Source organism: Leopardus geoffroyi, chromosome E1 (assembly GCF_018350155.1).
Source record: "Leopardus geoffroyi isolate Oge1 chromosome E1, O.geoffroyi_Oge1_pat1.0, whole genome shotgun sequence".
Taxonomy (NCBI): Eukaryota; Metazoa; Chordata; class Mammalia; order Carnivora; family Felidae; genus Leopardus; species Leopardus geoffroyi.
The window spans coordinates 38,295,921-38,579,595 of record NC_059330.1 but is presented as its reverse complement, the minus strand read 5'-3'; the positions used below and the strand labels follow the sequence as shown (position 1 = coordinate 38,579,595).

Here is a 283,675-nt window from a genome sequence, read left to right as displayed (position 1 = left end):
GAAGGTGGCAGGAGAGCAGAGTTTTGCTTATGGGAGCTGGAGGTCCTGGCCATTCAGCTCCACTCCCTGCAACCTCAGGCCTGGTTCAAATCCTGCTATGTTTGTTGGCTTACATGCTTGTCGGGGAAACAATCAGATGCCAGGTTGTGGGCCAGGGGTGTGGGCATCTCCGGCAGCCCATGGTTTGGCCTAGGCCCCTCTTCCAGGTGGGATGTGCGGGGGAGTGGCAAAGACCAGTTTGGCAATTCCTTAAGAGGGTGAATAAGGAGGTCCTGAAAGTCAGAAGGGGCACAGGAAAGGCACGGCCCAGGCAGTTTACCTGAATGGTCACTGGGCCAAGGTGAAGGTGAGGGGCCTGTGGCTTCCAGTGCTAAAAAGGTGGGAAAATCCTGGAGCAGGATGAAGGGGACAGAGGAGCACTGGGTGGGTGACAAGGGGACAGGGTCAGGGAGACATCACCACCAGTCACACCTCAGAGCCCATCAGAGTGAGAAGGCCTTGGGGAGCACAGTGGCTGAGGCTCCTTTGATGGAGGGAGGACTCGTTTCTGGAGGTTCTGCAAACAGGACTGGCACTCTGGAAGGCCACGAGGGAAATATTCCCCTGACCCAGGCTGGGGCAGCTGGGAAGGTAGACTCCCCTCTCCCTCTCGGCTAGGCTTGGAAGATGGGGTCTTTGCGGTGGAGGGAAGGGTCTTTATCCTTTTCCCCCAGCCTTTGCCCAGGCCCCCGCAGCTCTGAACCTGGGCCAAGAGGGGTGGGGAAGCCTGGCTGACAGAGGAACAGGCACAAGGGACAGACAGAAAGAAAGATGACAGAGACAGAAGGTGAGAGAGAGAAGGTGGGGAGTCAGGAAAAAGTGAAAAGAGACAGAGAAAACACATGTGAGAGATGGAGAGACAAAGGGAGAAAGAAAGCCTCACCATGGAGAGAGGCAGGAGACAGAGAAGGAAAGAGAGTAAAAATAGCTCAGCATTAAGATAATTGCAGCTCACAGCTCTGCCCTCCGTTAGGAATTAAATGAGGTTTTATTACTTTGATTTTTCTCTCCTGGATCCTACGCGACTTCTCAAGAACTTGGGGAAAAGTTTTTCAGGTGGGCGGCCAGGTGGCGGGGGCTGTGTGGGTGACAGAGGAGGAAAGGAACAGGACTTCTGGGAGCTGGGGGGATGTGGTCAGGGGCAAGGAGTGGGGTAGGACTAGGAAGGATGGGGGACCACAGTGGGGACTGGGAAACATAGCCAGGGTCAGGCACATGGTGGGCGGCTGAGAAGCAAGGGGCCAGGGTGACCTCCATTTCCATTCTCTTTGACTTAGAATTAATCATATGCAAATGAGATGTAAAAATAATGTGCCACTCCTCGGTTATTATTCTTGAGTTAGAAGCACAGGCGGTTGGGTCCAAGAAACAAAATCAAGACCTTGTTTGACTTAACTCTGATTGAACTATGGGTCTTTCCGCTTGGACAGACAAAAATAAGTGTAGCGTAGTGTGTCTATTAATGTGTCATGGGTCTGAACACACTATTTTGAGCCATGTCCTCCTCACACTCTCTTCACATCATTGCCTGGTGCTGCCACAGTGCCTGGCAGACAGGAGGCATTACATTCACCTTCTCTGGAAGGTGAATTTGCAAGGGAGGTATAAGGCCTTTGCCTTCCTTCTGGGAGTTGGGGAGAGTGGACAATCGTGGATATTCCCCCCCTTCCCCCAAGCAAGATATAGTCAGGTGGACAGAACATACACTGGGCACTTGCACAGACCTGGGTAGGAATCTTAGATCTATGACTTACTGTGTTACCTTAGATGAAATTCTTAGCCCCTCTGAGCCTCAGTCTTCTCGTGTTTCAAAGCCCACTTCACATGGTAGCCCTGACGTTTCAATAAGATACGAGTAAAGCCCACAACCCAGGGCAGCGCTCCCGGTAGGTCTTCAGTCCATTCCAGCTTCCCTGGAGTTCAGAGGTGCAGTTCCCAAAAGGGCCAGCAGGTGGCGGAGTCGGCCAGGGTTTGGGCGGCTAAGCTGCTGGCACTGCGGGTCTGTAGTTGGGCATCACACCCGTGACCTTGGCACCACGAAGCTGAGCAGAGCTGGCCGGGTTGGCATATGGCAGCTGGAAGGGAGGCCCCGGAAGCCCTGGGAGACAACCTTAGAGAAGCCGGGGAACGCGAGCTGGGCATACTGAGACAACTTTCCCTGAGGAAGCTGGTGGTGGGGAAGCGGGAGAGGGAGGAGGGAAGGGGAAACACACCTCTGGGGAGGCCTGTGGTCACCAAGAGGAGAGGGCAAGAGCACTCTCAGCCAGGACAATAGTGGTATCAGGACAGATGGGCAATCATCTGAGACATTCATTCACACATTCATTTATTCATCCATTCATCCATCACCCATCCCTTTGCCCACTGAATAAATTCACACTGAGTGCTTTATAAAAGATCAACTTTATTGAATTTGAGTTTGTATTTCTGGGGTGCCTGGGTGGCTCAGTCGGTTAAGCAGCCAACTTTGGCTCAGGTCATGATCTCATGTGGGTTTGAGCCCCACATCTGGCTGTCTGCTGTCAGCTCGGAGCCCACTTTGGATTCTCTGTCTCCCTCTCTTTCTCTCTCTGCCCCTCCCTCATGTGATCTCTTTCAAAAATAAATAAACTTTTTTTTTAAATCCTCAAGTATACACTTCTATGCGTTTTTGAGAATTTTACACTTGATCTTAGCCAAAAGACCAAGAAGCGATTGTTTTTGAGAATTTTAAACGACATATGACCACTACCACAACACAGATATAGGACATTTTCATCACCCCAAAATGTTTTATTTTGCGCATCCAAGTCAACCTTCCCTCCTTGTTCACTGGGTGTATCATAACTCTTTGTTTTTGTTTTTTTTTAATTAAAAAAAATTTTTTTTTAATTTACTTAGGGAGAGGGAGAGAGAGAGCACGAGTAGGGGAAGGGCAGAGAGAGAGGAGAGAGAGAGAATCCCAAGCAGGTTCTACATTGTCAGCACAGAGTCCAATGCAGGGCTTGAACTCACGAACTGTGAGATCATGATCTAAGCCTGAACCAAGAGAGGGAGGCTTAACCAACTGAGCTACCCAGGCGCCCCTATCATAACTCTTAACACAGTATTTTGAGAAGTGCCCTTCCCACCATCTCTTTGCATGGTCCCCTGCCTGCTGTAGTGCCCAGAATATAGGAGGCACTGCATGCTGTAGAGGGGACTGAGGAACAAATGAACGGATGAATACACAAGTCATAGAAATCGTCAACGGCTGACATATATGGAGCACTTTCTCTGCATTGGTCACTGAGCTAGGCCTTTTATATGTATTATCTTATTTAATCCTCATTAATACCATTCCATTTTACAGATGAGGCAAATGAGGCCTAGAACTTTTACCCAGAGCCTGGGTTCCACAGAGGCAGTGTGACTCCAGAGCTCTCACTCTTTACTGCTGCCTTTAATACATTCAGGATGGGCGAGTAGAAGATTGTTTGCATGCACTGGCCCAGGCTTCTCTCTTGCTCAGCATTGGACCGGGTTTCTCTCCAGCCCAGTTTGGGAGGCACGCAGGGGAGGCGGGCGAGGGTGGGGGAGCTGAGATCAATGTGTGGAGGCTGCCCTCTGGTGGCAGATATGAGTACAGCGGTGTCTCTGCCCTCTGGCGCCCCCAGGTAGGATGTTGCTGAGAAGAGTGAGCAAGCAGGCAGCCCACAGTGGGGGCAGCCTCAGCCCCGGGCACCTGGAGACCCCCTGCTCTGGCCACTGCCTGGTGCCCCCCCAGGTGCCAGCTGAGGCTGCCCCCGAAGAATGCCAGCTGCCGGAGCCGGCCGCCTCCTACCCCCTCCACCAGCCCTCACACATACTCCGATCCCGGTCCAGTCGGCTGCTTCCATTCCCTGAAGAAGAGGCCCTAAAGTTAAAACAGCTGTTAATTTATAAACCAATTTTTCCGTGACTGCTTAATAAATCGCCAGCAGCTGCTCTGCCCCCTCCTCCTGCCCAGGCACCCGGCCCTGAGGGCTGCATGGAGAAGCTCGGAGCCGCCAGCCTGCCCCTCCTGCCTCCTTCCCTCAACTCCCCAACTTGCCCCCCATTCTCCTAGGAACTGAGCGTGTGTGGGGGAAACCCTGATGAGCCCATCTTCTCTGGGCTTTGGTGGAGTAGAGAGGTAAGGATGGATTTTCCTTCCTAGTGGGCTTCAGCCTAAGGCTATCCCTCCCAGTGCCCTGCACACCCCCTCCCCCAGGATCCTCAGGGCTCAGAAGGCAGGTGTCAAAAGTCTTCTTAGGGCTGGGGAGTGAGGGTGTCCAGATTCCCTAGAGGAGTTCCCCTGAGACACTGAGAGGTAAAATGACCCTAGGCTCATCCCTAGGAGCACTGGAATCTCAATTCCCTGTATCAGGGTGGTCCCACTGACAGCAGCTAACTGACTCCCTGACCCTGAGGTTCCGTCAAGTGTGGGCTGGGATAGCATCCCACTCTGGGGGAGGGGGGGAATGCCCATCCCCAGGATAATGAGAGGAGGGATTGGGGCCTCCCAAACACTCATTTTACCCAACTTCCACTAGCATGTAAAGGGCATCACGAAAATACACGTGGGGTGGGGGCCATGTGGATGACAGGGGTGAGGCCATGTTTTCTTCGCCTCTGCCAGTTGCAGAGTCATCCACCCAAAGGCCTGCTGCTACTGTGAGACCTGACTCCACTGGGCAAGGGGGTCAATCTGGCCATGCGCCTGTAGCCACAAGGAGCTCAGTAGGGAAGGGGGGAGCAGGGCGGTAAAGCACACGAGGTCAGGAGTTCAAATCCCACTCTCCTGCTCACTAGCTGTGTGACCTTGAGCAAATAACTCAACCTCTCTTTTCTTCTTCCCTGTCTCCACCAGTAAAATAGGAATACTAATTATAGAATTGTGAAAATTAAACCAGTTGATGCACATAAAGTGCCTGGCACATGGGGTGCCTGGGTGGCTCAGTCGGTTGAGCGTCTGACTTTGGCTCAGGTCACGATCTCGCAGTCCGTGAGTTCGAGCCCCGCGTCGGGCTCTGGGCTGATGGCTCAGAGCCTGGAGCCTGCTTCTCATTCTGTGTCTCCCTCTCTCTCTGCCCCTCCCCTGTTCATGCTCTGTCTCTCTCTGTCTCAAAAATAAATAAATGTTTAAAAAAAAATTTAAAAAAAGTGCCTGGCACATAGTAGGTGTTTACAGAGTGACAGTATTATTTTTTCATCCCCCTGCTGGAAAGAGCAGAGACTGGATTTCTTGGATCCCTCACATCACAAATCTGGGAGTGGAGATGTTCAGGAGATTCCCAGAGGAAATGGCAGGTAGGAGTGCTGGGGCCGAATTTAAGAAAAAACAAGGATTCCTGAGTAATATGGTTCTGGCTGGACTTTCTCATTCTATTCTTCTCCCATCTCTACCCTCCTCTTCCTCCTGACTCCTGCAGTAGCCATGGCCCTTCCCCAACCTGCTTTTTGGGAAAGAAGGAACAGCCTCCACCCAGCTCTGGAGCCCCCACCTCTCAGAAGAAAGTCCTTCCCAAGGCCTAACTGAAATCCCTTCCATTACTTCTCATGTTCTCTACTCGGCAGGGGCTGCCAGGACCCTTTCTGGCCTCACTCCCAGCAGCAGAGTGGGGAGGCCCAGAGAGCCTGCTCAACTGCTGTCACGCAAGCTGGGTGTGAGCCTGGCCTTGCTACAACCTCCCTGTGTGGCCAGAGCAACTTAGTCAACCTCTCTGAGCCACGGATTCCCCAGGTGTAGAATGGGGAACATCCCAGAACCTACTTCCTAGGTGGTTGTGAGAGTTAGATATGACATTGCACATGGAGTTCTCAGCACAGGGCCTGGCTCTCAGCAGGTGCCGAGGACATGGCAGTAGAGAGAGAGAGAGAGAGAGAGAGGGAGCAGAGTATGGTGGAAAGAACCCAGATGCCAGAGTTGGACTGTCTGGATTCAAATTCCACTCCACTACTCACCACTGAGTGACGTTGGACAGGTCATTTAACCTTCCTGTGTCCCTATTTCTCCATCCATAAAATGGGCACTGTAACAGAGCCTATGTCACTGGGTGGTTGTGAGACCTCTAGAGCTCTCAGAAAGTTCTCCATCTCAATAAATGTTGGCCTGAATTAATTAATAGCAATAAATAGCATTGTTAGTTGCTATTATTATTGGCCCCACTAGAGCACTGATCCCCTTTGGGCTTTGCCCCATCCAGGGGCTTGCTGATGGCAGGTTGGAAGGTGCACAGTACCAGACTGGAGACCCTGGTCCTGGGGACCCCAGCTCAGGGCAGGCCTGCAGTCTCTACTTTAGTGTTCCCTCTTCTGGCATCCTCTGGCTTGGGCACAATCCGGAGGCACAACCCGCTGTCTCCCTGAGTCAATGGTCCTGCAAAGCAGCCAGACCCCTCCCTGTGCCCAGGTCCTGACTACCTCCTGGAAATAAAGCAGATCCCGGGGGCCCACTCAAGCTCAGGACTGCTCTGCCAGGGTGCCAGCTGGTGCCCACGGGGGCGGGGCAGTGGTTTGATCATGTGGAAAGGGAAAGCTGGAGGCTTTCCTGGGTGGCCCCCTTTCCTGTGTGGCCCCCACCAGAGACATGGAAAGGCTGGGGCACGCAGGCCATCCTAGTAACTCCCTTCCCCTAGGACAGACAAGGGTGAGAACTAAGCTCCGCCTTTCCAGTGCCTCAGTTTACTCAGCCATCCGGAGGATGGAGTCTTCATTTCTGTCTCCCTGGGGCCCCAAAGGCCTTGGCATTGGCCTCTCACAGCTCCTTGCCCTCTTTCCTTTCTTAAAGAAAACGAGCTCAGCCTCCTCCTTCCCTCACGGATTCTCTCCTCAGAAGCCACCCAGGAGGACACTTAGCCCCGAAGGGGAGGGGAAAAGCCAACCCCATGCTGGAGACCGCCTCTGCAGGGCGTGGGCTGCATCTCCAAGGCCGCCCTGGGCACCAGCCCCGCCCGGGTCGCCCTGCGATCCCCGCCCCTGCCCCTTCCCGCCGCCACTGGCCCTTTAAGAGCCTCTCCGCGCGCTGCCGTCCCGGATCAGCCAGAGAGACCATTAAAATTTTATGCAGAATGAAAATGGGCCAGGTCTCCAGCTTCCTCGCTCCCATCCAATGATTTATTACTCGCAAATACCACAGAACTAATTAGTATAGTAATTAATTAATACGCATTTGCATATTTGCATGTGCAATTAGTGCAGTGGAGTGATTACTGGGAGAATGAGGGGCCCCGGATTGTCAGATGTGAGGGGGAAGTGGCCTGGAAAAGAGTTAGTGGGAATGAACTTTGTAGGGAGCGCGAAGGCGGGGAGGGAGGGGGAGGCGAGCGGGGGCAAGGCGGGGGGGGGGGCGCCGGGGCTCAGGGGCGCCTCAATGGGGCGCGGAGCGGCCGCGCAGGGGAGCGCCAGGCCCGGGCCCGCCCGCGGCCGCAGGACGCCGGTCGGGGGTCGCGACCCGGGCGCCCCCGCCCCGCCCGCGGCCCCGCCCCGCCCCCGCCGCGTGGCACGGCTCCAAGCGCGCGCCTGATTGTTATGCATTGTGTTTCTTGTTGCGAGCGGAGCCGGGCGGAATGGGGCTGGCACAAGCTGTTTCCCTGCCACGCGGCGGTGGCACCTTAAAGGGGCAGCGTCCTCTTCCCGCCGCCGCCGCCGGCCCGCCTCCCCCCTCGCCGACCCCACCTGCGAGCCGCCTGCCGGACCCCCTTCCGTGCGGTCACCGGCGGCTGGAGCCCGGCTGAGGACGAGAGGGCGCGCGCGGGGCCGCTCAGGAGGTGGCGCTTCCCCGGGGGGCGCGGGGCACGTGCCGAGGGAGACGGGCGGGCAGGAAGTCAGGCTGCGAGCGGGGATTGGGCGGCTGGGGCGCGCCGGGCCCGGTGCCAGGCGCCAGGCGGGGACGGTGAGGAGAGAACGCGGAGAAAGCCAGGAGGAGAAGGACAAGGAGGAGAAGGAGCGAGTGGCAGGGTCCCCCTGGGTGCCAGATGCTTCCTCGTAGGATGCCGCTCCGCTTCTAATCTCACAAAGATTCTGTGAGGTAGGGCTCCTTATCCCCATTTTACAGACAAGTACAGAATGGTGTGGCAGGCGGCTGGTGATGAAGAGTAAAGCTGATCCAGCTGGTCAGCCCAGCCCCACGTGCTCCTCAACGTGGTGACAGGGGCCAGAAGAGGGAGTGACATGACATCAGGGAGGGCTTCCTGGTGGAAGAAGCACTTCGTGGAACCCGCAAGGGCAAGGAGGGCACCTTCTGAAGGAGCTGAGGAAAGAGGGAAGCATGTTTCACGTGACGGCCTCTTCCCTGGAAGGGGCTCCCACCCACCCATGAGTAGAACTGTGGAGACACAGGCTAGGACACTGGCTCCTGTGACCTGAGGGCCTGGACAGAGGGCAGACTCGGGGCAATAGTCCTTCCCTGGGCACCCTCCTTTCCCTCTCTTATCACAGGGGATGCTCTTCCCCAGTGTGAAGATAGTGGGGGTTTCAAAGAAAAGAGTACTGTTTGCAATAGTGAAAGAGAGACCAGGACCTAGAGTCAGGGCTTGGTTCAAATCCCACCTCTGCAGCATACTAGCTATGTGACCTTGGCACAGCAACCTTGACCTCACCCTCTCTGTGCTTCAGCATCCTTGTCTTTAAGTGGGGCTAACGATAATCCTGCCTCCGAGGTCATGGTGAGGAGGAAGGATGATGCACGTGAAACCTTGTGCCCGGTACAGATCATGCCCACCATTGTCATTATTACATTGTTGTGGTTTACGTGTTACATTATTACAGAGCTCTGAGGCCCCAGGGACAGAAGGACCCCAAAGCAGGAATTGGGGTCCAGCTCTGTCACTCATTAGTCGTGTGACCTCAGGCAAGTTACCTTTCCTCTCTGTGCTGTGGTTTCCTTATCTGTAAAATGGAGCGTTGGTACCTCCAGACTCTTCCCTTCCCTCCCTGTGCTCACCCTACAGGGGAGTGAAGTAGGGAAGTGATGGCTATCCTGGGCTCCAGTCTCCCAGGGGCTGAGCCAAATAGAAACCTCCTGGGTATTTCCTCAATGTACACCCCACCCCCCAGCACGGCCCCTTGGGGCTGTCCTGTGAGCACCAGCACTGTCACAGGTGTGAGTCACCTGTGTCTACTGCCGGCCTCTGGTGCCCCATCCACCCATGCTGGCTCAAGAGAGGCATCAGAGAAGTACGTGGTCCCCACAAGCCCCCCTACACCCAGAAGAGGAGGAAGCTCCAGGGCAGGAAACCAGGAAATGCCCCGGTCACAAGGAAGTTCACAGCAGAGCCCGCCTAGAGGAAAGGGAGCCCAGGACACACGCTCTGTCCTCTTGCTTTTACTGATGCCCTTCACTGCCCCATCATGGGCTACCATCCCCCATCAGTCAGGATCTAATCGCCCCAAGTGTTCTTCATAATTGGCTGTCCTTTCAGCCCCTCCCGTTAGTCCTGAAGGAGGTAAGCAAGTGGGCAGGTGGCGCTAGGCCCATTTCACAGATGAAGAAGCAGAGGGTTGTGTGCTTTAACCAAGATCGAGACCCTGCCAAGACCAGTGCTCTTTTGGCCACCTTGAGCTCCCTCTTCATCCGAATGCCTTGGAGTAGCAGGGGCAGGACCTCCTGACTGCTCACCTGGAATGCTGACGGAAGGGTAGAAGGAAGAAGTAGTGATGAGGGGCACCTGGGTGGTTCAGTCAAGCGTCCGACTCTTGATTTGGGCTCAGGTCATGATCTCGCAGTTCGTGGGTTCAAGCCCCCCATCAGGCTCTGCGCTGACAGTACGGAGCCTGTTTTGGATTCTCTCTCTCCCTTTCTCGCTGCCCCTCCCTGCTCTCACTCTCTCAAAATAAATAAATAAACTTCAAAAAAAAAAAAAAAAAAAGATGTGATGAACAGAGCTCCAGGAACAAAGATTTTTAAAAGCTAAAGCCGGGGTGCCCGGGTGGCTCAATCGGTTAAGCGTCTGACTTCCGCTCAGGTCATGATCTCACAGTCCGTTGAGTTCAGGGCCCCGCGTCCGGCACTGTGCTGACAGCTCAGAGCCCGGAGCCTGTTTCGGGTTCTGTGTCTCCCTGTCTCTCTCTGCCCCTTCCCCACTCACACTCTGTCTCTGAAAAATGAATAAACCTTTAAAATTAAAGCTAAAGCCGATTAGGGGCTTGCAGAATCAGCCATATCCGGCCAGGGGCTGAGGCAGCATTTTCACACCTGTTAGCCTGTTTGACACTTACAACAGTCCTAGAAGGCTGGTTTTATTGTAATTATCAAGCCCATTTTACAGAGAGGAAGGCTGACATGCCATGTCAATTCCAGGATTGGTGGCGAGGCTGAAGGCAAAGGAGGGAGGGTTTCAAGGAGAGGCTTCCTGTGTGTGGGTGTTCTGCCTCAGCTGCAGCCTTCAATTTCTGGGCTAGAACTGACATCTGCTCCAACAGTGGCAGACAGGCCTTTGGTGCCACAACCATTTCTTGAGGCGATTCTCTGTGCCAGGCACTGGGCCCAATTCCTGTCTTTGAGGAACATGCTGTCAGATGAGAGAGACCCGTGAGGCGAAGGTCAACACCTATGCCTATGTAGAAGTGTGCAGAAAGTATTAGAGGAGACTGGGTAGGAGCATCTAACCCAGAGGGACTTCCCGGAGGAGGTGATGCTTAGGCTTAAAAGGCTAGGAAAAAGGGAGAGGGCGCTCCAGACATAACAGACAACTGGGACAAAGGCTCACAGGCACAAGGCTTGTGAAAGTAGAAGCAGCCTAGAGCTGCTGAGGGTCTGGGTTCAAGGCAGGGACAAGTGCTGGGGCAGCCAGGTCGGGGGTGTCCCTACGGAGTGTGGCCTGCTCCTAGGAGTGATGAGGAGCCATTGGAGATGCCTGAAATATGACTTTTTAGATAGGATGGGCAGAATGGGTAGCCTTGATCCTGTGCAGGAAGCTCAAAGGGCAGTAAGGGCTTCACAGGGGAGGAGGGCCTGGACAGGGCCCATGAGACAGAAGGGGTATGAGATATTGAGGGGGTGGCTTTGGGCAGCAGCAAAGAAGAAAAGGCAGTGAGAGTGGGACTCAGCCTTGTCCCTGGACTTCAGTTCTCGCCCCCTCAGGGAATTACAGTTGCCTCCTGCAGGGTCAGAGTAGAAAGGAGAGGGGCTCTGAGGCTTCAAGAGGTGGGAGGCTGGAGCAAGGGATCTACAACTGGGCAGGGACCACTCTAGTGAGGGAGGCGCCTTGGGGCCTCTGTGACCTCAGAACCAGAGCTTGGTGCCCAGTATGAGGGTCAAGCTCCTCCAGTCTCAGCCTCCATGACCCACGCCCTCTGAGGGCCACTTTGGGGGGGAATCTGTGATCCCCTATTTCAAGTTCAGCTCCCCAGAATGAAATGTGTGCAAAAGGCAGGAGGAGGGGTCTGGAGGTTCTGAGCTCCACCAGGGACCCTGGGTCTTGCTGCTTTAGGAGATTCTCTGGAGAAAGGCTCGTACCCTCAAACTCTCTTAGCCAGACAGGCATTAATGCAGCCAGCATTTATTGAGTGCCAACTCACTACAGCCTTTGTGAAGCACTGGAGTATTGAGATATAAAACAAGTAGCCACTGTGGTCAAGTCAGGGAGACAGATGGGTAAATGGATCCTCCTAACAGAAGGTGGTAAGCACAGAAGCTGTCCTGCCTGGGGAGTTTCCAGGAAGGCTCCCAGGAGGAGGTGTCCTTCCAGGAATCGTCCTTGTGAGGAATGAGGATGACTGATGAAAGGGAGACTCAGAGACCCAGAGACCAGTGCCCATCAGGGAAGCAACTCTTAGAAAAACAGGGCTCAGGAGTCAGAAGTCAAAGGTTATGGGGCAAAAGGCCACTCTACTCTTGGAACAAGGGAACAATCCTGAGGGGGGCTGGCTTTTCAGAAGGACTGGAAGGTCTCCCCCATCACCCTCTGTCCTGGATTGGGGGCAGGGTGGAGAGGGGGAAGGGTGCGGCAGAGTTCTGCCTCAGGACTCTCAGCACCATGCCTGGCCCCATGGGTGTGTGCCCACCCATCTTTGGGTGGGGCCTAGGCCCAGAATGGGAGCCCAGGGCTCAGGCAAAGGAGAATCCTGGTAGTGAGCTAGAGGTCAGGACAGGAGGTCAGCACGGAGGAGGGGGGCTACACCTCACTGGTCCTCCCCCTCCCCCTCCCCCGTGGCACCACAAGGCACGCAGCCGCATATCACCCGTGCCAGCCCTCACCTCCCGGCAACGTCGCCGCATTCTCAGCCACGCCATCTGGCGTGCCCGCCGCTCCCCAGAACACTGCGGCGGGCGGGGGAGGGGGTAGCGGGGCAGGTGCCCACCCCAGAGCCAGGAAGAAGCGGCAGGTCCCCCTCCCCCAACGCCCTTTTGGACTTGAGGTGGGGCAGGGGGATGGGGAAGGGGGTGGCAGGTGCTCTCATGCTTCGGGAGGAAGCTTCAAGCATCCTGAACTGATAGAACAGGCGCCGTCTGGGCAGTGCCAGCCTGCCCCCTCCCCTTCCTCCTCCCCCCACAGCACAGCTAATGCCAGCAGCACCGGGCCCTCAGAGGATCTCCAAATTCCTGCCCTTCCCCTCAAATCAGAGATGAGGGTGAGAGAACAGGCTGCCCCCTCCTCACTGTGCTCCTACCCTCATTCTTCACCTGCCCGCCCACCTCAGTCGGGGGGAGGCCCCAGGACCGTGGCCTTAGATGGCTTCCGCCACAGAACGGACACCTGGGTTCTAACCCACCTGCTCCCCACGGCTTGGCACTTTGGTGGGAAATCGAGTCTCCTTCTCCAGCACACTTGCCCCCACCAATCTTATTTGGGGCACGGTGGTGGTGGCGGCTGGCTAGGTGTCCTTCCGGGTGTCAGCATGGAGTGGAGTTTTTACAGATTTATATGTATGTCTGTACTTTGGTGGAGCCCGGGGTGTAACGAGAGCGGTTTTACAGAACATTCGTCCTGTCCCCTGAGCAAGATTCCCCTGGACTGCTCAGGAATGACCTGTCCCCTCCCTCTGCCTCTGCCTGTCTCCCCCCGCCCCCCCCCATCAGGACCTAAGCCTGCACAAAATGGCCGCCACCCCTCCGAGGCAGCCATTTTAGGTGCCCAGACTGTGGCCTCCCTTGGGATGGGGCTATGTCTCCATGGGAACCTCAGACCCTCAGCTCCCAGCTCCCTCCATGGGGGTGGGCAGCAGAAATCGGAGGCTTCCAGGCCTGGCTGAGGTACCCACTATTCCCCTTTTCCTCTCAGAGACCCAGAGGGGACTAGGCCCCTCACCAACTCCCTTCCCCCAATGCCAGGGGGAGGAACAGATGGCATCTCTGGGTGTCCTTCTCCTTCCGTCTCCTTCCTTCCATTTCTGGCTCTTTCTGTCTCTCCGTCACTGCATCTCCGCATCTCTGGGTGAACAGAGAGGAGCATGTATGTCTCTGTATGTTCGTGCTTGTTCGTGTGGATGTGGACACGTGTGTGTTGTACCTCTTCCAAGCCTATGTCTGAGGCCGGCCCATCCCACACCTCCCTCTGTTCCAATTTTCCCCTGTTTTTTATTGTATCTTCTAAAAAAAAGTTGAAACGTGTCGAGTGAGAAAAACTTGTTCCATTTTTCTGAAGGAAGAAAAGACAGGGGCAGGAAACAGACCAAGAGGGATGAAGTTCCCCATGCCCTCAGGTATACCCACCCCCACCCCCAGGTCTCCTTCTGTGGGGGGTTAAGAGGGGCTTCTCAGACCTAGAGAGCCAAGGTCATTCTTAACAGGAGGCTGGGAGGGATGGAAAGACCTCCCAAGGGCTCCTTTATCCTGAGCAAGGTATTGCTTCCTGCCTGGAGTAGGAAAGCAAAGCTGGTAGGGGTCTGTGAGACCCTAGGTGGCTCAACCCAATCCCTCAGTGTCCAAAGGAGAAGGCAGAGGGTGTCTTTCTCCCCCAAGGAGGTACTCATTCTCTTACTCATCCGTTCATTCACCCATTAATTCACCAAAAACTCAATTCCTATATAGACAAAGCATTCTGAATGTGTATGGGGGTATGTGCAAGAAATTAATATTGTAAAGCATGTTACAGTTTACAAAGTGCCTTAATAAAAATGAGATATGGCATTTGTTGAATGCCTACTATATTGCTGGCCCTGTGTATTACCCCATTGAGTACTAACAGCAACTCTAAGAGGTATGGCATAATTATCCCCATTTTACAGATGCGGACATCAAGACTGAGAGACCTTATGCAACTTGCTCAAGGCATTCAGCATTCTTTGAAGCTAGTAAGTGGGGTTGGGCAGAAATCAGAGTCCAAAGCACATGAATGTAACTCAAATATCACATGGCCAAGGCCTTGAGGAGAAGGGGACCCTATCGGGATCGAAGACCCCACCCTCAGTAAAGGGACAATAAAGCCTTTGAGGCTGTACTCAAATTTGGACAGGGGCTGGCTGGCATTCCTGAGTCTCTACCCCACCTCATAGGCCTCTGTCTCTCTAGCTATGCCCAGAGTGCCCTAGACGATCTGCCATAGGTGAGATTTTACCTTCCCAGACCTAGGATCCCTGCAAGAATGGTGGAAGACTTAGCATTGACCTCTCATCCTTGGAGACCCCTGAGGCAGACTGTAGGGTTGTGGAAGGAGCACTTGGCTGGGAGTCAAGCCCCTGGATCCTAGGTCGGGTTCTGCTCTCCCTTCGTGTGTTCCTGGACAAGACAGTCCCTCTCTACAGACCTTGACAAAAGGAGGAGTAGGGGCTATTCGTTCTGAGGCTCCTTTTAGCTCCTGGCCAACTATCTCTGAGAGCCTCAGACACCGGCCTCCCCCTTCTCCAAGGCCTCCTTAGCTACTGTATGCACCTCTGTCTGAAACCTGATTCATTCTACCAAGCATCCAATCAGTGTCTTACCAGCCCAAGGTCCTCTCTGGAGGCTTCCCCAGGGAGAGAACTGTATGTGCCCAGATGGAGAGTGAAGCCCCTGCCTTGCTCAGCATTGCACCCACCACAGTGCTTGGAACATGCTTGACATCCAAGTGTGTGTGCTTAATGTATAATTGAAGTTGTCTGTGCATACGTAAGCTGGAGGATGGGAAGGGACAGGAAATGTGGGTCTGAAACACACAAATGCTGAATCAGGGTGTGGGCAAGCGTCTCTCTCACCTGGTTGTGATTACCTGCTCACACACATGTATCTGTCTGAGTCAGGGTGTGTTTCTACTTTCTGCACCACAGGGTGAGGAACAGAGGTGTGTGTGTGTGTGTGTGTGTGTGTGTGTGTCTGTGTGTGTCTGTGTGTGTCTGTGTGTGTCTAAAGCTACCTCCCTCAACTCATGCCATTTGCATCTGTATCTGGCCCAGTGAGAGAGTTAAAAGGTGAGCTGTAAGAGAAAATAGCCATTTCCTTCTTTATCAAGACACCTGTCTGACCCACCTCCCTTTTGTCCCTCCCAAGACTGTTGGAGTTGACTTCAGTATTTTTTTGTAGGGGGAGGAGAATGCTGAGTCTTCTCTAGGAACTTCAGGCATTTTCCAGCCCAGCCCCCTCCTCCTCCCTTAAATAAGTAAGTCAGAAGGCCAGGAGAGAAAGCCACTGGTGGGATGGTTGCTTGTCTAGCAGGGGGAGGACATGAGGGAGGGGGTGAGTGAGAGATTTCTGGTTTAGGAATCCAGACTGAGACCCTCTCCCTCATTCCTGATGGTGGGTACACAGGCTTATCCTAGAGGCTCTTCTCCACCCCCACCCCAACATACATATGCCCCCAAACACCCAAGGAAATCTCTCCCATAGGCTGACTCCACAGATATACACACATGTCCCCACAGACACACACACGCCCATGCAGAGGCACAGACATCCAGGCAAGTCTTTCCTTTTCTCTGTCTTTCCCTTGGTTTGAATTTCGTTCAGCCACATATGTTGTGTGTGCGTGAGGGTGGGTGGGGGAGGGGCAAACAGGGATGAGGGATGGCATGGTGCCAACATCTACCTATGGGGTTGGGCTAGGGACGCCCCCCACGCCCACCCTGGGAGGGGGCCTCAGCTGTCCCTTTGTGACTGAGGGGATCCTCCCAGGGAGTGGGGGCAAGCATAGAGGTCCCTTCTCCAGACCTGAGGTTTGGTCCCTGACCCACCTTTGGGGGCCTGCAAGGGAGGAAATGGACAGAGCAGGACCCTGGAGAGAGCATAGATAGAATTGGGGGCCACCACAAACCCCCAGTTGCCAGCCTTGTCACCCCATTGTTCCCATGTGGGGGGCTCTATATCCAAGGGGGGCAACTCCTCCCACCTCCCTCTCAATCCCTGCTTTCCCTGCGTTGGGCGGGGAGGGGAGGGCGGCAGAGATATTTATTTATTTCCTTTATTTATTTAATTTTTTTTTTTTTTTTTTTTTTTTTTTTTTTTTTTTTTTTTTTGGAGTAGAGAGTGACAGATGGCGGCGGGTCCCGGGGGAGCCGGCTCTCCCCCAATGCAGACGCATGCCAATCACCGTCTCTCATGTGATAGCTGCTGCCCGTGACGTGCCAAGCCCATATGGCCTGGCATAGAGGCTGGTACCCCGCCTGGTAGAGATGCCACACTCGCTCCGCGGTTCGCATGGCGCTCTGAAGACGCCGGCGCCCGCCGCCTTGAGGAGCCGCTGCCCCCGCTCCCTGAAGATGGGGGAACAATGAAATAAGCGAGAAGATTCCTCTTCTCCCCCCTCTCTCTCTTGCCCCCCTCCCCCCCCTCCCCTCCCCTCTCCCCTTGACTCCTCTCCGAGGTAAGTTGTCCGAAAGGGAGCTAGATCTGACCCGCCGGCTGCGGGGGGGTGGGGAGGGCGGCTGCTTCGGCCGACAAGAGGGTCCGCAAATCCCCCCTTCCTGGGACGATGCCCCCTCATAGGGTGGGCATCGGAGGTGCCCAGGGTTCCCTCTCCCCTAGGGGCTGCAGCTCAAGGGGCTACAGAGGGAGGCGTCTCTGCTTGCGATGGGCTTGGGGAGAAAAGCAAGATCATGGTGGGGGGGGAGTGAAGAAGCTGAGATGGGGACCCCCCCCCGCATGGTTGTCCCGGAGGAACCTGCGACCTTTCTTCACCACCCAAAAAAAAAAAAAAAAAAAAAAAAAAAGGAAAAGAAAAGAAAAAAGAAAAGAAAACAAATTTGATTCCCCCCCACCATCAGTACCGAAATACAACGAGATCTGGAGAGTCGTGAAGGAGGGAGGCAGTTTGAAGGGGCTAAAGGGGTCCTTGACCGCAGGGGAGACGGACGAGGCTCGCTTCTCTCCGTCTCCTCCCCACGCCCGGGTTCCTCGGTCCTCGCCTCCCGGAGCCGGCTCCGGGAGCCGGGGACGCAACGGCTAGAGACGATCCTCCCGCCTCTGGAATTGGGGCTGCGGGGGTGGGGGCCGGGCCGAGGGCGGCGCGCGGCCAAGTTGCAAATTGGATTAGGGAGTGTGGGGGTGAGAGCCGCGGGAGGGGTGGGGGAGCCCGGTCGAGGGGCCCGGGCCGCCAGAGCCGCCGTGAGGGGCAGCTGTCCCCACCCGCGGCCGCCCAGCCTTCCTCCACCGCCAGGAGAGAACCGGCGTTCAGGGCGAGCGCGCCGCCTCCCCGGGCGAAGATGTCTGTTTCCTAACGCCCCGACTCGGTCCCTGCCCTGACCCGGAGAAGCCCCGAGTGCGGGCAGCGGCCCCTCATTCAGGCAAGGGGCGGAGCCGGGGCCCAGCGCTGGGGAGAGGGCCTGGGCCGAGATCCCGGGCCGGTAGCCGGGGCAGGGCTGGGCCGGCTCTGGGCGGGGCAGGAGGAGGAGGTGGGCATCCAGGGCACCCTGGGCACCCTGGGCACCCGGACTTGGGGGTGGAGGCGAGTTGGGGGGGGGCGGCGTGACCCCATTGTGCCCCTCACTCAGTGCTGTTTCCCCTTCCCGCCCGCGGGGCGCCCTCAGGCACCATGCTGACCCGCCTGTTCAGCGAGCCCGGTCTCCTCTCGGACGTGCCCAAGTTCGCCAGCTGGGGCGACGGCGACGACGACGAACCGAGGAGCGACAAGGGCGACGCGCCGCCGCCGCCGCCGCCTCCGCCGGGGCCCGGGGCTCCGGGGCCAGCCCGGGCCTCTAAGCCAGTCCCTCTCCGTGCAGACGAGGTGCCGGAGGCCGCGCTGGCCGAGGTCAAGGAGGAAGGCGAGCTGGGGGGCGAGGAGGAGGAGGAAGAGGAGGAGGAGGAAGGGCTGGACGAGGCAGAGGGCGAGCGGCCCAAGAAACGCGGGCCCAAAAAGCGCAAGATGACCAAGGCGCGCCTGGAGCGCTCCAAGCTGCGGCGGCAGAAGGCGAACGCGCGGGAGCGCAACCGTATGCACGACCTGAACGCGGCGCTGGACAACCTGCGGAAGGTGGTGCCCTGCTACTCCAAGACCCAGAAGCTGTCCAAGATCGAGACGCTGCGCCTAGCCAAGAACTACATCTGGGCGCTCTCGGAGATCCTGCGCTCCGGCAAGCGGCCCGACCTGGTGTCCTACGTGCAGACGCTGTGCAAGGGTCTATCGCAGCCCACCACCAACCTGGTGGCCGGCTGCCTGCAGCTCAACTCGCGCAACTTCCTCACGGAGCAGGGCGCCGACGGCACGGGCCGCTTCCACGGCTCTGGTGGCCCATTTGCCATGCACCCCTACCCGTACCCGTGCTCGCGCCTGGCGGGCGCACAGTGCCAGGCGGCGGGCGGCCTGGGCGGCGGCGCGGCGCACGCCCTGCGGACCCACGGCTACTGCGCCGCCTACGAGACGCTGTATGCCGCGGCGGGCGGCGGCGGCGCGAGCCCGGACTATAACAGCTCCGAGTACGAGGGCCCGCTCAGCCCCCCGCTCTGTCTCAATGGCAACTTCTCACTCAAGCAGGACTCGTCGCCCGACCACGAGAAAAGCTACCATTATTCTATGCACTACTCGGCGCTGCCCGGCTCGCGGCCCACGGGCCACGGGCTGGTCTTTGGCTCGTCGGCTGTGCGCGGGGGCGTCCACTCGGAGAATCTCTTGTCTTACGATATGCACCTTCACCACGACCGGGGCCCCATGTACGAGGAGCTCAATGCGTTTTTCCATAACTGAGACCTCGCGCCTGCCCCTTTCTTTTTCTTTTGCCTTTGCCCGCACCCCTGTCCCCAGCCCCCCGAGCGCAAGGGGACCCCCACCTATCCTGGCGCCGGGCGCGGGGAGCGGGCCGCCGGTACTGACCCTCTCCCGGGCAGTGCAGTCCTCTTACCAGTGGGTGGCCCGTCCCAGGAGCCTCGATTACCCCAGGGGACTCGCCTTCTCTCTCCCCAAGGGGTTTCCTCCTCTTTCCCAGGGGTAGTTCTCCAGGGACCCCTCTTAGGGCACTCCCTGGAGACCACCCCCCATTCCCAATCTCTACACTTAGGTTTCCCCCTCCCCTTCCCCTCTGCAGGCCCAAAGGCATCGGCAAGGGGGCAGCTGAGCTGTGGGATACTGTTTTCCCTCTATTGTTGTTGTTGTTATTATTATTATTATCATTATCATTATTATTATAACAGACACCGAGCTGCCGTGGCAGAAAGGAGCCGGGCGCCCCCTCTTTCTTGAAGAGGGCATAAGTCAGGGCGCTCCAGCCTGGACCTGGAACACCCTCTCCCCGACCCCTCGTCTCAGCGTTTCGTGATTTTAATTTTGGCGGGAGGAAGTGTGGATTGAGAGGAAAGAGAGAGGCCAAGACAATTTGTAACTAGAATCCGTTTTTCCCCGTTTCCTTTTTTAAAAACAAACAAACATACATACAAAAAAAAAAAAAAAAAAAAAAAAAAAAAAGCTAAGAGGCGACGGAGGCCGAACGCAGAGTCCGGATCGGAGAGAAAACGCAGTAAGAACTTTTAGAAGCAATAAAAGGCAAAAAATACTACTACCAATAATAAAAAGACACAAATATCTATGCAAGGAGGTTCTGACTGAGCCTAGCGGCCCGGCCCGGCCCCGGGATGCCCCTCCCGGCCCGCGGGCCGCGCCGCCCAAGCGCGGATCTGTGCACTTTGGTGAAGTGGGGGCCGGCGCCGCCCCCTCCCCTCCCCAGGTTCTTACAATCAGTGACTCGGAGATTTGGGGCCCCAGTGCCACTGCCCTCCCCCGCCCCGTCCCCATTGTGCGTCATGCTGTTTTTTAAAAATCTGTTTCCAAATTTGTATGGAATGGCAAACTGTTGGGGGGGTCGGTTTGGGGAGGGAGGGTTTGCATGAGAGACACACACACGCACACCACACCGCACGCACACGCAGGCCCGGCGCCGGCGTCCGGGGGCAGAGGGGAGGAGACCTCGCCGACCCCCCGCTCCCCACAGGCAAGCCTCATCCCGGGTTGAGGGTGGAGACCAAGACCTGGGGACAGCCCCGCCCCTGCCCGACTGTGCCTCGGTGGGCGCAAGGCGCCGGCCATTTCCGATGACTGGAGAGGAGGTTTTTGTCTGAAGCGTCCTCTTGGTTCTGGCTAGCAGGTGGGCAGGGAGAGGGCTGAGGGTTCCTTCTGGAAGTTTCCCAGAAAAGGGGGCAAAAGGAGAACCTCTCCCCACCGGAGGCAGGAGATCAGGCATCCAAACACACGAGGCAAAAATGCAAACCCACAAGCGACACACCCACACACTCACCCACACACTCACACGCAATTTTACCTTCCTCTTGTAGCGAAGATGAAACTCCCGTCGGACACCCGAAGTGCATTGCGTGTTTCTGTTCAGTTTAATGACGATTAATAAATATTTATGTAAATGAGATGCAAAGCCGGACCCGGTTTCTCACAGTGGCCTCATTTCATTTGGGGGATTGAGCTGGGGCTCTGGGGGATGGAGACAGAGTCAAGTGACTGTGCAGAGGCCAGGTACAGGGACCCTGGACATTCCTGGGAGGGATTTCTACCCTACAGCCTTCCTCACACCCATCCACTGGGCACCAAAACAGCTACAGTCATTGCCCTTCCCGGACCTTACACAGACTTACACACTCTCCTAGCACAAAGCATTGTACTAATCTCCTTACACTCCTTCAGTTCCCAAACATGCACCTCCTTTGAGAACAAAATATCTTTTCTTCACTGAAAAATGACCCAGTTGGGAACACCCAGTCATTTTACAACCCTCTGCCCACTGTTGCAAAAAAACAAGTGCAGGGAGATAGAGAGACAACCATTTGAGCCAGACAGGGATGTTTTTAAATAAAAAAACTATAAGGTCATGAGGATGAAATATTAATGTAGGAAGTCTTTTTAGTCTTAAATTTGTGTTTCAGTAGACTCAGGGGAATCAGCCATTTTTAGCCTCAAGAATATTGAAATTTATAGTGGTGTTGATAAGGTTGCAGGGACATCCCAAGGCTGTATGAAGGGTCTGAACCTAGGTGCCCACCTGGAACAGTGGAGCTTGACATCACCATGAGTTTCCCCTGACAGGACAGCAGGAACCCTTCTGGTCCACATCTGGACAACTTCCTTCCTGCCTGGTGCAGCTCCAGACAGAGGGAAGCCCTCAACCTAGGGAGGTGGAAAAAGGGCACCACAGAGGAGTTGGTGCTGCCTAAGCTGCTTCCTCATCTCAGAGAAGACAGCCTCACAGTTCTCTTTCTCTGAGCCTCAGGGGCACAGGTATCTCTGAACTGACTTCCCTGAAAGGACCCTCCCTTAGACATCGGTGCCCACTGGACCCCTGGAATATTTGAAGGGGAGGGGTCTAAGTCCCAAAGACTAACATCCCAAAGCCCGAACATGGTTAGGAGTACCGAGACTGTTTCCAACGCTGCTTCCTTAAATAATTAACAACAACAACAACAACAACAACAACAACAACACTGTTGCTTGTTTTAGAACTGAAATGGGCGGTGTACTGTTGGGGGTGGATGCTAAGGCTTTTAAAGATTTGATCCAAGGCCCCCCAAAAAGGAGAGCGCCATGACAAAATTGTGAAAGGAAAAGCTAGTTGAAGGAAGCTTTAAATGTAAAAGCGTAGATCGGATTATACTGTCTGACCTTCAGCTTGGTGCCTCCTTTAAGTGACCACTTCCAAACACTCTCACCAGTGGAGACAATGCCCTCTCTCTACCAGAGGACTGCTGCGGGTAGACAGAGGCCAGGAGGCTGGGAGCTGTTCGCGCCCCGGTGCTGACTCTCGTCCAGTCTCTTGCTTTCCGGCCTGCCGCAGACGGAGGCCGCTTGTGACGGCCCCAGGGAGCGTGGCACCACGAGAGGCCCTTCCTGATACCCGGGTGGAATTCTGGGCGGAATTCTCCTGCGGTTTTTGTAGAATTTCACTGGAATCCTCTCAAAATTTCATTCTAGAATTCTTATGGGATCATATATCTAAAGTGAGGTTAAGAAGTGGACCCTTCGACCTAACATTCACCTCTGTCAGTGGTCTAAGGGGATTTAATAAACCTCTGAGTCACCCCTATTCTTGGGAGAAAGGATTTGACCCACCTTCTCCTCCCCCCCCCCCCCCACTTCCATGATGTATGAAGCTAGGCGCAACTCCCAGACTCAAATCTGGAGTCTGGTCTGCTCATGGCATGGGACAGGCCTGGCAGGGACAACTAGAGAGAAAAAGAACTCGGCACCCATCCCGAGGCCTGAGTCTTATCCTGCCCTGGAAACAAGGTTAATTGGGCTTCTCTCCCACTCAGCCTGTTTCCCAGAAGCTGTTCTGAAGTCCCGGGCTGGGTGGCATCCAGGTGGCTTGGGGCCGGAAGCAAAAGACCCCTCCACGTGGCTTCCCTGGCCAGACCAGACTCCTACACTTCACTCTTCCGGCTACTCCACGCGGCATGATTAGGTTTTGAAAGGTGGATTCCAGTTCCTTTCAAAAGATGTTGATGACTATCGAGACACAGCACCTGTGGTCACCTCAAGGCAGGCGGAGGTGCTCCGGCCCCTTTTGGGGCTGGGATCCCCAATGCCTCTGCCTCTGCCTCCAGTGAATTCCAGCGACTACGTGAGCTACCCCTTCCCCAATTCCTGACCCTTCCCCCATACTGGCTGCACTCTAGCTGTGCTCTATCCTCCCATCACCCCCCTTCCCAACACTCAACTTCCCCGGTGAGATGGCCAGATGAGCAGAAGAAGAAGATGCGGGAGGACACGCAGCCCCAAACTCCCCCTCGCAGGTCGTTTTCTCTAGCTGGCTCTCCCGCTTGCACGCACACACACCGAGAAGCTCCAGGAACAGAAGGAGGTGTGTAGGGTGGGGGAGAGGGAAAAAGCTAAAAGGGGCCAGAGCAGTGGTAGGGAGGGGGCAAGGGGAGAAGTCCTAGAGAGGACGCCCTCCCTGTCCTAGCTTGAGCAGCAGGATCTCCAAGCACGCACTAGCAGAGGCTCAGCTCAACCCCTGGGCTGTGGAAACCTGAAAGCTGCAGCCGGGATCAATCAGGAGGGCATCTTCCTCTTGATTTTCCCACCCCCATCTGAAGTCAAGCATTTGGAAATGGCAGGGAAACAGAGATGTTTCTGAGTCCAGGCCATTTGTCCATCAGGGGGAAAGGGAGAAAAAGCTTTGTGCTCTTCTCCTCTCTGTTTAACCAGCCACAATCGACCGGGAGTCCCTGATGCCCAGTGAACCCCCAGCTCTGATTTCATCACCTCGTAGGACAACACAATAAACCACTGAGTACAGTCCAGGGAAACTAAACCCCAAGGGAGTCAGCAACAGGGAAGCCCTGGAACTCCCTGAACTCCATCGGGCTGTGTTTGCTTCCCTCTCTTTCTGTTTTATGGGAAAGTTTACAAGCCTGACGATGCAAGAATTGCCCATAGAGGTCAGAGATTTCATTCTGTCTTGGATGACCTTGGCTTTCTTCTCTTCCCCAGAATCTTAAACCTGAAGTTGTCTGCTCCTTGGAGGAGAAATCTGGATTTGAGGGGACATTGAGACCGAGGGATAATTCTAGATTCCACAGTTTAGTTCTCAAGGAAGGTGGGAAGAAAGGGACAGTGTGGGCCAGGCCTGACCAGGCTTGGCCTTCGCCTCCACTCCCAGGCTCCTCATGTCACAACAGGGGTTAGATCAGGACTCCACACTTGACCTGCTCTTATGTGTTCAAAGGAGAAAGTTTCTTCCTGCAAGATGTGGAAGGGGGCAGGTGGGCCTCGGCAGTCACAACAGGCTTCCCAGCTCACAGCCCGAAGATATCGTCACTTTTCTTTCTCTAAGGCTGGGGCATGAAGGCACCGACCACAGACCCAGAGGGGAGGTAAGTAAGGACCTGGACTTTGAGAAATCTGAAAAGCCTGTTCCTCTCCTAAATCCTGAATTAGCCTCTTGCCTTTCTGTCCTGCATCTTTAAAAATTCTGGACAGTTTTCCTTGATGAGAAGTGGTAAGAAAGGGCACAGCCACCTCAGAAGGACTGGTCTGCTCTCTGAAACTTTGTCTATCCTAAAGCCCTGGGATGGGAGTAGCCTGCCCGGGGAGTGCCAGCAAGAGAGGACTGAGAGGAAGGCTGGGCTCACGGGCAGAAAGGTAACCAGTTTCTCAGGGGGAGATGCCAGGGACTGGCAGAGACTGGGAGGTGGGCGGGGGAGGGACGGGGGTTAGCCCCCTGGTGTGAGGAGAAGCTGGGCGGTCAGAGAGGAAAAGACAAGGGAACCCCTAGACACTGGCTGTGCCAAGAAAGCTGGGGTACCGCCTTGGGTGGAGATGCTGCCCAGATGTGCACCAGGGTGTGGCTCTAACACGCCTTCCTATTAGAGTGCAGGAGGGCAGTGCCAACTCCCCAGACACACTGGGGCTGCAGGGCTCCATACCCTGAGTGTGTGCCTGGTGTTCGGTTATTCAAACCTTTTTCTTAGCTTCTCTCCACCTCCGTATTCCTCTCATTCCTCTTTTTGGAATTAATTGAATTAGGAACGGGTCTTTCCGGGGCGCTTCCGCCTCCCGCCCGAGGCTGCGCTGGCCAGGAGGCCGAGGCTGCCAGGTCATGTCCCGCCGGGGCGAAGGAGCCCCCAAGCCACTTTGGGGACCCGCGTGCCAGTTCCTACCCTCAGCCAAGTCTTCGCCAAGGGCACAGCTGGGCGGGGTCTGGGCAGTCCGCCCGGCTTGGGACATCTGTTCTCGCCAGAGTCGCATTAAAGGCAAGAGGTGGGGGTGGGGGTGGGGGGCTCAGAACCAACCTCTCAATCCCAAGCCGATGCCTGCTTTCTCGACCGCAGGCGGAGGCAGTGGGGGACACCTGACTCGCAGAGTTTTCTCTTTTCCCTAGGGAAAAGCGAGAGAATTGGTATGGGGGAAGTGGGGCTTTCCTTCTTGCCTTCCTCTCTCCTGCTCGCCGAACAGATGCCACATCGGGCCTCACTCCTGGAGGGCAAAAGGGTACTCCTGCCCTGCGGGAGCTGCGCGGGAGCCTCGGGAGGCTCGGGCGCCCGGGATACCTCGGAGGCTTCGGGCCGGCCGGAAGCGGTACGGATCCCGCTTGCAGCGAACTCCCAACTCGCGCTCGGCTGGGCTCCGAGGCCGAGGCGGGGGCGCCGCGCACGGGAAGGGTTAAACACAACTCAATTAAAACTTCGAAAACATTTGGATTTATATTGGGGGAGGGCGGTGCCTTGAAAAAACAAACAAACAAACAAACAAACAAACAAACCTGAGAAGGACCACAGAGCCCTTAAGCGAAACCAAACCAAAACCCTTAACTACTGATCATTTTGTAGAAAGAGAAAAATCCCTCAGACACTTCTCCCTTGGTGCCACCACGGAAAAGCTCCCGCCTGGCCAAGCCCGGCGCCTGGACACCCCTTCACCACCCCAGTGCCCTGGCGCTGAGCCCAGGTCGCCCCCTGCCCACCCTTCGCTCCCGTGTTGGTGCCAGTCTGTGCCACTCAGCCGGTGCCCGGTGCCCGGTGCCAGGCGCGGGGGGAAGGCGGGGAGGAGCCGAGGCTCCAGCTTAAATTCCATGGCATCTGTTCATTATTATACAGTGAGGATTTTTATATGGACAGCTAAATTAAAGACAGATTTTTGCCAGAATTGCAGATCCCATAAAAATGATGACACAGGATGGGGGCTTTTTCTTTAAAAAAAAAAAAAAAAAAAAGAAGAAGAAGAAGAAGAAGAAGAAGAAGAAGAAGAAAAAGAAAGAAAGAAAGAAAGAAAGATTAAAAAAAAACACAACCCAAATCCCTCTGTGCCCCTCTCCTCTGATGTCAGTGGGTTTCTCTGGCCCCTTTGCCTTCCCCTTCTTCCAGAAGTACGGGCTGCCCAGGGAGAACCAAACCCCAGCGGCTCTTCATGCCCAGCCTGCTCACAGATGCCCAGTGACCAACCAGCTCTCTCCCACAGCTGCTGGGGGGGGCAGAGGCAGAATGACCAGGTCAGGTACGGAGGGTCAGGATGGGAACTGGAGCTGAAAAGGAGTGCCAGAAAGGGGCAGGAGTCAGGGGGCTTGACCTTTCTGCATTCCTAATTCAAAGGGCAGGCTGAGTTTTTGGCTGGTTGCCAAGACAGGGGGTGGAATGGGGGCGGCTGGTGAGGACCAGGCATGCGGGGCCCTTCATTCCAGTACATGGGACAGCACCCACTCCCCCCTCTCCAGTGATACAATAATTGAGCACTGGGCACAATTTACCCAGGAGCGAGAGTTCTGGAATTTCTAATTTCAGAGATTTTAGAATGCTGGAACCTGCACCAGGTTGGTGCTTTCCTAGAACTTGCAGGGATTCGGGAATTTTGGGTCCTATGCAAGGAAGCAGATATCCCAGACTTCTGTGGTGCTGGGTGCAACGACTCAAATGTGAAGTTCAGGGATGATTTGCGGGGCCCTGGGGGAGCCTGGAAAAGTGTGGGCATGCAACCCCGGAGGATTGAGAAAGTGAGGGCCACACTCAGGACTTCAGATGTGTCCCCCCAAATTTGTGGGGGGTCTTTCTTATTTTTCTTTCATTAATTTTTTTTTCAGAGAAGAAAAATAAATATCTGTGGAGTTCTGTGTCCTCCAGACAATCGCTCTGTCTGTCTGTAACTCTGTCTGTGGGGCTGTCTGCTCATCTCCCTCAGATTCGGAGCTGACAGAATTCATATCAGAAGAGCGAACGCAGGGACATCTGTGTGCGGAATGACTGTGCCTACTCGAACCTGCCAATCGCTCCTGGCACGAGCTGGGTAACAAATGCCTGTTACCTCGGAATGCTGGCGGGTGGGGGGAGGGTGGGGGAGGGTGCCTGGCACCACCCCCGGCTGCCAAACCCTGCCAAGGCCCCCTCCTGCCCTCAGCGGGTCCCGCCCCCTTCTCCGAGTTGGGGGTCTATGGAATTGGATTGTTCCTTAATTAGCAGTGATTAGAAAATTTGGGTGTCTCTCAAACCCGGGCCAACCCGGGTATCCTTGGCCTCCCTAATCTCGATCCCCACTCCCCTCCAGCCCTCCCTCTATGTTTTCCGGATTAACTCTGGGTTTCCACAGAGGGCAGGCAGGCGGCCAGTTGGGGGTGGGGTGGCTCACGGAATGCAGGGAAGGGGGTCTCTGGAGGGAAGAATTCCGCCGAAGTTGCCAGGAGGAGTTTCTGTCGCGAAGTGTAAGGCTCTGTGTGGAGGGTTTGCATAGACGCGGTTGGCGGGACGGGTTGTGAAGTGGGGCACAGATCGAGAGGGACGGAGAGACGGGAGATCGCGGAAGGAGAGACAGGGCTGAGGAGATGCGGAAATGGGAAGGAACGAGAAAAGAAGGCAAGAGGCGGGGGCAGCGCCGACCCGGTTCTCTTCGCTCCAGGAGCCTCGGGGATTCGGCCCAGCCGGTTGCTGCGACCCCACGGGCATTCCCCGCCTCTGGGCCAGGGCCTCCGGCCGTGCTCCCGATCCATCAGCCGGTTCTGCTCTCGGAGGTGGGGGAGGGGAGGGCGCTACGCCACAGCCAGTGCCAGCTGGGGGTGGGGGTAGTTATTGCGAGGAGGGGCGGAGAGCACATCTAAAATTCCGAGACATCTGTTCATCCAGGGAGGAGACACTGGGCGCAAGAAGGCTGGGCGCCCCTACCCCACCCGCTTTGCCCGCCATTCCAGGGGCGGGACTCCCCCACTCCCCATGCCCCTACCCCCAGCCACCAACGCTGGCCTGCAGAAGAGGGTGCCAAGCACGGGATTGATCGGTTGGGGGGAGTGGAATTCAGGAGCTGCTGTGTTACTGGTGGGTCCTCAGAAGGGGAGAATCAGGGCTCAGGGGAGGGCTGAAAGGGAGGGTGTGGAGGGATGTCTGTCAGAATAGATCTCCCCAGAGCATCCACAGACAATCCCCCCTCCCATACACACATATACACATACACATAGACTTGGCCATCATACACACTCAGATATAAATCCTCCCATTCCTGGGAACACACATTAACTGTCCCCCTTCTCACTTGATCACTTATTCATTCAAGCAATCTTACTGGATACTTGGTTTCTGCTGGCCTTGGGCTAGATATTGGGGAGATACCTTCCTATGCATCAGGAGCAGTGAGCACATTCAGATACCCAAGTGCGCAAGCACACACACTGCCCTCACATTCACACAGACTCTATTCTTAATGGGAAGGGGGAGAGGGAGTTCCAGTAACAGCACCATCCCCCTCTGTCTGTAGGCATTTCTCCAGGGGAACACAGGGCAAGGTCTAGGAGCCCCAACAGGGGGTTCTGGACCCATTGCCAGCCACTCATCACCTTCTTACGTACTCCCTGTTGGCGGGAGACCCTGCCCCCAGACTTTGCCTGAACAGGCTCCAATCTCACTTCCCACCAAGCCTTGATGACCACCTCTCTTTTTTCCATGCCCTGGCCTGGCACCTGCCCTTCCATGAGGGCTGCCCTAGCTGGGCCGACAGAGGCCAGGCCTCTCAGCTGGGAAATGTCCATGTGGTTGCTACTTAAAAACTGATTTATGAGGCCGTGGCGGCTGCGGAGGCTTGGCCTGCGGTCCTGGTAGTAATCAAGGGCATATGCCCATCTCGCCTGGCACTGCCCAGCTTGTGAGCCCAGCCCTGGCCTCTGCTCTCCTGCTGGGAAGAGAGAAGCATAAAGGGTACCAAGTCCCTTTCTCTTCAAACTCTCTCCTCCTCCACTCCCTTCCTTTTCCTCCTCCTCCTCTTCTTCCCTTTCCTCTCTCCCTCCTCCCTTCATTCCTCCTCCTTCCCTCCCTCCCTTTCTCTTCCTTCTCTCCCAAGTGGCACGGACCAGCCTGTGTGCCGGGCTGGCGCTCACAGCTGCAGCCCATCTGCTATGATTGAATGGTGACAGTGATGAGACAGGAGCTGGGGGGAATGGGAAGACATGGGACTGCCCTGCCACCCCTCACCCCTCCTTGTGCCAGTCCCCACATGCTTCCTTGACCTCCAGAATGAGATCATCTATTTTGCCTGTGCAGGGTGGAGAAATCCCACCCCTCTAAGTGAGGGAATTTCTTTCCTCTTACCTGGATTCCTCAGAAGAAAGGAGCAGAAGGGTAGGTAAAAATGTGTGTGTGGGGGGGTGTTGGGGTTGGAAGAGCAATCTGGAAGAAATGACCCACATGTTCACACCTGTACAAGCTTGAGTTCTTTGGGGGCACCAGCCCTAAATAGTGAAGTGCTGAGGCTCCAGTCTGGGCAGGGAGGCACTGATGTAGGTCCAGGATCCAGCTTTTTCAGGAATCCAGGAAAACATCCTTGACAATCCTTGGTGGGTACCCTGTTCCCTAGACCCTGTCACTTTACCATGGGGTTCTCCCTCCATGCCCCAGAAAATCTGCTGGCTCTCTCTGTCTTCAGGAGCAAATTTGAAGGGCTGGAAAGTCACCACTCTCCATGATGCCCAAAAGAAGACTTATAGGTTAGACCTAAGGCTTTGGCAGGAAAGTCTAATTAAAAAAAATTTTTTTTTAACGTTTATTTATTTTTGAGACAGAGAGAGACAGAGCATGAACGGGGGAGGGTCAGAGAGAGAGGGAGACACAGAATCTGAAGCAGGCTCCAGGCTCTGTGCTGTCAGCACAGAGCCTGACGCGGGGCTTGAACTCACGGACCGCGAGATCATGACCTGAGCCGAAGTCGGCCGCTCAACCGACTGAGCCACCCAGGCGCCCCAGGAAAGTCTAATTAAACACGAAGAAAAATCTCCCTACTGATTCCGGTGCAAGACCAAGATCTAACAACAATGGGAACTAACATATATGTGGGGCTTATTATGTATCTATAACTGACTTAAAATAAGCATTTTACACAAGCTAATAATTATCTCATTCACGCCGTGAGGTTGAGACTGTCATCATACCTATACTACAGACAAGGACACTGAGGCACATATGCCTAGCTTGTATCCTAACCCTGGCTTCTCTCTTGGTAGGAAAAAAAGGAGAATAATTAGGAGGTCAAAAAAACTTTAGGAACACTATCCTTTCTTTTTCACTCACTTCTCTCTTGCCTCTTTTCTCCCTCTGCCTGCTCCTCTCCCTCAGTCAACTCAGTACCCTCTCTCCAGTTGATGCCCATACATGTGGCTTCCTCTTCCTGCCACTGCTTATATGCAAATAGGTGGAAACACCCCCAAGAAGGCACTCACTGTCCCTATCTCGCACTTGAGGAAACCCACACACAGACTTAACTGCTTTTGATCCTATCTTCTGTGATAGGGCAGTTGTTGCTCATATCTGTAGTCCTGGCCCATGGGGGTCTCCCAGCCCAAAGCTCTAGATGGAGGATATCATTGTGAACAGCTGCAGGACCAGCCTGGACTTCCAGTCTAATCTGGGCCCCCAGGAAGCAATTTGCTCCACCTGGCATACTTCTGCCCTTTCCCTGGACACTGGAGTATGTCTGGGTGACTCATGCCCTCTCTCATTTCTGCCATCTGCACCTCCATCCTCTTTTCCTTTCTCCAATCTCTTTCCTCTTCCCTTTCCTCTTTCATCCTTTCATCCATCTTCACACATCCTTTCTCCCTCTTTTCCTCCTTTTTTCCTTTCTCATCTTTCCTTTATTCCCTCTTGCCTAGTTTTTATATGATAAACCCTTTGGTCTTTGAAAAGGACATTGGGCATTCCTCATATTCCATAAATTTCACAACTAAGGGGCTGCTGGTAGGAGAGCATCCCTACTAGGCAATCCCACCAGAGAGAAGTTTTTATGTCAAGAGAGGGAGATAGGAACCCATAATCCAATCTGTGGATAAGCATTAAGCAGTCACTAAATCCCTACAATCCTCAGAACAAATCCAGATCAACATTGCTGTCCACTTGCCCAACACAAATTGGGATAAGAAATCAGGTGGGGAGGGGCGCCTGGGTGGCTCAGTTGGTTAAGCGGCTAACTCTTGCTTTTGGCTCAGGTGATGATTTCATGGTCATGGGATCGAGCCCCATGCTGGGCTCCTTGCTGGGCATTGAGCCTGCTTAAGATTCTCTCTCCCTTTCCCTCTACCCTTTCCCTGCTCGCTCTTGCTCTCTCTCTCAAAAAAAAGAAGGAAGGAAGGAAGGAAGGAAGGAAGGAAGGAAGGAAGGAAGGGAGGGAGGAAGGGAGAGAGAAAGAAAGAAAAGAAAAGAAAAGAAAGGAAAAGAAAAGAAAAGAAAGGAAAAGAAAAGAAAAGAAAAGAAAAGAAAAGAAAAGAAAAGAAAGGAAAGGAAAAGAAAAGAGAGAAAGAAAGAAAGAAAACAAACAAATGAACAAATAGAGATCAGGTAGGGAGCCTTTTTCAGTGTTATGATAGAACTTTTTTAGTGTCTGTTTCCTTTCCCTACAATTTTAAGGTCTTCCAGAGCAAGAAGGCACCTGGAAAGGGACACTTGGAGGCCACAGAAACCACACATCCAGGGTCCCCCACCTGCTATGGTATTCTTACCAAAATCTTCCATAATTGGCCCTGAATGGCATCGAAGGCTTAGTCCTTAGACCCTAAGTCTGCATTTCGGCAGGGATAGGGTCTGAGGTCACCATTCATCCTCACCTACTTCTCCTAGTCCCGGTGTTTGGGCACCCCCCCCACCCCCCCCCCCGCCTTGGCTCCCACGGTATCCTTTAGATTCTCTCTCTCCTTTATCTGTGAGTTTCTCCCTCTCATCTCCTCTCTCTCCTCCATTCCTTCTGTCTTCTATCGCCCATCTTGGGGCTCCTCTGATCTCTTCTTCCCTGTCTTGTCCTTCGGTAAGGAGAAAGATCTGGTTTCAGCACCACGGACAGAGACAGCGGGTGCGTTCGCCTAACTGGCTAGGCCGGTACCTAGAGTTTACTCAGGCTGAGATCTGTGCAAGTGGTGAGTGCCCACGAGTTTCTTTGGGTGTGTGTGAATGTGCGTGTGTGAGTGTGTATGTGAATGTGCTTGAGTCTGTGTGAACGCCTGTGCCTCTATGGGGCACACGCCTGTGGGCGTCTCTGGGTGCATCTGTGTGTTTGTATCTGTCTGTGCCGTGTCCCCGCCTGCTCCCCGCGTCCCTGGCTGAGAAAGGGGACGGGATGGGGACGCTCCGTTCTGGAGGTGGGGGAGGCAGCGGGTGGCTTAGTATCCCAGCCGGGCCTGGGGGCGTCATCCTTGCCCAGACGCGCGCCAGGCACCATGTGGCATGTGTGCCAGCCGGCACAGGCTGAGGGCATTCTGCCCAGCATGAGGGGAGGTGGGGAAGATGCAGGGAGCTAGGGACAGACAAGAAGAGTGGGGAGCTGAGCTCAGAACTCAACTCTGGGGCCAGGCCCTTTCTATCCTGTGTGAACTCTACCCACAGGTACACACATGAAAAAATGTACAAGTTACTTGCCATTGTGAGGGCCTAGACAAACAGATAACTCACATCACACACACATTTCCTGAGGAAAATGCACAGAAGGCAGGTGTGTTCTGGCTTGCACACATGTGTGCAAATCACCAGGTTCTTTGCACACAAGTTCCTGTACAAATGCACACACACACATACAAACAACTAAGCCATTCTCAGAGGATGGGGCATATAAGAAGCATCTCTCTGTGTCACAGAGCAGGATCTCTCATTATGTGGGTGGGCACCCCCCTCCTATGATACCAGGCAACCCCTCTAAGGATCTTGTAGCTCCTATGACAACTCTGCCCTCCCCAACAAATGGGCAGACTTGCCCCAGACCTGAGGGTGTCATCAGAGGTGCCTGCTCTCTGCACTCAGGGAAGGACATCTCTGTGCTTCATCTAGGAAAGAATGAGTGAGGGGGAAAAGGCATCCAAATATCTCCTGCCTTTCATCAGCCAGGCAGTTCTCATGCCCCCAGAGAGTCTGGTGTACTGGAGACAATCCTAGATTTCTCATCCCATTCTCAATACTAACTGGGCAGGTTATTTCTCAGTGAGATTTTTTTTTTTTTTATTTGAGAGAGAGAGAGCAGGGGAGGGGAGTAGAGGGAGAGAGAGAGAATCTTAAGCAGGCTTTGCATTCAGTGCAGTGCCCAGTGTGGGACTCAGTCCCACAACCCTGGGCTCATGACCTGAGCCAAAATCAAGAATTGGATGCTCAATTGACTGAGCCACCTAGGCACCTCTCTCAGTGAGATTTAAATATAATTCATGTAAAGAGTTTAGCTCATTAACTGGTCACTATTATTACCATTATATTAACAGTATGGAAAGAGTGGTTAGCAGGTTTGGATGAAATAAGGTAGCTGAAGCTTACAGCACAGTGTCTAACCATAGTGGATTCTCAATGAGCACAAGTACAGTATGAATTTAGTGGTAGAATTTCAGGAACTTAGGCAGTTAAAGGGACCTGAGACAGAATTCTCCCTCCAAATGAAAGAAGCATGCACTCCCAAGTGCAACAGGAAGAATGGAAGCTAGACACAGACACACAAAAAAGCTGAAGGATGAGGTGGGAAGCAATAGAATCAGGTGGGGAGAGGGGACCCCCTTGGGGTGAAGCATCCAGACCTCCATCCTTCAGGGCCATGGAAGTCCTTAGAGTGTCTCTATTCCAAATCTGAAGTCTTTATCCACATGTCTTCCCACTTATTTCTTCTCTGGGCTTCATTTCTGTAAACAGCAGCATCCAATTAGTTGCTCAAGCCAAAAACCTAGAGTCATCGTTGAATTCTTCCTACCTCTCATTCTCCATATAGACTCTCACCAAGAACCACTGATCCTTGCTCCAATATGTACCCAAGTCCAGGCTCTTCTCTCCTTCCTTAGTGCTTTCCTCTAAGCCAGATCACATCACCTCTCATCTGGGTCTCTGCTCTGACCTCCCACCTTGCCCCACTCTGTTCCATTCTCTCGCAGCAACTAGGGTAATCTTTTTAAATTGTAAGCAGGGCCTTTCACTCTCTGGCTTAAAATTTTCCAGCAGCTTCCTCAGCACATAGAATAAAACCCAAACTCTATCAGCTGGATTGGGTCCCTCCCTCCCTCCCCAGAGTCATCTGACTCTGCCTCTCCCTCTCCATGCCTCATCCTCACTGGCCTTTCTTTCCACTCTGCACACACTAAGATAACCTCCCCACCCTAGGAACTGGATGGCTTTCTTGGCCCAACCAATCATCTTACCTTTCTCCCACTCTTCTTGGCTGGCTCCTTTTCATGCTTCAAGTCTGTTTGTCCACCCCCGCCCTGAGAAACCTTTCTGATGCTTTTATCCAAAGCAGGTCCTTGGTTATTCTCTAGTACAACATTCTATTATTTCCTTTGCAGCATTTTAACTGTTGCCTTACTTTTTTTTTTTTTTTTTTTTTTTTTGTCTGCCTGTCCTGTTGGTCTGTAAGTTCTCTGAGGGCAGGGACCATAGCATTTGTTCTGTCCCCATGGTAAACTCTGAGCCCAGCATGAAATAGGTACTTAGTGTGTTTGAATGGCAGAATTGATGAATGCCTTGATATCTTGAGGGGTGGGGGTGGGTTGAGCAGGTCCTGTAGCCTGAGCTCCAACCTGCCCCATTAGGGGTCTGTCTCATCTCTCTTCCTCTCAGGAACCAGTCTGCTGGCAGCCTCCTAATTATATTTTACTTCACTATAAATCTTTTCGTTAAATATAATTGAAAAATACACCTTTTGAATCATCGCATTAACCTGGCATCCACTCTGAGACGGTAATTAAAAGCTTCCTAGAATGTCTCACCAGCTTGCGGAGAACTGACTTAGAGATCATCCTCTGTCAACCCCAAATGTGTATGCACTAGCCTCCCTGTCCCTAGAGAAGGTAGAGGCCCTAAGTTCAGGCTTGGGGGGCGGTGAGTATGTTCCCCCTCTTCTCTCTCGATTGCAGGATTCAGACAGCTGGGAGCAATGCCCAGACTTCTGACCAGCATTCCCTCTGGGGCCTCAGGTCTGTTATCCTCCCCGTCCTCATTCTCTCCTCAGCTCCAGGCTCAGAGCTGTCCCAGGTGGAAGGTCAGGAAGGAAGGGGAAAAAGAAGGAACAAATGCTCTCCCAGCACCTAAATGAGTTGGATCTGTCCCAATAAGTCTTTGTAGCTCCCAGAAGGCAGGCTGTGGCATTGATGCTGGGAGAGGTTCTGCAATGTGGTAGGGTTAGAATTCAAAGTCAAAGCCAGGATCTGCGAATCTAACTAATAACATTGCCTCCTTTCAGAGTCCCAGTGTGGCCATTGGTGACTGGTGTCCTCAGGCCAGCCCCTCTCCCTTTCCAGGACTCTGGTTCCTTAAACTCCAGGCCAGAGAGTTTAAGGATGAATTCTGGATTCATCTTTGACAATGCTCTTTTACACCTCATATCTGATTCAGAAGCAAATCTGTCTGCTCTGCCTTCAAAATAAAGCCAGAATCTGACCACTTCTCATCATCCCACTGCTACCACCCTGGTCCAAGCGGCAGCCCCCTCTCTCTTGGATGACCACAGTTTCTGCCTTTGGTACCTTCAGTCTATTTTTGGTGAAGCAGGCAGAGTGATTTTATTTATTTATTTATTTATTTATTTATTTATTTAGTTAGTTAGTTAGTTAGTTAGTTAGTTAGTTAGTTTAGTAGACTCCATGCCTAATGTGGGGCTCAAACTCACGACCCTGAGATCAAGAGCCACATGCTCTACCAACTGAGGCAGCCAGGCAGCCCCAATTTTTTTTTTTTAAATAACAACTTTGCTAAGCTATAATTCACTCATTTAAAGTGTACAATTCAGGGCGCCTGGGTGGCTCAGTCAGTTGGGTATCCAACTCTTGATTTCGGCTCAGGTCATGATCCCATGTTTTGTGAGTTCGAGCCTCACATCAGGCTCTGTACTGATAGTGCGGGAGCCTGCTTAGGATTCTCTCTCTCCTTCCCTCTCTGCCCCTCCCTTACTCACACTCACGTGCTCTCTCTCAAATAAGTAAATAAACTGTAAAAATAAATAAAGTGTACAATTCAGTGGTTTCTTAGTATATTCATGGGGTTGTGACCATCACCACAATCAGTTTTGAACATTTCATCACCCCATTTAACAGTCACTCCCCATTCCTCTCAACCCCCACAGCCCTCGGCAACCAAAAATAAAACATTACCTTCTCTAAGAAGCTTTTCCTGACTACCCCATCAAAAGCTGCACCTCCTTTCCCTCTCCTTCCTTGCTTTATTTTTCTCTTTAATACATATCACCATCTAACATGCTATGTATGTCACACATTTATTATGTTCCCTTGTATTTTCCCCTTCTATTTGTGTGTATTCACACACAATCCCGCTGTGGGTAGAAGCTTTTTTTTTTTAATAGTAGACTCCCAGCACCTAGGACAGGACCAGGTACATAATAGGTGCTCAAGAAACAAATGTGGTATGAATGAACTCAATAATATAGGTATTGAGATCAAAGATCTCAAAAGTTGCATTCATGCTCTAGGGGCAGGCAATGAAGACTTATCCTGGGGTCCAGCTCTTGGGTGCATGAATTTATTTCTCTCTTCTTTTTTCTCTTTTGGTCTTCTTTTCTTTCCTGCCCTAGACACAATGTTCCATTCACCTCCACCCCCTCGGCAATCCCTAACACCAACTCTCTTGGTGTTGTCCAGGGGACTTGTTCCTCATCCTTCTCTCCTTTTGCCCTTACCGCCCCCTGACTCTTCCTCATTCTTCATTTTCAGATTCAATCCTGGAGAACATTAAATGAATGGTCTCTGGAAAGCTATTGGAAGAATAATCAGTCTCACTGTCTGAGTCCCCCAAGAATGGTGGCATTCATTTACTGTGCCCATGACTTGGGCCAAGCCTTGAGTTGAGTACTTTTGACTAGCACTGTAAGATAGAACTTTCCACAATGATAGAAATGTCCTGTTTCTGTTCTGTTCAATATGGTAGTCACTAGCCAATATAAGGTTATTAGGCATTTGAAATGTGACTGAGGAAATAAATTTTAAATTTTATTAAATTTTAATGAATTTAAATTTAAATAGCTATATGTGGCTAGTGGCTTCCAATTGGGCAATGCAGATTTACACACATTATATAATCTTTACGATTATCTTGGAGAGTAGATATTATTATCCCCATTTTACAGATGAAGAGGAGTGGCTAATCATGATGAGAACCCACATTTCTTGGTTTCTAGACCCTTCTAAGGAGCTGTTTCAGGGCTTGGCGTAGGAGTTATATGTATGAGAAAGGCATGGAAAGACAGTCATTCATTTTTTTCACTCAGTGAGACTTCATTGAACCCCATCTGCTAAAGACTGGGGATATATCCACAAATCTCTTACCGCATAACCTTCTGGGACACATTTTTATTCCCATTTGACAGATGAGAAAATTGTGATTCAGCCAGATTCAGCAACTACCAGATTTCCCTGCTCCCTTCTTCTTCCCTCACCTTTACTCTCTCACCCCTACTCCCTTCCCCCAGCCCCAGTCTATTCTCCCTATTGGAGCAACTGTGATCCTTTGAAACATTTGCCTGATCATGTTTTCCCTCACTGGAGATTTGGCCAGGTTCCCCATTTTATTCCCAGAGAAAACCAAAGGCCTATGGGACCCCATGCATTCTGTGCCTCTCCCATTCCCACTCAGAACCTACCTGCTTCTCCTTTCCCCGGACCCCTCCAGTCCACTGGCCCCCTTGGGCCCTTCAGGCCCTGGCTTGCCTGTTTGCTGGCTGCTCCCTGATATCCACACTGCCAATTTCTTCATCCCCTGAAGGTCTTAGTTCAAATGCTCCTCTTCCAAATGAGGTCTACCCTAACCTTCAGCCTAAAATGGCAACCTCCACCCCCCCAACCTAGATTTGTCATGAACTTTTCCCCCTAACGCTTACCACCTACTAACATAATTTACTGACGTAAACGATGCCTATCTCCCAGCTAGAACATACATTTCTTGAAGGCAAGGATTTTTGTTTGAAATATTCTAGGGCCTCAAATAGTGCCTGGCACATGGTAGGTTATCAGTGAAAATGTGTCAAATAAATGAACAAGCCTACTCTAGGTATTCCTGCTTTTGCAGCAGGAAGGCTCAGATTTTAACTTGAGCTCCTTTGCTTCCAAAGCCAGAATTCTTTCCCTCAAAGTCATTTTTTAACTAAGAATTCTCTCCAGTCCCCTCCCCAGGTTCTCTCCCTTAAGGGTGGCCCTGGGCTCACACAATTTCTAGCCTAGGTAGGGATATGAATTCCTTTATATACTCTTGGCTACAATGCCCAGGAATTGACCTAATTTTACCAAAACTCAGAGATCTCCTTTCTTCAAGGCAGGAGGCCTGGGTCTGTTTTTCTGGCTGTGGCCCCAGCAGGTATCCCCCTCACCCCAACCCCAGACTTTGCTATTCCTTCCCCTCTCTGCTGAGGAGCCTAGACTTTTCCTTCTTTCAGTGGGGTAACTTGGGAATGTAGCCACTCCCACCACACCTCTGGATATACAGTAACACAAAGGCAAGTAGGCATCATTTCCCCCCATCCGTTGACTTCTTACCCCATGAGGAAAGTGACAAGATATTTCCTCAAGGCATGGTGCATGGGCAGGACCTCTTCCTTGGAACAGGCAACTGGGATTGTTTGTGAGTCCATTAGGAGAATGGGAGTTAGATAACAGGAAGGCCTTCCTAAAGTTTGGAAATGAAACAAAGGTCTCTACTTATGGGCTAAGATAATGAAGTGCTTTCATCTTTCTCTAACCCTGTCCTGTACCTCTTCAGTAACAGGTAAAAATGACTGCAGACTGTCCCCTCAGAGCTCATTCCTCCCCAATGTCTCTTCTCCTTCATTCTTCCTTGTCCCCTTTCCACCTCCCTTAGCTCAAAGCCACTTGCTGGGGCCCAAATGGAGAGACAGCTCCATATGTGCCCCAGGGAATATTAAGCCATGTCCAGAGGGAAGAGCTGGTGTCTGATGTGCAGCCCAGCCACCTTCTGGCAGTGAGGTTTGAGGGGATACCAGAGTCCAGTACCAGCTCTGCTGGATCACCACTGTGTGGTCCAGAAAAATCAGTCAACCTCTCTGAGCCTTAGCTTTCTCATCTGTAAAATAGGACTAACAAGATCTGCTCTAAAGCATTGTATGATTAGGAGATGGCTCATGGGAAGTTCCCGGCACAGGATAGGCACTTAATAGTTGGTACTGTTATGACTAATATTACTTAGGCTCCAGGATGCCCTCTATTCCATCCCCATGGATGAGGGAGGGCCTTTTCCTCCATCATTCTCTATTCCTCCAGTTCAGATGAAAGTTCCAGATGGAGCCTCCAATCACACTCTGCTCTAATTGAACCTCTACACTCTGCTAGAATTCTTTTCCTAAAACTAACTTCCTGGAAGTTCCCCACCACCTACCAGGACACAGCAAGCACAGTGATTAAGAGTTTGGGTTCTGGGGTCAAACCTGGGTTTGATACTCAATTCTATCACTTCCTAGCTGTATCTGTTAGGCAAGTTATTTGGTATCCCTAAGCCTCAGTTTACTTATCTGAAAAACAGGACAACAGTACTTGCTTTGTGTGGTTGTTGCAATAAAGGCAATTGGTACAAAGCATTTGGCACATGGAAGATGCTAGCCCTATTATCATAATGACATGAAAAAATCATAAATCCTGAGCATGACATGCAAGGTTATCTATAGAAGCTAGACTTCCCAATTTTTAGAGCAGGATTGTCAGAATGAAGCACCTGGACTGCGCATCCAACCTGTTTCCTGCCATCCTCCACACGAACCCTATGTTTTGGTTGGCACAGTGCGTTACTCACCATCCCCATGCTGAGAACTCTCTCAGTGCCTTTGCACATGCTGTTCTTACTACCTCGAAAATTCTTTCTCTCCTTGCCCAACTGGTAAACTCCTACTCATCAGTTAAGACCTAAGTCAAGCCTACTGCCCTCTGTGAAGCCTTTCCAGACCTAGGGTCTGGGATCACATCCTGGTGCTCCACCACTCCAGCCCTTTACCTCTGTTTAACATCAGGTAGAGAGCCACAGGCCTTAGGAGCAGGCTGCCTGGGTTGGAATTCTAGCTCTGCCACTTCCTACCACTTCATTTGTTACTTCACTCGTTTGTGCCTCAGTTTCCTGATCTGGAAAGTGAGATCATGATAATACCTGATAAGGGTCTGAGGAGTAAATGAGTTACTATGTAAAAATAATTTGGTCCCACACTTGGCACAGAATAAATGTCCAGTAAGGTGAAGCTGTCATAATTATTACTCCAGCCTCTTTTGCTTTCCAGGACAGAACTCAGTCTACATGTTGGTCTTCCAGACCAGGCTATGAGATTTGAGGGTAGGGGCTGGAGCTGATCCATGAAGCTCATGCAGAGTGGATACTTGGTACCTCTGCCAGGGTGGACAGTCACAAAATCTCTCCTTTATCAAGAGCTTTCTCATTTGTCCTTCAGGATAATACTATGAAACTGGGTCCAAGGTTCTTCCCACTTTACAGATGAGGAAATTGAGGCCCAGAGGAAAAGCCTACAGGTCCTAGTAAGCAAGCAAGTAGCAGGGCCAAGTTTTACCCTTGGACTCAGATGACTCCAATCACCTCCCCCTCCCCAGCCTCAGTTTTCTCATCTATGGAATGGGATGGTAGCTGTTTTTCTAATCTCTCAGGTTTACTGTATGGACTAATATATATAAATATAAAAGGAAGAATGGGGTTTGAGTCTCCCCTTATAAATTGGGTAATGCTTTGTCTAAGATAAAAATAAGAAGTTTTCTGGGGGTGAAACTGAGGAGTAGCTGAGACTCAAATGGTCCCGAAGCCCCAATTCACCCCTCTCCCTAGGGCTTGTCTGCAGCCTGGGGCCAATTCAGCAACCTTCCTCCTTTCCTGGGCCCACTGCCAGCCCCTCCACCCCTTCCCCCTACCCATTGCCACTGGAAGACAATGGTGGGCAGGCCCGGCCTTTGTGAGAGGGGTCAGGCCAGTTAATCTCAGACTGGGCTGGGGAGGGGCATGTAGGAGGACTAGGGGAAGGGAGAGGGGGCTGCTTGTGGTGACAGACAACAGAGGGCTTGTGAGGGTCTTGGGGGGGGGGGGGGGTGGGGTGGGTGGAGAGACACCGGAGGCCAGGGGCCTGAGGAGTAAATGCTTCAAACAGGCTTTGGGGAGCGTTTCCTCCGAATGTAGATTTGAGCTCCTATTAAACTTGCCAAAAATTTGTGTTAGCTAATGGATTCTTAATTCTGTCTAAAATGAGAGAGGGAAAATTATGCCATTCATCTTGTATTGGTTTGAAATTACATCTGACACCTAATCGATCATACTGTGGAACATTAACTCTTTGGAAGAGACCCAACTTTTCCTCTCTCCCTTGCTTTCCAGCGCTCTCGAGCCACCCCCACCCCCTGATTCCTTCTTTTGTATTTCATTAACTAAGCAAAGCTTTGGCTGTCTCTGGGGGTGAGGGGTGGGAGTTAGGGAAAGTGTTCATTTGAATCAAAAGAGATAACTAGGCCCCCCAATCTTTTGCCCAAGACCAGGGCCCCTGCTTCCAACCTTCAAGTGACCTCTCTCTTCCTGCATTTTCCTATGTATTCCGAGATCTAGAAAAGCAGAAAGAAAGAAAGGCGTTGGGGTGTGGGGCGACCTCAGAACCACCTTGGGGGCACCAGAGAGAGGCCTGGAGCCAGGCAAAGCTGAGCTAGCACCTGGGGCTAGGGCAGGGGCCGTGGTGGGGGGTTCACCTGCGACTTGCTTGGCAGATGGGTGAGGAGGAGGAGGGCAGATGACAATAGATTTACCTCTGGGGATCCTGATGAGCTCTGACTGAAAACCCCAACTCCAGACCGGCTTTCCAGGAGGAGGACTTTCTGGCAGCAGAGAGAACCCACTGGAGGCCAACAGACCTGGGCTGGGATCCTGGCTTCATTCCTGACAAGCTGTGTGACCTTGGGCAAGTTACATAATGCCTCGGAGTCTCAGTTTCCTTCTCTGTCAGAGCAGGATAATAACACAGGCATAGGGCTCAGGTGAGGACTAGATGAAATAATCCAGGTAAAGGGGGAACAGAGCCCATTGCCAGGCACACAGTAGGTACCCAATAAAGGTGACAGAATCCGGATCAACACTCCCCCTCCCTGATACTTCTACTTCCCCACTTCCCTTCCCACCCCCCTTCTTCCCTTTTCTCTCCTACCTCCAGCACCTGGTTCCCAGGCAGACCTGGGCTGAGAAGCCATGAGGTCAGGTCTGTAAGAGCCAATGTCTTCTCCTAAGAGGACACCAAAGGAGGCCTAGGCCCCCTGGGTCTCTGCAGGGCCCCTAGCCCTCTTCTTTCCTGGAGCTCCTCTGTTTCCTCCTAAAGTTGTAGGGGTTGTCTCCTGCATGGAGAGCTCTCTTAGCACCTTCCACCCTGCCTGGGTCTCTGGAGGAAAAGGAGCTCTGGGAAGTGAGGCCAGGAGGAGGGGCACCCCAGCTGGGAGAGAGCCACTTGCTTTTACTCAACATCCCTGACTTCTCCTGTGGTTTCCAAAGGGTGTCTGTCCCCAGTTTGATTATCCCATATTTTATCAGGAAGGGGTGGATTGGGCGGGGAGTGGGGGCTTGTCACTCAAGAGCAAGGGAGGACAAAGGGAACCAGGTAGGTGTGAGAGTGGGGAGGGGGGCAGGGACATCACCCCCATCTCTATTCCCTGGGAGGTACCATGGATTCTCCCTCAGGTTGGCTTTAGGCACTATGCGAAAAGAAGCTTCCACAGCCCTCCAGCTCCATGTGAAGGGAGTCATCATGGAAGGAATGTGGCATGCACCTCTGGCACAGAGGACGCATGGGGGCTGAGGGCCTCTTTCATTGTATATCAGGGTAGTCTCACCTTCTCAGCATAGACTTCATTCTCAGTAAGCACCCATAAATACCTGAATGAGTGAATGTACAGGTGAAGGGACTTGGCTGGTTTAAGTGACCAGTCAAGGTCACATAAGGAATCATTAACTCCTATCAGGTATCTGCTCCAAGTGCCAGAAAGAACTGCCTAGAATGCTCCGACTGTATTCTTGAGCCTTGTGGAGGAGCCCCGTGTGAAGACTATGAATAATGGTGAAATATCACCCAGTACCCTCATTTTACAGAGGAATGCAGGACTAAGAAAGGGGGTCCGATTGACCAGGGCCACAGGGTGAGGCAGGGCAGCTGAGGATTTGAGGCCCTGGCTCTCAGTCCAGTGCTCTTCTGTACCCACATCATGAATCTGAAGGGACATTTTCTAGGCCTCTTGTCCATTCCCAGCAGAGCCTACGTGGTTTCTGGGGAATGGGCTGGAGTTTTGGGAGGGAGTCCGGAGAGCTGCTGAAAGAGGCTTTCCCTGAAGAGAGAAAAGCAGAGGGGGGGTGGTGAGGTTTCTTAACTCCCTCTCCCGCCCCAACACACATACAAACACACAGCGGCAGGAATTTTATTTCCAAATGTCCCTTCTCTGGGGAGCTTGCTGTTTCCCAGGAGACGCCTGGTGGAGATGCCCCTTCCTGCCAGCCTCCCTGGCAGCCACTAGGCGGCTGTGGCTCCCTTTTCTGCCTAGAGACGCCACAGCAAGGGTCCCACGTGGTTTGTATTAATAGGAAGTGGAGCCCAGGACTACAGACACAGAGGATGGAACAGTCCAGCCAGGGGTGGGTGGGCAGCCAGGCCAGTAGACTGAGGCAGCCCCTCCCAGGGCCACATTGATCAAGGGCCCCAGGCAGCCTGGCATGTCTAGATACATGTGCTGACCTGCTTCTGGTCACCAGAGAAAAAAGAAAACAATCCTCCCTGACATCTTCTTCCCCAAACTGGAAATGTTTTTGTGTTTTTATCTTAAATATAAAAGTAATGCATGACTGTTACAAAAATAGATAATTCCAACAAAACAGAATGAACAAAAGCTCCAGACTCAAATTTTAGGATCTGTCTTTTCCCATAGGAAAGCAATCAGCCTTTAGCAAAGAGTCCAAGGCAAAAGTCTGCTTTGTTCAGGAAGAAGTGGGAAAGTATCATGACACTATGGAAAGTTCTAGAATTTTGGAGGTCCTCCTGAAGCAAACACCCTTATACTGGAGAGACTGCTATGTGTATCTGTCTGTTTTCCCCTCAGAAGATCAGCCGCTTCAGAGTGGAGTTCTTCCCACTCACTCTGTGTTATTCCCACACTTCCACCTTCTGGGTGCACCATGCTGCCCCAGTGTGGTCACCCAGGAAATGTGGGTTGGAAGAATAAATTCATGAACTTACAGATAAGGAAACAGACCCAGTGATAGACACTGAATTGCCAGAGTGGCCCAGATCATGTTCACAAATACAACGATTGCCACAGCTCTGGAAAAAACTGGCTTCAAATTCTCCACCAGCTCCCTCTTCCCCAGGGCTGTGGAGAGCTAAAGATTGGAGTTAGCCAAAGAGGGCAAGGCTACAGAAGAAATTTCCCAGGTCTGGCCCTTGGACAGGACAGCTCTGAGGCACTAGAGGGAGACTGTCAGGTCTTGTAGGAAGAGAGGCCCCACCCAAAGAGGGATGGGAGTGGTGGAGAGTCTGATGTGAATTTAGAAATTAAATCTATGCCAGGCCAGTGAGGTGGAGAGCAGTTTTGCCCTTCTACCCTGACAAGGAAGCAGATCTGATTGGAAGTTTCCACATCACCTTCCAGTTAAGAAGGGATTTAAGTATATGGAGGAAACTTACCTCCTTCAAGGAGAAGGGACGGATTCATCCAACACAGCAGCAGGGATGGAAGCCAGCCCCTCATCTCCCTTTCTCTTCCTTGCTAGAGAGTCCCATTAACCATTGATAACTGTCAGGGAGGTCTTAACCCCATTTTACAGATTAATAAACCGAGGCTAAAAAAGGTAAAGTTACTTGCCCAGGTAACAAACCAAGTGGCAGGACTAGAAAGGCCCTCCAGCCTGGCTCCCGGATGCTCTTTCCACTGAGGCCTCACCGCAACACCTGGAGTAGGGAGCCACCATTTTGTGGCCAGACCACCCTCTGCTAGATTTGGGCACAGGTTCTCTAACTCACAGAGGCCCGTGGGCTTCGTTTGAGCTCAGATCCTTGCCGTGTCCAGTGTTGTTTGGGCAGACCCTGTCCCTGCTTCCCCCTGAGAACTGGATTTAAGGCGCCTAGAGAGGCCTGCAGTCACCCGGGCTTGGCCCACGTGATCAGTGCTCCTGGAAGATGTCACCTTTCCCATTTTGCCAAGGCTTCTTCTGAAGTTCTCAGTCCATCACTGTGCTCCCTCCCCACCCCAAACCCTCCAGACTCTTTCGGGTTAGGGTGCAAAATTTTTGCCGCGGGCAGGTCCCAAGACCCGCGGCTTTCATGGCCCAGGGCGGGCGCCTTGGGCGGTAGCACTGAACCGGGCCCGCCACAGCTCCGCTCCTCCTTTGGGCCCTCCCCGCCCACAAAGGGGGCAAAGGCTGCCCCTGCCCTTCCTCCTTGACCTGTCCAGCGGGCCGCAGCGGGGCACCGAGGGGCCGGCAGCCCGAAGAGCGGCTGGGGGCGAGGGCCGGGGAAGGGGTCCGCAGATGCCGCCTCGGCCCCCCTTCCCTGACCGGGGCCCCCACGGTGTCGGGGAGCAGGAGGAATCAATCAGGATAATGAAGCCGCAGCCTGCCACGCACCGCGGGGGCACTGAGGAGCCGGGGCCAGTGCCAAGTCCGCCAGACGGTTCGGAGGAGCCGAGCCCGGCACGGCCCGGCGGCGGCGGCGGCGGCGGCGGCGGCGGCGGCGGCGGAAACCCGGAGCCGGCGCGGAGGCCGGACGAAGCACCGCGCAGGTCCTTGGCAACAGCGCCTTGGCAACCGGGACGCCCGAGAGGAATCTTAAAGCTGCAGAGCCTCCTTTCCTCACCGCTGCCTCCTCCTGGACCTCAGGGGAAAGGGTCGTGCCCAGAGTTAGTGGTGGGAGTCAGGCCCTGTGCCTCTCGGGACTTGGGAGTCCAACTCATACCCTTACTCCTTCATTCATCAAATGTAGACTGAACCTACGTGCCCAAGCACGGGCTAGACACTGGGGAGGGGAACGGGCTGTGATTAAAAACATGAACAAAGTCCTGCCAAGAGGAGTTCACAGTCTAGCGCGCAAGGCAGACCAGACTGGCTGAAGTGAGCAAAACCCCGTACTACCCAGGATGAAGGGGCTTAGGCTGGAGGGCTGAGGGGCTATTACAAAATAATCCTGCAGCACCTGCTTTGTTCTAGGCCGTGGGCTAGTTTGTTCCTGGACTGTGCTATTATCCCTCCAAAAGTCCTGTGAGATGGGTATTATTTTCATTACCATCATTTTCGATCCTATTTTAAAGAAGAATAATCAGGGGCACCTGGGTGGCTCAGTCAGTTAAACCTCTGACTCTTGATTTCCGCTCAGGTCATGATCTCATGATTAGTGAGATTGAGCCCCTCACTGGTCTTTGCACTGGCAGTGCAGAGCCTGCTTGGGATTCCCCCGCGCTCTGCTCCTCCCCTACTCACACGCACTCTCTCTCAAAATAAATAAGTAAACATTAAAAAAAAAAAAAGATGAACAATCAGAGGTCCAGAGTGGCAAAGGGACTTTTCCAAAATCCGATATTATGTTTTGGACAATTTAGGACTTTTGACTCTGGCCAGCTTTCATTGCAGCATGATGTCTGGAAGGTTAGACCTGAGTGAGGACTTCCCAATACAAATCATGTAGGAAATGAGGAGAAAGAGTAGCTGAAGGTAGAGATGGCTACTTCTCTCTTCTGCTGCCCACTAGACCAACCTTGTCTGCATGGCAGGCCTATATGTAAGCAGAGACAACTAGAAGGGGTGACCTCCAGAGGTCCCCCTGGTTCTGCAATTTGATGTCTCCTGCCTGAAGTCTAGGCACTGTGCCACCCTTCTGGGCAGCAGTATTTGGCAGGGGGCTGCAAACTAAGGGAGATTCCAGCCTTCTGAAACAAGGGGTCAGGGATGATGGGGGAGGATTAAAGGGGTGGGAAGGGGCTTTGGCAAAAGAAAGCCAGAGTCAATATCAATAGGAAGACTGGGTTTCATCTTCCCTTCTCTTGTCCACCTATCTTTCTGCACATCCATTCAGGTAAGAAATTTGTGCCAGGGCCTGGGGTAGGCTCAGAGACCTTTGGGAAGGCAAAAAATCACGCTGACTTTATAGCCAGACTCATCCGGTTTCAAATCCTGGCTCTGCCACTTATCAGCTATGTGAGCTTGGGCAGGTGATTCAGTCTCCCTGAACCTCACTCAATTTCCTCCTCTGTAGAGTACAGACATTAGTATCTACCTCTCAGGGCTATTGTGAGACTTAAATGCATTGAGAAAAATGTATGTATGGTGTCTAGCACATGGTAGATGCTTAACAAATGATAACTTTAAAGATCTCTTTATTTTGATAGTCTGATAATGGCTCCCAAAGATATATCTACCTCTTAATCCCTGGAATCTGTGAATGTTACCATTCTGGAAAAGAAGATCTTTGTAGATGAGATTAAGTTAAGAATCTTGAGATGCAGAGGGGGGGCCTGGGTTGCTCTGTCAGTTAAGCGTCTGACTGGCTCAGGTCATGATCTCATGGTTCATGAGTTTGAGCCCTGAGTCAGGCTCTGTGCTGACAGTGTGGTGCCTGCTTTAGATTCTGTCTCACTCTCTCTGCCCCTCCTCTGCTCATGTTTTCTCTCGCCTGCGCTCTCTCTTTCTCAAATAAATAAACATTAAAAAAAAAAAAAAGAATCTTGAGATGCAGAGATTATTCTGGATCATCTGGGTGGGCTCTAAATGCCACCACAAGTGTCCTTATAAGAGAGAGGCAGAGGAAGATTATACACACAGAGAAGAATAAAAGGTGATGTGAAAACAGAGGAAGACATTGGGAGTGATGCAGTCACAAGCAAATAAATGCCAAAGACCACTAGAAGCTGAAAGAATAGATTCTCCCTTAGGGCTTCCAGAGAGAGAGCACAGTCCTGCCAACACCTTGATTTTGGCCCAGTGAAACTGATGTTGAACTACTGGCCTCCAGAAATGTGAGTGAATAAATTTGTTGGTTTTTGTTTTTGTTTTTGTTTTGTTTTGTTTTTAAGCAACCAAAGTTGTGGTAATTTGTTACAGAAGCTATGGAAAATGAATACATTTATAATGGAGTTTCCAGCTTTTTTTTTTTTTTTTTAAGTTTATTTATTTATTTTAAGAGAGAGAGAGAAGGCACAAGCAGGGGAGGGGCAGAGAGGGGGAGAAAGAGAGAATCTCAAGCAGGCTCTGCACTGTCAGCTCAGAGCCTGACTCGGGTTCAATCTCTCAAACCACAAGATCACGACCTGAGTCAAAATCAAGAGTCAGATGCTTAAGCTTAACCAATAGAGCCACCCAGGAGCCCCAGTGGAGATTCCATCTTGAACAAAACCCAGTACCTTCCCTTTAGGAGTTCAAAGTCCAATGGGAAATGAGAAAACTAAACAGTGCATAGGGATGCCCAGAAGGTAGAAGAGGAAGGTAGGTAAGGCTGTTGGAGTTAGGGAAGGAATTAGCCAGGTGAGGGGCTAAAGCAGGAAGGGCATTCCAAGCAGAGGAAACAGTGTCAGTAAAGGGGTAGGGAAGAACATTGACTTTAGAAGACTGTCCATGTTTGGGAGGACAGGTGCATGGGGATGTAGGGGGTGGTATGACAGAACTGCTGAGGTAGTTGGCAGGGGCAAGAGGGCCAAGTAGCTTCCAACCCAGAATGGAATCAACCCCTCCACTTTGTGCTGCACTGGACTTCAAATCAGAGAATGCTAGACTGACCCTAGGCCTTAGAGACCATCCAGTGCAGTCCTCCCATTTCACACATAGGGAAATTGAGGCCCATAGAGAGTGAGTTCATCGAGGGAATAAGCTACAATAAGATGGCTACACTCTGGCCTCTCTCTTGAGCCTCCCTCTTGAGTGTTCCATGTCTGAGGGTCTCAGAGATGCTGCCTGATGGTCCCTCTGTAGAACACATCCAAAAACACACAAGCCCTGTGGTCTCTAAACAAAGGGAGTGATTTGCATATTATTTGCATGTTGCTAATTAGATGAGAGAAGCAGATTCACTTAGCCTTCTCCCTTTGTGTCCCCCTGTCCTATGTCCTTCTCATGGAGTTCTTCTTCCTCATCCATCTGTTGACCTCAGCAACTTCTCCCATAATTCCAGCCCAAGCCTCTCCCCCAAAGGCCCCTTACTCAGCTCCTGCACAACCCCTTCTGTATTAAGTATTTGGTCCTGTCTGGAAAAAGTACCTGGTGGGTCTTTAGTCTGAGTGGAGGATCTTGGAGCAGGTTATGGTGGAAAGGGAGGTGAGGGGTGTTCCAGCTTGAAGTTTTCTCTGGGAATGGGAAACAGTGAGCTCTGTCTCCTTATAGTCCAGGGGCTATCTGAATGGGGCTATGGAGTTGGAGGGGGGGAGAGTGCTCCTTGGGGATCTGGTGGGCAGGTGCCAGCTGCATGCCCCAGGCCTGCCCCAAGCCTCTTGGCTGGCAGCCACACCAGTCCGTGAAGACGCTGGCTTCTTTGAGGAAGGAGGATTCCTGGGGAAGGTCAGGAAGCATCCCTTGGCCTGGCAGTCTAACATGGAAAAGGCTGAGGTTACCATGAGAGTTCCTGTGGATCCTCCAATGGGGACAGCACATCCAGATTCTTAATGGCTGTCATCAACCTAGCTCAGAAAAAATGTGAGGCGCTGTGCTCAACTGAGCAGTGTCTCCTTGAGGGTAGGCACTCAGTAAATATTTTCTGATAATGAGGGGCCACCTGTCTCATGAGAACAGGTAAGGAGGAAAGGGGGCCACAGAGAGGCATAGATTCTGCCTCTCTCACCTCTCATTAGCCTCCTCTTTCCTCTGAAATCAAAGCTATGCCCAGCGCCTCTCCCAAGTGAGATGTATATAGGCTTGTCATATGATGACCACCAGAGAAGGCACCACACTGTAATCAAGACAGGTGCACAGGATGAGCACAGGTATCCCTAACCCCTATGCTGGCAGAGTTGCTGTGGCGCTTCATCACCATCATGGCTGACTCAAGGTAGCTGCCAGGAGCTGGGGAACATTGGTGCATTAGGATTCATGGAAAAACATGGCTCAGGCTAACAACTTGCAGAAACCAACCTGGTTAGGACAGTGGTCTGAATGTGGGAAGACTGCTCTGCATATGTGAATAATTCTTCTCCGTGCATGGGTAATAAGTGAGCTGCGTGTACACATGCTCCACGGGGCTTCAGCAAGCATCCTGACCTGCATGCACATATCCCAGCGTGCACAAGTGTATACTGCACAGGAGTGTCTTCATGGAATTCCATCTTCCTTCTTTCCTCCTCTGGGTCTTCTCTTCTTGTTTCCTGGTAAAATGGGAAGTGGCGTAGGAATATTAGTTTCACTATCCCCAGCCTTGATCCCTTGTGTTGAAGTTCCCTGCCTCCATTTGCCCATGACAGCAACTGGTGGATTCCCTCTTGGTCTTGAGTTGAGGGATCCCAGCTCCTGGGATGACCATCTTGCATCAATTCCTCTGACCTGGTGTGTACCATGCCACTTCCTCATCTAGTGTCCAAGTCGAGGGGAGAGGTGAGAGGAACTAGGGTGATGCTACAGGAGTGGGAATAGGAAGGGTGGATCAGATACTGTTCGATTTTGCCTAGGTCCCTCTGGAGCACTGCTGCTCATTTAAAATTCCGATTTAAAGCCGAGCGGCTCTTTAAATTTCCACATTAGCATGCCGCCCTGATGCCAGGCCAAGATGTTGGGATGGATTTGGCAGGAACGCCTCTAACAGCAGCAAGCAGCAGCATTTGCCAGCAATAAAACAACGCATGAATAAAAGAAAGCCGGCTTGGCAGCAGCAGCAGCCCAGGTAGCTGGGTGAGCCCAGGAGGGGCCCTCATATTTGGGGCTCAGAGGCATGAAGGCTTGTACAGGGGCATGTGTGAGTATAGGCCTCTGTGGCGGTCTTGCCTTCCCCCCTCACCCTCAATCTGTGCCTGCGGTGGAATTTGGGGTGAGGGCCCAGGCAGGATTGGGGTTTCTCCCCTGTGCCTGTCCCACCTCCTTCCCCACAGGCTTATCTTCTTTGAGGAGACAGATGTTGCCTTTGATGAGGACATAGGGACTTGGCCCAGAGCCTGAGTTGTCCTACTTCATTAGGGACCCAGAGAACAGGTGGGGTCAGAGAGAGCAACAATGCCTAGAGTGGCTTCCAGATCCATGACCCCAGGTACTGGGGTGCTGGGGGGCACTGTCAGGACAAGGCTACTGGGTCAAAGACACCATGAGGACTGAGTATTGATGCCAAGCTGGGTGGGAGAGATGCTCTGGGATGGGCAGTTGGCTAGAATTGGGAGTGGTCTGGGAGAGGAAGGGGCTGCCAAGCCTGATGTAACATTAACTTCCTGCAGATTCAGGTATTTTGTTTGAGGTCGGATGGCAAGGGCAACAAAGATGTCAGATAAAGCCCCTGGGCTGAAGGCTGGGCACCTCCTAGAGGTCATTTTGTCCATTCCCTGCTTCCCAGGGTCTAGGAAACTACAGCCCCAAAGGACTGGCTGCTGGCTCCTGTGTTCCTCTGCTCCAATCACCTAGCTGAGGATCATCACTATCGCCCCAGACATTTCAAAGAACAAGCAGATTGTCTTGTTCTCACCATCTATCCCTCCTACTTGGTCAAACCATCTCCTTCTCTGAAGTCCAGGGGAACGGGACAGGAGCAAACAGAGGATTGGCAACAGATGGTCTCTGCAGTCTCAGCTGAGGCAGAAAAGAGGGGTTTTCTTCAGTGCACCCTTTTCTGATGGAACTCCTCTCCTCCAGCTCATGAGTGATTTCAGGACCCACATGGAGAATTGTTGGGACTTTGAATTCTCTCCATCCCTGGAAAAGCTGGAGAGCATACAGGCAGGTCCAGGCACTGGTAAGGTAGGGGCCTCATATCCTGAAACTTGGTTTAGTCCTGTCCTGATGGATTTCTCCCCTCCCAGGGAGAATGAGGTGGCCTGACCTCCCAGGCACCCTGTTCTCTGGTCCATACATTGGGGATGACTCAACTCTGGGGTGAGGAAGTGGATAAAAAACTGAGTTTAGGCCAGAGGGATGTCCTTTTGTCATTTATTCATTCATCCAACAAATATTTACCAAATAGTTGCTTTATGCTAGGCACTGTGCTGGGCACTGGGAGCACTTTGGTGAATACAGATAGACGTGGTCACTGTCCTCGTGGAACTTTCCATCTGGTGGGGGAAATAGGATTATTATTATTCAAATGACTGCACAAATAAGTGTGAAATCACTGTTCTAAGTGCTCTGAAAGAAGAATATACAGTACCGTGAAAGTGTATAATCGGGGGACTTGGCTGAGTCCAAGGAGTTGAGGATGAGCTTGCAAAGGAGACAGAGAAAGAGCAGCCAGAGTGTAGAAGAATTGGCAGTGAAATCATAGAATCAAAGGAGAAGTTGGTCAATTGTGTTGAGAGATGCTGAGAGCTCATGAGACACCTATTCACCCTGACACCTCACCTGCTAGTTGTGAGTACAGGTATGGGAAGTCTCTGGCATTGTGCCTGGCTCACAGTTGGTGCTCTGTAATGTTAGCTCCCTTTCCCCCCTCCCCAAGCTGAGTCCTCCCTCCAGGGACCCTAGATTTCTGAAACAAAGGGGCCGCTTAGTCTCAGCCTCCTCTGTCAACTCAGACCCCAACCCCTAGCCATCCAGTCCTCAGTGAGGGATTCTGGGCTCCTCCCTGCCTCTTCACAATGGTCCCATGGAGCCCTACCATTTCCTAACCTATTTCCTCCTTTGTGTTGGCATTCCATGAAGAGGGGCTGGGGGCTGGGTCTCAGAGAAAGATGTCATTCTGGCTCTGCTTCTGGGCTGAGTCTGAGAAGGGAAGAGTGTTGGAATCCTCAGCAGCTCCCAAAGCTGCCCAGGGTGAATCTGAGTGTCTTAGGTAAGGAGCGGGAGTAGTTGGAGAGATGGGAGGGGGGCTGCCCACCCAAGGCGGCGTAGAGCCCAGAGCATTTTCCATTGCAGACACCCCATCTGTCTCCCACAGAAGGCTCGGGTTGGAGGAGGTGCCGAAAAGGGGGGTATGGAGGGTGAAATTGTACAGTCTGTGATCTAGTATGACGGCAGCGAAGGTGCTGACTGGGGAGAAGGGTGGAGGGTCAGGGTGGGGTGTTGGCTGGGAGAACTAGAGGTCAGAAGCTGGGATTGGAGGTGGGGAAGATGACAGGGATACTCTGTGCTACCCTCCGTAAGGAGCCCTGTGTTTGATTTTGATTTATAGCTCCCCATCCCAATGACCACAGGGCAAAGAATCACACCCCTCTAGTCAACAAACCAGTAGTGTTCCTAAGCCAAGGACCGGGCTGGATTCATAGCATCTCCCTCTCTCCAGCAGTCAGACCTTTCCCAGACCTTAAAATAATATTTATTTAAATTTGGCAGTTTTCAGAGTGTTTCCTTTCACATATCACTTTAATTGATCCCGCTAAAATCTAAGGAGGTAAACATTATCATTCTTGATCTATAGATGAAGCAACAAGGAGTTTAAATAATTAAGTGGGGGCGCCTGGGTGGCTCAGTCAGTTAAGCATCCAACTCTTGGTTTCAGCTTAGGTCATGATCTCATGGTTTGTGAGTTCAAGCCCCACATCAGGCTCTGTGCTGACAGCATGGAGCCTGCTTGGGATTCTCTCTCCCTCTCTCTCTCAAAATAGGTAAATAAACTTAAAAATTAAAAAAAAAAAAAAGGATTAAGTGAATAACTTGGATCACAGGAGAGTAAGGAGAGGGGGCCCTAACCTAGGTGTTCTGACATGCAGCCACTAGGTTATCCTTAGGCCTTCCTTGCTCCTCATTTTTGGTGATTCTGTACAGCCCTCACTGCCAGGTCAGGTTGGGGTTTTCTAGTAGATAGCTCAGAATAACTCCTTCCCTGTGACTGACAAACTTTGAGAGATACCCAGGCCTTTGGGAGATACATACATCCACATAGCTCCCACTCCTGGATACCAACATCCTGACACTAGGAAACTGGACATCCCCAGAGGGATGGGCCTCCCACATATAGAAATATGAGAGGGGTCTAGACTGGAAGCGGTCAGGAAATGAAGGCAAGGCAGGGGGTGGGGAGTGGAAATTGCCAGCCCAGTTAGTTGCCCTGTTATGGTCCACTCCAGGTCCTGAGTAGACCCTTGGGAATCCCTGTGGACACCCCCCCTCCCCACAATCCAAATTCTTTCTTTTTTTTTTTTTTTAAATATTTTATTTATTTATTTTTTTGAGAGAGAGAAAGAGAAAGTGAAAGAGTATGAGCAGGGGAGGGACAGAGAGAGAGGTAAACACAGAACCTGAAGCAGGATCCAGGCTCTGAGCTGTCAGCACAGAGCCAGACACGGGGCTTGAACCCACAAACTGTGAGATCAGGACCTGAGCCGAAGTCAGGAGCTTAACCGACTCAGCCACATCCCAAGTTCTAAATACTCCCCCCCTCCACCACCTATATTTAAGAGAATATGATTCCACAGCTTTCCTACCTACTCCAGTCTTTTTTCCCACTCTTCCCTTTGGAAGTTCTTCCTCAGGTATAACTTTATTTCTTCAGGCTACAGCTTAATCCCTTTAAAAGCCCTTTAAAACAGGTGCCAAGGGAACCCAAGACAGGGCTTGGGTTATTAAATATAAATAGACAGGGGAGGGGAACTGAATATAGTCAGATATTTTATCTCTCAGTCCCTGCAAGTTATTGGGAAGAAGGCACTAGTGGTTGCTAAGCAACAGGTCTCCATAGAGGACAAGGCATGAGAGGAAAAAGCCTCTTTTGAATATTGAGGTGAGAGGGTAGGGAAGGTGGGGTCAAAGGGCTATGGACCGGCAGGTCTCGGGCTACGGGAATGATTGGTTTGTCCTCCAAGAACAGCCCTATTCCCCAGGCCTTAGTAAACTCCGCCTTTACAGTTTTTCGGATTGGTGGAAGGAGGAAGGCCTCAGGCGCTCCTCCCTTCCTGCCAGGAGGAGGGAACCTGGTTTCCATAGCAACCCAGAAACAATCCTGGCCTTGTTTTGCTTATGGCTTCTCTGTAACCCCCTTATGGAGCACCAACTATCATGGACCCTTTTCTCTGACCCCCAACTTCTGATTTGAGGGGGAGTGCCCATAGAAAGATTAGGGGTGGGAGTGCCATAGAGTTGGTCTCACTTGGCCCTGAAGTGACCTATTAAGACTCTAAAGAGGGGGTGACTTTTAGGGGAAAGGGCTTCCAAGTGTCTTTTAACTGCTGCACCTCCTAAGGGGCTGGAAAAACATGGACAAATGGTGGCAGCAGATGCAAATTCTATGCCCAGGCTTGCTTTCTAAAGGGTAAGTATAGGCTGGGGTTGGAGGTCAGAGGAGAATGAGGGGGCAGGGTCCTTTGTGCCCCTTGGCCACCCAAAGCCCTAATCCTCCTCAACCTAAAGTCCACTGTCGTCAAGACCCAAGAATGGGGATACAGAACATTAACGTATGTCAAGTATAAGTGAGTGGCACCGAGGGGCATAATCTGTTTTTCTAATATGACCACAAGCAGAGTGTTAGAAGAATTAGGCCGACAGCTGCTGGTGCCCCCCCCCCACTTCTACCCCCCCTCCTCGCTCTCCCTCTCCCTTCCTCCTCGGCGTTTGCACACACCAATGGCAGCCGAGCCCTGCTCGAGATTTCTCTTAATCTTCCTCCGCCATCCTGCGCTCTTTCCGCAGGCGGTGCTGCGAAGCCGGCAGAGCCCCGCGTCACACCTTACTGCTCTCTGAGATTGCTCCACAGAGAGCTCAAGGAGATGGCAATTCGGTGCTGATGCCGGCTGGCAGCAGTTGGGAGAGGGGAAGGAGGAGAGAGAGGGAGGAGGGGAGGGGGAAAAAGTTGGCACAGATACCAAGTTTTTCCCTAGAGAGACATGGTGGGGGGGGGGGGTGGCGAGAGAAGAAGACAGAAAATGACACAGAGAAAAGGAAACAAGGAAAGAGAGAGAGACAGAGAGAAAGCGAGAGAGGATTAAAGTTCTCAGACATTCACATGTGGGCATCCCTAGCCCACCTCAACTCATGACCCTCTAAAGATTACACCACCCAGCGGGAGTCCCCCCTCCACCTCTGCCACACACCAAACACACACACACACACACACACACTCCCAGCCAACCTGGAAGTCAAAGCGGCCCAGACATGTTGTGTGTATTCGTGCAAGTGTGTGTGTGTGTGTGTGTGTGTGTGTGTGTGTGTGTGTATGCCTGTATGTTGTCTCTGTTTTGGATCGCAGTAGAATGCAGTATGTAAATGAGATGGTTATTACCGCAATGTTCATCAAGCTGAGCCGAGAAGACATTAATAGCCTGATGAATATGCATGTGAATTTGTTAATTAAGTTAATTATTCTGCTGAAAATGCATTCGTCTTCCAAGGACATTTTCCCAATGATTTTTACATGCTCTAGCCATTAGTCATGCTATATTTTATCAGGGAAATGAGTTTGCTTAAGTTGTAAAAAAAAAAAAAAAATGGAGAGAGAAGAGAAATAGAGAAAGAAAGGAAGAGGGAAAAAAATGAAAGAGGAAAGAGGAAAATGTGTTGAAGTTGAGAGTGGCAAGGCATCAGAGGCCAGCCTGAAGTTTGAGGCCCAGCTGGGCTTTTGAAGCCTGCCCTCGATTTTTATGGGTATCTCACTCTACAATTTTTTGCCCTTTTTTTGATGACAAACTTTTTTTTTCCAGTGCCAAATTTCCAACACATTAATTAATTGTTGTAGCCAATTAACTGTAGTTGTGCAAATGAGTTTAGCACTAATTACCATGCAGTGCCTGTAATCACATAAAAAACTTGCTGAGAAAGAGAGAGAAGAGAAAGAAGGAAAGGAAAAGGCAGTGGTGGCAGGAGAGAAGGAGACCTGGAGTAGAAGGGCAGCCAAGGAAATGAAATAAGCCGGGGGGGTCCTGAGATTTCCTGGTTAGGAGCCATCTTGGCTTCAAGAAAAAGGAGCTCCCAGCCACATTCAGGACCTCTGACAGTTAGGAAATGTCAGTGGGGGTAAAATTCAGTAAAGAGTGATTTCTCTTTGTCTAAGAACTTACAGCCAAAAGACACAAGTTCAGAATGGGTATCTATGGTTATTTCAATGATGCAGTGCAGTCCCTATAAATTCTGAAGGCTTCAGTGTTTATCCTCCATGGTTGGAATTACTGGGTAAGGATAGTAGGTATGACTAGGAGATGTGCCATTTCTGATGGGCCAAGGGAGATGGAGAAGAGTGTATGTGCTCTCAGCCTAGTTCTAGAACCATAAGTACATAGGGAAAATTGTTGAGTCCACAGCCACTGGAATAGGCCAATGGAGCAATGATAACAGCAGCTATAAAAGAGCCAGTTCCAGCAGGAGGTGGGAAGAGGCAGCCTTTGGCCAGACACAGCTCCCAGGAGAGGAGCCAAACCTTCTCTCCCACAAGCTGGCATCTCTACCACCCATCACGTCTGGGCCAACTCTAGGTTTCCACCTGTCAGCTTCAACCAGTGCCCACAGGCTGGGGGACAGACCAAATGATTTCTCCAACTCCTTCTGATTCAGCCGTCCATGACTTCAGCTGGAGGGAAAGAACAGTTGTAAAGCAAGGACTAAGTGCTACACTGGCATTTTTGCTTGCCCCCTGTATCATGTCCAGACACTGAGCCTGCCCAAAGTGTGTGTGTGTGTGTGTGTGTGTGTGTGTGTGTGTGTGTGAGAGCATGCCTGAATGTGTGCATACACACATGACCTGTAGCTCCTCCACCACCACCAAAAGAAAAGTGTTCTATTGCCCTTACCCCTTCAGAACAGAGAGCTCACTCAGCATGGCCTCAGTTTCTTCAGACCTCATCAGAGACACATCCAACTTCATACTTCCAAGGAGGACCTTAGCCATGTATCCTCTCATAGACACCCAAAGGCTTCCTTTCTGATTCCAGGTCCCAGGTCTGTAGGCAGATTACTCATGGGCTCTATCCACTTCAGCCCTGTTCTTCCTTGGCAAAGGGGAAACAATTTCAGAGGCACATGCCATACTGTTCCCTGCTCTATAACACTGCTGCTCTTCTAACCTATGAACCAAAGTTAGCTGCAAGGACCTGTATTGACCCAGGCTGCTCCAATGCTCTTCCTGCCTCCAACATCTCTCTTTTGGTTCTGCCCCACACCCTATTCCCAGCAACATTAGTCAAGGTATGAGAAAGCCTGGTGCAGGACAAAGAGCCCTATTTTCTTGGGTTCCAGACTCTTCTTTGCCATTTATCATGTGATCGTGGGAAAAGCATTTACTGTGAGCCTCGATTTTCCTCATCTATGAAATAAAAATAATAGTGCCATGCCTGAAGGCTTAAAGAAGCTTAGTAATTGTGAGTATAAAACAGTCAGCACACCAAGTAAAATGAGCTACCTTCATTAATTGGTAGGGAGTACAAAGTGAGAGTACAAAGTGTCCTTTAACAGGTGAATGATTAAACAAACTGTGGTCCATGTGGTCCATGGTGTACCATGGAATAAACAAAAGAAACCAACCACGCATACATACAAAAACTTGGGTGGATCTCTAGGAGATTATGGTGAGTAAAAAAAGCCAATCCTAGAAAGTTACACAGTGTATGACTCCATTTTTGAAATGACAAAATTTCAGAAGTGGAGGAGATAAGTGGTTGCTAAGGGTTAAGAAAGGTATGAGGTAGGTGTGATTATAAAAGTGCAACATGAGGAATCATTGTGATGCCGGAACTGTTCAGTGTCTTCACCGTAGTGGTAGATATACAAATTTTTACAGGTAATAAAACTGCATAGAACACACACACACACATACACACAAACAAGTAAAACAGGGAAATCTGAATAAGACTGGTGGACTATATCAACGTCAGTATTCTGGTTGTGATACTATAGTTTTTGCAAAATATTACCAATGGATGAAAGTAGGAAAAAAATGTACAAGAGATGTATTATTTCTTAAAACTGTATGTGAATCTACAATTATCTCAAAAAAAAAAAAAGCTATGATAGATTATTAATGTCTCTCTGCTAGGTATAGGAGGGAGAAGGGGCTGCCCTTGTGTTTCCATTGCAGAATTTCAAAGAAGATTTTAAAAACATTATTCTCAGGGTATATCAATAAAATGATCATAACCATAGGGATGAAGGGATATTTGTATCTGTTGACTCATAAATTCTACTTTTTGGAATTAACTATAAAAATGCATGAAGGTTTATGTGTTAAGGATGTTCATTATGGATGGTATTATTTATAACAGTAAAAATATTTAAATGATTAAAAGTAGGGATGACCCTTGTAAATCATGACATATTTAGGTGATGAAATATTCTAAAGACTTTAAACATACTTAAAAAGGGTCACCTGGGTGGCTCAATTGGTTAAGCATCTGACTTTGGCTCAGGCCATGATCTCTCAGTTCATGAGTTCAAGGGTCGCATCAGGCTGTCTGCTGTCAGCATGGAGCCTGCTTAGGATCCTCTGCCTCCCTCTCTCTCTGCCCCTCCCCTGCTCATGCTCCTTCTCTCTTTCTTTCTCTCTCTCTCCTTCAAATAAATAAACATTTAAAAAATTTTTTTAAACATACTTAAAAAAAAATACACCCAGCTCAATGCCTGACACATAGTAGGCACTCAATAAATGGTAGTTCTTTTCACTTTACTGGGATATTCTGGGTATTAAAAAAGCTAATGTAGGGGCACCTGGGTGGCTCAGTCAGTTAAGTGTCCAACTCTTGACTTCAGCTCAGGTCATGATCTCGTGGATTGTGAGTTCAAGCCCTATGTCAGGCTCTGTGCTGACAATGCAGAACCTGCTTGGGATTCTCTCTCTCCCTCTCTCTCTCTGCCTCTCCTCTGGTGGCTCTCTCTCACTCTCTCAAAATAAATAAACTTAAAAAAAAAAGTAAAAGAGCTAACGTAGGTAAATATACTGGACAAACTGTAAAGTGCCTGGCAAATGCCAGAAGTTGCTACCCTAATGGCTGTCTCTCACAGCTCCATCTTGGATGATGAAGATATACTTCCAGGTAGAACACTGCCTAATGTGCTCCTGGCTTGAGGCATGGGAATGGGGGAGTCTGAGTCAAGGGATTGGGGCTACTTCCTTTCCAGGAGACTGCCACTTCCTGCTCCGCATCATGAGGACAATCATGGACATTGTTCCCAGCATACCCATATTCACATATTTGGTCTATAATTTCAGGGGACTCATAAAGTCTTTGAAGCAACGTCAGCCCTGTTGACTCCATAAAAGTAATAGATTATTGTTATCAACCACTGCATACCTACTGAGTACCAGGCAGTGTCTTAGGTGCTTTACATATATTATTTCACTAAATACACTCATAACCTTAAGAGGTGGTATATCTGAATTTCACAGACAAGGAAACTAGGGCACAGAAAGGTTAAGTGACTTACTAAGGTAGCACAGTTGGTAAATGGCAGTGCTGGTGCTGGAACCCAAGGCTGTCTGCCTCCCAAACTTGTGATCTAACCATCACATACTACATTTAGAAGGACTGAGAAGGAATGCACTCCCAGAGCTAGTGTAGAAATTGCATTGAGGCCCACATCTGGAGAAGCCACTGAAAAGTAATCCTGTTTTTTCAATTCCCCTTGGGTAGGCACAGACTTAAACTCATCCCAGGCAGGAAAAAAAAAAAAAAAAAATCTCTGAAGTAGGCCCATTCTGAAGTTTTATATCTCATGAATAAGTTTTTCCTTGTGTCTAACTTCTATCTTTTTTGCTAAAATCTAATCCCTCTTCAAACCCTCATTTCCGGTAGGGACAGTGAATATATGACATGGTGCCCTTCCATGAAAGGTCCTAGGTCAGGAGAGGCTGGAGGAACTTCTCTTTCCCTAGTTCTGTTGAGGCCATGACTAAGATGTCTCAGTCCCCTTGGTGTCTTGGATTTGATCCAAGGTATCAAACCAAAAGATAAGCAGGAAAAAAATGGACCAAGAAGAAGAGTAGAAAAGAGTAGCCTAACCAGACCAAGGAGACCAGCATAGAGAATGGCTTAGGAGTCTCTTGGGACCTTAGTGCTGGGTTAGGTGTAAAGTTAAGGTGGGCAATTTTTCCCACCACACTCAGCAGCCAGGTTTATGTTTGACATGTATCTAGCTGGGGAGGTCTGGCCACCATTCCTCATGCCAGAGTCTCTGGTTAGTCTCAATATGACATCTCTATAGAAAGGAGAGGGCTGGGGGTTCTGCCACTCTATATTTACTCCTGTCTCAATACTACCTCACTGTGCTTGCTCAGGATCAGGCAGCCCAACTCGGGGTGCTTAGAGACGCCCAGGGAAGAGAATTATCTTGTGAGGAGGATGCTAGGATCTCAAGGCTAGGGCCAAAGCTCTTTTATCTCAACATGAGAGCCAGGAGGGTAACTGGAGCCTGAATTGGAACATCCTTCCATCCCTCCCTCTCTCCTCTGTACACCACTCTACCCTGCTGGGGCCCAAGCATGCCCACTGCTCACTTTGGCTTCCCTCACTTCACTTACCCTATGGACAGGAGAGGGTTAAAGGCATGGTATGGGCAAGCTATAAATTTCCCATCAGTGTGGGGAGAGTAGGACTGTTGGCAGGGAGGGGGTTGGGCTGGGGGGGGAGGGGGGAGCTGGGAAAAAGCCAGGAGGTTGTCTCTAGGTAACAATAAACACTGCAAGCAAGGAGCAGCTGTTACACTTACTCTCTCTGCATCACAATGCTGAAATAACACTAATAAACCAGTGTGCCCAATGCACAGGCATACACGCATTTAGGGCCGAGCCCCACTGCACCCTTAGAGCTGCCCTCTGCCTCAGGTCAGGGCTCTTACTGTCAGTGGACATACCAGTCTTGGCCTGGCTATCCTTGTGGGGAGGATGAGCATGAAAGAGTCAGTCTCAGAGTCAGAGTGGCATTCTCAAGTCAGGGGGGTTGCAGAGGCTGGGGATTCTGCGTTCAGACCCTGATGGCATTCACTGGTGCAAAGAGTTCAAATGGGGTAACTCTTGGCTGGGAGTTGGGAGTAGAGGAAGAGAAAGAAAAGTGTAGGGAACAGGCCACTACTTACCATATCTTCTCAGATTGGAAGGGATGAGTTGGCCAGGAGTGGAGATAGCTGAAGGGAGACAGAAGAAAAGGGAGGCCAAGCAGAAAGTTTGAGAAAGAGGAGAAACATGTGGTATTGAGGAGTGATTCTAATATCTCTCCTGGGCCTAAACTCCCCACACCTGCCTACACCCACCTGGTGCACCCAGGCTCCCCCTCACAGCACCATTTCTATACCAGAGCCAGGTGATGTGTTGGTTCAGTTCAGGACTGAGCTTTATTATGGGTATTCCAGCAGGAGGCCCTGGGTTCCTGATGCTGCCAGGGAGAGCTGGGGGAGTAGAGATGGTCCCAACTCCCTGCAGGAAGAGCAAAGAGCAAAGAGCGGCTGGTCTCTTTCTCCAACCAAAACCATCTCTGGATCTCCAGAAGCAGCCCAGCAGAGAGTCCCTCACCCCAGCTGGAGAGCAAAGCCACCAGCAAGGAAACAGGCAAATGAAAATGGGCTCCGCCAGAGAATTCTCCTCCTCTTAGCCCATCCTTCACTGAGGTGAGAGGGAAGGTATTATTATCTGGATACTAGTATCAAAGATCTCTGTTTCCCTTTGCTGAAACAAGGAGGCCCCTGGGACTGTGGTCAGAGGCCTGAATGGTTCCCCTGGTCCACCTTCTGGCCACTTTCTGCTGATGTGGTCTCAAACACAATATCCTATCATCCCCCTGATTCAGAAAGGATGAGAGGATGCACATTGCCCACCTGGCCTGTAAGAGATAAAGGAATCAGCACCTTTGAAGACCTATGGTGTCTGTTTCCAGGGAAGAGAGAACTGAGACTGTGGCAATCCTTCCAGGGAGGAGTGGCTGTGTCTGTCTGCACATGTGAATGCCCAGTACCCTTTGTGCAGCCCCAAAGGATACAATTGTATACTACTAGCCTAGCCTCTCGTATCCTTTCCTCACTGGGAAGCCTCTTTCTGGGAATGCTCAGCCTTCCCTGATCTCTTCTCTCCCATTTCCCTCTATTCTTTCGTAGCTGGGGCCTCTCCTTGACCCACAATCCATATGAGAGACCTTTATCCACACAGCTCAGAGTGGGGGAGAATTGGGGCAAAAGAGAGCTCTAACAAGCCTGAAGCCTCTTCCCCTCTTGTTTTCATAAGCTGCCCCCATTGCTATGAGTCACCAGAACCTTGAGCTCAGCTGAGCTGCCAGCAGCCTTCTCCCTCCTTGCCCTGCAGCAAGGCAGATATGCACCCAAAGGGCCCCAAGCCCACCACCTCACAGGGCCACAGCCTTTTCTTTCATCCCTAGGAATCTGTAACGCAGACACATTGAAATGAGTGAGCAAAGAAGTGTGAGAGACCCCAGCATGTGTTCTGTGCCAGAGCAGAGAGCCGGCTGCCTGCATGGCAGAGCAGAACCACCAACCAGAAGAGCTGGCACACTTGGGCACACAGCCTTGTCAGCATGTGAGAGAGGGTGCAGGAGAGGATAGGATAAGGAGGCTGTTTCAAGACCAGGCATCTCCTCCTAGCTCCCTCTCTGGTTACTGTTTATTCCCCTTGGCCTCTCTCCCTGGGTGCTGATGGACATCACAGCACTGCCACCTCTGAGGCACCTTCCTTCCCCTCCCCCATGGCTTTGGGAGCTAAAGAGGGGCTATAACAACCTTCGAGGTGTCAGGTGGGAGGTTCAGACATCTAGATGTCTTACCAACCCATGGGACATACTGAGGGAGAAGGAGGAAAGGCGGAGTCCCATCAGAGTAAAAGCTAAACCCTGGGCTAATACTGAGCTTGTTTTTCTCCAAAGTGCAGGGGATTCTGCTACCTCTGCCTCCCACTCACTTCAAGTCTACTCTTCTTTCCCAGCAAAGACTCAGCATTCCTTGTGGCCTCTAGACTCCAGGCTCTGACTCTGGGGCTGTAGATCTCCTTGCCTAAACCTTGGGAGTATGAGGCAGGGCTGGTGGGGACTACGGGAATGGAAGCCTCATTCCTTAGAGAAACATCCAGAATCTAGACTGAATGCTTTCAGGGCCTTTTGGACCCTCCACTATGCCTCTAATGTTGGACTGGGGCTGTACAAGGGTTGAGAAAGGGCCTACCGAAAGCCTGACCCCCTTTCTGCTCCTTCTTTGCTGTTCTTCTCCACTGCTCTGTTTCAAAAGAGAAAGAGCAGCTCTGTAAACAGGAGCCTCTAATAAATCTCATGAATAATATTCAATATGAACACCACCCCTCTAGGTTAGGCAGTCAGCCCCACAGATGGGACTATAGGCCTCAGTTCCCAAATTTCCCCTCTCTGTCTTCTCCCTGACTTTCCCAGACAAGAGAATTATCCTCTTCAATTCCCTGGCATAGTTCTCCCAGTTCTCACTACTATGGGCCCTTGGAAGTAGAGGAAGAGCTTGATGGATTCTTTCCAGACTGTCTTGGGGGGATGCGAAGGGTCCTTCTCACTTACTGTTTGTAGAGAAGGCAGAGAATGAGAGAACCAAGGAGATGACCCTGAAGGTCTACAAATAAGGGCGGTGAGTGTGGGGCACTTAGAGAGGCACATTCTGCTCTTCCTCAAGGACTCTGGGGATATAAAATGGGATACTAAGATAGAGAAGACAATTCTGGGAGTGGGGGAAAGGTGTTGGGGGCTTAGAGAGTGTGAGGAAGTTTCTACTCATGCTGCTTTCCAAGATCTCCCATCTTTGCCCTGACTCCAACTTAGTCTCCTGAAACACAGAACACAGAATCTTGAATTTTTTGAGGAAGGAAGAAGATGCCAGGAAATGCCACTTTTGGCAACCTAGTGAGAAAGCCCCTTTTCTCCTTCATTCATTCCCTCCTTAACCCTAGTGTCTGAACAGTAAAGGAAGGAGGGAGCAGGAGTGTTGTGGAAAGTTGGAAACATGCCTTGCCCTTCTCTCCATTATGCACCAACGCCACACAAAGCCAGATAGGGCTTGACTAAATGCTCTGAGGCCATGACACTGCATGAAATGCAGGGGTATTTGTGACTTGGCTTCCAGAGCCTTGAGTTTTAACCCTGTCTCTGTTTTAGGCCTAGACATGGGACAAGAGATATAAGGCTACTCTCTACATTTCTGGGCATAATTTTGTCTAGTAGTTTAGACTGTGACAGGGAAACTTGTGATAAAATCTTTAAAAAAAAAAAAAGCTCAACATTTAGTCACCTTTTGGAGATTTATTTTTTTATTAAGGAACTGGGACAGTTGGTACCTTCCCTGTGGACTTTACAGAGTATAGTATAGTAAAATCCCATGAGAGTGATGGACTCTTGGGGATCTGTCTGCTTGGGAGCAAGGGAATGGATGAGGTGACCTCTGGACCTGTATGAGAGAAATGTTCCCCCAATAATGCACCTGCCTAATGCCCTTTAGTTGCTTCTAAGACTTGGAGGCCAGAGATAAGAGACTCCAATAATAATCGTGCCAACCCTCTTCCCTTGACTTTCCTCCCCACATTCTACCTACCTGCCTACCTACCTACCTACCTTTCCTTGTGGTCCCAGGAACTCTCCAAATCCAGGACCTGATTTCCCCTCTCAGTCTCCATTTCCACATCTGTAAAGTGAAAGGTTTGGCAAGATGAGCTCCAAGTTCTCTTCCTTGCAGCAGTATGATCCTATGAGTTACACCCCAATGGCACCAGGCCTCAAGTAACGTCCAGGGTGTTTCACTTATGTCTAAATGTACAGATATATCTCTGAACCTCTCACTACAGTCCCTGGTTCTATGGTCCCTTTCTCTTGCCATCTCTCTTCAAGGACCTCAAAGTTCTGTCCCTACTTTCCTTTCACAGTTTTACATTACTCACTGGGACAAGCCCAACTGGAAAATATCCCAGGAGCAAGAAAATATCCTTACCTAATAACCTGGCTGCAATTTTGCACCTCAGACCCAAATCAGCCGGTACAATTCTATGCTTTTTGGAGGTCCTAGCAGTTGGGGGGAAGTCCTGGCAACTCTCCCCAGGACCTCCCCTCCTCCTCCACCTTACGATTCTCCTTGCCAGAACGCAAAGTGGCCAGTGATTGATGGGCCTGGGTTCCTGGTAACCGCACCCAGTGGCCCAATCCTCCTCCCTTACCCAATCCCTCCCCTGTCCCTATTCAGAGATCAGATTGTCTCATGTTGGTCCCTGAGGTCCCATTAATTAAAAATACATCCAATTAAATGGCAGGTGAAAACGTGCTATTGGAGCTCTCCACCCCCCTGCCCCAGCTTGGTCTCCCCCCCTCCTTTTAAGGCTCAGCTGTGCTTTGAGCTGAGAAAAAAAAAAAAAAAACAACACACACACACGGAGAAAGAGAGAGGGAGAAAGAGGGAGAGAGAAGAGGAAGACATAGGGGTGGGAGGATGAAGGGGGGCTGCTATTTGAACCTCTGCCAGGGTAGCATGTGCCAGCCTGGGAGGGTGGCACTGTGCCCTGGTGTCTAATTTCTGGAGGTGTGACTAGGTTCAGTCAGCTGGGTACCCACCTCCATTTCCCTTAAAGGGGCAGAGGGAAGTCAAAGGGTGTGGCTAGCTTCTAGGCTTGATGGGTGAAGGGCAGAAGTGTAAGTGGTAGAGGGCCCTTAGGACAGGGTGTGATGTTCAGAGTTGGGAGAGTCTGAGGTCTCCATTCTTGGCATATCCCTGTTCTTCTCCAACCTGCAAAGAAGATAATGAGAAGCCGGCTGGGACCCAGGTGGCAGGGCATGGCGATGCTCCCAAGCTAGGCTGTGCCTACCCCTACCCGCAGGAAAGCTGAGGAAAAAAAAAAAAAAAAAAACAGAGGGAGGGAGGAAGGACAGAGCCATAATTTGAGTGGGAGCAGATGGGTCAGATAGGATAAAATATATAAGGATGGATGTTTATATGAGCACCACAACACTCAGCACCTTCTAGGCAAGAGGGTCCGGAGGGATCTGTCCTATTTGCCCTTCTCTAGTCAAAAAGAAGTAGCAGGAGTGTGAAGTCACCTCAACCTGGCTGCCTGGCAGGCTATGAGCAGGGTATTTCCCCTGACAAGCACTGGTCACTCATTCTCCTCCACACTTACCGTGTCCCAGCATTTTGTCAGGTAAGGCATCTGTTCCACCCTCTGCCCCTCGGAAAGCCCTCTGGCCCCAAGCTATGCAAAGCTAATGGGCACTGAGAGCTGTTGGGAGAGGAGCTAGGAAAGAAGGGATGAGTAAAGGTGGTGCTCAGAATCCAGGCACCAGGGGGGTGTCTGCCAACCCAGGGCCCCCGCCTGGCCTCCCTGGCAGCCTCAGTACCTCCTCACTTCACTTTAACGCTAATTGGAGATTTTAATCTGCGCTGCTGCTCTGCTCAGGGTGCTGGGGGGAGTGCCAGCTGTGCAGTAATTCCAGCAGCACCGACTGTTTAATCAAGCTGTCCTCCTGGGGAGGGGCCCTCGGGCATGGGGGTAGGAGGGAGGAGGAGAACCTCTGTCATCTCCCTTAGCCTGTTCAGCCTGGAAGGGCTTCATGGAGACTGAGGATCAATTGTGGGATACCTCACCCCCATAGGGGCCCCATCGCCACTTGGATCCTCAGCAGAACCATTACACCGTAAGGGGTTGGTTTGAAGCTCCAGGGCCAAAGTAGCCCCCCTCCCCATCTGGCTTTCTGACACCTTTTTTTTGGGTGTGCTCTGGCCACTCAAGCTGCAGACCTCTACTGGACCATCTTGAGTTCTGCAAGTCTGTGTTGGGGAGGTGATGGGGGCACAGAAGGCTGAACTTTCTCCCTCTCACAGTCCTCTCCCCCACATTCTCACTAACAAAGATATTTCTCTTACAATTTTGAGAGATTTTTTTCTCTGAAAATCACAGGTGCTCCCACCCTCTGGACCAGAAAGTGACTGTGTAAGAGGCAGGGAAACAGTGGGGTGGACAGCTGAAACCTGCTACACCCTGAGGAAGAAAACCATCTATGCAAGAAGTTTGGTGTCTGGAGCTAGGGGGCTTCCCGCGTTCAGCTGGAAACATACTGAGATGTCAGGCCACTAGGGTGGAGTGTTTAGGGTCTGAGTCCATTTTTAAGGAAGAGCAAGTGATACTAATTATTCTTCTGGCTTCTTGGGGCCTGGCTCTCAGGCTCTCTCTCAGGGTATTTCTGATCCCTGTCTTGGAGAAAGAATGCCCCTGTCACCTAAACTCTGTCTGCTAAGGGGCAGGAGTTTTAATTGGTCAGCAGCACCCTCATGTGGCAGAAACCAGGACTGCAGCTGCCCAAGTAGCCCAGCAACTTTGAGGTATCAGACATCCAGGTTGACATTCAGTAGGCAGAATTATAAATATTGGTGCTCTCTGACTCATCAAGGTACCCATGCATACTTACTGATTGACAACTTCTGGGGACATTTTATGCTTTCCTATCCTTCCATCTACTGCATCCTCTGACTCAAGGTATAAGCCTATCAGAGAAGGAGCACCTCACCCAGAGCTGACACTTATTAGGGCTGCTGCTTGTGTTGTCTGGCTTGCAGGGGTAAAGAGGCACTGCTGAGAGAGGAGGCCTAAGAGCAAAGGGTAAGCTGATGTCATATCTGATGGCAGAAGAGGCTCTGGCACCCTGCCAACTTTCTACAAGTGCCAGACAAAAGTTACCACCTGAATTCCAGAGACTATCACCTAGTGGTGGGTTTCTGCTGTACAGAAATCCATTCTTACTCCCTAGGGAGGTCTGGGAATGAACAGGGACAGATTATCAGAGCCTGAGATCCTTGTCCTTGAGAATAGACACCAGATAAACACTTTTCCCTCAAAAGATCCAGGTATTCTCCAAGGATGCCAGGCCACTGGGCAGAATGTACATCTGGGGCTTTAGACTTCTGGCCCCAAGAGAAATGCTACCTGTCATTGGACCCTTACCCTCCACGTGAAATCTCATCTGTTTACTGGTGCCTTCTTCCCACACCCGCTAAATGGGGGAAATGGTTCTGTACTGTAGAAAGGGTTGGATATTTAACATCAGCAAGATCTTGCTAAAGATTAAAGCTGAAAGTCACAAGGCAGAGAACATCAGAGAGAAATACTCCCAGAGAGAAATATAACCCTGTTTGGGGTTGGTGGGTACAGAGAGGCAAACCTACCTGGCAGCAAGAAGAGTGGGGGGTGGGCACTAGAAGCTGATGACCTGCCTGGTTCTGGGCAATGAAGATGGAGAGAAGCAGGCTTGTAGGTCTCTACTTCTGGTGCTTTGCACAATGTCTAGAAAGGTGAGAGCTCCCATCAAACCTGGAAAGGAGGTAGAGAAGCTGATGGGAGGTAGTAAAAAGGGACAGTATGCCCAATCCTGACTCAAACGGGAGAGAAAACAACTTCTTGGGGAAGAAGAAGGCAAGGCTGTGCCTGTGTGTGTGTGTGTGTGTGTGTGTGTGTGTTTGTTTGTGTGTGTGCACGCATGCTCCCGGTGAGTGAGTGGGGCAAGTATTGGAGAGGAGAGGTTGAGAGTAGTCAACATCAGTACTCCATCAAAGAGGAAAACCCATTAGTGCAGTGGGCCAAGAGGAAAGGAGAAGAATGAAATGGCTTTTGGTGCTGATAAAGAGAGATACTCTTACCAGGGGGAGAAATTGTGAGAAAGTAGGACATCATAATAGGGTCAAATAAAAAGCTAGGGAAACGCCTCTGGAGATCTTTGGGAATAAGAAACTTCCCTGAGACTAGCTGTATGGGGCAGGGGGAGGGGGGAGGGTAATCCTTTACAAAAGTAATCCTGAAGCCTCTGATTGGCCTTAGGTCCCTACCTGGCTTAGAGTCTATGAAAGAGACTGAATGTGTCAGGGGTCCAGATGCTAGGTGACTGATGGACTTCACCAAACTCCTCAAGGGCCATCCTTCCTGCTGCTGCCACCTGTAAAGGAAAATGACAGGTTACATTATGAGACAAGGGACTAGACACCAAAGAGAAATTTGGTCTTTCACCCAGGGAATATGGCCTTAGTAGGTAACAGTGATGGTGATGATAACCATTCTTCCAATTCCCTCAAATCTGAATTCACAAAGCCCAGAAGGATTAAGAGGAACTTTAAGTATGCTTCCAGAGAGAGTTATAACTGTTTTAAGATGCCTACCTCTAGGGAACTAGCTCCCAGTCTGATAAAGTAAAAACAATGGTTCCTACACCTAAGAGGTAAGTTAGGAATTCAACACAACTAGAAGCTATGAAACCCAGAATTATAAAGGGTGATGAAAGTTCAACGTTAATGCAAAGTTAATGCAAGAAGGTGACTCAAGAGGAGGCCATCTAGTTTTAGATCAGATCACCAGCTTGTATTCAAGATTATCTGTTTTGTCTTGTCCAAAACAGCTTCTTCCAGAAAGGCTTGGAGGCAGGGGCGCCTGGATGGCTCAGTCAGTTAAGCATCCGACTCTTGACTTCAGCTCAGGTTATGATCTCACTGTTTGTGAGATCAAACCCTGCATTGGGCTGTGCACCAAAAGCTCGGAGCCTGCTTGGGATTCTCTTTCTCCCTCGCTCTCTGCCCCTCCCCCACTCACGCTCTCTCTCTCAAAAATAATAAAAATAAACTTAAAAAAAAAAAGGCTTGGAGGAAAATACACAAGAAAGTCCTATGAGACAGAAAGGAAGTTTGTGAAGGGACAGCAGACTTGATACACTTTGGACAAGAAGGGCAGTCATATACATTCCCTACATAGGGAAGAATCTGCATGGGGACCAGATTCACGTTCCCCCTATATTATCAGTTGGGGTGTGATGGAGAAAATGTAAAGGTTATGCTTTGGGATCTGTTTCTTTGTCATTAGCAGACAATGTTCATTTTGCAGATCCTTCGTCCCTCTGACCTAGATTCATAACTCTGTCTCAATGCTGCCCAGTGGTACCTTTCTCCCTCTAAGATTCTGATTCCAGCTCAGGGACTCTTTAGCATTTTCCTCCATGCACATCATTGGCTCTCAGACTTCTATGTTCAGAAAATAAGCATTGAAAGTGACTGTAGATACATCTCGGAGAAGCTCCAAAGAGGGGTAGTCTCAGCACAGAGCAAGAGGACTTCTGAACCTGTTGTGCATGTCAGTTCATTGAGCACACTATTTAGGGCTTAGGTAACAGCAGAGCAACATACCCCTTCCTGCCGCCTCCTCAAAGGAGAAAACCAACAACTCAAAACTTAAATAATAAGGGGGGGGGTGTAGAAGGTGCCCCCTCCAACCTCTTTTCCCTGTAATCTCAGAGAATATCTCATTTTACTCAGAGTTCTATAATCCCTTCTCTTGTTCAGAGACTCCCCTTAGTTTCCCAGTAGGTGAGATGTGTTTTCTTTCTCCCTTCCTTCTGATTTTGCTTTTCTACAACTGTATTGTAATATAAAGGAGCCAGAGTTGAGATTTAGGGTAAACTCCTGTTCTCCAAACCCCAGAGATGGTGGCAAAGTGCCCTTGGAACATGGGGGTAACTCCGAGGGCATTAAGATCTTTGGCCTTGGCTGCCACTTGCTTCCCAATGAACCAGAGCTCCTGACTAAATAAAAATTACATGTGTACAATTTGCATATTATAGAAAGATTAGTCTTTGAGGTAGAAACTATAAAGCTTCTCAGTTTTTCTACTAGTGTTTTTCACATCCACCTTTCCCCCCTCAATCCATCCCTCCCCCCTCAAAACCCTACAGCCCTTAGCTTCCTTTCTTGAGGAAGCTCATTGTTCTCAGGAGTTGGCAATCTTAAAGCTAGGGGTTCTATACTCAAGTAGGTTAAGATTATGGCCTCTTGGATTCCAGTCTTGGCTGGTTGCCACTAACTCACTCACTGTGAGACAGTGGGCAAGGCACTTCCCTTCCCTAAACCTGTTTCCAGGCTTGTATACCTAAAGAGTGAATTAGGTGATCTGTAGGTTCTCTTTCTACCTCTGGCCATCTATGATTCTTTGAGGAAAGACACACTTCCTTTTATCAGGAAGTGAGACATTCCTGCCCTTCACACCTTCTCTCTGGGCCACTGCAGAAAGAAGCTCCCCTCTAGATGCCTACCTTTCTCATGCTGGCATAACCAAAGGGACAAATGAAGGAGTCCCAGTAGGAGGCCTTCTCTTAAGTGACAAACTCCTTCTATTATGAAGAGATGTTGAGAAGGTGATCTAAGTCTAACTCTGAATCTTGACAAAGCAGAGAAGAGTCAAGGCAGGTATGGGGCAAGAAAGCATGCCCCGCGCCGCCCCCCACCCCACCCCACCCCCACCCACCTCACAACATACAACTTAGACTGTCTGAACACACACTTGGCTTTGCCCTAGGGAGGACCATGTTCAACTGTATGTGGATGGAAGAAGAAAGCAAGGACATGTGTAAACACATCTAGAGCATTGACACAAATGTCCAATCAGCGCAAATACACTCACTGTTGTTCCATCCTACATTAGGCCTATATGTGCCTTATAAGAAGCTATGGTGAGTGGGGGTGGGGGGGGCACCACATCCCAGTCTTACCCCTCCCCAAAGTCAGAAAGGAAGAGACAGTGAGACAGGAGCTACTTGGCTTCCTATAAATTGTTTTGTCCTTCCTCACAGCTGCAATCAGAAGCTAAGGGCTCCCGCAGGCCTTGTTCTGATCTGCTGCAGGCGATGGAGGGTTTTTGAAATGGAGAGGACTTGGCTGCGGCCCCGTTTCAGCTGCCATTGGGGCTGGCTAATGGGCTCATTCGGGAAGACCCCCGCCTGCTGCACTAAAGAGTCCCCCGCGGACCCCCTCCCCAATCCCAACCCAATTAATAAATGGGGGCTCCCACTTTATGGCTCTGGGAGCAGGAACCAGAGCTACAAATGACCCCCAGGGAGGGACAGAAAAAGGCCTTCCAAGAAACAAGCTGGAGAATTGTGCATCCATAGGCACATGCTGCCACAGGCTAGTCATATCCCATTTTCAAAGCATTAAAGGGGAAGAAACTGGCAAAAAACCGTATCTTCTTTCCTAGATCTGGAGAGGGACAGCATTCTTGAAGTCTGTGGGAACACCCTAGCAATAAACTCTCTTTCACCCAGTTCTCCAACCTGAAAAGGGCAGGTGATCATCTGGGCACAGAGCACATGCTTCACTATTTTCTAGGAGCACCTCCCCCTCTTAGATTCTGAAATACTGAACAAAGACACATCCCATCAATTGGTTAATGAAGTACACTTCCTACTTCTTAAAAATAAAGCAGCTACCTTTTTCCAAGCTCCCATCATAGTCAATAGGATAAATATGTCGGGTCATCTCTCCTTTCACACCCAATCATCAAGCCTTGCTAATTTCTATGGACCCCCTTCCTTTCTTCTCATTCTCCCAGTCACACTGTAGTGCAAGCCCTCAGATAAAAACCAAAATATCCTAGCAAACTTTCTTGCTTCCTTGACCCAGTACAGCTGTGAAAGTCCTCAACATCATAATCATCCCCACTATGCGTCTGCTTCCCGTTAATGCTTACCAAATCAAATCCAAATTCCTCATTCCAGCCGACAAGACTGCTCCTCCTAATATTCCCTCCCCTTACCACACTGAGTGATCCATTCAGACTTCTGCACACAACACACACAAACGTTCTTCTGTAAGTTTTCTTCGTCTGAACACCTTCTCTTCTGTTCCCCTGTCTTCACTACCTTCAAAGAATCTTTTCCGGTTAACTCCAGTTTTTTTAAATTACTTCTTGACTATGGCTACTTCTGTACTAGGTTAGTATTTTATTTTACAGCCTGCATTCACATGCTGACTTATAAACATTGATTCCTTACTTCCCACTCAAGTGTAAGACTCATCTCACTAGATCCAGAAACCTCCTAAAAAAGTGAGACCCTCCCTTAATCTCCCCCAGAAGTTGTCCTATACTCCAGACAATGACTCAACTAATGACATTCCTGTTCCCCACTGAAGCAACCCTCATGGTAGAACTCTCAGGATAGCCTATCAAAGAACTACGAGGAGTAGAATCTTATTCTCAATAGCAATGTCCTATCAACATTGAACTTGGCACTAAGTCTTTCCAAAATTATAAATTGTTTCATGACTTTAAAATGTGTTACAAAACAAAAACCCGAAAACAAGCATGGTCATCAAAGGCATTTGTTTATCTCCTTGATCCTTGGTATATAAACACTATTTTATTTGAAGACCCCTTAGGATGAGAAACCCCATTTTGTTCCCTATCTCTAAGATTAACCTATACTCTCAGGTCATGAGCTGATTTTCTAGAATGCAAATCAATTCCAGAGTCAACAGTAATCTTGTTCTCTACCAGTCCTGCCTCTAGCCTACCTCTGTGCATCATATTTTTGGAAGGTCTCCAGGAATAGAGAAGTTATTCATGAGTCTGAACTATTTAGTGAGTACTTCCCTAGATTAACCTCACTCTCAAACTCTCTTCACTTCCTATAGTTTAGCCGTATGTGGTTAGACAATAAAAAAATGACCTGCCACTCCCCTTATCACCTACACATTGCTCAGAATAAGAAGGATTTGTTTTTTACTCCTTCCATCCTTTAGCTTCAAGGTGCTTAAGGGTCAAGATAATAAAAGCAAAGCACTTAGCACAGTGCCTGACACATAGTTAGGTTTCCAACATTACTTCCTATTCCCTCCCTCCTTCCTCCCAAAACCACAGGTTCTCAACCTTTCTAGGCCTGTTTGTTCACTGGCTGAAGACAGCATTGAACTAGACAAACTAATGTCCTTTGGTAGTTCTAGCATTCTGTGAGTCTAATTAACATATTCTGTTTTGTTTACTCTTCTAGGCACTGCCTTCACTTGGATCTAAAAACAAAGGAGAGAGGAATAATGCTATTTTCCAGGTTGACCTAAAATATATAGAACTACTTTCAGGGGAATTTTAAAACTCCAAAAATACAAATAACTTTTTAACATGATACATCTGAATCATTCCTTATTTTCAAATTATTCTCTTGAACTATGTGGATAGCAGAGGGAAGCAAAATTTTCCTAAATATTTGCTTAATATAATCAAGCTTCCCTAGTGAAAATGTCTTCAAAGCATCTCCCAACCTAAGAGTTCTAGGCCCATCTTCCAACCATACAGGTAACACTACTGTAATCAATGGGAACTCTTTACTGACAGTGGTGCTTTAATGGGCCTACCTGAAATGAACTGTGAACCTTTAAGGCACTTATCCTTCTCACTAGCCCAACCATAAATTTTCCTTCCATCCCATATTCCTATCTCTTCTTTAAAAGCAATTATACCCTAAGTCTCTTTCTGCAGCTACCAGCCTGCTCCAGTTCTCCTTCTTTGCCTTCTTTCCATCTCCTTCTCATATTGCTTCATTTTATATGAGACCTTTGGTCCCCTAACATAAAATGCAAACACTGGTACAAGGCCAAACTCCGAAGTTCCTGAACTTATTAAAGGGATCATATTCCTAAGCTTTCTCTAAGTCTTTGAATTTGGCTTTTCTCCAGGACCAAAAGCATTCAAAATTGCATTAGCTTTGGTGGGGAGGGTTGTCTACCTACAAGCTAACCTTCATCAAAGGTGTCCCTCATTTGGTACTGTAGATCTGAGACACAGGAGGGAAAAGGATCCTCTCCTTGAGACAGCCATCAGAATAGGCTCCTTAAAGGAAAAAAAACCAAAAAACAAAAAACAAAAACAAAAACAAAAAACAGCCTCCAAGCCACAGGCTTTGCTTTTCACTTAGCTCTGATTGCTACCTTGTAGCCTTTGTAAGGTTTCTCCTTACCTCCCTCAAGAGATGGTTTAGCTTGGATAAAATGCCCTTCATTCCTTTGGAACTATTAACAACCATGCCAGAGGAAAACATCTAAAAATCTGTTTCCAGGTCCTAGGAAACCTATGTCTAAGTGAACATACTTTATGGCTATACTGTCTTATTCTAGAGAAGTATGCTGTGGCTATTGGCTACATATTAAGTTTCACTAACAACCACCCATCTAGAGAGTATTAAAGACTAACTTAATAGCCCCTTTCTCTCAACCTTGAACCACTAATTTTTGAGGTATATATGAGAGCAACCCAGTGACCAAAGTGTTTTGGCATTCTAGTGATTAATCACCAGGGCCTCAAAGCAGTCCTCATCTGCTTTCTCATGGATAGCAGGGCCTTCTTCTCACCAAGCTTTACTTCCCACAGACACCATCTGCAACTGAGCTCAGAAATGTCATCACCAAAAGCACGTCTCAGGATATGAGGGAAGAGGATGAAGTGAAATGTTGAGGCTCCCTGCCCTTCCTAGACCAGTAATCTCTTGTATCCCGCACAACATAAATTAAAATCTCCTTAGCAATAAGAAAGTATGATTATTTTGCTTTCTCCTTCACCTCTCACTAATTTGAGGATCTGTAATAGAAACGCGTCTTCTGAGTTGCCTCTCATCACCCTTCAAAACTATGAAGCAGCAGTAACTCTAAATACCTTGCAGGATTAAGCAATCAATACCTCTTGTAGGCTTACGGCATGGCATGCAAGTTGGGTAGTGAGTGAAAAATAGGAAACGAAAAGAAGTTGGGTGGACAGGAGAGATGGAGAAACGGCTGCATATGGGGAGGAGTGGTAGAGTCCCCCCTAGCAATCCCTTCAGGTGTCATACTTCCCCCAAAGTCTCTCAAACCTAGTTTGGAGTAAATATTCACTTAAGAGTATTCCTAGGGCTATAAGGAACACTAAAATTATCCCTATGGATGAGAAATGCCATACCCGGACAGTAAAATTAACCAAGTGTCCAGAAATGCTCACCTTGCCTCTCAGGACAACCAGAAGATTTAGCAGTGCCACCCCTCCCTTGGAACGGTTGAGCATTTACTCACTTGAGGAACTCACTTCCATTCCATCTAGCCCTTCAGGATGACTAAGTTGTGAACAGAGAAGTAACTCCATACTGAAACACAGTCAAACTATGGGGCAATCTTTAATAACAAAGGAAATCCCAGTTCAGCACCAAAAACATTAACTGTTAACTTCCTTAAGGCATTAACTTTACAATACAGTTAAGGATACCTGTCTGGGAAAAGATAGTGCTTAAGAAATTTAGATACTGAAACAGCATGATTTCTAACTAGAAATTGCCTTGGTCGTGATAGAAAAAAAGTCCAAGTTAGTTAGGTCCTCAGCCTTTAGGCCTAGAATTAAAAAGAGCCACTGCTATAAAGTGGAAACAATATTCCTAGTAGGTTGAAGTTCACACTCCCAGTCATGAATCTGCAATATATAAAGACCAAAAACAAATTCCTTTTTCTCTGGAGGCTAACCAGGAACACAGGATTCCAGGAATTGGAACAATCTTGAGCTCTCCATTCTCCTTCTGGGTAAAGACAGGACAGCCCACAGGCAAGGGAACATCATAAACTTGTGGGGACTCAAAAACAGGCTGGCCACCCTCATCACCAGTATTTGAATTCCTCTTCCTAATTTCCTTGTTCTGGTGTACCCTTTAACCTTGTATGATTGCTCACCCCAATATCCTCCCCCCCCCTTTTTTTCTGTCTTCTAATGGGCTTTACCTGCTTTTATCTACTTATGTCATGACTAGCAGGACTGCAGCACACACAAGGGAAAATTTAGTTCTTAGTGTCCAAAATCGTGAAAGAGAAGGGAAAGCAATTCTGTCCTCAGGTAGAGACAGGAAAGATTTTGGAGATAATAGAATTTTACCCTTATAAACAACTTTGACTCGTTTCCTGTGTGGCAACACATCGGGAATCTCAACGGAGCTAGGAACACTAATCTCCATGCCTACCCTACTCATGGTAACATAGGAACTGGTTGGGGTGGTTATGGTTTTAAGAGATTATTCTTTGGTCTAAACAGCCTCTTACCAACTTCCATTGACAAGTTGAGCTCAAACCCATTACCTCTCCTTTCAGGAGGAGCCAGGGTACACAAGACTCAACTCTTTTGATGGCCTGGCACCATCATTTGTGTAACTATTTCTACTTAAAAAAAAAAAAAAAAAATCACATCTTACAGTTTTCCCCAACTTTTTTTCTTCTCTAATTCCTAGTCTAGTGTTTTGAAGCACCTCTTCAAACCCTGAGAACCTTTTTTTTTTTTTTTTTTTGTATTTTATGAGACTACAGAGATTCTGAGACAAAGCACTCCTAAGATAAAGTAAAGGAAAAAGCTCTTTGTACACAATTAGATCTGCTCAGAGGCTACAGGTTAAGAAGTAAATGCAATGGAGCAAAAGTGGTATAGTAACAGGAAATATTTAATTTTCCAATCTCCACTTTCCATTTTTATAAACTGAAAGAAAAAAATTTAATATATTACAAAATATCTGTACATAGACAAGATACACCCGATGTGGGGCAAAAACAAGAGAGAGAAGGAATACAGTGTCAGGAACCTAAATCAGGGAGAATGAGGTGGCAACTGACACTTTTCTGGTGCAGCATTCTCTCTCAAAACCTGCTGGTAACCATTTTTGTACTGTAACTATATATGCATATTACACACACACACACACACACACACACACACACACTGGCTGGGTGATGTCTATGGCATAAGCTAACAAAAAAAAATCCTACTTACAAATTTGTGCTACTGCCCTGCTTTCAAATGTATAGATTTGATGTCATTTTCCAATCCTTATCATCCCTATGGACAGTTGAAAAAAAACTAAGGAAACTGGGTCAAACAAATTTGTTTTCAAAACTACAAAAATGATCATGGTCAAACCAGTTTTGCTCTCAATCATGAACAGAATCAGATTTCTCATCTGTTCAAAATAATGTATTTAATAGACTTATTATCTCCCATGGTACAATTAAAACAAAACAAAAACCACTTTTGAGTATAATTGGGTTTGTAAATTTCTAACAGTCAAGTTGAAATTCTGCCAAAACTTTACTTCTATCACATTTATAGGTAACATAGCTGAAAAATTAACAAATACCTTTTCTTTCTCCACAGATTCCAGGATATTTGAGTTTCTTTTTTCCTCTGCCTTTAGAAATAGTCAAAATTACCAAACTTTTTTCATTGTAAAGGCTAGACTCCCCAAATGGGGATAGGAGGTGAGATGGGATCATACATACACATACACACATCCATACATACACTCACCCCTTTCCCTAGTAGTAGGGATGGGGGAAGGGAGACTTAAGTATATTATTTAGAATATTTGGCATAATTAAAAATAAGGGGTGGGAAGGGGGGAGGAAAAACATTATTAATGATTGCTGATAACCAAAATATAATTAAAATATAGAGAGAATTTTATTCATATTTGATGGGAGACCAATTATTTTCACTATGAATAGATACTTTTGAAAGTATCACAGGCTTAAGTTCTTTAATCAAAAATGGGAGTGGGGCCCAATGCCTCAAATTCAAATATTCTAAAATACAAAGGCCCATGTCTGAAGACTAAGAAGTCAACAGACAAAATGTTCAGATAAACTTTAATGGAATTTTCCAATAGCATGTCAGTGAGCCTAGCAAATCTAATTGGACACACTGGTATAAAAAGCCATCAATGCCAAAATGGCTAGAAGGTTCTTTTTCTAATCAATGTTTGCCCCTGAGGGCAAGGCCAGACCAAAACCCAGAGAATAATAAAGAAATACACACACCGGATATCTACCTATTTCAGTAACAGGGGAAAATAGTCTTCATGTAAGTATCTGAAGAGGGTTCTTCTTTCATTTCTTTATAAAGTTTTTTTTTTTTTTTATTAGTGCACCTTTCTCTTACAAGTAGTTTTTATTTTTTAATATAAGAACTTGGCATTGAAACACAAAACTTCACTTGAGTTCTGAAAACTATTCTCAAAGATGCTGAAGCATGTTTGCCTTTTCTTTGTAAAGGGGCCCTAATCTATGTTTCACAAAGGCCTAAGTCTGTGCGGAGAATTTATATGAATGTGTAGGTTTTTAAAACACCTTATATGCTGGTATTCACATAGAAATGGAAGCCAGAATGAGAAGCCTCCCAAGTTATCCCACCCTGAAAGCCTTTCCATTTTCCATTTCCTGTTTATAATAAGGCAAAATTCTTGCCATGAAGTCATTTACCCCTTTTACCAAAAATAAAACCAAAATCAAATCTCTCCAGAGGAAACTCCCTAAAAGAATCGGCAGGATATACATGCTAAGATGTGTATATGTCAATACTGTTCTTTCTCATGGTCTGCTCTTTTAAAATTATTTTTTAAAAAAGGTCTCAGATATTGATAGATCTTCAGAAAAATATCCACCCTAAACTAAGTTACATTTCCATGTATTTCCATGTATATTCCATGTATTTCTTTTGACATTACAACGCTCTGTTTCAAAGGTTTTGTTTTGTTTTTTGTTTTTTGTTTTTTTGACAAAAATATATGTGTAAACAGTATGGTAACTGCTCTTACTAGCCCTCTAGGTATGGAGGCATCATCTCTAACCCCAGCTCAGCAGCAAGTCCTAGGCTGTCTGCATTTATAAATCAACTTCACCATCAGAACGTGGTTTAAAAAAAAACAAAACATTTTAGAATTGAAAAGTTACAGAGAACATATAGGAGTTTGAATTTCCTTTCGTTTATTTCAAAAAAAAAAAAGTAAAGAATTATCCCAGGTTCTTGGGCATCTCAACGATTAATTTTTTTCCAAACAAATGCCTCAAAAAGAGAAAAAGACAGAGAGAGAGAGAGAGAGACAGAGAGGGAGACAGAGAGAGAGAGACAGAGAGAGAGAGAGAATGAGAAACTCTTTAAAGATGTGGTAAAAAAGGGAAGAGATGGGGTAAATCTACCTACATGCCCAAGAATGCCTCTTTCTACAACCTGCGTCCTGTGCAGGGAGAGGGGCATGTCTTTTTGTCAAAGCAGAACAAACTTCATGGATGAGTAATTTATTTGGAAAAAAGGTATGTTCAAGATGCTCAATGGGGAAAAGAAGTTCACTTGAAAGCAAAAATGTGAGATGGTGGAGAGGAAGGAAACATTTATTTAAATCAGCCAGTCACTCTGTTTCCCTTATAGCAAAAGCCTAAGAGTATCTCAAATTTTGTGAACACTATTATCTTTAAATGAAAACAAAACGGAAAAAAAAAAAAAGCAAAAAACAAATAAAAAAAATTCAAAAGGAATCATAAAAAAAAAATCCCCAAATTTAAAAAAAAACTAAAGAGAGCCTCTCCTGAGCCATCTCAAAATTGAAACTGTTCTCCTTTTCTTTTGCTCAAGAAGTGCAGGCAAATGAACTAATAAAACATTTGCTTTTCAATTTAATGACCCTCTCCACATTCTCTACTTATTATCTACTAGGTAGAGTTGAACTGTTCTGGCTGTAGCCCATCCAGGGGGAACTGGTGCCAACATCATTTTATAAGTCGCCTGCTAGTAGCAAGTGAGCAAGGAATACAACAGACAGCTTTGCGGTAGCCAAATGCAGATGATTACCTCGCTCTGGCAAATGATTTCATTAATGTTTCAGAGGACTGGATGGAAGGATGAATAGGGAAGGAATCTTTCAGGACACTGAAGTCTCTGGGTTAGTAAGGAACTCCTCTCCCTCTTCCCCCTCTTGGCGGGACTCTTGTAGGTCCCCGATAGAGTTTTCCATAAGCAGAAGACTGAGCTGGGCCCCCCCAGTTTAGGCCTGTTCCTGAACTGCTGGCCCCAGTGGTTCCTGGCCCCAGCTCCCCATAGTTCTGCAATTTGGTCTCTGCATGTACCACAGAGTTGCTGCTTCCCTCAGCCTTCAGGAATGGTTGCCCGACCACTGAGTGTAATGCTAAGGGGACCCTGGCAAAACGGAGGTCCTGGTCCCCTGGGAACTGCACTGACCCTGTGCCCTGGTAACTGCTGGACTCCCCAAGGTGGCTCACAGAGCCTGAGAAGGTCCTGTTCTTCACCAGGGTCTGGGTCAAGGATTCTGTCAAAGCTGGACCAGAGTTGCGTTCATCAGTGTCAGTGGCACTGAACCCTGTTTCAGGCCCATCAGTGTTTCCGTAAGTCCTGTTGGGATGGGGTCGGGTGGAGTACTCCATTGGTCTCAAGGCCTGGTGCTCATGTGGCAGGTGGCCAGGAGGCTCTGCTTCAGGCTGGGATAAAAGTTGCAGCAAGGCGGCTGTCACGGCTGGGTTCAACTCCTGGGGGGCGCTGGAAAGATCGCCTTCAACCAGAGGGGGTGGAGGTGGCGGCGGTGGAGGTCCGGGGGGCTCAGGGGGCCTCTTCTCTGGTGGAAGAATGTGAGGAGGACATGCTGTGGAAGGGTTACTTCTTTTAAACACCATCTTAAAAATCACATGTGATTATAAACACAAACACACACACACATACACACACGCTGCCCAACATAAACAAATAGCAATACAAGTAACCAAATATATATAAAGAATAAAATCTTGGGATCAGGAAATTGCAATTTATAAATAAAATCAAGTGGTTAAAATAAAACAGTTGCATTCTGAATCTAACAGCTGGTGTAAAAAAGATCATATGTTTCAAATGATTGTCCTGATTTTTGTCTGAGATTTCCTCCATTTCCTTCCTTAAGGAACTGTTCTAATATGTAGGCTGTAGGCAGCCTCCCCGCCCCTTTTTGCTGTTGGATCAAAACATTAATGAAAATAAAGTAGAAAGAAGGAAGATGAGAGGAAACAATACACATGCTGTGGTCACATTTCTAGCACAAAATCTTGCTGTACAACAGGAGACCTTGCATGGACTTAGCTAATGCATTTTACAGAACATTTGATGATATAAGGTTAACACCTGAAATAGAATTTAAAGAATATACAAGAGAGATGAAATAAAAACCTTTCATTACCGTCATGTATAAATATACACTTGCTTCTCCAAACTTCAGTCCCCTCTCCCCATAATCACATTCTGAAGAAAGGGATTAACCACCATTCTGTCATTCAGTTTCCTGTTACAATAATTATAAAGACTAAAGTAATCTATCATAATTTTCTATTTTGTTTTCCAACCTCCTGCATTTTTTCCATGCTATGAAAAAAATCACTACAGCAATGTCATGCAGAATGGGCTGCTGATAAACATGTTTATCTTGGAGACGGTGACAAAACTAAGTATTTAGAAATGTACTGAACTTATACTACACTATGTCTTTCCAAGGATCTTTTGTCTTTCTTGAACCACTCCCCACACACCCCCACCTGCTGGCTAAATTTGCCTAAGCATGGCAATCACTGTATGGTAACTACTACCAAGGCAGGAGAGTAGGGATGTAAAACGGCGTGAGTTTGAGAACATACAAAACCAAGTACAATCAGAACAGTGCTTCTTAAGAGTTGGGAGTTACTCTGCTGAAGAAAAGGTTTCATGTTTTGGGATATCTTCCAAATGACTGATGTTTCTGTTCCCTATGGAACCATATTTTTAAATATCCATATAGTTAATTCTTTATTATCTGAGCTAGTGATATGAAAGTCATTACTCAGACAAGCCAAAATAATTTTTAGTTATAAAGTAGTTTGGTAGCATATTTACCACAATTATATTTTGCAAAGACAATCAGTAAAGTATGTATTTACTTAGCATGCAGATGAAAGCAGTCTGAAAACATAATATTATAACATTGTGTTGTGGAAGGATGAGGTCAGGTGCTATATGTAACATACAAGTGGGTGGCCAACAGTCCCAATTTGCCTGGGACTGAGCGGGTTTTCAGGTTGCCGACTTTCAGTTTTAAAACCAGGACGGAACTGAGATGAGTTGGACACCCTGTATACAGTACCCACCCAAGTTGCTTGTTGACAGACTGACTGGTTAACTAGGTGGTAGGTAAAAATTAATTTAAAGACAAAAAATCAGCTATAGAAAACTCACAACTGGAAAGATGACATGCTGAAAAAGGAGAGCTAACTGGACTACAAACTCCTATAGATTTCAGAGTTTATTGCTGTCAATAGTATGTTTCTCACTACATAAGAATATCTCAGTACCAGTTATATTTAAATGTATTTTTGGACTATACATAAAATAAAACACTATGGTTATTTTTTTTAAATATTGATGGCAAACAACTTTAAAAATGCCTAACTGTAAAAGTGATCAAAGCTAAACTACTCTTTCAGCTATACTACTTTTCATATTTAAACTTTGCCTTTTAGTCTAGCTGTATTTCAATAGAACTACTTCTTGAGCTCAAATTCACATGTATGAGAGGATGAGAACTATCTCAAAGTAGAAAAGGAGACAGACTGTAAATGACTATTGAAGTAAATAAAACTTCTTAAAGGAGTTAAAAGATCACATTTTAAAAATCACACTATTGTAAGATCTAGTGCAAACAATATTGCCAATTCTTAACAGTCTGTACTATTGGAGGGAGGTATTAAAGAAATGTACAAATATAACTTAAAATTTTCAATGGACTCATTAGATTTCAACCATAACCCTTTCCCCATACAAGTAAAGAGTAGCTAAAGTGATAGATTTTCACCTTCTCTGGCTTATTCAGTCTGCCCTCTGGTGGAAGTGCTAATGAATAATAAAATGGCCAAGTGTGAGGCAGCCGGGGAGCAACAAGAAGAGGAGACATAGAACTGGATAATCCAGGGGTGACTAATAATTAGGAGTGGTATTTTTACTCTTCCCTAAAAAGCAAATCCAACAATTTCTGGCCACAGGCCAGGTCTTAATTTTAGTTCAATCTCACCCTTGTTGGCTCAATTATTGGGTGAATTTCTTTCAATCACTATACTATTTAATTTGAATGACTTCTTTAACGTATTTTGATTATAGCTGAATTCTGCTGGGGTGGGGAAGAAGAAGAGGGTGTGGGAGATGAGACAAAGAGGCCTGCTTTAACTCTAGATTAGCTTTCTCTTGTTATTCCATGTCCTAGAGTCTCTTAAAAGCAATTGGAATCAGTTATGACAGAGTAACAAAGTGAATTAAAAAACACATTAAAAAGAAACATATTAAGAAAAGTACACAGGTTCTATTCTGCCTCTTCCAATAATATGGTTTCAGCTGAGACCATAGGCAGGCTTATTTAAACTCCCTGGATTGCAGTTTCCCTATTTGTAAAGTAAAGGGGTTAATTTTATTTATGTTACCTTCCAGTTTTAAAAAGACTTACATATGAAAAATAGCTTATGTATTTGTATACCAGTGAAAATAAGGCATATACTTTCTGCACCATCCTGTATGAAATGTGAATGTAGGATGACCTAAAGTTGAAGGTTAGTGTACCTCATCAGCCCTCGTGCCTCTTCTTATTCCCCAATTCATGGGGTCTTCATGGACAGCGAAAATATCCAAGGAGTTGAAAACACTTTCAGATAAGTAAACATTTTGCAAACCAGACTGTAAATCAGAATTAGAAAATTTAAACTTTTCTTTCCTCTAATAAAATTGCATGCTGTGGTCATGTCAGGTCAAGGTATAACATATTTATTTCCTTTGTTCAGATTTTTCTTTATGTAATGCTCACTTCCTAATTTGCGGTCCATTCAATTGTCTTTCAGGAGCACAGATTTTTAAAAAGCATTTTTATATGCTATTATTTTTTGGAATGCAATGTGTGGTGTTACACTTATCTACCAAGATTTCCAAATTATTCTTCAGGAGATTAACAATGGCATTTTATTAGAGTTTTCTTGACTATATCTTTCAGGCAAGACTGGTATCCCGTATCCCCTACACTAGAGTAAAATCGACTATCTGTGCAATCTGATGATGGTTTATTTGGAACACAGATTTTCAAGTGCTAGTACTAGGTGGCCACTATTCACACAGTAGTTCAAGATGTATCACTAGCTATGATTGTGGTTTCTTTGAGTTAGAACACAGAGGCTTTACTTACCTACCTCCTAGAAAATGGAAAAACCATCAGTATATGGAAGGTGCTTTGAGAAGCTTTGAGACTTAAATAGAAGCTGGGCAAGAAATACATCATTGGGTGCTATGTTCTCCTGTAGACTAGGTTACAGAAAACTGAAACTGAGGCCATTGATGTGAAAAAGAAAATGTTAAAGAGATTTTTAAGAGGATCAACAGCACCTGAGCTCAATGAGATTCATGACCGGTCTGTTTACCTGCTGCCTCCTCCTGTGGCATTGTGGGAGTTCTTCGGGGCCCCTGTGGCCCACTGTTCTTGTCACTGTTGTTTTCCTCCAGGCTGCCTGCTGGCTCCTGGGTTTTCATCAGCTGACTCAAAAGAACTGCCAACATATTCTGCATGTCAGCTGGTGTGCTTGAAGCCTCAGAGGTTGTCTGTTCTGCTGAAGGCTGGACCACTAGGGCAGGAGGTGTCTCCTTCAAAGACTCCTCTGGGGCCATGGGCTCTGAGTCCTGCTGCTGGGAAGTGGCTTCCGTTAGGGCACTGATGGACTGGTTCAGGGCCTCCAGCTGCTGCTGCATCTCTGGGTTGGAGTGGATGTTAAGCAGCTGTGCCATTTGAGGGATGCTTAGGTCGGTTTGGCTCTGCAGCAGATTCAGTAACACTGCCAATTCACTTTGATTCAACTGCTGTGTGATGTCACCGAGGCCTGTGGAGGAGAGACAGTGGAGCCAAAATAAGAGGATGAGGCAGGGTAAGGACCTTTGCCTTCTTCAACTGGCAAGAGCAAATTACAATATTCAGTATATGAAGCTTCATTTAGAATGTCTCATTTTTCATGCCTCACATTGTCATGACAGTTTTTCTTTAGATTTTCACTGAAAAATACAGGAACAAACTAAAACATCCCAGTATTGTGAGTAAAAGTGATTTCATTTTATCTGTATTCTTCAATGTCAGTGACTTACAACCCTTACTGTACATTAGAATTACTAGGAGAGATTGTAAAGTTCAGGTGCTTCAGTTCCCATTCCCAGATATCTGGCAATTAATTGTTCAGGAGTGTTTATTTTTATATATATATTTTTTAATTTTAACGTTTTATTTATTTTTGAGACAGGGAGAGACAGAGCATGAACAGGGGAGGGTCAGAGAGAGGGAGACACAGAATCCGAAACAGGCTCCAGGCTCTGAGTTGTCAGCACAGAGCCCAACGTGGGGCTCGAACTCACGGACTGAGAGATCATGACCTGAGCTGAAGTCGGCCGCTTAACCAACTGAGCCACCCAGGCGCCCCAGGAGTGTTTATTTTTAAAGCTTCCTACATGATTCTAAAGTGCAGCCAGTGTTGAAAACCACTGTTGTAGGTGAACAGGGAAGGGCAAGTGAGTCTCAGAAAGAATACCTGTAGTTCAGAAAAACTGATGGTACCACAGAACTACTTTATTATTATAATAGTTCACTATTACACAGTTTTGGATATATTTAGATCAAATATGTTCCATAGATCAGTTCCATCTATGGAACTAACTACATTTAACGATAATTGTGGTTTAAATGATCAGATTCTGGGGCACCTAGGTGGCTCAGTCAGTTAAGTGTCCGACTTTGGCTCAGGTCACGCACTTGCGGTTTGTGAGTTGGAGCCCCACGTCAGGCTCTGTGCTGATAGCTCAGAGCCTGGACCCTGCTTCGGATTCTGTGTCTCCCTCTCTCTGTTCCTCCCCCACCTCACATTCTGTCTCTCTCTTTCTCGAAAATAAAGATTAAATGATCAGATTCTAAGAAGGTCTTTTCAAATGAAACATAAACAGGGCTCCAAATTACATGTTAGAAAACCATGGGTAAATGAACCTTAAATTTGCTTTACCTAACTTACTGATCTAACTTTACCTAATTGACTTCTAATTGAGATATAGTATTCCCTCTTTCTGGAAAGAAAAATAATCCATTGTAGACTTTCTAAACCCCATATATAAACTTGGTTTATCTCCTCCCCATAATGATGGGACATTTCTTTATTGCTTCAGTGGCTAAAAACTCAGACAGACAGACACACCCTTGCACTTGATCATCAAAACCTGACCAAGTGTCTTTAATAAAAATACAAAACCTCCATCCCAGAACTGACCTACTGCATCCCCAGTCCCAGGTTCCACCTTGCCAGGAGCAGGCTGAGGTGGTGCTGGACTGCTGTTCTTCACGGGCTCAGCACCTGTCCCTGAGGTAGTTTCTTTCCGTGAGGCTTTGGATGGAGGTGGCTCTTCTATCACAACACCACTTTGTCTCTGTCGTCGCCGTTTCTTACTCCACAATTCATGGCAATCCTGCCAGTGGGGGAGGCTGCAAAAGACAAAGCAAAGGGGAAATGTGTGTGGGACTAATGACAGTGAATGAATGGAGGAAGAAGAGATTAAAATAGGAAGGCAGGGGCGCCTGGGTGACTCAGTTGGTTAAGCGTCCGACTTCAGCTCAGGTCATGATCTCACAGTCCGTGAGTTTGAGCCTCGTGTCAGGCTCTGTGCTGATAGCTCAGAGCCTGGAGCCTGCTTTGGATTCTGTGTCTCCCTCTCTCTCTGCCCTTCCCCTGCTCATGCTCTGTCTCTCTCTGTCTCAAAAATAAATAAAAACATTAAAAAAATTTTTTTAAATAGGAAGGCAAAGAGCTGAGGGAAATGGAAAGAATAACATAAAAATAACCAGAAATATTAGTAAACAGATAGTAGCAATGTAAAAGGAATCATGACATATGGTAGTCTGAGGAAATAAAAGACCAACAGATTTCTACAGTGAGAAATGAGACTCTTGCTAATATCAGAGTCACACCTACTATATACACAACTACATTCCAATCAAAGAGTTAAGTCTGATAACTGTTCTTGCTGTGCATAACAAGAATAAAGAAGAACTCTATTGGTCAAGTTTCAGTTTGGAATAGATAGGACAGAGATGACTAGCCTATTAATATCTACAAAAGTCCAGGCAAGGTGGTGAACCACTTAAGCAGTGTATAATTAAATCACCTTTGTGTAAAATCAATTTATGGGTTATTTGGTCTTTGAGGACCAAAAAATAGGTTCTTTCTTCTTTCTACCCATGGAATTTCCATGACTCAGTATTTTCATTTGTGGAGTTTATTAGTATATTTTAATATATTTAATATATTTTCACATTTCCTCATACTCAATAATGCAAACAGTCCCGGAAAGTAAAATCTTATTATAATAAAGACTACTAGAGCCAAAATCTCTCTATAATAAGAGCTCCCAAATTTTAGTAAAAAGCTTATGTATTTCAAGCCAAAATTCAACGTATCAAAATTCTAGTGCAGTAAATGAGTTTGGACATTTCTTTGGAACAATCAGATTTGTGGTTACTACCCGCTCGTCTTTAAATACTGTGTATTTAAGATACATAGTTTCTCTATGTAAGAAAAAAATACCCAAAAACTCTGACATGAAAACGATAATGCTGTCAGTCATACAATGTCACATTATTGGCCAAATGTGAAACATGAGAGTAAAACTTCAGAAGATCCTATAGAATACAGAAAATGCATAAGATTCTGATGAAAGAGAGACACGTTCAAAGATATTTTCAACATCAAATAATTCAGGACATATGACCCAATAGTAACAAGCTATTTAAAATTAGAACTGCCCTTGCCAAGTGTGGGATATACATGGTCACCACAGACATGGGGGATTCAAGCAAATGGAACAGGTAAGAGCAAAAACTAGAAGGAATACTTTAAAGAGGCTGTACAGGGCAATAAATAGTTTGAGTCAAATTAGAACAAATATCGTATCTAAATGTATTCCTTGTTTAAAAACATTAAGCAATAAAACCTCTTATCAATCATAATACTCAAGGGCACCTCTCCATTTGGGACTCAGCCATTTGCAGTTCCTTCTAAAAACCTATTATTTTGAGCTACACATCTCCTAAGGTTTAGTGGGGGGTTTAGGATCACTACTTGGCCACCAGCACTTACTCTGGAGGATCCATTTTGCTGAGCTCAACATCTTTAAGGAAGTCACTCTGTAGAGTCTGTTCAGCTGTGCAACGTTTGCTAGGATCTAGTGTCAGCATGTGGTCCAGTAAATCAAGTGCTGCCGAAGGAATGCTGTGGAAAGGAAGAAAGAACAAGTTCACAATGACCCCATAGTTCTTAAACCTATAACCTTAGGTCAAAGGTCTCTGAATTTCCACCTCCATGTAAAACTGTGGAAAAGGAACTAAAAGCTGGCTAAACAAGCAAGCAGATCTGCTCCCACAGAGGATTTATGCAATGCTATATAATACAAGTAAAAAACATGAAGCCAGCAGTTCCATTCTCTTTTTATTATGGGAATATCAAAAGGACTATGAGAAAATTCATATATTCCTCACAATAAAATGATTTATTTTTTCATCTAAAGCCTTCATAAGAGAAAATTACAACAAAACTATGATAAAATTCATATACTGTTCAAAAAAAAATGTTTTCCTATGGTGTGCTGCCATAAGTTGGGACAACACTAACTCCCTAAGCTAGGAAAGTCAAGTCTAAACTCCAGCCAAACACAGAAACCAGATGTACATTTTTGCCAAACTCACAAAGAGAATTCTTCTCGCAGACGCCTTCTATATTGCTTCTTCGGTTTCATGGTATTGAAGTAGGGCAGCTTGATAACATCAGGCCACACAGCTGGACAAGGGCTACCACAGAGTCGACTGAAAACAAAGCAAAAAGCCAAAACAAGAAGTAAATGAGTCAGCATTGTGAATTCTGGAGATTACAGAAGCAGAAATTATTACCTCCCGAGGTCTGGGGAATCTTGGCTTATTAAATTAGAGAGCATGCAGAAAGGTAAAACCTGACCTCACTGCTTTAAGGACAGAAGGAATAGGACAGAAAGAGCTGGTTACAAGATAATGAAGAGAAAATACTGGCAAAATAGTCCAAAATGATGCATATACTTGATTTTGTAAAACATGTTTTTAAACCTCCATAAAGGTTTTCATTATCAATTATGTTCTGTTCAGTTAGTATTAATTTCAAAGTGCTGAGCTGGTCATATAATATCCCTATAGGGAAAATTAGAAGAGAGCCTAAAAATTTTGATAGAAAATTGAATTTAATGCACAATAATGAGTTATACACCACCTTTAAAGAAGTCTACATTAGCCTGTTGTATTCTTCTCTTTACTTATATTGATTAAAACAACCCCAGTCCTTCCCCAAATCCTCTAGTTTAGGTTCTATTTTATAATTATCTGTTTACATGCTGTATTACTTACTAAACTTTGAGCTCTCTGAAAGCAGGGACCTATCTTACTTATCTCTAAACCTTAAAGTTTAACAAAAAAAGGAATTTGTTATAGAACAGGCTTAATAAATGTTTGCTGAATACAGCTCATCTTAATCTAACCTAAGAATGAAACGTCTACCTTGAAAATGGCATGCTTTTATATGAAGAATAAAAAATATGCAAAGACCTAAAAAGTCTAAAAAGGGGGAACCTAAAAACTAAGACCCTCAGTAACACCTAAAAAGGAGGAATATAATTTCTTTACATATATAGCCCATGATAAAATATGTGGTAAATCTGACTGAGAATATACTTGGATATATACTGACTTGAGAATACTTGGATATAAGCATAAAGTCAACTTTTAGTAGAATGACTGAAAAGTATTAGAAATTAGAGGATGAAATGACCTATCACACCTGGGCACTCAGAACACATGCACAGCTGTACCTGATCAGTTCTAGCTGAGCCAGTTCCAGATTGGCTTGAAAAATAGGCTTCTTTGTGAACAGTTCCCCAAGGATGCATCTAGAAAGAGTAAAATTGAAAGGTCAGGAGAGAAATCCCCGGAGCCTAAAGTGTGTCTCTAAAAATTTTTATAGTATATCTGGCAGAATTTGATATTACATGTTGTAAATAAGCCCCAAATTGCAGTGTCTGAATTTTGTAAAAGAAAATATTTCTTGGGGCGCCTGGGTGGCTCAGTCGGTTGAGCAGCCGACTTCAGCTCAGGTCATGATCTCGTGGTTCGTGAGTTCGAGCCCCGCGTCGGGCTCTGTGCTGACAGCTCAGAGCCTGGAGCCTGCTTCAGATTCTGTGTCTCCCTCTCTCTGTCCCTTCCCTGCTCATGCTCTGTCTCTCTCTGTCTCTCAAAGATGAATAAATGTTAAAAAATAAAATTAAATTAAATTAAAAAAAAAAGGAAAATATTTCTTGCGGTGAGAATAGACAGTATTAAGAATTTAAATTTGCCAGGCGATCAAACTTTTACCATCTATAAAGGGTGGTCTACAAGCAAAGAAAATGAGTCAGAGTCCTTTTCTACCAATTCCATTGTAAATTAAGGAAATAAACACTAAAAAAAACCCACACTTCAATTTTACAAGGATGCTCAGCAGTTCCTGTAAAGAGATTAGCTTTTTCCATTCATTTGCTCTGTAGAATGTGCAATATACTATAGCCCTCTTGGCATTGTATTTGTAAAGAAGCATTTATTGTCATCACCCAGAATCAGTTTCAATAGGACTTTCAAATACATTATGCTTAAATGCTTTTTCCATTTTGCAAATGCCTTCCAAAATAATACATATTTACAAAGTCCCCAGGTATGTCTCCACAAATTACTTAATTACAAAAGGAAATCTAGTAACTATTTAGTGGGGAAAAAAAGACAACACCTTAACTGAGTGAACAAAATTAACATCATCAATAAGAAGGAAACAGGGGGGGCGCCTGGGTGGCGCAGTCGGTTGAGCGTCCGACTTCAGCCAGGTCACGATCTCGCGGTCCGTGAGTTCAAGCCCCGCGTCGGGCTCTGGGCTGATGGCTCAGAGCCTGGAGCCTGTTTCCGATTCTGTGTCTCCCTCTCTCTCTGCCCCTCCCCTGTTCATGCTCTGCCTCTCTCTGTCCCAAAAATAAATAAACGTTGAAAAAAAAAAAATTAAAAAAAAAAAAAAAAAAAAGAAGGAAACAGGGTTCATTTAAGTATAAATGTGATACCTTGAAAAGAACACTTATGCAATATTCCAGCCAAAACTTCATAATATGAACCTATATAGTAGCTGGTCTGTCCTTCAAAATGTAAGTGTCGGAGCATCTGGGAGTCTCAGTCAGTTAAGCATCTGACTCTGGCTCAGGTCATGATCTCTCATTCGTGAATTTGAGCCCTGGACTGGGCTTTCTGCCCTCAGCACTGAGCCCACTTTGGATCCTCTGTCTCCTTCTCTCTCTGCCCCTCCCCCACTCATGTTCTCTCCCTCTCTCAAAAATAAACATTAAATAAATAAACAAACATTAAAAAAATATATCGAATCTCAAGTTGGTTAAACGTCCAACTTTGACTCAGGTCATGATCTCACAGTTTGTGGGTTTGAGCCCCACATCAGGCTCTGTGCTGACAGCTTGGCGCCTAGAGCCTGCTTAGGATTCCATGTGTGTGTGTGTGTGTGTGTGTGTGTGTGTGTGTCTCTTTCTCTCTCTCTCTCTGCTCCTCCCCCACTCACACTCTGTCTCTCTCTCTCTTTCAAAAAATAAATAAAACATTTAAAAAAATTTATGTATATACATGAAAGACAAAAGTTAAGGAACTATTTCAGAGTAAAGAATGAGAACTAAATGTAATACATGATACTGGATCAAATCCTTTATCAGGTGAGGTATTGTTTCCAGGATGTTATTAGGGTACTGAAAAAGTAAGAACATGGAATGTAAGCTAAATTACTTTAAAATATAGTGTATCATTGTTAAATTTCCTGAATTTGATAATGCTACTGTGATTTTATATAAGAATATCTTTGTTCTTAAGAAATGTACGTTAGGGGCGCCTGGGTGGTGCAGTCGGTTAAGCGTCCGACTTCAGCCAGGTCACTATCTCGCGGTCCGTGAGTTCGAGCCCCGCGTCGGGCTCTGGGCTGATGGCTCAGAGCCTGGAGCCTGTTTCCGATTCTGTGTCTCTCTCTCTCTCTGCCCCTCCCCTGTTCATGCTCTGTCTCTCTCTGTCCCAAAAATAAATAAACGTTGAAAAAAAAAAAAATTAAAAAAAAAAAAAAAAAAGAAAAGAAATGTACGTTAAAGGGGCGCCTGGGTGGCTCAGTCAGTTAAGCATCCGACTTCAGCTCAGGTCATGATCTCAGTTCGTGAGTTCAAGCCCCACATTGGGCTCTATGCTGACAGCTCAGAGCCTGGAGCCTGCTTCAGACTCTATGTCTACCTCTCTGTCCCTCTCCGCACATGCTCTCCCTCTCTCTCAAAAATGAATACGCGTTAAAAAAAAAAAAGGAAAGGTACATTAAATATTAAATGGTAAGGAGGATGACATGTACAACTACTTTCAATAGTTCTGGAAAAAAGATGTGTGCATATACACGATTTTATTCTATTTATATACTTTATGTTGTATGATATAAATACACATACATAAACATATGAATATAAAAAGCAAATGTGGCAAGATGCTAAATTTTAGTGAATCTAACACGAATAAATCTCAAAATAATTATGCTGAGTAAAAGATGCAAAAGGGAAAAAAGAACATATACTGTATGATTCCATTTGTATAAAATTCCAGAAATGGAAATCAATCTATAGTGATAGAAAGCAGAACAGTTGTTGCCTAGGATAGTGTGGGACAGAAGAGAGAGATTACAAAGGAACACATGGAAACTTTTGTCTTGGTTGTGGTGATGGTTTCACTAGTGTATACAAAATGTCAAAACTTCAACTGTACATTTTAAACATATGCAGCTTATTGCATACCTCAATTGAAAGATTAAAAAATTTTAATGAATATGGATAAAAGCTATACTAACGTTCTTTGTCCTTTCTAGTAACTCTTATATATTTGAAATTATATCAAAATAAATCTATTTATTTAATTTAGTTAGTTAGTTTTAATTTTAATTCCAGTTAGTTAACATACAGTGTTATTATATTAGTTTCTGGTGTACAATATAGTAATTCAACAGTTCCATGCATCACCCAGTGCTTATCATAAGTGCACTCCTTAATTTCAATCACCTATTTAACCCATCCCCCCATATCAAGATAAATTTAAAACAAATGTAAAAAATTACATGACTACTCTGTACTTTTTTGTATGCCTAAAATATTTTGTTTTTTGAAAAGTAAGAAAACAAATGGACAAAGAATCTCTTCTCTGGCCTATGCTTTGAAATTAGATTTGCTAATACAAAAGCAGTATTTATAGTTTTACTTTGAAATTCTTTAGCTTGACTAAATTTGAGAAGCAAAACAAAGCTAGTTTTTAAAGTTATTAGCACCTTTCTATTAGCATTTGTTAACCTCAAATGACAAATTCTCACTTCCATATTCACTCAAATCTTATCCAGAAATAGAAAAGTAAAAGTCAAGTTTAATTCTGTTTCCAACATAAACTGCTAAATCAAATTCCAAATACAGTGTTGTCACAACTGATAAAATAAGCAGAAAGAAAAACCAACCAACCAACCCAGGTGGGTTTTCAGAATCTAGACATAATTCGTTGCACCAGTCTTTCTAGTTTCTCCTTCAGAGAGAATTCCACGAATCACCAAAGTAGCAAGCTCACATCAAGAGTCTAGCAAAATCTCAATTCAATGAAGTTACTGGGCTTTATTTAAAGCCTAATCTTCTATAATTTTAATTTCCAAGTTGTGTTTTGGTGTTTTATTTCAGTTCTAGTTCTTTGGTGGGGAAGATATTATTATGTAATCAATACTTTGCAACTACACTGAGGTGGCAGGTTGCACACACTGAAATAATAGTACGAACAGAGCTATGAACTTTCCCTGTGTATCTTAATGGGGTGTTAACTTTAGAGCCTAGTTGTGACAATTTAAATGCTAATACTGTTAAAGCAAATAGTCCAGAACACAAACATACCCAGCTTGAATCAGTAAAATTTAACTAAAGCTTCATTTCAATTGGGGAGGCTACCAATGAAATTATGCTCTCCTTTTCTTTGACCCTTTTGAATTTTGAAATAAAACCCCTGCAGTTTTAAAGACTAACATTAATAGAGGAGGGAATGAATGGGAAAAAGTGATAAGCTCCACTGGCAAGTATATGTCAGAATCCTAAGGTATGGAGGTCAAGGACAGAGTGTGTATGCATAAATCATACAGTATCAGAAACAACTAACATGGCCCATTTAAAATGTCTATGTTCGGGGCGCCTGGGTGGCGCAGTCAGTTAAGCGTCCGACTTCAGCCAGGTCACGATCTCGCGGTCCGTGAGTTCGAGCCCCGCGTCAGGCTCTGGGCTGATGGCTCAGAGCCTGGAGCCTGTTTCTGATTCTGTGTCTCCCTCTCTCTCTGCCCCTCCCCCGTTCATGCTCTGTCTCTCTCTGTCCCCAAAAAAATAAATAAACGTTGAAAAAAAAAAATTAAAAAAAAAAAAAATGTCTATGTTCCTAATACACAGACTATCGTCTCTAAGTATTATTTTCCACTAAAAGGAATGGCTGATTTCAGGTCTAGGGCAGGAAATGAATAGGATGAGCCTGGAACCAGCAAACAAGGAAGGCTATCAAACACTATAGTTGTGTGGAAAGGACCCACTAAACTCCCTCCCACTGGTCAAAGACTGCAAAATGTGAATAGGAATAAGATGATAACTGTAATGGAGTAAAACATATAAAACATGTTTAAATCCATGAGTTCATAATGAAACTAAAAAAACAGAAACAAACAAACAAACAAAACCCACCCCAAACCCTCTCTTTGGTCATCTTTGAAGGATACTAGGAAACTACCTCATTACACTGAAAACTGGTGAGTAAAACGAGAGAATTAAAGCTTTATATCTAACTTTTTCTATGTGACTCGTACCTAGGGTTAGTAAAGTAAATGTTATCTTTATTCCAGGAAGGAATAATATAATTAGAATATCACCATCACAAACAACCACAAATGAATAAATGAAGGTGGATCATTAATAGCTGACATTTCAAAAAGAGATTGTATATTATGTAAAGTGGGGCATGTGTGTGTGTGCATGCATGCATGTGTGTATATGTGTAAATCTGCCCTGTTAGGGATATTTTATCAAGCATTGTTTAGAATTGCCTGTATAATATGATAATAAAAGTAAACTATTGTTTTATTGCTTTTAACTTGTCTACAGATAACATACCTAGTTCTTGACTATACTCTGGGCAGAGGCTCCTATTGCCACCTACCCCCAACTTTGATGTATCATTAACTATAAACTTCCAGAGGTACTCAAAACCACCTGTGAAGTAATTTCAGGGTCAGTGGATAATTGGAAATCAAACATAAATTCACCTACAATTTACAGGAAATAAAAGGGATAGAAAACCATGCTAAAACAACAAAAAACACAGTGAAGATGCAATTAACAAAATTCAGACTGTGGGAACAGACAAAAATGACACAGTTTCTAATAAGAAAATTACTGGGGGTGGGGGGAGGGTGGCGGGGACCTCAAGAGAAATGGAAGGAGAAGCTACAATTAAAAGACTTGAGATAATCAACTGCAATCTATGGACTTTATTTGAATGTATTTGGATCTGAAATCAAATGATGTTAAAAAAAAAAAAAAAAGACGTTTTGAGGAAATGTTTTAAAAAACGTGTCTCAGGGCACCTGGGTAGCTCAGCTGGTTAAGCATCTGACTTTGGCTCAGGTCATGATCTCAGTTTGTGGGTTCAAGCCCCGTGATGGGCTCTGTGCTGACAGCTCAGAGCCTGGAGCGTGCTTCAGATTCTGTGTGTCTCTGTCTCTCTGCCCCTCCCCTGCTTGCTCCCTTTCTCCCTCCCCCTCTCTCTCAAAAATAAATAAATAAAAATTAAAAAAAACAAAAACAAAAACATGTTGTCTCCAAAAATAAATGAATATCTAAATAAAAATTTAAAGAAGATTAGGAAACATTCAACAGATTTCCCTGAATTCTAGCTAAAAGTTTATACCCATCCTTTCAAACTTAAAGAAAAGCTACAAAAGCCAATGTAGAGAGAAAACAGATACCAGTTCAATAATACATAAATTATAAACAAAAGAAAAAGCACAGAGGCTTACCCACAGCTCCAAACATCAATAGCTGGTGTGTAACGCTCCTCTCCCAGCAGAAGTTCTGGAGGTCGATACCACAGGGTGATGACTTTGTTTGTATAAGGGCGACTGAAATGTAAAAAGTAACCATGACATAAATTTACAACGGCTTCTGATGAAAAAATACTTGTAAAATTAAATGCAAAGAGGAATAGCTGCCAATTGAAAATAGGATTGTCAAAACAGCTCCCTAACAATCTAATAGTTCAAAAGTAAACTGGAGGAGTAAGAGATGAAAAAATAACTTCCATTCTAATTTGGGTTGATTTATTTCAGTCTGAGGCTGATTCAAGAATTTAGACAGAATCTACTATCTAAAATCTAGGTGGTAACATAGTTAGAAAATTAGGGAATTCTGAAAGTTACTGCAACTTGCAATGATGAATGCCTCACCTCTCTTCAGAGTTATAGAGTCGAGCAAGTCCAAAATCTGCTAGTTTGATTTGTCCACTGTAAAACAAAAAAACAATTTATTTTTATAAGTAACAGTAGTGGCTTCCTAATTAAATCTAAACAGTCAAGCACAAGTTTAGGAGTTAAAGGAATTTTAACATCTGCTATCTTAGTTCTACTCTTAATGGTCACACATCCAGATTAAACCTCTTTTGACTACCCCAGTTTACAAAGACTTAAGGTTTTCTTTTAAAAAAATTTTTTTTAATGTTTATTTTTGACAGAGAAAGAGAGAGAGAGAGAGAGAGAAACAGAGCATGAGTGGGGGAGGGGCAGAGAGAGAGGGAGACACAGAATCCGAAGCAGGCTCCAGGCTCTGAGCTGTCAGCACAGAGCCCGACGAAGGGCTCGAACCCACAGACCACGAGATCATGACCTGAGCCGAGTCCGATGCTCAACCAACTGAGCCACCCAGGCTCCCCTAAGGTTTTCTTTTTAGACTACTACTGTATTTTTGGATTTGACTCCTTAACTAAATATTCCTTTTATTTCTTGGCAAACAACAGTTGCTAAAACCTGCTAGGTTAGGGGCATGTGGGTGGCTCAGTCCATTAAGCATCCAACTTTGGCTCAGTCATGATCTCACAGTTCATGAATTCGAGCTCCACCTCAGGTTCTGTGCTGACAGTGTGCAGCCTGTTTCATATTCTCTCTCGCTCTCTCTCTGCACCCCCCACTTGTGCTCTCTCTCAAAATAAACAAACAAAAAAAACCCTGCTAGATTAAATACTTGTTGGGGAAAGAAGGAATGAGCTGTTCTAACTTAATGATAAACCTTGATCAATTCTGGCTTGAAGACACTAGCTATACAAAACACATTACAGGGGCACCTGGGTGGCTCAGTCGGTTGAGCGTTCAACTCTTGATTTCAGCTCAGGTCATGATCTCACGGTTCGTGTTGTTTTGTGAGACTGAATGCCAGGTCGGGCTCTGCACTGATGGCATGAACCCTGCTTGGGATTCTCTCTCTCCCCCTCTCTCTCTGCCCCTCCTTGATGCAGGGCTCAATCCCACAAACCATGAGATCATGACCTGAGCAGAAAGCAAAAGTTGGCCACTCAACCAACTGAGCCCCCCAGGTGCCCCTAACAGATTTTTTCAAACCAGGAACATGGCTTTGATCTGAGCACACAATTTTTATGACGAATGAGGTCTCTTTTACCAACATATTGCCATCATTTCCTGTATCATAAAGATAAATAACTATGATCTTATAGGGGTTCTCAAACTTTCATATGAAATAAGAATCACATGGAAAGCTTATTAAAAGTTTCCTGGGATGCCTGGCTCAGTCAGTTGAGCATCCAACTTTGGCTCAGGTCATGATCTCATAGTTTGTGAGTTTGGGCCCCACCTCAGACTTGCTGCTGTCAGTGCAGAGCCACCTTTGGATCCTGTCCCCTTCTCTCTCTGCCCTTCCCCCACTCGTGCTTGCTCACTCTCCCTCTCAAAAATAAATAAATATTTAAAAAAAAAAGTTTCCTGGGCCTCATTCCCAGAGATGCCGATTCAGCAGGTCATAGCTCATGAACTCACGTTTCTAACAAGCCCATAGATGATGCCAATGCATCTATGGGTCTGAGAACCACACTTTTGAGAACCATCCCATAAAAGGCTCACACCCATGTTTCACTCTGCTAAATATTCTTTGATAGTGATGTTAAGTAATATTTTAATAAACTATAACACAAAATGTCAGAAAACTTAAAATTCTTAACTATTTTGGATTAATCATATTTACCTAAATTCTTATATAGCCTGTTTATTCACATTTACCACTTGTGTTCCTTCTTGGGGAATGTAAGCCGGCTCACTCTTTTTTTTAAGGTACTGGAGATACCTCAGGTACCTGACAGCTGAGATCAGGCATTCAAGTGAGATAGAAAAAGGAGGCTATGGTAGGAGGTGCTCCTCAAAGTTAAAACCAAGTAACTACTAGCAACAAAATTTTACATTACAGAAACCCTTATCATTCCTGGTAAAGATTATTGGCACCGTATCCACTTGCCCCAAACATCATACATTTTTAAGTTGAAATGAATAAAAAGCAAAAAGGAAAGGACTAGCTGACTTGAGCCCTATATTGAGACAAAAAGAGTTCCTCAAATTTCTCAGCATCCTCACTCTTGAGAACCTGAGATGATCCAAGACTGAAGCACAGCGAAGTGAAGCACACTCTTTAAAATGGACTATAGGAAGCACATAGGACTATAAAACGACAGCAAATAGTTATGCAAGTTAGGCTAAATCTAAACGTCACTGAGAACCTAGCATATTTCCTAATCTATCCCCTTCCCTCTCAGTAAATGACCTTCTTCACTGAAAACAAAAATCATCAGGTAGGAGCTACTTAACATCCTTTTACCTGTATAACCTTAATTGCATCTATAGCTCTCCTTTTTCTTTCCTTTCAGTTACAGAAAAAAATGTGTCAATCTCTCTTGTTGAAGGATAATCAACACTTATACTTGTGACCACTATCACCTGTGACCTTGATTTCATTTCTTCTAGAACCTTGTTCCTTTAAGTTATTTTAGTTCTTTCTTGGATCTTCAGCTTCTCCCTATTGATTTTTTTCTCTTAGTATTTATATATGCTCAAACCTCTGCATCCTTAAATTAAAAATTAAAGACCTTCCTACCAGCACCTTCCCATTAACTGTGCTACCCACCAATTTGCCCCACAATGTCAATGCTGACCTTTTGATTTTCAGATTCCTTCTTATGTCTTATAATCTGTCTGCATCACCTGACATCTATGACTATTCACTTCTTAAACCTGTCTAATTTACATTCATAATATTTCCTTATTTCCTCCATATCTGACCATTCCCTTAGGTTCCATCTTCTGACACCTTTTCTCTGCTTGCTAACTCCTGAACTACATTGCTAGTTTGGAACTTCAATGTGACCATATGCCTATTAGTCAGATATCACTATCCTAGATGTGCAACAGCCATATCCAAAAGGGATTTACTCTTCACTCATCTATCCTGCTCTTCCTTCTATATTCCCTATATTGACCATTATACCACTCATCTAGTTAGTTTCTTAAGGTAGAAGTTTGGGAGTTAAAGTACTTTCATTCATTCTCCAACATTCGTTCACTCACCAAAATCTACTCATTCACAAAATTTATCCTGTCCATCTCTATTAGCAAGGAATTGGTTAGTTTAAGCTCTGACCATTTCTTATGGTGTTTTTAATAGGTGTTCTTTTTATAATGTTTTCCCTACCTCCAGTCTATATATACCCTATTAGAGTGACCATTTAGTGTTTCTTCTAAAAGAGAAGACTAATTGTGTCTCTCTACCATCTAAAATAAGTTGGTCTCATTTATACTTGTGTAATAAAGATATAATGAACACCATGGAGCCCAAGTGCTCTCCTCTCTCTCTTATCAATTGCTCTTGCTTCCTTGTCCAGCTGAGGGCTCCTTACCATTTTCTCCAGGCCATCTCACCCAGAATTCTCTGTGTAGACAGAGCTAAATGGGCAAGATTAGAGGCTGGATGGATCAGATTAGACCATGAGACTCCTGCATCCTGCTTAGTAACCTCAGGAGGAAATTCAGTTTAATCTAGAACTTTATCAGCTTCCTGAATATAAGAAGACAGGGAGGGGCTTAACCCACTAGAAAGGACACCAAGTAGGACTGCAGTCATTCCCTGGCCTGAGACATCCCTCCCCACCATGGAAGAACATATCGAACAAAAAAAAGTATATGCTATAGTCCAGATAACTGTAAGCTAATAGTCATCATCATTAAATTCTTGAAGTATTATCACTATGGATGTAGATTAACCAAGCCCAGTTTTAATGAAAATTATGGGTCACAGAGATAGTGACAGAAAGGAATACTCTTTTTAACATGATGTTTTGTCTCAAAAGGTATTTAAGTACAAAATATATAAAATAAATATATGCATTATATAAAATAATTTAAAATATGCATTAACTGTATAACTTAAAAAAATAGCCAACCAAATTAACTGTATAACCACACCAGCACCATTCAATCATTGTCACCTATAGACAGTATAAACTCCTCAGCGAGATATACAAGATCCTTAAATTCGCTCCTTACAACTGTCCGGCTTCATCTCCCCATTATGAGCTTCACTCTTCTTGCCCTAGCAATACCTACCTGTTTACATTTTCCCACATATAACATGTTATTTTCAAATTTATGTGCTTTTTCCCATGCAATTTCTTTTGCTTAGAAATTTAATCCTCTGTTGTTAGACTTTCTGATAAATTCCTATCCATTCCTCAAGATTCCACCTTCCCAGATGCTCCCAAATTCAAGGGGCTTAGAGGTGCCTGGCTGCTTCAGCTGACAGAGCATTTGACTCTTCATCTTGGGGTTGTGAGCTCAAGCCCCACAATGGGTGTAGACATTATGTAAAAAAGGCAGGGGGGCTTAGTAACTGTTTACTGGATTGAGCAATTTATTTGTTTAGCTCCCCTATAAACTCTGAGCTTTCCAGTGACCAACTATCCCATATGGGACTTTCGATGCTAAAACCAGGACAGGGGTACCTGGCTAGCTCAGCTGGTGGAGCATGCAACTCTTGATCTCAGTGTTGTGGGTCTGAGCCCCACAATGGGTGTAGAAATTACTTAAAAATAAAAAACTTTAAAGAAAAAAAAACAAAAATAAAAAATAAAACTAGAACAGTCCCTGGGCAACTCTGGATGGTTGGTCACCTCACTTCACAAAGATGTGAAATAGGTCATATCACTCTACATCTCTATCTAATTTTTGCCAAATATAATTAAATAGAAATGTTTAAAAGAGTGGGTGAATCACGCAAAGATAGTTATAAACAGCCCAAATGCCAAAAGAACCAAACACTGGTATGATTTCAATAGTATCAGATTTGCTTTTTATTCCTCAACTGGTAGGGCTATTTACCAAAGACTAATGTGCATAATACATACACCTGATATCATCAATATAGTTTAGACAAATAGCCAGAGAAGAAGAAAGCAGATGATAAAAACTTCTGAGGATTTAACACTGTTCATCACCAAATTCCTGTCTGTCTACGCTATTAAAACCTGGGAGTATGTGCTCAGCAGAGAGGTGAACCACCAGCTACACCTGTGTTTACTCTGAAATTTGATACTGAAAAAGTCTCAACAGCAGCTAAAAAAGCAGGCATGTTTCTCCTCACTAAACAAGTGAGAATTTCACTGAGAACTCAATGTGTGTTTTAATTTTCCAGGACCACAGTAATATTTACTAGCTATGGCAAAAAGCTCTCTGAATACTCCTGTAGTGATGTAAGTGGTTCCCTAAAATGTTTGCAATTTAAAAAGCTTTACAATCCTACCTCTGTTAATTCCTTACCAACATTGAGTCTAAAGGCTCTGCTATCAGAGTACTCCAATCATAAGTTATTCCTACAGTACAAACATCAGTTGTATGTAAATGCAAAAAACTGCATCACTGGGTCTACCTATCATCAATTAACTAGCTGAAACTAAATGGGTCAGAAAAGAGGGAGAAAATGCCTCATTTGGTTACTATGTTACCTGTTGTTCAGCAAAATGTTAGAACACTTAATATCCCGATGCAGGAAATTCTTTTTGTGACAATAATCCAATCCTTCCATTAGCTGTTTCATGAATGACTTGATATGGTCCTCAGAAAAGTGCACCAAACCAGATTCCAGCAGTCCCATTAAGTCATGGTCCATATACTCAAATACAAGGTAAAAGGCACCTACACAAAAATGAAAGAAAAAAATTAAAAACAAGAGGAAAAGGATGCTGAAATGACAATGCTTCAAATTTCACTATTATTTTGGAGTGGACCATAAGGTTCTTTGAAGCAATTGCTTCATTTTACAGATAAAGGAACTGAAACTCAGAGCACTTGAATAACTTGCCCTTTCTAATAATAACAGAACTACTTATCTGAATCACTCTTCAGACTCCTAACCCAGTGCTCTTTGGACTATTTACTTCTTAAGGAGGACAACTGCCCCGATATCAAGCTGTATTATTAATCTTTTACAATCTAAGTCAGTTGGCAAATTACAGGCCTTGGGTCAAATCCAGTCTGCTGTTTATCACTGTAAATAAAGCTTTATTTGTAACACACAACCATGCCCATTTGTTACAATGCCATCATTGTCTATGGCTACTATGTAAGTCTTTACCTTAGTTATATTTAATAGGACTCATAATATGCCAGGGACAGCACAGTATATGTAGTATAAATTATTAGTGAAATTTATAGTATTTAAGAATTGAAAGAAAAGTGAGCCATCTAATTAAACTCCCTAAATTTAAAAGTAAATTAAAGAAGAAGCATGCTAAGAGAACTGTAAAAGATTTGAAATCCATGCTATCTTTCTCCACTTTAGCAGGGTATGTGACAGAGGCAAATATCGTAACATAAGAAATACCAGACCTAGTTAGACAATTACGTATCCAATCTAAAATTCTGTCTCCTAACAGCATAAAGGCAAGGATTCTTAATCTAGTACATAGAAATCAAGGACTCCTTGAACTCCCTGAAACAGTATGCAATATTTTAAATGTATTTTTTTAAAGCGTGGATCCGTAAGATGTTTAAAGAGATCCATACCCCCCAAAAGTTAAGAACCACTGCATTAAAGGAATATCTTAGATTTAGTTAAGAGTTCATACAAATTAACAAGTAAAACACTAAAACTGCAAAAGTAGACAAAACACACAAAAAGACAACTCAAAGAAGAGAAAATAAGTAAAACTGATAAACATGGAAAAAGAACTCAGAAGTAATAGAAGGAATGCAATCCAAAATAACGATAGGATACTTCACCTATCAAAATGACAATTTTTTAAAAAGATATACTCAGGGACGCCTGGGTGGTTCAGTTGGTTGGGCATCTGACTCTTTATTTCAGCCCTGGATCATGATCTCACACTTCATGGGTTCTAGCCCCATGTCAGGCTCAATGCTGTTAGTGCAGCCTGCTTGGGATTCTCTCTCTCCCTCTCCCTGCACCTCCCTTGCTTGCATGTGCACACGCTCTCTCTCAAAATAGATAAACTTAAAAAAATAAAATAAAAAGATACACTCAATGTGAGGGAGGATAAAGTGGGATGGGCACTCACTGGTGGACATAAATTATTACTATCTTAAAAGTGATCTAACATTAAATATAAAAATCTGCCTGGCTCATTTGAAAGAACATGTGACTCTTGTCCACAACTCTTGTTCACAACTCTCAGGGTTGTGAGTTCAAGTCCCACGTTGGGTGTAGAGATTATTTAAAAAAAAAAAAAAAAAAAAAATCGCTTCAACCAGATAATTCTACTTCTAAGAAACTATACTAAGAAATAAATCAAGGTGTGCCTAGGTGGCTCAGTTGGTTGAGTGTCCAACTCTTGATTTCAGCTCAGCTCATGATTCCAAAGTTCCAGGATGAAGCCCCTTGTTGGGCTCTGTGCTGAGCATGGAGGCTGCTTAAGATTTATTTTCTCTCAAAAAAAAAAAAAAAAAAAAAAAAAAAAAGAGGTTAGAGTGGGAGAGAGCCAAAGCATAAGAGACTGTTAAAAACTGAGAACAAACTGAGGGTTGATGGGGGGTGGGAGGGAGGAGAGGGTGGGTGATGGGTATTGAGGAGGGCACCTTTTGGGATGAGCACTGGGTGTTGTATGGAAACTAATTTGACAATAAATTTCATATAAAAAAAAAATAAATAAATATTGCAAAAAAAAAAAAAAAAGATTTATTTTCTCTCTCTCTCTCTCCTCGTTCTCTCCTCCCCACCCCTGCTTGCTTTCTCTCACAAAATCAATCAATCAAAACGCAAAGATTTATGGACAAAGATGCTCAATGCAGTACTACAGTACTTTTTTAAACTAGTAACTAATTGGGGTGCCTGGCTGGCTCAGTCAATACAGCACGTGACTCTTGATCTCCGAGTCATAAGTTCAAGCTTCATGTAGGGCACAGAGCTTACTTTTCTTTTCTTTTTTATGTTTATCCATTTTTGAAAGAGACAGAGAGGCAAAGAGAGAGGGAGAAGGAGGATCCAAAGTGATCCAGTGGGTTCCATGCTGACAGCAGAGAGCCCAGTGTGGGGCTTATACTCACAAGCCATGAGATTGTGACCCGAGCTAAGTCAGACACTCAACTGATTGAGCCCCCCAGGTGCCCCAAGGGCATAGAGCTTACTCTAAAAAAATTAATTAAATTAAAAATAAAATAAAATAAACTGGCAACTAATTGCTGAAAAGAGACTGGTGAAATAAATTTGGATTTCTCCTAATGCAGTCATTAAAATGTTAATAACATGAGAAATTGCTTATGACAAGTTATAAAATACTAAATATACTTTGATCTCAGTTATGATAAAACAAGTATAATATATACAAAGTACTTAGAAAGAAATATGCCAAAATGCTAATACCATAATGGTTTTCTATGGATGATGGTAGACTGGGATGGAGTGGGAGAGAATGCCATTTTCTTTTTCTTAGACTTCCATATTTTCAATTTCTTCAAAAAAGGTATGCATTACATCCATTTATTCACTTATTTATTATTTTATGATTAAAAAATTTAAACAGTACATGGTAAACCATTTAAATAATACAGAATGGCATGGGAAAAGTAAGCTCCACTCTAGAAGCAACCAATTAATGTTTCCTTGTTTATCCTTAAAGAAATTACCTGTACATTATATTATTTTTATAATCAAAAAAGTTAAGACACATCCAGAAATACATCCAGTATTCTTAATCTATTCAGGTCTAACTTCCATAAATTTATCAAAGTACATAACACGTTACATAAGCAAAATTTCCTTTCATTTGGTTTAAAACTACTTCTACCACTTAATAAAATTAAAAACAAAACACATAAACAAAAACTGCTTCTACCAAATTTGAGAAGTGCTAACTTCCCTAGTGCTAATCTTTAATATCATTAAGGCTCTATAAATAAGCCCAGCTTACTTCATCTATTACCTTCCTAATTTTATGTGCTTTAATCACATTCTCTCTTAACATTCCAGACTATATTTACAGATGTCATTTCTTCAGTTGCCCATCTCTAAATCTTCAGATTTGCTTCAATAAAAGTAGGTTAAATGACATACATAGACCACTTCAAACATAAGTATAAATGAATAATTTTATCCCCCAAACAGAAAAAAGTCACAAATCCAGGAAAATCCAGAAAAATATATGACCTAAAGATTGTTTTAGAAATACCTGTTTGAATTCTAAACTGTGTAAGTGCAAAACTATGTAAAAATAAGAATGTATTATAAAGAATGTATTATAAATTTATAAGTAATTTATAAATTATAAAAATGTATTTTACATTATAAAATGTAAAAATGAGATTACTTAAAATTACTTAAAATGAGATTCTTAAAAATAACTAGTAAATCTAGGTTTAATTATTATAATTTGTGGGAAAAAACTTTAAAACTAATATCTTAATTCTGTTATGGATTCAGTAAAGAAGTTGGACTTTATAAAAAATTTAGTACTTAAGGGGTGCCTGGGTGGCTCAGTCGGTTGGGTGTCTGACTCAGGCTTAGGTTGTGATCTCACAGTCGGTGAGTTTGAGCCCCACGTTGGGCTCTGTGCTGACAGCTCAGAGCCTGGAGCCTGCTTCAAATTCTGTGTCTCCCTCTCTCTCTGCCCCTACTCTGCTCACACTCTGACTCTCTCACTCTCAAAAATAAACAAACATAAATAAAAAATTTAAAAAAGAAAAGTAACACTTTAGAAAAAATTCAAACAGGTAAACAAGCTATAAAAGGAAAGTAAGATGTACCAATCTACTCTGTAGAAACATGGTTCCTTGCTAATACCTTTGTCCTTCTTGAAATCCAGTGCATCTTGTTTATCTGTAACAATTTCCTTCATGTTAACAACACTTCGGTGGATTAGCTGACGAAGGATTTTGATCTCACGAATGGCTGTGATCGGGAAGCCCTCCTTTTCATTATCCAGTCTCACCTTCTTTAGGGCTACCAGCTCTCCTGTTACACAACAAATTCAAACTGTTACATTATCAGCATTTTTGGCCACCATCATGAACAGGCGAAAAATGCCCAGAGTTGCTCTGAAACACAGTTAGCTTACTTTTAATGCTATATGCCAGATACTTCTATATCTTAAAAAAAACAAAACCCCATGTTCCCTTTCTTGCCTTTGATTGTTTAAGACTTGAACTTCTTAATTCAATATTCTTTTTATTTTTCAGGACTAACCCCTTACCAAACAAAGAGCAACCTATAAATTTTACTTTTACTGTCTCTTAAATTCCTAGCAAGCCTATTATAAAATATTTACAACAGGCAACAGAAGAGGAAGGTTTTTAAACAGTAATAATTATTCTTTTGGAAATTTTTATCTTTTAGTAACTTGTGGAAACCAATTAGAACTCAAAATTTAGTTTTGCCAAATCTAATAAATCTACATTGCTAAATTTTTAAACTTCTGACATCTAGACTTTTGTGGTAATGTTTACCTGTGTCTTTGTCCTTGGCTTTATATACTTGGCCATAGGTTCCCTCTCCAATAATCCCAATAATGTCAAACTTGTCCACACAGCGTTTTCCCCAGTCACTTTCTGTTTGTCTTCTTTCTCCATAACGAGGACAACAAATTCTAAAAAAGGCAAAACAAAAGAACCCCCCCCCAAAACCAAAAAGTTATCATAAACACTTAAGCCTATTCAAAGAAGAAAACAATTATTTTATGATAATTTCTCTGGCCCATGAATCTTTTACGAATTTCTACATTAAAAAGATATGAAATAAATATGTAATAGTCTCTCACAATGGCTAAGACAGATTTTTTGCTTCAGGAAGGCATAATATCAAATAATAGATTTGGTGCTTACTTTCTAACCTCTCTTCAGTATTGGCTTCCTCACCTACTGAATGGTAAAGAAACCTTACATCATAGAGTTACTGTTAAAATAAAAGACTTTGGCAATAATACATGCTCAATAAACGATAACCATTTTTACTATTAAGAGAGGAATGCTGGGGTGCCTGGTTGGCCCAGTCAGTAGGCCCATGACTCAATTCCAGGGTCCTGAGTTTAAGCTCCACAGTGGGCATGGAGCCTACTTAAAGACATTTTTTTTTTTTTTCAATTTAAAAAAATTAAAAAAAAAAAAAAAAAGAGAGAGAGGAATGGTAATAATCAGAAGATCAAATCCAGATTCCACTACATTTATGGCACAGCAATTTCTGTGGTTTAGGAAAAAACATCCCACATCTATTAAGTTTTCATTAATATGTACATGGTTGATACGCCCTGAATAAAAGGACTTTTTTCTTTTCTTCTTAATATTCTAAGTATCAAACTCAAAAGATACAATGGGATCAATGTTCATGGTACATTTGGATTCAGGAAATTATTGTTTTTCTAAAAACACAAGTGGGTATCTTACAGTGCAGATGAACAGTATCCCAGAAAGGCTTTTATCCATTAAAATAAAATAAAAAATATATGTCAGGTCCAATCTTTTATAATCCCACCGTGTAGGCTGTGGAAGGAAGTGTGAGATTTAGGCCCAAAGGAAAACAGCTATAATTAAGAATAGGTCCCTCAGGCGCCTGGGTGGCTCAGTCGGGTAAGCATCCGACTTCAGCTCAGGTCATGATCTTACAGTGAGTTTGAGCCCCACGTCGGGCTCTGTGCTGACAGCTCAGGGCCTGGAGCCTGCTTCGGATTCTGTGTCTCCCTCTCTCTCTGCCCCTCCCCTGCTCATGCTCTGTCTCTCTCTGTCTCAAAAATTTTAAAAATTAAAAATTTTAAAAATTTAAAAAAATAAAAAAGAATAGGTCCCTCACGGGGCACCTGGCCAGCTGAGTCAGTGGAACAAGCAACTCTTGATCTTGTGGCTGTGAATGAGCCCCATGTTGAGTACAGAGATTACTTAAAAATAAAAACTTTGGGGCGCCTGGGTGGCGCAGTCGGTTAAGCGTCCGACTTCAGCCAGGTCACGATCTCGCGGTCCGTGAGTTCGAGCCCCGCGTCGGGGTCTGGGCTGATGGCTCAGAGCCTGGAGCCTGTTTCCGATTCTGTGTCTCCCTCTCTCTCTGCCCCTCCCCCGTTCATGCTCTGTCTCTCTCTGTCTCAAAAATAAATAAACGTTAAAAAAATAAAATAAAATAAAATAAAAACTTTAAGGAGCAGCTGGGTGGCTCAGTCGGTTGAGTGTCCAACTCTTAATTTTGGCTCAAGCATGATCCCAGGGTCATGGGATCAAGCCCCGCACTGGGCTCTGCACTGATTGTGGAGCCTGCTTAAGATTCTCTCTCCCTCTGCCCCTCTCCCCAGATCACACACACTCTCTCTCACACACACACATACACACAAGAGGACTGGAAAAAATAGGTCCTTCCAAAAACTCACTTTGGTCTCTTTTTATATGGTTGCTGAGGTGGTGTAACTGCCTTTGGTTCTGGCGAGTCTGGAGGAGATGGATCCCCACCAGGAAGCTCTGGAGGGAGAGGGAGGTCCGTGAGTAAGTGACGTGGCCTTTGTTCCTTCTCTTTCTTTACAGGTTTTGAAGGTGGAGTCTCTTTTGGACTAAACAATAGAAGAGAAGAAAAAGACCATAATTCCTTAAAACATAAGCAAATAAAACTTTTCAAAGCTTTTAAAGTCTGGCTATTAAAACATTATAAAGATTTTACTTTTAAGGGATAAAACCCTGTAATATAACATAAGGATATGCAGTTTATCACAGTCAAAGATTTTTGGATTTCAGAAAAAGATATCCATAGTATATAAAAGAAACAATTAAAAATTGGGGATATCACTTGTAGGTCCTTTAACAAGGCTTTAACGTCTTTCCTAAGATTTTATTTGGATTTTTACTGAAATGAAATAAAATGCAAGAAGCAGGCACCTTAAATTCCCAAAGTACCATTACAATTTCTGGAGTCCCCAAATCTACTCCATATATTTGAACCAGCAAAGATTTTAAAAAGCAATGAAAAGCTCAACAATGCAACATTACCATGTTATTAAATATGTGGGCAGAACTTAGAAAAGGAAATAGTATTTTAGAATGTTCAGTAAGAATTATAGTTAAGTTGGACATCAAAATTAGTGAATATGCTCACCTATTCTATTGACTTGGAAGCAAAAGGCAACCCTACCTGGCTAGCCAAAACGGATAAATAATTCTGAAACTAAAAATCTAAGGAGAAAGAGTCCAAGAAACTACTTCAGAATCATGAAAGCAGTTAGTAGCAGACTTTTCATGATAATCAACAAAATAGTCAGTGGGGAGAGGGGGGAGAAAAGAATGTCTTTTCTGGAATAGATTAGAAAAGTCAGTGTTCAGATCCAATTTTTTAACTATCTCAATTTATTTATGAGTAAAGAAAATATTTTGTGTTATTCATGTCCTTAGGAAAAATACAACATATTAATTCATGCCTACAAATAAAACCATGCTAGATAGTAAGCCTTTTCTCTTCCATCATAGTATCAGAAGGTTGAAAACAAGCTGAGAATCCTAACCACAGTAGGAGCCTCCTCTACTTTTCTGACAAGTAGTTATAAAAAAATGTATTGGGGTACCTGGGTGGCTCAGTCAGTTAAGCATCCGACTTCAGCTCAGGTCACCACCTCGCGGCAGTTCATGAGTTCGAGCCCCGCATTGGTCTCTGGGCTGACAGTTCAGAGCCTGGAGCCTGCTTTGGACTCTGTGTCACCCTCTCTTTCTGTCCCTCCCCTGCTCGTACTCTTGTCTCTCTCTCTCTCTCCCTCTCAAAAATAAACATTTAAAAAAATCATTAAAAAATGTATTATTTCATGAATACTTCCATAGAACTATAAAGAACAGATTTATCCCTTGTATTGCACGTGAAACACAATCTCAAAAGTACAACTTCCTACCAGTTTTCATCAGTTCAATCTCTTGTAAATCAGGCAGAATAGAGTCAAGATTAGTTTGTGTGTATCAACTAGAACTAGGGTAGTCAATGGACTACCCATGCAAAACCATCATCTGAAACTTTCTGTTAAATTACTGATAGAGACAAACACATTATTATAATTTGCACTAAGATTTTACTACCCTGGGAAAACTCTTCAGGAAGGATACAATATAGATATTTAAAATTTTCCCCAATTTTTAAGGTATTCAGAGAATGAAAATTCCTAATTTTCCAACTACTAATGTCAGAATACTCTTTATAAATTTTAATTCTTCATGATCCAGAAATAGATTACTTCTTGGTTTTTCTCCACTAGAACTGAAGGACCTCAATTTTCTCACCATCACTTCATGTAAGTTCAGTCTATTTTTTTCTTTAAGTATTTTTTTTTTTAAGTTTTATTTCTTTATTTTGGGAGAGAGAGGAATGTGAGTAGGGGAGGAGCAGATAGGGAAAGAGAGAGAATCCCAAGCAGGGATTCTGCGCTGACGGTGTGGAGCCCGATGTGGGGCTCGAACCCACGAACTGTGAGATCATGACCTGAGCCAAAAGCAAGAGTCGGACACTTAACCGACTGAGCTACCCAGATGCCCTTCAGTCTTTATATTTAGGTCTTGTTTTCTCCAAGGTTTACTTTATAGGTTCACATTCAGTTTACTACAGTGAAAATGTGCATTGCTTCTGAAAAATTACATGTTTAGTATGTTTATTTCATCAAGTATGAGTGTTCAATATGTACTACCAGTTCAGGGCACACGAGTTGAATGCAGGTCAAATCCTATTTCAAAAAAATTTCAATATACCAAAAATCTGGGAATAATGATGACCCATAAAATTGTAGTATTTAAGGGGAACCTGGGTGGCTCAGTCGGTTAAAGTCTGACTTCAGCTTAGGTCATGATCTCCCGGTTCGTGAGTTCGAGCCCCACATCAGGCTCTCTGCTTTCAGTGCAGAGCCTGCTTCAGATCCTCTGTCTCCCTCTCTTTCTGCCTCTCCCCCCCACTCTCTCAAAATAAATAAACATTAAAAACAAACTGCAGTGCTTAACATTATGGCCTTTAGCGTTCAGCATAGGGTACTCAGTAAAACGTAGCTGTGTACAGTGCAGAGGACATACCGTACAGAGAGTCTAACACTGGAGAGCAGATATTTAACATTTGAGTCCTTACTGTGAAGATTCAGTACCAGGAAGCTGGCCTATCTTTTCAATCAATATCAGTATTTCCTGGTTCCCCAATTATGCCTGTAGTTGGGTTCACATATGGTGAGTAGTTGCATAAATGCTCACATATAATATTTTCTTTCAAAAAACATTGCCATGGAGCCTGGGTGGCTCTTAAGCGTCAGACTCTTGATTTTGGACTTCACAGGTCAGGATCTCACAGTTTGTGAGATTGAGTGCTGCATCGGGCTCTGGGCTAAATAAAGGTGCAGATTCTCTCTCTCCCTCTCTCAAAATAAATAAAAACATTTTTAAAAAGTTGCCAAGTTCCAGGGGCACCTGGGCGGCTCAGGTTATGATTTCACAGTTCGTGAGTTCAAAACCCACATCTGTGCACAGCCTGCTTCAGATTCTCTTTCCCTTTTATATGCCCCTCCTCCACACTCTCTCTCAAAAATAAACATTAAAAAAAAAGTTGCCAAGGTCCAAATTTTAAAGTCTGTATAGTCTCTTAGAATTTATGATGATGGGATTTAATCTGTAGTACAATATCAATACCACCAATAAGAAGTCTTTATTGTTAATAAAGAATATGAATTTGCATATCAATGATTTAAAAAGAATAATTTCTTGATATTTTCTACAACTTAATAGCATAAATGACTTTAAATAAATATGATCATTTATCCCTTGCCCCTTAAAGTGGGTTGTTTAGAAAGTGATTTACTTTCATAAACTTCTACCAAAAAATTTGAATTGAATACATTAAAAATGAGAACCAAGCATTCCATTAGCAAAATTCTGAATCAAATTTGAATGCTCACAAAGATCCCTTCTTTTCTGTAAGAGCTTAACAGTTTAAAGGTAAAACCTTTAAGAATAATGTAGACTCTACTAAAGTCTGATAAACTCCAAATGAACCAGGGCCAGCAAAAAATATTTATCAAAAATGAAGATTTGAGGGGCGCCTGGGTGGCGCAGTCGGTTAAGCGTCCGACTTCAGCCAGGTCACGATCTCGCGGTCCGTGAGTTCGAGCCCCGCGTCAGGCTCTGGGCTGATGGCTCAGAGCCTGGAGCCTGTTTCCGATTCTGTGTCTCCCTCTCTCTCTGCCCCTCCCCCGTTCATGCTCTGTCTCTCTCTGTCCCAAAAATAAAAAAAAAAAAAAACCTTGAAAAAAAAAAATGAAGATTTTATTTTATTATTATTTTTTTTTTAGTAAGCTCTATGTCCAGTGAGGCTTGAACTCACAACCATGAGATTGAGAATCACATGCTCTACTGACTGAGCCAGCCACGTGCCCCAGTTAACTGAAATTAAAAAAAAAAAAAAAAAAAGAGTACACAAATGATCTCAAGAGCAGGATGATCACTATGTTCATGAAGAATGTACTATATCATCAAGAATGGGTGTTTAGTAGCCCTCACTTCTTGAAACAAAGAATTACAGACCATTTAGAAAGGCTTTTTCAATACCATTAGTTAAATTCACTCCTGCATTTGATACCTAGGTTAATATACTCCTGGTCCAATATATGTTTGAAAGAAAAGTTTCATTCTATTCCCAAAGGAACTTTAAAAGAAGACAAATCCTCTGACATAAGCTTTACATCATCCATTTGCCAAATGAATTAACTACATGCCCAGTGTCATTTCACATAAGCCCCGACGCTGGCTCCTTCAGTAGTTGTACTTATTTTGAATGAATAATAAGCAGTATTTACTGAATACAATTTGTATCCTATGTTTAAAGCACTGTAGGTAATGGAAAGATGTATAAATCACATTCTCAACAATTAAGCTGCTGCAATCTCATGTGAGAAGATCAAGAAGAAAATAAATGAATTCATAAATTCTGTATGCAACTTTCAGATTTCTTCCTGAAAAGTTTTCTTACATAAAAATTATTTTTCATATGAAGGTTGGTGCAGCTGTTATGCTAGATAAAGAAGTACCAAAAACAAAAAACCAATTTAAAGACAAAAACCACCTTGACTCTAAAATTAATACATGGGAATGCAAACTGGTGTAGCCACTCTGGAAAACAGTATGGAGGTTCCTCAAAAAATTAAAAATAGAACTACCCTACAACCCAGCAATTGCACTACTAGGTATTTATCCAAGGGATACAGGTATGCTGTTTCGAAAGGACACATGCACCCCAATGTTTATAGCAGTACTATCAACAAGAGCCAAAGTATGGAAAGAGCCCAAATGTCCATCGATGGATGAATGGATAAAGATGTAGTGTGTGTGTGTGTGTGTATATACATATATATATATACACACACACACACACATATATATGTATACACACACACACACACACACACAAAACGGAGTATTACTTGTCAATCATAAAGAATGAAATCTTGCCATGTGCAACTACGTGGATGGAACTAGAGGGTATTATGCTAAGTGAAATTAGTCAGAGAAAGACAAATATCATATGACTTCACTCATACGAAGATTTTAAAACACAAAACAGATGAACACAAGGGAAGGGAAGCAATAATAATATAAAAACAGGGAAGGGGACAAAACATAAGAGACTCTTAAATATGGAGAACAAACAGAGGGTTACTGGAGGGGCTGTGGGAGGGAGGAAGAGCTAAATGGGTTAAGGGGCATTAAGGAATCTAGTCCTGAAATCATTGTTGCACTATATGCTAACTTGAATGTAAATTAAAAAAATAAATTAGACGCGCCTGGGTGGCTCAGTCAGTTGGACTCAGGTCATGATCTCGCGGTCCGTGAGTTCGAGCCCTGTGTCAGGCTCTGTGCTGACAGCTCAGAGCCTGGAACCTGTTTCGGATTCTGTCTCCCTCTCTCTCTCTGACCCTCCCCCATTCATGCTCTGTCTCTCTCTGTCTCAAAAATAAATAAACATTAAAAATAAATAAATAGGGGCGCCTGGGTGGCGCAGTTGGTTAAGCGTCCGACTTCAGCCAGGTCACGATCTCGCGGTCCGTGAGTTCGAGCCCCGCGTCGGGCTCTGGGCTGATGGCTCAGAGCCTGGAGCCTGTTTCCGATTCTGTGTCTCCCTCTCTCTCTGCCCCTCCCCCATTCATGCTCTGTCTCTCTCTGTCCCAAAAATAAATAAACGTTGAAAAAATAAATAAATAAATAAATAATAAAAATAAATAAATAAAATAAAATAATTAATTAAAATAAGTTAAAAATAAAAATAATACATAGTGAAAAAATAAAATCAATAGTGGAAGATATCTACATTTCTGTTTTTCTACCTTCAATAATTGATTTACATTTTTGTGGAAAACTAATAATCATCATACATTTAAAAATAATTACATTGGTGCTCACTTTGGCAGTACATATACTAAAGCTGGAATAATACAGAGAAGATGAGCATGGCTCCTGCGCAAGTATGATAAGCAAATTTATGAAGCATTCCCAATTTTTAAAATATTAAAAATTTGTAGATAAGGTACAAATGCTCCTTTACCTTTGACCTTCATCCTAAGTCCCATCCACAGAGGTAACCATTCTTATCAGCTTAGTATGTTTCTTTCTGGATTTTTTTGGTATGAATTTATATGGGTATATATGGATATATTCATATGAATACATATATCCATAAAAATAGATGTTTTGTTTTTATTGTATATGGGTTTTTACATAGATATCATACTATTAAAAAGTTAATTACATTGGACTATGAGAGAAAATAGTTATACTTTCAGAATCAGAATTAGTAACAAAAAATAGTTTTGCTCACTTCATTCTCTCTCAAACACATTCTTTTTTCTTTTTTAATTTATTTTATTTTGAGAGAGAAAGCGCAAGTCAGGGAAGGGCAGAGAGTGGGGGGGGGGAGGGAGGGAGAGAGAGACAGAGAGAGAGAGAGAGAGAGAGAGAGAGAGAGAGAATCCCAAGCAGTCTCCACACTGTTAGCGCGGAGCCCCACAGGGGCCTGAACCCACCAACCGTGAGATCATGACCTGAGCCAAAGTCAGACGCTTAAATGACTGAGCCACCCAAGCACCCCAGAAACACATTCTTAAAGATAGCTACACACATTCAAATAAGCTCTGGATGGTCTTACTTTACCTTTCATCCCCAATCTGAAAGATAGAAATCCTTATGTGTCTCCTATAAAAATTACTCCACCTACGGTAATCTGCACTCTACACTGATACATGGCAGGTGAGTTCAATAATCACTTGGTTAGCCAAATAAACATTTCAAAATGAAGATTCTCAGCCACACCAATTCTGTTCTAGCCACAATGTAAACTAATATCTAAACACGGTTCTTGTAGGTAGATCATGGCCTAAAGTCCCATCGGAGAATGCTCAACTATCACCTTTTCCAACAAAAACCATAAAAACACATAGTTTGTATCTACAAGAAGTATATTATGTACCTAAACAGATTTCCTTTACAACATTTCAGGTTTTAGTCTTCTCCTTTGTTCTCAGGATACAGAGAATTCATAATTATTAATATTAGAAAGACCATGTAGAATTTCTCTTTAAAATCAGATTTACCACTATGAATAGTAATACAACTATTCTTTTAAATTTTTTAATTGCATTTGTACCATCTTATAAGGCACAGAGCATAGTCTGAAAAAATATAGATGTAAAGGGCTGAAATATATCATCATTTAAATTATTAATGTCACTTGGAAAATAATGAAGGCTTGGGAATTAGTCTGGGATGCAAGATCAGTAGCACTTACTTTTATGCTTACAATGAAGTTTGTTGCAATAAGTGAAACTCATATCCTAGAGAACAAGAGGGTAGGATCTCCTTTGAAAAAACCAGTAACAGACTGCCATGGCATATGTCACTGCTAATCATATGTGTTTGGTGGTACTTGCCTAGCTAGTCTTGCCAAGATAAAGAATAAGTATATTTCCTAATGCTTTCCATAAAATCAGATTCATGTTTCATAATCATTTCACTTCTCAATATTCAGAGAATTCATTAAAATTAGAGCTCTTCCAGCGTGCCGAGTGGCCAGTTGGTTGAGCATCTGACTCTTCATTTCTGTTCATGTCATGCTATCACAGTTCATAGGATCGAGCCCCACATGGGGCTCTGCACTGACAGTGTGGAGTCTGTTTGGGATTCCCTCCCTCTCTCTCTCTGCTCTTTACCCCCTCAAAAAAATAAATACAATAAACTTAAAAACAAGCTAAAAAAAATTGGAGCTCTTCCCATCATCCCATTGTGAATTTATATTCTAATTAGTTAAAAATTCTATGTATTGTTTTTTGCTTCTAAGATAATTTTTTTTTTAATTTTTTAAATGTTTTATTTATTTTTTTGAGAGAAAAAGAGAGAGACAGAGTATGAGCAAGGGAGGGGCAGAGAGAGAGGGAGACACAGAATCCAAAGCAGGGTCCAGACTCCAAGCTGCCAGCACAGAGCCCAGCACAGGGCTCAAACTCATGATCCATGAGATCATGACCTGAGTCAAAGTCGGATACCTGACGGAACCACCCAGGTGCCCCTATATACATACACATACATATACGTGTATATATGTATGTATGCACGTATATATGTGTGTGTGTGTGTGTGTGTATATATACACACACACACACACACACACACATATATATATATGTATATATATATTTTTTTTTTTTAAAGCAGTGCTTTTCAAGATAAACCTAGTTTATTTTTCTTCTGGATTAGGAGGAAAAGCTCCAGCTATAAAAGACATTTTGGGGGATCATTAAGGATATTTAATATATTATTGGTATTATATTAGTAAATCAGTGAGAAGTTTTTTTAGGGTGATAAAGGTATTGTGATTCTTTAGGAAAATGTTTCTAGTGTCAGGAGAGATATACTAAAGTATTCAGAAGTAAAGTGTCATGATATCTAAAGCAAATGTGGCAGAAAGTTAATAACTGGTGAATCCTGGTGAAGAGTATACAAGAGTTCACTGTGTTACTCTTTCAATTTTTCTATAACTTTTAGAATTTTCAACATAGGGTCACCTGGCTGGCTCAGTTGGTGGAGCATGCAACTCTTGATCTAAGGGTTGTGAGCTCAAGCCCCACACTGGGTTTAGAGATTACTTAAAAAATATTTTTTTTAATCTAAAAGAAAAAGAAAAATTTTTTCAACATAAAAATTTATGTAGGGGTGCCTGGGCGGCTCAGTCAGTTAAGTGGCCAATTTCAGCTCAAGTCATTATCTCACGGTTCGTGAGTTCGAGCCCTGAGTCAGGCTCTGTGCTGACAGCTCAGGGCCTGGAGCCTGCTTTGGATTCTGTGTCTCCCTCTCTCTCTGCCCCTCCCCTCCTCCCACTCTGTCTCTCTGTCTCTCAAAAATAAATAAACATTAAAAAAAATTAGGGAGAAAAACGCTGATTTTCAAAAATCTGAATCAAAAATAACCCTTATCAAATAAACTTATAAATAAAAAGGGTTACTACGGCCTCAAATTGTAATTTTCTCCTCCTAACTAATAATGTTATAAATACGAACTTTTCCACTGAAAACCAACATCAAAGGCATTTCCTACACATAAAAAGCATTCTAAACAGCCATGTAATAGAGCAGTTTTGACAGTTTGAGAAGACAGAATGCATTACACTTAGATTGAGAAGGTAAAATTTTCCCAGTTAACTATGGGACTTACCTATCCATGTCATCGTCTCCAGGTAATAAGGGTGGGAGGGGCAGAGGAGGCAACGTTGAAGTTTTTAAGTGTGGAATAGCAGCTGTTACAGATACTTGAGTCTTCACAGAAACCTGTACAGGGGGCTGAGAATTTGCCTGAGAGGACAGAGTAGATGTCCTTGGGTGAGTAGAAGGGGGCAGAGTTGAAGTACTAGAAGCAAGAACCTGACTAAATGCTGGTTGGGGAGGAGGCAGAGGTGGTTGCTGTGGAATAGCTGGTAGTGGAGGCAAAGGTGGCAAAGGGGGTGTTTGAGGTGGAGGGGTAGTAGTTGGTAAAGGAGGTGGAGGAGAAGTAACTGTGGGGAGAGGCGGATGGGTCTCCTTTTCTGATACCTCTGTCTCTTTTGGAGTAACAATCTCCTCTTTCAACGCTACGGGTTTAGAGTCTCTTGATCCCTGTGCTTTCAAATCTTTAAGAATAGGATGCTTCTCAGAGTTCTCATCCAACTTTACTTTCCCTGTATCTAAAGAATTTTTGACTTCTGTATTGAGATGTGGTACATTCACCAGTTCAGTATCTGGGGCAGATTTTTCCAATTTTACACCTCTAGGTAACTTTTTAGACTCCAAGCCTGAATCCTTAGCCTCTACTAAACTGTTCTCTTTTCTAGGCAAAAACACAGGTGAACCCTTGGACTCTTTTCCATCCATTTTTGCTGCAGCAGCAGCTGCTGCTCTTTCCTTCTTTTTCCTACTGAGTTCAGCTCCCAAGCTGGAGTTCAATGGAAGCCTGACAGGTGAGATGCTGGAATGTCGACTGCGTGACCCCGATCTCTTCTTTTTACTATGAGAAGATGAGTGTCTTGAATATGCGGGACTTCTACTTCTAGACTTCATGGATTTCCTACTGGAAAAAGAAAAAGGCAATTTAAGATGGACAGCCTACAACAATATGGAGGAAATACATCCGTTAAACTATGGAGCAATGTAGGGACATTCACTTTCAAATGCCCCCTTCTTTGTAAAGAGAGCTTTCATACTATTTTTACTTTCTAATCTTATACTCTAATACTGCTCACTAAAAAACAAACAAACAAAAAACAACTATGGAGCACTGTAAAGAACCCACTTGAGTAATTTATCAATCTTAAAAATAAATTAGGTACCATCAAATAATAATATACCAATATTGGTTTATTAATGGGTTCATTAACTGTAACAAATGTAAAATACTAATGTAAAATGTTAATAATAAGGGAAACTGGGTGCAAGGACATATAAGAATTCTTTGTACTGGGGCCCTTGGGTGGCTCAGTCAATTAGGCAGTCGACTCTTGATTTTATTTCAGGTCATGATCTCATGGTTTATGGGTTTGAGCCCCACACTGGGCTCTGCACTAACTGACAGTGTGGAGCCTGCTTGGGATTCTCCCTCTCTTTCTACCCCTCCCACACACGCTCTCAAAATACATAAATAAACTTAAAAAAAAAATTCTTTGTACTGTATTCACAATATTTTTTGTAAATCTAAAATTTGTGTAGAATATAAAGTTTATTTAAAAAATAGGTTACAAGGAACTAAAACCTGCATGACAACATATCTCAATCACATAACATTAAAATTATCTATTACTTATCCAACTGAAGAAAGATGAATGAATATTTTTTTCTCCATGCTGGAAAACATCCATAATCACAATGATTATTTTTAGAATTTGGGTTTAAATCTCTGATAAAGCAAAAACATGATTTAAAACAATTATACTTTTTTGTTTTATTTTGTTTTGAGAGAGTACAAGCAGGGGAGGGGCAGAGACAGGGGGAGAGATGATCCCAAGAGGGCTCTGCGATGATAGCTGCAAGCCGGATGTGGGGCTGGAACTCATGAACCAGGAGATCATGACCTGAGCTGAAGTCAGATGCTGAACCCACTGAGCCATCCAGGTGCCCTCCCAAAAAAGTTATACTTTGTACTAAAGGTGGGTTATACCAATCAGGATGTTATAAGTAACTAGCATGCTTCACCAAAAGCTAATTGTTTCAACTAGAGAGCTAGTTAATTGATAGATCCCAGAAAAAGATTTTGCTCCCCAGTTGATTATTAAGCTGTACCTATACTAAATGAACCCTAAGATACAAGAGTTGTTAGGACTTACAAAATAGATAAGTTGAAAAAATTGTCTTACCAAATAATTAGAAGTTCTCAGAACTATGGTGACTTTTGGTACTTTCGTATATAAAATGATTTCCAATCAACTTTGTAGGAACTCAAAAAGCAATATACTGTTGCATGTTCAACTTATTTTCTTCATTATTAAGAATCTGGGAATCTATGAGGCAGATTATTCTAAATTGAAACTCAACCCTCATTAATTCGTTTTGCCTTTTAATAAAGCCTAATGTGCTCAGGCCTCAATGTGAGGTGAAAAAAAGCACTAAAAATGTTATTGGACAAAATATAACTTGCCCAGTAGTCTAAAATAAACTGTACCCATTCCAGATCTTCAATATCTCCCTTTATCTTTGATCGCTGATAACACTAACATTAGTCAAATGTTTCGAAATAAATAGCATATATGTGTAGGGGAAACAACTTGCATGATATCAGCCACGATTTTCTTATACCTACACTGATTTTTGGAAGTTTGCTCCTAATAGTCATTATTGGAATCAAAGTACTCAAAACAGCAATAACAGCATATATATAAACATGAGGATACAGAATACTGAAAGTGGTTCTCTCAGTATCCACTTACTCTTAAGAAAATTAATACTTTTCTTGTAAATAACTGGCTGAAACCAGAGGCTTTTCTCTGACTGAATTAGAGCTGGGATAAAACTACCATCTCTGTTATGCCAGGGTAAACTTCTAAAATCCCAAACAATAATTAATGTCAGAGACCATGCTCTAAAAACTATTGTTTCTTTAATCTTTTCACCATTACTAAATCTTCCTAAGGAACTCTGCTACAAACCCTTCAACTTCTGAACAGAAGCCTACTGTTAAGAGAACATTCTGATGGCCATATACTTACAGCATTTTTAGTGATACAAATGCTATATTTGAGATTGAGATCCACTCTACAAAAAAAAAAGTGGGGACGGGGGGCACTGCCTGGATGTCTCAGTCTGTTTGGTAGCGACTTCAGCTCAGGTCATGATCTCACAGTTTGTGAGTTCGAGTCCAGCGTCAGGCTCTGTGCTGACAGCTCAGAACCTGGAGCCTGCTTCAGAGTCTGTGTCTCCCTCTCTTTCTGACCCTCCCCCACTCACACTGTTTCTCTCTCTCTCTCAAAAATAAATAAACACTAAAAAAAAAAAAAAAAAAAAAAATTAAAAAAAGAAAAAGAGCAGGAGATGGGGTGGGGAGAGGAGACAAGCAATAAAGGTAAATGCAGGCAACAATAAAAACTGTTCTCACAAACAAACGTATTTTCCTCCTGAATTGAGTTAGGTTCTACCCATCCAAAATGAAATTGCTAGTATTAATCGCTACTAATTTAGAGAATTCAAAGACTTTGCATTTCTGGCAAAGCACTTCCAGTCTTTTAAAATGATTTTGCTTGTTTAATTTTGACTGTGTCTCCCAAGAAAAAAAACACAGAGAATATCACAGAAGGGAACTGTATGTTCTACTCTGACTCTAAGAAATTTTTGTATTTTATTTGCTCTCTGGAATTGCATCAAGTGTGGGAAAAATATGCAGTGCACACATACAAACATATAATGTTCTCTATAACCCAACTAACAATATACATGTGTCTCTAAAATTATGTAATGTTTATACTTCTGTCCTATGCTATCATATTGTGTGTCTAATTCTTTCCTGATTTATTTTTTACCATTACTACACGAGTTTCAATTAACTGAGTAGAGGAAGAGAGAACTTGAGATATGAATCCAAAAGGAATCACTGCAAAGCAAGCTCTTTCTGAAACTTGTTTTAGTGTTTTAGGCTTAAGTGCACTTCCATATTAACAAAACTCACGACAATAGAAATTCTCAAAACAGCCTTAATGAAACTACGCCCTCAAGAAAACAAGTATTCTGAGAATATTTCTTAGGTTTCCTTAAAGAACTAAGCAACTTTATAAACGGTATATTTAAGACTTATGCATTTCACTGTACATAAATTTTACTCTCACCCCTTCAAAAAAAAGTGAACTCTAATGCTATCTACAACACACTAAAATGCTTATAGTGAAGTATACTGATGTCTGCAACTTTGAGATGAATCAAAACAAAAAATGGATTGATGGAAAAATGGATAATTACAATAAAACATATAGCATACATCAACTGTAGAATCTAGATAGTACATATATGGGTCCTTACTGTAATTCTTTCAACTTTTCTGTGTTTGAAAAATTGTGATAAAATGACGGGGAGGGGGACTAAGGAACTTCAGACCCTGACAGCCTGAATTCTGCAGCTTGATCAATTCAAACTAGTTAATGAATAATTGTAACTTTAAGTCAGTAAAAATTACTCATATTAACATATAAAAGACACGCACGGATTTTTAAAAATTAGCATAATTTCTCCACTAGCATTCAACAATATTTCCTCACTCACAGAATTTACTGACTTGCTCCAGGTACCAAGCACTGAGCTATGCAGTTCACATTTACTAGCTAATTTAATCCTCACAATTACTCTAGAAATAAGATAGTTATTATTCCCACTTTACACATAAAGAAACACGGGCAGGGAGAAACTAAATTATTTGCCAAAGTTCACAAAGCAAAATTAGGATACCACTCAAGTATAACTTCATAGCCCATGTTCTTTTGTGGACAAAAGTGAGTCCACAAAAGGGAGACACATCTTATCATCTAGGAATAAGAACACAGTTTTCAATAGTAATTCATTTCAACAATTAAATTTCAAACCCAACATGCCTTTCTTGCTAACCTATCATGATGAAGGCACTAATACCACTTGTTTAGATAAAGATTTTGAAAATTGCCAGTGGTCACAGGGTAGGTCAATGGTGATGCTGATAATCAAATTATCCTTGGAACCAATTTCTGCTAGGCTATATACCAACAAAAAGAAAAAGGACTAAACAGCTGAATTTCCACTGAAAACATCCGTTAAAAGACAGGAACTATCAAAACATCGTCAATTAGGAAATAAACTTACAGCTTTGGAGACCCAGGGGACAGCCCACACACAAGTGATAGATGACTTGGGCAAATACCTCAAGATAATACAAATGAAAATTTATAATTTCTTAGATCTCCAATCAGGTCCAGTGAGGTCTAAAGCACTAACACCAAGGTGATTTTAAAGTATTTAAGACAAAGCAACAGAAATCGCTACATCAGCTCTGGGATAAGCTCAGTTATCAACTCTGTGCACTCAATAAGCACAAATTTATGATTTTTCTCACAGGAGCTTCCAACTGAGTATCTCGCCACAGGGAGTACCTACCTTTAGAAGTTTTAGGCATGTGAGCTCTCCACTTCTTGAATTCTGGGTTGAGAGAAAACCAGATTCACCTACTTGAATTCACTAGCCAATAGCAAAGTCAATGAGGAAGACCAGGAGTTTCAACAAAATGTTAACATGACTAATTGCCAGTTCCTCATAACCCACCCTAAGTAAGAAAAGGCTGTTGGAGAAATAGCTCACCTGGGGAGTGGACTCCGACTCAGAGACCGTTTGCTCATGAAAGGGCTGCTGGACCGTCTTCGACCATAGGGACTGGGTGATCTCCCACTGTAAGAGCCACTCCTTTCATAGCTGGAAGAACGTCTCCGGCCATAGGGACTCACAGACCTTTGTCGTCTACTGTAAGGGCTGGGTGATCGGGTGCTGGACTGGTAGGCCGAGGGCTCCTTGTAGGGAGGACTAATTGACTGCCTTCTTGAGGTACTTCCAGGACTCTTCTTGTAGGAGTCATAATTGCTAGAGGTGTGAGATCTTGGAGGACTAAGGTCATAATCTTGGCCATAAGAAGCTCCTGAGGGGCTATCATCTTGCTTGGGGCTGTCAGACCATTTCCTATGGGGACTCCTGGATCTCCGTTTGGGGCTGTCCACCGTCTTGTAGCTTTTGGGTGTTTCCCTTTTCCGATGACTTTTACTCCGGTCTTTGTGCCCAGACTTCAACTCACGTTCTTTCCGGGTCTTCTCCTTATGTAGTTTGGATGACCTGGATTCCTTGTTGCTGCTGCTTTTGGATATCTGTGCCTTCCCATAGTCCTCATTCTCCTCATTTGAACGCTTTGAACTTCCTGATATCCGGTCCTTCATAGATCCCGATTTGCTGGAGACTTCCTGGTTTTTTTCTTTTTCTGTCTGTTTAGTTTTTAGTAAGTCCCGGGAACGTCTGTGCTGGTGGTGACGATGTTTGTGCAGGCGGTCACTCCGATCAGTTCCACGACGCTCATCATTCTCCCTCCTGTCTAGTTTGAAGGCCATATCGTCAGAGAAGGTATCTGAATCAGAACTGATGTCATCATACTCCACCAAAGGTTTGATAATTGTACCTAAAGGTGCTGCTTCGGGGGTCACCAACCCCATGTCTTTGGAGTGCTTGGATTTATGCCGCTTGTGCTTCGACACCAAGCGGTGACGCTCTCTGCTGTTGGAGCTGCCACCTCCCGATGACGGCTGCAAAGTTCCAGAAGCTCCTCCACTCCCGTCCTTCTTGCCCCCATGTCTCTCTGGATTGGGCATTCCCTTTCCCCTACCCTCAAAACGGGGAAAAAGTTCCCCAGCACTCCGAAAAGTAACCCCCACCCACCCCCCAACCCCACGCCTACCAAAGCGCCCCTAGAAGGGGGTGGGGAGGGAAGGGACTGTAGCCCAGGCTCCTCCTCCCTCCCGACTCCTCAGCACCCTCCTACATGAGGTGGGGGGTGAAGGAGCCAGGAAAGAAATGAGTTCCTCAGCAGTGGAGTTGCGAGACAACGGGTAGCTGCCCAAGTCTGTTTCCCGTCCTCCCCTCGCCGAGCCACTCCTCAGGCCCGGACGCCGGGGAGGTCGAGGAAGTAGGAAGCCGACGGCCCGGGGGCTGTGGGGCCGACTCCGGCTCTGGGGCCCTGTGAAGACTGCGCGGGCCCTTCCCCTACCCGGTAGCCCGTCTCGGGGCGGCTTCCTGTCGCTGGGGTCCCGCGGCCTAGGTGCCTCACGCCCCCTTTGTCCCTCGCTCCTGAGGGAGACCCTTTTCTTGCCTCCGCCTCACCTCAATACCTCACACACTCATTCGCTCCCTCACACAGACTCAGTCACACACTAGGTTAAACCGAAACGGCACTTGGGGAAGGGGGGGAGGGGGCAAACCGAGGAAATACCGCGAGAATCCTGTGGGTTCTCGCGGTATTTCGTGCTTCCCTTTCACCTCTCAGCGCTTCTTGCTCACATAACGCGAGAGAGCGTCCCGAACAGGAAACGCGTTCCGGCAGAGTCTCGCGATAAACTCCCGCCCTCCATTTGAACAAAGCTTTATTGAAACGGCGCTGGGGGATTTTTTTCTTTTTTTTTTTTTTTTTAATTCAAAGCTTTATTGGTAACTCTCGAAGAAATAACTCCCAGGCCCCGGCGCAAGACTCGTTTTGCACAGTTTATAACAACTCTTTTAACTACCAGGATGAAAATATTATCAACAGGACAAAGGGCGGTTGTGGGGACATTTCAACCCAAGTTCCTAAGCATTAACAATTCTCTCCGCTTATGTACGTATACTGGGCGCATTGTCCCTGTGTCTCCTACTACCTCGCAAATCACGATACCCTCATCCCCATTCTACATATAACGAAACTAATAGTCACCGAAGTTAAATAGCTTATTCAAGGTAACAAAGCTAGTCCAGCAAGTGCCAAAGATGAGATTCAAATTCAAGTCTAACACTAAAGCACAGCTCTTGTATAGTGTGCCACTTCCTCTTTCCACTCTCTTTAAAATCTGAACCTGAAAATTCATCACCTCCTGGATCATCTGTGGCTTTTCTGGAATCATTTAGCCTGTTCTCTTCACATGGAAGATTATAATTATGAACAAGTAAAACATGGTATTCATGCGTGAGAAAAAAAAATATCTTACCCTGCCCTTCATTTTCTACTTTTCAAAACTTTGTACACATTAACTCATTACATCTTCACAACAATCATCTGAAATAAGGTTGTGTATGTGAGGAAACTAAGGTACTGAGAAGTTAAATGACTTTTCCAAATTTCTTCATTCTTCATCAAATTTATCTGTGAGACTTTAAGGCCCTTGTCTGTGATATAGCGTCTACTCTCATACGGCCATCAAGCAAGACATGGGGAAAATATTCATACCACAAGATATGAGGTGATAAATGTCATAAGAATGATACAGAACTCTCCAGAAATTCAAAAGGAGGCTGGGAGTGTTAAGAAAAAGTTTTATGGGGCGCCTGTGTGGCTCAGTCGGTTAAGCGTCAGACTTCAGGTCAGGTCATGATCTCACGGTTCGTGGGTTTGAGCCCCGCGTCGGACTCTGTGCTGACAGCTCAGAGCCTGGAGCCTGCTTCAGATTCTGTGTCTTCCTCTCTCTCTCTGCCCTTCCCCTGCTCACACTCTGTCAATCTCTCTCTCGAAAAATAAATAAACATTAAAAAAAGAAAGAAAGAAAGAAAAGAAAGAAAAGAAAAAGTTTTATAAATGTAGGGCATTTGAGTTGGGCCAGGAAGATTAAATAGGATTTGTATGTTAGGGGCCAGAAAACATCCTGAATGAAGGCAAAAGAATCCACTCTCAAAATCACTCTCTGAAAATGTTCTTTTTGCTTTTGGTCACATGGGTACTAAAAAGAAAATTTTTTACCTAAATGTTTAAATCCATAAATGTTTGCTAAAAATAAAAAAGATAAACTTTAACCATGGAAGAAAATTTAATGTCATCAAGAAAAACAAAGCATAGAATTAAGTACTGGAACTCAGGTATGATAATTCCTTATTCATTGCTGCGAGAAAGCCTGGATGTAAAAGTCCCCACCAGTATCTGACATAACGGCAGATAGCATGAGACTTAATGGCCAATTAGATGAAATGACTGACCCACTTTATCAAACACTGGCATGAGTTAGGCAAAATCACTCAAATTTTTCATATCTTTTAAATGAGATTAAATTTCTGACCCAGGATGCGCCCGCACTCATGGTAAAATGGAAAAGTGTAGACAGTAGAATAAATTATTGTGATGTGTCAAATAAAATCTTAAATAAAATTCATCACATAAACAGTAGCTGAAATTTTCTTAATTATCTGTTGATTGCCTACTGAAGACTAGAAACTCCTAGTGAATAAATGAATGAATGAATGAATGATTTTACTGAATTTTTATAATATCTTATATTTCTAGAGCACTGTTCAGTTTTCCACAGAACTCTTTTAAGTCTGTCAGTAGATATCAGTTGAACAAAAAACCTGGTGAGGTGGCCAGGATGGGTATTTCTATATGCATCTACTAAAGGTTGAAACTGAGACCCAGGGGTTGTAGTATGTTTTACGTTAAGTGTAGGAAGTACCAGGAGCAGGGACAGCTTTTTATTCAATCTTAGACCAGTATTCTTTCTATTTCAATACGCTGTCTCTTTTTGGTGGGTACAATGCTACTCTAATGTTAATAATATCTCAATAAAGCTGGAAAAGATTCTAATCTAGGAAATATATTTTGTTAAAGTATTTAAATACAAAATCAGTGTAAACTGCAGAAATCTGTCCAACAGTTGGTGAGAATAGAGCTTTTATAAAATAAGGGTTGCTTCACTCTACAGAAAAACTTTGAACTCAGAAATTCCAGGACTGCACAGTTTGCTTTATTTGCATGACCTCCCAGGGCAGGGAGTCAGGGCAACTTTGTGAGCCTCAAGGTAATCAGTCAGATGAAGACTATACTTTCCCTGTAAATCACCCAGAGCAAGTCAGAAAGCTTCTCTTTAGGCTGTATCCAAGAGGAAATATTTAACTAAAGTCAATAACTGCTCCTCCCCACCCTAGATCAATTTATTAGTTTAGATTTTAGGTTTAAAGAGTCCTCTGAAATCTCCCTCAAAGCTTAGTCATTTAAAATTTCACCCTTGCTTCTTCTTGCCATATACAAAGATTGCTCCTATGTACACTTTGAATGATTTTCTTGTTTAATGACATGTCTCTCCTATCTTTACGTCTGGAGTACAAATTTTTCAACAAATGTCATTTTATCTGTATTTTAAAATGAGAAATTATAACTTCCTATTCTATTCTGTGACCAAAATTTGGTATAGTTTATTTTCAAGCTTATAAGGTTTAAAATTCCATAGCTACGCTTGGTCTAGACATTGTGTAAAGTTTCCACGAGAAAATATAGTTGTATATCTAATATTGGTGTTTTGGGAACAGTGATAAATTAACAGACATTTTTGAGTAACTGGTTATTGTGACCAATCATATTTTCAGAACTCTTAAGTCAGATGAATCCATCAAGTGTTGGGGCTGTGTTTTTTATTTTTATTTATTTATTTATTTATTTATTTATTTATTATTTTATTTTACTTTTTAGAGAGAGGAGGAGGAGAGTGTGTGAGGCGGGAAGAGAGTCAGAGGGAGGGAGAGAGAGAATCTTAAGCAGGCTCCATGCTCAGTGTGTAGCCAATGTGGGGCTTGATCCCACAACCCTGGGATCATGATGTGAGCAGAAATCCAAAACCAGATGCTTGATCGACTGAGCCACCCAGGCATTCCAAGAGCTGTGTTTTCATATTTATATTATGAGCTCCTACCTGATATACAAGAATTAGGATTCCACAGATGCTTGTTGAATGAAGAACACTTTGATAGCAGGAAACAGCATTTTATCTTATTTATTGGAAGCAGCACTTTATTTTATTATTATTAAGTTTATTTATTTATTTTGAGAAAGAGAGAGCAAGCAAACCACACACAGGGGAGGAGCAGAGAGAGGGAGAGAGAATCCCAAGGAGGTTCCACACTGTCAGCTTGCAGCCCTACAGGGGACTTAAACCAAGGAACTGTGAGCTCATGACCTGAGCTGATATCAAGTCAGATGCTTAACCAACTATGTCACCCAGTCTCCCTGGAAATAGCATTTTAAGTTTGCATTATCTTTGAATATTCTCACTTGGACAAAATACTGTCTGTACCTCATCAATTTTAAGTTGCTAGATTTACATTATAGAATATTTGGAACATACTTTTGTGCTAAAGAATATCCAGTGATTATCTGAAATTCAAATTTAACTGAGTGCTCTGTATATGTATATATTTTTTTTAAAAAATAATGTTTATTTTTGACAGAGAGAGACAGAGCATGAGCGGGGGAGGGGCAGAGAGAGAGGGAGACACAGAATCAAAGCAGGCTCCAGGCTCTAAGCTGTCAGCACAGAGCCTGACTTGGGGCTCGAACTCACAGACTGCAAGATCATGACCTGAGCCGAAGTTGGGCGCTCAACTGACTGAGCCACCCAGGCGCCCCTCTGTATATATATATTAAAAAAAATTTTTTTTTTCAACGTTTATTTTTGGGACAGAGAGAGACAGAGCATGAACGGGGGGAGGGGCAGAGAGAGAGGGAGACACAGAATCAGAAACAGGCTCCAGGCTCTGAGCCATCAGCCCAGAGCCCGACGCGGGGCTCGAACTCACGGACCGCGAGATCGCGACCTGGCTGAAGTCGGATGCTTAACCGACTGTGCCACCCAGGCGCCCCGTGTATATATATATTTTAATGTTTATTTATTTTTGAGAGAGAAAGACAGAGTGAAGTGGGGGAGGGGAAGAGAGTGAGGGAGACACAGAATCCAAAGCAGGCTCCAGGCTCTGAGCTGTCAGCACAGAGCTCCACGTGGGGTTCAAACTTGCTAACCATAAGATCATGACCGGACCCAAAGTCAGATGCTTAACTGAGCCACCCAGGCACCTCCCTGACTGTTCTGTATTTTATCTGGCAACCCTATTAATTTATCCCAACGATATGCACTGAGTCTCTGATGTGTGTCAGGGATTTGGCCAAGCAATGTCACTAGACAGTAGTGAAAGAAGTAGACCCAGTGCAGCCTTTCTGGCAATAACTATATAACAGGGAAGACAGACATTGAACCATTAATTAATTACAATTAATGAACAATTAATTTCAATGGTGAAAATGCTATTAAAGAGATGTTTGAAATAATGTAACAGTGGACCTGATCAAGTCAGGAGTTAGAAAAGGCTTCTCTAGCCTGGAGGAAGACAATTAAATTGACATCCAAGTAAGAGGGCCTTAGTGAGGTGAAGGGGTCAGGCAAAGGAAGGCCCCTCACAGCAGTTAAAAAGACCTGTTCAAGGATCTTGGAAGAGGAAAGAGTGGGGGAATTTTCTGCATGAGAAACAAGGCCAGCAAGGCTGGTGATTGGCAAGGGAGAATTGGGTCTCGCATGGTTTTGTAGGCCCAATAAAACATTTGCCTACTAAGTCCAAGTACAGTGCTAGGTAGTAGGAATTAAGAAATGAGGGCCAGGGGCATCTGGGTGGCTTAGTTGGTTGAGTGTCAGACTTCGACTCAAGTCATGATCTCCCAGTTTGTGAGATGGAGCCCCACATCAGGCTTGCTGCTATCAGTGAGTGCAGAGCCCGCTTCAGATCCTCTGTCCCCCTTTCTCTCTGCCCCTCCCCCGCTCGTTCTCTCTCTCTCTCTCTCTCTCTCTCTCTCAAAAATAAAAGTAAAAAAAAAAAAAGTACATCAAAAAAAAAAAAAAAAAAGAAATGACAGCCAAATCCAGCGCCAAGAAACTCACTATGTAATAACTCAAAGGAAAAGAGGATAAAGAGTAGGTAAGAAATGGAATTTGAATTCTACTTTCAAAGAGCATGGTTATAGATACCTTTGTGGTAATAGACATGTTTTCAGACACTTCCCAAGATTTGTTTTTATTAAATTTAAGTGCTGTGCCTATAGTTATCTGCTGGAATGGCCTTGGAGGATGTTTGAATAGCATTTTTGAAATGTGGACAGTCTGAGACTGAAGAGCCAGCAGAAATCCACCATTAGTATCCTTGCAGCGAACTACGTAACCTCCAACTTTACAGCAGTTATTTTCAAAGATGTGTTTGCAAAAAGAACATTAAAAAAAAGCCATAACTATGTTAAGAATTTTCACCGAATGCATTGTATTTTAGCCTAGTTCTTCAGTTCCAGTGGCCACAAACTTCTCAGCATTACTCCAAATTTCTCGTTGTGAGGATTTACTTATGGAAGAGATAGGACACACATTCTTTGTGTCGAGTACAAGCTAAACTGCCGGTTTTTACTATGATTACAAAATAGGAACACTACCAATTGTGATACACCTTGGTGCCCTAAATATAATAGCATCCGATGTTCTGACCTCTACAAGTTTACTTTAATTCAAAATCTCCCAGATCTTCAAAAAAAATGGAATTGCGTGAGAAATATTTCTTAAATTTGAGAAAAAGTTAGGAAATGGGAATTAAGTGAATTGGACCGGCTTGGAACGTCATGTTACAAAGAGCCAATATAATTTTTATAGGATAATTTTTCCATCTAGTATCTCAAGAAAGCGTATTATCTTTAATAAAATGTTCGATACCAATATTCTTTGAAGAACCAGTCTTTCAGTGAAGAGATTCCGGGATTTTAATTTACGAACTTCTTTGCCATTTGCAAGCAGAGTCAAGCGCTACCAAACAACAAACACCAAACCTAGGAGCAATAACTCTTGAGACGACCGAGAACTAAGGGAAAGCTTGATTGGGTGATTCTCGCGAGAAGTACCACATTCACTATTTTTCGCGATATTTTCGTGCCCAACCCTTTTCCTAGTCTCGCAGGATCACGGTTAATCTCGCGATATTTGGGAAGTTCCGTGGGGAAAATGGCGGCGGCCGGGAGCACCCTTCTCTTCTTGCCGCCGGGGACTTCAGACTGAGCCTTCTTGGGAAGAGTGGGGACGGCTGGTGCCCTGCGTTCCGAGAGCCCGAACCAACTTGGTTCCCTCGTTAGTGGTGGCGGAGGGCTTATCCTCTTGTGTAGGACTCAGGACCTCCCCACCGTCAGGATGAAGGCTCAGGGGGAAACCGAGGGTGAGTGACTTGAGGGGGAAAGCAGGGGGCGGGACACAGCTTTGGGGAGCCAATCTGTGGAAGAAGCTGGGGGGCCTACGCTCCCGAGGTCGTGGAGTCCAGGAGGCGGGATAGGTGTCAGTTTTAGATTCTGACTGTGCCTTCTTTGGCGGTGAAGGACTCTGACTTTGGGGTGATGCGGGCTCCCAACTTCTGTGAAGGTTTCCTGCTTAGTTAGGGGCAATCATTTGGGCCTCAGGACGTTTTTAACCTAGAGTTAATGGAAGACCAGGCGAGTGAATCTATAATTTGCTTACACCTTGTTTTAGAAGGGATGTTTGAATAATGACGTTAAAAAATATAATTATATTATTATAATGATATAAAGCTGTGTGTCAAATATTGGAGGATGTTTCGGCGTGAGTGAAATGATAGGACCTCAAGATTTTAAAAGCCAGTAGTTCTATAGAATGTCACAGTGGTCAAACCTTGTACTATTGTATATTTGTAAAATGCGTTGAATTTATCGTTTCAATGGCTAGATTAACAACTGCTGAAAAACAACTTTTCTGTTGGAATCTTACTTAGAATCTATAAAGTTTTACACTCTTAACGGCTTCCTTAGTATTTTGGATATAGTTCTGTTAATAAGAATCACTGTATCAGTGTTTATCCATCTTTTCCACTTTGAGCTTTGTTAGATCAGCGGCCTTGCCTTACTCATGGTTGTGTAGTCCCTGACCCAGAACGTGTTTGATTTGAGCATTCGTATAAAGTACTTATCATCAGGCTTCTTAAGGAAAAGGGGGGTGGAGAGTGTATTTTAAAGAAGAGGAAGAAGAAAAGTATATCCTTTGGTGCAGAGGACTGATGAGTGTAAAAGGGAAACTCGAGACAGGAATTTCATGTAGTTTGCTCACTAATGTATCTCCAGCACAGAAAATAATGCTTGAATGAGTGAATCTTGGAAGTGGGAATTGCCAACAATGTGTTCAAAATTATATAAACTGGCTGAAACAGTCCTCAAACCAGTTTTCCAGGATATGAGGACATTGGAAGGAGTTTGAATCTTGATTTAGAAAATGCCACTGCCTTAACTCTGATTGCTGACATTGTATTCATCTTTCAATGTCAACATCAACTGTCACTTTTTTTGTAATATCTCCACAACTAATAATGAACTTTTCCTTTTTTGCATTTGAGTAGTAATGTGTTTCTGTTTTTAACAGCATATCTCATTTTGCTCTGTGTCATGGTTATTTCCACTTTAACTTATGTACACCCCCTCACAGATGTCATCTTAGTCGTATTGTGTGTTTTGCATTGCCAGCAGTCTCTAGCACATGTCCTTGCTCGTATTATATTTCAGTAATAATAATTTTTAAAAACCCTCACAGATGTCATCTCAGACATATTGCGTGTGTGCGTTTTTTAAGTTTATTCATTTTTTTTTTTTTTTGAGAGCGCATGAGAGAGAGGCAGAGAATCTCAAGCAGGCTCCATTGTCAGCACAGAGCCAGATGTGGGACTCAGTCTCACAAACCATGAGATCATGACCTGAGCTGAAATCAAGAGTTGGACGCTTAACGGACTGAGCCACCCAGGCACTCCATATTGCAAGTTTTTGTATTGCCAGTGGTCTCTAATACAGGTCCTTGCTCATACTAGAAGTACACGAATTAGAGGAAGGATCAGCTATATTTCAAAAGTAAAAATTTAATGAAAATAAAAATAAAAACTATATTTCAATAATAAAAAAATAAAAACTATCAATAATAAATGTAATAACATTTCAAAAATAAAAATGAACTAAATTTCAATAATGAAAATTATAATTCAGTAATAAAAATTAAGGGGGTTGGAGAGCATAAGAGCTTTGTTCACTCACAGGACAGAAACCGAGGTCTTTTCTACCTTTCTCTTACCTCTACCGCAAATTTATCCTTTAGTTGTTGACATATTTCCTATCCATATAGGTTTAGTTTGAAAAATCAAAATGACAAATACAGCCTGTTTTCTTGATAATACATATGTATTGATTTATTAGAGTTACATCAAAAAATTTAAAAAGCCTGTATTTCACATTGAAAACCAACTAACCATAGTAAGGCCATGTTCAAATGTATGCTCTACATATATCATGAAATGATTTTGTCACTAAATTGTAGTCCTGGTCCTGAAACATGATTAGAGGTGATTCTTTTTCTTGGTTTTCATTAAAAGACTGAATAGAAACCAGTTAGGTTTTAAGGAGTTCCTTAGACCCCAATTTCTGTGTTGTCTTGTTAAAAATAAATTATTTGTATGTTTTGAAGTAAATGATAATTGAAAAATATTTTAACTGAGTTCTTACCAAGGATGAGGTATGGGGGTTTCTTTTGCAAGAAGAATTGAAATGTCTTGAAACAGTTTCTAATGATGTTTTCTAATTTGTATCATAGAGTCGGAGAAGCTGAGTAAGATGAGTTCTCTCTTGGAACGGCTACATGCAAAATTTAACCAAAATAGACCTTGGAGTGAAACCATTAAGCTTGTGCGTCAAGTCATGGTGAGGATTATGGTGGTGGATAAAGTGTTGTGCTTAGATAATTACTTAATAAGCTAAGCCCCCCATGTAGACTTTTTCAAACCAATTATTATAGTGTGTCCTCAGTCTTATTTATCACAAAACACCTGAGTACATGGTGCACATCAACTTGAGTCTACCTAAGAAGTTCTGTTTATAAAATTATGTTAATCATGAGCTATAGTACACTGGGGTACTTCAGGCAAAGGTGCTTAGAAATACACCTAGGAGAGACACATATGATAGACTGATGTAGGGAGACCTTTGTTCTTCACTTGCTATTAAGCTCCTTGAGTCTAATGTGATAGTATTTTCATGTATCTACACTGCTAGTAGAGTTTGCGATTAATTCTTAATAAGCTTCACCTGTTCACTCTGTCAACTACTACTTCTTGAGTCATTTATCAGTATGGGGAGCCCTTAAATAGAAGTCAAGTAGAAGATAAGGGGTAGTGACTGGATGTTAAAAGTTCATTCACGTGATTCCAGTGGTAGTCAAATGATGTAGGAAAACTTTACTTCTGTGATTTGACCTGGGTAATGATGGGGGGGGGGGGGCGGCGGGGGTTCACTTTGTGGTAATTCATTCATGGATCTCTTCACTTAAGATTTATATACTTTTCTGTATATATGTTATATACTTCAGTGAAAGTACCCCCTCCTCCCCACCAAGTCTTAATTTGGGTCCATAGTAAGTTCAGTTTAATAGATTTATTAGTGTTTAATGTGATCATATCAGTATAGCTCCAGCAAAAGAACTAAATTTGCTGTCAAAAGACTTATATTTGAAGTTCTTAGTAGCTATGTGACTTTGAACAAATTATTTACTGGGTCTCAGTTTTCTTATTTGGAAATAGAGGCACACAATACCAGTTTGCTTTTCCACATAGTTTTATTTTGAGGATTGAGTGAGATAATGGATATTAAAGTGTGGTGTTGCTTAAAGATTTATGTAACTAAATTTGAGAAATATATGTATATTCTTTGGCTGAGGATTATGTACATAAAATATATATGTATATTTTAATGTTTTAAAAAGAAGAATGGCTATTTTTCCTGTCTGAGGATTCAGAGGTTGTCATTTTTATACTACAAGGTAGTCATATTCTAGTTGGAAACATGCTCTGTAAATGATATTGTCATTAGACATCATGAGATAGAGGAATTCGAGATGGCTACTAAGACCCTCTCATGGGGTACCAGTGTCTTGGTTTTTGGGCACCATAGCTTCTGTCTACTTCTCACTCTGCAGATTCAGAAACCTAATTTTGTTGGTGTATTAAGACTTTGAAGAGTTTTCAACAACTGACATAGTAACAAAATCTCAGTAGACTAAATGTAAATCAGAATTCCAATTTATTAATCTACCACAGAGAGTTTATCTTTCTAGTTACCAGAATATTGGTTACCATTGTGCAGAGCAACCCCTTATCTATTCAAGATACAAGGGAAGCCAGATTATTAATCAGATGTTTGTTTCTTAGAACAAAGAGAGATTTAGGACATGGAAAGGCCTGAAAAACTATCTTTGTATCATAAAGCTGTTCACATTTCTAGAGAATAGAATGTTGTGCAGAGAGGAACTTCTTCTTTGGATAGAGTTAGAAAAACTATGTCAGATCTTTTGTTCTTTGGGAGTCCCTTTTTCTGGACTACACGTTCTGTTTTTTAGAGTTACTCTAATTTTACTAAGGTCTGGTTATATTTCTTAGATTACACAGAAATCACCTTGTTAGGTTTGGGAATTGCCAGATCTCCTGAGCCACCCTATTTAATTGACTAAATTTAGGATGTAGTTACTTCTGCAGGAAGCTGATCTCATTTATTGTATTTGATTCTTCCTAATCTAAAATAAGATCTGGGCATACTTTTTTTCTACCTTCATGTATGTGGATATGGATGTATCCATGTTTATGAACTTTTCCTCCTGTGGAAGGATGGACAGAGTAACAGGAGTCTATAGATTATCAGAGTATATAGAGAATATAGAGTATATAGACCTATAGCATATAGTCTGAGGATTATCCTGAAATATTACTACTAGGATAAGTCCATTTACCTGAAACACTGTTGGCTTGGTTAATTTCTATCTTGAATGTTTTCCTACTTATTATAGGAGAAGAGGGTTGTGATGAGTTCTGGAGGGCACCAACATTTGGTCAGCTGTCTGGAGACATTGCAGAAAGCTCTCAAAGGTTTGTAAACATGTTTGAAATATGCTTTTTTTTTTTTTAATGTTTATTTTTGAGAGAGAGCAAGAGGGAGAGGGGCAGAGAGAGGGAGACAGGATCCCAAGTGGGCTCTGCACTGACAGCAGAGAGCCCAATGTGGGGCTTGAACTCACAAACTGGGAGATGATGACCTGAGCTGAAGGCAGAAGCTCAACCAACTGAACCACCCAAGTGCCCCTGAAATATGCTTTCTTAAAATGCCCAGTTTTTATAAAGACTATTTTATACTTACATGAGAAATATAAATTGAGATAAACTTTCTTTGCTAGGTGGTGGTCTTGTTTTCACTATGGAGTTGAGACCACCTCTTAATTTTTTTTTTTTTAGTTAATTTTTTCAGAGAGAGAGAACAGGGGAGGGGCAGAGAGAGAGGGAGAAAGACAATCTCAAGCAGGCTCTGCACTGTTAGTGCAGAGCCAGATGTGGGACTCGAACTCATGAACTGTGAGATCATGACGTGAGCTGAAATCAAGAGTCAGATGCTTAACCGACTGACTGAGCCACCCAGGCACCCCAAGATGAGATCTCACCTGAATTTTTGAAACATTTATTTTTGATCCTATTTGGGAGACTGGTAGAGACTCAAAAGATAGTTGATGGAGGATAACTATAAGGTAGCAAGGGAAAGTTCTTTTTCTTCACATGTTCTCTCTTTTTTTTTTAATGTTTATTTTTGGGAGAGAGAGACCGTGCAAGTGGGGGGAAGGACAGAGGGAAACACAGAATCCAAAGCAGGCTTCAGGCTCTGAGCTGTCAGCACAGAGCCCAGTGCGAGGCTTGAACGAACAAATTGTGAGATTATGACCCGAGTCAGTCAGACTCTTAACTGACTGAGCCACCTAGGCGCCCCCAGTTTCTTTTTATAATGTTTTATTATTTATTTTTGAGAGTGAAAGAGACAGAGCACAAGTAGGTGAGGGGCAGAGAGAGAGAGGGAGACACAGAATCCAAAGCAGGCCCCAGGCTCTGAGCTGTCAACACAGAGCCCAACATGGGACTTGAATTCTTGAACCGTGAGATCATGACCTGAACTGAAGTCAGATCCTTAACTGATTGAGCCATCCAGGCACTCTTCTTCAGATGTTCTCTTCTAATTAACTTGCAATAAGGGGCGCCTGGGTGGCGCAGTCGGTTAAGCGTCCGACTTCAGCCAGGTCACGATCTCGCGGTCTGTGAGTTCGAGCCCCGCGTCGGGCTCTGGGCTGATGGCTCAGAGCCTGGAGCCTGTTTCCGGTTCTGTGTCTCCCTCTCTCTCTGCCCCTCCCCCGTTCATGCTTTGTCTCTCTCTGTCCCAAAAATAAATAAACGTTGAAAAAAAAAATTAAAAAAAAAAAAAAACTTGCAATAAGAAAATGGACATTTTAACTCTAAAGGATTTTTACATTGTTATGGACAGTGTTTTCAGGAAAGCAAATACAATTTAAATCATGAACTTGAATATTTATGATTATAATTACTACTTCTGTGTATTTTGGGGGAGAAATGAAAGTAAAAAACAGATTTTACTCTGATCCATCACAAATGAACTTGATTCAGCTGAATAGTTCCCCCCCACCCCCACCCCTTGGGTTTTCTTTGACATCTCAAGTCTGAGAGTAGGTGCCTACAACCTTCATCACCCCTTCTAATGTTTCCTTTTCTGATGGTTAAGAATCCTTGTTCATCAAAATGTAGAGAATCCCACTTTTGCTTCTTCCAACTCAACGTAGAGTCTCAATGTTAAGAAACTGGTAGCCCTTCCCAATCTGTGGAAATACTATGGCACATAGAGGCAGAGGCTGTTAACTTTTTAACTGTGGTAAAATATACATAACATAACATTTACCATTTGAACCATTTAAAATTATAGTTGAGTGGCATTAAGTACATTCACATTGCTACATAACCATCACTACCATTGTCCATCTTCAGGACTTTTTCATCTTCCCAAGCTGAAATCCTGTATTCGTTAAACAGTAATTTCTCCTTTCTCCCTCTCCTCAACTCCTTGTAACCATCATTCTAGTTTCTCTCTGTAAGAATTTGTCTACTCTAGATACCTCATGTAAGTGGAATGAAACAGTATTTGTCCTTATGTGACTGACTTTTCACTTAGCATAATGTCTTCAAGGTTCATCCATTTTGTAGCATGTATCAGAATTACCTCTCTGTTAAAAAAAGCTAAATAGTGGTGCCTGAATGGATCAGTCAGTTAAGCATCCGACTCTTGATTTCAGCTCAGGTCATGATCTTACAGTTCATAGGAATGAGCCCCGGGTCAGGCTCTGCACTGATAGTGCAAAACCTCCTTGGGATTCTCTCTCTCCTTTCTCTGATTCTATATTCCAGCTCTCAATATATTAATAAACATTTTTTTAAAAAGCTAAGTAATATTTTGCATGTGTATACCACATTTTTATTCCTCCATTCATGAATGGACATTTGGGTTTCCACCCTTTGGCTGTAGTGAATAATGGTGCTATGAATATTGAATATTTATGTTGGTTTTAGTTTTGATGTTAATCTTCCTTATTCTAGTATTAGCAGATACATGTGTCTTTTTTTTTTTTTTTTAATTTTTTTTTTTTCAAAGTTTATTTATTTTTGGGACAGAGAGAGACGGAGCATGAACGGGGGAGGGGCAGAGAGAGAGGGAGACACAGAGCTGGAAACAGGCTCCAGGCTCTGAGCCATCAGCCCAGAGCCCGACGCGGGGCTCGAACTCACGGACCGCGAGATAGTGACCTGGCTGAAGTCGGACGCTTAACCGACTGCGCCACCCAGGTGCCCCACATGTGTCTTTTTGAAGTTAAAGATAACTTGTCCCAAATGAGTAATGCAAAAGGGAGAGGAAAAAGGTCCGATAATTTTTTCAAATAGATCTTTTTTTTTTTAATGTTTATTTATTTTTGAGAGAGAGAGACAGAGCAAGAGCAGGGGAAGGGCAGAAAGAGAGGGAGACAGAATCCGAAGCAGGTTCCAGGCTCTGAGCTGTCAGCACAGAGCCCGATGTGGGGCTTGAATCCACACGCTGCAAGATCATAACCTGAACTGAAGCTGAATGCTAAACTAAGTCACCCAGGCACTCCAAATAGATCTTTTCTTTAAATTTTTTTTTTTTTTTTTTTTAACATTCATTGTTGAGAGAGAGAGAGAGAGAGAGAGAGAGCAGGGGAGGGGCAGAGAGAGAGGGAGACACAGAATCTGAAGCCAACTCCAGGCTCCGAGCTATCAGCACAGAAACTGACTTGAGTCTTGAACTCACCAACTACAAGATCATGACCTGAACTGAAGTCAGAGGCTTAACTGAACTGAGCCACACAGGTGCCCCCAAAATAGATCTTTTTAATTTTTTTTTAAATGTTTATTTTTGAGAAAGAGTGAGACAGAGCACGAGTGGGTGAGGGGTAGAGAGAGAGGGAGACACAGAATCCGAAGCAGCCTCCAGGCTCTGAGATGTCAGCACAGAGCCTGACGTGGGGCTTGAACCCACAAACGTGGGATCATGACCTGAGCCGAAACCAAGAGTTGATGCTTAACTGACTGAGCCACCCTGGAGCCCCTCAAATAGATCTTTTTAAAGTAACCTCTGTGCCCAACTGGGGCTCAGAATCACAGCCCCAAGATTAAGAGTCGCATGCTCCACCAACTGAGTCAGCCAAGTGCTCCTCAAATAGGTCTTTTTTTTGACCCGTACTATTTAGGTCACAGCTAAGTCTTAACTAATGAACATACAGAAATTCTAAGCATTTGAACTGTTGGATGTAATGGCTTGAATGTATGGATATACTCCTTAGGATGTTTTGGTTTTTGAAGAATAAAATTTAAGTTATTTGGAGCATTTTGTGATTTCCTTTTTTTTTTTTTACCCTTTCCTAGTAACATCTTTACCAGCAATGACTGACCGTTTGGAGTCTATAGCAAGACAGAATGGGTAAGTAGTCTATCTTAGGCAGAAGTATTTAACTTAGTGTTGACTTTGGGTGGCTTTATTTATGTGTCTTCTATTAATTTTTGTTTTGATTTGTTCCTGCTAGACTGGGCTCTCATCTCAGTGCCAGTGGCACTGAATGTTACATCACGTCAGATATGTTCTATGTGGAAGTGCAGTTAGATCCTGCAGGACAGCTTTGTGATGTAAAAGTGGCTCACCATGGGGAGAATCCTGTGGTATGTGCTGTTGATATTTCACTGGAATCTGTGGGGTTTACTTAGGGACATTAATTTTAAAATGACTTGTTGGGGTTTGAAATAGCTTGGGCTTAGGTTTTTTCATGAGCCACTGTAGAGATGATGTGATGGGCTGTAATGTAATATCAATAGCTCTAGAATGGAATTTAGAATAACATGGGTCCATCTCTGACATCATCCAAAGGCTTTGACAAGTGGAGACGCTAGAGGAACCCTTTCCATTTCATATCAACAAACATGAGCCGCAATTGAACAATAGGTGCTGGGGATATGGAGATAAATAACTTAAAGTTCTTATCCTCAAAGAGCTAATAATCAAAAAGGACAGATAATCTTGTACATAACTAATGTCTCTGAAAAATCTTGTAATAGAGATGAATGTTTAATGTGTGTAACCAAGACAGTTGAATGTGGACTCCAAGGATGGCATTAAAGAGAGGTCCTACTGTTTTAAACAAACTACTGAAAGTTGATTCCATTATAAACTAGTTCATATACTTTGATCTTGAATTTCCCACCCCAACCCCATGGTTTACCAAGTAGAAAGAAGATGCTTTTTGATATCTTAATATAAGGATCATCTGTAGTTTTAATGTTGTTGTTATAAAGCATGTGCTATTAATAAAAGAGAAAAACTTTTGATGTCTTCAATGGCCTTAAAGTAGTTTAAAGTTTTAACATGATTTGTTTAATTTCAGAGCTGTCCAGAACTTGTACAGCAACTAAGGTAAGCAAATGATGTTTATGTTTCCTGATACTGGCAGACAATGCTGTTCTTTATAGTTGGCTGGTCAGAAGTTATTGTCTTTATCAAAGAAAAGAAAAAATTTACTCTCCTGAGGAACATACTTATTTTCTTAGGTCAAGATTTTTCAGTCTATGTTTGTTCACTTTCAGTATGGACTTAGCTTGGTTTCTCAACTTAGTCTATCCCAGGATTTTGCAACCTTGGCGGTATTGACAGTTTGGATTGGAAAATTCTTTGCTATAGGGGACTGCCTTGTGCAATGTAGGATGTTTAACCACATTCTCCCCCCCCCCCCCCCCCCGCCACTAGTTGCCAGTAGTATCTATCTCCTGACCTGTGACAATAAAAAATATCTCTAGATATTGTTAAATGTTCCCTGGTGGGCAAAATCACTCCTGGTTGAAAACTGATCTAGCCTCAAAAATTCTGTGTGCAGCAAAAATAAATAGAAACTAATTATTGAATGAGAGAAGGCTTGAGAGAATTGAGTCTATGTCATGAAAAGAACTTATTTTCACTTTAATTTTGAGAAAAACTGTCTTACATTTAAGGTGTATGTGTGATAAACTCCCATCATAGGAAAAGCACTAGGCTTGAAGAGTTTCTTAGCAGTTAATGGCATTTCCTTCTGGATTATCCTTTCCCTTTAAATTGAGGGAAATCAATTTAATTAATCCCAAATCCCAAAGTAATCCCAAATTTACATTCTGGGATTTTGAAAAAGTCATTACATCAATTTTATGTTTTAAATATAGCGAAGTTCTCAGATACTACGTGGAAATGTCTTAAGGTGTTAATAGTGAGGAAATAAGTTTTACAGTCGGCCTTTGCAGTAATCATTTTAATGTGTTTCTAGCCAAATGTGCCGTTTGAACCACCTTTTAAAAATTGCAATGCAACATAAAAACCTTTTTATAAGTCTAGCAACAGGTGTGTTACCAGAATAGTCCAGAAAGCCAATACTTCTGGTTCTAATCCTGGAGTAGGAGACTGCACCAATTTATGAACTAACTGGTGGTGTTCTAAAGTTAATTTGTAAGCATGTTTTGAAATGGGAACTTCAGAAAGAATATTAGCCCTTGTGTGCAATTTTTAGTCACTTTGTATAGGTGGTAATTTTAAGGTAGAGGTTTATTTTGCTGCTGTTCTTGTTTCTTTTTACTGTCTTCATGGCATTTTGGGTAGTAAGTGCTCATATTTGCTCAATAAATGCCTGACCAAATATCTGACATTGGTAGGGCAATTTAGCTTTCAAGAAACTTTTTTTTTTAAGTTTGAAATAAGATACAGAGAATTAGAGTCGTTGAGTTGTGTTGGATTCCTGAGCCTGCCCACAGAGCCTAATTGACTAAGAATCCAAACCTGAATATTGGGTTCTAGGAAGCATGGGGTCTAGGTAGTAGTTTTCTTTTTTCTGGGGCAGATCTCGTCATAGGAACATTCTCGAATATGTGGCTTGCCTCCATAGTGCTCATCTCCTTTTCTCCAGGCCTCTCATCTCTCTCCTAGTGTTCATTTTCCTCTCTGCCCTTAGATTGCCATATGCATGCAAGTATTCTATTTTCCAAATATATTTTACTTCCATTTCCTCCAATCAAGTTTTCTTTTTTTTTTTTTCCCTCACAACATTCAATCATCTCAGTTACATATTAAGAGGAAAAGAAAGTGATTTATTTATTTATTTATTTATTTATTATTTTTTAATTTTTTAAGGTTTATTTATTTTTGAGAGAGAGTGCGAGCCAGGGAGGGGCAGAGAGAGAGGGAGGGAGACACAGAATCCGAAACAGGCTCCAGGCTCTGAGCTGTCAGCACAGAGCCTGATGCGGGGCCCGAACCCACGAACTGTGAGATCATGACCAGAGCTGAAGTCAGACACCCAACCGACTGAGCCACCCAGGCGCCCCAGAAAGTGATTTATTTAAATCAAGTCTCATTATGTAGGAGCAAATTACTGTAATATATGAACTATTAGGTCTTTTTGACTCTTTTGTACTGCTTACAAGTACCTTCTCCAGAAAAATGGGAAGGAGAAAGGGAAACATTTATTTTTGCTACTTTTTTTTTTCTTTTTTAACCTTAGTTATTTTGAGAGAGAGCACGCGCGTGTCTGTGCGCGTGTGCTGGGAAGGGGCAGAGAGAGAAGGAAAGACAGAATCCCAAGCAGACTCTGCCCAATGCAGGGCTCGAACTCAAAAACTGTGAGATCATGACCTGAGCTGAAATCAAGAGTTGAATGCTTAACTGACTGAGCCTCCCAGGTGCCCCTTCTTTTGCTACTTTTGATTGATGCTAGAAAACTTTGGCTGGGGGGAAAAAGAGTAAAGCAAATTATTAAAATTAGTTTTATATAGCCATGACTTTTTGGTACTTTGCGTTAAGATTGAGTAGTAATTGTGTTTTATTCTCCTCCTTCTTTCCTGAACTCCTTATAGGGAAAAAAATTTTGATGAATTTTCTAAGCACCTTAAGGGTCTTGTTAATCTTTATAACCTTCCAGGGGACAAGTAAGTATTTCTTTATTTTTTTGCTTTTGTTGGAAAGATTTGTATAAATATACTTGTGCTTAAAAATTTGCCGAGTCTTCTGCCCTATCTTATTTGTGATTTCTTCTCCTACTGACAACCTATAGCTTCCAACTTTATATCTTTTGAAGGTATTTTAAATAAATAATATCTGCATTAACGGATATAATGCTAAAAGACATTATAATCTTTGAGATGTCTTCAACATGTTGATTTTTTTTAGGTTTACTTATTTTGAGAGAGAGAGAAAGAGACTGCAAGTGGGGGAGGGGCAGAGAGTGGGGCAGGGGAGAGAATCCCAAGCATGCTCTGTACTGACAGATGTGGGACTCCAGCTCACGAACTGTGAGATCATGACCTAAACGAAAGTCGAATGCTAGACCATCTGAGCCACCCAGGTGCCCCAGCATGATTTTTAGGCTGAAAAGAAATGAGTTGTTGTTGAACTTGCTCATCATTTTTATTTTTAACCTACCTGGGGCTCTGTTAACTAGCTTGGGTCTTTCAAATAGAATTGCCTTCAAGGGAATGTTAATGTGTGTGTGTGTGTGTGTGTGTGTGTGTGTGTGTGTGTGTGTGTGTGTATGTTTTTCAACTCTTTAACTCTTGTTCTCTTCATCTACTTTCTAGCAAACTGAAGACTAAAATGTACTTGGCTCTCCAATCCTTAGAACAGGATCTATCTAAAATGGCAGTTATGTATTGGTAAGACTGGCTAAGGTGTCAATTCTGTTGAATTGTACCTTCTGGGTATTTTGTTCTTAAAGCTTTTCATCTAGGGTGTTACTAGGGTCCTCTATCATATATCTTGTCCATCTCATTTTACTTCCCAAATGATCACATTCCATTTTCTGAGTATTGGTATGTCCAAGTTGTTCGTTGGTATTCCATCAGTTTTATTTGAAGACTTGTCAAACCTGGCCTCTGGTCTTATAAATAATAGTCTACTTATAATTTTTGTTCACTGTATTACATACTGGTTTATACTTGTAAGTGATCTCTTCGAAAGTGAAATACAATTGCTATATGCCCAGTTATAAGAGTCATTAAATTAGTATTGTAAGACTTTTAACAGCTGAACTCATTAATACATTGTGTACTAATACCTTCAGGGCTAAAATACAAGCAAACATAGATCATTTTTCTCACAGGAAAGCAACCAATGCTGGTCCCCTGGATAAGATTCTTCATGGAAGTGTTGGCTATCTTACTCCAAGAAGTGGGGGTATGTGATCCTACGTTGCTTATTTAGAAAATTGTTTAGTTTTAGTTAAGGGGTCATTACTTAAATTTCACTTTGGGATTATAAGCACAGGGAGAAAATTAGCAGTCACTTGTGTATTATTAGATGGTTTCCAAGGTGTCAATGCTTGCCCTCCCCCATTTACATTTTTAAATTGTGAAGTAAATTGTTGGCACTAGAATTAATACTTCTGCTTCCATTATATTTGATAAGTTGCTTTGGAGCATGAATCCTCTTATTTATGAAACTATTTTCTCATGTAGTTTTGTCGAAATGGGAATGTTTTTCTGTATTTCTAATTTACCTGATAAATATATAGTGATAAGTGTTATTTTTCATAGGTCATTTAATGAACTTGAAGTACTATGCCTCTCCTTCTGATCTGCTGGATGATAAGACTACATCTCCCATCATTTTGCATGAGAATAATGGTAAGGCTTTAACTGTAAAGCAACTGAAGGTTTTGTTCAGTGTTTAAAAAATATTTAAAATAATTGAATGCCCAAGCCTGTGTGTATTTCCTGGTTTGCCATCCCTACCAAAGTTTGCTGTTTCTCTCAGTTTGCATCTGTAACACACACACGCTCATAAGTATATACATATGTACGTATATACATACATACATACATACATACATAATAGCACAAACTTAATAGGTGCTTATGAACAAGTAGGTGAATGAATGAAAAGATATAAACCATTTGTCTTGAAATAATCCCCTTTAAACATTAAAGGTGAAAAAATTAGCCAACTTACTAAAGAATTACAATAATGGATGGTTTTTTTTGTTTTTTGTTTTTTTTAAGTTTATTCATGTTTTTTGAGAGAGAGTGAAAGAGAGAGCATGTGCCTGCGGGGAGAGAATCCTAAGCAGGCTCTGCACCGACAGTGCAGACCTCCCAACTCACAAACATGTGAGATCATGACCTGAGCCAAAACCAAGAGTCAGACACTTAACTGACTGAGCCACCCAGGTGCCCCTCTATTTGCTTTTTAATATACTAAAACAAAATGAGAAATGGCCTAATCCCTCATTTGGTTCCCTTATAACTTTAGTCATTGATTATCCTATAATCATCTATTTATTTATTTATTTATTTATTTATTTTTTTTTAATTTTTTTTTCAACGTTTATTTATTTTTGGGACAGAGAGACAGAGCATGAACGGGGGAGGGGCCGAGAGAGAGGGAGACACAGAATTGGAAACAGGCTCCAGGCTCTGAGCCATCAGCCCAGAGCCTGATGCGGGGCTCGAACTCACGGACCGCGAGATCATGACCTGGCCGAAGTCGGACGCTCAACCGACTGCGCCACCCAGGCGCCCCTATAATCATCTATTTAAAAGCATTCTGGAGTTGGAGAAAATAAGTAAATGTCGGTAATGTGCCTTTAAGGGGCTTCTGGGTGGCTTAGTCGGTTGAACATCCAACTCTTGATTTCAGCTTAGGTCCTGGTCCCAGGGTGATGGGATTGAGCCCCATGTCGGGCTCTGCACTGAGCGTGGGAACCTGCTTAAAATTTTCTCTCTCTCTCCTCTCCTCCCTCTGTCCCACTCCTCTCCCCAACTTGCACTCTCTCAAATAAAAAAAAATAAAATAAAAAATTGGGACACCTGGGTGGCTCAGTCCATTAAGCATCTGACTTCAGCTCAGATCATGATCTCTCTGTAAATGAATTTGAGCCCTACATTGGGCTCTGTGCTGACCACTCAGAACCTGGAGCCTGCTTCAAATTCTGTGTCTCCCTCTCTCTCTGCCCCTCCCCCGTGCTTGCGTGCACACTCATGCTCTCTCTCTCTCTCTCTCAGAAATAAACATTAAAAAAATTTTTTTTTAATTTTTTTTCTTTGGAGTATATGGTTTCCTGTATTTTGTTTTATTTACTGACAGAAATACTGGTTGTTAGAAGGCAGCTTCTCAAACTTCTAAGTCATACAGGTATTATGTTATCTGACAAATTAGGGTTAGCAAATTATGCAGAAGGTAGTTTGTTTTTTGTTTTTAAATGTTAAGATCCTTGTAATTTGTGTTACTTTGGAGAATACCCCTTTTCTTTCCTATTCTCAGTTCCTCGATCATTGGGCATGAACGCATCAGTGACAATAGAAGGAACATCTGCTATGTATAAACTTCCAATTGCACCATTAATTATGGGGTCACATCCAGTTGACAACAAATGGTAAGTTAAATATACTTCCAGGGTAGCAAAGTTTATTTTTTCCAACTTCAAGCCCGGTATGAAATAAGTAATACTTTCACTTGGCTCTTCTCTCACTTAACTTTCTAGAGATTGGCTTTTTATTTTCTCTTTTTAATTCCTCTTTTCAATATCTATTTGAATGTTCCTGTCTGAAGTCTGCTTATAGAACACATTGTCTATCCTGACAGAGAAGGAGGAGAACTGTACTAATTCCCTTGGTTTAATGATTGCTTCAGTTTTTTAGGTTATCATGGGATTTATATTGTTTTGGAGTCATATTGGAGTAATAACTAGAGAGCCTGTCTCAGGATAGATGTTTGATTAAGTACGTAAGGGTTAATGAATAGGATGTTTTGGAACTGGGGAAAGAAAGTTGAAAGAGTGAACTATTATTTTTTTTAACATCTTATTTATTTTTTAATTTTAACTAATCTCTACACCCAATGTGGGGCTCAAACTCACGACCCCAAGATCAAGAGTCGCATGCTCTTCTGACTGAGGCAGGTGTCCCCAAAAGAGTAAAATTAAAAAAATATATATTTGTGTATTTTTGAGAGGGAGAGAGAATAGCAGGGGAAAGACAGAGAAAGAGAGGAGAGAGAGAGAGTCCCAAGCTGGCTCCACACTGTCAGCAGGGAGCCTGATGCAAGGCTCAAAGTCATGAACCGTGAGATCATGACCTGAGCCAAAGTCTGACGGTTATCTGACTGATCCACCCAGGCATCCCCTGAAAGAGTGAACTTTTTTGATAGGCTTTTGTTAAATGATACGGACATGTCTAAGAACAAATGTTTAGATTTTTTATTTTCGTATCAAGTCAAAATCCAACCATCCCCCCCCCTTTTTTTTTTGAAGGACTCCCTCCTTCTCCTTAATCACCAGTGCCAACAGTGTTGATCTTCCTGCCTGTTTCTTCTTGAAATTTCCCCAGCCAATCCCAGTATCTAGAGCATTTGTTCAGAAACTTCAGAACTGCACAGGTGAGTTTTAAGCATCAGGAGGTAATACTTGTTAAAAGTGTAAAAAACAAACTTCAAATTCAGATTATTTTAGACCTCTTTCAGTCTTGCAGGTCTCAAAAAAGTACTGATGGGTATAAATGTCATGGTGCTGTGTATTAGTAAATGCTTATTAGTAAGTACCTTTTCAATAAATGGATGACTGAAATAGAAGTCACAAAGGGAAAACAGAGCTGTCACCATTTTGATGTTATTGTGATCACTATATTCTTGTTTTTCCAGGAATTCCATTGTTTGAAACTCAACCAACTTATGTACCCCTCTATGAATTAATCACTCAATTTGAGCTGTCAAAGGACCCTGACCCCATACCTTTGAATCACAACATGCGATTTTATGCTGTAAGTAAGGCTTATAGATTGTTGTAGGTTATATTTGAACCCAGGATCAGAATCTTCCTTTATAGGAATACTGAGGTCAGAAACATATCTTTTGGACTACTGGGCCATTTCCTAGTTCCTCATTCAGGCAGGAAATCACAGAAATTTCTGAAACATACTGAAGAAAGCATGAGCTTCCAAGTCAGGATATAACAGTGTACATTTCATGGCCAGAATTTCAGATGAAAGTCTCATAATGGTATCCTGAACTTTTATAAGCTTTTAAGTAGATGTTAAGAATTTTTTTTTCTTTTTAATTTATTTAGAGAGACAGCAAGTATGTGCAAATGGGGGAGGGGCAGAGAGGGAGAGAGAATCCCAAGCAGGCTCTGCGCTTGTCAGCACAGAGCCCAATATGGGGCTCCAAACCCATGAACCGTGAGATCATGACCTAGACTGAAGTCAGTCACTTAACCAACTGAGCCACCCAGGCACCCCAGATGTTAACAGTTCTTAATGTTTAATTCTTTCAAGTGTCATGACCTGAAAAGATCCTTCAAGTACATGCAAAGAAAGTCCTGGAATGAATAAATTAAGGAAGGTTCCAAAACCTCATCTGGACTTGAATTTATTTGAATGTTTGATGATAGTCTAGACTAAAGTAGTAGTTCCCAAATTCTGACTGCATTAAATTATATAAGGTGTTTTATTTAAAATATAGATTTTGCACTTAGAATTCAGGAATCTTTTTTAAACAGATTTCTGAGGTAATTTTTTTTTAGCTAGGTTAGGAAACCACTAGCAGAACATTTACAAAAAGGTCTTTTCAGCCAAGTAATTGATAACATCAGCTGACCAAATAATTCACTGTGGAGTTTTATTATTCACTAAGGAATTGCGGCTGATTTTTGAGAAGTGGGTTGTCTCCCCCCCCGCCCCCCCCTCCCCCATGCTTCTGTGGTTGAAGCATGATGGGTGAGTAAATAGCATTCATTTCTTTTGTTCTTTTTGCCCAGGCTCTTCCAGGTCAGCAGCACTGCTATTTCCTCAACAAGGATGCTCCTCTTCCAGATGGCAGAAGTCTACAGGGAACCTTAGTTAGCAAAATCACCTTTCAGCACCCTGGCCGAGTTCCTCTGATCCTAAATCTGATCAGACATCAAGTGGCCTATAACACCCTAATAGGAAGTTGTGTCAAAAGAACTATTCTGAAAGAAGGTACGACTTTTCCTTTTGATACAGTTACTGGCAAATGGAAACTTGATTACTCTTGTGGTTCTCTAAATTGGTGGCCTATTATATTCCCTGTAGAACTTTTAAAACTGGTTTCCGTTCCCAAGTAAATTGATATAGAACCTCAGTGGTAGGAGTTGGGAATCTAGTTTAAGCTCCACAAATAGTTATGATAGAACTCATCAATAAATTGGCATTTGGAAACCACTAGTTGTTTGTAATGAATTTATTCTTTCTCTGCATACAGTGATATAATTGGGTACCTACGAGCCTGAATCTTATAGCAGATATGTAAGGTAGAACTTGGGACACTGTAGGAAGAGATGACTTCTTCCTCCCCACCCCTTTTTTTAAAGTAATCTCTACACTCCATATGGGGCTTTAATTCACAACCCTGAAGTCAAGAGTCGCATGTGCTGCCAGGCATCCCAGAGACGATTTCTTGATATCTAAATCAAGGTTGTTTAGGACAATGCTTCCCAGCTTTTAGTCCTGCCTGAGTATATTTCATCTCCCCATTCTTTGGGGAACTTAAGCTTAAAAGGGGGTAAGACCTGTGCCCTTTGCTTTTTCTCCCAGGATTCTGAATGCTGATATTTTTCAAATGCAGTTTGCTGTTAGAAAACTGCATCCTGCTATCCCTGAAAAGAATTTGGGCTGCTCTAGTTAACCACAGTTAATTATTTACCTTAGTTGTAAAGCACTTCACAAATAGAAATGTATCAGTGCAAGTGGTAGGCAAAAAGAAACAGGGAAGTTAAATCAGGAGATAGCATTTTTGAGAATAAGAACTGGTTTAAAATGAGAAATTTTAGAGTAATGGCACTGACCACATGCAAGTGTGCTTATGACCCTTCTATGTCATGTATTTGAATCCTGGGAGAATTCTCCAGATGGTTTCAGGACATCTGGATATTAGTTTTCGTAAGATAGTTACAAAGTTAGTCCTGCAGAGGTGCATATGCTTTTTTCCAAGAAAGTACATGATCCTTATCTCTGGGCTGCCAGCATGTTTGGCTTAAGAACCTATGATGATAGTTACATATGTGTATTTGGCATAACTGTATCATTTTACATGATAGCCCCTAGATCCCTGCTTACCAAACTATGGGTTGCATAGCTAACATCTGCAAACACTGATAGCAGGGTTTATTATAGTGGTTCTGGATATCTGCTTATCACAAAGAATGAAAAACTCTTCTTGGCCAGTTTCTTTTCAGAATTCACTTTCAAGGCAAGGTGTTTATATCTGTCAAGGTCTCCAGTAATTTAGGGATCAAATGGCTTTCATTTTAGAAAATGGAAGTTTAGTTGCTTGTTTTGGAGTATTTATAACATAAGCTGGCATAGTCCTTGGAATCTGATTCCTTCTATCACCTCTGAATGATGTAGTAAGTTTTGTGTGTTAAAAAATGTGTGGGATTTAGTTTCTAAGGAGACAGAATTTCTGTATACTTAGGGATTAGTATTTACTTGTATCTAATATTTGGTTGATTATTTTATGATCCTTTTCTTTGCTTTTTAGATTCTCCTGGGCTCCTCCAATTTGAAGTGTGTCCCCTCTCAGAGTCCCGTTTCAGCGTATCTTTTCAGCACCCTGTGAATGACTCCCTGGTGTGTGGTGAGTTGTGAGGGGGCTAGCACTTCTCTTAGGGCAGTGGTTTGGTCCCTTTATCTTCTTTTTGAAAAATCAGAAGCTGAGTCTCTCTCAAATACCTCCTATGTATTTTGTCTTTCAGTGGTTATGGATGTACAGGACTCAACACATGTGAGCTGTAAACTGTACAAGGGGCTGTCAGATGCACTCATCTGCACAGATGACTTCATTGCCAAAGTTGTTCAAAGGTAGCACTGGCCCTTTTCCTTCAGAGTCCCATTAAGAGGAGTATAAGGAGTGCTGTTTTCAGTATTAGATTGAACTGGAAATTTAGGAGGAGAGCATATAGTCACTGCTTTGAATTCACCTTCCTCTGCTTTAGGATTCAAAAGCAATGTGAGCTTTGGTGTTTTAAATATTATGAGAGTAATAGGAAGTAAGGTAGGTAACTTTAGGCCCAGTGCTAGGGTTCTTTTAGGAGGGGGAGAGCTGAAATAAGATGTAGATTTTTTTTTCACTTATCTTTTGTTTCACTTTTTAACATATGTAATATGTTAAATGGTGGCATGTGGGAAGATACTTAAGGCAGTCAGCTTCCCAGAAACATTAGTATGTAATTTTGAGATTTTTCTGGAGTAGGTACTTGTGGCCTATTTTGTAAGTAAATCTTATTGGAATGCAGCCATGTCTGTTCATTTACGTATTGTCTGTGGTGCCTTTTAAGTTCAGATGGCAGAACAGCTGGACAGAAACCATATGATCTTCAAAAGCCTAAAATATTACTATCTGGCCTTTTAAGAAAGGTTGTTACAATGTTCTGGAGCAAAGTGTTTTCAAAAATATGTTTATAAATTTATCTGTAAGATAAAAACTACTTTAAAATAAACAAGATTTTATACCAATAATAGCATTTTTCACAGTATAGTGTTGGGATGATCTAAGCCATTAAAGCTTAGAACTTGATGGGTCAAGAAATTTTTCTAGTGGTTCATTAAGATAAATAGCAATCTCATTAGTCACATGTGAAGCCCCAAAAGGAGGGCATTTTCTTACCAAGTTCATTATCAGTTTTCTTTTAGTTCAGTATGATATCTAATTTGGACTCTGTTTATGGTTGGTTGGTTTTTGTTAGTGCTTCAGAAGAGGTTGAGATTGCTTACTAATACAGGTTCTTATTTTATCAAGTTTATTTTTTTGAGAAAGGGTGTGCGTGCGAGCGGGGGAGGGTCAGAGAGAGAAAATCTTAAGCAGGCTATGTGCAGTCAATGCAGAGCCCATTGTGGGGCTCAGTCTCATGAACTGTGAGGTCATGACCTGAGCCGAAATCAAGAGTTGGGTGCCTCACCGACTGAGCCACCCAGGCGCCCCCAGATTCTTTTTAGAATGAATTTGCTCAAAGCTCTGGCATTTTATAGAACTACTCCTGCCTTTTGGGTTACTTGCCTTACCTGAAAATTGCTTAATGCAAACTTTTGATGGCATGTCTGAAACTCAGGCAGAATTAAAGCCTGTTCTCCCAAATAAAAATTGTTTTCATTCAGCAGCTAGTACATTGGTAACTTTGTTTTTTCCATCTTTTCTTACAGATGTATGTCCATCCCTGTGACGATGAGGGCTATTCGGAGGAAAGCTGAAACCATTCAGGCCGACACCCCAGCACTGTCCCTCATTGCAGAGACAGTTGAAGACATGGTGAAAAAGAACCTGCCCCCGGCTAGCAGCCCAGGGTATGGCATGACCACAGGCAACAACCCAATGAGTGGTACCACTACACCAACCAACACCTTTCCGGGGGGTCCCATTACCACCTTGTTTAATATGAGCATGAGCATCAAAGATCGGCATGAGTCGGTGGGCCATGGGGAGGACTTCAGCAAGGTGTCTCAGAACCCAATTCTTACCAGTTTGTTGCAAATCACAGGGAACGGGGGGTCTACCATTGGCTCGAGTCCGACCCCTCCTCATCACACGCCGCCACCTGTCTCTTCGATGGCCGGCAACACCAAGAACCACCCGATGCTCATGAACCTTCTTAAAGATAATCCTGCCCAGGATTTCTCAACCCTTTATGGAAGCAGCCCTTTAGAAAGGCAGAACTCTTCTTCCGGCTCACCCCGGATGGAAATATGCCCGGGAAGCAACAAGACAAAGAAGAAGAAGTCATCAAGATTACCACCTGACAAACCCAAGCACCAGACTGAAGATGACTTTCAGAGGGAGCTATTTTCAATGGATGTTGACTCACAGAACCCTATCTTTGATGTCAACATGACAGCAGACACGCTGGATACACCACACATCACTCCAGCTCCAAGCCAGTGCAGTACTCCCCCAACAACTTACCCACAACCAGTACCTCACCCCCAGCCCAGTATTCAAAGGATGGTCCGGCTATCCAGTTCAGACAGCATTGGCCCAGATGTAACTGATATCCTTTCAGACATTGCGGAAGAAGCCTCTAAGCTTCCCAGCACTAGTGACGATTGCCCACCCATTGGCACCCCTGTTCGAGATTCTTCAAGCTCTGGGCATTCTCAGAGTGCCCTCTTTGACCCTGATGTCTTTCAAACCAATAATAATGAAAATCCATACACAGATCCAGCTGACCTAATTGCAGATGCTGCTGGAAGCCCCAGTAGTGACTCTCCTACCAATCATTTTTTTCCTGATGGAGTAGATTTTAATCCTGATTTGTTGAACAGCCAGAGCCAAAGTGGTTTTGGAGAAGAATATTTTGATGAAAGTAGCCAAAGCGGAGATAATGATGACTTCAAAGGATTTGCATCTCAGGCACTAAATACTTTGGGGGTGCCAATGCTTGGAGGTGATAATGGGGAGACTAAGTTTAAAGGCAATAGCCAAGCTGACACAGTTGATTTCAGTATTATAGCAGTGGCTGGTAAGGCTTTGGGTCCTACAGATCTCATGGAGCATCACAGTGGTAGCCAGAGTCCTTTATTGACTACTGGGGACTTAGGGAAAGAAAAGACTCAAAAGCGAGTAAAGGAAGGCAATGGCAGCAGTAATAGTAGTCTGTCAGGGCCAGGATTAGATAGCAAACCAGGGAAGCGCAGCCGGACCCCTTCTAACGATGGTAAAAGCAAAGATAAGCCTCCAAAGCGAAAGAAGGCAGACACTGAGGGAAAGTCTCCATCTCACAGTTCTTCTAACCGACCTTTCACCCCACCTACCAGTACAGGTGGATCCAAATCTCCAGGCAGTTCAGGAAGATCGCAGACTCCCCCAGGTGTTGCCACACCACCTATTCCCAAGATCACTATTCAGATTCCTAAAGGCACCGTGATGGTGGGCAAGCCCTCCTCCCATAGTCAGTATACCAGCAGTGGCTCTGTGTCTTCCTCAGGCAGTAAAAGCCACCATAGCCATTCTTCTTCCTCTTCTTCCTCATCTTCTGCTTCCAACTCAGGCAAGATGAAAAGCAGTAAATCAGAAGGTTCTTCAAGTTCCAAGTTAAGTAGCAGTGTATATTCTAGCCAAGGGTCTACTGGATCTAGCCAGTCTAAAAATTCATCCCAGTCTGGGGGGAAGCCAGGCTCCTCTCCCATTACCAAGCATGGACTGAGCAGTGGCTCCAGCAGCACTAAAATGAAACCTCAAGGGAAGCCATCTTCACTTATGAATCCCTCTTTAAGTAAACCAAACATATCCCCTTCTCATTCAAGGCCACCTGGAGGCTCTGATAAGCTTGCCTCTCCAATGAAGCCTGTCCCTGGGACTCCCCCATCTTCTAAAGCCAAGTCTCCCATCAGTTCAGGTTCTGGTGGTTCTCATTTGTCTGGAACTAGTTCAGGCACTGGCATGAAGTCATCTTCAGGGTTAGGATCCTCAGGCTCATTGTCTCAGAAAACTCCCCCATCATCTAATTCTTGTACAGCATCTTCCTCTTCCTTTTCTTCAAGTGGCTCTTCCATGTCCTCCTCTCAGAACCAGCATGGGAGTTCCAAAGGGAAATCCCCCAGCAGAAATAAGAAGCCGTCCTTAACAGCTGTCATAGATAAACTGAAGCATGGGGTTGTCACCAGTGGCCCTGGAGGTGAAGACCCAATGGATGGCCAGATGGGGGTGAGCACAAATTCTTCTAGCCATCCTATGTCCTCCAAACATAACATGTCAGGAGGAGAGTTCCAGGGTAAGCGTGAGAAAAGTGATAAAGAAAAATCCAAGGTTTCCACCTCGGGGGGCTCAGTGGATTCGTCTAAGAAGACCTCAGAGTCAAAAAATGTGGGGAGCACAGGTGTGGCAAAAATTATCATCAGCAAGCATGATGGGGGTTCCCCCAGCATTAAAGCCAAAGTGACTTTGCAGAAACCTGGGGAAAGTAGTGGAGAAGGGCTCAGGCCTCAGATGGCCTCTTCCAAAAACTATGGCTCTCCACTCATCAGTGGTTCCACTCCAAAGCATGAGCGTGGCTCTCCTAGCCATAGTAAGTCACCAGCATATACTCCCCAGAATCTGGACAGTGAAAGTGAGTCAGGCTCCTCCATAGCGGAGAAATCTTATCAGAACAGTCCCAGCTCAGATGATGGTATCCGACCACTTCCAGAATACAGCACAGAAAAGCATAAGAAGCACAAAAAAGAAAAGAAGAAAGTAAAAGACAAAGATCGAGACCGGGACCGGGACAAAGACCGAGACAAGAAAAAATCTCATAGTCTCAAGCCAGAGAGTTGGTCTAAATCACCCATCTCTTCAGACCAGTCCTTGTCTATGACAAGTAACACAATTTTATCTACAGACAGGCCCTCAAGGCTCAGCCCTGACTTTATGATTGGGGAGGAAGATGACGATCTTATGGATGTGGCCCTGATTGGCAATTAGGAACCTTTTTAAGACAAAAGTGGCCAGAGAAAAACTAAGTTTATAGGCAAACCACCATAAGGGGTGAGTTAGGCAGGTCTGATTTTGTGTTTAAGAATCTTAAATGGCATGGTTTTGACACCGAGCTGGGTGAATTTAGAAAGGCATAGCCAGACCCAACTAAAGAGACCATAGGGTTTGATTCTGGTTACCAAGAATCACTTTTTCTTTTGCCAGATAAAAGGAAAAAAAAAAGTTAAAATACTTGCTTATGAAAGGGAGGGGGTGGGTGGGGCATAAGGAGAGGGAAGGGTGGGAAACAGTTTTGTGGGAAATATTCATATATATTTTTTTTCCCCTTTTTCCATTTTTAGGCCATGTTTTAACTCATTTTAGTGCATGTATTTGAAGGGCTGGGCAGCAAATGAAAAAGCAATACATTCCTTGATGCATTTGCATGAAGGTTGTTCACTTTGTTTGGTTAGTTGTCCATTTGAGGCATGGGCAAATGAAGGACTTTGGTCATTTTGGACACTTAAGTAATGTTTGGTGTCTGTTTCTTAGGAGTGATTGGGGGAGGGAAGATAATTTTAGCTATTTATTCATAATATTTTAATCCTTTATCTGTTTGTCTTTATACAGTGTTTCTAATTCTATAAGGTTCAGGGTTCAAAGTGAGGGGAGGTGGAAAAGCAAGGCTTATTTTATTTGGTGGTAGGGAGCCTGTAGCTTGTGCTGGTACTGTACCATCAAGCCCATGCAGATTAGAGCCCACCTTTGGAGTTAAGTAGAAAAACCAAAATGGTATTTTTGTTTTAGGAGATTTATCATAGGGTTCAGACATCATAGGAATATTAGGAATTACCTCCCTGTGGAGGTATTGATTTATAGTCTTGTTTTTCTTTAAAAAAGGCTGGGCTGGTTTTTTGGGATATAAACATGTTTTCAGATGTAGTAAGGTTTAATGTGGTACAGCCTCCCTGACCCAGTGGCATGAAAACCATTACAGAATTAATAGTTCTCCTATTTCCACAATGTGCCAAAAGTCCACATCCCAGCATTTTGTTTGTTGGAGAACTGATGCCATTCCTGAGAGCTGGGCTCCTTGTTTCTCTTTATCGTAAGGAGAAGGAGTCCAGACTTTAATCACTCCACTGTATGCTCCCTTAGATAAAACAGAAAAAATTTGCAGCCATAGTTCACTTAAAACAATTTCAAGCTCACTTGAAAGTAATGGGGGCCTGGAATGCTAGGTGGGCATGAAGATAAACCCTTGCTACTATGTAGCAACAAAATTGGACCTTTTTGGAGGAATAGGTCTGAGTCTGGATTCTGGGGGACATCAATAAGAAGCCCTTCTCATAAATATAGAAATCCAGGAGACCACATGAAGTGCAACACAAGTTCTCAGTATTTGGAGGGTCCTCTCAAAATTCTGCGGCCTTACTTTGATTTTGACACCTGCACTGTGCCATTCCTGATGATTCCATTCAGGATCTGTATCAGCAGGACGGGGCACGGTCCCCAGCACAACTCTTCTGGATTAAAAAAGAAAAAAAAAAAAAAAAAAAAAGCCAGGTGATTCATTTGTGTGTGTGTGTGATAAACGGAGTGACTTCATCAGATAATGAAGAAGATTTCTATATTCAGCTCTTTCTGCAGGTTGGAGTTAGCATAGAGTTGGAAAATCAGCTTTGGCGTTCTTTCCTGACTGTCTCTGATTTCCTCTAGTGTTCTCCCTTTTCTGGTCATCAGCTCTCAACAACTCTGCCACTTTTGTGTCCCAAGGTAATAAGAAGTAGGAAACGAAACATTGCAAAGTGGAGCAAGAAAAGTTATCGGTTACCGTATCAGAGTCAAATGTCTTGGGTGACACTAAGGAGGACATGGGCAAGGTGATACCAGAGTGCTTTATCTTGTGATGCTGATACAGTAGCAGCCTCTCAGACATATAACCAGGTTGGATTTCTCACAAGTTTCTCACCTAGTTTTGAATCCTATCCCATTGGTTTCTGCAGAGAAAAAAAAAAAAAAAAAAAAGTTACACGGTTTTAAGTTTGTTCTGGGTGGGGAAAATCTTATGGGGAATGTACTACATATCAGGGGCTCAGCTTCCCCAAGCAGAGCCAACAGATACCAAAATGAGTAAACTGGGAAGCTTTTTCTCTCTTTCTGTCTTCATCCCAGATCAAAGAATCCCGAGTTAGGATCTGGATGAAGGATAAGCCCCTGAATTGTCGATGGGCACACCCCACACACTGACCCAGCATCTGAACTTGCTTAACAGGGAGCCGGGGCTAACCTGCTTCACCCTGCCTGAGAACCAGGGAGCACTGCATTTCTTCACAGGGTGGAGGAGAAGAGGCAGAATAAACCAAGCCTGGGACACCTCCCTCCTGTCTAGGTGTACTCACTCTCCTGTTTCAAAGGACTGCAAGGACATGAAGTCAACTTCCACCTATCTTCTGCTGCTGGTGTCTTGTGTATTCTTAGTTTGACCTGATTCCTCTTCTGTCTTTTGGCTCCATGTTAGGGGTTCTTGGTCAAAACCTGCTCTGATGTACATGAAGATTTCAGGTTCAAAATCTATGTGTTTTAAAACCGGTATTTTAAAGAAGGGAGGAGGGAGAAACGAAGCAGGATATAATTGCCAAAACTGGCCTTGAGGTTGGTGACTCTTGGGAAGATTTTCCTTAAGGCTTAGGTCTGAAAACTTAGTGCAGCAATACCATGAATTCTCAGAAGCAACCCTTTCAAGGGAGCCAGTGAGTCATACAGTATCCAGTCAAGTCACTTGAAGCAGATGCCAGTATAGGAAACTCATTCACAATCCCTGGGCAATTCATTTTCCCTTTTTTTTTTTTTTTTTCTCTTTTCAATCTCCCTGCCCCCTTATTTCTACCCTGGAGTTAGTTTTTTGAGGGGTAGGAAGTACTTAACATCTCAGAAGCTAGGTTGGGAAACATGCTCAGCTGTAAAAGCTGGGCTTTATAAATTTTGTGTTTTAGAAATGTACATCAGGAGCAGCTGGGGAGGGTCTTTTCTAAAAAAAATCTTTCAAATTTGATTTTCTGTGTGTATGGCCATTCTGTAAATACTTTGGGGTTTTTCATTTTTTTGAAAGTAGACAAAATCTGTGGGATTTTTTCCCCAAAACATTAAAAAAAAACCTGTTTATTTACATTAAAATAAATTTCTTTGATAAAAAGTAATATACCTTTGTGTAGTAATTTTTTTAATGTTTACTTGTTTTTGATAGTGAGCAGGGGAAGAGCAGGGGTAGGGTGGGGAGACAGGATCCAAAGCTGGCTTTGTGGTGATAGGAGAGAGCCCGATACTGGGCTCAAACCCACAAACCAGGAGATCATGAACTGAGCCAAAGTCTGATGCCAAACCGACTGAGCCACCCAGGGCCCCTGTGCAGTTAATTTTTAACCTTTGAGTGATTTTCATTCCGCTTTTTAAAAATACCCCATTCAGAAAAAAAAAATTCAATCAGGAAGTAAAAGTCTTCCCTGATAATTACTCAAATAGGTTAACTGGAAAGGATAATTGAAAAAAGGAAACAGACTTGTGAAAATTTTCTTCATTTATCTGAGCCAGTTTGACTCTCATTTGCAGGCCTTAGTCATCAAATTCATCAATAGTCGGGAGAAAACTGCTCTTAGATGGAACTAAACTATTTTTATATGGCTGAAGAGAAGCAGAAACATTAAAAGTATCAGGGAAAAGAATATAACCTCTAGATCACTGAGTTTGTGGGCCTGAGAATGACTTTCCGAAGCTTGGTTCCTTGCTCAGGAAGCCCTTTCTAGGATAAACACGAAAAAGTTAAAAAAAAAAAAAAAAAAAAAAGTTGGGTAATAAAGCTTCAAGCATGAATATTCCTATTTTAAAAAGATCTCCAGCACAAGTTGCTCTTAAATAAACCCTCTCAAATCACATTCGTAACAATCCAGTCACTAAAACTGCGATTTAAAAGCGATATGAAGACAAACACATACTTTGTAATACAATTAGGGGAGATGATGTTGCCAGGACTGCCCGAATTTACAATAGTTTCTATTTCATCTTCGGTGCATGATTCTGTAGTCTGTCGCTCTAAGAGTAAACGAATTCCCTAATCCATAGAAATTCGATCATAAATTTCGAGACCTTGAGGGCTGGTGTTGCTAAAGTATAATAATATGATGACACAAACTAGCTTTTATAGGAACCAAGGAGTCAGCTGAATGTCGCAATTTCCACTTGGCCAGCGCGCCCGCCTACTCGCTAAAACACGCTTGTTTCTCCCGCCAAAGTGGCGTCAGGATCAGGTTCTCACCAAACAGAGCCCCGATTGGAGGACGGGCAGGCACTAGAGCCCATTGGGTGGCAGCGGCGTCTGGTGGCGGAGGGGCGGGGGAAGCCAAAGGCCCTTCAGCCTCGCCTGGCAACCCCCCCCCCAACCAAAGCGCGCCCCTCCCCCAGCTAAAAGGAAGGGTCGCCCAGCTCCTGCACTGAACGCCCTGACCCCAAGACGCGAGGTGGGGCCTCGCTGCATATTCCTGGAGCAGAGAGTAGCGCAATTACCCACCCCCCATCCCCGTCCTGCTGATCCATGCACAGGGAGACCCACGCCCTGCGGCGGCCCCCCAGGCCTCCCTGCAACACCCGGTAATGCAATCCACGGGGGCGGGGGAGGCGGCGGCAGCGACAGCAAAGGCGACGGCGGCGGCGGCAGCAGCAGCACTGCCTCAACCTAGAGACAACCAGAAAGGAGGAAAATGGCTCCGAGCAGGGACCGCCTGCTGCACTTTGGGTTCAAGGCGACAGTGAGTGATAGGGGAAGGGAGTTGGGTGGCCGGGAAGGACGTGTGTGGATGCACAGGCTACTGGGGAAGAAGAGACAAGTCTTAGGGGACTGGGAGGACTAGGCAGAAAGCTCAAGTGCTTGCTGGGTTGGTGCGTGCTGTTTGCCCGCGAAGGGGATTAGATGGGCTCGGGTACTATCTGCAGTTGTCCTGCTTTCCTCACTCGCGAGTCCGCGAGCACGCGCGCACTCGCACCCTCCCCACAGCCCCTCCCATACACAAATACACACAGACAGATAGGCACTTCCCTGCCTCTGCTTCTCGCGGTGGGCTTGCGTGCCTTGGAGGCAAGAGCGGGCTCACGCCGCCGCCGCCGCCGCCGCACTCCGGCTGCTCCCGGGCGGACCGTCGCGGGCTGCGCCCGGGAGTGGGGGAGGGGTGGTCCCGCGCCGCCGCCGCCGCCGCCGCCGCCGCCGCCGCGCGCTCCTCCTCCTCCCCTCCCCACGCCGTTCCGAGGCCCAGGCGGCTCTGCCCAATGAGGAACGGCGTTGCTGGCAGGTGGGGAGTGTTTTTGTTTTGGGTTGAAGTTGAGGCTGAGGGGAGAGAAGAGCTAGCGACAAGCAGTCGTCGCAGCCGCCGGCTCTGCGGGAGGTGGAGGAGGCCCCGCCGGAGCCGAGAGGTTTCTGCTCCTCGCTGACGGCCCCTGCCCGCCGCTCCTCCACCTCCTCCCAGTCCCGGAACTCCCGGGCCTGCCCGGGGCCCCCAGTCTTTGCACTCCGCACGCCGTAGCACCCGGCCCCGGCCGCACCCGCCGACCCCATGAGGAGGGACGTGAACGGAGTGACCAAGAGCAGGTTTGAGGTGTGAGCCTGGGAGGGGGGGGGGGGGGTTGGGGCGGCGTGAACAAAACGATTCCCGCTCTTGTGTCCCGAAAATTTCGCTCCGCACAGAGCCGCCTCCCTTGCCTGGCGCCGTCATCCACCGACCGCTGGGGCTGCCAGACTTCTTTCCCCTTTCTCTCGACCCGAAAGCCCAATGCAGCAGCCCAGCTTCCCTGGTCTTCCCGGCTGGTCTCCTCCAGCCTGTTCCACCAGCGGGCCCCGGCAAGGGATTAGCTCTGGCGCCCTAATTCCCCCCTCCCCCCAGTATCACTCAGCTTTCCATTCTTTACACAACCCTTGGCTTGCCTCCCTCCACTCGGCAGAAAAAGCATCACAGCTCCGATCTACCGGCTTGCTTCTTTTCTTTCTGCCACCTTCTTCGTGAAACGAGAGGGAAATTATGGGCCAGGGGGCCATTTCTCCGAGTTTGAGAGCCCTTGTTTGGTTACTCTAGGGAAGTGGGGGTTGGTAGACTGGGATGATAGAGACTACCACGGGTTTTTGGTGCTGTGTTTGGTTTGGGTATTGTTCTGATACTTCCTCTTCTTTCCCGTTTAGTCTGTACTTTTGTAGCTCATTGTTTCTGGGAACTCTCAGATGTGTACAGGCTTTGAGATTGGGATGAAGGCCTGAGAGACTTCAGAAAATCCATTCTTTAAGAACTCTTCCTCCTCTGGCGAGAGGTTTATAGCTGTGGAATGGACGACTGGATGAGGAAATAGGAAAACATCTGAAAGTGTCTTTAGTGAAGGGAAGTCCGTGTTAGGGAAGTGATTCCTTTGGAAGTGAAGTATATTCTAAGTACTGACGAATTGCAGTAGTGTGGTAATATACCACAAGGTTTACTGGGGCTTATTGATAAGAGAAAGAAACTGCTACAACAAGAAGAGTAAATGTTACCTGGCCCTTTCTGGCAGAGAATCAAACTGACCTGGGATCACTCAGAGCTCAGTGTACATCTCACTTGGTGTGTTTCTTCATTTCCATTTGAAGGATGAAATTGTAAGACAGTCAGACAAAAGTTTCAGGAAACTTGCCAGCTAGGTGCAGAGGGTGAAATTGTTACCTGAGGGCCTTCAGTTTAGTCTATTCCTTGGTTTGCTCTACAGTATTACTGTTGCAGGTGAGGAATGGAGAAAATCAAGGAATTGGCCTCCTTAGAATTTTCATATTTAACTTAATCATAGGAAGGAAGTATCATAGTAGATATGATTTGGTGTTTACTTTAATAGAACTTTAGTTTGCCTTAGTGTAGAGAGACCCAATAAGCTTAATTTTTGGTGATTTGCACATTCAGTACTACTGTAAAAGTCAAGACCATCCTTAAAATTACTGAATAGACTTTTAGCAGTTAGCAGGAATCCTGAAAGAGAAACCCAAATACCAAAGATCTGAGTGGAGGATAGCCGTTTGCCACTGAAGTCTGCTCTTTATCATTTTGTTTTCTTCTAGACTGCATGAATTATTGTTGGAAGGAGTTTTTTGTAGTATGTGTTTTAAAATTGCATTGCTATATCTTATTTTTATACTTATATTTTATTTAAAAAATTTTTTAACGTTTATTTTTGAGATAGAGAGAGACAGAGCATGAATGGGGGAGGGTCAGAGAGAGAGGGAGACACAGAATCTGAAACAGGCTCCAGGCTCTAAGTTGTCAGCACAGAGCCCGATGCGGGGCTCGAACTCACGGACCGCGAGATCATGACTTGAGCCGAAGTCGGCCGCTTAACCGACTGAGCCACCCAGGCTCCCCTTAGCTTATATTTTAATTTGTAGTTTACCTGTAGTCTTGATACTATAATAAAAATATTGCCTTATTAAGTATATCTATTACCTTGAACTAAAGCAACTGAAGCTTTCTAAAGGTATTTGATAAGATTTTTTTAAAAAGGAGGGGGGCACGCCTTGATGGCTCAGTCTTTTAAGCATTGGACTTAGGCTCAGGTCATGATCTCTCACTTCACAGGTTCCAGCCCCATGTGGGGCTCTGTGCTGACAGCTCAGAGCCTGGAGCCTGCTTTGGATTCTGTGTCTCCCTCTCTCTCTGCCCCTCCCCCACCTCTCTCTCTCTCTCTCTCTCTCTCTCTCTGTCTGTCTCAAAAATAAATAAACATGAAAAAAAATTTTTTAAATAAGGGATAAAAAAAAAACCTCCTTGTACAGTATTTGTGATTCGCTTTTGGTTTATAAGAAAACATTTTAGTCCTTTATTATGATGTGAAGTGGTCCATGCCAGAATACAAATGGGAAGGGGTGGAAATGATATGTGCTAATGAGTTTCATTATCTGAATATTTCATAAAGTCATTTACCTCTTCTTTTCCCCATTTACCTCTTTTCCCCATTTACCTCTTTACTAACCTAATTTACAAGCAGTAAAACAATAAAATGGTCTCATGAAGTAGTAAACTTATTGCTAATTCATTGAAAACATTTTAAATATTTAGTTCCAATGGATAAAAGATGTAGACAAGGTAAAACAGTCTCTTCATATCTAAAACATGATATCATGTTATTTTTATGTTTTAAAAAAATTTTTATTTTTGAGAGAGAGAGAGCACAAGCAAGGGTGGAGTAGAGAGAGAGGGAGACAATCCAAAGCAGGCTCCAGACTCTGAGCTGTCAGCACAGAGCCCCACACAGGGCTCGAACTTGTGAACTGAGAGATCATGACCTGAGCAGAAGTCAGATGCTTAACTGACTGAGCCACCCAGGCAACCCTCAAATTATTGTTTTAATTCTCAAAATTATAGAATGGTTTTTAAAGGACTGATAATTTTATGATTGTAAGCAGATAGCCAATCCCTGAGGACATTTTTGTAGCAAATAATAACTAATTTCAGATTAATTATGATTAATACAGAAAGTGAAAGACTGTTTTCTTTTTCTTAGCCGCATTTTTTTCTGGGTGAAAGATAACTGAAGTTTATCTTTTTATAGTTGATTCATTAAAATCTTTCTTTAAGGAATATTCTGATTATTATTCTTTTGGATGTTGTAACTGCACAGCACACACTTTAAATCTGACACTCACGGCTATAGGTGTAGAAAAAATTTTTAAGTTAAAATGAAGAGATAAGAGTACTTGTTAGTCAGATATGTAGCTGTGAAACAGCCAGAGTAGATGACAACTGGGTAAAAGTTAAAAAGATACAGAGATGTGAAAATTATTGTTGTTCTTTGCTGTATCACTTTGGCATTAAATTTCTACAAAATAACCCTAAAAGCTAGCATAATGAAATCTGAATAATGTGTCTCTCAGTTGAAAGTCTTCATCTAAATACTTTTTATTGCATAACTTACAGTGCACATTGTTTTGTGGCAAATTTTGATAAATTGTCTTTGTAACTTAATAATAGTTATTGCATCCTGCATGCCAGACACTGAGCTAGATGTTTTACTTCAGTTCTTTTATTTTTTGTTTACTTCTTAATTTTTATTTTAAGTAGGATCCACCCCCACCATGAGGCTTGAACTCACAACTCTGAGATTAAGAGTCACATGCTCTACCTACTGAGCCAGCCAGGTGCCCCTACTTCAGTAACTTCCAATTCTCATGGTTCTGTTTCACAGTTGAGGAAAGCTAGGGCCTAAGAAGTGTTCAAGTTGCACAGCTAGTAAGGTGGGGGGGCGGGGGGCGAGCCAAGATTCCAATCTGCATTTTTTAAACTTCGCTCTGTCATTCTGCTCTGTTTTTAGCATAACATAGCATCAAAGCCCATAAAAAGTATGGAAAAGAACTTTCCTAAATTTCTTCACTCAGTATATTTCATTTTGTCTTTGCTGTCGAGAATGAAGTTGTCCTTCATTTTAAGTATTATAACATGTTATCTTAACACTCAGTGAGATTAGTGACAGACGTGTGTTAATAAGCTAGCCCTTGAATCTAAGTTTAGATTTTTTCGGTAAAACCTGTTTATTTTGTCATTCTCTTGGTAGCTCCATTATAAGGTTATAGTACTATTAGAGGAAAATTTTTATCTTATTTGAGTTTATTAAAAAGTCTAGCATTATCTACATTGAAAACATTAACCGACATCACAGATACAATTTACTGTTTAATCAGTGCCTGGAAATGTTAAGATTCACATAGTTAGGAATTGATAAGCTCCAATTTGAGTACTTTGAATCCCTGTTCACTATTGTTTTTCATTATTCCTCACTGCTGCTTTGATAAATGTATAATATTTTAGTCTGTAAGATTAGATTGTAGTATTTATTTGCCTGCTTCGTTTTATCAAATCATTTTGTCCAAAATAAGAAAAATCATAAAATGTATGGCAGAAAGAACATACTGCATTACGAGTCGAGAGAACTGATGATGTTAGTTAATCTTGATGTTTGCCACCAGCTAACTATAACTTTAGTCATTTCTTTTCGCTTCTCCGGTTTGGTCATTTCCCTTCTTTGCAAAACAAGGAAGTTAGAATCAATTACTAAGGTTCCTTTTGTTCTAGAATCCTATGAATCTGTAACTTTTTAATAAAAGCAGAGGACCATATTTCGTTGGCTGTTTCTTCTAAACCAGCCACTCCAGGGGCACCTGGGTGGCTTAGTTGGCTGGGCTGGGTGTCCGACTTCAGCTCAGGTCATGATCTCACAGGTTCGTGGGTTTGAGCCCTGCATTGGGCTCTGTGCTGACAGCTCGAAGCCTGAAGCCTGCTTCAGATTCTGTGTCTCCCTCTCTCTCTGCCCCTTCCCTGCTCTCGCTCTCTCTCTCTCTCTCTCTCAAAAGTAAAATATACATAAAAGAATAAAATAAAACAGTCACTCCAGTATATTGTTAAAGTTTGGAAGCAGAATTGCACAGTACTGCTAAGGCTGCAGTAATTACCTTTTTCTCCCATAAGGATTTATCTTCTAATCTAAAGAACATTCTGCGTAGTAAATAACCATATTTTCCAAATTGGTGCACGTGGAAAATGTCACACATTTTTCCAGTGGGTGACAGCCATTTGTTTCATTCTATTTGAAAAGGCTTGCAATGGGAAAGAGTACTAGTAACAGTAAGGTTTGTTTGTTTGTTTGTTATAACACTTTTGAGATTTGTCTGAAAGCAGTTATCTAACATTATACAAAGTCCAAATTAGAGGTTTAGGGTTTTGGGGCCCATTCAGACAATCTTTTTTTTTTTTTATAGTGTTATTGATGTTTATTGTATAATTATGGGTCCTTTTTACCTTTGAAACATGGCACATTAATCATGTACTTATATTGTAGTCATTCATTGTTTAAAAATCAGGATGTTTCTTTGTACAGTCTACATAAGCCATTACACTTCGAAAATTATGTTTTCCATTAAGTTGTTAAAAATATTTAGCTTTGCAAAAACCTTACAGAGTGTATTCCTTTTTTTTTTTTTTTTAAGTTTATTTATTTATTTTGAGAGAGAGAGAGAATCCCAAGCAGGCTCTGCACTGTCAGTGTAGAGCCCGATGCAGGGCTCAAACTCCAGAGCTGTGAGATCACGACCTGAGCCACAGTCAGATACTTAACCAACTGAGCCACCCAGGGGCCCCTACAGAGTGTATTTTTGATATTTAAGTCATACATTCTTAGATGTAATCTATTTCTACATTGAAGGCTTTCATTCATTAAATCAGTATTAGAAGTGTTTAGAAGTATTTACACTTTTAAATTCTTATGTTTTAGGTTATTTGTCAGTTTTAGCTGTTAGTGTTATTGTCACTTTTTAAAGCCTAATTTCTAAAATCCTTCTGTTATTATCCTGAGTGTCTCTTTTCAAATCTTGGTTGAGTTTTTCTTGCAAATTATTAAGTACTTTTGTTACAGGCCAAGAATTCCATTCCCAGGCCTTAGATTACCGTTTCCCAATTGGTGACAGACTGGGAACTGAATTAAAATTTTTAGTAATCTAACTAGTACTGTGGTTTTGGAAGAGTATTTTTAGATGTTCAAAATAAAATATTCCGTTACACCAGGAAAATCCAAGGGAGGGAGGAAGAAGAAAGAATGCCCTTAAGCTGACCAAATTTAGCTGCTTGTGCGTAGTTGTCTTTACACTGTTTTCCTATTTGGTCTTCCCGACTTGGTGAATTCTTAGACCCCTACCAAAAACGGACTCAGAAAAATAAAGGCATACAAGTTAGTTTTATAGTTTCATGTCTTAGTGCACTTGGACCCATTTGAAAAAGATTTTAACTTAATAGCAACTAACAATAGGTGGTGGTATTGAACTGTGCAAAGGTATTTGTGCTTGATTCATCTTGCTTAATTATATAACTTTTAAAAATGAATTTATGTATTCAAATGGAAATAGATCCAAAACGTATTTGCATTAGCTTTTGAAGACTTTCTGTTAAAAGAATGACTTTGCTGGGTATTTTCAGCACACATCTGATAACTACTTAGCAGGCATATGAGTGATATCTGTAGGTTAAGTAACATCTATTCCCTAATCATTTTTCCTTGAATTTGATTTTATGGTATTCTCTTGGATTTAAATTTTTTTTTTTTTTCAACGTTTATTTATTTTTGGGACAGAGAGAGACAGAGTATGAACGGGGGAGGGGCAGAGAGAGAGGGAGACACAGAATCGGAAACAGGCTCCAGGCTCTGAGCCATCAGCCCAGAGCCTGACGCGGGGCTCGAACTCACGGACCGCAAGATCGTGACCTGGCTGAGGTCGGACGCTTAACCGACTGCGCCACCCAGGCGCCCCTCTCTTGGATTTAATAAGCCTCATCTGACAGTTGTAATCAGGTGGAAATGTCATTTATCTCAGTGATTGTTGCTCAGTCTTTTAAGATGCTGTGAGGTTAAAGTTACAATTAAACCATGTTAGATAAGAATTTAGCAAAAAAAAAAAAAAAAAGTTTAGCCAGTTTTGAAACATGTATTGACAATGTTTTCTGTCATTTTTGTCCTTGATCCCAGGAATTTCTAGTAAAAACTAAAAAAGGGAAATAGAATACCGTGAAAGGAAGTAACAAACTGATCTTATGCATTACTGTGGTGCTGAGACAGAAGTCATATCTAACAACAAGGTGAAGGTTAGAAACATCTCAAATGCCTGCCCAATTTTATATAATCAGATATACCAACTATTTATGGTATTTGTTGGTTACTGTGATTTCCTGACCAACTAGAGGATGTGGACAGATATAATTAAACAATCGTTTATAAGGAAAAAAGTGGAAAAGCATTTTCAGTTGTACTTACAATTTGCAATAAGAAGTTATAGGTGTACCTATTCTGGGTGCTTCAGTGTTTACTTCACAATCTGCAGAACAAGAGAATTTATGTGGCAGGAAAGACAGGCAAAAAGAAAACAGTAAAATCTCTAGATTAGGGCAGGTTTTAAAATATGAAGTACCTATTCTTATGTATATGTCACCCTTGGTTGACAGTTTAGGCCCTGGGAAGGTCATTCCCAACTCTTGTGTATACTGAATTGCAGTTTACCAACCAAGAGGCAGTTTTGTTTGTTTTTTTGTTTTCTTTTTTCCTCTTTCAAGGTGGGTGGGGAGCAGAAAAAGAAAACAGATTTGCAGTTGCCTACAAATAAACAATTTAATGTTAACTCTAAGTGTTAGTTGCAAAGTTTTCCAGAGTTCTCTGTTAGAATGTCATCCTTTTCTTTTTGTCATCTTATTTTTTTTTTAAATCATTCTTTGTTGCCTTATTTTTTGAACCAGATCATTTATATATTTTAATGTTCTATTTTGAAATTAATTTGAGTAGAAAGAGAATGAAAGTGTTAAGGTGATGTCTTAAGGATTTTATAAATGGAAATAATACAGTTCTGAACTATGAAATAAGTGCTCACATACATATATTTTATAAATATGTGTTCTGTGTGTATATAATATGTATATAATAGTGTATATGTGTTTACTGGTATCTGTGTGTGCTTTCTGGACCTCCATTATTGCAGCTGTAGGGTTCTTTCTGGCATGGAAATTCTGTGATTGTCTGTAAATAAATCCCCCAACTTGCTCTAGGTTAGAGATTAGATATTCAGTTTATTGTCAGTGTTCTTGCATTTGTTTGTTTCCAATTGTTAGTAGAGACAAAACAGCCTGTGTGATCTTAACCCATATTCTGCTTTGTGGCTTTTTTGTTTGTTTGCTTTTTTAGATTTTTAAATTTTTTAAATCTCTATACCCAGTGTGGGGCTCAAATTCATGACCCTGAGATCGAGTCGCATGCTTTACCAATTGAGCCAGTCAGGTGCCCCACCCATGTTCTGCTTTGGATTCCTGCTTGTTTTTGCCCTGAATTCTGATAAAAGTAGAGGTAGACACTGGAAGGGAGAAAAAAACAAAAAAAACCCAAACTGGTTTATCTGTCCAAATGATTACCTTTGCCAAGAGGGCAAGGAGGAATGGATATAATGATTGTGTGATATCCTGGAGTATAGTGTGCTGTGATTCATTTTCTTAGGATGTATGGTATTTATATAGAGAGAATCTAAGAGTATTAGCTTTGAAGTCTGAGTTTGAACCCTGGCTTTGCCACTTACCATCTATGTGACCTTGGGCAAGTTACGTAATCTCTGTGAGTCTCAAATTTTCAATATCTAAAATGTGTATAATGCCTGCCTCACTGGATTGTAAGGATTTAATTCTATAATGTTTATGTGGCACTTAGCAAGTTGTCTACTGAACAATAAGGGCTCAATAAATGATGCCTATTATTATATTACTCTGTGGAGTCTACCACACAATAAGCACTCAGTAAATGATGACTCTTATTATATTACTTTGTGGAGTAGGGTGTTTTTAATTAGACTTTTTGTAAATCATTATTTTAAATGCTTTAAAAGAATTTACTATTTAAAGGGAAAATTCTATTATAAAGGAAAGAATGTAACTATCTCTTTATTCATCTGATTCAGTTTATATACTGGGTTTATTAAACAGGAACACCTATGAATTTTAACCAGTCTAGTTGAAGAGTAGTAATTTAGCAGTGTTTCAATCTGGAGTTGATACCGCAACTGTTATTGTATTCGTTGTTAGGCAAATGTGGATAAATGTCTCCTAAGATGAGAATTTGGCACCAAATTGTAAGTTGACATTTAAAACACTAGATCAGTCAGCTTTTACCCAGAAACTGGTCATTCTTTCTTCACTGATTTGTAGAAAATAAAGCTATGGTGTGACTGAACATGGACAAGTAGAGATGCATTTATTTTTGAAAAAGAACTCTGCATTGCTAATACCCTTTCCCCACACTCATCCTTATCAGCTTTTTGAAGATTGTTTACATGTCCTGCATGTAAAGAAGCCCATGTTGAAAAAAAATCACATAACTTATTTCTGCAATGCATTCATAGGAAAGAAATCTGACGTATATCAGAATTCTTCTTGGATAAGTTAAAACATTTATTTAATACTATAATTTTCATAACGTATTGCCCAGAATGGTGACTTCAGGAAGATAATGGACTTAATACTCGTTATTCTTAGTCACAGCTGACTGGGGTACACAAAAGAATTTTCCCAAATCTAGATCTCTATAACAAAAAAAATGCAGTCTCACTGAGGTCAAAACATTCCTTAAGAAAGAACAATTGTATTTAGATTATTTGCCTCAAAGGGTGGATTATAGGCCCTGTGTGACATAAATTTCATCTGAGCTCATCAGTCTCTGGTCCAGACAGAAAAGTTTGGCCAAATATAGGAATCAAGATCTCAAGGGATCCCAGTGAGCCCTGGGAAAATCCACTTACCTCTCTTTGTCTTTAGAGCTCTAAAATAAGATTTCCAATATGTATTTCCGTAACTTAATACAAACTAGATCAGTGTTAAAGATGAAACCTAATATAATGTTGTATGTCAGTTATAGCTCAATTAAAAAAAAATTAAACCTAAAACTCATTCTAATAGTATTCCTTGAGTTAAATGGACATTATTAAGGAGGAATAAGTGAAACTAAATTTCGTTTATAGCAACTGAATGTCATAGTAGAGCTAAATAAGGAACAACCTGAATGTCAGAATCACCAGTGAAGTTTTGTCCAATACTGATCCCTTGAAGCCATCCCCTCTGGCATGCAAGTTTCCTAGAAGTTCCTTAGAGATAATGATACAAATTTCTGTTAAAGAAACACTGGGATAAGGGATATAAAGGTAACTTGTATTTGCAACCTGAATTCCATGGAAAAAGAGACTTACCTACCATGAATTTGACATCTTAAAATCAGTACACCTTCTCTCAGGTTTCTATCCTATCCTAGATGTTTTTAGCCCTAGAAACAAGGTGCAGTATCTAATATATGGCATCTAAAATATAGTCATTTTATAATTTGTATGTTTTACATGATCAGATACGTTCAGTTTCATGATGAAACCTCCAGAACACACTATATAACCTCTCAAGCTATGGAGAACATCAGAGAGCTCAGGAAAGCTTATTTGACCTTGTCCAGGGATTAGAAAATCTCAGTATAGAAAACCAAGGAATACTGTTGGAGTTCAATACTATTCAAAATTTACTTAGCTACCAACTATGTGTTGTGTTACAGGTACAGAGCAGCTCTAAAACATTGTCTCTGCCTCAGGGAGTTTGTAATCTAGTTAGGAAGAAAGATAATTAGTGCATTCTGATAAATGCAGTGTTAGAGGTATGGGAGGGTGATAAGAACCAATTTCATGAAAAGCATTCACAGTGTTTTTTAAAAGAAAACAAAATCCATTGACCCTGTCTTTTCAAAATATGAGCACTTTTAAAAATATTTACACTGTCAGGTGTAAAAATTTAAAAATACAAGTAACTACTTATCCTCCTCTGTAATATTCTCTCTATATTTGTAAGAGAAGACCAAGGGGAAAGATAGGCAGGCTTTTATTAGTAATTTCTTTGAGTTTGCTGATACGTCTTTAAGGGAAACAAAACAGTAGCACCACTAAATGGTACAAATAATCAGAGTAACTGCTTCTCTCTAAAGCCAGACATTCCTCAGAGATTTAAACTGAAGTTAAACAGGGTTAGAAAAAGAGTAACAGGAAAGTAACTCTTTCACCAGTAGTTCCAGGAATTCATTATATGGTATGTAGTTATACACTGGTGCTCCATTTGTTTTCAGGCAATAAGTCTTGTTAAGGAATTCATGAATGATTCTGCATAATGCTGACCCTCATATGTGTAGGGCATCTCTCCCCCTTCAGAAGGAGAGATATTTGAATTTCTCAAGTAACAAATTAATATAGTATTTTATATATTAAAGAACATGTTCTTTAATTTGATTTCATTTGAACTTCAAAAAAATCTTATGTGTTAGACGGAGAATATTTCTCTGCTATTTTATAGATAAGAAAGCAGATGCTCTGAAAGGCTGTTATTTTCCCAACATTAAATAGCTAAGTATAAAAGCCAGAACTTTAATCCAGTTACTTGAAGTCTGTTATACTTGTCTCTAGCGTATGCTAAGAATGGGCTGTTTTAAACAATTTATTCATTATTCTTCTTTTGATCCATAACAGGCATATAAGATGTTGGTCAGAACTGATTTTAACACTTGAGTTTGTGGCCGTAGAATTGAGCAAAGTAATTGTGTGGGGGATTGCAAAGAATGAGAATTGAACCTGTACTTTGGCTTATTAGCCATACTTACTAGCCTCTTAGCCATGACTCTCCTAAACAGCCATGAACAAATATTCTGTGTAAATAATACGAAGATACCTGTGTAATTATAGTTGGACCAAAAACTGTTAGTATATAATCCATACATCTAATAAAACTGATCTGGGCTTCTGGGTGGCTCAGTCGGTTGAGTGTCAGACTTCAGCTCAGGTCACGATCTCACAGTTTGTGAGATCCCACATTGGGCTTTCTGCTGTCAGCGCGGAGCACGCTTTGGATTCTCTGTCTCCTGCCCCATCTCTGCACCTTCCCCGGTCACGCTCTCTCAAAAATAAATAAAAACATTAAAAAAAAAACCAACCTGATTTACTATAATTCTTCACGAAGACTAGGAATGAGATATTAAAACAGTCTAACAAGTGTTTGTAGAACCTTGAAAATAAGTTTGTAAAGCCTTTTGCAAGTTTTGTTCTTAGGTTTTTGACTTACAAAGTCTGGGCAACATGTTCCTCAATTTCACGTAATGAATTATTATAGATGAAAAGTAGCAAAAAAAAGTAGCAATATGCTACTATTGAGTTAAAATAATAAAAATTTTGGATATAGTATTTTATGAACAGACATTTCTAGATAAAAGATCAAGTAGGTCTAGTAAATCAAATTGTTTTTAATATCATAAAGAGTACTAAGAAACTCATTTTCTAGAATGTTTACATTATTTGTTTCAATAATGTAAAATTTGCATTAAAAGTGACCCCATCCATAAAATACAAGCTGTTCTAGGATTATAGCCAAGATCTATCTGACCCTTCTAACCATTATCAAATATATGTTAAAATGAAATGTGTAATTAAGTCATTACAGTACCTTTTTAGTCTTTTTTTTTGTTTTTTTCAAGTCTCCACCCAGCGTGGGGCTTGAAGTTATGATCTCGTTGCATGGTCTAACTGAGCCAGCCAAGCACCCCATCCCTGTTTAGTCTTTTTTTGAAAATGTTTTTTTTATTGGTCATTTTCTTTTAAAAATTTTTTAACGTTTATTTATTTTTTTTTTCAACGTTTATTTATTTTTGGGACAGAGAGAGACAGAGCATGAACGGGGGAGGGGCAGAGAGAGAGGGAGACACAGAATCGGAAACAGGCTCCAGGCTCTGAGCCATCAGCCCAGAGCCTGACACGGGGCTCGAACTCACGGACCGCGAGATCGTGACCTGGCTGAAGTTGGACGCCTAACCGACTGCGCCACCCAGGCGCCCCGCGTTTATTTATTTTTAAGACAGAATCAGAGCATGAACTGGGGAGGGTCAGACAGAGAGGGAGACACAGAATCCAGGCCCTGAGCTGTCAGCACAGAGCCCGATGTGGGGCTCAAACTCATGGACTGTGAGATCATGACCTGAGCCCAAGTCTGACGCTTAACCAACACTCCCAGGCGCCCCCATCCCTGTTTAGTCTTGACAGTACTATATACCTACCTAGGATCCAGTTTTAGTATTTTATGTTTTACATGTTCTGGTTCTTGTCAAGTGGCTGGAGTTTTGTCGGTATTGCCATTAACAATATCGTTTCAGAGTTGAATTAACACCAGAATGATCAACCACTGGATTCAGTGCAACATTAGGCTGGGAACTAGGGGAGAATATGTATGCTCCACATTACCTTAATTGGACTCAGTGTTTTTCTTCTGTGGAATTAAGCCTGGATACACATCCAGGTTGAAGGTACAGCCAGTCAGAGAGTATTTGTAGGTAGTTGTTATGCTTAATGCCAGTAGTGTTCTTAAAAAAGTAAATGATCAGATGGAAGTCTAAGTAAAACTTAACCAAAAGTAGCTCAGTAAACTTTCTTGTAGTTTTTATTTACTATGGCTGAGTTGGACTATGGCTGATTAAGTGAAATGTGAAATGTTCCCATTATTTTAGCCAAGGGAAACTAACATCAATCTCTTTGGCAGTGCTAAACTAACTTCAGGTCCCTCAGTTTAATGTGTTTCAGGGACATGTCTTCTGCCCACTTCTATCTTATAGGCTTGTGGTCTAATTTGGGACTGCAAATGGAGGTTAAATTGTTGCTTTAATATTTATTCTTGGAAGTGAAACAAAAGTATAATATTCTGTTTATCTTAAAGTGAGTTTTGAGTGAAAGTAATTCCTCCATCCCCCTCCCCCAATCTTCAGAGGTTAATCATTGTTAACTGGTTATTATATATACTTTTACAAATTATGTATCTTTTATTGTGTATGGTTTTCTTTTCTTAATTTAAACTTTAACATACAGTGCAATTTTGGTTTTAGGAGTAGAATTCAGTGATTCATCACTTACATATAACAACTAGTGCTCATCACAACAAATGCCCTTTTTTTTTTTTAATTTTTTTTTTCAACGTTTATTTATTTTTGGGACAGAGAGAGACTGAGCATGAACGGGGTAGGGTCAGAGAGAGAGGGAGACACAGAATCGGAAACAGGCTCCAGGCTCTGAGCCATCAGCCCAGAGCCTGACGCGGGGCTCGAACTCATGGACCGCGAGATGGTGACCTGGCTGAAGTCAGACGCTTAACCGACTGCACCACCCAGGCGCACCACAAATGCCCTTTTTAATACCCATCACCCATCTAGCCCATCTCCCACCCACCTCCCTCCATCAACCCCCAGTTTGTTCTTTATTGTTAAGAGTCTCTTGTCGTTTGTTTCCCTCTCTTCTCATCCCCCCTCTTCCCATGTGTTCATCTGTTTTAATTCTTAAATTCCACATATGAGTGAAATCATATGCTATTTGTCTTTTCTCTGATTGACTTATTTCTCTTAGCATTAATATATTCTAGCTTCATTCACATCATTTCAATTGGCAAGATTTCATTCTTTTTGATGGCTGAGTAATATTCATTTATATATGTAAATATACATATTTATATAAATTTATATTTATATATAATTTTATATATTTGTTATATATATATATATATACACACATATAGCACATATTCTGTTTTTTTAAGTTTATTTATTTATTTTAAGAGAGAGACAGGGAGGGAGAGTGTGAATGGGGAAAGGGAAGAGAAAGAGGGACAGGGAGAGAATGCCAAGCAGTCTCCACTCTTGTGAGCACAGAGGGACATGGAGCTTGAACTCCCCAACCTTGAGATCCTGACCTGGTCTGAAATCAGGGGTCTGATGCTTAACTGACTGAGCCACCCAGGTGCCCTTCCCCATTTGAAATGCCATTTCTAACATTTAACCAATTAAATGAATTCAGAGGTCTGTTTTTAAACTGTGTTCTGTTTCTTCCATCTATTCTTTATTGCCAGTATCAGAATTTTAGTTAATTGGCTTTACACATTAATTTGGAGGAATTCATAACTTTATAATATTTCTCTTCCTGTTCATGAACGTTATATATATTTAGCTTTTATCAGCAGATTTGTAGAGTTCTTCCTTGAAGATCTTACAGTTTTTGTTAGTTTGATTTTTACATTATCGTTTTTGATATTATTACAAACGGAAGGATTTTTTTTAATTATGATTTTTTTAACGTTTATTTTTGAGACCGAGAGAGAGATGAACGGGGGAAGGTCAGAGAGAGAGGGAGACACAGAATCTGAAACAGGCCCCAGGCTCTGAGCTGTCAGCACAGAGCCCGACGCGGGGGTCGAACTCACAGACTGTGAGATCATGACCCGAGCTGAAGTCAGACGCTCAACCGACTGAGCCACCCAGGCGCCCCAGGATTTTTTTTTTTTTTTAATTACATTTCTAATCACCAATTCAGTCAGCAAATATTTGTTGAGTACTTTCTACATGCCTGATATTGCTGTTAATGCTGAGGGTATAAAAGTGGACAAAACACAAAATCCTGCTCCAAGGGAGTTTAAAATTTAGTGAAGAGAATTTGACATGAAACAGATAAAGAAGTACTTACATAATATGTCTGATGCTGGTAAGTACTGTGGACAAAAATGAAGGACAGGGAAAAGAGGAAGGGAGCTGGGCATGGTTTATAATTTACATAGAATGGTTAAGGAAGACTTCACTGTTAAAGTTAACATGTGAGCAGACTTAAAAAATGATGGAGCAGTGGCACCTGGCTGACTTAGTGGAACATGCTACTCTTGATCTTGGGGTTGTAAGTTTGAACCCCATATTGGGTATAGAGATTACTTAAAAATCTTTAAAAAAAAAAGAAAAAGAAATGATGGAGCAAGGAAAGAGCATTACAGGCAAAGGAATGCAAAAATGAAGGTGAGAATGTATATGATGTATTCTAGGAATGGCCACCATTGGCCACCATGTGGCAAGATCATGATGAAGTTGTGTTGCTGCAGGAGGGAGGAGGGAGGGAAGTCAGAGAGTTAGGAGGAGGGAAGTCAGAGAATGGGGAGACAGTTGATGGAGAGCAGGGCAGATCATGAATGGCCTCATCGGCCATTTTAAGCTCTGAATTTTATTCTGACAAGGGAAGCCAGAAGGATTTGGGGGCAGTAGAGGAACATGATATAATTCACGTTTTGAAAGGATCGTTGTTGCTTTGGAGAAGTAGTGTATAACTGCTGTGTTAAGTTTCTTGCAGTAATTCAGAAAAGTAATAGTTGTATCTTGCAAGAAGTGGATTGTGGTGGAGGTGTAAGAAGTAATTGGACTCTGGATGTATTCTGAAAGCAGAGCTGATACGATTTACTGTCATTAGAAAGCTGTAAAGTTTGTTGATTTTTGTGTATTTACTTTTGTATCCAGTTAGAATGCTCTCAGCTACAAGTAATAGAAAACTTGTCTAGTAGCTTAAACAATAAAGTGATTGTTATCTCACATTATAAGGAATCCACAGCAGAGCTTTTTCCAGGATTAAGAACCATGGTTTAGAGAAAGTGGGTTTTCAAACTTCAGTTTGCTTAACAATAACCCGGAAAACCAGCAGATCACCTGGGCCCATAAAATTGCATTTCTAGGAAATAATAAAGGTGATGTCTAAATGAGTACCACACTTTGAATAACACTGACTTGGAGCATAATAATTTGGGCAATAATTTAGTGTTCAGTGTTTGAGCAAAACTGTGGAATCAGACTACCTGGATTCATATCTCAGCTCTGCTATTTTCTGTCTGTATTTTAATTTTTTTAAATGTTTTATTTTTGAGAAAGAGAGAGAGAGAGAGAGAGTGGGGGAAGGGCAGAGAGAGAGAGACAGACACACATACACAGAGTCCAAAGGCTCCAGACTCTGAGCTGTCAGCACAGAGCCCCATGCGAGGCTCAAACCCACAAATCATGAGATCATGACCTGAGCTGAAGTCGGACACTTAACTGACTGAGCCACCCAGGCACCCATGCTGTCTGTATTTTAAAATTTCAGATATATTGACCTTAGCGGGCTGATTGTGTGTGTGTGTGGGGGGGAGTCATTTCTAATTTTATTGTATTATGCATCATATATGTGTATTAGTTACAATAGGTGTTTGGAATTTCTTTGTGGCCAAGAACATCATCAATTTAAAAAAAAAAAAAATTTTTTTAACGTTTATTTATTTTTGAGACAGAGAGAGACAGAGCATGAACAGGGGAGGGGCAGAGAGAGAGGGAGACACAGAATCCGAAACAGGCTCCAGGCTCTGAGCTGTCAGCACAGAGCCCGACGCGGGGCTCGAACTCACGGACCGTGAGATCGTGACCTGAGCCGATGTCGGATGCTTAACCGACCAAGCCACCCAGGCGCCCCAAACATCATCAGTTTTTGTAAATATTCTATGTTGGAAGAAAGTAGGATTTTCTGTTTATTGAATGCTTGGGTTTGATGTGGAAAGATCACAGACACAAAATTTTACAATGAGACTGCCTTTTTAAAGGACTGCATTGCAGAAAGGAAGAAATGCTTACCAGTCAGAGGCTGGAGACCAGAATACTCCATTTTCTTAACATCTCAAAATTGCAGTTTTTCTGTTCATATCTGACTTTGAAATTGTGATGGATCAGCAAAAAAGAAAGTCTCAGGACCCTTAAGTAGAGGAAACAAAAGACTTTTACGTGGAGGAGGAAAAGCCTACTATTGTCCTTCCTAGGGTAGGGGAAAGTAGACCTTGTATTTTTTTTTTTTTTTCAACGTTTATTTATTTTTGGGACAGAGAGAGACAGAGCATGAACGGGGGAGGGTCAGAGAGAGAGGGAGACACAGAATCGGAAACAGGCTCCAGGCTCTGAGCCATCAGCCCAGAGCCTGACGCGGGGCTCGAACTCACGGACCGTGAGATCGTGAACTCACGGACCGTGAGATCGTGAACTCACAGACCGTGAGATCGTGACCTGGCTGAAGTCGGACGCTTAACCGACTGCGCCACCCAGGCGCCCCAGACCTTGTATTTTGAACTTAAAAAAATTTTTTAAAGTCTTTAAACTTAGGGCTGATGGTAGTTTTGTAAAGGATCATAGTGTTTGTCCAATAAAACATTAAGGATCCATTATTTTCTTAAGATCTTATTTTCTAATTGCTGACATGCAGTACACTAATAATGGTAAAGCTGATTTTTTCATCAGTTCATATTTTGGCTGAGATCACTGTTTAAAGTTGTGTGACCTTGGACTACATTTAATCTCTGCACCTCAGTTTTCTTATTTATGAAATGCAGTTAGCCATAGAATCCTTGTTTCCAGAGTTGTTGTAAAAGTTAAATGATGTAACATATAAAAAGTGCTTATAAGGGTGCCAGGTGCATAATGTGCATCAGTAAGTTCAAGTTGTTGTTATTTGACTCAGTTCATTAAACATCTGTTTGATCAAGCCTGTTATATATGTTATTTAAATCCTCCTATAGGTCATTTGCCTAGTTGTCTCTTTGTTTTAACAATATTAAAATTTTTCGGGGTATCTGGGTGTCTCAGTCAGTTAAGTGTCCAATTCTGGATTTCAGCTCAGGTCATGATCTCACAGGTCATGGGTTCAAGCCCTGAGGGGGGCTCTGCACTGACAGTGTGGAGTCTGCTTGGGATTCTCTCTCTCCCTCTCTCTCTCTCGCTCTCTCTGCTCCTTCCCTGCTCTCTCTCTTTGTCTCAAAATAAATAAACATTAAAAAAAAGAATATTAAAAATTTTCAGGCATGTCTAAATTTGTTTCTTTCTATAGTGCAGTTCTTCATACATTTTGAAGCTCTGTCATTAGACATATAAACTTTAACAAATGTTACATTTTCTTTGTGAATTGTTTCTATATCTAGAAGAAAACTTTTTATTTTATTTATTTTAATTTTTTTTAATATATGAAATTTATTGTCAAATTGGTTTCCATACAACACCCAGTGCTCATCCCAAAAGGTGCCCACTTCAATACCCATCTCCCACCCTCCTCTCCCTCCCACCCCCCATCAGCCCTCAGTTTCTTCTCATTTAAAAAAAAATTTTTTTTTTCCAACGTTTATTTATTTTTGGGACAGAGAGAGACAGAGTATGAACGGGGGAGGGGCAGAGAGAGAGGGAGACACAGAATCGGAAACAGGCTCCAGGCTCTGAGCCATCAGCCCAGAGCCTGACGCGGGGCTCGAACTCCCGGACCGCGAGATCGTGACCTGGCTGAAGTCGGACGCTTAACCGACTGCGCCACCCAGGCGCCCCCCGTTCTCATTTTTTAAGAGTCTCTTATGCTTTGGCTCTCTCCCACTCTAACCTCTCTCTCTCTTTTTTTTTTTTCCTTCCCCTCCCCCATGGGTTCCTGTTAAGTTTCTCAGGATCCACATAAGACTGGAAACATATGGTATCTGTCTTTCTCTGTATGGCTTATTTCACTTAGCATAACACTGTCCAGTTCTGTCCACGTTGCTACAAAGGGCCATATTTCATTCTTTCTCATTGCCACATAGTACTCCATTGTGTATATAAACCACAATTTCTTTATCCATTCATCAGTTGATGGACATTTAGGCTCTTTCCATAATTTGGCTATTGTTGAGAGTGCTGCTATAAACATTGGGGTACAAGTGCCCTTATGCATCAGTACTCCTGTATCCCTTGGGTAAATTCCTAGCAGTGCTACTGCTGGGTCATAGGGTAGGTCTATTTTTAATTTTTTGAGGAACCTCCACACTGTTTAGAAGAAAACTTTTTAAAAAAATTTTTATTAAAAATTTTTTTTAAATGTTTATTCATTTTTGAGAGACAGAGCGTGAGTGGGGGAGGGGCAGAGGGAGGAGACACAGAATCTAAAGTAGGCTACTGGATTTCTGAGCTGTCAGTGCAGAGCCTCATGTGGGGCTGGAACCCACCAACCACAAGATCATGACCTGAGCCGAAGTCAGATGCTTAACTGACTGAACCACCCAAGTGCCCTTAGAAGAAAAACCCTTTTGACTCTTAATGATTTTGTCCTTGAATTAAATTTTATCTAATAATACTGATACAGAATTTCATTCTTGAAACTGGGCTTACTTCTTTGGGCTCTCACGTTGTAAGTTTTGGGTTGATAATTCTTTATACTATTTTTTTTTTTTTTTTTTTCTGATCTCTGCTTTAAGAAAGTCTATTATTATTACTGTCATTTTTAATATTGCATCTGACTTTTTAATGGCCCTTTGTAGGAAGGTTGAGTGAGAATAATCTGGTCCATCAGTACTGTAAAAAGAAGCAGAAGTATCTGGTATACTTTGCTTCTTCTAAAAGTAGATCCTTTTTTTTATTGTTTATTTTGAGAGAGAAAGAGTGCTTGTGCATATGCCTATGCCCACATGGGGGAGTGGCAGAAAGAGAGGGAGAGAGAGAATCCCAAGCAGGCTCCATACTCAGCATGGAGCACATGAAGCCCTACACAGGGTTTGATCCCACAACTGAGAGATCATGACCTAAGCCAAAATCAAAAGTCCAATGCTCAACTGACTGAGCCACCCAGGTGCCCATGAAAGTAGATCCTTTTTAAAAGTTCTTTTGCTGTGGACTTATGGGTGACGAACTCTCCTAGTTACTCAGTATGTGGGAACATCTTTCTTTTCTCCTCATTGCTGGGGTCACCTTAGGTTATAGTTATAGGTTGTAGTCTCAGTTATAGTTATTTTCCCTCAGTACCCTTAAGACACTCCTGTTATCTTTCTTTTCTTTTCTTTCTTTCTTTTTTTAAGTTTATTTGAGAGAGAGAGCAAGCTCGAGATAGAGGGGGTGGGGAGCAACAGAGAGGAGAGAGAGAATCCCAAGCAGACTCTGAGCTGTCAGCATAGAGCCCAACAAGGGGCTTGAACCCACGAACCACAAGACCTGAGCCAAAATGAAGAGTCAGAACTTAACTGACTGAGTCACCCAGACACCCCCACATTTTAATTTTTTATTGAGATATTCACATAAATATATTTCCCCTTTTCTAATGTACAATGCAGTGGCTTTTAGTATATTCACAGATATGTGCAAACCATCACCACAGTTAATTCTGGAATATATTCTGTACTTGAGGAAGAAATTTGTACCCTTTATTACCCACTATCCCCCCACAACCCCTTTGTTCTAAGCAACCACTGATCTACTTTCTGTCTCTGTAGAGTTCTCTTTTCTGGACTTTCAAATGAATTGAATCATCTAGTATGTAGTCTTTTGTGATTTGCTTCTTAGCGGTAGCTTTCAAGGTTAATCCATGTTGCATGTGTCGCGTGTATTGGTACTTCATTCCTTTTTATGACAGAATAATTAATTGTATTGATATACCACATTTTGTTTATGCATTCATGCACTGACAGATATTTGGGTTGTTTCCACCTTTTGGTTATTGTAAATTGCCACAATGAATATACATATGAACAAATATGTGTTTGAAACCTGTTGTCAATTCTTATGGGTGTATAAGAGTGGAAGGTGTGGTAATTCTATGTTTAACATAAATAGGAGCTGCTGGACTGTTATCCACAGCAGCTGTACCGTTTTCCATTCCCACTAACAATGTACAGTGGTTCAGATTTCTCCATGTCCTCAGTAACAGTTGTTCCAATTCTTTTTTTTCCCTCCCCCCACCCTCTGGCCTTTTGTAAATTATAGCATCCTAGTGGGTGTGAGGTGCTATCTCATGGTGTTTTTGTTTTGTATTTCCGTAATGACTAATGATGTTGATCATGTTTTCATGTACTTTTGACCATTTGTATATCATTGGAGAAATATCTATTCAAATTATTGGCACATATTTTTTTTTGTGTTTATTTTAGTTCTGAGACAGAGTGTGAGCCGGGGGAGGGGCAGAGAGAGAGGGAGACGCAGACTTTGAAACAGGCTCAGTCAGAGCTTGATGTGGTGCTTGAACCCACGAGCTGTGAGATCACGACCTGAGCTGAAGCCGGATACTCAACCGACTAAACCACTGAGGCGCCCCTATTTGCACATTTTTTTAAGCTTATTTATTTTGAGAAAGGGGGAGAGAGCACAAGCCGGAGAGGTGCAGAGAGGGGGACAGAGGATCCGAAGCGGCCTCTGTGCTGACAGCACAGGGCCCGACGTGGGGCTCAAACTCATGAACTGTGAGATCATGACCTGAGCCGAAGTCAGACACTTAACCCACTGAGCCATCCAGGCGCCCCTATTTGTACATTTTTTAATTGGGTTATTTATATTTTTATTGTTGAGTTGTAAGAATTCTCTATTTTGGATACTAGACCTTTATCATATATATGATTTACAAATAATTTCTTTGCATGCTTTGTAGTTTTTGGTTAAAAACAGGACATTTTGAATATTAAAATGTGGCACCTTTAGAAATAACATTCTTTCCCCTCCAGGGTTTGTTGGTCCTGCTTATTTTTGTAGGATTGTTTGTGTAGTGTCTTTTCTGAACTAATTCCGTAGTTTGTATTCTTTGCGCGTGTAGCCATTAGTTTAGTAGTCAGCTAATGATATTACAGAGATTTCCTTAAAACACCTGCAACCAAAAACTCTTAGTCTTTGCTGAGGTGCTGTTTGTACATGTTGGGACATGCCTTCAACACTCAGACAGTTTATGGTTATGCCTTAGCCTTTACTTCCTGCTTCTGCAGACCCTTAAGATCAGCCAGAAGGGACAGCTTAGGAACTTCCCAGGTCTTTCTTGAGCATGTGTACAACACTGGGCATGCGTGGGACCTTTAGATTTCCAGGAATACTTTGGAGCTTTTCAACACCCTTATGGACATCTCTTTCTCTGACCCTTTCCTCCTTAGCTCTTTGGTTAGTCTGCTGTTTGCTCTGTTATCTGTCTCTTGGACGGCAGTGACTAAAACATTTGCCTGTTAAAGTTTTGGACAAAGTAGGGTAGTTTCTTTAGTACTAACTAGGCTTCTTTTGAGTCCAGCAAAATAAAGACAAACCTTTTGAGCCAGTCTTTCAGGAAGCAACCAGACAGGTCAAGACAAATAATTACAACACATTGAAAGTGAAGTCTGTTCTGGTTCTTCATTAACCAACAATGCAAACTGTTATTTTCAAAGGTACTGCTGATCTGGGGATTGGGATAAGTTAAAATAACACAAAACTCTGTTCTTACTGAGATTCAGCCTTTTTTCTTACATGTACACTCCTTGGGTTGTTGCATACCTTTAGTTAATTTCCAAAGTTCAAAAATAATTTGTTTTGCCAGTTTTTTGGTTATGTTTATGGAGAGATGGGATTTTTAAATTCCTTATTCACCATAGGCTCTGATCTTGCCTCTGAGTACACTTGTGATCTGAGGTGGTTTTTTTTCAACGATTATTTATTTTTGAGAGAGAGAGAGCGAGAGGGCGCAAGCTGGGAAGGGGCAGAGAGAGAGGGAGACATAGAGTCCAAAGCAGGCTCCAGGCTCTGAGCTGTCAGCACAGAGCCTGACACGGGGCTCAAACTCACCATGAGATCATGACTGAGCCACCCAGGCACCCCTGATCTGAGGTTTTTGAAAGGACCCTATCCTGGCTCCCTAATTTTGAAATACTCCAATTATACTAAAAATGTGCTTTCTCAATTTCTAATTTTTATTTTGCAGAAGAGTGACTACAACTACTAGTTTGGCTATGTCTTCTCCTAATCATTAAATAATTTTTTTTAATGTTTATTTATTTTTGAGAGAGAGGAACAGAGTGCAAGCAGGGGAGGGGCAGAGAGAGAGGGAAACACAGAAGCCGAAGCAGGCAGCTCTCTGTCAGCACAGAGCCCAATGTGGGGCTTGAACTAAAAAACTGTGAGATCATGACCTGAGCCAAAGTTGGACGCTTCACTGACTGAGCCACCCAGGCGCCCCTTCTCCTAATCATTTTTATGTACTACTTATTTTTTAATACTAAAGCCACTGGTGATGATATATTAAGACAGTGAATTCAGGTGATTATTGTCTTTGTCTTATATTATAGAAAGGTGACTTGTGATAGCGACTTAGATTCCATCCATTTCATTTGAATTTCTCTCTTCAATATAAACTGAATTATTTTTAGTTTTAGGTTTATAGGATGTATAATTAACTTTTAAAAATCCTAGAGAATACAGACAAAAAACCAGAAACAGTGATAATGACCCAACATATTGTAAAGGAAATTTGGCAAAGAAAAGCAAAATCGTATAAGATTAGTTATAATCTAGCAATACTGGTGTTTGTTAGCTATGACTTTAGAATGAATATAAACTGAAATAGCAAGAACCGTAAAATCATCTTTACTTTTAGTTTAAAGAAACATTTACCCCTTTAGTCGGTTCAACAAATATTTATTTTTTGGGTTAATCTCCCTTCTAAAAGCTTATACAGCCTAGTGGGTTAGAAGACCGTCAACACAGTAAGCAAAATTTAAGCTCTATAGTAGAACTATCAGCAATGTGCTATGGATTATAGGGAAGCAAGAGAATTTATCTACTTAAAGAATATGGGGATTTCTGAAGAAGTCTCAAATAAACATCCCTCTTATCCTTGCCAAAGTTCTAAACAAATGGAGAAAACAGGATTGGCAGATAGAGCCCAAAATATCACTTCTATTGTTAATAGAGACCAGGTTAGAGGACACAGCTTTCAGTGTGTGAATCAAATTTTCCTTTTATTTTTTTAGGTTTATTTATTTTGAGAAAGAGAGCAAGAGAGAGCGAGCATGGGGGGGGGGGGGGGAATATCCCAAGCAGGCTCCACACTGTCAGCACAGAGCCCGATGTGGGGGCTCGAACCTCGAACCCACTAACTGTGAGATGATGACTTGGGCCAAAATCAAGAGTAGGACGCTCACTGACTGAGCCACCTGGCTCCCCTCAGATTTTGCCTTTTAACTTAAGTTCTTAAGTAGGCCCTCTTGGGTTCTAAGTAGTGCTGTACTGGATTGAGCCTTCCTACACAGAGGAGAGTCTGACCCTAAAGCAGTTGAGAATGTTTACTCCAGACCTTAAAAAAGTAGAAACACAGAGATGAATCAAGTTTACTCTCCATTCTTCTAAGATTAACTAGTGAGGTAGATTCAGATAAATTACTCCATCTCTATCAGTAAAGAAGTATAGAGAAGCCAGGAGTGCATTTAAAAAAGTTCTTCCTCGGGGCGCCTGGGTGGCTCAGTCGGTTAAGCGGCCGACTTCGGCTCAGGTCATGATCTCGCAGTCCGTGAGTTCGAGCCCCGCGTCGGGCTCTGTGCTGACGGCTCAGAGCCTGGAGCCTGTTTCAGATTCTGTGTCTCCCTCTCTCTGACCCTCCCCCATTTATGCTCTGTCTCTCTCTGTCTCAAAAATAAATAAACGTTAAAAAAAATTAAAAAAAAAAAAAGGTTCTTCCTCATGAAAACCTGAAGTAGGAAAGAGAAATTTCTATGGAACAGAGATGATCAGAGAAGGTTTCATGAAGGATGTGAATAGAGCAGAGCATTAAAACTGGATAGATTTCTAGGTAGAAGATAAAAAACCATAGAGATGAGAAAATACAGGTTCTGTTTGAAAACAAGTAGTAGTCTAATTTAACCGAGCATTTGAATTCTTGATTTCAATTGTGTTATCCTTTGGGAGTTAATTATCAAACATAAACATTTAGCACTTGAACAGTAGTTGGCTCATTTTCAAGGTTACTTGACTTGGAAGATTATAAAAATCACCTCTTTCTGGTTTTAAGACAGCAAAGTAATTTCCAGGCTCTTTTGAAAATCACATTAAAAACAGGAACATAAACTCTATGTTTTAAACTCTGAGACATCTGTAATCCTACTTGTGTGGAAAGAGAAAAAGCAGAAAAGAGATAGTGACCTAGAAGAGGAGAGGAAGGTCAAACCCAAGTATCTACAGAGGAGAATAGTGGCAAGAGGCAGATCATGATTTGTCTGCAGAACACCTGCCTCAAAAACTCAGAGCATGGAAGTACCGTATACCACAGATGGAGACTGAGAACAGGGGGGTTGTCTGAAAGTCTGTAATGAGAAATTGATCCCTCTCTGCTCCCTTCCCTCCTCCCAGTGCTTATCCCCTTCTCCCTGAGCAGTTGGGAAACTAGGCAAGGCAAATTAGACTACTTCTTTGCCTTGCAGAAGTCAGGAGATTATTCTTTGAAGGAATTGAATTTGAGAAGTTCAGGACCTAGGACCCCAAACCCAGAGGAAGATCAGACTAATCTGCCACATTGAATATTGGAAGTTCCCAATCTCTTTCCCTCACCTAGTTCCAGAATTCTGTGAAATAGGTAAAGGGTTAGAGAATCTTCCTCCTATTAAAAGAATGGCCCCAAAGAAAAGATAGCTGAATTTAATAATTTTGCTTACGTTATCAACAGGCTCATGCCTATCAGTGTTGATTAAAAAAAAAAAAAATCTATAAGCATGTTTTTGTTCTTTGTGGTTGATGTCAAGCAACCTCATAAAGTCATTCACGACCAAACTATTCCTAGAACTGTTCCATAGAGGGGCGCTTGGGTGGTCCACACTGACTGAGTGGAGCCTGCTGGGATTCTCTCTCTCCCTCCCTCCCTCCCTCCCTCTCTCTCTCTCTCTCTCTCTCTCTCTCTCTCCCTCTCCTTCTCTCCCCCTCCCCCACTTGCACTATCTCTGTCTCTCTCAAAATAAATAAATAAACTTAAAAAGAAATTTCTTAAGGGGTGCCTGGGTGGCTCAGTCAGTTAAGCGTCCGACTTAGGCTCAGGTCATGATCTCATTGTTTGTGAGTTTGAGCCCTGCATTGGGCTCCGTGCTGACATCTCAGAGCCTGGAGCCTGCTTTGGATTCTGTGTCTTCCTCTTTCTCTGCCCCTCCCCTGCTTGCACTCTCTCTCTCTCTCTCAAAAATAAAATACTAAAAAAAAAAAGCAATGTCTTTAAAAAATATGAAGGATATCCCAACATTTAACAATGGAATGCATGTAGATTTGTGGAAAATCTCATCCTCACTTTCTTCATTTTGCCTTGGAATCACCACTGGTTTGGGGAGATAGGATCAAGTATACTGCCAAAGAACAGAGTCATCAAGCTTATGATCTAGGTTAAGTCCTACTTTGATCATACATATAGTAATGATACTGGCCTGTCATTGATTTTAATTTTGATTCTTCATTTATGCTTAGGAAAAATAACCATAAATATAAACCTATATTTTAGTACATTCTGTAATCCTTAGGTAAATTACATTTCTTTATTTCTGTTGGTTCTCTTTTTGTTTCTTTTTTTTTTTAATTTCCAGCTTTATTGAGATAAAGTTGACATGTAAATGTGTAAGTTTCAGGCATACAGTGTGATGATTTGGTATATGTATATTTTGCAGAATGATTACAACAATAAGGTTAGTTAACACATCCATCACGTCACAGAGTTAATTTTTGTGTGTGGTGAAAACATTTAAGATCTACTCTCTTAACGACTTTCAAGTATACAGTACAGTAATGTTAACTATATAACATGCTATACATTAGATTTACAGAACTTACTCATCTTGTAAGGAAATTTGTAATCCTTGATCACCTTTACCAATTTCCCCCACCCTTCAAGACCCTGGCAACCACCACATATAAGTAGATTATACAGTATTTATCTTTCTCTGACTCATTTTACTTAGCATGCTCATCCATGTTGTTAAAAAGGCAGGATTTCCTTTTTATGGCTGAATAATATTCCTGTGTGTGTGTGCGTGTGTGTGCGCGCACACGCACCCAGAAGTAGGATTAAAGATTATAGGGTAGTTTTATTTTCAAGTTTTTGAGGAACCTCCATACTGTTTTCCATAGTGGCTGTACCAGTTTACATTTCCACCAAGAGTACACAAGGATTTCCTTTTTTCCACACCCTCACCAGCACTTACTGTCTCATGTCTTTTTAATAATAGCCATTGAAACAAGTATGAGAGATATCTCATTGTGGTTTTGATTTGCATTTTCTTGATCATTAGTGATGTTGAACACCTTTTAATGTACTTGCTGACCATTTATATATCTTCTTTGGAAAAATGTCTATTTGGGTCCTTTGCCCATTTTTTAATTGGGTTACTTGGCTTTTGGCTATTGTTGTATGAGTATATATTTGGGATATTAGCCCTTTTATCAGATAGATGGTTTGCAAAAATTTTTCCCATTCTGTAGTTTGCTTTTTCATTTTGCTGATCATTTCCTTTGCCATATAGAAGCTATTTTTTATTTTAAAAAGTTTTTTTATTAAGTAAGCTCTATGCCAGCCCAGGACTTGAACTCATGACCCTGAGATCAAGAGTCACATGATCTACCGACTGAACTAGTCAGATGCCCTTGGAAGCTTTTTAGTTTGGTGTAGTCCCACTTGTTAATTTTTACCTTCCTTGCTTGTACTTCTGGTGTCATATCAAAAAAATCATTGCCAAGATCCAGTATCAAGGAGTATTTTCACTATATTTTCTTCTAGGAGTTTCACAGTTTTGGGTGTTAGGTTTATTTCAGTCTTTAGTCCATTTTGAGTTAATTTTTCTCACGGGTATAAGATACATGTCCAGCTTCATTCTTTTGCATATGAACATCCAGTTTTCCCAGCACCATTTACTGAAGAGACTATCTTTTCCCCAAGTATTTTTGGGTCCCTTTTCAAATATTAGTTGACCATATATGCGTGGGTTTATTTTTGGGGTCTTGATCTGTTCTGTTGGTGTATGTGTCTGTTTTTATGCCAATAGCATGCTGTTTTGATTACTGTAACTTTGTAATGCAGTTTCAAATCAGGAAGTGTGATGACTCCAGCTTTGTTCTTTCTCAAGATTGCTTTGGCTGTTTGGGGTCTTTTATAGTCCCATATGAATTTTAGGATTATTTTTTTCTAGTTCTGTGAGAGAATGCCATTGCAATTTTGACAGGGATTGCACTGAATCTATAGAACACTTTGGGTAGTATGGACATTTTAATATGATTAATTCTTACAATACATGAACAGGGGACATCTTTCTATCTGTGGCTTCAGTTTTTTTCATCAATGTCTTATAGTTTTTAGTGTACAGATAGATCTTTTACCTCCTTGATTAAATTTATTGCTAAATATTATTTTTGATGTTGTAAATGGGGTTGTTTTCTTTATTTTTCAGGTAGTTTGTTAGTGTATAGAAATGCAATTGAGGAACCTGGGTGGCTCAGTCAGTTAAGCATTCAACTCTTGGTTTTGGCTCAGGTCATGATCTCATGGTTTGTGAGATCCAGCCCCAAGTCTCTCCCTCTCTTTCTGCCCCTCCCCTACTCACCCTCATGTGTGCGCTCTCTCTCTCCAAATAACTGAACTTATTTAAAAAATGCAGTTGATTTTTGTATATTGATTTTGTAACCTGCAACTTCAGTGAATTTATTTATTTAGTTCTAATAGTTTTGTGGTGGAATTTTTAAAATTTTCTATATATAGGATCATGTCATCTGCAAGCAGACACTTACTTCTTCCTTCTGATTTGTATGCCTTTTATTTCTTTTTCTTGCTTAATTGCTCTGGTTAGGACTTCTAATACTGTGCTGAATAGGAGTGATGAGAATGGTCACCCTTGTCTTGTTTTTTATTTTATTGTTTTTAAAGTTTTATGTATTATTTATTTCAAGAGAGAACAAATGGGGGGGAGGGGGATAGAGAATCTGAAGCAGGCTCTGTGCTGACAACAGATGTGGGACTTGAACCCACAAACTGTGAGGTGATAACCTGAGCCAAAGTCAGACGCTTAACTGACAGTCACCCAGGCACCCCTTGTTTTTTATTTTAGAGGAAAAGCTTTCAGTTGTTCACTGTTGAGTGTGATGTTAGCTCTGGGCTTGTCATATATGGCCTTTTATTATGTTGAAGTATATTTCTTCTATATCCAATTTGTCGACAGTTTTTATAATGAAAGGATGTTAAATTTTATCAAATATTTTTTCTGTATTTGTTGAGATTGATATTTTTTATTATTTATTTTTTATTTTTTTTTTTTCAACGTTTATTTTATTTTTGGGACAGAGAGAGACAGAGCATGAACGGGGGAGGGGCAGAGAGAGAGGGAGACACAGAATCGGAAACAGGCTCCAGGCTCTGAGCCATCAGCCCAGAGCCCGACGCGGGGCTCGAACTCACGGACTGCGAGATCGTGACCTGGCTGAAGTCGGACGCTTAACCGACTGTGCCACCCAGGCGCCCCGAGATTGATATTTTTTAAATTTTTTTTAATGTTTATTTTATTTATTTTTGAGAGACAGAGAGAGATAGCATGAGCAGGAAAGAGCAGAGAGAGAGAGAGGGAGACCCAGAATATGAAGCAGGCTCTAGGGTTTCTGTCAGCACAGAGCCCGATGCGGGGCTTGAACTCACGAGCCGTGAGATCGTGACCTGAGCCAAAGTTGGATGCTCAACCGACTGAGCCACCCAGGAGCCCCATGAGATTGATATTTTTATCTTTAATTAATGTAGCATATTAGTGTGGTATCTCATATTGACTGATGGTGTGCTGAACTATCATTGCATCCCAGGGATAAATCCCACTTGATCATTGTGTATGATTCTTTTAATGTGCTATTGAACTTGGTTTGCTATTATTTTGATGAGAATTTTTGTATCTAGATTCATCAGGGATATTGGCCCATAGTTTTCTTTTCTGGCTTTGATAACCAGGTAGTACTGACTTCATGAGATGGTTTGGGTGATTCTTTTTTCTTCTTCAATTTGTTGGGAAGAGTTTGAAAAGGATTGGCATTGATTCTTCTTTAAATGCTTCCTGGAAATCATCTGGTCTTGGGCTTTTATTTTGGTGGAGGTTTTTAGATACTCATTCAGTCTGCTTAGTAGTTACTAGTATGTTCAGATTTTCTACTTTTTCATGATTTAGTCATGGAAGTGTTAAAAAAAATAAACTGGCGCACATTAAAATTTTGAATAATTTATTTGAGCAAACATTACTTCAAATCGCACAGTGCCAATCCAGATGATGTTTTAGGTGTGCTCCACCCATAGGACCAGGGGAAAGGTTTTTATAGATAAGATGCAGAAGGAAATTAAAGAAATTATTTGGCTATCTCTTAAATGGTTGCCTTATTTGCGATTGTTCTTATGTTTGATTTTTTTTTTTTTTTTTCCAGATTCCAGTGCATTGACTCTGGCTTCAGGTTTGCATACAGAGGCTACAGAGGTTTTGGTTTCCATACCAAGGCATTAGAGCCACCTCAGTCTAATGGCCTTCTTGTATAATTACTTTAACAGTAGGTTGTCATGTTTCTAGGAATTTATCCATTTCTTTTAGGTATTCCAGTTTGTCAGGGTATAATTGTTCATAGTGGTCTCTTGTGGTCCTTTGTATTTCTTTGGTATCGTTTGTAATGTTTCCTCTTTCGTTTATAATTTTATTTATTTGAGTCCTCTTTTTTCCCCTTGGTTAGTCTAGGTTTGTCAGTTTTGTTTATCCTTTCAAAGAACCAGCTCTTAGTTTTGTTTATCTTTTCTTTTTTTTTTTTTTTTTTTTTTTTTAAGTTGCTTGCAAGCAGGGGAGGGGCAGAGAGAGAGAGACAGAATCCTTAATCCGATGCAGGGCTCGAACTCACAAACTGAGATCATGACCTGAACTGAATAGAGTCGGATGCTTAACTGACTAAGCCACCCAGACACCCTTATTGGTTTGTTTTATTTCATGTATTTCTGCTCTAATCTTTATTATTTCCCTCTACTAACTTTGGGCTTAGTTTTTTCTTTTTCTGGTTTCTTCAGGTATAATCTTTGCTTATTTGAGATTTTTTTTTTGAGATGTTTATTTTTTTTTGAGAGAGAGCAAGCTGGGGAGGGGCAGAGAGAGAGGGAAAGAGAGAATCCCAAGCAAGTTCCACACTGTCAGCGCAGAGCCCGATGTGGGGCTTGAACTCACGAACTGTGAGATCATGACCTGAGCTGAAACCAAGAGTTGGACGTTTAACCAACTGAGCCACCCAGGCACCCCTTTTTTTTCTTAATATAGGTAGTTTTGATTATAAGCTTTCATCTTAGAACTGTTTTTACTATGTTCCATACTTATGTTGTGTTTCCATTTCTGTTTGTATCAAAATATTTTTTGACTTCCTTTTTGATCTCTTCTTTGATCCATTGGTTGTTCAGTAGTATGTTGTTTAATTTGCATGCATTTGTGAAATTTCCAGTTTTCCTGCTGTGACTGATTTGTAGTTTCATTCTTGTTATATTATGTTTTATAATGAATAAGTGTTGTGATCTTTGCCCACAGTTCCTGGCTCACAACTCCCCAAGCCCTTGGAATTTCCTAAGTGATAAGAGCAATGGAAACATCTTTTTTTAATAATAATTGATTTTTTTTCTTCAGTTTAGAGCCATAAAGGTGAAATGGCATGTTGTTATTCATAACAAGCCCATTTCAACCACACCTGAGTTTATGTTAATAAGGTGACTTTTGGAAAGCCTCTAGTAAGCCTTTAAGGATGGAGGCTGGTTGCCAAAGAAACCAATCATGACTAGAGGGTTGGAACTTTCAATCCCATCTGTCTATTCTCCCAGCCCCACCTATGAAGAGGAGAGAGGGACTGGGAATTGAATCACTCACAGATGGCCAGTGATGTAATCAATCATGCCCATGTAATGAAGCTTCCATAAAAACTCAAAACTCATGAGGTTTAGAGAGCGTTGCACACCCCGATTCTTAATGTGCTCAGGACCCTTTGGACCTCATCCTATATACCTCTTTATCTGGCTGTTCATCTGTGTCCTTTATAATAAACTGGCAAATGTAAGTTAATGTTTCTTTGGGTTCTGTGAGGCTTTCTAGCAAATTAATTGAGCCTGAAGAGGGGATCATGGGGACCACCCAATTTATAGCCAGTTGGTCAGAAGCACAGGTAACAATCTAGGTCCGCAGTTGGCATCTGAAGTGGGGAGTCTTACAGGACTAAGCCCTTAACCTGTGGGATATGATGCTATCTCCTGATAGTGTCAGAATTGAGTTAAATTTGTAGGATACCCAGTTAGTGTTTACTAGGATTGGAGAATTGCTTGATAGTGTTGGAAAACACACATCAGAATACAATTGTGATCGAGGAAGATACTTGATATAACGTCCTTCTTAATTGAATTTGTTGAGATTTATTTTGTGCTCTAACACGTTCTGTCCTGGATAATGTTTTGTATGCACTTGAGAAGAATGTGTATTCTGCTGTTAGATGGAATGTTCTGTATATGTCTCTAAGATCGATTTGGTCTATAGTGTTGTCAGATCTTCTGTTTCCTTATTGATTCCCTGCCTGGCAGTTCTATCTGTTGGTGAGAGTAGGAATATTGCTGTTTATTGCTCCCTTTAGTTCTGTTACTGTTTGCTTTATATATTTAGGTGCATAAAAATTTACAATTGTTATATCCTGTTAATGAATTGACCCCTTTATCATTGTATAATGACCTTCCTCATCTCTTGGTTTCTTTAATTCTACTGGTTCTTTTAGTGGTACAGAACTTAATTTCCTCTAGTTCAAGCTCCTTCTCAATGAGAGAATCTACTCTGTGACACATCCTTGAAATTGGGAAGGCGGGCTGGCCAGTAGTGGAGAGAGCTCATAACTTTGTAAATTTACTTAAGCTTTGTTTGTCTTAGTACAAATTGCCTTCATTCTTCTAGGTTGGCTATCTGGAATAATCTAGAACTACTTGATGCCAAGGGACAGTTCTTCAAGATATTTGATAGCAACTGTAAATGTTCTTCCATTCAAGATTTTGAGTATTCATCTCATTTTTACCATTTTCCCTAAGACTTAGTTTTAGAACCTCTCAGTATCCTGGGATCCATCTTCTAAATGATAATTAGTTTCCTTTCTCAAATGTGACATTAGAGTTATTGATAACCATTCAAAATAAAGAGTAGGGTGGTTTTCTAGCTTGATATAGTCCTTATGCTTCCCATTAATGTCCTAAGATACAGTCTTTCTTTTAAAATTTGTCACAGTAAGTTACATAAATGACTCATAATAAACCGAAACTAAGTTTTTTGTGAAGCCAGGTTTCCTGTTTTGTATTTATGTAACTGGTAATTGCCTAATCTAAATGCAAGATTTTTTAACTTACCCCTATTTAATTTCCTCTTGACACTGTCCTTTAGAAATCATATTGAATCGTAATTCTAAGGTCTTATTTATCCTGATGGGTTTTTTGGTCTCCACAAGTTTAGTAAATGTGCTTAATGATTTTATGCTAGACATCCAAAACTAGAATTTTTATCAAACATGGTGGTTTGACTGAGTACATGTATTTCTTTTCCTCTTCAAATAGTACTAAAATTACAATAAAGGAATAAAAAGAGGCATAAGACCCCAGGGACAAAAATGAGTGGAAGAAGAAGAAACCACCATAGTTGAGAAATTTTATCTATTTTTTAGAAGATACAAAATGGATAGAAGAGTGTTAAGTAATTTAGCCAAATGGAAGAAGTTACACTCCGGGTTTTCTGCAGAGACAAGCAAGCGAGTTTACCCAGCACAACCTCCCCAGAGACTCAACACTGGTAGCAAAATGTCTCCAAAAAGACAAGGATGAGGCTTGAGATTAAAAGTAGGTAATGTTAAAAAAAAAAAAAAAAAAAAAGTAGGTAATATTTGAAAGTTTTATATGAAGTGGTTGAATCATGCAAACTACTTCTTCCCCCTCTAGGAAACTGGGGATTTTTTTCTCCAAGAAAATGGAAGCTGAGGGTTCTGGACCCAGGAACATCAGATGCATGAAGAGGATAGGGGTTTGGAGCCAAGGAATTAAATGAAAATCTGCATACAGACTGGTGGGTCTTCGAAATCACAATGAGCTTCCATTTAGCTTCTTAATGCCATTAATAGGAATGTACAGCCAAAGAATAACCAGATTGTTAAGGAAAGCCTCTAAAATGAGAGGCCAAACAAATAAAAGAGACAAGGCAGAGAGCAAAGGGGAGAAAACTGGGGTGGATGGCAAAAAGGGTTTTAATCTCTAAGATTGAATGTTGCATCTTCAAAAGAACAGGATGTTATTTTGAAAATCTTTCAACAAGAAATAACCTTTAAAAATAAAAAGTATTCTAATTTCCCCCACCCACAATAGTGGAAGGAGTGTAGGTAAAATTGAAGCAATTTCCTAGGAATTAGAACAAAAAGATTAAATGAAGGAAGTAGGAGAAAACTAATTTTTAAAATTAAAGATAGACCAGGAGGTTCAATATTAGACTAATAGAAATACAAATATGAGAGGACAGAGAAAATAGTAAGAAATGATACCCAAAAAATATCCAAAGCATTTTCCAAGTCATAGATTTGCAAATTGAAAAAGCTGAAAGAATAGTAAAAAGACAAAGACCAAGAGACTTGATTATGAAATTTCAGTAAACTGGGGATAGAGAGACTTTACTAAAAGCTTCTGGAAAGAGTATCTAGAGGTTACATTCAAAGGACCAATCAGAATGGCGTTACATATCCCAGTAGTAATATAGAAAGATAGAAATGCTGGGGTGCCTGGGTGGCTCAGTCGGTTAAGCGTCTGACTTCGGCTCAGGTCATGATCTTGCGGTCTGTGAGTTCAAGCCCCGTGTTGGGCTCTGTGCTGACCACTCAGAGCCTGGAGCCTGTTTCAGATTCTGTGTCTCCCTCTCTCTCTGACCCTCCCCCGTTCATGCTCTCTCTCTGTCTCAAAAATAAATAAACGTTAAAAAATAAAAATAAAAAAAAAAAGAAATGCATCAATAGCTGTGTCTTCATGTCTTCAGTGGGAAAGATTTCCTACCTATAATTTTATTCCCAGCCAAATTATCAATCAAATGTGAGTCTAGAATAAAGATATTTTTAGACATACAAGTGACTCCAAAATTTCAGTTCTTTATCTTTAACATTTATTTATTTATTTTGAGAGAACAAGAACATGCATGCATGAGGGAGGGGCAGAGAGAAAGGGGAGAGAGAATTCCAAGCAGGCTTCACACTGTTCAAACTCTTGAAATGTGAGATCATGACCTAAGCTGAAATCAAGAGTTGGACGCTTAACCAGCTGAGCCACCCAAAACTTCAGTTCTCATGAGCTTTTTTTGTTTACAAGTTGCACTTATTACATAGCAATGAAAAAGAAATCAGATTCAAGAAGCAGAATTCAAAGAGAAGAGCTAAGGAAGAGCCCAAGGTGACAACTTTGTAGCCAATCCGAAGAATTCCCCAACAGAGTAAAAAAGAAGAAAGAGCAAAGGGTTTTGGGAAGGTACAGCTGCAGGAAAAAAACAGTATCTGATGTGTTTGAGCTTATGGAAAATATTGATAGACATGTGACAAATGTTGGAGCTTTTGAGGAAAAGTTAAAAATGTATAGAGGGATGCCTGGGTAGCTCGACTCTTGATTTCAGCGTAGGTACGCGTGACCTCACAGTTCGAAGGATCGAGCCCCACATTGGGTTCTGCGCTGACAGCATGGCATCTGCTTGGGATTCTGTCTCGCTCTCTCTCTGCCCCTCCCCTGCTCATGTTCTCTCTCTCTCTCTCTCAAAATAAATAAACATTAAAAATCCAGGGGCGCCTGGGTGGCGCAGTCGGTTAAGTGTCCGACTTCAGCCAGGTCACGATCTCGCGGTCCGTGAGTTCGAGCCCCGCGTCGGGCTCTGGGCTGATGGCTCGGAGCCTGGAGCCTGCTTCCGATTCTGTGTCTCCCTCTCTCTCTGCCCCTCCCCCGTTCATGCTCTGTCTCTCTCTGTCCCAAAAATAAATAAACGTTGAAAAAAAAAAAAATTTAAAACACGTGAAAAGATACTCAACTTCACTCACAAGAATACAATTTAAATCAATAGTGAGATATTGTCTTTAAAAAAAAAAAATCTGTATATAGAGAAAGTAGAAACAAATGAGGTAGACGTTAATTTATACACAGAAGTACATTGCATTGTCTTATTCTTCTACTTGGCCTAGCAATACTTGGACTAGTATCTGTCTATAATCATAGTCACACTGACTCTTCATTTAAACAAAGACTGTGATAAAATTACAGTGAATATGGAGGGGGAGGTAGAAGTTGAAGCTAAATACTTATATTCCATGGCAGGATGTCAGTGGATAACATCTAAATTTGATAAATCAAGCATATTTAGAAAAAGACAAATACCAGAAGAACGTCCTAGAAGATTCTATAGGATGTACGGATAGGGAAGAGTTTGCTGTTTTTCCAGAGTCCATTTGTCTTGGTTGATTTTTTATATAAACATTCAGTAGGGGCACCTGGGTGGCTCAGTTGGTTTAGCATCCAACTTCAGCTCAGATCATGATCTCACAATTTGTGAGTTTGAGCCCTGCATCAGGCTCTGTGCTGACAGCTCAGAGCCTGGAGCCTGCTTCAGATTCTGTGTCTTTCTCTCTCTCTGCCCCTCCCCTGTTCGCTTGTTCTCTCTCTCTCTCTCTCTCTCTCTCTCTCTCTCTCAAAAATAAATAAACATTAAAAAATATTTTTAATAAAAAATTTAAAAAGTTCAGTGAAATTGTATGGCATATTGTAGAGACCTCTTTTCAGATATTTATCAGTTAATTAATACCAGCCAGATAATCTAGCTATATCATTCATCATTTGTTTAGCTGTCTTGTTCATAATAGGACCATTGTCTAGCTCATATCATGGCCTAAGAAGTCTAATACATTTCCTTGGTCTATTAACTTGGTATCCCTTTCCCTTAATGACTTTCTCGCAAAGTTATTTCTTCACTTCTTTAAAAAATCTTTGTTCTAATTTAACATTGTTTCGCTTGGTTCTTTTTAAATTTAAATATAATTTCTGGCATGCGGTTAGGATATCTAGGGTGCTGTGTACTTTATTTGTTTCTATGTTATCTAAAACAGGGGAATGCTTTTACTACAAATATATACCGTGGCTATGTTAAAATACTATTGCTTTGGAAATATTTCCATAACAGTGAGATGATTTAGAACGTGTGTTTGTCAGTGAATTGTAAAATTACTATCTGACATATGTCTTGGAAAATTCCACAGCTTCTGCCAGTTTTCAATTTCTGGCACATTGACTAGAATTTGTACATGAGGAAATCAAACTCTACTTTCCCTTGATTTACCAACCCCTGTGACATTTTGGAATATGAGATTAGAGGTTAAATACTTGCTAATCCTGAGTCAAATCCCATTATTGCCTGGCTGTATCTACTCTTAGTTCTCTAGTGTGTATATAGATGGGGTGGGGCTAGGGGAAGTGAAGGAGGAGGAGAGAGAAGCACAAGTAATTAGATTGCTACTTTGAATTTTCTGTTCTTTCCTTTCGCGTCATGACCTGGAAAGAAGTTTTCAGTAGGGCATGGAAGATTTCCTGGATTTAGCAGCACCCAAAATGAGCTCCAGTCATACCCAGTAGTCCATTAAAAGTTCACGGAGTCCTCAGGGCCCTAGAATGTTGCTGGGGATAGTTAAAACCGAGTAAGTGAAAGAAATAACCAACAGGAAACAGAATGAAAGTGTATACTTATTTTATACTGAGAGCAATGAATACTGGAGCAGTGGTAGTGGATATAGATTTTGGTTAGTAAACAGGACAGAAGTCAGGATGGAAGAAAGCTCAGAATGTTGAGTCAGATGTTAAAAGGTGTCCAAAGCAGAAAGTTTGACCTATTAAGTAATGTGTCTGTTTTCTATGTGTATCCCTTCCATGGCATTTTTAATCTAGGAATTTCTTTTCTTATGATAAATTTACTCATGAGATGGTAATGTATTGGCCATAGTTTTTTGGGTTTTTTTTAATGAAATTGTATTTCTACTAGGAACAAGATGTTAGGCAGAGGAATTACAAACTTACTTTGTTTTAGGTTTATTTAGCCATACAAAAATGTTTTTCCTCTTAGATTCTGGCAAGAAAATCAGCCAATCGGAAAAACATCTGGTGTTAGTCGAATGAAGGAATGTCATAATCAGTAAAAATTACTTATAGGAAAAAAATAGTAAAAAGCTTACGTAGCTTTAACTCTTGGTTTCTTTATGAAATTATTTTATTTTTTAATAAAAATCTTTAATGTTTATTTTTAAGAAAGAGAGTACGAGCAGGAGAGGGGCAGAAAGAGAGGGAGACACAGAATCCAAAGCAGGCTCCAGGCTCCAAGCTGTCAGCACAGAGCCCCACCTGGGGCTGGAACTCGCGAACCGCGAGATCATGACCTGAGCCACAGTTGGACACCCAACCAACTGAGCCACCCAGGTGCCCGTATTTTTTAAATTTTTAAAAATCTATTTTTGAGAGAGAGAGAGAGAGAGACAGAGCATGAGTGGGGGAGGGGCAGAGAGAGAGAGGGAGAGAGAGAGAGAGAGAGACAGAATCTGAAGCAGGCTCCAGGCTCTGAGCTATCAGCACAGAGCCTGATGTGGGGTTCAAAGTCACAAGTCACAAGATCATGACCTGAGCTGAAGTCAGACACTTAACCGGCTGAGCCACCTAGGCACCCCTGAAAATTATTTTAAGGAGAGGAAGAGCTCTTTATTATTTTATTTTAATTAATTATTTTTAAGTAATCTCTACACCCAACATAAGGCTCAAACTCATGACCCTGAGATTAAGAGTCACATGCTCTACTGACTGAGCCAACCAGGCATCCTAAAATTTTATTCTTTTTTTATTTTAAACATGAAAGACCCTTGTTTTCTATTTATTTTTTCAAGTTTATTTATTAATTTTGAGAGAGACAGAGCACACGTGTGCAGGGTAGGGACAGAGGGAGAGAGAGAGGGAGAGAGAGAATCCCAAGCACATTCTGCATGTCAGTGTAGAGCCCAGTGTGGGGCTTGATCTCCCAAATGGTGAGATCATGACCTGAGCCAAGATCAAGAGTCGGACACTTAACTGATTGAGCCACCCAGGTGCCCCCTGAAATTTCATTCTTACTCTCTTACTGAAATTTTCCTCCAACCAAAATATTTGACCCATGTTGGACTACCCTTGTATGTCTCAAGTTTTACTCAAGTTCAAGAGTCATAAGCTTTAAACATAGAGCCTGTTTTTAATCGTTTTTGGTGTTAACAACCACTAAAACTTAGTGGCTTAAAACATTTAATTACGCCTGGCAGGACTTGTGTTGGTCACTGGAAAAGTCATTCATGAAGCTGCAGTTATCTAGTGACTTGACCGGGACTTGAGTCATCTAAGATAGCTTCTTAACAGTCTGACACCTGGGTATCACTGTCAGCTGGTACTCTTTTCCACATGGTCTCTCATCATTCAGAAAGCCTGGACGTTTTCTTACATGGTGGCATGAATGTTTCAAGAAGGTAAAGCTTCAGTGTCTTTTAAGGCTTAGCTTTGGAAGTAACAGTGTTACTTCCACCACATTGTTTTGGTTAGATCAAGTCACCATGTCAACTCAGATACAGAGAGTGGGAAAACAGACTGTACCTTTTGAAGGGAGGTGCAGTAAAATCCCATTGCAAAAGGGCATTACCACAAGGAAATAAGATTTATTGAAAGCTGTTATTATGAGTTTCTACTATGGTCTCCCTCTGGCTCTAGTATATCACGTGCAAAATATTATCCCCTCCCAGTCCTCATGTGCAGTTCCTCTTGATCCAGAGACCTACGAACTAAAAAGAAAATTTATCTGCCCCATATACACAATATACACTGTTGTCACAGGAATAGAATAATGGCAATAGACATTCCCCTAAAAAGGGGGAGATAACACATAGCACGTGGCACATAGCAGTTGTTGGTTCATATCAGTTCTGAAATCTAGCTGGGCACATATTGTCAGGGTCATCTACTCCAAGGGCAGGAAATGTGCCTTGACTGGGAAATGTGACTAAGGAACTTCATGAGAATGGTTCCCCAATCCATTGTTCTCTGTGGTTCTTGGTACCACATTCTGGACTCTTAATGCTGCTTTCTAAGAAGTCTCTCCTTCTACATAAGAAATGTCTTATGAAGCTGAATTGCTTTCTCAGCATACTTCCTTCCTATAGAAAATTGGAATCCCACAGGCCTCTTTTCATTTTCAATAGTCTCTGTCCCTTTTAATCCAGCTGGTACATCTTCCTTTAAAATTTGTAGGATTTTCAGGGTCGCCTGGGTGGCTCAGTCAGTTGAGAACCCAACTTCAGCTCAGGTCATGATCTCACGGTTTGTGGGCTGGAGCCCTGCCTCAGGCTCTGTACGGACAGCTCAAAGCCTGGAGCCTGCTTCAGATTCTGTGTCTCCCTCTTTCTCTGCTCCTCCCCCTCTCACGCTCTGTCTCTCCTTCCTTCAAAAATAAATAAACATTAAAAAAAAATTTTAATTTCTAGGATTTTCTATGAATCTGATTTGTGTTCTACTATGTCCCCCAAAGCTACAACATTAGAACTCATTTTTTAAGACAGGCCTTTCTCTACTTTGGTTGTGTCAGGCTGTTGTAGCATAATTCCCTTAAGCTTCTTAGAGGACTTTTTGTCTAGTTGAGAGAGTCAAGTAGTCACGGCTTTAAAATTTTCTGAAGTTTGGGGCACCTGGGTGGCTCAGTCGGTTAAGTGTCTTGGTTTCAGCTCAGGTCATGATCTCATGGTTTTGTGAGTTCGAGCCCTGCATTGGGCTCTGCACTGGCAGCATGGACCCTGCTTGGGATTCTGTCTGTCTGTCTGTCTCTCTCTCTCTCTCTCTCTCTCTCTCTCTCCCTGCCCCTCCCCCACTCGCACTGTCTCAGCCTCTCTCAAATAAGGTAAAAAAAAATAATATTTTTATAAAATTTTCTGAGGTTTTTTAAAGGAGCTTGTAGTCACATCTTTGATCTGATATTTATCCTGTGGGTAGTTCTTATTTTGAGAATCTTAGGGCTTGAGAGACAGATAAAGAATAGTTTTATTTTCCAGTGTGCCAAGTTCTAGGCCCGCTATATTTCTTCTACTAATTTTTTTTTTTGCAAGCTCTACAGTTCCCTCTTTAGTGTATTTCTTACCATCCTTTATCATATGCAGCTAAAAGATGAATTACCACTTTGAAAGCAGCTGATATAAACACGTTTAATGACTAAAGGAAATCAGATTTAAATAATTTAAGAGGAATATGATGACAGTGGCTTAAATAGAGAATGTCAATAAAGAAATAGAAATTATATTAAAAAAAAGAATCAAATGGAAATTCTGAAGTTGAAAAGTAGAACAACTGAAAAGGTTACCAAAGGAGGAACTCAAAAAATCAAATTGGAGGTCACACAGAGAGAGAGAGAATCCATGAACTTGAAGACAGAACAATAGAAATTATCCAATTTGAAGAAAAGAATGAAACAAAATGAGCAGAACTCAAATCTGTGAGACATCAGCTGTGCCAACAATACATACAGTAAAGTCTGAGATCGAGGTGGGAGAAAGAGAAAAAAATATTTGAAGAAATAATAGCTGAAATTTTCCAAATTTGATGAAAACCATATATCTATGCATACAAAAATATGAGTGAGTAGGATTAACACAAAGCGGTCTACACCTGGGTACGTTCTTATTGAACTGTTTAAATCCAAATACAAAGAAAAAATATGGAAAGCAAGACAAAAAGACTTCATGATATATAAGGGAACAGCAATATGATTGACAGCTGACTTTTTCACCAGAAACAACAGAAGCCAGAAAGCACTTGGATAACCATTAAAATGTAGAAAGTAAAATTTGCCAATTAAGAATTGTAGATTCACAAATCAAGAAAATGAAAAAAACAACCTAAACAATGGGAGAAATTATTTGTAAATCATATATCTGATAAGGGTCTTATATCCAGAATATTAAAAAAAAAAAAAAACTTACAAATCAGTTAAAACAAAACAACCCAGTTTTACTCAAGGACTTGAGTAGACATTTCCTCAAAGAGATATACAACGGGTCAACAAACGCATGAAAATATGCTCAACATCATTTGTCATTAGGGACAGGCAAAGCAAAACCATAACAAAATACCACGTTATATCCACTAGGATGGGTATAATTAAAAGTAGAAAAAAATAGGAAAATAAGAAGTATTGGCTAGAATGTGGAGAAATTTGTTTTTTGTTTTTTTTTTTTAAGTAAACTCTGCCCAACGGACTCGAACTCATGACCTCGAGATCAAAGAGTTGCATGCTCTCACTGACTAGCCAGCCAGGTGCCCCTGATGTGGAGAAATTTACAACTTTTTACCTTGTCGGTGGCAATGTAAATTGGTGCAGTTACTGTGAAAAACAGTTTGGCAGTTCCTTTACAATCTAGAAATTCAACTCCTAGGTAGATACCAAAGTAGTTGAAAGCAAATATTCATAAAAGTACTTGTGCACACGTAATGTTCACAGCAGCAGTATTCACAAAGGCCAAAAGGTTGAAACAATCTAACTGCATTGACAGGTGAATGAATAAGCAACATTTGGTATATCCATACAATGGAATATTGCTCAGCCATAAAATGGAATGGATCACTGAGATATAGTACTATATGGATAAACATCAAAAATGTTATAAAAATGAAATAAGCCAGATATAAAAGATCACATACTGAATGATTCCATTTATGTGAAATATCTAGAATAGGGAAATCTGGGGACACCTTGGTGGCTCAGTTGGATAAGCTTCCGACTTCAGGTCATGATCTCACAGTTCGTGAGTTTGAGCTCTGCATCAGGCTCTGTGCTGACAGCTCAGAGCCTGGAGTCTGCTTCAGATTCTGTGTTTCCCTTTCTCTCTGCCCCTCCCCTGCTCATGCTCTGCCTCTATCTCAAAAATAAACACTTAAAAAAAATAGAGTAAGGAAATCTATAGTGATAGAATAGTAGTTGGCTAGGTCTGGGAGTGGGAGGATATGGGGTGGTAGGTCTTGGGAGTGATTACTTAATGAAGACTGGGTGTTCTGGGGGAATGAAAACTTTGAAATTAGAGAGACATGGCAGTTGCACAGCATTGTAAACACTAAATGCCATTGAATTGTGTAATCTATGTGAATTTCCTTTCAAAAATAATTTAAGTGAATTCTATATCCAGCAGAGCTATTATTGAAAAATACAGGCAAAATAAAGACATTCTCAGAATAGCAAACACAGAGAATATGTTGTTAACAGACATGAAATACTGCTTTACATGAAATACTAAAGGAAGTCCTTCAAGCTGAAAAGATATGATTCCAGATGGTAACTTGAAGGAAAAGCACTGTAAAAGTTAATTACAGGAATAAATATAGAAGATTATAAATAGTTTTTTCTCTTATATTAGTTCAACTGAATTAAAAGACCGTTGTGTAAGACAATAATTATAAAACTGTGTTATTGGGATTTTAAGATAAGTATGTAACATATGATAATAGCAAAAAGGAGGAGGGATGAAATGGATTTCTGTTGGAACAAAGTTCCTATATTTTGCCAGAATTAAATAAGTAATAATCTAAAATTGTGATAAGATACTTTTTCTAAACAACAAAAAAATTACAATGATACTCTAGAAAATACCTACTTAAAAGAAAACAGTAAAAGAGAAACAAGAACAAAAGACATGAGACATATAGAAAACAAATAGCAAAATGAGAGACATATCCAACTAAATCAAATAATTACATTAAATGTGAATGAGTTACATACTTAAAAGTCATAGACTGTCAGACTGGATTTAAATTTTTTTTTTTTCAACGTTTATTTATCTTTGGGACAGAGAGAGACAGAGCATGAACGGGGGAGGGGCAGAGAGAGAGGGAGACACAGAATCGGAAACAGGCTCCAGGCTCTGAGCCATCAGCCCAGAGCCCGACGCGGGGCTCGAACTCACGGACCGCGAGATCGTGACCTGGCTGAAGTCGGACGCTTAACTGACTGCGCCACCCAGGCGCCCCTGTCAGACTGGATTTAAAAAAAAGAAGTTTGAACTTTATGCTGTGTAGAAGAGGCACACTTTAGATTCAAAGCCACAGATAGGTTGAACATAAATGAATAGAAGATGTACTACATACTAGCCTTAAATAATCCTAGAATGAACCCCCAGTTTGGGGGTGCCTGGGTGGCTTAGTTGGTTGAGCGTCCGACTTCGGCTCAGGTCATGATCTCGCGGTCCGTGAGTTCGAGCCCTGTGTTGGGCTCTGGGCTGACAGCTCAGAGCCTGGAGCCTGCTTCAGATTCTGTGTCTCGCTCGCTCTCTGCCCCTTCCCTGCTCATGCTCTGTCTCTCTCTGTCCCAAAAATAAATAAACGTTGAAAAAAAAAATTTTTATAAAAAAAAAAAACAGCTACAAACGTAGGTCTTTCATAAAAGCAAAGTCACATAACAGACTTTCAAAAAGTAGGGAATTCTTATATGTGACATCAAAAAAAGAATGATCCATTAAAAAAAGGTAAATTGGACTTTATCAAAATTAGAAACATTTGCCCTTCAGAAGATACCATCAAGAAATAGAAAACACAACCCACAGAATGGGAGAAAATATTTGCAGACCATAGAGTCGGTAAAGGGTCTGTGTGTGTGTGTGTGTGTGTGTGTGTGTGTGTGTGTGTGTGTGTAGGCCCATTATATATACAGAGTCCTTAAATATATAAAGAACACACTTCGGGTGCCTGGATGGCTCAATCTGAAGAGCATGTGACCCTTGATCTTGGGGTTGTGAGTTCAAGCCTAACGTTGGGTATAGAGATTACTAAAATAAATGAATAAACTTTAATAAATATACATATCAATCAAATGATCTGAATACATATTTCACCAAAGAAGTCATTTGGCTAACATGAAAAGATGCATTAGTAGTTAGGGAAAAGCAAATTGAAACCTTGATATACCAACTGGCTAAAGTTTAAAAGATAGACAAGAACAAGTGATAGCAAAAATATGGACACACTGGAACCCTCATACATTGCTGATAAGAAGGTAAAATGGTCTAGCCACTTTGGAAAATAATTCATCGCTTTCTTTAAAAGTTTTTGTTTGTTTGTTTTTTAATATAATTTATTGTCAAGCTGGCTAACATACAGTGTATACGAGTGTGCTCTTGGTTTTGGAGGGTGGATTCCCGTGATTCATCACTTACATACAACACCCCATATTCATCCCAGCAAGTGCCCTCCTCAATGCCCATCACCCATTTCTTTTTTTTTTTTTAATTTTTTTATTTAAAAAAAAATTTTTTTTAATGTTTATTTGTTTTTGAGACAGAGAGACAGAGCATGAACGGGGGAGGGTCAGAGAGAGAGGGAGACACAGAATCTGAAACAGGCTCCAGGCTCTGAGCAGTCAGCACAGAGCCTGATGCGGGGCTCGAACTCACGGACCGTGAGATCGTCACCTGAGCCGAAGTCGGACGCTTAACCGACTGAGCCACCCAGGCGCCCCCATTTCTTTAAAAGTTTAAAATAAACTGAGGCACTTGGCTGGCTCAGTTGGTGAGCATGTGACTCTTGATCTCGGGGTTGTGAGTGAGCCCCATGTTGGGTTTAGAGATTACTTTAAAAAAATTTTTGTTTTTTTAGTTTGTTTTTGAGAAAGAGAAAGAGAGCTTGAGTGGGGGAGGGGGGGAAATCTTAAGGGGCACCTGGGTGGCTCAGTCAGTTGAGCATTAGACTCTTGATTTTTGCTCAGGTCATGATCCCAGGGTCTTGGGATGGAGCCCTGCATCAGACTCCGCACTGAGCGTGGAGCCTACTTGAGATTTTCAACCCCCACCCCTCCCTTTCTCTCTCTCTCTCTCTCTCTCTCTCTCTCTCTCTCTCTCTCTCTCCTCTCCCCTTCTGCCCCTCCCCTACTCGCTCATGCTCTCAAAAACAGATCTTAAAAAATTTAAAAGTTTAAACTTGGGGCACTGCTGAGTAGCTCAGTCGGTTAAGCGTCTGACTTTGGCTCAGGTCATGATCTCACAGTTGGTGGGTTCAAGCCCTGCATTAGGCTTTGTGCTGACAGCTCAGAGCCTGGATCCTGCTTCAGATTCTGTGTCTCTTTCTCTTTCTGCTCCTCCCCCTCCCATGCTCGGTCTCTCGAAAATAAATAAATGTTAAAAAATTTTTGTTTTAAATAAACAACATAGACTACAACCCAGCAGTTCTCCATCTTAGATTCTATACATAAGAAATTAAAACATATATCAACCCAAAGACTTAGAATAATCATAGAAGCATTATTCATGATCATTAAAAAAAAAAATTGTAGCAGGGGTGCCTGAGTGATGGCTCAGTCATTTAAGCGTCCCACTTCAGCTTGGGTCAGGATCTCCTGGTTTGTGAGTTCTAGCCCCACATGGAACTCTGCACTGGTGGTGCAGAGCCTGCTTGGGATTCTCTCTCTCTCCTTCCTTCTCTCTCTCTCTCTCACTCTCTCTCTCTCTCTCTCTGCCCCTTCCCCACTTGCACTCTCTTTATCAAAATAAATAAACTTTTTTATTTTTTTTTTATTTTTTTTTTAAAATTTTTTTTTTTCAACATTTATTTATTTTTGGGACAGAGAGAGACAGAGCATGAACGGGGGAGGGGCAGAGAGAGAGGGAGACACAGAATCGGAAACAGGCTCCAGGCTCTGAGCCATCAGCCCAGAGCCCGACGCGGGGCTCGAACTCACGGACCGCGAGGATCGTGACCTGGCTGAAGTCGGACGCTTAACCGACTGCGCCACCCAGGCGCCCCTAAATAAACTTTTTTAAAAAAAATATTAAATTTATAGCAATCTTGATGTTTGTCAGCTGAAATGGATAAACAAAATATGGCATTTCACAAACTGAAGTAGTATTCAACAGTATTTTTATACTGGAATGAACTATTGGTGCATGCTACAACATGGATGAGCTTCAGAAATGCAGAATAAGGAAGCCAGATGCAAAAGTGAGATGTTTTTTGTTTCCATTGTTTTTGAATGTCCAGAAAAGGAAAATCTAAAGAGACAAAAAGCTAATTAGTGGTTGCTTGAGGTTGGATATCAGCAAATGAATGGATTGCAAATAAGCATGAGGGATATTTTGGGGGATGATGGAAATTCATAGAAAATGTGATCGTTGCACAGCTTTACAGATTTACTAAAAATTATTGAATGTACACTTAAAACCAGTGAACTTTATGGTATGTGAATTATTTACTGTTAATAAATACTATATACATATAAAATTGCATAATCGTGAAAACAGTAATTAACAACTTTTTTTAAACAAGAAATTTAATGTAGCTCATATTCCTTGAAATAAATGGGCCATAAACCGAGTCTCCAAACTTTTGTTTCTTCAGATATTTTGTTTTTTCCCCAGATATTTCAGTTGTTAAGTCGTTTGTTGTAATGATTATCAGTTTGTTACTGTGCTGATGTCATATGTGTTTTAATTACCAAGTTTAGGGTCACGTTCAATTTATTAAATATTTTTATTTAAAAAATTGGGGGCAAGGCACTCTACCATAAAGATACAAAGTGATAAAATCATGGAAACCTGCTGGGAATTTATAATCAGAGGAGTATTAACAGATCCCTACTATAACATTCACTGGTTCACCTGTTTCTAGGCACTGTGTGTTGGTTGCTGACTATACAGTGGCCCCTGTGTAGAGGAAAGGCCCCTTTCCTCTCAGATTTTATAGTCTGATATAAGGAGTGCTACATTAGCTCAGAACTGGTGTTCTGAACTTTGGAGTGCTTTGTGGTTTTGTAGGGGAAGAAACAGTTAGATCCTGTTAGGGAGATTGGGAAAGGCTTTCATGGCCTATGCATGTCCAGTGGATGTCAGTCTGTTTCTGCTGATAGAATAGGCAAGTTTGGTTGCACAGGTGCTTTAGAGAAAATAGTATAAACAACAGCACAGAGCCTGCTTGAAGAGAAGCAAATGGTCCTTAAGTTCTATTTTATTTGTTTTCCTCCATTGGTTATACTTTACTATATATAGTTAAAACTTGCTCTGGATTAAAAAATGTAACATTATTTTATAAAGTGCAAAAGATGCTTTTGATTTAATTGTAAATCAAAAATTAGGGGTGCCTGGGTGGCTCAGTCAGTTGAGCGCCTGAGTTTGGCTCAGGTCATGATCTCATGGTTCATTGGTTTGAGCCCCACATGGGGCTCTGTGCTGACAGTTCAGAGCCTGGAGCCTGCTTCAGATTCTGTGTTTCCCTCTCTCTCTGCCCCTCCCCTTCTCGTGCTCTGTCTCTTAAAAGAAAATAAACATTAAAAATTTCTAAAAATGAAATAATTTTAATTGTCCTAAATTCAGAAATGTTAAATTTTTATTTAAAAAAAACTTTAATTTTTTTAATTGGAAAAGTACATATAACTTAAAATTTGCCATCTTAATCATTTTTAAGTGTACAATACACTCACGGTGTTTGTGTAATTAATCTGTAGGACTCTTCATCTTGCAAAACAAGAGATGTCACTTTGTTTGTTTGTTTGTTTGTTTGTAGTTAGTAGGCTTCATGCCCAGCACAGAGCCCAGCATGGGGCTTGAACTCATACCCCTGAGATCAGGACCTGAGATGAGATCAAGAATTGGACACTTAACCAACTCAGCCACCCAGGCACCCCAAAAGATGCCTTTTAAAATCTAAAGCAAGTAGAGGCGTCTGGGTGGCTCAGTTGGTTGTGTCTCCCCTCTCTGCCTCTCCCCCGCTCGCATTCAGTCTCTATCTCTCAAAAATAAATAAATGTAATAAAAAAATTAAAATCTAAAATAAGTAAATTTAGGTGCATGTATCAGAGACCCAAATTAAAAATGGCCTAAATATGATAAAATTTTATTTTTCTGTCATATAAAGTCCAGAGGCATGGTGTCTCTGTAAGTCATTTACAGGCTTTTTCTAATTTTTTGCTTATCTTTAAAACTGTGGCCTTCAACTTCGTGATACAAAATGGAGTTCAGTCATCATAACCAGATTCCAAGCAGCAAAATTAAAGAAGGAGTAAGAAGGGGCATACCTTCTCTCTTTTAAGGACATTCCTGAAATTGCACACATCACTTTTTCTTCTACCCATTGGCCAGAACTTAGTAACCTGGCTTTATCTAGCTGCAAGGGAAATAAAATCTTCTTTCCATATAGCCATGTACTAGCTAAAAATTGGGAATTCTGTTACTCTAGAAGAAGAGAATGGGTAACTAATATTCTCTACCAAAATAGTCATTAAATTTTGTATTTCTTCTATAAAGCTGAATCAGATCTTTTAGATTTCCTTTTTTGGAGATGGTAACCATACTCTAATTTAGTCAGCAGGGGTCACTGTTGAGCAAGTAGTTCCTTTACTATTTACTTTGTTAAACCTATCTGCCATTATATTTCTCAACTATATAATTTATAAAAAAAAATTATAGCTTCATACACAGCAACAATAAATGCTAGTGTATGACAAACCATGTCACTTAGATTTTTTAAAACCTGAATATTTAAGAATGTCCTATGTCTAGATAAATGCTTTTGCGGTGTCTGTTTGTTCGGGGGATGATGTTCTACCTTAAAACAATTAATAGAGAACAAACTAGTTGCTTTCATGTTTTCCCCATGACCACATCCTTGTAATTGTTTGCGGATAGATTAGAAAAATCCATAATGATACATTCCCTTGTTAAAAATACATGCTGCTATATTCCCATGTTAAAAACCAGATTACCTAAGAGTGTCAAACATTTGATCAGTCACTTCCCCTGCAACAATTGTATCTAAAATTCTTCACAAATTTGTTGTAATTCATTATATGCCCTGGATCTAACTTGTTTTGACAACCTTTATATTTTACATGAGAAACCTTAAGTTTAGATTCAGCTAATAGTAAAATATCTAAAACATATATTCTGTCATTTGTATGAAACATTTTACCAGCAGTGCCATGAACTGGAGGAAAAGGCATTTGGGTTTCCTAGAAAACATCTAAAATTATTATGTTTACCTCTAGGATTATTTTTTAAGCTCCTGCTGTGTCACTTCAAATAATAAAATATTCTGATTGTGTTATATAGATCGTATAGAGCTGTAATTTCTTAAGTCCTGAGATCAGCAATCTGCTTCATCTGGTCCATTGATTCTCATACTTTAGGAAGCATTGGTGTCACCTGAAGGGCTTCTAAAATATGAATTGCCCTGGGGCGGCTGGGTGGCTCAGTCAGTTAAGCCTCTAACTCTTGGTTTATGCTCAGGTCATGATCTCACGGTTCATGAGTTTGTGCTGACAGCTCTGAGCCTGGAGCATGCATGGGATCCTCTCTCCCTCTCTCTGCCCCTCCCCTGTTCACGCTCTCTCTATCTCTCTCTCTCTCTCAAAATAAATAAACTTAAAAAAATTATAATAAAAAATACAGCTTCCCCTTATTTTTCTCCACCTCCCCTTCACCCCATTTCTGTTACTATAGGTCTGGGGTAAAGCGCAAGAATTTACCTTTCTAACAAAGTCCCAGTTGATGCCGATGCTACTGGTCAGGTGACCACAGGTTGTGAACCACTGATTTTATCCTTTCTTGCAAACTTGAGGTAGAATATATATGTACAGAAGGAAGAGGAGGAATATGTAAATCTGGACAGATGTCCTCTAAGCCTGGTGTTTCCCAAATCCTCCCAGGACACTGTATTCTTTTTTCCCTTTGCTTACCTTCATGCTCCCACAGAGACAACACCATTCAGTCTATATAGACTGATGCAAGGAAAGAAATTACTGCTGGGTGTGATTTTTGTTCCTTTTTATATCTAGAGTTCTAGAAGTCCTGTGAATAACATATGGCAGGTGTATGGGGTTTTTTTAGTCAACTTTATTGTGTATATTCAAGAGAGCAAAATGCTTTACTAAGTGAGATATGTAGCATTTAATAAACACTTAGAGTACACAAGATAAAGAGTTTAGCATTTTTAATATATAAATGATTGTCTTTTTGTGGATTTGAGTTGGGCAGAGTGTAGTAGATTGGGTGTCTAGTGAGTCTGTTTTGTACTTAAAAGCTTTTTTTTCCCCAAAGATCTTAAGCTTAAGATATATGTTATGTGCTTACTCTGAAAAGGCTCCCAGGTCTCCATTTATACTTTAGCTTTCTTTGCACGACATTGTTATTTATGTCATCAACCCTTGATTATTCCGCTTTTTAAATGCATTATAACTCCTTCATGCATTCTTCTCTATGAAAGTACCCAGAGAGGAATGATCATAATGACATAGCGTTTTAGAAGTTATATCATTTGAGAAGAACTTAAACTTGTTTAGGAGGGAATATGATGGCTTCATTTGAAAGATTGCCTTATAGAAGAAAGATGATTTTTTAATAGCTTCCACTAATGGGTAGAAATTATGAGGAAGTAGATTATTCTTTGATGTCAGATAATTTCCTAAAACATGTTATTGTCAGTTAATAGCATTGCTCTTATTATAAGATTATCTGTTACACTGAAACTTGATAGTCCAACTTTCCATCACCAAGTCTTTTTGCTTCTTCAAAAATCCTTCTTTTCTCCAGTGTCTTTTTTTTTTTTTAATTTCCACCAGCCCTGTAATCTCACAGACACCTTCATCATCTTTTATTTGAACTATAATTTCAATATATTATTAGTTTATGTCCTTGCTGTCAATCCAAAGTTTAATTTCCTTACGTTTCTCTTCTCTACAGGATTGTTTCAAATTTCTAGCTTGATATACAAGTTTCCTTCATGACCAAACCCCACTATCCACGTAACAGTTCATTCATGAGATTTATTGAGTTCCTACCATGTATCAGGCTCTGTGCTCAATCCTGGAAATATCATGAGCAAATGTGAAAGCCATGGCCCCTACCCTCATGGAGCTTTCCATTTATTTAGCTAGAAGATAGGTTGTTAGAGTTACCAGAAAATATTTATTGTAATTACTCTGGATGTCTGGGATTCTTGCCACTACTTTACCCTACCTCTTTACTTCCCTTCCGTTACTTTTTCTACTTTGAATCATGAAATGCTAAGGCCTTCATGCTTTCATACATCTTATCTCCCCCTTTTTCCTAATTAACTTCTGGCCTTCCTTTAAGACCCAGTTTAGATGTCCTCTGTGGGCAGAATTAGTTATTTTTTCCCTTGCTCTCAGATACCTCTTGTCATTTATCTCTAATAATTGATAAAGTATTTACTTATTTCTGTGTTCGTTGTAGAGCCAGAGCTCCTGAATTACAGAGATAACGTCTCCTTTTCCTTGGATCTCGTTGCCCTGAAAAGTGCCTGATTTGACAGGGTGATCAGTAGATGTTCATTGCCTGAAGTCAGGAGACATCTGTGTAATACTTAATAGCAGGGACTGTACATATTTCAGCCTCAGTGACATGTGTTTGCTGTTTTTACTCTGCTTTTTATTGAGTATAGGTGTTTGGTTTTTTATGTGGCTTACTGCACAAGCTTACAGTCTTGATCTCCTTTGTGGAAGAAATGGTGGCTCTGTTTAAAAGTACCCATTGTGGATGGCGCCTGGATAGCTCAATCGGTTGAGCATCTGACTTTGGTTCAGGTCGTGATCTTGCAGTTCGTGAGTTTGAGCCCTCCATCTGGCTCACTGCTTTGGCTCTTCTGTCTCCCTCTCTTTGCCCCTTCCTCGCTTGCTCTCTCTCTCTCTCTCTCTCAAAAATAAATAAAACATTTTTTAAAAAGTATCCATTGTGGGGCGCCTGGGTGGCGCAGTCGGTTAAGCGTCCGACTTCAGCCAGGTCACGATCTCGCAGTCCGTGAGTTCGAGCCCCGCGTCGGGCTCTGGGCTGATGGCTCGGAGCCTGGAGCCTGTTTCCAATTCTGTGTCTCCCTCTCTCTCTGCCCCTCCCCCGTTCATGCTCTGTCTCTCTCTGTCCCAAAAAAAATAAATAAACGTTGAAAAAAAAAAAAGTATCCATTGTGGGTTATTTGATTAATTTGTTAAATGATCAGTTGTGTGCATCAAAATTGCATGTGGTTATGAAGCATTACCGGTTTTCTGCATGTTACATAAAACTCAGAAGAGAACGTTCCCTATCCCAGTTGCTGATCATCTGCTTAAACAAGTAAATGTGACTTACATTTGGAGAATTACCTTATCAGCACAGAGCCCGATACATGGTAGGAACTCAATAAATCTAATGAATGAACTGTTATGTGGATAGTGGGGTTTGGTCATGAAGGAGACTTGTATATCAAGCTAGAAATTTGAAACAATCCTGTAGAGAAGAGAAACATAAGGAAATTAAACTTTGGATTGGTAGCAAGGCATTTTTATTTTATTTTATTTTTTAATGGTTTGTTGTTTTGTTTTGTTTTTTTTCTTTTTTTTTTTTACTTATTTTTGAGACTGAGAGACAGAGTCTGAACGGGGGAGGGGCAGAGAGAGAGGGAAACACAGAATCCGAAGCAGACTCCAGGTTCTGAGCTGTCAGCACAGAGCCTGACACGGGGTTCGAACTCCACAGACTGCGAGATGATGACCTGAGCCAAAGTTGGACACCCAACTGACTGAGCTACCGAGGCACTCCTCTTAATGGCACTTTTATTTTTTTATTTTTTTTAAATTTTTTTTTAACGTTTATTTATTTTTGAGACAGAGAGAGACAGAGCATGAACGGGGGAGGGGCAGAGAGAGAGGGAGACACAGAATCAGAAGCAGGCTCCAGGCTCCGAGCCATCAGCCCAGAGCCCGACGCGGGGCTCGAACTCATGGACAGCGAGATCGTGACCTGAGTTGAAGTCGGATGCTTAACTGACTGAGCCACCCAGGCACCCCATTAATGGCACTTTTAAATGGTCACTGTACAGTAATGTGATTTTAAGCAACGAGACCTTTTGCAATTCGGTTTCCTTGTGTGGAAAATGAAGATTAAGGATAATATGAAGATTCAGTACATTAATACATGAAAAACACTTAAAATAATAACTGCCACATAATGTCATCCCTCTGATTGTTATTAATTTTTTCTACAGACAAGGAACAAATTAAATGTCTCAGATGTTTTTCAGGCTAAAGAGTCTCTGAAAATATGACTTTAGCTTATTATACGCACTATACCTACCCACCCCTCTCTTTAGAGGATTGCCTCTAAACTTTGAGTTGAACATAATAAAATGTTAAGTAACACTAACTGATTTTGTTTTTGCAGATGTTCTCAAATAGTGATGAAGCTGTAATCAATAAAAAACTTCCCAAAGAACTCCTATTACGGTAAGTCTGAATGCTGATTTTAGTTTGGTTGTGTGTGTGTCATATTGTCTATTTAAAAATTTTTAGACTTTTTGATAATTTTCATGTATGTATAGCATCTGGATTATCTGAATTTGTAAATTTATTGGTTGTTTTGTTAATCTTAACTCTGTTTTCTAGATATGAATCAAAATTTTAAATGTTTAGTAACAGTTCTCTCCTGATTTGTACTTATATATGATTTTGTTTACTTGTTTTCTTTTGCCCTATTCTTAGATAGAATGTGAAGGAGATAATACATTTTATTTTATTATAGTGCTCATCTTTTTAAATGTTTGTTTATTTTTGAGAGACAGAGCATGAGCGGGGAGCGGGGGGCAGGGGGGTGGGCAGAGAGAGGGAGACACAGAATCCAAAGCAGGCTCCAGGCTCTCAGCTGTCAGCACAGAGCCCGATGCAGGGCTGGAACCCACCAACCATGAGATGAGATGACCTGAGCCAAAGTCGGACACTTAACCTACTGAGCCACCCAGGTACCCCAGTGCTGATTTTTTGAAGTGATTCTGATCCATCCCTTGCCCCCACTGCTTATTCCTAAAGTAAATATGACCATGAAGTAACTTGTATTTGCAACAAAATATTACATATATTGAGGTACTGTAAAGAAGAGTTACAGACCTTTATTTTAAAGATAAAAAGGTAAAAGTGATTTTAAACTCTTTCCTTCTATTACAGTTATAATTTTACCCTCCTTATTTTTAGTTAGTTCTCTAGAAATTACATTTGGGATCACCCACAACATAAAACACAAAACCCCTAATTTACATGCATCTGACCTAGGAATCACCTAGGAAAACTAGGGGAGTTGTTTTCAGTGCCCATTATTTGGGTACTTAATCATCCCATTCTTTGTTCACTTATGTTGAATATCGTGACTTAGAAAGAAAGGTACATTTTAGGGGTGGCTGGGTGGCTCAGTCTGTTAAGCGTCTGACTTTGGCTCAGGTCATGATCTCACAGTTTGTGAGTTCGAGCCCCACATCGGGCTCTGTGCTGACAGCTTAGAGCCTGGAGCCTGCTTCAAACTGTCTCTGTCTCTGTCTCTGTCTCTCTCTCTCTCTCTCTCTCTCTCTGTTCCTCCCCCACTCATTCTCTCTCTCTCTCTCTCCTTCAAGAATAAATTTTAAAAATTTTTTAAAAAAGAAAGAAAGGTACATTCCCTTTTGCAAATGTTGGAAGTTAACAAGTTGTACTGGAACATCTATTTCTTGGTCTGAGCTGCTGCCACAGTCTAGCTCATAACCAGCCCAATCCATGCTCACGATGGAAAATAATCTTGCCCTGTTGCCGATAAAGAAAAGTATTCCTGGCATTTCTAAGGATTTGCACGTCTGACTCCTTCACTACTTTGCAAGCGGGGACTGTATTCTTCTAAATCTTTATGTAATACTTCATACAATGGAGATACTAAGAAAAAATAACTGAATTGAACTTGGAATGGATTTTTCCATGGAAGCAATGCATTCATACATGCAGGTTGACTATAATTGAAATAATAGCAATACGTGCTAAGCTACTCAGAACTGTTGGAGATGTATCCTAGATATCTTGAGTATCCCTCAAATTTTAGCAAAATTATAATGGCACCATCTTAAAGAAAAATATTTTTAAATGGGTTATATTCTTTTTTTAAAAAAAATTTTTTAAGCGTTTATTCAGTTTTGAGAGACAGAGTTGGGGAGTGGGCAGAAAAAGAGGGAGACACAGAATCAGAAGCAGGCTCCAGGCTCTGAGCTGTCAGCACAGAGCCCAACAACGGGGCCTGAACTCACAAACCGTAAGATCCTGACCTGAGCCAAAGTTGGCCGCTTAACCAACTGAGCCACCCAGGTGCCCCTAAATGGGTTATATTCTTTACTGTTATTATGAACTGAGTACACTAAGACATACTTCAATGTTTTAAATACTGGCATTACATTGTACTATAGTAGTTTACTTAAAGACTTACTAAGATTCAGGGAAATTAATCCTTTGGTAATTAGCTGCACCGTCTTATGGTTTACGTTTTTTTTGTTGGAGTTTTTCTCCATGGAAGACAGACATAAACGCCACATACTGTATAATTCCACTTATATGAAATATCTAGGATAGACAGATCCATGGAGTTAGAAGTTGCCAGGGTCTGTGGTGAGGGATGATGGGGAGTGACTGCTAGTGGGCACAGGGTTTCTTTTGGGAATGATGAAATGTTCTGAAATTAGTGATTATGGCTGCACAACACTGTGGATATAAATCTCCCATCTTCTTCAGTACAGATTACTAACCACTCCCAAATAAATATAGATACCCCCAACTTATGTACCTCAATTCCTAAAACAATAAGTTTATTTAATGCAACAAACATTTTTGAATTGCTAAAATGCCCCTGCTTTTTCCTATCATCTACTGTATAGTACCTTTATGTGGAGTTTCATAATTGAAAGATCATGTTTCTGCAAACACATCACTAATCCCTGAGCAATTTGTATAAATATAATATTACGCCTAGGGGGGCATAGGTGAGAAACTTTATAGATAATGATCCTAGTTAGACTTTAGTAACCTTTTCTCCACAAAAGAAAGCACTATAGACAGACATGGCTGGAGGCCAAATGCAGACCTAGGAGACTCTGAAGCATGTGTCTCAACAATCCTAATTCCATTGTTAGAATGTACTGACTGGGGTTCTGAATATCAAGATCCCAAATGAGTTAGCTTTTCACCTGGATTTTAACATTACAGTACATTAAAAAGAAAGAAAGAGAGAAGACAAATATAAGAGCTTGGTCTTTCCAGTCCTGATTTGGCTCCCTAGTAAGATGAATGTGATCTATGTCAGGGCTTAAATCTCTTCTTCCACTCCATATGTAGTCCATCCAAATATCTACTATTATTTTGTAAATTTTGACTTCTATTTATTCTACGTACTTGACAATGAAGATAATTATCTTTAGAAACCCAATATAAAGATTGATGGGACAGGCTGCCAGGTTTTAGTGAGAGCAGTGTTTTTTTGTTGGGGGGTGAGCTCACAATAAGCATTTACTTGTCCAAATATCATAACATTAACTTAAATTAAAACATCAGGGAGCCTGGGTAGCTCAGTCAGTTGGGCGTCCAACTCTTGCTTTGAGCTCAAGTCATGAGCTCATGGTTGATGGGTTCAAGGTTCGAACTCTGTGTCTGACTCTGCATTGACAATGCAGAGCCTGCTTGGGATTCTGTTTCCTCTCTCTGCCCCTCTCTCACTCTCATCGTCTCCCCCCTCTCAAAATAAATAACTTGAAAAAAAACCCAGTGGAGTTATAAATATAGATCTATAGCATAAATCAAGAGGAAATTAAATTGTTATCTCTATAATAAGCCAGAATAATAAACTAGATTATACTTAGCACCTTCCTGTTTTTCATCATCTTCAGGCTAAGTACCTAAGATCATGTTGACAGTGGTCCTTTTCTCTACACTTTAACGCTTTACATAACTCATTCTGAAATACCCATGTCTGTAACCAGAATGGTTAAGTGACACATGATAACAACACTTATGTGGTGAGCATTTCATAATGTATACAAATCACTGTGTTGTACTCTTTTTTTTTAAGTAGGCTCCACGCCTAGTGTGGGGCTTGAACTCACAACCCTGAGATCAAGAGTTGTGTGCTGTACAGACTGGGCCAGCCAGATGCCCTGATAGCTAGAATGGTTAAGATCAAAGAGATAGGAAGACTGAGATGGAATGAAGGGTCTGCTGTTGTCTAAGGATCTTCTTGATTGCTTCAATTAAAGTCTTTCCCCATTTCTTCTCAATAGACTGTTGAAAAACTGGCCTGGCTTTAGGCTACCCAGATTAAAAAAAACTTGTTTAACTTTTATTTTTGAGAGACAGATACAGCATGAGTGGAGGAGGAGCAGAGAGAGAGAGACACACACAGAATCTGAAGCAGGCTCCAGGCTCTGAGCTGTCAGCCCAGAGCCCGACGTGGGGCTCAAACTCACCAACTGTAAGATCATGACCTGAGCCAAAGTCAGGTGCTCAACTGACTGAGCCACCCAGGCTCCCCAAGGCTGCCCAGGTTTAAACAAAGTAGACCTCACCTTCCCCACTCCTGATAAAGAATACCGAGAGACAAAAAGACAACTGAGACATCATGTGGAAGAAGATAGGGTCTAATTATACATAAAACTCATTATGGTACAAAAAAAGAAAGCCCAAGTCCTTAATACTAAATCCCTGGTAGAGAACATGGGACTGATTGATAAAATCAATACTGAAAGTAGATTTTGGGATATGGTTATCTATAGTATGGTTCTGTAAAAAGGATTTATTCCTAACTTCCTTTGGCTTCACAGTCTTATGACAAATATCCCAAACCTTCTTGAACAGCACCTCTTAACATAATTCTTATTAAAAAAGTTAAAAAACACAGAGTGGTCCTGGAGAGGGTATAGCTGGATAATTCAAGTCATACAACAGGCATGTCCATAGGTACAACTTTTTTGGAGAGTAATTTGACAGTGTACTTTAAGAGATACACATATCATTACCTGTAGAAGCAAACATATGAGTAAAAATGGTTTGCAGAATTTTCATGGCAGCGTTATTTGAAATTATGAAAAGTTAGAAACAGTTTTAATATACATAAGTAAAAATGCTTAAATAAATTATGGTATATTCAGTCAGTCATTGGACTATTTATTGTACTTAGCTGCCTTTTAAAAGAATAAGGTAAAGAGGACGCCTGGGTGGCACAGTCGGTTAAACTTCCGACTTTAGCTCAGGTCATGATCTTACCACTCATGAGTTCGAGCCCTGAACTGTGCTGTGCTGACAACTCAGAGCCTGGAGTCTGCTTTGGATTCTGTGTCTCCCTCTCTCTGCCCTACCCTGCTCACGCTTTGTCTCTCTGCTCTTCAAAAATAAATAAACACTAAAACTTAAAAATAAATAAAGAATGAGGTAGAGCTACATGAGCTGACCTAAAAAGATGTCAATGATTATGTATTTTTTTAAGTTTATTTATCTTGAGAGAGACAGAGTGTGCGCATGAGTGCAAGCAGGTGAGAGTCAGAGAGAGAGAATCCCAAGGAAGCTCCGAGCTGTCAACACAGAGCCCGACATGGGGTTTGAACCCACGAACTGTGAGATCATGACATGAGCCGAAATCCAGAGTCAGATGGTCAAATGACTGAGCCACCCAGGTGCCCCAAGATGTCAAATTATTAAATGACAGAAACAAAAACAAGTTGTGGGAGCATATTTATATCATGTTTTCATTTTTGAAAAATATAAAATATGCATACATGAAGACGTGCTAAGTACTGTACATATTATATATCTAGATATAAGTAGATACATCTGCTACCTTTGTTTTTTTTAATTTTTTTTTTTTTTTTTTTTTTTACTCTTCCTGCTTCTTCAGTTTTTAACATTTATTTATTTTTGAGAGACAGAGAAAGACAGAGTATGAGCAGGGGAGGGGCAGAGAGAGAGGGAGACACAGAATTCGAAGCAGGCTCCAGGCTCTGAGCTGTCAGCACAGAGCCCGACGCGGGGCCCGAACCCACACACTGCGAGATCATGACCTGAGCCGAAGTCAGACACTTAACCGACTGAGCCACCCAGGCGCCCCTACATCTGCTACCTTTGGAGGGAAGAATAGGCTTTTGGCAGGGGGTATTGAGAGAGCAGGGATAAGAAAGCCATTTGTTTACCACTTTGTATTTTTCTTTCTTTTTTTTTTTAACATTTATTTATTTTTGAGACAGAGAGAGACAGAGCATGAACAGGGGAGGGTCAGTGAGAGAGGGAGACACAGAATCCGAAACAGGCTCCAGACTCTGAGCCGTCAGCACAGAGCCCGACGTGGGGCTCGAACTCATGGACCGTGAGATCATGACCTGAGCCGAAGTCAGAGGCTTAACCTACTGAGCCACCCAGGCGCCCCTGTATTTTTCTAAGTGTTTGTTTTGTTTTGTTTTTGTTTTTGTTTTTTGAGTTTATCATTTATTTTGAGAGAGAGGGAGAGAGAATCCTAAGCAGGTTCTGTGCTGTCAGCTCAGAGCCCGACACAGGACTCTATAGTCCTGGACTGTGAGATCATGACCTGAGATGATATCAAGAGTCGCTCAGTCAATCATCTGAGCCACCCAGGCGCCCCTTGTTAATAAAGGTTTTGGGGGCACCTGGATGGCTCAGTTGGTAAAGCATCTGACTTCGGCTCAGGTCATGATCACACAGTTCGTGAGTTTGAGCCCCGCGTTGGGCTCTGTTCTGACAGTTCAGAGCCTGGAGCCTGTTTCCAATTCTGTGTCTCCCTGTCTCTCTGACCCTCCCCAACTTGTGCTCTGTCTCTCTCCCTGTCAAAAATAAATAAAACCTTTAAAAAAATAAAAAAATTTTAGGGGCATTTGGGTGGCTCAGTGGGTTAAGTGTCTGCCTTCGGCTCAGGTCATGATCTCACAGTTCATGAGTTCGAGCCCCACAACCAGGCTCTCTGCTGTCCATGCAGAGCCCGCTTCATATCCTCTGTCTCCCCCCCCTCCCTGGCTCGCTCTCTCTCTCTTTCTCTCCCCCTGTCTCAAAATAAATAAATTAAAAAAAAAAAAAGTTTTTTTTTAAGAGACTAGACGAAGATCTTTGGCTACATGATGTGTTAAGGCCTGCTCCAAATTTAAAGTTCTGATACTTGTCTACCGTCCGGTGGAAACTACACCACATTTTCAAAATTGCAACCTTCTTATTCCTCACAAGAGACCATCAGTTTGCAGGAACGGTTCACTAAAGCTGTATGCTAGTGTCTTTTATTGTCAAACTACAGATGTAGGTTTACTAGATACAGGTTTTACCCCTGTTGTAAGTGAGAGGACTTTAGGTTAATTATGACATTTTGGTTATTCATGATCTTGTGAAGAATTCTGCTAAAAGCAATGTATGTTACCTGTAGCTATCATGGACAAGAGCTTTGACTCTTTGGTTTAGATTCTGTTACGGATTAAACTATAAGAGCTCTCTATACATATTTGGTTATTAATGTGAACATAAAGACCATACATTCCACATTAATAAGTGGGTCAGAGTTGGCAGACACAACCTCCACAAGATCAGATCATCTTCAGCGTCTGAAATTAGGGCTGTGCTTTTTATCTCCTTTTTAACTTGAATCTCAATGCAAAACTGCTCTTAAATAAGCTAGATGCATACCCCTGGCCGTAAAGAATAGAAAAACAAGTATCTCATGTGTTTTTGAAATGATTTTATTGTTACAGATCTGGAGAGGACACATCAGACAACTGGTCTTTTATCCAACTACTTACAGTTACCTAACCAAGATTATACTGATTAGAAATTATGCAAACCTAATCTATTCATATCTGGAAATCCCATGTAGCACACTAAACCATTGAGTTCCTCAGGTGTACAAGTAATCAGCTGCTTAATTATTAGCTAGACTAAGTTGACCAGAGAAGTTCTGTCTCTCTAAATGAAAAGCTCTATAGGAATGTTAATGAGACTGATTTTTTTTTTTTTTTTTTTTTTTTTTTACTATGTTGAGCAACTGGCCATATCACCTTCTATGAACATTTTCCAAACAAAAGTCATCTTAGCTATGCTCTTTGGTATAGAATTTTGAGCAATTCATTAACCATTTGTTGACATGCTGGAAATAACTTATAATTTTGTCTTGAGGAAATAAAACTCAGTGCAAAAGTTAGGGTGGTGCTTTATTGGGATGAAGTCATGGTTAGGCCTTTTATTTTCCATCAAAGGATGACAGATATACTTGTTCACTGATTTGAAGTACAGGGATCAATCATCAATCCACAACTAAGGATATTTCAGTTGTAGGACCTTATAAGAAATACAATCCTTGTGCTAATCTTACGAAAACTTAAGAGAAGTGATATTTATAGAAGATTGTCTGTAGGACATTCATGATTCCTTTAAGTATGCTATATTCTGTCTGTGGTGGACACTGTAATTGACTTTCTAGCATCCACTTCAGCCCAGTTAATTAGTCTAAACCTGTCACAGTGATTGGTTAAGGCCTACGCCAATTTAGGCTAATGAGACCTGAGAAGAGGCTTTATTGCAGTATAAATGCCTGCCTATCTCTCCCCTCAGAGTGAACAAAGACACATGTTGATCCAGTATTTGCTGGCATCCATCCTGTGCCTATAAAGAAAAGAGCTTTTAGGACCAAGCTGATGCTGTTCCTAGCAGAATAAACAGAAAATTGCTGATGACATTGTGGATCCCCTAAATCAATTAACCTTGAGATGCAGGCAGCCTGTTCTTTGTATTTCCTTTTGTATGAAATAACCTCCCTTACGGTTTAAGCCCATCTCCGTTAGGGTTTCTATTACTTGTGGCCAAAAGTAGCCTTGGATCAACTGGACTGTCAGAAGCATGCATTTTTATATACTATTATTTTGTTTTTAACTATTATAAAGGTGCTACAAGATGTGACCATATGAAATCTGTGACTGAATTTGCTTTGGGACTTTATCCACCAAATCTAAGTAGACTCCTTTGAGAAATTTCTCTTAGAAAGTAGTACTAGAGAGGCGCCTGGAGACTCAGTTGGTTAAGTGTCCGAATTTGGCTCAGGTCATGATTCACAGTTGGTGAGTTAGAGCCCCACATCAGGCTCTGTGCTGACAGCTCAGAGCCTGGAGCCTGCTTCGGATTCTGTGTCTCCCTCTCTGCCCCTCCCCCACTCACATTTTGTGTCTCTTACAAAATTAAATAAACACATAGAAAAATTCTTAAAAAAAAAAAAAAAAGTAGTGCTAGAAAGAGCTCTGATTTTATGGTATAATGTATATGTTTCTTCTTTCCTGTTAAGAATATTATTTTGTTTATGCTACCAAGAAATTTAAAACTAAATGTGAGACTCCTCTATAGCAACTATGTAAACTCTTCCAAGGGTACATCTGTTTCCTTTCTGGCTTTGGTTTTCTACTTTAAAAAATATTTTTCATGGTCCTCATAGTTTATTTGTATTTATTATTATTTGCTCCTGATCCAAGCCATCTCAAGTACTCTGGAGACAAATTTAATAAATAAAAATAAAATGGATTCCAGCGTTATAGCTGACATACTGATTTACATATAAGATTACGATATGCATGAAATATTGCCGACAGAGCCCCCCCAGGTGCCCAGAGAATTTATAAAATTCTTAAAGCAAAATTAACTTTAATTTACTTAAACCTTTAAAGCATATACTATATTACACTTGTTGCCACTTACAAAAGAGTTTAGCTTACTATTCAGATTAAAATGACCTTTACAGGTGCTCATGAGTAAGGAGGGCTTTAAAAAGACACGACCCTTGCATTTATTGCCAGGATGCTCTGACCTGTTTTTACAGGTGGCTTCTAGTGTAGTGTAGTGTAGGGAGTCACCACACTTTAAGCAAATCAATTATTTCCAATAACAATGCTTCAAAATAAATATTTAACCTCTGTAAGACTGAGTAAAATTCTAGGCAGTGTTTCTTGACATTAATGTGGTAAATGAGATTTATAATTTCCTAAATTAGAATTAGAGATTTAACATTTTACAGTCACTAATTTTTAAGAGTTACTCTATTATTTAATCTTTTTTCCCTCATAACCATAAAATTCTTTATAAAGTTAAAACTCCCCTAGCCCTCTTTTGGATAGCCAGAAGTGTGAAAATTATTTTTTTGCTTTTAACAAATTATATCAGTTAGAAATATTTTATCATCCCTTGATGTAAGTAATTGAACTTGTATGGTACTTGTACGTACATTCTCAAGTAAAAGATTGCCCAATGTTTTATATGGGCAGTATTAAGTTGTAAGTTGCTCCAGCTTTTGTGTTTGTTCAAAAGAACTTCTCTCTTTTCGTGCATGTATTAACATAGCCAAGTTATTTATAGGTAAAAATCAAGAGAAACTCATTTATCATATAATAAAGCTTGTCTCCCTCTCTTTTTAGGATATTTTCTTTTCTGGATGTTGTTACCTTGTGTCGCTGTGCTCAGGTCTCCAGGGTAAGAATGATTGATGTGATTATGGGGGAGATCTGTAGTAGGCAGATCATTTACTTCAGATGTTGTATGTTTCAGAGAATGTTATTTCATCCATGGCATTCCCAAACCTATGTAATTCTATAGTAAGATTCTACTATATGTCTCTATCAATTTTTTGGTTTTTTTGTTTGTTTGTTTTGTTTTTCTGAGAGAGACGGGAGGGAGGGCAGAGAGAGAGGGAGAGAGAGAAAATCTCAGGCTCCCCTCTGCTAGCGTAGAGCTCAGTGCGGGGCTTGAACTCAACTCTGACATCGTGACCTGAGCTGAAATCAAGAATCAGACACTTAACCAAGTGAGCCACCCAAGCTCCCCAGTTTTTTGGAATTCTTGACTATTTGTTTAATGTAAACAGGAAACATTTTCAAGAAAAAAGTATTATACGTGCAAATCAAAAGGTTAGGCTCTCTTGGGGCGCCTGGGTGGCGCAGTCGGTTAAGCGTCCGACTTCAGCCAGGTCACGATCTCGCGGTCCGGGAGTTCGAGCCCCGCGTCGGGCTCTGGGCTGATGGCTCAGAGCCTGGAGCCTGTTTCCAATTCTGTGTCTCCTTCTCTCTCTGCCCCTCCCCCGTTCATGCTCTGTCTCTTTCTGTCCCAAAAATAAATAAACGTTGAAAAAAAAAAAAAAAAAATTTAAAAATAAAAAAAAAAAAAGGTTAGGCTCTCCTCTGAATTATAACAAAATAGTGTTTCATTAAGTTTTCCTAATTCATTTTATATACACACACACACACACACACACACACACACACATCCCACACACAGAGGCTCTTGAGAATCTAATTCTCATTTTTTTCCCCATATTACTTTCAATTATCAATTGTTTTCAGTTTCTCATATTATCAAAAGATAATAGCCAGAAATTAATTTATTAAAAAACTATAGGGCATTCTCTAAGTTTTTTATTTCACTTAATTATCTATTTTTGTTAATTGACATTGTTTGACAAAACTGAAACGTCATAATCTTACTGGCTGCTACTAATATAGAGTGGATTCTGTGTTGTGTTATGGGAAATTTGTTTTATGAACCATTCAACTCTCTTTTGTGATACAGATATATAATGATTAACTTAAAATGAATGAACACCTGCAGTCATCTTTTTTTTATAAGCTGGAAATGGCTTTTTGCTTTTTCGGTTAATAAACACTGAGAAACTACTGTGTATCAGATACAGTCCTAGGTGCTGGATATATAACACGGTTCTATTATAAAGTATGGTTTTTATCTTTGTAGGTGTGTGCAGGTTTTCAAATAACCAACACTACTTCCTTCAAAATAACCCATAAAACTTACCATCAAAAATTCACGGTGTCTTGCTAACCTTAATGTAATTCTGCGTCATAAAAACCTACTAAATCTGTGTATCAGCTACTTTGGAAACCATCAGCAGTATTCTGATGTTTTCTCTTCATGACTTTTTTGTCCCCTGTACTTGAGTGGTTGCTTTAGACGTGGCTGGTACAAATGAATAGGGTTTCCTTAATATCTCCGTATGAAGCTGAGGTCATCATTGAGAAACAAAATACCCAGGCCAGTGTCTAAACATGTTTAGTTGCAGGGTCTCATGTCACAAATGTTGATTTGAGTGAATTTTAATTGTTTTCATTTGTAGGTTTCTCTTCCCTTTTATGTTTTAACTTAAAGGAAAGCACAACACCAATTTTCATTAAATGGAGACTTGGCACATCAGTAGTTATCCTGTTGTTCTCTGTACTTTAAGTAGTTAATGAATTTGTTCTTTTAAAAAAAGATTCTAGGGGTGCCTGAGTGGCACAGTCAGTTAAGCTTCCAACTTTGGCTTAGGTCATGATCTCATGGTTCGTGAGTTCAAGCCCCTCAGGCTCTCTGCTGTCAGTGCAGAAGCTGCTTTGGATCCTCTGTCGCCCTCTCCCTCCCCTGCCCCCCCCCATCATGGAATCTAGCCCTGTTTAGGCCTGCTTAGGATTCTCTCTCTCCCTCCCTCTGCCCCTCCCCTGCTCACTTGCTTTGTCAAAATAAATAAACTTAAAAAAAAAGGGACTCTAGAAAGGAACCTGTCATGCACAGTTTCCTTTCTTGTATCTCAGTATTGACTCTGTTTCAGTGTGTTCCAGTAAGAGGTGATGTGCTAAGTTTATAACTCAACAATACTAAGACTTTTGTTTATACTTTAATAGGGAAAACTTTTAAAGGCTTTCTCATTAAAATATGGAATGATCCACACAAATTAGAAACTAAATCTTCCAGTTAGAAAAAGAGTTTCTGATTAGGATACTTATCACAACCTGTCCTTTCCCAGCTCCCCCCCACCTCCCACCCCACCCCAGCTGCTAGTTTCTATACCCACTCATTTTTGAGATAATCTAATTGGGTAAACTATGAATCAGAAATAAGACAGACCTTTTGGGAGTTAATGGTGGTGGGCGTGGGATGGGGGGTGCTGAGAAATTTTTTGGTCAATTTCAATCATTAGTTTGAATTGTGAACTTGCATATTGTTGATTTCCCCCCTTGAGTTTCTGCTCATTTTGTCTCTTTTTCTTCAAAACAGGCCTGGAATGTTCTGGCTCTGGATGGCAGTAACTGGCAGCGAATTGACCTGTTTGATTTCCAGAGGGATATTGAGGTATAATTATGTGGTGTGTGGCCCCATTTCTCATGTTAGAATGTAATTACAGCATGGAACAGATTAGCCCCAACCATACAAATCTCCTTTCCCTGGAGAGAGAAACTATTAATTTCAGTGCATCTGAACTTCATGGGAACTTGCAATGTTCCCAACAGCTTGCTCAGTTTTTGAGAATAAGCAGAACTGTTTTACTTATAGAATACTAAGTTGTTTAGTATTAATAGGACTACAATTTTTTGCTTTTATTTTTGTGGTGGAAATGTGAACACATTTGCTCATTGTAAGGAAGTCTTTTTATATTTTCTTATTGAAGAATGAGTAGACTTAACAGTTTGTTGGGGGATGATATTTGCATAAATTCTTCTTGAGATGAGTATTTTGGTTTTTTGGGAGCCTACAGACAGTTTTTGTGGAGAACAAAAAAAGAATAAAGCCAAATCATTTAATGAATTATTTTTGCTAGGAAGAGATTTTTCTTTTCCCCTTCTCACTTTTCCCCTGTATTTCATCTTAGTATAGCCTATTATCTCTAAACTGGAGAAGGATAATGGCTTAAGCTTAAAATTATCTTAACATGAACCTGAGCTCTACGGTCCTTGGTTTTCTTGTCAGGAGAAATAATAGCTTCCTCATTTGTTATAAGAATAAAATAAGATTTAGATTTAGATTAAAAAAAATTTTTTTTTATAAGTTGCAATGGGGGCACCTGGGTGGCGCAGTCGGTTAAGCGTCCGACTTCAGCCAGGTCACGATCTCGCGGTCCGTGAGTTCGAGCCCCGCGTCAGGCTCTGGGCTGATGGCTCAGAGCCTGGAGCCTGTTTCCGATTCTGTGTCTCCCTCTCTCTCTGCCCCTTCCCCGTTCATGCTCTGTCTCTCTCTGTCCCAAAAATAAATAAACGTTGAAAAAAAAAAAATTAAAAAAAAAAAAAATAAGTTGCAATGAAACTTGTGGATCCATATAAGAAGTTTTTAGGGGCACCTGAATGACTCAGTCAGTTAAGTGTCCGACTCTTGCTTTCAGCTCAGGTCATGATCTCACAGTTTGTATGATCGAGTCCCACAGCAGGCTCTGTACTTTTCTCTCCCTCTTCCTCTGCCATTCAAGCTTTCTCTCTCTCTCTCTCTCTCTCTCTCTCTCTCTCTCTCTCTCTCTCTCAAATAAATAAATAAATAAATAAGCAAGCAAGCAAGCAAGCAAGCACTTAAAAAAATAGAAAAAAGGGGTGCCTGGGTGGCTTAGTCGGTTAAGCATCTGACTTCAGCTCGGGTCATGATATCAAGGTTTGTGAGTTCAAGCCCTGCGTCGGGCTCTGTGTTGACAGCTCAGAGCCTGGAGCCTGCCTTTGGATTCTGTGTCTCCCCCTCTCCCTCTGCCCTGCCCACTCTGTCTCTCAAAAATAAACATTTATTTTTTTTTTTTAATTTTTTTTTTTCAACGTTTATTTATTTTTGGAACAGAGAGAGACAGAGCATGAACAGGGGAGGGGCAGAGAGAGAGGGAGACACAGAATCGGAAACAGGCTCCAGGCTCTGAGCCATCAGCCCAGAGCCCGACGCGGGGCTCGAACTCACCGACGGCGAGATCGTGACCTGGCTGAAGTCGGACGTTTAACCGACTGCGCCACCCAGGCGCCCCTCAAAAATAAACATTTAAAAAAAAATAGAAAAAAAAAAGTTTTTAAAAAGCCTCACGTGAACTTACCGTTATACACAGAACGTTCCATTTCTACAGAAAGTGCTTTTAAGATAATAGCCACTGACATTATGCAGGATTCTTATATTTTTCACAGTTGTCTAATCTTCATGGATATAAATGTTTAAAGCAACATGGCCCAGAGAATCATTCAGCAAGCTTTTGATAAGTGTCCATTGAGTCTCTGCTGTATTCAGAGTACTCTAGTAACACTTTGGAGAGGATTCAGAAATAATCAAGGAAGCTAATGTCCTTCAGTAGCTGCAGTTTGACCAGTAGAGCAGCCTACATTAACATAGTGGCATAAAACTACAGAACTACAGAGAACCATTTCCTCAACTAGAGAGTGCCTTACAAATTGAACAAAATAAACAAACAGGGTTTGAGCCTGTTTGGGGTAGATAAGTTAATCAGGAAAGCTTTCTCAAACAAGTTGACATTTCTTTATTGAATTAATTAAGTTTTTAAATCAAGTAGAAGCCTTTGTTTATAGATTATTAAAAATGATGTGTTCTCTTCAAAAACAATGTAGTGGCTTATTTTTGTTTACCTGTTTTTTCTTTACAGGGCCGGGTAGTGGAGAATATTTCAAAACGATGTGGGGGCTTTTTACGAAAGTTAAGTCTTCGTGGGTGTCTTGGAGTAGGAGACAATGCATTAAGGTAAGAACATGATTATTGATTAACTGATCTTCTTGAATAAGTAAAGAACAGCACCATCTCACCCAGAAAAAGCTAAAGTAATTTTGTGTATTCTTAAGCTATTCTGAAGCCAAACATACACATATTATTTATAGCACAAAAATATCCAGTACTGGGATGTATGGTTTTGAGAATAAAACAAGAGCAAATACCTTCTGCCAAAAGCCAGATTCCTCATATCATAAATGGTTCTTTTGGAGTCTTGAGTAAAAATTCTTCTTAATTTGTTAACTCAAAGGTAGGGTAATTGTAACCTTGGTCAACAAAAAGATCAATGTTTAAAAGTTTGTGGTTGGGGCGCCTGGGTGGCTCAGTCGGTTAAGCGTCTGACTTCAGCTCAGGTCATGATCTTGCGGTCCGTGAGTTCAGGCCCCACGTCGGGCTCTGTACTGCCAGTTCAGAGTCTGGACCCTGCTTCAGATTCTGTGTCTCCCCCTCTCTCTGCCCCTCCCCTGCTCATGCTCTGTCTCTCTCTGTCTCAAAAATAAATAAAAGCATTAAAAAAATAAATAAATAAAAAAAAAAAGTTTGTGGTTGCCCGAAAAACAAATAAACCAGTGAAGAAATGAGCAGAAAACATGAATAGACACTTCTCTAAAGAAGACATCCAGATGGCCAACAGGCACATGAAAAGATGCTCAGCGTCGCTCCTCATCAGGGAAATACAAATCAAAACCACACTCAGATATCACCTCACGCCAGTTAGAGTGGCTAAAATGAACAAATCAGGAGACTATAGATGCTGGAGAGAATGTGGAGAAATGGGAAGCCTCCTGCACCGTTGGTGGGAATGCAAACTGGTGCAGCCACTCTGGAAAACAGTGTGGAGGTTTCTCAAAAAATTAAAAATAGAGCTACCCTATGACCCAGCAATAGCACTGCTAGGAATTTACCCAAGGGATACAGGAGTGCTGATGCATAGGGGCACTTGTATCCCAGTGTTTATAGCAGCACTCTCAACAATAGCCAAATTGTGGAAAGAGCCTAAATGTCCATCAACTGACGAATGGATAAAGAATTTGTGGTTTATATACACAATGGAATACTACGTGGCAATGAGAAAGAATGAAATATGGCCTTTTGTAGCAACATGGATGGAACTGGAGAGTGTTATGCTAAGTGAAATAAGTCATACAGAGAAAGACAGATACCATGTGTTTTCACTCTTATGTGGAGCCTGAGAAACTTAACAGAAGTCCATGGGGGAGGGGAAGAAAAAAAAAAAAGAGGTTAGAGAGGGAGAGAGCCAAAGCATAAGAGACTCTTAAAAACTGAGAACAAACTGAGGGTAGATGGGGGGTGAGAGGGAGGGGAGGGTGGGTGATGGGTATTGAGGAGGGCACCTTTTGGGATGAGCACTGGGTGTTGTATGGAAACCAATTTGACAATAAATTTCATGTTAAAAAAAAAATAAAAGTTTGTGGTTGAAAATGAATTTATTTTCATAATTGTGAGTTACTTTTGTATCAACATCCAATATTACCAATAATATCTTTTATTATTTTTTGTAATGCTTAAAATTGTGGCTATTTTGTTTCAAACCTTTAACTTTCTTCCCTGTAAAGGACCTTTGCACAAAATTGTAGGAACATTGAAGTACTGAATCTAAATGGGTGTACGAAGACTACAGATGCGTAAGTATTTTATGTTTTAGAGGGGTGAATCATAGCCCCTTGTTTCCTGCCTATGCTAGCTTTAAATGTGGGCTATTAAATATATTTAGCAAATTTCATTTTGACCTTACAGAGGAAAGATATTTTGAAAGGAGAAAACATTAAAATAGAAATGGCATAAGAAACTAGTTTTGGAATCTGACCCAAATCCTATCTTGATATTTAAAGTGAAACTTAAAAATTGGAGTCCATGTGTATGCAGTAGGGATACTAATACTAGAAATTACTAGGACTACTTATGTTTCAAGAAGATACTAGTAGCTTTCATTCAAAAGGCAGAGTAAACCAATAATTCTGTAAAAAGATAGAAAATCTTAAATACATATGAAACAACTTGTGATCATCGATACTGAGAGCATGTGTTAAATGACCCTTTAAATGTGCTATGTCTGTGTCAGGTACAGTATAAATGGAATAAAACAGTTGTTCATCCTTGAGAGCTTACTGTCACAGACCTAATAGGTGTGGAAGGTAGACATAAAAAACATTCAGCCCCTGCCCTGCCCTGCCCTGCCCAATTCAGTCCCAGGTTATCTATTGGTGATGATATGTATCAAATAACATTTAAATATTATATAGGGAAATTGTTGCCTGTTATGAGATGAAGTGAAGCCATTGAGGAAACATGTTTATACAGGGAGGGGGGCCAGGATTATTTAGTGAATGTTCCTGTTCGGAAAGGCCTCATGAAAGAGATGGGATCTTTAGAATTGAAACAGAGGGTACAGATTGTTTATTTCAGTACTTTCTTTGAGGTCACAACATTATTAACTTTTACTAAAAAAAAAAAATGTCTGAAAGACAAAAACTATGGTTATCCTACTGTGGTTATTCTAACAAGTATTATTTCTGTGGATTGATTTGACCTTTAACATGAGTAACATGTCTAACTCCTCCCCCAACCATGACTTTATACCAGTAGCCCTCCATTTACTTTAGATAAATTACCTGTTTATTTTTTTCTTTTGAATACTTAATATTACAGAGATTAAAATTTTGGCTACTTTGGTAAAAATAAAAGTGACATATAATTTACACTAAGAATAATTTTCTAAGAATCTATTCTATATACCAAAGATAAACTGACAAAAATGTAGTACAATTTATGTGCAAAGCAACTCATTTTTACTGTTTGTAATAACAAATACTACATTATTTTCAATAGCAAAAGATGGGAAAGAACCCAAATATCAATCAGTAGAGGACTGTTAAAGGAATGAGGAGAGTATATAGTATTCTGGAATGATCTCTAGGACATACTGTTTAAGTTAAGGAAGCAAACTGCAGAGGAGTTTGTATAAGATACTTTTTGCAGAGCCAGTAAATACCTATGTTTACTTATATTTTCAAAAAGAAACAATTTAAAGATTATAAAAATGAGTAAAAATGGTGACCTGTGGATAAGAGAATAAACACAGAGACAGGGATGAAAGGAAGACTCTGAAGTATCAGGTTTTGTAGTTTTCCTTTAATAGCTATGTAAATGTTTTACATACATAATTAAAATATGAATTAAGTCAAAAAGAAATCAAAGCAGTCCCTAAAAGTTGAAAACAAAATAAAACACATGAACCCAATCATATCAAGTTGGAGCTATAACCACACAGAGAGAAATTACTTCTACTGACTTTTGATTTCTTTTTTTTAAGGTTTTTTTTTTTACACTTGATTTTAGCCTAAAGGCCAAGAAGCAATAAGTTTTTTGTTTTTTGTTTTTTTTTAATGTTTATTTATTTTTGAGAGAGTGCACAAGCTGGGAGGGGCAGAGAAAGAGGGAGACATGTGGTCTGTGTGTCGACAGTGGCACTTGAACTCACAAACCGTGAGATGACCTTAAGTTGGACGCTTAACTGATTGAGCCACCCAGGCGCCCCTCTTTTTTTTTTTTTTAAGTTTTATTTATTTATTTTGAGAGAGAGACAAAGAGCACAGTGGAGAGGGGCAGACAGAGAGAGAATCCCAAGCAGGCTCTACACTCCATGCAGAGCCCTATGCGGGGCTCAAACCCACAAAGTGAACTGTACAATCATGACCTGAGCCAAAATCAAGAGTCAGATAAATGCTTAACTGATTGAGCCACTCCAGTGCCCTGACTTTTATTTCTTATGAAAAGTTTTAAATATATACCAAAGTAGACAAAACAGTGTACTGAACACATCACCCACCTTCAAATTGATAATTGAGAAATTACCACTTTGATGGTCAGTCTTGTTTCGTCTATATCCCCAAATTTTTCTTACTTTGAAAAAAGTCCTAGACGTCATATTATTTTAATCTGTAAGCATATATTTCTAAAAGATAAAAGCTTTTAACATAAGCATGTTAATTTTATCACTCCTATAAAAAAACTTAATATCTTAAAATCATCAAATAACCACTGGCCAGTTCAGATTTTTGCTGCTTCTAGTGACTTCAGAAACAAAATATTTTAAGCATCATATATAAGAAAAAAGACAGAAACTTTAAAAAGCAAAAATGGAGACTTCTGCTTCTGCCATGACAATAAATGCCCTCCTGCCATAAACAACTGTAAAACTGTACAAAACATATCAAAGAACCAGTTTCAGATGTTGGACATATGCAGCACAGAACTGAGCAATTAGGTGAGCCCTATGACCACCCTGGCTTTCTGCCTGGTGGTGTTTTCCAGATGATGGTATAAGGAGAAGGAACCCAAACAGAGAACAAGGTTCTGGCTGATTTGAAGAATAAGAGATCAGAGTCCAGGAAGACAAAAGTGGCTGGAATTTTTATCTTAAGATGGGAGAACTACTCAAAAAGGCTACAGAAATCTACATTGATCTGGCTGAATAGTAAGCTATAAATGGACATATTGAGACCCCACAAAGCTGGGTAGAAAACATCTAAAAGGAAGGAACAATTACCAGGAAACTGTAAACTGAGAAATTGCCAGAGCTTAGGTAATGCTGAGAGAAGTTCAAAATGAAGAATGTTCATTGAATACCTTGGGGTATTTAATAGAGACTTCAGAAAGGTCATGCCTTTGTAGTAAAGCTAGACTGGACCTGTCCCAGTAAAAGTTAAAAGAAAAAATTCAGGGTCAAATTGATCCATACCTAATTTAGCTGCCTGCCAAGTTGACATTCTTTTAAAGAAGACAACAAAGCATGGGGTGCCTGGGTAGCTCAGTGGTTAAGTGTCCAGCCCTTGATTTTGGCTCAGGTCATGATCTCATGGTTGTGAGATCAAGCCCTGCATTGGAATGCTCTCTCCCTCTCTCCCTGTCTCTCTCAAAATAAATAAACTTTAAAAATAAAGACAACAAAGCCTAGACACTCAGCATACAGAATTTCCAGCATTCAATGAAAATTACAAGACATGCAAAAAAGCATGAAATGATACCAGAAGAAAAACCAGTCAATAGTAACAGGTCCAGAAATGACAGAGGTTATAAAATTGACCAATAAAAAGGGTTTAAAAATAGCAAGTACAAACATGCTCAAGAATTTGTGCAAAAACTTAAAGATAATATGGAGACTGAAGTAAAAGGATGAGAGAGGATATACTATTACAATCACTAATCACAGGAAACTTGGAATGGTTAGTAACATGAGATGATGTAAACTTCAGGAAAAGTGTAGATGAAAAAGATACTAGCAAGTAAATGACAAATCAAGTAGACCAAAAAACAATAAAGCTCTAGAAGACTTGAGCAACACTGTCAATGAACTTGTCCTAATTGACACTTAAACAGAATGCTATACCAGAAAGCATCAGAGTAAATGTTCTTTTCAAGTGCACTTAGAATATTTAGTGAGACACACCAAATAATGGACCATAAAAAATTTTTCAGTGAATTTAGGATTGAAATCATAGTGAGTGTAGTGCCATGTCCTCAACAGAATTAAAGTAGAAATGAGTAACATTTCTTGAAATTTTGAAAGTTAAATATTATCCTTCAGAATAACATGGGTCCACAATTTCTTTATCCATTCATCAGTTGATGGACATTTAGGTTTATATGCACAATGGAGTACTACGTGACAATGAGAAAGAATGAAATATGGCCCTTTGTAGCAACATGGATGGAACTGGAGAGTGTTACGCTAAGTGAAATAAGCCATACAGAGAAAGACAGATACCATATATTTTCACTCTTATGTGGATCCTGAGAAACTTAACAGAAGTCCATGGGGGAGGGGAAGGAAAAAAAAAAAAAAAGAGGTTAGAGTGGAAGAGAGCCAAAGCATAAGAGACTCTTAAAAACTGAGAACAAACTGAGGGTAGATGGGGGGTGAGAGGGAGGGGAGGGTGGGTGATGGGTATTGAGGAGGGCACCTTTTGGGATGAGCACTGGGTGTTGTATGGAAACCAATTTGACAATAAATTTCATATATTGGGAAAAAAAAAGAGAGAACATGGGTCCAAGAATAGATTACAAAGAAAACTAGAAAATATGTTTTGCTGTGTGATAATGAAAACATAATATTTGAAACTTGTGGGCTATTCCAAAGTCAATACTTTAGAGAAAAACGTAGTGTCAAATGCTTATGTTAGAAAAGAAAGGTTTAAAATAGAGGATCTAGGGGTTCATCGCTGGCTCAGCTGATAGAGCATGTGACTCGACCTCGGGGTGGTGAGTTCAAGCCCCACGTTGAGTACAGAGATTACTTTTTAAAAAATTAGATATCAACAAAATAGGAAACAAAAACAGTACTGAAACCAAAAGCTGGTTTCTTGGGGGGAAAAAAACCCCAAATTGACAGACTCAGACGAAGAAAATAAAAGAGAAGACCTAGATTATCAAGGAGAGCACTAAATATTTTACCCAAAAGACAGATTAAGACAATCTGAATAGATCAGTAACAAGTAAATTCAGTGAATAATTGAAAAGAATCCCATAAAGAAAAGCCCAGGCCCAGATGTCTTCACTGGTGAATTCCATCAAATATTTAAAGAAGAGGGGCACCTGGATGGCTCATTTGGTTAAGCATCTGATTCTTGATTTCGGCTTAGGTCATGGTCTCACAGTGGTGAGATCTAGCCCCACGTTGGGTTCCATGCTAATCGTGGAGACTGCTTGGGATTCTCTCTCCCTCTCTCCTTCTCTCCTTCTCCTTCCTCCACCCCTCAAAATAAATAAAAAAATAAACATTAAAAAATATTTACAGAAGAAATAATGGCAGTTTTCAAACTGATTCATAAAATGAAATAGGAAGTATTTTATGAGGCCAGTATTTTTCTGATACCAAAGACATCACAATAAAAGGAAATCTACTAATTGTTCTTTCTCAGAAACAGAGCCACAAAAATACTTGACAGAATTTTAGCAAACTAAATCCAGCAACATAAGAAAGGATTTGGAATCATAACCAAGCGGGATTTACCCCAGAAATACAAGTGTGGCTTAATATCTGAAAATCAATTAAATATAATATCTCATAATAATTAGTAGAATAAAGTAGAGGTCAGTAGACTTTCTGAACAGGGCCAGATAAGGAAATATTTTTAGGGCTTCATTGACCATACAGTCTCTGTCACAGCACCCAACCCTGCCAATATGTTTTACAAAGGCAGCCATAGAGTATATATAAACAATTAAGCATAAGTGTGCTCCAATAAAGCTTTATTTCTGAACAATGAGATTTGAATTTCATGTAAGTTTCACATGTCACAAGATCTTTAAAAATTTTTTTTCAACCCTTTGAAAACATCAAAACCATTCTTGACTTGTGAGCTATATAAAAACAGGCAGCTGGTGAGATTTACTGCCCCTTGGAATAAAGGACAGGAACTACATGATCATCTCAGTGTGTGGTGGCCTCTAAAATGGCCCCCAAATAACCCCTGACTCCTAGTACTCACACCCTTATGTAATCTTTCCCCATGAACGTGGACTGGACCTAGTGACTCATTTCTAACAATAGAATACTGCAAAAGAGATTGGATGTCACTTTGGAGGTTAAGTACCAAAGACTGTGATTCTTTCTTGCTCTGCTTTCTCTCAGGGCTGTGGCTCTGGAGGAAGCAGCCTGCCCTGTTGTGAGTAGCTCTGTGGAGAGGTCCACGTAGCAAGGAACTTAAGGTGTGGCCAGCAGCCAGCAAGGACCTGAAACCTATCAAAAACCAAATGAGTGAGCTTGGAATTGGATCTGCTGAGGTCTGCCAACAGCCACCTAAAATAGGCTTGGAAGGGAATTTGCACCCAGTTAACCTTTGAGATGAATGCAGCTGTGACCAAGACCTTAATTGCAGCCTGTGAGACATCCTGAGTCAGAGGCACCCTGCTAAAGCTGCCTGTGCCTGTATTCCTGACCCACAAAAACCATGCGATAATAAATGTTGTTTTAAGCTGCTCGGTTTGGGGAGTAATTTGTTAAGTAATAGTAGATAATTAATACATCATCGGATACAGAAAAAAAATACATGGCAAATCCAACACCTATTTGTGATAAAAAAAAATTCTCAACAAACTAGAAATAGAAGGGAATTTACTCAATCTGATCAAAACCATCTATGAAAAACCTGCTGCTAACATCATACTTAATGATGAAAGACTTTACCCTAAGGTCAAGACCAAGGTAAAGATGTTCCATGTCACCATTTCTGCCAACATTCTGTTGGAGATTCTAGCCAATGCAATAAGCTTGAAAGAAGAACAAGAAAGAAAGAAAGAGAGAGAGAGAGAGAGAGGAAGGAAGGAAGGAAGGAAGGAAGGAAGGAAGGAAGGAAGGAAGGAAGGAAGGAAGGAAGAAAACTGACAGGAAAGAAGTAAACCGTGTTTATTCACAGGTAACATAATTCTAAAAGAAGTGCTTGAAAACAGCAAAACATTACTGAAAGAAATTAAACACCTGTATTAAAAGTATACAGAGAACTCTTACAATTAATAATAAGGCAATCCAGTTAAAGATTGGGCTAAACATTTGGGTAGATTTTCACCAAGGAAAGAGATGAATGGCTAATAAGCACAAGAAAGGGTGTTTGTTGCACAATTGCACAATAAAACCACAGTGGGATTACAATCCATACCCCCTAACATGACTATAATGAAAAAGAGAGTGCCAAGTATTGGCAAAGATGTGGAGAAACTGGGGCATTCATGCATTGCTGGTAGGAATGTAAAATAGTACAGCCACTTTGGAAAATAGCGTGGTGGTTTCTTAAAAAGTCAAACATAAACATAGTGTAGGACCTAGCAATGCTAATCCTAGGCATCTACCCGGAAAAAATGGAAACATAGGTCCATACAAAGACCTAAGACACATATCTGCCAAATAGAATGTACAACTCTTATTTGGGTCCTAATTTGGACAGGTCACGTTGACGAAGACATTTATAAGACAATTAGGGAAACTTGGACAGTCAGGTTATCAGATATTAAGGAATTAAAGTCATTATCCGTTAGAAAGATGTCCTGAAATATTTACAGGTGAAATAGTCTGTCTGGGATTTGCTTTAATTTTTTAATTTTTTTTTAACGTTTATTTATTTTTGAGACAGAGAGAGACAGCATGAACAGGGAAGGGTCAAAGAGAGAGGGAGACACAGAATCTGAAACAGGCTCCAGTCTCTGAGCTGTCAGCACAGAGCCCGATGTGGGGCTCGAACTCACAGACCGTGAGATCATGACCTGAGCCGAAGCCGGACGCTTAACCGACTGAGCCACCCCGGCGCCCCTGGGATTTGCTTTAAAATACTGAAACAAAAAGCAGAGGAAAATAGATGAAATAGAAATAGTACAATGTTAATAAATGTCAAAGCTTAACGATGGTACAAGTGCATTCTGTATTCACTCTTGTGTATATTTGAAATTTTCCATAAGAAGTTAGAAAAATTAAACTGAGAACTTGACTACTGTGGAAAAAGAGCCTTTAAGAAATTCATAAAGCGGGGGTGGGGGGAGGGGAGAAATTCATAAAGGAGCACCTGGCTGGTCAGTCAGTAGAACATGTGACTCTTGATCTGAGGGTCATGAGGTCAAGCCCCACATCGAGGGAAGAGATTACTTTTTAAAAAAATCATAAAGGCAAGTAGGTAATAATATTACATAACTTAGCTTGTTTGAGCCCAATACTGGTCCTTTACAGTTGCAAAAATCCAACCATTTCATACTGCCATGTAAAAGGTTATCTTAAGCAGAGATTTAAGTGAAAGAGCAGAGACAGAGCTTTCAGTCTTCATGTTGCACCACTTGCTAGCAGGTACTAGCTAGCTTTCTGGTATTTCTGTATTTGGCAAAATGCATATAGGTCTCTTATCAGCACAGAGTAGTTTGCTGTTAAACATTTCCAAATGAGAATCAAGCACCATGATCCCCTCATGCAAACGCTCATACACAGCACAGCCTTTCTTCTTTGCGAATGGCACCTGCCTCTTCCTCAGCATGAAAGATCCCAGGATTTACAGCTGCTTTTATTTGGGGTATGGAAATTTTATAGTTCTTATGTACAGACACATGTTTAATGAGAATCGTGCATGATTTACTAAAGATGCGTTCCTATTTATTCATTATTTTCTCCTTTTTCCATTTTTCAGTACATGTACTAGCCTTAGCAAGTTCTGTTCCAAACTCAGGCACCTTGACTTGGCTTCCTGTACATCAATAACAAACATGTCTCTTAAAGCTCTGAGGTAAATGTCTTCTGCCAAGAATGTCCAATAATCAGAACAAATATACTTATTTTTTATTTCAAATAACTGAATTAAATTGGAATTGAAGGAAACTATGTTTTATGGATATGTACTATAGTTCAGAATAGATTTTTTGTTTTGTCACTTGCCCAAATTACAGGACACATCCAGGTGAAATGACTAGAGGTAACTAGGATTTCTGAACAGACTGGCACAACTTCAACATGAATGATTTGATTTTTATGAGGGCTTGATTCCCGCCCCCCCCCCCCCCAAATGCCACATATCATTATAGCTTAGTGGCTTAGTGATTAAAGCAGCACTCTGGAGCCAGGTGATTAACCAAGTACTTCAAACAAATATAACCCTCCTGAGTTGTTCCTTTCTATCTCATAGTGCTGTTAGGATTAAACAGTATTATTATTATTTGATAGTATTAGGCCAAATCGTGTAAAGTTGCCAGTATTTAACAGCTTTTGTCTTATAAAAATGACGGCCTCATGTAGTTCAACCTAATATATATAAAGCGCTTAGCAGAGTTTCTGGCATACAGTAAGCGCTTGATAAGTTTTGTTTTAATGTTAATGTATTTTTAAAGTACATTACAGAAAATGTACCTTAAAAGGAAGGTGAAATGCTCATTCTCTTTGTAACTTTACTTTTTTATCAGCCTTTTATAAATAATTATAGCCCCATGTATTGGTTATGTTCATGAATAGTAAAAATTAAGCCATTAAAAGAAATGTAGATTTAGTTGAGTGTAAGTAATCTAAAAATATGACTTCCTCTAGACTTTTCCTTATGAATATTGAATATATGCATTTAAAGCCATTTGCCATGTAGGATGATAAATAGAATAATATAACAACACTTACAGTTTACAAAATATTTTCACATAAATGATTTCATTTATTTCAAAACCTTGTGGGGCAGATAGGACAGACACTTTATAGTTAAGAAAGTCTTAAAATATTTTTTAATGCCAGGTACTGTGATTTAACCATAAGATGTAAGTAAATAAGGTATCGTTGCTGCCCTTAAGCTGCTCAGAGCCTAGTGGGAGAAAAAATAAACAGTATGATAAGTTCTGTTACAGAAGTGAGTGCATCCATTTGAGGAGAACATAGGAGGGGCTATGGCTGATCTTAGATTAAGAGGAGTTCAGGCCGGTTTCCTAAAGTGACTTGCCTGAAGTCACACTATTTAATGCTGAAGAATGAACTTGAACCAAGATCCTCTGCCTTCGTTTTATAAAACAATTAAAGCAGTATTTTCCTAAGAATGTCCTAGAACTTGAGATTCTTCCACAGTTCAAGTGAGAAATGAAAGACGAAACTAATATTTGATATAAGGCAGAGATCGAACACAATATATCCTAAATTCAGCCTGTGGAAGCAGTACTCCAGATACTTCACAGATAAGGAAAATTTATAGATCTTTTGTATTTTTTACATAAAAATGTAAATGTCCTCATTATTACTTTGATAAGTAATAGAATTATTTGATAAAGAATCTGAATCTAAACTCTTCACTAATTACTCTGTTAACTTGAACAGGTCACTTAATTCCCATTTACTTTCCAGATCTTTTAAAGATGTGATAAGTGCAAAAAGAATATGTTTGGAAAGGATAAACCTCCATAACAGTCTAACATATCTGAAAAACAATATTGTGCTTTGTGCTTACTAGTTTAGCTGGATTTAAGAGAGCCCCTGTAGTGATATAGTCCCACGTGAACACCACAAGTGTTGATAAATATGCTTTGTTGTTTTTGTTGTTGTTGTTGTTGTTGTTGTTGTTGTTGTTGTTGTTGGTTGACTATATTCTAAATCTATGTTAAGTAAATATATTCTTAGGGGAGAACATGGGACTGTAGCCATTCCCTGACTAAATAGCCAATAAAATGAGACTTTGGTACCTTTGGAATTGGGTTTAGTCATATGTTTGTTTCATTTTGTTTTGTCCTAAGTGAGGGATGTCCACTGTTGGAGCAATTAAACATTTCCTGGTGTGACCAAGTAACCAAGGATGGCATCCAAGCACTAGTGAGAGGCTGTGGGGGTCTCAAGGCCTTATTCTTAAAAGGCTGCACACAGGTAATACTCCATGTAGTGCTTGTGAATGTTAGAAGAACCATGGACTTTGTAGGCAGTCCAAAGATATTGGCTTGAGGAACATGTAGTTGTATATTATTGGCCAAAGATACATACTTACCAAATACTAAAATGTTTTCCTTAGAGTAAAAAAACCTAAGAATTAACATCTGACCAAAGAAATTTATGAGGGGAGGCAAGATGAGGAGAAAAAATCACACCACGCATCCACCTCAGGCAAGAAGGGTCTCTTGCAACTTAATCTGAAAAGGAAACTTGCCATGTTGTCATTGTCTGAGACCTTAAACTGGAGAGGCAAGGAAGCCAGCCTTAGTTAGCAATTTCGCTGGTTGTTTAACTACCAGGTTAAATGTGCCAAATATACAGAACCTACATTTTATAGTGTTGATGTTTACTTCCTGACAGTCACATTACAAATCCCAACATATTTTGTCATTAAAAATTTTTGCTATCTTCATATTTTACTGTGGAAAAAAAATAAGGAATTGACATGGCAGTGTCTGGAAGGAAATAATCAAAAGTGAGTTTAGAAGTGATTGACAAAGTAAGGCTAGGCTCTTAAGAAATTATTTTACTAATGCTTACTGAAACCATACCTTGGATGCCGTTAAAAGTGCCCTTACTCTTTGACCATGATGGGACGAGTTCCATTATTTGAAACAGAGCTTTGAAAGTGAGACTGCCTTAAAACAACAGCTTGAGCTTCTGGTTATTTATGGAATCCTGGAAAATATTGATTGGAATGCACCATTATACATTATAATCAATTACTTGCCATCTGTTCTCAGCACTGTACACATGGCACTGATCTTCCAGCAGCAGATAAACCGGATTCCTTTCTCAGCTCCTGCTCCCAAAAAGTTTGTTTTTAAAAAACTTTATATAGGAAGCATAGAAGTGTGAAAATTATTTTAGCTTCATAATCCCTGAACAAAATGCTGTGAGGCATATTTAATTTATCAGAAGAAAAATCCATAAACATTAGGCAGTGTTTATTTTATCTTTTCCTTGATTTGGTGATCATATGAATTTGATGTGGTTGGAACTGATGAAAAATACTGATAACCATACTAATGATATGAAGTCCACCTTTCTGTGATCACAGGTCATTGTTTCTGATTCATTGTTCTTTGAAATTTGGTTGGCTGTATTTAGAATGTATTAATGAATGTATACATTCCTAAATCTTTATCCCTTGAAACAATGTTAGTAATCATATTTTCTCTTTTTAATCTTTCTAGCTAGAAGACGAAGCTCTCAAGTACATAGGTGCACACTGTCCTGAACTGGTGACTTTGAACTTGCAGACTTGTTTAGTAAGCAGTCCTTCCCACATTCTTTTGTATTAGTAATTCATATCAGTAATATTGTAAGAGCTTTAGTCATCAAGACCAGTGGTTATTCTACTTCAATCCTGGGGACACTGTAAACACACAGATGATTCTTTGCATGTTTAACAATAGTCACTCCTGAGGGTTTTAACAGAGATAATATAGAAGGTAGCTCTTGCAGACTTCCAAATAAGCTGACTGTAACTCCACCCCCTTTTCTTTTTTTCTTTTCAAAGTGAATTATTCACAAACTTCAGTACTTAAAATATTTTTGGTAAATTAATTGCAGTCAGATCAATTAACATCTATCATTGGGTCATAACTATTGGGAACCACTGATCCAAACAGATGACAAGCAAAATGTACTCTTTAAAAATTTTTAATTTCCAAGTAGTATTCGTAGTTCACATTTGGCTTGTTTAGACTATCAGCTTTTTTGTGTCTATCCCCAAACCCCTGCATTTTGCTCAGAGAATTTGCTGAAACCACTCAGGTTCCTACAACATTGACAGTACACATTTAGCTTTTCTCTCTTGCCTGGAAAATTACATACATGTGTTGCCTTGGCATGAGAGCCTCTCGTTGCAATGGAAAAGAGTTGATGAGGGCTTTCCTTGTTTTTACTAAAACTTCTTCTCATTATACCCTTCTCTTGTTTGATTACCTGAAACTTGAGAGCATAGTGGTTGTTTAGTTTAAGGGTGACACATAAAGGGCCATATTTTGTGCAAGTGAAGCAACCTCCCCTTTCAAGCCCTTAAGGGATGGTTCTGATAATGATCTGCTCAGGAGGCTCCTGAAGACTGAGTTAAAGGAATGACATTCCTTTTAATTCTGATCACCCCTTCCTTTTAATTCTGACTGTCATAGTTACTATCAGAATTTGCCTAATTTCATTTATGAAACCAAAATATTTGGCCTGACAGGAAGAGCTTATACAACTGTTGTAAACATGAAACCATCACCTTACGGTGATAGGAAGAAACTGTTCTTAGGCATCTTCAGATTCTGTTTGTACACACAGATACACAGAGATACACTAGATACACTCCATAGATGTTTGTGTGGATATATGTTACACATACATTCACACAACCATATAAATACATACCCTACCTACCATTTGCTGTTTTAGTTTCACTTCCTTTATCCTTTCAGCAGACAGAAAGTGCAGGTGGTAAGCGTAAAGAACCAGTTCTGTCATCAGTTTATTTTACTCTTTCCCTTCACCCAGATCTTAGGGCATAAGTCATCCCTTCCGTAGAATGTGATGAAATGATTCTCATTCCTAAGACTTCATGTGTCTGCCCAAAACTGTTGAAGTGACCAAAGTACATTCTTGAGCCATTCTCTTTTTCTGGACTAATTTGAAAACATAAAAGTTTAGTAAATTTTATTCTTTCTAAAATTTGAAGTATTGGTACATATGACTTTCCTCAACTTTCTTCCTTAGTAATCCCTTATAGATTTTAAAACATTAAGAAGGAAAAGGCAGCACAGCCCTATAAAACTTTCCTAATATTATATGACACAAGTTCTCATTGGCCTGGTAAATATGCATGTTTATCAATTGCTGTTTCCCCTTTACATTTCAATTATCCTTGTTTAGTAATAACATACATCACACTTGTATGAAAGTTACTTCCACATGTGTTGATCTTCATTAATTTATCCTCAAGATAAATCTTATATCTGCCTTAGCATCCATTTTTTATCTGTATCTTGTTTCAATTATGCAATATTGAGAATATACTGATTTAAGCAGTGAATATTTAAAGCTTGATTTTTTTTTTTTCAGTTGTCCTGGCAACCTAAGGACACTGACTGAACAGAGATGACAGGAGAGCTTTATTCTGAGGCTTATACAAAATTTGTGAAACTAACAGGACAAATTGAAGTGCTAATCATATCCTACATGTTAAGATGTTTATATATGGCATCTTTTTTTTTTTTAGTGTAACATCTTGCTGTGTCCTTTTTATTTTAGAATAATTTAAAACATACAAAATTACATTTGGTTGATCACAGCTGTTTATCTCCATAAATGAGTATATTCTTTATATTATACAACTAAAATAAATAAATAAATGGATCTGGGGTTGATATGAAGTTGCAACTGTCATCCATAGGTTGTTTTATTTTTTCAGTAACTTAATATCAGTGTCAATTTTGAACTTAGAAATACATTTATACTGCTGTGCTTGCCTGTTTTCTAGGTTTTAAAGTCATGTAATTGAATCTACCCCACGATGTACCTCATGCTGTTCCCAATCCCGTTAGGTTACAAGAATCCCATTATAGCTTCCTCCTTTTACACCAAAAATGAGCACTGGGGCGCCTAGCTGGCTCAGTCAGTAGAGCATATAACTCTTGATCGCGGGGTCATGAGTTCAAGACCCACGTTGGGCATGGAGCCTACTTAAAATAAATTAAAATGAAAAAAATAAGCACAGATTTTCTCACAAACTAAATCAAAAGGAACTGAGAAGGAGAAACAAAGTGTATTCATTTTCTTTTAGGTCTACTACCTAATTAATATTAAGCTCTATTTTATTTCTTTTTGGTGCTTATTTTCAGAGGTAACATTTTTTTCCTTTTCTTCTAATAAATAACTAATATCTATGGGATTTTTTTTTTTTGCTCTTATTTATTTATTTATTTATTTTTTTAGCAAATCACAGATGAAGGTCTCATTACTATATGCAGAGGGTGCCATAAGTTACAGTCCCTCTGTGCCTCCGGCTGCTCCAACATCACAGATGCCATCCTGAATGCTCTAGGTCAGAACTGTCCACGGCTTAGGTAAACATTTCTTGTTTAGCTCAAAAAATCATGGGAAAGGAACAAAGGCCTTCTTCACCCAAATTTATTTCTTTGGAACTTTGAGATTTTTAAGGTAGACACTACAAGGCTACCCTTTTAGATGCCCAGCTACTTGCTTTGTACCTCATTCGATTACATGTAATTGGCCTAAACCAAAGGGTAATAGTCCCCATTTCCTACTTCTTGCTATCTAGACTAGAAAAAAAAAACAAACATTTTATTTCATTACTTGTCTTATTAAACTTTCATATAATTCATTTCTGAAGAAAGTTTTTAAAGGCCTACCCCTGTGGTTATTTGTATTGTGGTAATGATGCCCGGTACATAGAAGAAAGTATTTTTTAAAAAAGCCCTACAGGAAAACTTCCTTTGTGCTCAAGATCTTTTAGAGCAAAGCTTATTTCTCTATGGTTCCTCCTTTCTGCCAAAATATAGGATTGGCTGAATATTTACTAAGAATGCTGTTAGCATACACATGGTTTCAAACCCAAACTGATTTTGTAAAAGCCCACAACACACTGTTTCATAATAAATAGGGATTATCCCCATATACCTGTTTTGTTTTTAAAACAAAACTTTTATTTTACTTATATGTTAGACATGTTGACCATTGTTGTAAGGGATTTACAAATATTAATTCATTTAATCCACAGAATACCATATTAGCACTGTTACTGTCTCCATAATATAGATGAGAAAACTGAAGCCCAGAGAGGTCAGATAACCTGTTCAAGGTCTCACAGCTAGTGAGTTCAAGAGCAAGATTCAAACCCAGGCAGCCTGGCTCCAGAACCAGAAAACCTCTTGTCTTACATATAATAATCATTGTAAACCAATATAACTTCATTAAAGCTTTTTGTAGTCACCTGGCCAGGAGCCTGACCATCATTATTGAAAGAAAATTTGCCTAGATTATCAAAATTCCTTGATAGATCATAGACTTGGTCAGAATTAATAATGTCAGAGGCCTGGAGCTAAGGAGGTAGCCAAACTTCTCCCTAAAAATCTTACACTTTACCTTTTTCCCATTTGAAGAGAGAACTGTTCAGCTCCTTATTACTTCATGGCTTATTTTATTGTTCGAACAGAAAAGCTCTCAAATATGATAATCAAAAGTTCAGTCAGATCATGTTTTCCCAGTAGATATATATAGCATTCATTTCTTAATGATTTTTGATAATGATTTCTTATACTGTGGCTTTATTTGTTTCAACTTACGTAGTAAGTAATTTGTAAGCAGATATAAAAATATTCTTTGGTACTGTCACACAGACACCACCAAAGTTTTCACAGAAAGGAGCTACTTTTGATTCCCCAGTCCTGTGGTTGGCATTTAGGTTGGTGTTTAGCAGTTCCTGAGTAGGAGAGTTGTCTGCCAGCTCAGTTTCCCTCTCCTCTGGGCCTCCCTGGGAGCCTGTGGGAGGAGGCAAGAAGCTTAAGGGTATTTTTTCATAAGTATGGAATTTCATACTTGGTACAGGCCTGTAATTAACCAGTCCCTTCATAGAATTTTTAAAAGCTATTTAAATCTGAGTGAACCTACATGTAAAATAGGGAAAGAGAATAATTTACTTGAGCAACAGATTAATTGAAACAGAGTATTTATCTCCATTTCCTTTGTTTTCTAGGAGCAGGCTGCCCTCTGGGGGTAAGCAGTATGCCATCAAGAAGGCTTTTAAATGCATTTTTCATGCATTTTGGCATTAACTACAAGCTTCTATTATATTCTTCTGATTGCATCACCCTGAATTGTGGTATTTACAGGACCACTTTATGATGACTCCATGAAAATGAGTGGCAAGATCTGTATACAGACTTGCTTAGCTGTTAATGTCACTATAGTATGCAGTGCCTAGGGAATAGGAGGTTGTTTTCTTAAATTCTTGCTGTTTTTAATAAACCCAGTTTTCAGGGAACAAGGGCTTGACTTTCACTTTTTTTTTTTTTTTTTTTTTATAACAGAATATTAGAAGTGGCAAGGTGTTCTCAATTAACAGACGTAGGCTTTACCACTCTGGCTAGGGTAAGTATTTTCTCCAGGTTCTGTAGGTTTGGTTTGGGATTTTTCTTTCAGAGGAGTGAACAATGAGGGAAAAGTAGAAAGGCAGCAGAATTGAGGGTGTGGGATGTGAGGGAACTTCTCTGTGGCTCGTGTTCCTGAGCATTCTCATGCTGCAGCTATAGGCCTGTGGAATACAAACTGCTCTGGAAATACAGACGTGCGTTGGAGGACATGATGCTCCTTCATGAGACTTGATTTGTCACATTTTCATTAGATGGTAAACTAAGCAGGGACTTTCTCATGCTTCATGAAAGAAATTCTTGGTTACTTGGTATGCGACTGGTGGGTGAGAGTGTTGTTGAAAGAAATGGATAAGCCCAATTTTAAATGGAGGTGGCTTAAGATTTTTTGTGTTCTCCAGAATATGTTAATCCTTGGAATGGTTTATAAATCACTGTATGTATAATAATAGCATTTAAAATTATATTGTCTTTAACCAGTATAATGGAACATGGGGAAGGACCTTTGCTTTCAGGCAGATTGATGGAACATTAATTGGTCGGGGGCAACATATGGCATAACTAAATCGGGACATAAAGCTTACCTTTCAGTCTTCCAAAGAAAATAATTTTCATCAAATTATTTATGGTTAGAAGGCTCTGTACTAGCTTGGTATTAATGTTCAGGGAATTTATTCCCGTGGACTTGTAAGGTGTTAGATACTTTAAATGTAGAATAATTAAGAAATTTCACTGTGATCGAGGCCTTTTAAAATGTGTAATTAATGGAATAAGGCAGAAAGTGTCATTAGAATGACACCTCTGAGTTATAGGAGGTTGTTATAGGAATAAGTCTGAAAGTTAAGATTTTGTCGGTGTATTTAATACTACTTCTGGCCTTAAATTTTCCCATGTTTTAAATGTTTGAGCTATAATGTTTGGTTTTGTATTTTGTAGAATTGCCATGAGCTCGAAAAGATGGACCTGGAAGAGTGTGTTCAGGTAAGAATGTGGATTTTTACTCAGAAATGCAGTATGATAGAAACTTACATACTATGTGCACAGCAGAACTTTCAGTTCCTTACCCTAATGTCATGGAGTGCCTGCAGCATTGCTGACTCTCCATTTATTGTGGTCTCCTCTAGGCATACCAGGCAGAGGTACTGTGATATATGTGGTAAAGAACTAGAAAAATACATGCCATCAGTATAGTTACCAGTGGAAAGAAAGAAGACCCAAGTATTCAGGCCATAAAGATGTTTAAATGTTTCCTTAGACCTACAGGGTTGTAATTCTAGTAAATAATTAAAGCTCCCATCACATTGGCAATATAGCACTGCCTTTTTTTTTTTTTTTTTTTTTTTTTTAAAGCTTAATGAGACCCTGGAGCCCTTACATCATTAGCCCTGGAAATCTGACTCTACCCATTGGGCAGACAGACTGACCAGATACTGCCTTACGAACAATTTCTTTTATTACCAGTTTTTAAAGCTTTGAGATTATTAATTGATTGGGGAGAAATTTTGAAGGGGCACTCCTACTCCTAAAAAGAAGATAGAGTAATAAATTTTTTTATAGTAAAAATAAAGGAAAGAGACTCCAGTAATTATAGAAGTCAGTTTTTTCTAAAATACTTGTTATCCAGACACTACTTAGCAGCTATTCTTACTAAACTAAAACTTGTTCACATCCATCTATCTTTTGCACTTGCCTGAGTGTCCCATGTGTCCTCCCCAGTGTTGCTCCTTCTGAGTGATGTGCACATGCCTGCCTTCCCCAACCTTTCACCCCCCACCATTTCTTAACCCCTGTGAAGCTCTGTATGTTATCATCATCATCATCATTTCAGAGTTGGAGGGACATTTGAAAAGAAGCACTGATTTACTTTCCAGCCTAAGATAACTATAAAAGACTGTTCTTCCTTCAAGAGTTCTGCTTCTTGAATGTTCATAGCTAACCCAGAGTCCCGCAGCCCCCTTCTGCCACCTTTGGGAAAATACCTGACACCCAGTTTATCAATTCAGAGTTAATGGCATGACTTATAAAATATAAGCCAAATATATATTCTTAAAAATTTGAGGATATTCCCACATTAAATTTTTTTATGGAGCAGTGTCTTCTGATTCTTTTTTGTGGTTGTTCTAAGGAGGTAGAACAAAGTCCAATGGATAGAAACTACAAGGGGACAGATTTTCATTCATTTCAGAAACAAAGGATTTTCAATAGACTATTCTTTGAATAGTCAAAGATGAAAATTAGAGATGACTAGATGTGTTCAAACCTGCCTGGATAGATTCTCAAAGAACAGGTTCAGGTAGCTGATGGGATTTCAACCTTAGGTTCTGTTATTTGATGATTAATATCAGGATATCAGTCTAGGGGCGCCTGGCTGGCTCAGTCAGTAGAGCATGCGACTCTTAATCTCAGGGTCACAAGTTCAAGCCCCACATTAGGCATGGAGCCTACTTTAAAAAAGCGGGGGGGTGGGGTATCAGTCTAGAATACAAGTGTACTCAAGAATAAGGTACGGCCATGAGGCTTTTTTGGAATTATACCTATAATAAACTTCTGTGTTTCTTTCAGATAACAGATAGCACATTAATCCAACTTTCTATACACTGTCCTCGACTTCAAGTATTGGTGAGTTTGACTTTTCGAAAGTTTTGTGTTCATTGGATTCAATCAAAACCCAACTCTTACTTTACTCTTGGTGTCTGGCTACCATTGTGGGAAAGCATATTTCTCCAAATTGCCAATTTACAGAGGACCAAAGGATTATGTTGTCAGTACTTAGAGATTGAAAAGTGACATGAAGAGTATGAAATCGCCCTCCCACGTGAATTATACTTCAGCCTGAATGATGCTAAATTTCAGAGATCCAGGGGACAAAATGGCCCCAAATTCAATTTGCTTCACTTGAGACTAATAGGTCCTGTAAAACAGAACCAATCAAGGCTTTACTAGGGGTGTTCTGTGCTACTGTTTCCAGTAATACTGTGGGAAAGCATTCTGCTTGACTTGCTTGTGTCCAGGCTCATTTTTGTGTGTACTTAGTGCCATATTACTATCCAAAATTGAGATAAGGGGTTCTGAGTTTCACATGGAGGAACCAGGAATTTAAGGAAAACTGGTAAAGAGACTTATGTGAAGAGATGACCACACCTAACAGGTGTAAGAATCATCTTCAGTTAATTAGCTGCTTGGGCATTCCCCTGTATCAGATATTCAGTGTTTAGTCCAAATTCCAGAAAATTTTATTCAAGAAAAGCTTGAGGCCCCTTTGCCTCTGTAGAAAAGTGTTCATTTGTGTATGGGGGTGCATATGTTATTTTGTTTATGAACTATTTCACAGTCGTTGCATGCATTCACACAGTGTATTTAGAATCACACATAGAAATGTCAGTCATTGATTGTGAAAAGCAGAACCCCAGCAGCTCTAGTTTGCTCTCATTTTACCACATGGATCTAGTGATGGCTCCATATACATCAAAATCCAACCCAGAAGGTTTCCTTCCCGACTGTGCACAGGCCAATGGCTAGAAAAACACCATGAGATGTTTCAGTGACCTTCCTTGCTCTATTTGGCTGCAGAGTCTGTCTCACTGTGAGCTGATCACAGACGATGGAATTCGTCACCTGGGGAATGGAGCCTGCGCCCATGACCAGCTGGAGGTGATTGAACTGGACAACTGCCCACTAATCACAGATGCTTCCCTGGAGCACTTGAAGAGTTGTCACAGCCTTGAGCGGATAGAACTCTATGACTGCCAGCAAATCACACGGGCTGGGATCAAGAGACTCAGGGTAAAGATGGCTGCACACTTTCCAGCTCTAGTGCTCTCCGCACCCTTTCCTTCTTTTGTTTCTTTTTTTTTTTTTTTCCTCCTTTATTTCCTTTTCTGTTTTTGTTCTAGATTTAGATTTCTGTGATTTTTATATTTACTTGGACATTTAGCAAAGAGGAAAAAATGGAGAGCAAATGCAAGGATAGATAGTTTTTACCTGTTGTTCTAGATGGAAATTTAGTAGGAAAATAGCCACTGAGGGATAAAAAAGTAGGTCTCCTCCCAGCATAGTTTCTCCAATAATGTCCAGGGCTCAATAACATACAGAGTCAAAAACACGTGCCACAGTCAGGAAAGAAAGGAATAACATAAAGAAAATATTTAGTTAGATGGGATTTAAGAATTTAATTTGTATTTTTCTTTCACATCAAACCCTTTTTCTGGTGTCCTTATTTTTTAAGACAACAAATGGATTTAAGAGGTTTTTTTTTTTCACCTTTTCTTTTAGCCCCATCCTCCATAATAAAGAGACCCATGCATAGCCAAATGACTGGAAGACAAGTTGCTAACAAGGAGGTTATAAAAGGCTGGATGAATCTATATGTTAGATTATTCAGCTCGACAGACATTTATTGAAACATCTGTTTCACACCTGCTGTGGGAAGGGCACTGTGCTTAGTTAGGCCCTTACAGCCAATGTCTAAAAACATCCATGTTGGCCATATGGCATCTGAGTACATAAAGGAGACCAAACCTCATCTTGAGATCCAGTTGGCCTTAGTTCCTCCTCTCCCTTCAGACCTAGAGGACTGAAAGCGTAACCGCAATGGGGAGGCCTTGGCAGCCATATTCCTTCTACACCACAAGGAGAGAGCCACAGACCAACCAGAGCCTCTTCTATGGCCTCCCTACAGTAGGGTTCCTAGACCTGCCTGGCTGTCCAAAATCTCTTCCATCTCTGAGTTCTCAAGACTTTTTTTGTCTATTCTTCAAATCATCATTTAGCATTTTTGTACTTTAATTTAGCTATTTATGTCTAGACTGTTAAGTTCCTTAGGAGCAGGATCTCCATGTTGACCATCTTTGTATCCCTCTTATGTTAACTAGCACAGTATCTTGAACATGGTAGCAATTCAGAAACTATTTATGTAGTAAAAACTGGAAGTGTTTTGTTAAAAGAGGATAGTGAGGTTTTATCAGAAGAAACATCCATCAACTTCCAATGACTTAGAAAAAATTATTTATTTAAAAAAATTTTTTTAATGTTTATTTTTGAGAGACAGAGATGGAGTATGAGTAAGGGAGGGGCAGAGAGAGAGAGGGAGACACAGAATCAGAAGCAGGCGCCAGGCTCTGAACTGTCAGCACATAGCCTGACATGGGGCTAGAACTCACAAACCACAAGATCATGACCTGAGCCGAAGTCTGACGCTTAACCGACTAAGCCACCCAGGCGCCCCAGAAAAAATTATTTTAAGCTTATATAGTTGCTTTCAACTTTGGGAATCCAAGTAGGAATCCCTTTGGGACAGGTTAAGAGATTAGTATGAAGTTTTTCCCCAGTTTTACTATTATGGAAACGGGTACCAAGGTTATGTGAGCTGTTTAGTCATTTAGAATAACATGGGATACTACAAAGCAGAACCCAGGCCTCTCAACATCCTGACCAACTGGTACTTAGCCTCTGCCTTGCTTTCATCTTCACTCAGCCCCTCAACCTTTTTTCTGAAAAGCAACATTGCTCTGTTTAAGCCCTCTCTCTTAGTAATGTTTCTGTCTTGTTTCAGACCCATTTGCCCAATATTAAAGTCCACGCCTACTTCGCACCTGTCACTCCACCCCCGTCAGTAGGGGGCAGCAGACAGCGATTCTGCAGATGCTGCATCATCCTATGACAATGGAGGTGGTCAACCTTGGTGAACTGAGTATTTAATGACACTTCTAGAGTTACAATGGAGTCTCCAGTGGAAGCAACCCCAGTGTTCTGGGCAAGGGTTACAAAGTGAGGGCAGCGTCCAGATCCCCGAGGCACACATAACATGCACACCCATCCTCACCCCCACCTTCTAGTTCTGTGACCAGGGGACTGAAGCCCATGCCGGCTTTATCAAGTGGATTGGTGAAACTTAACCATTCCTGTTGGACATGCCAAGAAGAAAATCATAGGCAAGGTAGAGGGAAGGGGGCATTCCAGCAAACCCAGTGTTATTGATATTGCAATTTCTTCATTTTGTTAAGGGGTTTCTTTGGTGATTTTGGAACAGCAACTGCAGTCCTCCAGGGTCAAGGAAAGCATAGAAAAACAGTATATGTTATATCCAGGGACCAGAAAGAAAATTTCTTTGCATCCTATAAATGATAGCCATCCATCGTGAGATGACTACAGAGCTTCTCTGCTTCCTTGTTCCCATGCCAACATGCTGAGCATGCTCACAAAGAAGGCTCATCCATTCCTCCTCCTGTGTTTAAGTATTTGGCCCAGAGGTTTCCTAAATGGTTGCGCTGAAATCGCTGTGGTCCAAATGTGCTTACTCACTCAAATTGTCACTCTCGGTAGCACACTTGTGCACCTGTCTTTCGTTCTTTGTTGCTCCCTCCTGCACTCTTGCTCAGTCTGTCACCTGTTCATAGTCTGCTTACTCACACTCAATTGTTACTCTTTTGCTGTTGTGTTTACAGTGTGCATTTTGGATGATTAGTTGGGGTTACCAAACATTTTTAAAAAAGACATTATCAATAAATATTTTTTTAATTCTAAATTTTACCATTAGGGGACCCTGCCTGAATCTTTGCCAACCTGAAGAGAAACTATAACAAAAATAAGAAATGTTATGAGAAGAAATTGAGCTAAAACTATTTTGACGAAAACAAACTTTGCCTTTTGGTTTCTGTTATACCTTCTGATATATAATAATACGCATGATATACCCAATATCCCCCTGCACATTTTTCCTTCCATCAAACTCCACTAACTTAATAAGGAGAGAGAAATGCATTATTAGTAAAGAATGGAATGGTGAATCCCAAAATTGAGCCTGAAGGCCCCCCTACCCACACTCAGACATGTCATATGTTCACTGAAATCGAGGTGTGAGTGGTATCATCCCTGATTTGTGTCTGTGAAGTTGTTTGCTTTAGTACGAATGCTGCTACAGTTGCTGTGCAGTCTAGCTGGTCAGTTTCTCTCCCCACCCCACCCCCCCATTTCAGCCTATCAGGGACACAAGAATGACCCTAGAATAGCTGGTCAACTATATGTCAGTGTTGGTGGTATATTTCAAATGTTGGCACCAGAACCACTTCAAAACCTGTCAACCATATCTCTCTTGTGCTCCAGACTTCCTGTGAATGAAATAGGGGGGTTACCAGGTGAAGGCTTTCGGGCAGGAGAAAGAAAACATTGAGAGGAAGTAGGGGGTTCTGCCCAGCATAGTCACCAGAGCCGAAGGCAGGTATTCAGTGCCCATGACTCAAAGAAGAGGCTTCCTTTCTTCTTCCTTCCTCCCCCCAAAAAAATCATAAAGGATGAGGGAAATAAGATGAGTTTCTCAAGTATGAGAAGTAGATTTCTAAACCCCAAGGTTGAACATCTTGTGTGATTTTTTAATAGGAATTTTTTTTGGTGGGGGTGGGGGGGTCTTTTAGGACATTATCGCGCAGTCTGCCATGATCTTAGATCATCTTCTGCATGACCTAGACTGTTATAAGTCTTGTTGTAATGCTGCAGGTGCTGGCTCTACCAGCATATGTAAGAATAAAGTAGAACTTTCTCCAAAAGCAATCAGATGAAAGGGTCCTAGAAATCTGTATGATTCACCATTATCTTGCATGTTAAATTTATTTTATTTAAAAATTTTTTTAATGTCTATTTATTTATTTTGGGAGAGGCAGAGAGAGAATCCCAAGCAGGTTCCGTGTTGTCAGCACAGAGCCCAACCCTGGGCTCAGTCTCATGAATCATGAGATCATGTCCTGAGCCAAAATCAAGAATCGGACGCTTAACCAACTGAGCCATCCAGACGCTCCTGCATGTTAAATTTAAAGGCTCAGATTTCTTCATTTCCCCTTCCCTTTATCTTCTTTTCAAATTATCATATGAGGAATATACTTGAAAATTTTTTTTATTTGAGCGTAGTCAACATAGGAATATACTTTTTAAAATGAGACTCATTGTTATACTCCATCCATACAAATACACACATATGCACGCACACTTCCAGATATGGTTAATAATATTCAGATCCCCAGGTCACTCATTCAAAACAAAAGTAAAAAGAAAAATATTTAGAGACCATCTGCTCTAACATATTATGGTTTGTTTTTTTTGTATTACCTGAACAAATTGACCATAAAACACTGATTGATTAGTGAGTATGGATTTAAAGTGCCCACTAGTTGAGACTATTAATACCTCTTTACTTAAAAAGTACATAAGTTTAAAACACCCTATTCACCAAAACACGAACAGCTTGGAAATGCCGTTTCTCAACCCAAAAAGTGTACCCACGTGCGAGTCCCTGGGGGCTTGCATGGGTGATCCCTCCCGTCTGGGCCAAGAACAATCAAGTGAGAGGAAAAAGGAGGGTGCAGCACTGGCTTGTATGTGGTCAGGCCTTGTTCCTTTCCAAGAAAACTTCAGCCCATCAAGGTTGGGAGGAAATATATTTTTTATGCCAGTCTGCAACCTATACCAGCTGATGAAATGTACCAGGACTTTGAGAATCCAGAACATGGTAAGTTTTGGATAAGTGGAAACGGTTCTGCCATCTGAACATAGTGCTTCCTGTCTCAATATCAGGGACACTTTTGAAAATTTAGTAAGGCTTCAGAGGTATAGGAAAACCTGTCCCTAGGAACAGCTTATTGGTCCATTTATCTGACTCCCAAGTCCCTGAACTTTATGCCTTCTATGATGAAAAAAAATTCAGAGTGAATGGAGAGATTTGGGATAAGTCAGAAGATACCCTCAAAGCTATTGCATAAACCTGCAGGTAGCCAGGAGGAATTAATCATTGTCTGTGTGGAGAACATTATTAACATTATTAAACACCCAGATCATCTCTTTTTAAAGCAGCCTTTCCCCCCTTTTTCCAGCATTATTTGCTACATCAATATCTTTTATAGCCTCTACATTGGCTCCATCAAGAAGGGACTTCCTGTCTGCCTGATTCCAGCCTTTTTTTTTTTTTTTTTGCTTTGACTTCTCCCATTTTCTTCTGATACCCATCCTTCTATTTAAAGCCTCCATCTCATTCCCAACGATGCTGCTGATTTGTCCTCAGTTGTCTCCAGTCTAGCTTCCTCTTTGGGTTTTTGTCCTGATCTAGGCAAAGTCTCCTGGGCAGCCCTGAATTCAGTAACTGTCGTGTGCCTCAGGCCATTTTTCACTGGGTTGTCTCGGACATTTGCTCACCAAATTTGAAATCAAGCTGTTGGATATGAGGAATCAAGCTGTTGGATATGAGGAATTAAGGAGACCTGGCTTCATCTTTTTTTCCCCTAATATTTGGAATATGAAAGCACATTGTGCTCTTTGTAAAAAATGTTGTCTCCTCCTAGTCTGCTCTTTAGTGGATGTAAAAGTATTTCTTAAATGGTCTTTGTAAATTTCCACATTCATTACGTTGATTTAGCAGACCTATAAGTCAGAAATTTTACATATTCCTTATATCACATATTTTAGAGGGAAACCTGGCAAGTATTTTTAATGATGCTTTATTTGGGGCTCTCCAAACCATTTGAACTGTTCAATACAGCTATAACACTACAGCAGTCAAGTTCTTTTATTTCTCCTAATTGTCTTGTAAAATACATTGTTACCAGTTTGATAGCCCACTAATGCCGTGGTGGGGTGGGGGTGGGGGGCACTAAACAAGGTGTGCAGTGGAACTTGTCCAGGTCTGAAATTGTAGGGAAGTGTGAGAGTAGCATTGGAAGGAAGAGGGGACTTCCTGCCTGCCTGTGTGGGCAGCATATCCTTGGGTGACTGTGGTTTTGGAGAAGAGGAACGCTTGTAGATCATGGTTGACCCTTGGCCATTTAATGTTTATTGTGCTGAAAGTTTCAAACTGCATATGACAGTTGCTATCAGTGAGAGAGGAGGGGTTTAAAGGAAATGGGTCTGTTCTGCCTTTCCCTCCTTGTGTGCATGGTTTAAGATTAGGTTTCTAGCCCCATTGCGCATCCTGGCTGACGGATTCTTTCAGTGGTATGCTTTGAGGTTATGGAACAGTTTTTTAAGAGATTGCCTTCCTATCTGCCCACCAGTTCTAGGATCTTTAATCACCTCAAACCCAGGCAGTGTGAGTTAGTGGAGTCTTGTTTGAGAAGAGGTGAAGGATATTTGGTTGGAGGTCTGGAGGCAACCCTCCCCCTTACAATGATCTTGAACCAAAGATTCTCAAAGCAATAGGAGGATGAGGGGAAATATGGAATCTAAGCCTTTCCTCAGCTTTATTTCTATCCTAAATTTTAATTGTAATATTGGAAGATAGAGAAAACTATGTAAGACCATATCAGTAGGGTATAATTAACCCAGGTAATTTGGGAATAACATCTGGCTGTACCTGCTGTATTCAGGTGCCCTAACTTAACATCTGGTTCTCCAGCAAAGAACATGCCGCTCTAAGCTTCCCCTCTCACTTCATACAAACTCTCCCTGCCAGGAACTACCATTTGAGGCAAGTGAGTTTTCTGCATGAAGGGCTTCTGCAGCTCCCTTCACAAGGCAAGTCTACCTGTTTGTCCATTTTTATTCTTAGGACGTCAGCTCTCCATCTCTGAAGGCTTTGACCCTTCTTAGGAAAGTCAGTAAGAACCTCTCACCTGAGTCTGAGTAAATCTGTGGAGCCCAACAGAGTTACACTTAATTTTCAGCAGAAAAAAATTTGTTGGACAACCTCACATGTGAGATATTAAGAGAAATTCTGTAATGTGTTTATTCCATCTCTGCCTTATGTTTTTTTGAATAAGCCCTTAGTGGAGTTTGGTTCAAAAATGTTGTCTCTGTGCTTCCTCAGCCAAGACGTTTCACTGCCCTTTTAGGAAAAAGAACCATGAACAACCAAAACTATCAACTGACTCTTTCTATTTTCTATGTTTTTCAAAAAGTGTCTTGTTTTGAAGAACTGGGGTGGGAAAATGGTAGATAAGACTCATTCAGGTCTGGAACTGGGGCACTTTGCTTCAGGTACAAGCATCTATCCTGCCTCACACATGTGAGTAGATTTACTTTCCTCTCCATTCAATGAACTCCATGCCCTTCTTACTGGCAAGGAGGGCTTCTGTTTTCCACGCACCTAACCAGAGTCCTCCAGATGGGGATTGGCATCCCTGAAAGAACCTCCAGTGCTTCTGGGCATGGTTTTCACCGTGGTGAGAGTGGGTAGCCAGTAATTGAGAATCCCCACCCTAAGAAGAGATGGGAGAAGAAAGGGGTTCACACGCATACCCCAGGAACGCAGGGAAATCTTTGAAGTTACGTGTATTTTATTAAAGTGGAAGAAGAAAACTTTGCCCCACAAAGTTTCACTTGTCACTGTTGCTTACTACTTACTTTTACTAATTCAAATCTGTGTCGCACTGCTGCTCACACACGTGTTTCTTACCTTCGCCTAACCCTTCTCAGCCCCTGAAGTCACTGTTTTGTTTTTCTTTTTTCCCCTGGCACTAGCGAACGACAACCGAAAGTCTTAGAAAATCCTAACTTGAGAAGGAGTCTCTAACTGGCATGGTTTGATTAATTACTTTACCTGCCCCCACCCCCAAAGACGTGAATGACTTTCTTTCCTAGTGCTATATAATAGATCTGTAATAAGTGAAACCTTTGCTGCTACTTTTCTGGGTTTACATGTTTTTTCCTTCCCTTAAGAATAATTTCTTACCCGTGCTTCTCTGATGACTGTTAATTTCTAGTAAGTGCAGGAAGAGGTGAGCCTGAGATTTCTTCTCTTACTCCCCTCCTCACCTTACCCCCAAACTACATGCTAACCTCTAACATGCACAAGATCTGTGGGGTGGGGCTCAGCAGAAGCTACTAGTGTGTTTTCTTACCATGCTGCAGCTCTCAGAGCTGGCCCCTGAGGATCTGTGACTGCCCAGGCTCAAGGGTTACTGGAGGGGGAGAAAGGCCTTCTGCATTTTGCCTTTCTCCAAGTTTTAAGACTAAACCTTCAGCTGCTTCCCACCCTGGCCACCTCCTTTTTCCTACCAGGAATTGTTTCCAGGTAACCTGCCTCAGGCATTTCCCAGCTGCTCTCCTCACCCTTGCCCACCTCCCGGTGACCCTGAGAGCACAGACCTGTGCAGAGCTCAGAGAGCTGTGAGGACTATCCCTGCCTGTCAGACTCTGCCTGAGGACAGAGATGGGTGGGTAAATGGTGCTGCGGGAGAAATTTTTACCTTCAAACCAGGCTGTTCCATCCCTACACTATAACCCCCTCTGAAACCTCTCTCTGAGGGGACAAAAGGCAGAGGATGGTTGACTGGCAGGATCTGATCCCAAACATTGCTGTGGCCTAAGCCTCGGGCAGCCATTCGGCCTACCCTGGAGTGCTTCAGTGTGCAGGAGCTGCTGCTGGTTTCTCCACCGGGCCTGCCCCAGTGCGGCTGACACAGTTCCCTACTTGGTGACTTAACACCAGGTTCCATTAGCTGTCCAAGTGACTGTTTGCACCCAATACTTTTGGCGCTTGAGGATGGGGGGAGGGAGGGTTATTTAAAATAAAATCCGAGGTGGCAGTAAGGATTCCTTTTGCTTTAAAATCTTTGGACTAAAAGAAAAATGTTTTTTTATATATAAATATATAAAGTAAATTGTTATGTAACTATTATTGTTTCCTGTATGTTCTAATTTTGTTTTATGATGTAATTAAAGGAAATAAGCTGTGAAGACTTTTCATTTTGCTGCGGAAATAGCCTGTCTTGGAGCTACGATTCTTCTTGAACCCTAGAACTACAAAGGCTCCTGAGGCTGAATGATGGGGCATCTTTTTGGCATCCTTGTAGATATATAGATATATTTTTTAATACTCTTTAATAGTCTTTAGTAATTATTTAATAGCCTTAATACCTTTTTAATAGCCCTTATTTAATACCCTGAACTCCTTGTCTCTAAGAAAAACAGAAGACGTAATATAAATCAGTTTCTAAAAAACTTTGTTTTAACTCCTTTGACAGCAGTAATTCAACCTGAGGCCTCTATCTGTGCAGGGCATTGCCCTTCCCTTGACAAAGACAGAATGATGGTACAGTAGTACCATGGTTAAACAAACAAGCTCCAAGTTACATTGCCTTTCACCCGAATGACCTCTGCCAGTTGACCTTTCTGTCTCAGTTCTTCATTCGTAAAGTGGGATAACAGCACCTACTTTATAGACTGTGAAGGTTAAAGAGATAATGACACACGGTAAATACTTGTTAACCTGCTTTTATTCCCTTCATGTCAACAAATACTTCAGTATCTAGTCAATGCTAGAGGCTCCTAGGTTGAGGGACAGATACACAAAGGTTAATACAGTGGGGGCGCCTGGGTGTCTCAGTCAGTTGGGTGTCCAACTTTGGCACAGGTCGTGATCTCACGGTTTGTGAGTTTAACTCTCTGCTGTCACCATGGAGCCCCTTTGGATCCTCTGCCCACCCCCTCTGTGTGCACCTCCCCCACTCACGCGCTCTCTCTCAAAAATAAATAAAATTTAAAAAACAAAAACAAATGTTATTGCAAAGGGGTCCCCTATCCTGGTGGAGTTAAGCAATGGAGCCAAACCAGCAATCAGAATTTCAATCTCAAGGTATCTACCCTGCATGAAACACCTTTGGGGAGCTCTGTGGAATTCTAGGCCCCACGTGATCAGTGATAACTGAGGTAAATGATCAATAAGTAATTAAGCAGATATTTTTAAGAGGGCACTTTGGCCTGTCTTCCAGTCTCTGCATATGGGTTTTCTCTTTACAATGTTTTAGATTTTTTTTTTAATGCCTATTTATTTTTGAGAGAGAAAGAGCATGCGAGCAGGGGAGGGGCAGAGAGAGAGGGAGACACAGAATCCAAAGCGGGTTCCGAGCTGTCAGCTCAGAGGTAGACGCAGAGCTCAAGCACACTAACGGTGAGATCCTGACCTGAGCCAAAGTCGGCCACTTAACCAACTGAGCCACCCAAGTGCCCCACACAGTGTTTGAGATTTTTAATAATATTTTGAGGGAAGAGAATGAAAAAAAGAGAATAAGATACAGCCCATTATTACTTTAAGATTTTATGTTCTTAAGTAATCTCTACAACCCATTGTGGGGCTTGAATATACAACCCCAAGATCAAGAGTTGCACACTCTACTGACTGAGCCAGCCAGGCGCCCCCCGCCCCCCTCTCCCCGCCAGCCCCTGCCATTATCTTTTTTTTTTAATTCCTTTCTTTTAAGTTCATTTATTTATTTTGAGAGAGAGCAAGAGCAAGGGAGGGGCAAAGACAGAGGATCCCAAGGAAGCTCCATGCTGTCAGCACAGAGCCCGACACAGGGCTCAAACCCATGATCCATGAGATCATGACCTGGGCCGAAATCAAGAGTCAGCTGCTTAACCAACTGAGCCACTTTTCTTAAAAGCACTTTTAAATAAAGTTGGTTTTCTACATGGAAAAAGATACAAAAAAAAAGTTTCAGGTCAATTTTAATCCTAAAAGTGAAATGCAAAATTAAAATTTTAGTTTTGAAAAATATGCATAGGAAAGGGAGAGATTTCTTAAGACCTAAAACTTAAAAGATTAAGATTAAATCCAACTACATTTTTTAAAGAAAAATAAGGATAAAGCCCCACAGCCTCAATGTTAAATAATTATAGTATTTCCCAAATCTCTAGAACTTTTAAATCTCCAGACGTTTTAAATAAGCATAGTGATTTGATAGTTGAATGAATGGTCTTTGGGAGGCTTTAGTGTTTAGTTTTTGGGCAAACCAGTTGGGAGAGGGAAAAAAAAAGTCCAGACATTTATTTATTCCTCTGTCTCCGACTCCATACCTTACCCAACTCTATACTTTAGGAAGAGAACCAAAACACCAAGAAAATTGAACAAGCATTAAAGATACATACCTTTAAATTAACTTTTAATTTTAAGAAAAGGAAATGGTGAATACAATTTTAAATAAGCATGGATCGATGTACCTGTGTTCAGGCAGCTCTGCTTGGGGCAAAAGCGCCTTATTGGCAAGTTACATGCCTCACAGGCTTGGCCAGCTGAGCTGAGCTTGGGAGGCTGTGCCCAGGTTCCAACAACTGCTGCTGAGCAGGAAGAGATGTGAGCCTGGGTGCTGCTCACCTCCTCTCTAGCAGTAGTACACGATGCTTCACCTGGAGCCTGGTGAAGCAGCTGAGGATTTGAACGAGACCTCTGGTGAACATGGGGCTCCAGAGAACCAGGCTGGCATCAGTCTCCAACTCTTGCATTGGGATGTCCCTGGGCCTAGGTCAGCACCAGGTAGTAGCCATCTGGATTCTGCACTGAAAGCAGCGGAAAAGGGCACCTCTGGAATGAGGCAGGCCAACCACCACTTCTCCAAAACCAAGCAGCCTGCAGTTATCTGTCACACCCAAGTGTTCTTCCTGCCCCAGCTGGAATCTACCTCTTGAGCAAGCTTCCCTCCCTCTGTAGTGTAGGAGGGATAGAGGGCAGGCATCTGAATAACCAGAAGCCAGCTGGTCAGAGGTGCTCTGCACCGGATGATGTCCGGCAAGCACCTTCTGCCTTATAAGATGGGGGGGGGGGGCGCGGGGGGCGGGGAGGGGCCTTACCTTCCCCTTTAATAAATTCCCTGACATAGAAACTGGGACATTTTTTCCCTTGTGAAAATGCATTTATCCAGTCCCGTTTTTTCCTGAGCAGTAAACAGCTGTCTTGTAGCTACATGAATCTGTCTCTTTGACACAAAGGTGGCATTCAGATGCTTACCAGTTGATTGGGACACAGCACACACCATACCCCATCCCCAGCTTACATGCACCTTCAAGGAATCTTTTAATCTAATTTAGGAAACAATACAAACACAATCTTACCCTTTCTAGAGCCTGTCAGACACACTCTTCTCCCCCTAAAACTCCTACCTTTTTTCACCACAGCCACAAAGTATGATTCATCCTTAAGATTCTGAACCACCTACAAGGGAGAAGGGTCACTATGACAATTCTGTCCTTAGAGCCAAACAGAATAAGCCAGGGTAGGGACAGGGAAACTGGGCCTGAGGTGGAAGAGTGATCAAGGCCCTTGGGCCCGGCGGAAAACCACAAGCTACTTTACCTGGTCACCAAGGAGAATGAGGATGCCCCCAGGGCCCTGGTGGAAAAGGCGGTGGATCTGATTGGCTGGGAGGGCCAAGAGCTCAGCCAGTTTCCCCTTCAGCTCTACAACACTGAGTTCATCTAGAGAGATCTCTTGATAAAAGCCTGGGGGTGTGGGCAGCACAGGGCAGGCATCAGTTGGGGTCTGAGGTAGTGACAGTCTCATGGGGAGGGGGGCGGGGGCAGGAAGGCATAAAGAAGGAAAGAAAAAGGCTTGTAAATCCGCTTATTTCTCAGCTTTGGGAAAGCCTCAGACTGAGGGGGGCCCTCACTATAAAAAGGAGGGGGGGCATCTGGGTGGCTTAGTCGGTTGAGCGTCTGACTTTGGCTCAGGTCATGATCTCATGGTTCGTGGGTTCCAGCTCCGAATCAGGCTCTGCTGACAGCTCAGCCTAGAGCCTGCTTCGGATTCTGTGTCTCCTATACCCCTACCCTGCTGGCACTCTCTGTGTGTGTCTCTCTAGGGGGAGGGACACCTACATATGAATGAAACCCAAATACAATAACAAGGTTATAATCTAATCCCACATACTAACAATGACAAAATCAGATGGGGTTGGGGATTAGAACATGGAAAAATAAACCCAGGAGACATCGTGGAAGGAGAGGACTAATCTGGTCATGGAAGATGGGAATGCCAAGGAGGGCATCTTGGGTCCCAGGAATGATGAAGCATCACCCTCTCCCCAGGCCAGAAGAGGTTTCATGCAGCCACACCTGAATTTCTTGCCTTCTAGAGAGAGGCCAGAACTCACCTGAGTCAGGGTTCTTAGGAACCTCATTCTCTTGCCTAGAGGCCTCCTGAGCCACATATAAAGTCAGCCGGTGACGGATGGGCCTGGGCCAAGAAAACAGTGTATGTATCAGCACTTCATACCTAAAGTAACAGCCCCCTCCCTGGGAGGGACCCCGCCTCCTCTCAGGTCTCCAGGGAGGGAGACCACCAAGCGTTTCTTAAGCATTTAATGAATGCTGAACCCTGAGAGGAGAGAAGATGAGAAAAATCCATCTCTGTCCTCAGAAACTGAGTGATGCAAATGGGATGGCTACAGAAAAAGGAGATCCTCGGAGCCTAACTTTAGCCCATCCCTGCCAGTCTGGCTCTGTGACACAGAGGTAGGTCACTGTCCTTGGGCCTGAGTTTCTTCCTCTGTAAAACGAGTGTGTGGGACTAAGTGGTCTTTAAGGTACCTTCTAGCTTGAACATTCCATGAGACACAACCACAAGCTGAACTTGGTAAATGCCACTACAGAGGGAAAGAGATCCTGGTTGGCCGTGCCCAGCACCTGGCTCTAAGAGTATTGAAAAGGCGGATCCCATCGGCAGCCCCACATATCTGGATAAGGTCCCGGCGGGTAAGCTTCAGCAGATCAGTGCCTGCAGAATCAGACAGGGCCAGATTTGGGGAAGAGTCCCAGGATCGAGGATGGCAAGGGACACAGTCCAACATTAGTCTACAAATAACCCTATTATGTCCAGACATGGAGGTCAAACTTGGATTCAAATCCCTGTTTTGCCACTTGCTTGTTAGCTGTGTGTCTTTGAGCAAGTTGTTTAACCTCTCCGAGCCCTCTCCTTATGGGTAGTATATAAATTATACAGGATAATACATGAGAAGAGAGCCTAGCAGGCATAGTGCCTGGCAACTCTTAGTCCCAACTAAAAGTTAGCTGAAGAACACACAGCAAGCCAGGACCATAGGCAGGCTTCCTGCCTGAGTGTTCTGCCCTCAGTCCCCCACAGGTACGGTCCCTGCCAGATGCCAGCCTCACCAGTGAAGTTGGCCAGCATCCGGCAGTAGCTGGAGAACCGGTGCCGGTGCAACCACTGCTGTGTCTCTAGGATGGAGGCTCCAGGGCTCAGATCCTGAGGCATAAAGAGGGCAGTCCAGGTACCACCATGGACCCATGGACTTGAGAGCAAGGGGTAGGAGAAACAGCCCTTGCCCTTGGGGGCCCCAAGTCTGAGAGCCTAGGCTCATCCTGTGAGTGGCAAGTGCCCAGTCCTATGGGGAAATTTTGCCATCTGTGGCCATACAACCTCTGTCCACCAGGGGGCAGAGCCACCCTATTCTGGAGAGTGTGATAAAGCCCTGAGAAGGGTTTGAGATAGAGGTTGGGGAACTGGAAAGCGAAGACGCACCTCAGCGGGGCTGCCCCCCAAGGTGTCCAAGGCGAACGGTGGGGAGGAGCAGAGCCTGTGGGGGAGCAGAGAGACAGCAGTGCAGCCGGTCTCCAGCCCCACCCACCCTTCCCTGGCGTGCAGAGCTTGCTGGTGTTACCCAAAGGGCACAGAGCTGAGCCTCTTCCCCTCAGCTGCGCCCTCAGTCCTGCCTCTCCCCGGATGCCCGGGCTGAGGAGCCCTTCTCTTCACGCTGGCCCCAAAGGGCTGAGAGGCGCCCTTCCCGCCTCACCTCTCCGTGGACAGGAGCTTGCAGGCGTGGGGAGAGGTGAGGGCAAGAGGGCTGAGAGGCGGGTGGGGCCCTGCACTGGGATCTGGCCACGGTGAACACTGTGGGCAAACAAGCAGCAAGGTTCAGCCCAGACATTCCGAGGGCATTAGTGGCTGTTCCCTCACCTCTCGCCGATTGAGAGCTGACAAGGGGCCTGCCTGGGGCCAGACTTGGTCCCTGCTCTAGGAGTCCCTGACAAGTAGACCAAATTCCGCTCAAAGCAAGAGCGTAAACCAGCCTGCCGGTCTGGCTGGGGAGGCTGGGGGAGGCTTCCAGGAGCAGCAGCAGGAAGGGAAGTGCTCCAGGCAGAGGGGGGCAGAAGCGGGGTGGGTGCAGGAGAAGCAGCCTGGAAGAAGTTAAGCGCCTGGGTCTTGAACAACAGACGGTGCAGCGTGTCCTTGAAGGTAACAGGTGGAATCACTGGGGGATGTGATGATCCTGGAGCAGCCACAGCCCTCGGGCCTCAATTTCCCCATGTGTCCAATGAGGATCCTTCCTCTAAACCCACGCTCCTGCCCCCACCACCAAGGCACACACCTCCAGGAAGACCGTAGTCTCACTGGCAGCCTGATACTTGTCTCTCTCGTGCAGGGGCTGTTTCTCAATCTTCTCCCGGTCTGTTTTCAGCTTCCGGTCAGCTCCTTTGGGCTACAGGAGAGTGACAAGGGAAGCGCAGAGCAGCCTCCCCCCACCCCCCACTTTACCCGCCCACTTCCCCGTTGCGGATGGGGCTCTAAGAAAGAGATCAAGCCCCATCCCTCTGTTGTACAGAGAAGGGAACTGCGGGCTGAGGGGACGCAGCAAAGCAGGACTGGCATCCACACAGCCAGCCAGGCAGGGTGACGGTCCTGAGAGAGTGGGGGCAGGAACTGCCTGTACCTTGAACACCTTGATGAGGCAGCCAGCTGAGTGCAGGTGCTCAGGCGGCAGCTCCTTGTCACTGGGCTTGAAAGTGTCAATCTGGAGGCGGAAGGGGACACCTTTCTCTCCACCTTTTTTCCGAGGAGTGAACTCGGTGCTGATGCAGTGAACCTGAGGCGAAGAAGCAAAGAGAAAGCAGGGTGATCACAAGTCCCACCCAGTTCAAGAAAGCTCACCTAACACTTGTTACCTGCCTGTCACCTGTCAGCCTCTTACCACAGCAACTTGCCATCCCCAACCAGAGTTTGTTTCTGACAGCATAACTTTATTAGGTTCTTTCCCTTGTTCAAAATCCTTCAGTAGCTCCCCATGGTTGTGGGTTGAGAAGCAAAGTTCCTCACCCTCATGTTGGCACACCTTAAAGAATCAAGTCAAGCCTTTTTGCATGGCTGCTCTCTCTCACCCATCAATAAACACACTGCCCCACCTAGCCAGCCTAATCATGACGCCAACACACTTGCATGGTTCTTCTTAGAATCTTCTACCTGGAAAGCTCTGCCCGCTCACATACAAGCCAACAGGTCCCATTTCAGGGTAGAGTTGCCAGTTAAAATACAGATGCCCAGTTAAATTTGAATTTCAGATGAACAACAGGTAAATTTTTTTTAGCGTAAATATGTCCCAAATATTTCATGGGACATTCTTCTACTAAAAAGTTCTTTATCCGAAATTCAAGTTTAACTGAGTGTCCTGTATTTTATTTGCTAAATCTAACAGCCTACTCCAGGAAGCCTTCCTGGCTTCCACCGCACGCAGCCTGCAGCCTCTGTGTTCTGCCTGGTCCCAGGATTCCAAGGGCAAGCGGGGTCTTCCCCTCTGTTCACCCCCACTGCCCACTATAGCCCTCCCACAATCCTGCAAAAAACAGTTAAAGGGTCCAACTTTACAGGTAGGGAAACGAAGGCTCCCAGAGATCATGTGACCTGAGCAAGGTCACATGAGGGGGTGGTGGAAGTGAAATTGTGCCACATCTGCCTGACTTCCCAGTCCAGGTGCTTAGACCATAGCGAGCACTCAAAAAAGTGACATACGGGTGACTTTTGACAATATTGTTAGATTGTAAAGGGAAATCTATTCAAGGAAATATAGAGAATGCTGAAGCCAGGTAAAGAAGAATACAGCCGCCCCCCCTCCCCCCGCCCCCCGAGACAGACTGTTAACATTCAAGGATTGTTTCTTCCTCTGTCTTCTCTGGGCAAGAAAAAGGGAAAAAGAAACATAACTTGTGTATACACATACATGTTTTTATTTTTGTAAAATGGAATTCAAACTTTAAATACAAGTTTGTCTTCTGTCTCTTTCCTTCTAGGAAAGCAGTTTCTCTTGTTATTAGACATCATTTTACTGGCTACATAATTTCCCTTGTAAGTCTTCCCTAAAACTTATGTAAAAATCAACCTCTTCCAAAAAAAACCACTTATCTTCTCATGGGCAATTAAAATATTTTAATATGAGAAAAAGTGGTTCTATGAAGAGCTGGTCAATATATCTTTGTGTACTTATTGAACGCTGCTATAGGATAACTTTTTGAAATGGAACGACTGGGTAAAAGAGTAGAAACATAAAACATAAAATTTAATAAATTTTGCCCAAGTGCCCCTCTACCCACAGAATGAGTGCACTAATTAAGTCTTTGCCAGTCATATATATATACATATATATATACACATATATATGTATATATATGTGCACACACATTTTAATTAGAATTTTCTTTTTTATATAATTTTTTAAAGTTTATTTAGAGAGAGAGAGTGTGTGTGCACACATGAGAGGGAGAGGGGCAGAGAGATGTGGAGAGAGAGAATCCCAAGCAGGCTCTGTGCTGCCAGCACAGAGCCCAACACAGGGCTCCATCCCAGAAATGATGAGATCATGACCTGAGCCAAAATCAACAGTCAGATGCTTAACTGACTGACCCACCCAGGTGTCCCTAATTAGCATTTTCTGAGGTTGCACTGTCTACATTTATTGGCAATTTGTATCCTTGTATAAATTGTCTGCTTGTACCCTTTGCCCGTTTTTCTGTTGAACTTTCATCTATGTTTTCTTGTTGATATACGAGAACTTTTTATATATTGAGGCTCCAACACATTATATGTAATTTATGGCAACTGTTTTCCCCACTTAATGTCTCCTTTTAATTTTCCCTATGTATTGCAGACCAATGACTTTTTATGAAGCTAAATTCTATCCTGAGTTCTGTAGCTTCTTCCATTGCTTTCGGCTTTAACAAGTGTTTCCCTGTGGTGAGAGTCAATAAACATTCAGCCATATTTTATCCTCCAGGTGCTTTCCGGAAGTGGTCTATTTGTGTTCCTTCACGCCCAAACTCACCTTCCTTTCCCACCTGAGCTGCTGCCACTCCCATCTGACCTCCAGACTCACCTGCAGGAAGAGGGAGGTCCTCTTGGTCGGGTCCCAATGAAATTCCACCGTGTTGAGCTGTGAGGGCAGCACTTGGGGCTCTATCACCCCCACGGACAGTGGCACATCTGCAGGCATAGGATGGCGAGCAAGGAGCAAGCCTCAGCCGTCCCCATCCACAAAGCCTTCCAAGCCGGAAAGCGGCCCTGAAGGCTCCCCCGTCCCTCCCCATTCACCGATGTCCAGGATGCGGTCCCCTGGCCGGCTCCACCTCCACCCATCCAGCTGTTGCTGCTCCGTGTACTGCAGGCGCCGGTCATGGAAAACCACACGCACCACACTCTGTGAGCACAGGAAGGCAGGGCTCACGAGTCAGAGGGTGCTTGGGCATTCGGGAACCAGTTCCCACAGCGGGCGTAGGCCAACCATCCCACCCTCGCCCCCACCTTGCTTCCCAGCCTCAGGGCCCACAAGCACTGAGATCACCAGGTCTGTGTCCAGATGCCCAACTGTCACTCTCAAGCTGTGAAACTGGGGGAGTAACCTAGAGACCCTGAGCCTCAGTTTCCTTATCTGTGAAATGGGTGAGTTACTCCCTTCCCACTCTTAGTCACTCTGTTTCTTTTCTTGCAGCACTTTTCAATTTGCAACTGGGAAATGAATGTGTAATTGCATATAATTTGTGTAATTAACATGCCTGTCTCAGTAGAATGCAAGCCCCCTGAGGAAGGGAACTACATCTGCCTCTTTACTGTTGAATCTCTAGCTCATAGAACAGTTTCTGGCAATGAATTGGGGCTAAATATATACTTTTTTTTTTTTTTGGACAGAAGGACTCATGCATGTGAATAATGCTATGCAAATGTATTTCTAAATCCCAGATCTGCTACTTTGTGTCCTTGAGAAAATACTTAACCTCTCTGTGCCTCCTTCCTCAACAACTCCTGCCCACCAATGTGCTGCTGTGAAGGTAAAATTAAAAGGTGGACTTGAGAGGGTTCTGCTTGACAGTGACATCACCGTGATGACATTGGCTTCCTGCCCAGATGGACAGTCATACCCAACCCTTGCCAGTTCTGGAGGGGAATGCACCTACCTTCAACAGCCGGGCCCACTGGGTAGTATCACCCAGCTTGGGGTTGCAGAGCATCTGCACCTCATAGGACTGGCCTGGGAGAGATCAAGGGGATGTGCGAGCCCCACTCTGCAGGCAGAGATGGTGCCTGCCATTCCCATCCCGCACTGGGCTCGGCCTCCAGAGCTTGCTGCCCCACTAAGCCCTTTCCTTCCCCAGGCTGAGCATACCCTGGTTCAGGTAGGTGAGGGTCTCCTCCTGCTGCTTCACTGCCGGTGAGGTGGCTGCACAGAGCACATACTGGAAGGTGGGGCAGGGAGGCTCCGAGCTGGGGATGTTGTGCAGCTCTTCCTGCTTCAGGTAGGGCAAGGGCAGGGACTCCCTGCCAGGGAGAGGAGAGCACCTCCGGCTTTCCGCCCTGTCCATCCCTTCCCCTATGGGGCTTTGACTCTGCCTGCCATATCCTCCAGAGAGCCAAGGCACCCCAGCAGCAGCCAGGGCCTGAGAGTCCCCCATTCAACTCCTCTGGCTCCTGGGAAATCTCCTTTAAGGTGCACATTTCAATTTTTTTTTAACGTTTATTTATTTTTGAGACAGGGAGAGACAGCATGAATGGGGGAGGTCAGAGAGAGAGGGAGACACAGAATCCGAAACAGGCTCCAGGCTCTGAGCTGTCAGCACAGAGCCCGACGCGGGGCTCGAACTCACGGACTGCGAGATCATGACCTGAGCCGAAGTCGGACGCTTAACCGACTGAGCCACCCAGGCGCCCCTAAGGTGCACATTTCAGATACTACCAAACATCTACAAAACTCTGCCTTCAGGGCGCCTGCGTGGCTCAGTCGGCTAAGCATCAGGCTCTTGATTTCAGCTCAGGTCATGATCTCAAGGCTCGTGGGATTAAGCCCCGAGTCAGGCTTTGTGCTGGCAGGACCTGCTTGGGATTCCCTCTCTCTCTTTCTCTCTCTCTGCTCTTGCCCTGCTCGCACTCTGATGTTTAAAAAAAAAAAAAAAAAAAAAAAATCTGCCATCACTTATTTGTTCGCAGTCTCAGGGCTTGTCTGATACCAAGTAAATGCCCAACAAAAGTGCCCCGAGAGGGTGGGTGGTCAGGGTGTTTTGAGATGTCCTAGGATCCACTAAACACCAGGTGTCCCAGGATCCACTTCTCCACCCCCAAAGGAGCCCAAGAACAGGAAGCCCACCCCCCCCACCCCCCCCACCCCCCCCCCGCCCCCCATCTTCAAACAGATAGCCCTACCTGTCCATTGCAACTCAGACCAGGCCCTTCCTTGTAACCTGCAGGGAGGGGTTCAGGCCCTTACCTGAGTAAGCCACTTGGAGGCCCGGGGTACAGTTCCCCAGGACTGGGCCACAGGTGCTCTGGCTGGTTGTGCCAAAATAGCATCTTGGAAAGGGAGCAGAGCCAGCTGTGTGACAGAGACTTTGGCACTGGGCTGGGCGGGACCCACTGGACTATCTACCTTTATACACACAAGCAAACCCACAAAAGGGTGGGGCAAGGCTGGGAGCCTCTTATTGGCTGAGCACCCAGGGCTCTAGGAAACACGGGACCTTTCAGGCAGCCCAAGCTGGGGGGAATCAAGAAACGGTGCGCCCAGGGCTCCCCACCAATCATTAACTCCAAGGGGATATGGTGTTGCAGCAAAACAAAGTCTCAGGGATGGACATCCACTCCCCACTGTTCCCCAAGAGTCTAGGGGGCAATGAGGGGCACCCTCGGGCTTCAAGATTGGTCCTAGATCCTTAAAACATGTAGAATCCTGGAGACTCGTGGGCCTGGACCTCTCACATGACCCTGTGAGAGGAGCCTGACCACTGGAGGGGACAGGAGAAGCAGATACAGAGCATCTCATGGACCTACAAAAGGCCTTTATCCCCATCGGCCTCCCCCTTCTCCCCCACTTGCCCCCTAACACACACACACACACACACACACACACACACACACAGGTGCAGTGATGGCAGGACACCTGTCCTTTCGCTGGGGGCTGCCTGACTAGGGGACTGCAGTTTACAGAACATAGTCCAGCTTGCTGTGGAAACAACTCAGTGATGCTAGAAGGGAGAGCCCATATGTGGGGAGGCAGGGGTGTGTGTCTGGGCCCCCTCCCAGGGCAGTAGAAGGAGAGGAGTCCCAGTCAGGCTGGTGGCTTTGTCCCCCCCCCCCCTGCCCCGGGGGCATGGGGTGGACTGTGTTTATAGACAAATAAGGTCTGCCTGGGGGACAGTTTCCTTCCCCACACTCAGTCCCTGTTGTCACTGTACACAGGTCCCTGGGCCCACCCCCCACTACTGTGTTTGGTATAAACAGATGAGGGCTTTGCAAAGAGCAGAGACAACCCTCTAAAGATGTGGTCTGACCTCATGTGACCCTAGCTATCCAGGTTTTGTGATTCTGGGGGGCCTACCTGAGAGAGAGAGAAAACCAAAGAGTACCCCCTCCAACACCAGGCAGGGCACCTCCATATATGCTTTCTCCTCCCATGAAGCCAGACAAAAATGGAAGTGGAGAGGAAAAGGAGGGGGGGGGACATTCCTGCCAGTAGAGACCAAAGAAGCCTGAGTCCCCAAGATCCCCATGACAAGATCCCCAAGACTTTGAGAACCCACCCATTGCCCAAAGTCGAGTTCAAGGCCAGAAGGCCCCCAGGAAACCCTCCAAGGCTAGACAGAGCAGATTTCCAGGAAGGCCAGGGGAAGGGGGATGGGAGGGGACCCAGCAGGGCTTGGCCCTGGCCTGAGTAGATCAGGGTGCAGGAGTGATGGTGAGGGGAGGGCAGAGGACATGAGCAGGTGGGTGGAGGCTTGTTATCGGGGCGGAGGCAGAGAAGGTAGAGGCTGGTGTAGGCCCCTTTCCAGGACACCGTGAGGGGCTGGTAAGGGGAGTGGGACTCCAATCCCAGAACCCAGTTCCCTACCACTCAGCCTCCACCTCCAAAGCTGTCTGTATCCTTCCCCTTCCCCCCTGAGGCTGCCTCTCCCCAGCTCTCTTGGCTACTGCTTCCACCCATCTCAGCGTCTCTGTACTCTGTCCCCATCCAGATGGTGTTGGGCCTGTTCCTGGTTTTCCTTGGCTCTCCCTCTAAGGAAAAGAGCTGGGCTTGGGGACGATGGAGCCTGGCCAGTCACAGCCCCCACCTCACTCTCCCTGTGCCCCCTCAGCCAGCACAGCACGGGGTCTGAATAGTCCATCCTCAGGCCCAGAGAGGCCTTGAGAAACTTCTGGTCCTACTCTCAGAAGAGTCTCAGGCCCTGCCCAGGGCACTGTAGGTACTTTACCTTCCTAAACCCCCTTTCCTCCTTCGTAAAATAGGGACAAGTGCTCCCTCTCATTCAGTGTGGTAGTGAGGACCGAAAGAAATTCTACGCAGCTGAATGTTATTCCAGGGTTTAATCCTCATGAGCCCCCATTGGGGTGGTCGTATCTGCCACCAAAGCCCAGTCCTGGGAGGTACAGACATAACTGGCCCCAAAACTTCCCCACATACAGATAATTTCAGGGGCAATTTTTGGGTGAGATTTTTTTTAATTGATTCCCCCCACCCCCACCCCAAATACTCTGTCATTTTCTAGGCCATGGCCTAACCCAATCCTAATAATACCCCTTGGGTTCCCTAAACCAAGGCAGCAACTTTTTATCTGTAAAAATTGCTGAAAAATAACAATTCAGTGTCCTTCTCCTCTGACCAAAATGTTTTGTTCTGTTTTGTTTTCTATCCCCAGGCAACATTCCAACCTAGAGAATTGGAGAATGAGGTCCACCCCTCCCTCAAAGAAAGAGGGGCTGGGAGAAGTGTTCCTTATTCATTCATTCATTCAACAAAATATTATCGAGTGCCTACAAGGTAAGAGGCTCTATCTCTCTCTCCCTCCCTCACACTAGGTTGTGTCGGACCTCGGGCAGGGTACCTAGGTGGGTGGAATCCTGCCTTATCCAGGGCTCAGGCGTCCCCTGCTCCCCCCACCCCCCACATTGGTGGTCAAAAGTTCTGGGTCCTGAGTTGCTGGCAAAAGGATTTTAGAAAAGGAACATGGCAATCCCTGTGTGGTCTGCGTGCCTGTGCACACAAATGCCCCACCCAGGAGGTGGCCCCACCTCCCAACCAGTCTCTGCCTCCTCTGGGTGCGTTGCTCTGCACCAAACAGCGCCCCCTAGAGTTAGCACACAGGCATGGCTCTAAGCACCCAATCCTTTGTCCCTAGTCCCTCTGAACCACCCAGAAAGTCTCCCCTTGGAAAAGTACTCTCTGTTCCCACTTCAAACATACTGCGTGCTTTTTAGCTTTCTTGCAGCCCAGCCAGTTGGTGCTTATGTTCTCCATGTCCTGTGTCCGCCCTTCATCAAATCCTTCACAGCAGTCATCTGACGTGCTTGCTGTTCATTCTTTTGTGTACTCTGTCCAATGTCTGTTTTCCCATCAGAGTGGAAGCCCCTTGAGGGTAGGGACTAAGAGAGGTGCACCAGCGTTGGGGTTAAGAGTTTGTATCTCGAGATCGACTCTGAGTTCAAGCATAGCCGTACGGCTTTGGGCAATTAGCAACCTTTCTGAGTCTCATTCTGTAATTATGAAAAGGGGATGATGAGAGCCTCTGCCCCATAGGGCTAGAGTACGAACTGAATGAGATAATAATTAGGTCCTTACTAAATGTAGATGTATCTTTCTCCATATATCCCGGGTATGTATCCCACATCATATGAGTTTATTTACGAAGCATTTGTAAGTGAAGAGGGTCTGTTTAATTAATAAATAGTTCTTCCGTGCTCATACAACTAGAGTGCTTTTCAACCGATCTATCGTCTAATGTTGACGCTGTTTTTTTCTATTATTCTATTATCACCTTCCCCCCATTATACAGATGGAGATACTGAGGCTCAGAGAGGTTAAGTAGCTAGGTCAAGTCACAGAGCTAAGAGAAGATAGAGCCAGGGTTTGAACCTCGGCCATCTGGGTCACAGTCCCTGCTCTTAATCACTGTATATGCCCCCACTCTGCCTGATAAATATGTTATGGAATTTTAAAATTAATCTCCAGGCAACATTCCAACCTAGAGAGCTAAGGAATGAGGTCTACCACTCCCCCAAGGGAAAAGGGCTGATGGGGGAAGTGTTCCTTATTCATTCATTCATTCATTCATTCATTCATTCATTCAACAACTCCCAAAGAAGTATCAGACCCAGGTTCCTGGGTCTGATTCCAGTGATGTCAGAGACCTGGGGCTTTTCTGAGCTCTGGCTTTCCAGATGCAAGATGGGGACAAAATATTTTCCATTCCGCTCCTGGGCTGTGAGCCCTGAGGATGAATAATATGAATGACAGTAGCTGGGCTGCTGTGGTTTTAATAGAGGGGTGTGTGTGTGTGTGTGTGTGTGTGTGTGTGTGTGTGCTAATGATGCAGTAAGCAGGATTTGTGGTCTCGGACAGTTTGCCTATGATAGGGGTCCTGTTTGACTTGGGAATTCCTTTGGGATGAGCTGTAGCAGGGAGGAAAGGCATTGCAGGCAAGGCAAGCAGTTTTAGGTTTGTATGATCTAGGGGGAGGGGACCCCGCCCCACTACCCACCACAACCGCCCATGAGGTATGACGATTCCCACTTACACACTAGGAGACACAGGCATGCAAGTTGTCCAAGTCTATGAGCTAGGAAGGAATGGGCTGGAACCTGAGTCACCTCACTGTCCTGCACACCTGTCATCCACCCAGGCCAAGACACAGGAATGCGTCCTGTCCATCCCCATAGTGAAGCTTTTGGCCAGAAGACCCCAAAAGCTCACTACTCCAGCTCCCTGTTTCCATGTTGCTGCCTTTGGGAGCCGGAGTGTTCTCCCTAAGACATAGAAATGACTCCACCACTGCTCAGCAGAGAACCCCATGGCCTCCAGCCTCCGCGGCTCTCAGCGCCATTCTCAAGCTGGGCTATGGAAACCCCTCGGTCCATCTTCCAGGGCACCGATGGCACGTAATGGTTAGTGCTTCAAATCAGTTTTTCTGGCAGGAAAACCAATATGAATACTCTTGGAGTCAAATGCAAGGCTTGCAGAAACATTTAATATAGAGCCATGTATCTAAATTCCTTTCAAGTTCTGACCAAACGGCTTTGCCTCCTCTCCTTCCCCCACCCCCATGCCTCCAGGGCACTGCTGGATTGCTCTGCGGGGCTCCAGGGAGCGAGTTTGAGAAGCTACTTTTCGTGGAAGACCCAGCTTCCAGGCTCAGCACTCAGGGCCCTACGTCTACCTTCATCTGCCTTTCCTTCTCACCTCTTCCCATTGCTTACCTGCCGTGTCCATGACAGGCTGTTCTGTTCCACCCCTCTCTGCCTTTGCCCAGGCTGTTCCCTCTGCTGGAATACCCTGGGCCTTCTGCCTTCGGGTCCGCTTCATGGCCTCTATCAACTCAGCTTGTGGCTCTGTACCCCAAGTCAGCTCAGAGAAACTTTTGCATTGTTGTTCTCTCTGGGTCAGGATGTACAAGAAGGCCTTGGGTGCAAGGATCAGACGCCCCTGGTGCCCAGAGCCACTGGAGGCATCTAGTAGGACCTCACGATTTAGATGTATCAAATGTAGACCCTCAAAGACGCCACCGAGACGCCCCTCCCTGAAGGACACCCAGTGTTGCTTTCTGTGCAGTTTCCAGCCTCTCCCAGTAGGAATGCCTCTTCCTAGGATGAGCTAAGCAGCCGGACCCCAAGGGAGGAGTTAAAAGCAGACTCCACTGTCCCTGCTTCAACTTCTCCTTGGCATTGTCCCCCTCATGCTTCTCCAGCATAGTCAGCAGGAATCGCCCTCACCTCTAACACCTGGATCCAGCTGCTTCCAGACTTCATCCTCCCTCTTTTCCACCAGGTCTCGGTAACCACCCGCCCCAGTCCATGCCCAGGGCCACTCTCCAGCAAAAGATCCTCCTTAAGAATTTGGGGGCCCTTGAGTGTTCATCCCTCCAAAATTCTTTTTTTTATTTTTATTTTATTTTTTTTTTTAATTTTTTTTTCAATGTTTATTTATTTTTGGGACAGAGAGAGACAGAGCATGAACGGGGGAGGGGCAGAGAGAGAGGGAGACACAGAATCGGAAACAGGCTCCAGGCTCTGAGCCATCAGCCCAGAGCCTGACGCGGGGCTCCAACTCAGGGACTGCGAGATCGTGACCTGGCTGAAGTCGGACGCTCAACCGACTGCGCCACCCAGGCGCCCCCATCCCTCCAAAATTCTAACCCCTAACAGCACCCCCTCTACCAGTCCACTGAGTTCCACCCCCTTGCTCACCCCAAAGTGATGATATTGCTGTTACCGTGGTAACACATGCTTCGTGGGTGGGTAGGGGGAATGGACTAGAGAAAGAAAGCAGTGGCTTTAGGACACTATCAGAGGCATGGGAAGTGGGGCGGGGGTGGCAAACTGGCACAGGGCCCGGGGAGAGGTGAAGCAAGTGGCTATGACTTCTGGCCCCGTGACTACTGTCAGCCCTATGTCCTGAGCCTCAAGGAGAAAAGAAACAGAATAGAAGGGGACATCTTTCAGGAATGAGAGGTTTTCTTCATAGAGCAGAGGGAAATAACCCAAACAGGTCTTCCGGACAGCCTCAGCCTGGCTGGGGAGGGGAGGAGGGATTGCACACACCAGAGTCCATGCTGTTTCCCTCCAGGG

At 42.6% G+C, this 283,675-nt stretch overlaps 5 protein-coding genes and 1 non-coding gene across 32 annotated transcripts; 4 read left to right on the top strand and 2 right to left on the bottom strand.

Annotated features, from left to right (window-relative positions):
* Window positions 1-16,615: 16,615 nt before the first annotated feature.
* On the top strand, window positions 16,616-20,727 carry NEUROD2 (neuronal differentiation 2). Its single transcript, XM_045488686.1, has 2 exons — window positions 16,616-16,733; window positions 17,896-20,727. The coding sequence occupies exon 2, from the start codon at window positions 17,901-17,903 to the stop codon at window positions 19,047-19,049; it is 1,149 nt and encodes a 382-aa protein (XP_045344642.1). The 5' UTR covers window positions 16,616-16,733; window positions 17,896-17,900; the 3' UTR covers window positions 19,050-20,727.
* A 28,485-nt stretch (window positions 20,728-49,212) lies between these two features.
* Window positions 49,213-127,534, bottom strand: CDK12 (cyclin dependent kinase 12). Of its 18 annotated transcripts, XR_006714942.1 has the most exons (23): window positions 125,872-127,534; window positions 120,254-121,141; window positions 110,932-111,108; window positions 109,031-109,170; window positions 108,369-108,539; window positions 104,080-104,269; window positions 98,480-98,536; window positions 98,054-98,155; window positions 91,749-91,826; window positions 90,604-90,720; window positions 89,999-90,130; window positions 88,136-88,347; window positions 86,261-86,713; window positions 82,035-82,452; window positions 70,049-70,155; window positions 69,392-69,536; window positions 68,288-68,423; window positions 66,790-66,961; window positions 65,803-65,872; window positions 61,761-62,362; window positions 58,042-58,239; window positions 52,349-52,443; window positions 49,213-50,562 (listed from the first exon to the last, which is right to left on the bottom strand). XR_006714942.1 is itself a non-coding variant. In XM_045488677.1 (14 exons), the coding sequence occupies exons 1-14, from the start codon at window positions 126,918-126,920 to the stop codon at window positions 81,740-81,742; spliced, it is 4,479 nt and encodes a 1,492-aa protein (XP_045344633.1). In that variant the 5' UTR covers window positions 126,921-127,534; the 3' UTR covers window positions 78,454-81,739. The 18 variants fall into 18 exon arrangements, 4 of the variants coding, with proteins under 4 accessions (XP_045344633.1, XP_045344635.1, XP_045344634.1 ...); XR_006714939.1 differs by lacking the exon at window positions 68,288-68,423; XR_006714941.1 differs by lacking the exon at window positions 68,288-68,423 and having other exon boundaries at window positions 62,315-62,362.
* LOC123604800 lies at window positions 116,946-117,052 on the top strand. The gene has a single exon (XR_006715517.1). It is a non-coding gene; the product is annotated as a U6 spliceosomal RNA (small nuclear RNA).
* Window positions 127,535-134,049: 6,515 nt separating the features above from the next.
* On the top strand, window positions 134,050-160,538 carry MED1 (mediator complex subunit 1). 3 transcript variants are annotated; one of them, XM_045488669.1, is made up of 17 exons: window positions 134,050-134,286; window positions 136,707-136,813; window positions 138,948-139,026; window positions 142,921-142,975; window positions 143,079-143,211; window positions 143,931-143,959; window positions 146,416-146,487; window positions 147,136-147,210; window positions 147,657-147,730; window positions 148,090-148,179; window positions 149,816-149,927; window positions 150,804-150,928; window positions 151,190-151,308; window positions 152,304-152,505; window positions 154,046-154,141; window positions 154,260-154,365; window positions 155,704-160,538. In XM_045488669.1, the coding sequence occupies exons 1-17, from the start codon at window positions 134,262-134,264 to the stop codon at window positions 158,954-158,956; spliced, it is 4,752 nt and encodes a 1,583-aa protein (XP_045344625.1). In that variant the 5' UTR covers window positions 134,050-134,261; the 3' UTR covers window positions 158,957-160,538. The 3 variants fall into 3 exon arrangements, with proteins under 3 accessions (XP_045344625.1, XP_045344626.1, XP_045344628.1); XM_045488670.1 differs by lacking the exons at window positions 134,050-134,286; window positions 136,707-136,813; window positions 143,079-143,211 and having other exon boundaries at window positions 138,965-139,026; XM_045488672.1 differs by lacking the exons at window positions 134,050-134,286; window positions 136,707-136,813; window positions 138,948-139,026; window positions 142,921-142,975; window positions 143,079-143,211 and adding an exon at window positions 143,243-143,491.
* Window positions 160,539-163,306: 2,768 nt separating this feature from the next.
* Window positions 163,307-265,758, top strand: FBXL20 (F-box and leucine rich repeat protein 20). Of its 4 annotated transcripts, none has more exons than XM_045488673.1 (15): window positions 163,307-163,749; window positions 219,407-219,468; window positions 229,452-229,506; window positions 232,075-232,149; window positions 234,413-234,507; window positions 236,112-236,180; window positions 244,719-244,814; window positions 246,784-246,910; window positions 248,170-248,244; window positions 250,931-251,061; window positions 253,045-253,105; window positions 254,041-254,085; window positions 255,667-255,723; window positions 256,675-256,887; window positions 258,656-265,758. In XM_045488673.1, the coding sequence occupies exons 1-15, from the start codon at window positions 163,702-163,704 to the stop codon at window positions 258,761-258,763; spliced, it is 1,317 nt and encodes a 438-aa protein (XP_045344629.1). In that variant the 5' UTR covers window positions 163,307-163,701; the 3' UTR covers window positions 258,764-265,758. The 4 variants fall into 4 exon arrangements, with proteins under 4 accessions (XP_045344629.1, XP_045344630.1, XP_045344632.1 ...); XM_045488674.1 differs by having other exon boundaries at window positions 163,326-164,589; XM_045488676.1 differs by having other exon boundaries at window positions 163,349-164,582.
* A 2,187-nt stretch (window positions 265,759-267,945) lies between these two features.
* LOC123603585 (transcription factor CP2-like protein 1) lies at window positions 267,946-277,476 on the bottom strand. Of its 5 annotated transcripts, XM_045488666.1 has the most exons (15): window positions 277,332-277,476; window positions 276,237-276,388; window positions 276,028-276,101; window positions 275,168-275,273; window positions 274,953-275,059; window positions 272,523-272,675; window positions 272,181-272,291; window positions 271,605-271,702; window positions 271,334-271,388; window positions 270,964-271,057; window positions 270,478-270,568; window positions 269,946-270,028; window positions 269,150-269,295; window positions 268,957-269,008; window positions 267,946-268,356 (listed from the first exon to the last, which is right to left on the bottom strand). In XM_045488666.1, the coding sequence occupies exons 1-15, from the start codon at window positions 277,412-277,414 to the stop codon at window positions 268,319-268,321; spliced, it is 1,443 nt and encodes a 480-aa protein (XP_045344622.1). In that variant the 5' UTR covers window positions 277,415-277,476; the 3' UTR covers window positions 267,946-268,318. The 5 variants fall into 5 exon arrangements, 4 of the variants coding, with proteins under 4 accessions (XP_045344622.1, XP_045344624.1, XP_045344621.1 ...); XM_045488668.1 differs by lacking the exon at window positions 277,332-277,476 and having other exon boundaries at window positions 276,028-276,135; window positions 276,237-276,656; XM_045488665.1 differs by lacking the exon at window positions 277,332-277,476 and having other exon boundaries at window positions 276,237-276,656.
* Window positions 277,477-283,675: the final 6,199 nt, after the last annotated feature.

Excerpts from the sequence above, each read along its gene's own strand:
- NEUROD2 (XM_045488686.1), top strand. The coding sequence starts at position 17,901 with ATGCTGACCCGCCTGTTCAGCGAGCCCGGTCTCCTCTCGGACGTGCCC.
- CDK12 (XM_045488677.1), bottom strand. The coding sequence starts at position 126,920 with ATGCCCAATCCAGAGAGACATGGGGGCAAGAAGGACGGGAGTGGAGGA. Across the intron at positions 121,142-125,871 it reads AGTCGGAGTCCACTCCCCAG|TAGGAAATCCATGAAGTCTA; the intron begins GTGAGCTATTTC and ends TTCTTTTTCCAG. Across the intron at positions 82,453-86,260 it reads GCCACAGGAGGAGGCAGCAG|CATGTCCTCCTCACATTCTT; the intron begins GTAAACAGACCG and ends ACCCTTCCACAG.
- MED1 (XM_045488669.1), top strand. The coding sequence starts at position 134,262 with ATGAAGGCTCAGGGGGAAACCGAGG. Across the intron at positions 143,212-143,930 it reads ACCATGGGGAGAATCCTGTG|AGCTGTCCAGAACTTGTACA; the intron begins GTATGTGCTGTT and ends GTTTAATTTCAG. Across the intron at positions 154,366-155,703 it reads ATTGCCAAAGTTGTTCAAAG|ATGTATGTCCATCCCTGTGA; the intron begins GTAGCACTGGCC and ends CTTTTCTTACAG.
- LOC123603585 (XM_045488665.1), bottom strand. The coding sequence starts at position 276,522 with ATGGGGGACTCTCAGGCCCTGGCTGCTGCTGGGGTGCCTTGGCTCTCT. Across the intron at positions 269,296-269,945 it reads TCCTAAGAACCCTGACTCAG|GCTTTTATCAAGAGATCTCT; the intron begins GTGAGTTCTGGC and ends CCACACCCCCAG. Across the intron at positions 269,009-269,149 it reads TCATTCTCCTTGGTGACCAG|GTGGTTCAGAATCTTAAGGA; the intron begins GTAAAGTAGCTT and ends TCTCCCTTGTAG.
- FBXL20 (XM_045488673.1), top strand. The coding sequence starts at position 163,702 with ATGGCTCCGAGCAGGGACCGCCTGCTGCACTTTGGGTTCAAGGCGACA. Across the intron at positions 244,815-246,783 it reads ATGTCTCTTAAAGCTCTGAG|TGAGGGATGTCCACTGTTGG; the intron begins GTAAATGTCTTC and ends TTTTGTCCTAAG. Across the intron at positions 255,724-256,674 it reads GTCCTCGACTTCAAGTATTG|AGTCTGTCTCACTGTGAGCT; the intron begins GTGAGTTTGACT and ends ATTTGGCTGCAG.